Source organism: Ovis canadensis, chromosome 15, assembly GCF_042477335.2.
Source record: "Ovis canadensis isolate MfBH-ARS-UI-01 breed Bighorn chromosome 15, ARS-UI_OviCan_v2, whole genome shotgun sequence".
Lineage (NCBI taxonomy): Eukaryota > Metazoa > Chordata > Mammalia > Artiodactyla > Bovidae > Ovis > Ovis canadensis.
Window position 1 is genome coordinate 14392595 of NC_091259.1, and position 288358 is coordinate 14680952.

Below are 288358 nucleotides of genomic sequence, written 5' to 3' on the forward strand. Positions count from 1 at the left end.
CTCTGCAGACCCAAGAAGACAAATTCTCAAGATGTAAAAGGTTATTATTACTATTGTTATTTTTTACAAGAGATATGGACTATTGTTGATACTTTAAAGATTGTTGTGGTTTAACATGGCTCCTCAGAAAGCACAGTGATTTGTTAAACCAGCTCATCATGTTCTTTAGATACATATTTAAATAATTATTAATGCAGATGATAAGATGAGGTCCTTGAGATGTGCCAGTGTGTACACCAGTCTTTCTTGGCTGCCGGATCACACTGTTTTCTTATCTGTGCATTTCTTTTCTTTGTAGATCACTGTGAATGCTTTTAAGTGATTTGGTTTGAATAAGCTGTAAAGGCAAATGGAGCTGTACATGCGGCTTTTTAATGTTTTTTCCTCTGCAACTTCTCCGTCCCCTTACCTTGCACACAGAGTGGTATCTGTAGATTTTCAGGTGTGTCCAGGCTCCAGTACTGCTAAGGAATAAGCATACCTCCTCTCATTCATCCAGTCAACTGAGGCGGTGGATTGCAAGGATTAATGATTTAACACATGGAATGTGCTTAGACCAGTCTTCTGCACACAGAAAGCTCTCAAGTGTTAGCCATTGTTATTATTTATTGGGTGCCCATTATTTACACAGGGGCTTTCCATGCTTCTTAGAGACCAGTCTTCTGAAAGTTTACAATATAGTAAGAGAGACAGGACATGTACATAGCAGCTAGAGTTACTGCTTTTAAAAAAAAGTGATCATAACTTTTGTATAAAAATCTTCAAACTCTTATCAGGCCTCTAGTGGTCTGTCTGCTTGTACCTACCAACACAGTCATATCTTGTACCAGTTTCTCCTTTGTTCTCTAAACTCTAGCTATATTGGATTATTTCATTTCCTGGAATGCAAACTCCATTAGGAGAAAGAATTTTCTTCTGTTTTTGTTTAGTGATGAAACTCCAGCACCTATGATGTAGTCTGGAACACAGGAAGAGATCTATCTTCTATCATTTGTTATTGTTGTTGAATAAATGTTAGTGTTAGCATTTGCGACTCTCTTGGCTTAGCGGGCAAAGAATCTGCCTGCAATGTGGGAGACACCAGAGACTCGGGTTCATCTGGGTTGCGAAGATCCCCTGGAGGAGGAAATGACAACCTGCTCCAGTATTCTTGTCTGAAGAATCCCATGGACAGAGGAGCCTGGTGGGCTACAGTCCACAGGGTTGAGAAGAGTCAGACACGCCTGAATGACTAAGCACAAACACTTACTTGAATGCAACCCACTTATCCCCATCACCTTCTTTCACTGAGCTACTCTCTACTTATCCTTTTGGCCTGGGTTTAATATCTCTCCTTTGGAGAGTTGTTTGCATTAGATTTTGTGCTACATGCTCAAATTTAATTTTGTGCTACTGTGAACTTTAAAGCTTCCAATTGTTTAAAGTATCAAGAGAATCATATCTGTTTTGTTCACTCTGTATCCCCAGGTCCTAGTTTATTGCCTGGGTCATTGAAAGTTCTTAATTATTCAAAGTGAAAATAGCTCTAATAGAAGGTTGTTGTTGTTTAGTTACTAAGTCATGTCTGACTTTTTTGCAATCCCATTGTCCTCTGTCTAGGCAAGAATACTAGAGTGGGTTGCCATACCCTTCTCCAGGGGATCTTCCCAACCCAGGGATTGAACCCATGACTCCTGCATTGCAGGCAGATTCTTTACTACTGAGTCATCAGGGAAGCTCCTAATGGAAGGTAGACTAAGATAAACACTATAGTGCCATAAGAGGAATATAGATAAAGTGCTTGAAATTTAGAGGAGAAAAATATTATTTACAATAAGAATCAGGGAATGCTCAATAGAGGATGTAGTATTAGAGCTAGGCTCAATGGATGGGTAGGATTTGGAGGTGGTGAGAAATGTCCCCCTTGACCATAGCCTGAGCCAGTGTGTGAAATGGTATAGACACTATGTGTACCGCCCAGAGTCCCTTGTGGAACTGAGGCACTCATTGCCCCAAAGAATGGAATTATGATCGGAGTCTTTCTCCAGGAAAGGCCCACAACCCAAGAGAGCTTCTCCACTCAAGTTTACTCCTCAGGGCAGGCACAATCCAATGCCTGGACAACATTGCCCCTTACTTCAATTTGGGACTTCTCATCTGAGTTTCAGAGGTCATTCTAGTTTTTCCTGGAATCTCTGTTGTAACTGTTTCAGAGTTCTAACATCTCTTTCTGTTTTCATCCTGCTTCCTTCACTCCTTTACAGGACAGAACTCCTCGATAAACCTTTTGTGCACAGATCTCTGCCTCAAAGTCTGTTTCCTGTGGACCTCGATCTAAATAAGCAGCAGACATTACAGGAAGATCAGTTGGTCTAGAAAATGGAAGGGTTTTTTCTGCCCTGCCCCCCTCCCCATTTAAAGCAGTTGAATCTCTTCAACAAAATTCTTGTCTGGAAACATCATCATGTAAATATGGTGAAAGGGGAGTTTCTGTACTTGAAGTGGGAGGGAGTGCTACTGTTTTTGCCTATTTTGGCTCCCTTATTCTGTGCCAAGATAATTCTCAGAGGGCTTTACACACCCACTAGGTCTCATCTGAGTACAGTTCAAAAACCAGTAGGAAAATCACAGAATCCATGGAATAGAGTAGGAGAGAAAACAAGGTCAGGCTGTTGAGTGCTTTGAGTGTCAGGTCAGGAAATCTGAACATTATTCTGGAGGTGAGGGTAGGAGAATACTGACAGTAGTAAATTCAGGGGCTAACGTGATCAGAACTGCACTGAGGCAAATGGGTAAACATAAGGCGAATAAATGAAATCTCTTCCTCATATTATATAACAATTTCCAGGTAGATTACATACATACATGTAGTGAGGTCATAAAATTAGTATAAAATATATAAATGTGCACAGAGTCTTGGGGTTTTCCTTAAAAACATGATACCACAAGTGTTACCTGGGGGGCATTCTTTTTAAGCACGATACTCCAGAAAGAAAAAGATTGACAGATTTAGATGAAAAATTAGAAACATCTGCACACGTAAAACACCCTAACTAAAAAACCCAAATGATAATTGGAAAACATATTTTGAAATAGATTGATAATTACTATCCTGAATACACAAAAGGCTCATGAAAATCAACTTAACAATAGAAAAATTGGGTAAAGTATATGTACAAGTAATTCACACACACAGGCAAATGACCAAAATGAAAACAAATTCCAGTAATCAAAGAATACATATAAATTACAATAATGATGTCCCTTTTTTCACTCATCAAACTGGCAAAGTATGGCAGGTACTGTTCTTTGCCTACCCCAAAGCCACCTCCTAGTCTCTTCCTTGCTAACAGAATCGTAGCTATGTTTTCAAATTGGGTAGCAGTTTACTGTTCTCAATGAAGGCAGTTCCAGTCCTTGGTTTAGGGGTAAATCTGAGGTCCATTTAGGCTGCTGAAATAGAAGAGTAAATCATCAACCCTGAATATTCATTGGAAGGACTGTGCTGCAGCTGAAGCTCCAATACTTTGGCCACCTGATTTGAAGAGCTTGCTGCTGCTGCTGCTAAGTCGCTTCAGTCATGTCCGACTCTGTGCGACCCCATAGACAGCAGCCCACCAGGCTCCCCTGTCCCTGGGATTCTCCAGGCAAGAACACTAGAGTGGGTTGCCATTTCCTTCTCCAATGCATAAAAGTGAAAAGTGAAAGTGAAGTCACTCAGTCGTGTCTGACTCTTAGCGACCCCATGGACTGTAGCCCACCAGGCTCTTCTGTCCATGGGATTTTCCAGGCAAGAGTACTGGAGTGGGGTGCCATTGGAAAAGACCCTGATGCTAGGAAAGGAGGAGAAGGGGATAAGATGTCTGGATGACATCACAGACTTGATGGACCTGAGTTTGAGCAAGCTAGGGAGATAATGAAGAGCAGGGAAGTTGAGTGTGCTGCAGTCCATCGGGCTGCGAAGAGTCAGACCTAACTGAACGACTGAACGACAACAACTCCTGCATTAGCTCTTTAGCTCTACTTGTTTCTTTTTTTTTTTTTTTCTACTTGCTTCTTTACTTAATCATCCATACAAATGTGCACCATTATCTCCCATCCTAAAAATAACATGAAAACAAATCTATAAAAACTTCTTTGGATTCCATATCCCCTTCTGGTTACCATCCCATTTCTTAGATTCCCTTTACAGCAACACATCTTGAAAACTTGTCTTAGTCACTGTTTTACTTCACATTTTTTTCCATCATCTGCTCTAGTTACACTTGAATCTGTATCAATTCATTAAGATTTATCATCAGGATCATTAGTGACATCCAACGTCTCTAAATCCTACTGTCTTCCCTATTCTTTAAAATATAAATATATATCATACATGGTACATATTACATATATATATCAATATCATATGGGCTTCTCAGGTGGCACTAGTGGTAAAGAATCCGCCTGCCAATGCAGGAGATGTAAGAGACATGGGTTCAATACTTGGATCGGGAAAGGAGGAGGGCACAGCAGCCCACTCCAGTATTCTTGCCTGGAGAATCCCATGGACAGAGCAGCCTAGTGGGCTACAGCCCGTAGGGTCGAAAAGAGTTGGACATGACTGAGGAGATTTAGCGTGCACACATACATATTATATGAACAAATAAATAAATATATTATTTGGTTGCATTGGGTCTTTGTTGCAGCACACAGACTCTCAGTTGTGGCATGTGGGATCTAGTTCCTTGACTAGAACTAGAACCTGGGCCCCTTGCATTGAGAACTTGGAATCTTAGCCACTGGACCATAAGGGAAGTCCCTCTTCTTTATTCTCTTACTTGACCTTTTAGTATCTGTTTACTCCTGATGTCTCTTTCTCTCTGTATGAGGACACCAGTCCTGTGAATTAGAGTTCCACTCTTATGACCTCATTTAACCATAATGACTCCCTTAAAGGGTTTCCCAGGTGGCACTAGTGGTAAAGAACCCACCTGCCAATGCAGAAAATTTAGGAGACATGGGTTCAAGCCCTGATCAGGAAGCTCCCCTGGAAGAGGGCATATTCTTGCCCAGTGTTCTTGCCTGGAGAATCCCGTGGACAAAGAAGCCTGGCTGGCTGTAGCCCATAGGGTCGCAAAGAGTCAGACATGACTGAAGCAACTTAGCACGCTCCCATGCATTTCCTTAAAGGCGCTATGGCCAGTTATAATCACACCATGGGTTAGGGCTTCAACCTACGAAATTTGGAGTGATAGAAACAGTTTTGTACATAAGCAGTTATTTTAGTCTTAAATATCATGTCAACTTAAAAAAAAACTCTGACTCTGACCTCTCTTTGAAATTCCAGACTTGTATCTCCAAATGCCTGCTTAACATCCTGCATGAATGTCTAACAAGCACCTAAATTTAACATGGCCTAAACATACATCAAAGCTGTATATTGTCTCCCAGCTTAATTAAGTTATATACAGAGTACATGTGAAATGCCAGGCTGAATGAATCTCAAGCTGGAATCAAGATTGCCAGGAGAAAGACCAAAAACCTCAGCTATGCAGATGATTCCACTTTAATGGCAGATAGTGAATAGGAACTAAAGAGACTCTTGGTGAAGGAGGAGAGTGAAAAAGCTGGCTTAAAACTCAACATTCAAAAAATGAAGATCATGGCATCCGGTCCTATCACTTCATGGCAAATAGGTGGGAAAATGTGGAAACAGTGTCAGATTTCATTTTCCTGGGCTCCAGAATCAATGTGGTTGGTAACTGCAGCCATGGAATTAAAAAATGCTTGCTCCTTGGAAGAAGAGCTATGACAAACCTAGACAGTGTATTTAAAAGCAGAGACATCAAAAAAAAAAAAAAAAGCAGAGACATCACTTTGCCGACCAAGATTCATGTAGTCAAAAGCTATGGTTTTTCCAGTAGTCATGTACAGATGTGAGAGTTGGACCATAAAGAAGGCTGGTCCAAAGAATTGATGCCAATGAATTGATGCTTTCAAATTGTGGTATTGAAGATTCTTGAGAGTCCCTTGGACTACAAGGAGATCAAACCAGTCAATCCTAAAGGAAATCAACCCTGAATATTCATTAGAAGGACTGATGCTGAAGATGAAGGTCCACTACTTTGGCCACCTGATACAAAGAGCTGAGACATTGGAAAAGACCCTGATGCTAGGAAAGATTGAAGCAGGAGGAGAAGTGGTGATAGAGGATGAGATGGTTGGATGGCATCACTGACTCAGTGGACATGAGTTTGAGCAAACTCCAGGAGATAGTGAAGGACAGGGAAGCCTGGTGTGCTGTAGTTCATGGGGTTGCAGAGTCAGGCACGACCTAGCAACAGAACAACAGCAAACAGGCCCCTCCATCTTCTGCTTTTTCCACCACTTTCTAGTTTTTTTCCATCCTACTCAACAACCTCTCCTTCTTTTTTGTAGTTTAAGCCCCAAATATAAGAATTCCTGTCTTTCCCCTATCTTTCACAGCATATCTACTAGGAGTTTCTATCAATTCTACTTGTAAAACATTCCAAATATGCCCATTTCTCTTCCTGTCTCCTATTCCCCTGCCAGTACAAGCCTACATTTTTTCTCCCTTGGATAAAAGTTTCCTAATTGACCTGATTCTACTTTTGCTTCAGTAATCCATTCTTATGGCAGCTACATGATCTTGTAAAAAGACCTTGCCGCTCTTCTGCTTAAAATCCTCCAATGGATCATAGAACTAAATGTAAAAACAAAATAGACAAAAGATTTGAGTGGGCACTTCATGAAAGATGTTAAAATGAATGGCAAAGAAATGCTCAACACCATGAAATATTAAGGAAATGCCAATGAAAACTACAATGAGATCTTGTCACTCTTTTACTTAAAACCCTGTAGCATTGGGCCTAAATGTTAAAGAGCAAAAACAAAAGAGCAACAACAGTAGGTCAAATGATTTAAACAGAGACTCCACTGAAGATGATAAAAGGCAAATAAGCCCTTGAAAAATGCTCAGCATCGTTAGCCATTAGGGAAATGAGAACCAAAACCGGAGTGAAATCTTGTCATTCCTGTTGCTCAAACTAGGCCCAGCTTCCATCACTTCTCACCTGTACTGTAGATAGTCTTCCAGCAGATCTATCTGCTTCCATTTTTGTGCCTCTTATTGCCCTTTATTGCACTTTCAAATATAATGCATTTTTTTTACAAATTGAAGGTTTGTGGTGACCATCTGTCAAGTAAGTTTACCTGTGGTATTTTCCAGTGGCATTTGCTTTCTTCCTATCTCTTTGTCGCATTTTGTTAATTCTTACAATATTTCAAACTTTTTCTTATTTTGTATTTGTTATGGTGATTTGTGATAAGTGACCTTTGAAGTTCAGTTCAGTTCAGTTCAGTCGAAGCTCAGTGTCCAACTCTTTGAGACCCCATGAATTGCAGCACGCCAGGCCTCCCCGTCTATCACCAACTCCCGGAGTTCACTCAAACTCATGTCCATTGAGTCGGTGATGCCATCCAACCATCTCATCCACTCTGTTCTCCTCCTACCCTCAATCTTTCCCAGCATCAGGGTCTTTTCAGATGAGTCAGCCCTTCACATCAGGTGGCCAAAGTACTGGAGTTTCAGCTTTAGCATCATTCCTTCCAAAGAACACCCAGGACTGATCTCCTTCAGAATGGATTGGTTGGATCTCCTTGCAGTCCAAGGGACTCTCAAAAGTCTTCTCCAATACCACAGTTCAAAAGCATCAATTTTTCAGCGTTACTATTGTAATTACTTTGGAGCACCATAAACCACACACACACAAGACCTCAAGCTTAACTGATAAACGTTGTGTGTGTCCTGACTGCTCCACTGACCAGCTGTTGTCTGTCTCTTTCCCTCTCCTTGGGCCTCTCTATTTCCTGAGATACAGTAGTTTTGAGATTAGGCCAATTAATAACCCAACGATGACCTCCAAGTAGTCAAGTGATAGAAAGAGTGGCATGTCTCTCACTTTAAATCAAAAGCTAGAAATGATTAAGCTTAGAGAGGAAGTGAAGTGAAGTGAAAGTCACTCAGTCGTGTCTGATTCTTTGTGACCACATGCATTGTAGGCAGCCAGGCTCCTCTGTCCATGGAATTCTCCAGGCCAGAATACTAGGAGGCGTTTCCCTTCTCCAGGGGATCTTCCCAACCCAGGGATGGAACCCAGGTCTCCCGTATTGCAGTTGTATTCTTTACCAGCTGAGCCACAAGGGAAGCCCAAGAACACTGGAAAGAGTAGCCTATCCCTTCTCCAGTGGATCTTCCCGACCCAGAAATCAACCCGGGGTCTCCTGCACTGCAGGTGGATTCTTTACCAACTGAGCTATCAGGGAAGCCCTTTAGAGAGGAAGGCATGTCAAAAGCAGAGACAGGCCCAAAGCTAGGCATCTGGCTAAGCTGTGAATGCAAAGGAAAAGTTCTTGAAGGAAATTAAAAGTGCTACTCCAGTGAACACAAGAATGATAAGAAAGCCAAACAACCTTATTGCTGATATGGGAAAAGTTTTAGTGGTCTGGATAGAAGATCATTCCTTTAAGCCAAAATCTAATCTTCACTAAGGTCCTAACTCTCTTCAATTCTGTGAAGGCTGAGGAAGGTGAGGAAGCCGCAGAAGAAAAATCTGAAGCTAACAGAAGTTGTTGAGCCTTAAGAAGCCACCTCTATGATCTAAAAGTGCAAGGTGAAGCAACAAGTGCTTATATAGAAGTTGCAGCAAGTTACTGACGTCTAGCTAAGGTCATTAATGAAAGTAGCACCACTAAGGAGAAGGCAATGGCACCCCACTCCAGTACTCTTGCCTGGAAAATCCTATGGATTTTCCCTGGTGGTGTGCAGTCGATGGGGTCGCACAGAATCGGACATGATTGAAGCGACTTAGCAGCAGCAGCAGCAGCAGCACCACTAAACAATAGATTTTCAATGTAGACAAAGCAGCCTTATAATGGAAGAAGATGGCATCTTGGACTTTCATAACTAGAGAGGGGGAAATGCTGACTTCAAAACTCTGAAGAACAGGCTGACTCTCCTGTTAGGGTCAAATGCAGTTGGTGACTTTAAGTTTGAAGTCAGTGCTCCATTTATCATGCCAAAATCCTAGGGCCCTTAAGAATTTTGCTAAATCTACTCTGCCTATTCTTTAGAAATGGAATAGCATAGCCTGAGTGTCAGCATATACGTTTACAACTACTTTATTCAATTTTTTAAGCCCACTCTGGAGACCTACAGCTCAGAAAAAAAAAAAAAAGAGAGATTCCTTTCAAAATATAACTGCTCATTGACAATGCACCCGGTCACCCAAGAGCTCTGATGGACTTGTACAATGAGATTAATGTTTTCTTTTTTTTTCCATGCCTGCTAACACAACATGCATCTTGCAACTCATGGGTCAAAAAGTAATTTTGAATTTCAAGCCTTGTTATTTAAAAAACACATTTCAAAAAGCTACAGCCACCACAAACAGTGATTTCTCTGAGGGGTCTGGGCAAAGTAAGCTGAAAACCTATTGGAAACCATTCTAGATGCCTTTAAGAACATCTGTGAATTGTGAATGGGAAGAGGTCAAAATATCAACATTTACAGGAGTTTGAGAGAAGCTGAATCTAACCCTCATGGATGACTTTGAGAGGCTCAGAACTTCAGGGGAGGAAGTAACTGCAAATGTGGTGGAAAAAGCTGAAATTAGAGGGGAGTCTAAAGATGTGACTGAATTGCTACAGTGAAATGAAAGTGAAAGCTGCTTGGTCATGTCCGACTCTTTGTGACCCAATGGACTATACAGTCTGTGGAATTCTCCAGGTCAGAATACTGGAGTGGGTAGCTGTTCCCTTCTCTAGGGGATCTTCCCAACCCAGAGACTGGACCCAGATCTCCTGCATTGCAGGCAGCCGAGGCATCAGGGAAGCCCTGAATTGCTATCTCATGGTGGAACTAGCGGGTGAGAAGTTGTTTCTTATGGATGAACAAAGCGGTTTATTTCTTTTTTACGTTTATTTATTTAGTTTATTATTTCTGGTTGCGGTGGGTCTTCGTTGCGGTGCGAGGGCTTCTCACTGCAGTGGCTCTTTGCCTCGCGGGGCACAGGCTGTAGGAACGCGGGCTTCAGTAGGTGTGGTCTGTGCACTCTAGAGCACTGGTTCAGTGGTTGTGGCACCCGGGCTTAGCTGCTCTGCAGCATGTGGGGGTTTTTCCAGACCAAGTGTCAAACCTGCGTCTCTTGAGTTGTAAGGTCGATTCTTAACTCCAGGACCACCAGCGAAGCCCAAGGAAGTGGTTTCTTGAGCTGAAATGTGCTCCCAGTGAAGATGCTGTGCAGTGACAACAAAGCACTGAGAGATTACCTTAACCCAGTTGCTAAAGCACCGGCAGGCCCTGAGACCATCAAATCCAATTTTGATGTGGAAAGAAGTTCCACTGTAGGTGAAATGCTATCTAACAACACTGCATTTCGCAAAGAAATTATTTATGAAAGGAAGAATCAGTCTATGCGGCAAACTTTATTGTTGTCTTATTTTAAGAAATTGTCACAACTACCTCGTGTCAACAAAATACATAAATATCTTACAGAACTCAATATAAAAATCAGACAATCCTATTGAAAATGGGCAAGAGATCTCAATAAGAGATTTTTCCAAAGAAGACATACAGATATCTAACAGGTACACAAAAAGATGCTCAGCATCACTAATCATTCAGTTCAGTTCAGTTCACTCAGTCGTATTCGACTCTTTGCAACCCCATGAATTGCAGCACGCCAGGCCTCCCTGTCCATCACGAGCTCCTGGAGTTCACCCAAACTCATGTCCATCGAGTTGGTGATGCCATCCAGTCATCTCATCCTCTGTCGCCCCCTTCTCCTCCTGCCCGCAATCCCTCCCAGCATCAAGGTCTTTTCCAGTGAGTCAACTCTTTGCATGAGGTGGCCAAAGTTTTGGCATAGTCAGTAATCACTAATCATTAGGAAAATGCAAATCAAAACCACAATGAGGTATCACCTCACATCTGTTGAAATGGAGATTATCAGAAAGACAAGACACGAAAGTATGTGGAGAAATGGAAACACTGTGCACTGTTGATGGGGTCTAATCTGATGCAGTCACTATGGAGAAAGGAATAGAAATTCCTCAAAAAATAAGAAAATAGAACTGTCATATGATCCAGCAATTCCACTCCTGAGTATTTACCTGAAGAAAACAAAAACACTAACTTGAAAAGATGTATGCACCCCTGTGTTCATTGCAGCATTATTTACAGTAGCTGAGGTATAGAAACAACCTAAATGTCCATTGGTGGATGAATGGATAAAGAAGTTGTGAGATAAATACACACACACACACAGACACACACACACACACACACGTATATATCTCAGTGAAGTCAATATGCTAAATGAAATAAATTAGAGAAAGACAAATACAGTATTATCTCTTATATATGAGCATTCTAAACCGCCCCCACCCCCTGCCCCAGTTCATAGATGCAGAGAACTGTTGGCAAGAGGTGAGGGTAAAAGGGGTAGAAGAAGTGGGTGAACTGGTTTTTTTTGTTTTTAGTTTAAATAAATTGATTTAAAAAAAAAACAGCAAAAAAAAAAAAAAAAGAGAGAGAGAGAGAGAGAGAAACAGCTAACAGAAATTAGTACTTCTAGGATATTTGCCAGTCGTCAGTTCCTTTCCTGTAGTGGGTCAAGAAGCAACAGTTAGAACCAGACATGGAACAACTGGCTGGTTCAAAAGTGGGCTAAGAGCACATCAAGGCTGTATACTGTCACCTTGCTTATTTAACTTCTGTGCAGAGTATATCATGCAAAATGCTGACAGAGGATGAGATGGTTAGAGTGCATCACCGACTCAATTGACATAAATTTGGCAACTCAGGGAGATAGCAGAGGACAGAGGAGCCTGGCGTGCTACTGTCCATGAGGTCACAAAGAGTTGGATATGACTTAGCAACTGAACAACAATAACAAAGTTCCTTTACTATCAGTTCAGTTCAGTTGGGTCCCTCAGTCGTGTCCGACTCTTTGCGACCCCATGAATCACAGCACTCCAGGCCTCCCTGTCCATCACCAACTCCCAGAGTTCACTCAGACTCAAGTCCATCGAGTCAGTGATGCCATCCAGACATCTCATCCTCTGTCGTCCCCTTCTCCTGCCCCCAATCCCTCCCAGCATCAGAGTCCTTTCCAATGAGTTAACTCTTCGCATGAGGTGGCCAAAGTACTGGAGTTTCAGCTTCAGCATCATTCCTTCCAAAGAAATCCCAGGGCTGAGCTCCTTCAGAATGGACTGGTTGGATCTCCTTGCGGTCCAAGGGGTTCTCAAGAGTCTTCTCCAACACCACAGTTCAAAAGCATCAATTCTTCGGTGCTCAGCCTTTTTCACAGTCCAACTCTCACAACCATACATGACCACAGGAAAACCATAGCCTTGACTAGACAGACCTTAGTTGGCAAAGTAATGTCTCTGCTTTTGAATATGCTATCTAGGTTGGTTAAAACTTTTCTTCCAAGGAGTAAGTGTCTTTTAATTTCATGGCTGCAATCACCATCTGCAGTGATTTTGCTACCCCCCAAAATAAAGTCTGACACTGTTTCCACTGTTTCCCCATCTATTTCCATGAAGTGATGGGACCGGATGCCATGATCTTCGTTTTCTGAATGTTGAGCTTTAAGCCAACTTTTTCACTCTCCACTTTCACTTTCATCAAGAGGCTTTTTAGTTCCTCTTCACTTTCTGCCATAAGGGCGGTGTCATCTGCATATCTGAGGTTATTGATATTTCTTCCAGCAATCTTGATTCCAGCTTGTGTTTCTTCCAGTCCAGCTTTTCTCATGATGTACTCTGCATATAAGTTAAATAAGCAGGGTGACAATATACAGCCTTAAAGTATTCCTTTTCCTATTTGGAACCAGTCTGTTGTTCCATGTCCAGTTCTAACTGTTGCTTCCTGATCTGCATACAGATTTCTCAAGAGGCAGGTCAGGTGGTCTGGTATTCCCGTCTCTTTCAGAATTTTCCACAGTTTATTGTGATCCACACAGTCAAAGGCTTTGGCATAGTCCATAAAGCAGAAATAGATATTTTTCTGGAACTCTCTTGCTTTTTCCATGATCCAGCAGATGTTGGTAATTTGAACTCTGGTTCCTCTGCCTTTTCTAAAACCAGCTTGAACATCTGGAATTCACGGTTCACGTATTGCTGAAGCCTGGCTTGGAAAATTTTGAACATTACTTTACTAGTGTGTGAGATGAGTACAATTGTGCAGTAGTTTGAGCATTCTTTGGCATTGCCTTTCTTTGGGATTGGAATGAAAACTGACCTTTTCCAGTCCTGTGGCCACTGCTGAGTTTTCCAAATTTGCTGGCATATTGAGTGCAGCACTTTCACAGCAACATCTCTCAGGATTTGAAATAGCTCAACTGGAATTCCATCACCTCCACTACCTTTGTTCATAGTGGTGCTTTCTAAGGCCCACTTGACTTCACATTCCAGGATGTCTGGCTCTAGATGAGTGATCACACCATTGTGATTATCTGGGTCTTGAAGATATTTTTTGTACAGTTCTTCTGTGTATTTTTGCCACCTCTTCTTAATATCTTCTGCTTCTGTTAGGTCCATACCATTTCTGTCCTTTATCGAGCCCATCTTTGCATGAAATGTTCTCTTGGTATCTCTAATTTTCTTGAAGAGATCTCTAGTCTTTCCCATTCTGTTGTTTTCCTCTATTTCTTTGCACTGATTGCTGAAGAAGGCTTTCTTATCTCTCCTTGCTATTCTTTGGAACTCTGCATTCAGATGCTTATATCTTTCCTTTTCTCCTTTGTTTTTCACCTCTCTTCTTTTCACAGCGATTTGTAAGGCCTCCCCAGACAGCCATCTTGCTTTTTAGCATTTCTTTTCCATGGGGATGGTCTTGATCCCTGTCTCCTCTACAATGTCACGAACCTCATTCCATAGTTCATCAGGCACTCTATCTATCAGATCTAGGCCCTTAAATCTATTTCTCACTTCCACTGTATAATAATAAGGGATTTGATTGAGGTCATACCTGAATGGTCTAGCGGTTTTCCCTACTTTCTTCAATTTGAGTCTGAATTTGGTAATAAGGAGTTCATGATCTGAGCCACAGTCAGCTCCTGGTCTTGTTTTTGTTGACTGTATAGAGCTTCTCCATCTTTGGCTGCAAAGAATATAATCAATCTGATTTTGGTGCTGACCATCTGGTGATGTCCATGTGTAGAGTCTTCTCTTGTGTTGTTGGAAGAGGGTGTTTGCTATGACCAGTGCATTTTCTTGGCAAAACTCTATTAGTCTTTGCCCTGCTTCATTCTGCATTCTAAGGCCAAATTTGCCTGTTACTCCAGGTACTTCTTGACTTCCAACTTTTGCATTCCAGACCCCTATAATGAAAAGGACACCATTTTGGGGTGTTAGTTCTAAAAGGTCTTATAAGTCTTCATAGAACCATTCAACTTCAGCTTCTTCAGCATTACTGGTTGGGGCCTAGACTTGGATAACTGTGATATTGAATGGTTTGCCTTTGAAACAAACAGAGATCATTCTGTTGTTTTTGAGACTGCATCCAAGTATTGCATTTCGGACGCTTTTGTTGACCATGATGGCTACTCCATTTCTTCTGAGGGATTCCTGCCCACAGTAGTAGATATAATGGTCATCTGAGTTGAATTCACCCATTCCAGTCCATTTTAGTTTGCTGGTTCCTGGAATGTCAATGTTCACTCTTGCCCTCTCTTGTTTGACCACTTCCAAAATGCCTTGATTCATGGACCTGACATTCCAGGTTCCTATGCAATATTGCTCTTTACAGCATCGGATCTTGCTTCTATCACCAGTCACATCCACAGCTGGGTATTGTTTTTGCTTTGGCTCCATTCCTTCATTTTTTCTGGAGTTATTTCTCCACTGCTCTCCAGTCACGTGTTGGGCACCTACTGACCTGGGGAGTCCCTCTTTCAGTATCTTATCATTTTGCCTTTTCATACTGTTCATGGGGTTCTCAAAGCAAGAATACTGAGGTGGTTTGCCATTCCCTTCTCCAGTGGACCACATTCTGTCAGACCTTTCCAGCATAACCCGCCTGTCTTGGGTTGCCCCGCCGGCATGGCTTGGTTCCATTGAGTTAAACAAGGCTGTAGTCCTAGTGTGATTAGATTGACTAGTTTTCTGTGAGTATGGTTTCAGTGTGTCTGCCCTCTGCTGCCCTCTTGCAACACTTACCATCTTACTTGAGTTTCTCTTACCTTGGGCGTGGGGTATCTCTTCACAGCTGCTCCAGCAAAGCACAGCCGCTGGTCCTTACCTTGGACCAGGGGTATCTCCTCACCGCCGCCCTTCCTGACCTTCAGCGTGGGATAGCTCTTCTAGGCCCTGCGCAGCCACCGCTCCTTGGATGCCGGGTTGCTCCTCTCAGCTGCCGCCCCTTAGCCTCGGGCACAGTGTGGCTCCTCTCTGCTGCCACCGCTGACCTCGGACTTGGGTAGCTCCTCTCAGCCGTTCCTGCATCATCGCAGCCTCGCACTCTCGGCCGCTGCCCCTGACCTCAGATGTGGGGTAACCCCTCTTGGCTGCCGCCCTTTGGGCATGGGGTCCTCCTGGCTTCTGCCCCTGACCTCGGGCGTGGGGTAGCTCCTCTTGGCCGCACTTACTGCTCCAGTCGCAGCCGCCCGCGCCTAGGCTGTATACTGTCACCCTGCTTCTTTAACTTCTGTGCAGAGTATATCATGCAAAATGCTGACAGAGGAGGAGATGGTTAGAGTGCATCACCGACTCAACTGACAGAAATTTGGCAAACTCAGGGAGATAGCAGAGGACAGAGGAGCCTGGCGTGCTACTGTCCATGAGGTCACAAAGAGTTGGATATGATTTAGCAACTGAACAACAACAACAAAGTTCCTTTCCTATAGCTGGAGAATAAATAAAGAATTTTGAATCATACATTGTACAACATAAAAATGTGCTTTAAATGGAGCATAGATTTAAATTTAATATTGTGAAACTTCCGAAAAAAGTTGAGAGCTCATCTTTGTTATCTTGGGTTAGGTAAATATTTGTTAGATTGGAGATAAAAAGTATGAATCATGAAAGAAAAAGGTTGATAATTTGGATTTCATTCAAATTAAAAGCTTCCCTTTAAAAGACCTTACACAAAGACTTGTATTTCAGTGTTTATAGTAGTTTTATTCATAATAGCTCCAAACTGGAAATAGCACATATGTCCTTTCTTGGTAGGTAAATAACTTGTGGCATGCTCACGCAATGGAATAGTACTTAGCAACAGAAAGGGAAAAACAACAGATCCAGGCAACAACATGAATGAATCATCATGCTAAGTAAAGGAAGCCAGGTGCTAAGAACTGCCTACTGAATGCAGGGCTGGCTTCAGAGGTGTGTGATGTTTGTAGCTACATGGGCTCCATGCTCAGGAGGACCTTGTGTTTGGTTTAATGCTATGTTTTTGCTGCCTTGAAATTCTTAATAATTTTGTAACAAGGGGTCCCACATTTAAATTTTTTTCTAGGCCCTGCAAACTATGTAATTGTTTTCACTGTGTGATTCTATTAGTATGAGATTTTAGGGAAGCTGAAATTCTGGTAACAAGAAATCAGTGATTAGAAGAGAGGGTATTGATGGCAAAGAGGCAGAGAGAAGCTTTTTGGAGTGATGAAAATGTCTTATATCATAGATTGTGGTGTTTATTACACAATTCTATGTATTTATTAAAACGAGTCAAATTGGAATTTAAAGCTGGGAGTTTTTATTGTTTATGAATCATACTTATTTACAATGACTAAACAACAACAGCACAATCAGTAAAGATCACACACATTTTCTATAAAGTAAACTCTGATGGCTTCCCTTCACAGTTGGAACAGAACTCTGAACTCTTTTCACTTCTGCTGGGAAATCAGTTCTTCCTAACCTCTGTGACCTCACCTCCCTTTCCTACTACACTCAGTCACTTGGCCTTCTCACTGTTTCTTACACAGACTGAGCTTCTTTCTACCTTAGGTCTCTGCACTAGCTTATGTGACTGTGATTCCTTACCCTCATCTTCGCACGACTCACTCTTGTTATTTGCTCTCAATGTAAGTCTTCTTCGGTGAGGTCTCCCCTAACCATCCAATTGATAGTAGCCTCAGGGACTCAGTCACATCACCTCACTGAATTCTTTGCCTAGCTCCTGTCAAGCCCTAACATTCCCAGCTTATCATTTATTTATCTGCTCTGGTGGTTTAGTTCTGTCCCACTCTTGTGATTCCATGGACTGTAGCCCACCAGGCTCCTCTGTTCATGGGATTTTCCAGGCAAGAATACTGGAGTAGTTTGCTCTTTCCTTCTCCAGGGGATCTTCCTAGCCCAGGTACTGAACCCAGGTCTCCTTCATTACAGATAGATTCTTTCCTGACTGAGCTACCAGAGAAGCCCATTAAGAAGACTGGGAACCTATCTGTCACAGTCACCACTCTATTCTTGGTGTCTAGGACAGCACCTGACACGTAGTGTGTGCTCAGTAAACATTTGCTGAATGAGAGAGTTGATAAAACGTGATATGATAATCTAATGATATGAAAAGGGCTTAAGGGTTTCTTATTACACATTTTCATACTGATCATGGGCAAGAATACTGAAGTGGTTTGCAACTGCCTTCTCCAGTGGACCACCTTTTGTCAGAACTCTCCATCATGACCTGTACATCTTGAGAGACCCTACCGGGCATGGCTCATAGTTTCATTGAGTTAGACAAGGCTGTGGTCCATGTGATCAGTTTGGTTAGTTTTCTGTGATTGTGGTTTTCATTCTGTCTGCCCTTTGAAGGAAAAGGAAAAGAGGCTTATGGAAACTTACGGGAGAGACTGCCTGAGGGGTAAACTGGGTCTTGTTCTGATGGGTGGGGCCATGCTCTGTAAATCTGTAATCTAGTTTTCTGTTGATGGGCAGGGCTGTGTTCCCTCCCTGTTGTTTGACCTGAGACCAAACTATGGTGGAGGAAATGAAGATAATGGCGACCTCCTTCAGAAGGTCCCCTGCACGCACTGCTGCACTCAGTGTCCCCAACTTGCAGTAGGCCACTGTCAACCCATGCCTCTGCAGGAGACTCCTGGACACCCAAGGGCAAGTCTGGGTCAGTCTCTTGTGGGGTCACTGCTCCTTTCTCCAGGGTCCTGGTGCACACAAGGTTTTGTTTGTGCCCTCCAAGAGTCTGTTTCCCCATGTCACTTAAAGTTGTTACTCTCTGCAACTTAAAGTAAGCCAGTCAACTACAGGGAGGGACCTTGAAACCCAAAAAAAGAGGCAAAAAAGATCTTCATGACAGATAACCACGATGGTGTGATCACTCACTTAGAGCCAGACATCCTGGAATGTGAAGTCAAGTGGACCTTAGGAAGCATCAGTTCAGTTCAGTTCAGTTCAGTTCAGTCACTCAGTCGTGTCCCACTCTGCGATCCCATGAATCACAGCAAGCCAGGCCTCCCTGTCCATCACCATCTCCCGGAGTTCCCTCAGACTCACATCCATCGAGTCCATGATGCCATCCAGCCATCTCATCCTCGGTTGTCCCTTTCTCCTCCTGCCCCCAATCCCTCCCAACATTAGAGTGTTTTCCAATGAGTCAACTCTTCGCATGAGGTGGCCAAGGTACTGGAGCTTCAGCTTTAGCATCATTCCTTCCAAAGAAATCCCAGGGCTGATCTCCTTCAGAATGGACTGGATGGATCTCCTTGCAGTCCAAGGGACTCTCAAGAGTCTTCTCCAACACCACAGTTCACAAACCTAGTGGAGGTGATGGAATTCCAGCTGAGCTATTGAAAATCCTAAAAGATGATGCTGTGAAAGTGCTACACTCAATATGTCAGCAAGTTTGGAAAACTCAGCAGTGGCCACAGGACTGGAAAAGGTCAGTTTTCATTCCAGTCCCAAAGAAGGGCAATGACAAAGAATATTCAAACTACCACACAATTGCACTCATCTCACATGCTAGCAAAGTAATGCTCAAAACTCTCAAAGCCAGGCTTCAAAGGTACATGAACTGTGAACTTTCAGAAGTTCAAGCTGGATTTAGAAAAGGCAGAGGAACCAGAGATCAAATTGTCAACATCCTTTGGATCATTGAAAAAGCACAAGAGTTCCAGAAAAACATCTACTTCTGCTTTATTGACTGTGCCAAAACCTTTGACTGTGTGGATCACAACAAACTGTGGAAAATTCTTCAAGAGATGGGAATACCAGACAACCTGACCTGCCTCTTGAGAATCTGTATGCAGGTCAGGAAGCAACAGTTAGAACTGGACATGGAACAACAGACTGGTTCCAAATCAGGAAAGGAGTACTTCAAGGCTGTATATTGTCACCCTGTTTATTGAACTTCTATGCAGAGTACATCATGTGAAATGCCAGCCTGAATGAAGCACAAGCTGAAATCAAGAATGCCAGGAGAAATATCAATAACCTCAGATATGCAGATGACACTACAATTATGGCAGAAAGCAAAGAAGAACTAAAGAGCCTCTTCCTGAAAGTGAAAGAGGAGAGTGAAGAAGTTGGCTTAAAACTCAACATTCAGAAAACTAAGATCATGACATCTGGTCCCATCACTTCATGGCAAATAGATGGGGAAACAATGGAAACAATGAGAGACTTTATTTTGGGGGACTCCAAAATCACTGCAGATGGTGACTGCAGCCATGAAATTAAAAGACGCTTGCTGCTTAGAAGAAAAGCTAGGAGCAACCTTGACAGCATATTAAACAGCAGAGACATTACTTTGCCAACAAAGGTCCATCTAGTCAAAGCTATGGTTTTTCCAGTAGTCACGTATGGATGTGAGAGATGGACTATAAAGAAAGCTGAGCACCAAAGAATTGATGCTTTTGAACTGTGGTGTTGGAGAAGACTCTTGAGAGTCCTTGGACAGCAGGGAGATCCAACAATCCATCCTAAAGGAAATCAGCTCTGAATATTCATTGGATGGACTGATGCTGAAGCTGAAACTCCAAAGAGACGGACACAATTGAGTGAGTGAACTGAACTGAATTGATTATATATTTAGGCAAAAAACAGGCAGCAAAGAGAAGTTGTGTAACAGTGATCCCTTTATTTACAAAACACAAACGTTGTTTAGTCACTCAGTTGTGTCCAACTCTTTGAGACCCCATGGACTGCAGCACGCCAGGCCTCCCTGTTCATCACCAACTCGTGGAGCTTACTCAAACTCATGTCTGTTAATTCAGTGACACCATCCAATCTTGTCTTCTGTTGCCCTGTTCTCATTCTGCCTTCAATCTTTACCAGCATCAGAGTCTTTTCTAATGAGTCCGCTTTTCCCATCTGGTGGCCGAAGTATTGGAGCTTCAGCTTCAGCATCAGTCCTTTCAATGAATATTCAGGATTGATTTCCTTTAGGATTGTCTGGTTTGATCTTCTTGCAGTCCAAGAGACTCAAGAGTCTTCTTCAGTACCACAGTTTGAAAGCATCAATTCTTCATCACTCAGCCTTCTTTATGGTTCAACTCTCACATTCATACATGGCTACTGGAAAAACCAAAGCTTTGACTAGATGGACCTTTGTTGGCAAAGTAATGTCTCTGCTGTTTAATATGCTGTCTAGGTTGCTCATAACTTTTCTTCCAAAGAGCAAGTGTCTTTTAATTTTATGGCTGCAGTCACCATCTGCAGTGATTTTGGAGTCCCCCAAAATAAAGTCTCTCATTGTTTCCATTGTTTCCCCATCTATTTGCCATGAAGTGATGGGACCAGATGTCATGATCTTAGTTTTCTGAATGTTGAGTTTTAAGCCAACTTCTTCACTCTCCTCTTTCACTTTCAGGAAGAGGCTCTTTAGTTCTTCTTTGCTTTCTGCCATAATTGTAGTGTCATCTGCATATCTGAGGTTATTGATATTTCTCCTGGCATTCTTGATTTCAGCTTGTGCTTCATTCAGGCTGGCATTTCACATGATGTACTCTGCATAGAAGTTCAATAAACAGGGTGACAATATACAGCCTTGAAGTACTCCTTTCCTGATTTGGAACCAGTCTGTTGTTCCATGTCCAGTTCTAACTGTTGCTTCCTGACCTGCATACAGATTCTCAAGAGGCAGGTCAGGTTGTCTGGTATTCCCATCTCTTGAAGAATTTTCCACAGTTTGTTGTGATCCACACAGTCAAAGGTTTTGGCACAGTCAATAAAGCAGAAGTAGATGTTTTTCTGGAACTCTTGTGCTTTTTCAATGATCCAAAGGATGTTGACAATTTGATCTCTGGTTCCTCTGCCTTTTCTAAATCCAGCTTGAACATCTGAAAGTTCACAGTTCATGTACCTTTGAAGCCTGGCTTTGAGAGTTTTGAGCATTACTTTGCTAGCATGTGAGATGAGTGCAATTGTGTGGTAGTTTGAATATTCTTTGTCATTGCCCTTCTTTGGGACTGGAATGAAAACTGACCTTTTCCAGTCCTGTGGCCACTGCTGAGTTTTCCAAACTTGCTGACATATTGAGTGTAGCACTTTCACAGCATCATCTTTTAGGATTTTCAATAGCTCAGCTGGAATTCCATCACTTCCACTAGGTTTGTTCATAGTGATGCTTCCTAAGGCCCACTTGACTTCACATTCCAGGATGTCTGGCTCTAGATGAGTGAGCATACCTTCATGATCATCTGGATCGTGAAGATCTTTTTTATACAGTTCTGTGTATTCTTGCCACCTCTTCTTAATATCTTCTTCTTCTGTTAGGTGGATACTTCTTCTATCCTTTATTGTGCCCATCTTTGCATGAAATATTCCCTTGGTAGCTCTAATTTCCTTGAAAAGATCTCTAGTCTTTCCCATTCTGTTATTTTCCTCTATTTCTTTGCACTGATCACTGAGGAAGGTTTTCTTATCTCTCCTTGCTATTCTTTGCTACTCTATTCAAATGGATGTATCTTCCCTTTTCTCCTTTGTATTTCGCTTCTCCTCTTTTCTCAGATATTTGTAAGGCCTCCTCAGACAACCATTTTGCCTTTTTGCATTTCTTTTTCTTGGGGATGGTCTTGATCCCTGCCTCCTGTACAATGTCACAAATCTTCAGACACTCTGTCTGTCAGATCTAATCCCTTGAAGCCGTTTCTCACTTTCACTGTAAGGGATTTGTTTTAGGTCATACCTGAATGGTCTAGTGGTTTTCCCTACTTTCTTCAATTCAAGTCTGAATTTGGCAATAAGGAGTTCATGATCTGAGCCACAGTTGGCTCCCAGTCTTGTTTTTGCTGACTGTATAGAGATTCTTCATCTTTGGCTGCAAAGATTATAATCAGTCTGATTTCGGTATTCACCATCTGGTGATGTCCATGTGTAGAGTCTTGTCTTGTGTTGTTGCAAAATGGTGTTTGCTGTGACCAGTGTGTTCTCTTGGCAAAACTCTATTAGCCTTTGTCCTGCTTCATTCTGTAGTCCAAGGCCAAATTTACCTGTTACTCCAGATATTTCTTGACTTCCTAAATGTTTATTGCAGTCAATGATGCTTGCTCCTTGGAAGGAAAGCTATGACAAACCCAGACAGCATTTTCAAAAGCAGAGACATCACTCTGCTGACGACGGTCCACATAGTCAAAACTATGGTTTTTCCATAGTTTTGTAGTCAAGTACAAATGTGAGAACTGCTCCATAATGAAAGCTGAGCACTGAAGAATTGATGCTTTCAAATTATGGTGCTAGAGAATGATCTTGAGAGTCCCTGGAGATCAATCCAGTCAACTCTGAGTATTCATTGGAATGACTGTTGCTTAAGCTGAAACTTCAATGTTTTGGCCACCTGATGTGAAGAGCCCACTCACTGGAAAAGACCGTGATGCTGGGAAAGATAGAGGGCAGGAGGAGAAGGGGATGAAAGAGGATGAGACGTTTGGATAGCATCATAGACCCTATGGATATGAGTTTGAGCAAACTCTCGGAGATAGTGAAGGACAGGGAACCCTGGTGTGATGCAGTTCATGGAGTTGCAAAGAAGTGGACATGACTTAGCAACTGAATAACAACAACAAATAGTAGCTAAGTGGCTTCCTACGTTTCTCAGTAGTAAAGGATCCACTTGCTGTGCAGGGGACACTGGGGATGTGGCTTTGATCTCCATGTCATGAAAATACCCTGGAATAAGAAATGGCAACCCACTGCAGTATTCTTGCCTGAAGAATCCCACGGACAGAGGAGCCTGATGGGCTACAATCCAAGGGTGGCAAAGAGCTGGACACAACTGAGTGACTGAGCATGCACTCAGGCATAGTAGCTAAGAGTGTAGGTTCTGAGATCAGATAAGCTATTGTAGAATCCACACATTCTGTGTGGCTTTGGGCAAGTCTCTTAACTTCTCTATGCTTCACTGTTTCATTTGTTAAAAGGGGTAAAATTGTCCCAACTTCATTATAAGGTTTTGAGAGTATTAAATGAAATTATCATGTACTGTGTCTAGCAAAATGCCTGACACATTGTAAGTGTGCATTGTGACCCTGCGGACTGTAGCCCACCAAGCTCCTCTGTCCATGGGATTCTCCAGGCAAGAGTACTGGAGTGGGTTGCCATTTCCTTCTCCAGGGGATCTTCCCGGCCCAGGGATCGAAGCAAGGTCTCCCACATTGCAGGCAGACGCTTAACCTCTGAGCCACCAGGGAAGCCCCCTCAATTATCATAGTCAATTTTAATTGATGTCAATCATAAGTGTCAAGAAATTATAGTATCAATATAGTAACTCATACAAAAGCTGCCCTTTATGGGGCAATGGCACCCCACTCCAGAACTCTTGCCTGGAAAATTCCATGGATGGATGAGCCTGGTAGGCTGCAGTGCATGGGGTTGCGAAGAGTCGGACATGACTGAGCGACTTCACTTTCACTTTTCACTTTCATGCATTGGAGAAGGAAATGGCAACCCACTCCAGTGTTCTTGCCTGGAGAGTTCCAGGGACAGGGGAGCCTGGTGGGCTGCCGTCTATGGGGTCGCACAGAGTGGGACACGACTGAAGCGACTTAGCCGCAGCAGCAGCAGCAGCAGCACAGCCTTAAAGTTGAGAGTTAGGTATTATTCGGTGGAAACTTTTAGGACTTTAAGCCAGCAGGCAGCAACTCAAGTAACCCTGAGAAAACTGCTCTAAGGAAATGAAGCGAGGAACCAGGTTATGTAGAAATTTTACAACAAAGGGTAGGTAATCTGGTCATCAAAGATTATTGCTAATTAAAGGAAATCAGATATCCCAAGTCAAGGAATGTAGCGCTTTTCTGTGTATGGGAAAATGCAGGAGTCCAGACTCACTGAAATCATTCCTTTCATATGCATCTCAGCTGTCTGGGGCCAGTACCCTTTGTGTTTCAGTCCAGAGCTTCCTTTCCTCAGGGCTCACTGTGGGCAGTGGTTGTAGTCTGCTGGCTGCTAGATCAGAGGTATTCGTCTTGTGTTCCTTTGGGGCTCACGGGGTCAGGTTGGAGGGCTGTAATTGGTGATGAAATCCTTGTTTACGGACATGGCGGAAAATATTCCATTTCTGTTTCTTCCTCTTGGTCAAGAATTCGACCAATATTTGAAGACATTTCATGGCCCATTTTTGTCCCATGGCACTGGGAGGCTCATCCCAGATCAGGCAATAATTCTCATCGATAACTCCAGGTGTTAATTTCTGGATTAGGCCCATTGATAAATAATAAAAGATTCTCTGGATTCTCTTTATTCCAACCTACTATGATCCACAAGATACTTCCCTTGTTGCTTCTTCCAGTGCCTAGAATCACACAAAGACAGTTACTGGTCACACACAGAACTATACATAAGATCAATTGTTTCAAGTCACTTAATCATTGCTACATTTGTTGGAGGCCTGCTTACACATTGTGTGTGTTACACACAACAATCATATAAAATAGATATAAGTAATGTTGCTGTTATGCCCAGAGTCCGAGTCCCCAAAACTGAGAGAATAAGACGTTCACAGCAATGCAAAAGCATAAAGGGGTTTATTACTAGCTCGAGCCAGGACCCATGTTTCATCCAGCACAGTGGAATCAGACAAAGGCCCCGAGCTCTGAATCACATATACTTTTATACAGACGGTCCTTTGTTTCTGTAACAGCATAGCTGATTGGTTAAACCGTACGCGCGCAAGGGACTTTTAAACCTTGCATCCCTCTCGGGATTGGCTCAGGTCTGGCGTGGGCGGGGGGGCTACAGGGATTTTTTCTGATTGGTCGAGTTACACTGCCTGTGGGAATTCCAGAGCCTCAGCTTTTCTCAGGCTTAGCCCGCCCCTTAGAGCCTGTCCTGGCTTCAGTTTGGTCCTAACAGTTGCTAGTAACATTGACAAAGTTATAGTGTAGCAGACGCACAAAGCATAAACATTATGAAAACAGAACAAATTAAAACAATGATCAGTGTAATTAGTTGTAGTCCAGTTGCAATAAACCATCAATTCATAGGAGAGCCAGCTGGAGAAGCCAAATTCTGGCAGGATCAGGTAGAGAGAAAAAGATAAATGTTTTATCTTTGTTTACAAAGGTATACTTTGTCAGCTTGTAGGTCACAGCATAAGAGAAAAGGGTTTACTAGATTCAGACTAGTATATTTTCAGAAGTCAAAGTTATAAATAATATTCAGTAGTTTATTCAGTAATTGATTCTTGTTGGTCTGCATGAAGTAATCACGTTTTCCATTAGCGCTTGTCATTTGTTACCCAGTTCAGTGGTATTATATAAAGGCTATCAGAAACTTATATTTGTTTAAAAAGTTCTTTTTATGAGACTTGAAAATTTTGTAAAAGTGGTGTAAAGTTATGATAGTCTATAAAGGACAAACCAAAATAGCATGGTTAAAGATCTGAGTACAATGCAATTAGCAGGAAACTTAGATATTTCTGTAACATATAACATTTTAGGATAATGACAAATTATGACTGATAACATTATATCAGGACATATCAGATGTTAGGGAGTCCATATAAATTTTGGGATATCTATATTAACGACATTTATCCATACTAGTGAAATTGTGTGGTGGGTCTGTATGCTGCTTGTGAACTTAACTCATCCAGAGTCATTTCAGCTCATCTTATGTGTCTTGGTTGCTCCCTTTGGCAGTTTAAGACCACCCTGGGTGCTTGGATAGATGAATGACCAGTTCTTATTTGCAACCTCTGGATGAGCAAGTGTTTTAATTAATGAGTGGATTTCCCTAGGGACCACTGTGAAGTTTGAAGGGTCAACCTCCATCATTCCTGTAAATTTCTCAGTCAACTGAGAAATCCGTAACTGGCTGGGATTAGTCTTGTCCCTTTCCGTCAGAGCCTAGCTCTCATATAATATCTTCACTTTTATTCTGACAATTCTATTAAGGAAGCCGAATTAAGGAAAAATGTCAGATCAGGCTATTACCTAACCACTCAGCCAAGACCACTCAGTTTCCTATAACTGAGCAAACCTTGGTGCCTTTCAACCGGCCCTTTCCCTCAGTGTCTTTCAACTGTGTGGGTATTTCCCTGTTATCTTACAACCAAGCCCCACCCAGTATTTCTCTACTAGTGAGTATTCTCTAGTATCTTTCAACTATCCGCCCCCACATCCTTGAGAGGGGGCATGTTCCTGCCATACCCCACCAGATAAAACTCAGGATCATCAATCAGTTCAGGAGACTCACTCAGATTCACGTGGACTCCTGAAGGAGGTGGATAGGTGCAGGAGGCCTCTGCTGCACCAAGGCTCTGGACCCTTGTAGAGTGCAGGCGGAGCACAGAAGTCCTCCTGGGTTCCTTCATGGTCTCCATAACTGTCGACTTAAAAAAGGGTCACAGCCTTAAAGTTGAAAAATATTTATTATTCAGTGGAAACTTTTAGACGTCAGGCCTGGGAGGCAGCATCTCAAGCAACCCTGAGGAAACTGCTCTGAGGCAGTGAGGGGAGGAACCAGGTAATGGAGAAATTTTGCAACAAAGGACAGGTAGTCTGAACATCAAAAGACTTGTTAATGAAAGAAGATCAGATATCCCAAGTTAAGGAATGTAGCGCTTTTCTGTGTATGGGAAGGTGCAAGAGTCTGGACTCACTGACCTCGTTCCTTTCATAGGTATCTCAGCTGTCGGGCCAGTCTCCTGTGTTTTTCAGTCCAGAGCTTCCTTTCCTCAGGGCTCACTGTGGGCAGTGGCTGTAGTCTGATGGCTGCTAGATTGCAGGTATTGGTCTTCTTGTGTTCCTTTGGGGCTCACAGTCTCAGGTTGAAGGGCTGTAATTGGTGATGACTGCGACATCCTTATTTACTGATAAGGCAGGGAATGTTCCATTTCTCGGAGCTTTCTTGCCTTTCTGTTTATGAGATATGTGATTCTATTTTCAGATCATATATGTTAAATCAACTGTCATTTGAATTATTTTTATTTGATTCCTTTAATCTTAAAAGAGGGAATATCAAAATATTTCAATAACAGAAAGTTTGAATTTTACCTTAAAATATAATTTATTCTGGAAATTGTGGGACAAAAAAGCAATCAGTATTTTTCATAATGAGAAAGTCTTAAAATAGCATACCTAACTATACATATTTCAGATTATTTTAAGATTTTAATAGGCGTGTGGTCATAATGCATAGACTTTAATATTGCTATAGCATTTTTCATTTATAAGAATAAAAAATAGACTCATGATCTTGACAGATATATTATCTAGGCTTATTCAGAAGTCTTACCACACTCTTGCCTTCCAAAGACAGGAAATGCTGTGCTTGTACCTTATTCCTTAAAGTGATTCTGTTTTCTATTATGTTTTCTCTTAAAAATTTTTCAAAGTGTTTCTGTTTTATTTAATGTTTATTTAGGTACCCAAGGTGAAAGGTGTTCAGTTCAGTTCAGTCGCTCAGTCGTGTCGGACTCTTTGCAACCCCATGGATCGCAGCACGCCAGGCCTCCCTGTCCATCACCAACTCCCGGAGTCTGTGATGCCATCCAGCCATCTCATCCTCTGTCGTCCCCTTCTCCTCCTGCCCCCAATCCCTCCCAGCATCAGAGTCTTTTCCAATGAGTCAACTCTTCGCATGAGGTGGCCAAAGTACTGGAGCTTCAGCTTTAGCATCATTCCTTCCAAAGAAATCCCAGGGTTGATCTCCTTCAGAATGGACTAGTTGGATCTCCTTGCAGTCCAAGGGACTCTCAAGAGTCTTCTCCAACACCACAGTTCAAAAGCATCAACTCTTTGGCGCTCTGCCTTCCTCACAGTCCAACTCTCACATCCATACATGACCACAGGAAAAACCATAGCCTTGACTAGACGGACCTTAGTCGGCAAAGTAATGTCTCTGCTTTTGAATATGCTATCTAGGTTGGTCATAACTTTTCTTCCAAGGAGTAAGCATCTTTTAATTTCACGGCTGCAGTCACCATCTGCAGTGATTTTGGAGCCCCCCAAAATAAAGCCTGACACTGTTTCCACTATTTCCCCATCTATATCCCATGAAGTGATGGGACCGGATGCCATGATCTTCGTTTTCTGGATGTTGAGCTTTAGGCCAACTTTTTCACTCTCCTCTTTCACTTTCATCAAGAGGCTTTTTAGTTCCTCTTCACTTTCTGCCATAAGGGTGGTGTCATCTGCATATCTGAGGTTATGGATATTTCTCCCGGCAATCTTGATTCCAGCTTGTGTTTCCTCCAGTCCAGCGTTTCTCATGATGTACTCTGCATAGAAGTTAAATAAGCAGGGTGAGGTTCCATGAATTATTTAAAAACTGATCTGACTGAAAGAGAATGTGTCAGTGAAATTCCACATATGAAAAATACTGTAGCAGATGTTCCTGTGAGGAGATTATCTTCAGTTTATATCAAACTTACAAATATGCCTCAAAAGCTTAAAAAAACTAATCTTGCCAATTAAACCCCATGAATTTTAGCTTGTTTGTCATGGAAATAAACTGGAAAGTGAGGATATGATCATACTGAAGAGGCTGATTTCATTCTCTTTCATGAAAATAATGCTTTTGGTTCATGATTCATTTGAATGCATGAATTCTTAGCTCCCTGTCCAAGCACTCTTTCCAGGTCTTTTCTTCTAATGCTCTGATAGCATCTCTGGGTCTTTGATGGTATTTTTGCCTTCCCAACTCATTCGGCAAAAAGCCAACTGAAACTGTACTCACTTCAGGGAATATGCACACTTGAGAAGCAACCTCAGTATTTGCATTGGGGTGGTTCAGCTAGATTTTCCTAGAAATGTGGTATCTGTTTGCTAAATCTGTGACTTTAACAGTTTTTTTTTTTTTCTTCAATCCATTTGTTCTTTGTTTTTCTTCTCAGGTCAAGGAGAAAATAGTCTTCTCTTTGTTGATAAAATAGATTTTGTTATAGGTTTTTATTCTAATTCCTAGCCCTTAAAAATATTAGAAAATCTTGGTGGGAGGTGGGAGGGGGATTCAGGATTGCGAGCTTGTATACACCCATGGTGGATTCATGTCAATGTATGGCAAAACCAATACAGTATTGTAAAGTTAATAAATGAATAAATAAATAAATAAATAAATAAATAAATCTTGAACTCTTTGAACATTAGTTTGTGATAATCAGTATGTAAAATAAAATATTTCGCATACAAAAATGACACATCCAAATGCATATTACTTATCTGAGACATAAATTTCCATGTGTGATTCCATGAGTGAGGATCTTTATAGTTTAACATTCATCTATTTAACCGTGAAACACATTTGCTGAAATTGTGGCTTCCTGCCTTTCTTCTGTTTATTTTTCTTTCAGTTTTACTATTTTTTGCTGCAGATATCTTTTCTCATCTCTTTTTTTGGGATTTTTTTAATGGTTTCAATTTTACAACAGCTTTATTGAAATATATTCTCATACCATAATACTTGTCCTTATAAAGTATACAGTTCAGGGTTTTTTTAATATCTTCACAGAGTTGTGCAATCATCACCACTATCTAATTTCATAATATTTTCACAATTCCATAAAAAACTCTGTACTCATGAGCAAAAACTCCCTATTTCCTCCTCCACAAGTCTCTGGCAACCACTAAACTATTTTCTGTTTCTGTGGATTTGCCTGTTCTGGACATTTCATATAAATGAATCTTACAATATGTGACATTTTTTGACTGACTTTTTTCATTTAGAATGTTTTCAAAATTCATTCATGTTGTAGCATGTGTCAGTACTTCCTTTTTAATCACTGAATAATATTCTACTACATGGATATATTGCATTTTATTGATCCATTCATCAGTTGCTGGACATTTGGGCCCATCAACTTTTTTTAGCTATTATGAATAAGTTGATATGAATATTCATGTACAAATTTATAATGTGGAAATATGCTTTCAATCCTCTTGGGTATAGATCTAGACATAATTTCATTACTGTTTTAAAATTTTTAATTAATTTAATTAGAAATAAAATGTTTTTACATTTAATTCATATTTTCAGTTTTTTATGAATTATTTGTTTATTCACATTGTGATGTTTATTTTTTGTTGATTTCTAATAGCTATATATTCTACATATGCAAATTGTTGATTTTTAATAATTATTTTTATTTTAAACTTTACCAAATGTACATATAGCTTAAAAATCTACAAGTGTTGGGACTTTCCAGGTAGTCTAGTGGTTAAGAACCCACTTGCCAATACAGAGCACATGTATGGGTTCAATCCCTGGTCCAGGAAGGTTCCACGTGCTGTAGGGCAAGTTAGCCCATGAGCCATAACTGTTGAGCCTATATGCAGCAACTACTGAAGCCCAAACACCTAGAGCCACACGGCAACTACTGAGCTCACACCCTGCGACTACTGAGGCTAGCATGCCCGAGAGCCTATGCTGTACGACAAAAGAAGCCGCTGCAATGAGAAGCCCACACACTGCAACAAAGAGTAGCCCTTACTCGCTGCAACTAGAGAGAGCCTGTGTATACCAACGAAGACCCAGCACAGTCAAAAATAAATGATGAAAAAGTCTTAACACATTACAAGTGTTATCATGAAATAATCACCAGCTGTATCTCCATTCTTGCTTCCCAGTGATAATCACTTTTAATTCTTTTAGTTTTCTTTTCTATTAATATTAGTATTTACCACCATATTTCTAAGCAATGAGCTTATGCTGTCATTCTTGATAGTTCAGTTGTGTTTGTGATACGTTCACCCTCTACTGTAGTTCTTGGGCTTCCTTGTACCTCAGACAGTAAAGAATCTGCCTGCAATGTGGGAGATGTGAGTTTGATCCCTGGGTTGGGAAGATCCCCTAGAGAAGAGAAAGGCTACCCACTCCAGTACTCTTGCCTGGAAATTTCCATGGACAGAGGAGGCTGGCGGGTTACATTCTGTGGTGTCACAGAGTTGGATACAACTGAGTGACTAACACTTAAACTTTTTCACTTCATTGTAGTTCTTATAGCATTCTCTACTCTTTTCCCCGTACCACATTTCCTTTCAACCTGTAGAATATTTACTAATATATTAAATTAATATTTAATAATTGACTATATAAGTAATGGATTTCCCTTATATAAATAATGGGCTTCCCTTGTGGCTCAGTTGGTGAAGAATCCACCTGCAATGTGGGAGACCTGGGTTCAATCCCTGGGTTGGGAAGATCCCCTGGAGAAGGAAAAGACAACCCACTCCTGTATTCTGGCCTGGAGAATTCCATGGACTATATATAGTCCATGGGGTTGCGAACAGTCAGACATGACTGAGCAACTTTCACTTTCACTTTCATATAAATAATAATTTTTTGCTCTTGTCATACAGTGTCCTATGAACATATTTATTTCTTGTTCAACCTTTTGTTTTGGTTTTTATTAAGAAATCACGATTTTCTGTTTAGCTTTTAATTGCATTTCATGCCCTTCCAGATTGCAGAATAATAAATAACATCAAACCAAGTAGACTTTCTATCCTTTTAATGCTTTTTGTTGTTGATTTTTTCCCCAGCTGCACTGCTTGTGGGGTCTTAGTTCGCTGGCTATGAAAACATGGAGTCCTAACCATTGGACCTTTAGGGAATTCCCTTCTTTTTATGCTCTTACAGTCATCTCTTCTGCATCTTTCTAAGCTATTGCTGTCTAGGCTTGGTGCTCAGCTGGAATCTTCCTTTATCATTATCGTGGGAGTTCAAGAAAAAAATCCTTTTCCTGTGTTGGCTTTGGGTCTTCTAAGAACTAAATGCCAAGATGGGGATAAATGAGCAAATAATTTATTAATGAAATGCCTGTGAATAGAAACAAGGATATTGGAGAGGCTGAGGGAATCTATCAGATCAGAAGACAAGTCTGACCCTCAGGGATGGAGGGTTCGATGAAAGGAAGGTTAAACAAGCCTTTATGTGGCCCATGAGAAGAGTCCTGGGCCTCCCAGGAATAAGCCTTTCTTAGTAATGGAATAATTTGCTGGGACCAGTGCATAGAAAGCCCAGGCTGGGCTGGGTTTCTGAGCACAGCAGTTAAGACATTTGGTTAATATTCTCCTATAGTTTGGAGGGTTGCCAAATGCATTCTCGTGGCTACTAAGGCCACCTTGTTTCTTAGATTTCATATATTTTTTTCCCCTTAGTTTAGTCCCTTGTTTTGGTAGCTCATATCCTCTAGTTGCTTAAGATCATGGTGCACTAATATCCTGTGCAATATTCCTTAATATTTGGTTTATTCCCCTTTTCTCAGTGTTTATCCACTGAAACTGTCCCTCTGGGCAAGGAATGAGGGAATCTTTACAGTATATATTTGCTGGATGTATTGCAGGGTTCTTCTTCCTGGGAACCTGGCTATCTCTTCATTTGGTGGTTCCATATCTGAAAATGGGCTCAGGTCTGGGGACTGAGCAAGGCATAGTGACTCTTTGCTGGGATCACTGTCCTCAGCCAGCTGCTCCTCCATTCCTACCTCTGATTGCAGATGTTAAGTCGTACCTTTGAAGGGTGCCTGGGCATTTTGTCCCTAGAAACCTAAATTTCTATTAATTCTCTCTCTGCCAGCTAAGTTCTCTCAGCTGCCACTTTAACCTTGCTAGTGGTTATGGTAACTGTGGTCCCTTGATTTCTGCAATGAAGTGCTGCTACCTGGTTTCTCTTATTCCAGGGACTCATGGTGTCTGTCACTTTTAGTGAGCCTGGCTCTGAGCCGTCTCTTCCTACATTTAGGCATGGATTACAGATAACTGGTACTGAAGTTCTTAGTGACAGCATTGTCTTCCGTAAGAAGCAGCACTTACCCCTTGTAATGAGACAGGAAGAAAGGGGTCAGAGCACAAGCATTAAAAGGATAGCACAACTATTGAGAAGATCAGGATACAACAAAAACCAGCTAGAATGTACTAGGCCCAAGATGGGCTTCCCCAGCAGCACTAGTGGTGTAGAACCCACCTGCCAATGTAGGAGACGTAAGAGTCACAGGTTCCATCCCTGGTTGGGGAAGATCCCCTGGAGGGGGTCATGGCAACCCATTCTAGTATTCCTGCCTGGAGAATCCCATGGACAGAGGAGCCTGGTGGGCTGCAGCTCATAGAGTCGCACAGAGTTGGACATGACTGAAATGACTTAGCACGCAGGCCCAAGATGGCAGGAGACTGGACCACAGGAGACCTGGAGCCTCATTATATGCTCACTGTAATACATCAGCGTGCTGACTCACCCACAGGCACCATGACAGTTCTGAGGTCAACCATAACAGGCCAAAAAGTGGGTAATGGCCCAATTCCTGGAAATCTCCACCCCTTCCCCAAAATAGTTAGATTAAGAGTAATCCTCCCACTCATTAGTCTATGAAATTATTCAGCCCATAAAAACTAACCATTCTCAGAATGTACTTTAGTGCCACTGAAATGTATAGATAAATATGGTTAAAATAATGTTTTATATTAGATGACTTTCACCACCATAAAATAACATTAAAAAAAAAAACACAAAAACAAATCACTCCCACACCTCGGGGCCACTCTCACTTTCCAAGACCCTGACTGCGTGCCCAGAATGCAAGTCTGGCTTTCGAGATGGCCCATGCTCTGTCTTTGGATGTGTATCTCCCTCAATAAAACTGCTTTCACTTCCTTAAGGCTCGCTCTTGAGTTCTTTCCTTTCAAAGCCAAGGACCCTGACTTGGCGGCCTGACGCAGGGGCTCACCTAAGACTTGGGACACGATCATCCTTTTTTGCCCCATTTCTCCTATGACAGTAAGCCCCTACTGAGGCTTCTCCACCACAGTCCAATGAGTACCCCTTAGAGTTGTCCCCACTTCCTCTCCTGGCTGCGAGGGAGATAACTGTTATTACATCCCAACACAATACAGCTGGGAGTGCTGGACCTGAGGGTCTGCAAAGAAGCATCTGGTGAGAGAGGTACCAGCATCACCAAGAACTTCAGTGCTGGCTCCTCTCTGTAGTTTGGGGCTGGTGGTAGAACAGTGGCCACAGGATTGGGGGTGTGTTGAGCCTCAATACTGGGGGACATCCACCTAGATGTCCCCATCCCATGTTTCAGGGCTCGGACCCTAGTGTAACAGAGTGTTTAATCATCTCTGAGGCTCCCAGTTGTAAAGCTGCAAAGTCCTGTGATTGCTCCTGAGCTGTGTTTTCTGCCACTGCAGGGAGATAAGGATGGCTTTGTAAGAAGTACCACCACAAGCACACACTGGCTCTTATACTTAGCCTTGAACTGCTCATTAACTGCCTTCAGTTTCTCGTTATCCCTCTGAAGGGCTTCCATTCACTTGTAAAGTCTAGCCCCTGTCTTTGCAGGTCTTGGGCCTGTTGTGTCTTTTAAAGGCCTCATTCATTGCATGGGTAAGCTTGATTTTCTCCACTGGGTATGTTTCTTCAGGGCGTCATCTGTGAAATACTCAGCAGTTGAGATACTGCCTTGTGCCAGGGATGATCTGTGGCCCACATCCCTCTGAGGTTGGAGTTTTCCTGGCCGGCCAGTGAGCAATCCATTCTCTGCCCTAGAGGCTGCCTTCTCAGACCATTTGCTAGTACCAACTGTTCAGTTCAGTTCCTCTGAAAAGCAGATACCATGATGGAGTGGAGATGTACAAGGTTTATTAGGAGGAAACACCTGTGAAGGATAAAGTGAATAAGAGCAGGTGTTAGCTAGGAAAGTTTTGACATTATGATGTGGATCTGACAACTGAAAAAGGAGAGTGGGAAGGAAGCAGCAGTTCAGAGTCTTGACCAGGCTGGTGAGTCAGCTGTGAGGAGTCCCCACTGGCCAGATGGTCCTCTTCAAGTCCACTCACTATCAGTCATGGTGAGCAGCCTAGGCTGTGAATGTGGTGCTGGATCCTGCAGGTATAACACATGGAGGCTGTCAGCCAATATCCTCCTGGGGTCAAAGATGTCTATCTAAAGAAAAACAAATGAAGTAAAAGCTGTGAGTCAAGTTTTATTCAGGAACCTTACTGAGTACTGTAGCTTGGAAAACACCTTTTCAGGAGAGACTGCTCTAAGAGGCAGGGGAGGAGCTAGTTAGTATATATATGAATTTTCTGGCTGGGAAATATTGTAGTCATGTGTGTGTGTGTGTGTGTGTGTTGCTAAGTCGTGTTTGACTCTTTCTGACCCCATGGACTGTAGCCCACCAGGCTCCTCTGTCGATGTGATTTCCCAGGCAAGAATACTGGAGTGGGCTGCCATTCCCCTCTTCAAAGGATCTTCCCAACCCAGGGATTGAGTCCATGTTTCCTGTGTCTCCTGCATTGACAGGAGAATTCCTTACCACTGAGCCACCTGGGAAGCTCCAAAAAATAACAGATGTCTCAACTTAATGACTAGTGCTTTTCTATTGTAAGAAGATTCAAGAATCTGGGGTCATTGAAATTCTCTCTTAGGTATGTATCTTAACTATCTAGGGGCCCAAATATCCAAAAACACAGAACTTTCATTTTGCTTTTCCAATCCTGAATTCCCCTTCGGGTGCACTGTTGTGTTTCGTCTTAACCCATTTGTATGATCGTGGACAATAGGCTTCGTTCCTTTTATTTGCAAAGGGAGATCTGAGCAGTGCACACCCCTGAGGGTCACTTCCATCCTCCCCCACTGCTCTGTCATAAATCAAGTTTCTTTGTTTGTATGTGTTTATTTTGCGGTTTTCTAATCTGTTCCATTGATTGACTTTGTAAGCATATCTGTGCTACTACCACATGATTTTATTTTGTAAGGACTTCTATTAAGTCTTGTTATTTGTAGAGCAAATACATCCGTTTTTTTCCTCCATATTGTATCTGGGCTATTCTCATTCATTTCCTCGCTCACATAAATTTTCAGGTTAGTTTGTTAAGTTTTGATGTTTTAGCTGGGATTGCATTCAATAGTTAAGATCAACGGGAAGAACTCTGTGTGATGGTGCATCCTCAAATCCAATGATATGGTATATACTTTCATTTATTTCTTTTAAAATGTCTTTTGATATTATATGTATAAAATTTTCCCAGAAAAGTCTTGCTTATCTTTTTAAAGATTCAGCATTGATAATTTAAATTTTTGTCCCTGATGTAAATGGTATCTTTTCTTCAAAAACGGTTATATTTTCTGTTTCTTGCTTGTGTATAGTCATGCCTTTCAGAATTGTCCTACCTTCAGGCAAGGGGGCCCGGATACCCCTTATCTACCAATTACTGGCTGAAGACTGCCCTCAGGGACTGGGTGTGACCCTGTTCGGGGAGCCTCTTGGCCTGAGGTCAGTGCCTGAAGAATGACTCAACTGAGCTGCAGACATTCCCACCAGCTGGGCAAATACCACCTAGGCCCGAAGGGGGCTTCTCAGCATTTAAGAGTCACAGAGATGTTCAAGGTCCTTCAGCAGATTGAAGAATTCTCTTTTATTCTTAGGTTTGTTACATTTTCCTGGGTTGGTAAAAGAAGAAGCCGTGCCTACCTGTATGGTGTGTGGAGTTGGATGTGGGGTCCAGGCGTTTTTTTAAACAGGCTTTCCACTCCTCCTCCGTCAGCCTCCCCTTGCCTTGGCTAGCCCGAGCCTCTTCTGTGGTTTTGGCTGTGCCTACCTGTGTGCTGTGTGGAACTGGATGTGGGGTCCAGCCGTTTTTAAAACAGGCTTTCCACTCCTCCTCCGTCAGCCTCCTCTTGCCTCAGCTAGCTTGAGCCTCTTCTGTGGTTTGAGGGAGAGATGGCTGGCTCTCAGGCCTCTTTGACAGCAGCACAGGGTTTAGCTTTCCTCCGTCATCCTAGTCAGTTCCCACTTGACCTCTGTTTTCTGGCCATCAAAGGTCTGATGCTGTCTCCTCTGGTCTCTCTTTTTTATTCCTTAATTGTCATTTAAGTTGGGTTCAAGAAGGAGCATACGTAATTCATATGTTCAATTGTTCTTGCTGAGAAGCTCTCTCAGTGTTCTGATTCAGAGAATTATGAAACAAAGGTAAATTGGGCAGAGAATTCCCTGGTGGTCCAGTGGTTAAGACTCCACGCTTCCAGTGCAGGGGGTGTGCGTTTGATCCCTAGTTAGAGAACTAAGATCCCACATGGCTGTGGCAACCAAAAAAAAAAAAAAGTGGGCAGAGTTTGACATAGGCTGTTTCTGAAGTTTGAAATTACCCCTTCTTTCTTCTCAATCTTTGCTTGTCTAACCCACCCTTCAGGTCTCACATTCTCCAGGACACGTACCTCCTCAGCCCAAGTCTGGGTTATATACTGCTTCTCTGTGTTGCAGTGTAAACTCACTCTTGTTTCCTCCAAATATGAATGGTAATATTATGTTTTTGCCTACCTAGTTTGCACTCTGCAGTGCAATACTAATAGTGTTTTACTATACTTTGTTTGAGGCTTCCCTGGCGGTAAACAATCTGCCTGCAATGCAGGAGATCCATATTCGATTTCTGGGTCAGGAAGACCCCCTGGAAAAGGGAATGACTATCCAGTATTCTTGCCTGGAGAATTTCATGGACAGAGGAACCTGGCAGGCTGCATAGAGTTGAACACGACTGAACGACTAACACTTTCACTTTTTACATACTTTGTTTTCAAAAGTGCAAACCACAGAATAAAAGTCATTCTGATGTAACCTTTCCAAGGAATTTCTTGGAGAATGTATTTTCATCAATATTCGTATATAGGGAGAAATAAAAGCAAATTTATGGTTACTCATCTTCTGATTCTGAAGGTACAGGAGACTTCTTGTTTAACCTGGAAGGTGCTTTTGTGACAAGCAAACTCAACCTCCAATATGGGAAAACTGTCACAGGAGCTGTAATCCAGTGTCATAGGAAATTTGGAAAGGCAGGCTTTCAGGGGCATTCTTTAGTTTTTCATGTGTACATTTTTGTCAAAGAAGACATTCTCATTTGCTGTTAATTTCTTGACTTACCTGATTAAAAAAAAGCGATAAATGCACAAGGTAGATCGTGTTAAAAATTAACTGCTGAGAAACCACTACTGCTAATGCTTTGTTGCATACATTTCCTGGTTTCCTTCTCCATGTTGGTTTCCTCTCATAGTTAAGACACTGTTAAGTGTAGCTCCCTCTTTTCTCACGTAGCAATGAATCATTGTTTTATCTCCGTTTCATTAGGTATTCTTTACAAACATGATCTTTATGGTTGTGTAATGGTCATCAGAAGAATGCATGTAATTTAACAATTTTCCTATTGTCATCTAGGGTGTTTTATTACATTTTTTTTGGTAACAATAAACTTTGTTACATATATTTGAAATGCTATTCTTGAGGAAATTTAGTCTTTAACTCTGAAGAGTAAAAGTGGAGAGGCTTTTCATAGACACTTTGTGATAATGCATGTGAAATGTATATAAATTAAAAAAACGTAATATATTTACCTGGTTTAGCTTCCTATTAGTATTAGTGTATGGAGGAAGAAATGGCAACCCACTCCAGTATTCTTGCCTGGAGAATCCCATGGACAGAGGAGTCTGGAAGGCTACAGTCCATAGGATTGCAAAGAGTTGGACATAACTGATGTGATTTAGCATGCTTGGAGACTTTTATTTATATTATTTGTATTATTGAGCTTAACCAACTTACTATTTGGAGAAGAAGGTAGATCATATCTACATTCAGAGTGAATTATATCATTAATCATAGTCTATGATATATATATAAATATGTAAAGTGAAAATAAAGTGTTAGTTCCTCAGTCATTTCTGACTCTTTGAGATCCCATCAACTGTAGCCCACCAGGCCCCTCTGCCCATGGAATTCTCCAGGCGGGGTACTGGAGTGGGTAACCATTCCCTTCTCCAAGGGATCTTCCCCATGCAGGGACTGAACCTGGGTCTCCCACGTTGTGGGTAGATCCTTTGCTGTCTGAGCCACCAGGGAACATCAAATACATAAAACAATACATTAAAATGAAACAAGTATTGTCAGAGACCACTGATTTTTAAAGTTTATTTGATTTAAGCGGAGGATAATTGCTTCATAATGGTGTGTTGGTTTTTGCCTGCACACCAGTGCTAATCAGCAGTAATGATTATATGTCCCCTCCCTCTTGAGTCTCCCCTCCCCTCATCCCTTCCTTTGAGGATGTTACAGACGTGAGGGCTGGGCTCCCTGTGTTACACAGCAGCTTCCCACAGCCATCTATTTTACACGTGGTAGTGTTTATATGTCAATTCTCCTACCTTCTCTTTCCCCTCCTGTGTGCACAAGTCCATTCTTTACATTTGCATCTCCATTCCTTCCCTGAAATAGGTTCATTAGTACTATTTTTCTAGATTCCACGTATGTGCATTAATATACAATATTTTTTTTTCTGATTTATTTCACTCTGTAAAACGGGCTCGAGATTTAACTCTCTCACTAGAACTGACTCAAATTCATTATTTTTTATGGCTGGGTAATATTCCATTGTATATATATACACCATATCTTCTTTATCCATTCATCTGTCAGTGGACATCTAGGTTGCTTCCATGTCCTGGCTATTGTAAATAGTGCTGCAATGAACACTGGGGTATGTGTTTTTTGAATTGTGGTTTACTCAGGGTATATGCCCAGTAGTGGGGTTGCTGGGTCATATGGTAGTTCTATTCCTAGCTTTTAAAACAGTCTCTGTACTGTTCTCCACAGTGGCTGCACCAATTTACATTCCCACCAACAGTGTAGGAGGGTTCCCTTTGCTCTACGTCCGCTCAGCATTGATTATTTGGAGACTTTTTGATGATGGCCATTCTGACTGGGGTGAGGTGATACCTCATTGTAGTTTTGATTCGCATTTCTCTAATAATGAGCGATGTTGAATATCTTTTCATTTTTCATGTGTTCATTTGCCATTTGTCTGTCTTCTTTGAGGAAATGTCTGCTTATGTCTTCTGCCCATTTTTTGATTGTTTTCCTAATATTGAGCTGTATGAGCTATTTATAGAATTAGGAAATTATCCTTTGTCAGTTGCTTCATTTGCACTGATTTTCAAACTGGGCAGCAAGATATCAGTGAGTGAATGTATCTTATTGGTTGTAACTAGCATAGGTTTGTTTTTAAAGTGAGATATGATTTCTGGGTCTTCCCTTGGTGGCTCAGTGGTAAAGAATCTGCTTGCAATGCAGGAGACATGGCTTTGATCCCTAGATCGGGAAGATCCCCTGGAGAAGGAAATGGCAACCCACTCCAGTATTCTTGCCTGGGAAATCCTTTGGAGAGAGGAGCCTGGTGGGCTACAGTCCATGGTGTTGCATAGAGTTGGCCACAGATGAGCAACAAAACAATTGATGTGTTACATTGTATTACTTTCATGTGTACACAATAATATATTCATTGCAAAGTGATTACCACGATAAATTTAGTTAACTTTCAAGCAACTTTCAAATTCCTCAAAAAATAAAAAGCAGTACTACCACATAATCAGGCAATTCTATTTCTGGGTATTTATCTGAAGGAAATGAAATTACTATCTCAAAAAGATGTCCAAACCCCCATGTTCATTGCAGCATTATTTTCAATAGCTAAGGCATGAAAACAACTGCATGTTCTTTTTTAAACTTATTTTGTAGTCCGTTCAGTTGCTCAGTCATGTCCGACTTTTTTCGGCCACATGGACAGCAGCATGCCAGGCCTCCCTGTCCATTACCAGCTCCCAGAGCTTACTCAAACTCATGTCCATCCAACCATGGTTGATGCCATCCAACCATCCCATCCTCTTCATCCCCTTCTCCTCTTGCCTTAAATCTTTTTTTGTAGTGGGGTAGGAACAATAGACTGGTTCCAAACAGGAAAAGGAGTACATCAAGGCTGTATATTGTCACCCTGCTTATTTAACTTACATGCAGAGTACATCATGAGAAACGCTGGGCTGGAAGAAACACAAGCTGGAATCAAAATTGCCGGGAGAAATATCAATAACCTCAGATATACAGATGACAGCACCCTTATGGCAGAAAGTAAAGAGGAACTAAAAAGCCTCTTGATGAAAGTGAAAGAGGAGAGCCAAAAAGTTGGCTTAAAGCTCAACACTCAGAAAATGAAGATCATGGCATCTGGTCCCATCACTTCATGGGAAATAGATGGGGAAACAGTGGAAACAGTGTCAGACTTTATTTTGGGGGGCTCCAAAATCACTGCAGATGGTGATTACAGCCATGAAATCAAAAGATGCTTACTCCTTGGTAGAAAAGTTATGACCAATCTAGATAGCATATTGAAAAGCAGAGACATGACTTTGCCAACAAAGGTCCGTCTAGTCAAGGCTATGGTTTTTCCAGTGGTCATGTATGGATGTGAGAATTGGACTGTGAAGAAAGCTGAGCGCCGAAGAATTGATGCTTTCGAACTGTGGTGTTGGAGAAGACTCTTGAGAGTCCCTTGGACTGCAAGGAGATCCAACCAGTCCATTCTGAAGGAGATCAGCCCTGAGATATCTTTGGAAGGAATGATGCTAAAGCTGAAACTCCAGTACTTTGGCCACCTCATGCGAAGAGTTGACTCATTGGAAAAGACTCTGATGCTGGGAGGGATTCGGGGCAGGAGGAGAAGGGGACGACAGAGGATGAGATGGCTGGATGGCATCACTGACTCGATGGACATGAGTCTGAGTGAACTGCGGGAGTTGGTGATGGACAGGGAGGCCTGGGGTGCTGCGATTCATGGGGTCGCAATGAGCGACTGAACTGAACTTGCTGAGAGCAAATCTGGGTGAAACTACTGACATTCATTGTGATAGAAAGCCTATTGTTTCCTAACCACTAGAGGGCAGTATACTACATTAGTTAAAAAATTACACGTAATTTTGTGTTGGACTATTAATGTTATGTGAGAACCTACCACACGGCATACACTGAGATATGGATAAACTGGTGAATAAGACACGTTCTATAATTTAGTAAGAGGACGAGACAGTTACCCACTTTGGTTTGGCTCCTGCCTGCCTTTCTAGCCTCATACACTGCCACTCCCCAGCTTGCAACCTGACCTGTGGTCATGCTCAACTCCTCCTAATCGTCTTGCACATGCTGTTCTCCCTTCCTGAAACATTGTGCTTTTCTCTACCTGTTGAACCCTAACTTATACCTCAACCTCCAATATCTTGACTTTTCCAGGCAAAGTTAAGTGCAAGCATGTGTTTTCTCCATTTCACTCACATGGAACCAACTTTAATATTCTTAGAGCTGGTGACCTCTTTTCCCTAGGAAACTGAACTACTGGAGGGCAAAAGACGTGTTGTTCATTTTTATTTCTCTAGTTGTGTCTGTGACATAGTGCTTAAAATGCACATTTAATAAACGAGCAAAGGATTCATGTCAATGTATGGCAAAACCAATACAGTATTGTAAAGTAAAATAAAGTAAAAATAAAAATTAAAAAAAAAAAGTAAACGAGCAAAGAAAAGTGCTATGAACAGATGCTGTGAGGAGATAATTTCCTCATAATCTCTCCATTAGTTCTTCCACCCTTTCCTTCTAACCATGCCACTAAAAAGCACCTATCCAATCTCCATAGCAAACCAGAGAGGTTTTTTTGACTTGCCGATGGTGAGGGAGAGTTAGGCTTTGTCAAACAAGGGAAGGGAAGGGAAAAGAATTTTGGAGGAAAATTTAGATTTCCCTAATATTTCCCCATGACACCCTGGGGGATGATCTTCACTTTAGCCACACACAGCTGAGACTGAATAATCTTTGTTCTGCCATCCCTTTCTTAGACTAGCCAAGTAGGCAAAGTGGTCGTTTGTCATTTGGCTAGCAGTTAACAACCCTGACACTTTAGCATTAAGACAGGGTGCCTAGTACATTCCATTGTGATCTACAAAAGCTGAAGGAATCAGAGTCAAGTTTCAACATGTTCCAAGTCCTCATATGACAAATCAAATAGTTCTCCATCCAAGTGGTATATATACCTGTTTATAAAAGTTTTTGTTATATGTCCACTTTAGATGTTTGCAAAAGGATTAAAACATATTTTTAGCTTGCTTACAATCTTGTAGGTATGCCCATACTCAAGTGTGTTAATGTATGTTAGTGTGTGTTAGCTGCTCAGTCATGTCTGACTCTTTGCGACCCCATGGAGCCCTCCAGGCTCCTCTGCCTGTACTCATATCATCTGAGAAATTCTGTAGAGAGACCTGGTTGTATATTACAAGGGATAAATGAAGACTAAAGTCAAATGCACTTCTGTGTGAGTCCTGGATATGTCTTTTTTTCTAGCTTTGTGAACTTGGGCATGTTCCTCAACCTCACTTCACCTCAGTTCCTTCATTTGAAATATGGACACAGCAGTTCTTCCCTCAGTGGAGTTGCTAGGAGGATTAGACAAAGGCCTGCATGTAAAGAGCTTTACACAAGATTTGGCAACTTGTGAGCTTTCAGTAGACATTAGCTCTTATTATAAGATGAAGATCTTCAGTGCAAGATAAAATAATTTTTTTCTTTGTGAGTTTTTCTTTCTTCTTTTTCAAATAACCAGTGCTTAATGGATTCCCACCACCCCCCACTCCGCTACTATGGCAGTAAGAAGTTTATTCCCCCGTGTTGATAAAACATATGGCATAAGCTAATGGGGGCTTGCAAGCACGAGAACCTTGGCGGAGATGAAGTGAAGGCCCAGCTGTGGGTGCTATAGCCTGGGCTAGTCGGGGGTCGGACTTTGTGAGCCTCAGAAAGTTTCTCCCAGTGTTTTCCCATCCAGAGAGCTGTTACCTTTGCTGCCGCTGCGAATGCAGTGGGGCATACAGACTTGCTATTAAGCATTCTTGAGGCTCTTCTACTACTTTGCCAAGAGTGAGCTTTCTCTTCTTCAGCACCACTGATGTTGGCTTGGAATATGGTTTTCAAACAGATTGTCTAAATTATCAACTCCTGTGGGTAGGAACGTTGCTCTGTATAATACATATCAAAATGACATATATATTAATACATAAGTGTGTGAGTGCGTGTTCTGTGTGCTCAGTCATGTCCAAGTCTTTGCCATTTTATGGACTGCAGCCCACCGGGCTCCTCTCTCCATGGGATTTCCCAGACAAGAATACTGGAGTGGTTGCCACTTCCCGACCCAGGGACTGAACCTGTGTCCCCTGGGTCTGCTGCATGGCAGGCAGATTCTTTATCCCTGAGCCACTGGGAAAGTTACATACATAAGTAGTTAATATATTTTTGAGCTAACTATTAATTATATATTTTAATATTTTATATAACTATAGTGACATTTGTTCTGAGCCAAAAATGATAGCTCAGTTGGTAAAGAATCTGCCTGCAATGCAGGAGACCCCAGTTTGATTCCTGGGTTGGGAAGATTTGCTGTAGTAGGGCAGGCTACCCACTCCAGTATTCTGGCCTATGCAGTCCATGGGGTCACAAAGAATCAGACACCAGTGAGCAACTTTCACTTTCATATGGTACAACAAAAATTTTAAAACATTTTAGCCTTTTAATTTTGAGATAATTTTTTAGATTTACAAAAGAGTGGCCATGACAGTACAGAGAGTTCCTAAATACCCATTACTCAGCCTTCGCTAATGTTAACATCTCACGTAACCATGGCGGCGTTATCAAAACTTAGAAACGAACATTTGTACAGTACTATTAAACAGTTAGAACTGGACACAGAACAACAGACTGGCTTCAAATAGGAAAAGAAGTACCTCAAGTCTGTATATTGTCACCCTGCTTATTTAACTTACATGCAGAGTACATCATGAGAAACGCTGGGCTGGAAGAAGCACAAGCTGGAATCAAGATTGCTGGGAGAAATATCAATAACCTCAGATATGCGGATGACACCACCCTTATGGCAGAAAGTGAACAGGAACTAAAGAGCCTCTTGATGAAAGTGAAAGGGGAGAGTGAAAGCAGATGTCAACTATTATATACTGAATGGGTAAACAACAGAATCCTGCTGTATAGTAACGGAATTATATTCAATATCCTGTGATAAACCATGATGGAAAAGAATATGGAAAAATGTGTATATATGTATAACTAATCACTTTGTGGAAATTAATACAACATTAAAAATAAACTACACTTCATAAAAACAAAACAGAAAAAAACAAAACAACAAAAAATAGTTGGCTTAAAGCTCAACATTCAGAAAACGAAGATCATGGCATTCGGTCCCATCACTTCATGGGATATAGATGGGGAAACAGTGGAAAAAGTGTCAGACTTTATTTTTCTGGGCTCCAAAATCACTGCAGATGGTGACTGCAGCATGAAATTAAAAGACGCTTACTCCTTGGAAGAAAAGTTACGAGCAACCTAGATAGCATATTCAAAAGCAGAGACATTACTTTGCCGACTAAGGTCCGTCTAGTCAAGGCTATGGTTTTTCCAGTAGTCATGTATGGATGTGAGAGTTGGACTGTGAAGAAGGCAGAGCACTGAAGAATTGATGCTTTTGAACTGTGGTGTTAGAGAAGACTCTTGAGAGTCCCTTGGACTGCAAGGAGATCCAACCAGTCCATTCTGAAGGAGATCAGCCCTGGGATTTCTTTGGAAGGAGTGATGCTAAAGCTGAAACTCCAGTACTTTGGCCACCTCATGCGAAGTGTTGACTCATTGGAAAAGACTCTGATGCTGGGAGGGATTGGGGGCAGGAAGAGAAGGGGACGACAGAGGATGAGATGGCTGGATGGCATCACAGACTCGATGGACGTGAGTCTGAGTGAACTCCGGGAGTTGGTGATGGACAGTGAGGCCTGGGGTGCTGCGATTCATGGGGTTGTAAAGAGTCGGACATGACTGAGCGAGTGAACTGAACTGAACTGAACTAACTAGAGTACAGATTTCATTAGGATTTCACGATTTCCCCACCCCGAGTAATGTCCTTGTTCTGTTTCTGAGTCCAACACAAGACTTCATGCTACATTCATTCTGTCCTTTAGTCTCTTCTAATCTGGGACAGTTCCTCAGCCTTTCCTTTCCTTTCACAATCTTGGCACTTTTGGAAAGTACTGATCAAGTGTTTTGCAGAATGTCCTTAATTTGTCTGAGTTTGTGTGATGTTTTTCTCCAGATTATTGAGTTTATAGTTTTGGGAAGAGTGCCACGGAAATGACATACCCTTCTCAGTGCATTAGATAAGGCAGTACAACATGATACTGCCATGTTTTCTTTCTTCTTTTTTTTTTTTTAAAGATACAAACGAACTTGTTTACAAAACAAGAATAGACCCAAAGACATAGAAAACAAACTTATGGTTACCAAAGGGGAAAGGGACCATATTACTAGTCATATTTAGTTATTCACTGAAAGATTTCTTTTAATTGAAAAAGAAAAAATATATGAAATTGAGAAAATCTGATACATGTAAAAATTTATCTATCTATATATTTATACACACACATGCCATGTAGTTTTCTCTAGAAGCATTGGCATTTGTAGGAACACAGACATTGCAATTGTGACTTAAACTAACAAGGTTTTGTTCTTAGAAATAAAAAGTTACCTACATATTTCTTTTTTTCAAAAACTATTTTTAATTGAAGGGTAATTGCTTTACAGAATTTTGTTGTTTTCTCTCAAACCTCAACATGAATCAGCCATAGGTATACATATATCCCCTCCCTTTTGAACCTCCCTCCCATCTCCCTCCCCATCCCACCCCTCTAGGTTGATACAGAGCGCCTGTTTGAGTTTCCTGAGCCATACAGCAAATTCCCGTTTGCTATCTATTTCACATGTGGTAGTGTAAGCTTCCATGTTACTCTTTTCATACATCTCACCCTCTCCTCCCCTCTCCCCGTGTCTATAAGTCTATTCTCTATGTCTCTTTCTCCACTGCTGCCCTGAAAATAAATTCTTCAGGGCCATTTTTCTAGATTCTGAATATATGCATTCAGTTCAGTTCAGTTCAGTTGCTCAGTTGTGTCCGACTCTTTGCGACCCCATGAATCGCAGCACCCCAGGCCTCCCTGTCCATCACCAACTCCCGGAGTTCACTCAGACTTGCGTCCATCGAGTCAGTGATGCCATCCAGCCATCTCATCCTCTGTTGTCCCCTTCTCCTCCTGCCCCTAATCCCTCCCAGCATCAGAGTCTTTTCCAATGAGTCAACACTTCGCATGAGGTGGCCAAAGTACTGGAGTTTCAGCTTTAGCATCATTCCTTCCAAAAAAATCCCAGGGTTGATCTCCTTCAGAATGGATTGGTTGGATCTCCTTGCAGTCCAAGGGACTCTCAAGAGTCTTCTCTAACACCACAGTTCAAAAGCATCAATTCTTCGGTGCCCAGCCTTCTTCACAGTCCAACTCTCACATCCATACATGACTACTGGAAAAACCATAGCCTTGACTAGATGGACCTTAGTCGGCAAAGTAATGTCTCTGTTTTTGAATATGCTATCTAGGTTGGTCATAACTTTTCTTCCAAGGAGTAAGCGTATTTTAATTTCATGGCTGTAGTCACCATCTGCAGTGATTTTATGCATTAGAATACAATATTTATCTTTTACTTTCTGACTTACTTCACTCTGTATAATAAGCTCTAGGTTCATCCACCTCATCAGAACTGGCTCAAATGTGTTCCTTTTTATGGCTGAGTAATATTCTGTTGTGTATATGTACCACTTCTTTATCCATTCATCTGTCAATGGACATCTAGGTTGCTTCCACGTTCTAGTTATTGTAAATAGTGCTGCTGCAATGAACAATGGGGTACATGTGTCTTTTTCAATTTTGGTTTCCACAGGGTATATGCCTAGGAGTGGAATTACTGGGTCATATGGTGGTTTTATTCCTAGTTTTTAAAGGAATCTCCATACTGTCTTCCGTAGTGGCTGTATCAGTTTACATTCCCACCAACAGTGCAAGAGTGTTCCCCTTTCTCCACACCCTCTCCAGCATTTATTGTTTGTAGACTTTTTGATGATGGCCATTCTAACTGGTGTGAGGTGATTTCTCATTGTAGTTTTGATTTGCAGTTCTCTAATAATTAGCAGTGTTGAGCATCTTTTCATGTGTTTGTTAGCCATCTGTATGTCTTCTTCAGAGAAATGTCTGTTTAGGTCTTTTTCCCACTTTTTGATTGGGTTGTTTGTTTTTCTGATATTGAGTTGTATGAGCTGCTTGTATACTTTGGAAATTAATCCTTTGTCAGGTGTTTCATTTGCTATTATTTTATCCCCTTCTGAGGGTTTTTCACCTTGCTTACAGTTTCCTTTGCTGTGCAAAAGCTTTTAAGTTTAATCAGGTCCCACTTGTTTACTTTTGTTTTTATTTCTGTTACTCTAGGAGGTGGGTCACAGAGCATCTTGCTTTGATTTATGTTATCGAGTGTTCTGCCTATGTTTTCCTCTAAGAGTTTTATAGTTTCTTAAATTTAGGTATTTAATACATTTTGAGTTTGTCTTTGTGTATGGTGTTAGGAGGTATTCTAATTTCATCCAGTTTTCCCAGCACCATTTATTGAAGAGGCTATCTTTGCCCTGTTGTATATTCTTGCCTCCTTTGTCAAAAATAAGGTACTCATAGGTGCATGGGTTTATTTCTGGGCTTTCTATCTTGTTCCATTGGTCTATATTTGTGTTTTTGTGCCAGTACCACACTGTCTTGATGACTGTAGCTTTGTAGTATGATCTGAAGTTAGGAAGGTTGATTCTTTTTTCTTAAGACTGCTTTGACTACTGGGGATCTTTTGTGTTTCCATATGAATTGTGAAATTTTTTGTTCTAGTTCTGTGAAAAATGCCATTGTTAATTTGATAGGGTTTGCATTGAATCTGTAGATTGTGTTTGGTAGTATAGTCATTTTCACAATATTGATTCTTCCTATCCAGGAACATGGAATATCTCTCCATCTGTTTATGTCATTTTTGATTTCTTTCATTAGTGTCTTATAATTTTCTGTGTACAGTTCTTTTATCTCCTTAGGTAAGTTTATTCCTAGATATTTAATTGTTTTTGTTGCAATGGTGAATGGGGTTGATTCCTTAATTTCTCTTTCTGATTTTTCATTGTTAGTATATAGAAATGCAAGTGATATCTGTGTATTGATTTTGTATCTTGCAACTTTGCTAAATTAACTGATTAGCTCTAGTAATTTTTTGATACTATCTTTAGGGTTTTCTATGTACAGTATCATGTCATCTACAAACAGTGAGAGCTTCACTTCTTTTCCGAGCTGGGTTCCTTTTATTTCTTTTTCTTCTCTGCTGTAGCTAGGACTTCCAGAAATATTTTGAATAATAGTGGTGAAAGTGGACACCCTTGTCTTGTTCCTGATCTTAGGGGGAATGCTTTCAGTTTTTCACCGTTGAGAATAATGTTTGCTGTAAACTTTTCATGTACAGCCTTTACTATGTTGAGGTAGGTTCCTTCTATGCTCATTTGTTGAAGAGTTTTAATCATAAATGGGTGCTGAATTTTGTCAAAGGCTTTTTCTGCATCTATTGAGATTATCATATGGTTTTTATATTTCAACTTGTTAATATGGTGTAATCACATTGATTGATTTCCATATATTGAAGAATCTTTGCATCTCTGGAATAAACACAACTTGATCATGGTGTATGAGCTTTTTGATGAGTCGCTGGATTCTGTTTGCTAAAATTTTGTTGAGGATTTTTGCATCTATGTTCATCAGTGATATTGGCCTGTAGCTTTCTTTTTTGTGTTGCCTTTGGCTTTGGTATCAGAGTGATGGTGGCCTTGCAGAATGAGTTTGGAAGTGTTCATTCCTCTGCAATTTTTTGAAAGAGTTTAAGAAGAATAGGCATTAGCTCTTCTCTAAATGTTTGATAAAATTCTCCTGTGAAGACATCTGCTTCTGGGCTTGAGATTTTTTATCACAGCGTCAATTTCAGTATTTGGGTTGTTCATAATTTCTATTTCTTCCTGGTTCATTCTTGGAAGATTGAACTTTTCTAAGAATCTGCCCATGTCTTCCAGGTTATCCATTTTATTGCCATATAGTTGTTCATAATATTCTCTTATAATCCTTTGTATTTCTGCACTGTCTGTTGTAACCTCTCCTTTTTCATTTCTAATTTTGTTGGTTTGATTCTTTTTTTCTTGATGAGTCTAACTAGACTTTGTGAATTTTATCTTCTCAAAGAACCACCGTTTAGTTTTATTAATTTTTACTATGGTTTCTTTTTCATTTATTTCTGCTTGGATCTTTATGATTCCTTTCCTTCTGATAATTTTTTTTTGTTCTTCTTTTTCCAGTTGTTTCAGGTGTAAAGTTAGGTTGTCTGTTCAGTGCTTTTCTTGTTTCTCGAGGTAGGATTGTATTGCAATAAACTTCCCTCTTAGAACTGCTTTTGCTGCGTCACATAGGTTTTGAGTTGTCATGTTTTCATTGTCATTTGTTTCTAGAAATTTTTTGATTTCCCTTTTGATTTCTTCAGTAACCTGTTGGTTATTTAGAAACGTACTGTTTAATCTCCATTTGTTTGTGTTTTTTAGTTTTTTTCTTGTAACTGATATCTAGTCTCCTAGCGTTGTGGTCAGAGAAGGCAATGGCACCCCACTCCAGTACTCTTGCCTGGAAAACCCTATGGACTGAGGAGCCTGGAAGGCTGCAGTCTAAGGGGTCGCCGAGGGTAGGACCCGACTGAGCAAGTTCACTTTCACTTTTCACTTTCATGCATTGGAGAAGGAAATGGCAACCCACTCCAGTGTTCTGGCCAGAATCCCAGGGATGGGGGAACCTGGTGGACTGCCGTCTATGGGGTTGCACAGAGTCGGACACGACTGAAGTGACTTAGCAGCAGCAGCAGCAGAGTTGTAGTCAGAGAAGATGCTTGATATGATTTCAATTTTATTAAATTTACTGAGGCTTGACTTGTGACCTAAGATGTGTTCTATCCTGGAGAATGTGCACTTGAGAAGAAGATGTACTCTTCTGCATTTGGAGGGAATGTCCTGAAGATACCAATGAGATCCATCTCATCTAATGTATCATTTAAGAATTGTGTTTCCTTTTTAATTTTCTGTTTTGATGATCTGTCCATTGGTGTGAGTGGGGTGTTAAAGTCTCCTACTATTATTGTGTTACTGTCAATTTCTCCTTTTATTTCTGTTCATGTTTGCCTTATGTATTGAAGTGTTCCTATGTTGGGGGCATAGATATATACAATTGTTATGTCTTCCTTTTGGACTGATCCCTTGATCATCATGTAGTATCCTTCCTTATCTCTTGTAATCTTCTTTATTTTAAGGTTTATTTTGTATGATATGAGGATTGCCGCTCCACCTTTCTTTTGCTTCCCATTTGAATGGAATATATTTTCCCATCTTCTCACTTTCAGTCTATATGTGTCTTTAGATCTGAAGTGGGTCTCTTGTAGACAGCACATATATGGGTCTTGTTTTTGTATCCATTCAGCCAGTCTGCATCTTTTGGTTGGAGCATTTAATCCATTTATGTTTAAATTAATTATTGGTAGATATGTTCCTATTGCCATTTTCTTAATTGTTTGGGGTTGATTTTGTAGATCTTTTTCTTCTCTTGTATTTCTTGACTATATAAGTTCCTTTAACATTTGTTGTAAAGCTGGTTTGGTGGTACTGAATACTCTTAACTTTAGCTTCTCTGAAAAGCTTTTTATTTCTCCATCAATTTTGAATGAGATCCTTGCTGGTTACAGTAATCTTAGGCTGTAGATTTTTCCCTTTCAGTACTTTAAATATATTCTGCCATTCCCTTCTGGCCTGCAGAGTTTCTGCTGAAAGATCAGCTGTTAAACATATGGGGTTTCCCTTGTATGGTCCTTGTTGCTTTTCCTTTGCTGCTTTTAATATCCTTTCTTTGTGTCTAGTTTTTGTTAGTTTGATTAGTATGTATCTTGGCATGTTTCTCCTTGGGTTTATCCTGTATGGAATTCTTTGTGCCTCTTGAACTTGATTGACTATTTCCTTTTCCATGTTGGGGAAATTTTCAACTATAATCTCTTTAAAAATTTTCTCATACCCTTTCTTTTGCTCTTCTTCTGAGACCCCTATAATTCTAATGTTGGTGCATTTGATATTATCCCAGAGGTCTCTGAGACTGTCCTCAGTTCTTTTCATTCTTTTTACTTTATTCTGCTCTTAAGAAGTTTTTTCCACCTTTTTATCTTCTAGCTCACTGATTAATTCTTCTGTTTCAGATATTCTGCTATCAATTCCTTCTAGAGTATTTTTAATTTCAGTAATTGTGTTGTTTGTATGTTTATTCTTTAATTCTTCTAGGTTTTTGTTAATTGATTTTTGCATTTTCTTCATTTTGTTTTCAAGGTTTTTGATCATCTTTACTACCACTATTCTGAATTCTTTTTCAGGGAGTTTGCCTATTTCCTCTTCATTTATTTGGACTTCTGTGTTTCCAGTTTGTTCCTTCATTTGTGTAGTATTTCTCTTTTTCTTTCATTATTATTATTTTTTTAAATTTATTGTGTTTGAGGTCTCCTTTTCCCAGGCTTCAAGTTTGGATTCTTTCTTCCTTTTGGTTTCTTCTCTCCTAAGATTGGTCCAGTGGTTTGTGTAAGCTTTGTATAGGGTGAGATTTTTGCTGAGTTTTTGTTTGTTTGTTTGATTTTCCTCTGATGGGCAAGGCTGAGTGAGGTGGTATCCTTTCTGAGGCGTCCTGCACAGTGTGCTACTGGTGGGTTGGGTGATGTCGGGTCTTGTATTCAAGTGGTTTCCTTTGTGTGGGTTCTCACTATTTGATACTCCCTAGGGTTAGTTCTCTAGTAATCTCAGGTCTTGGAGTTAGTGCTCCCATTCTGAAGGCTCAGGGCTTGATCCTTCTGTCCTTGAGAAGATGAAAGGTAGACTTATTTCTAGAGGTGATTAGGCTCTGAATCTTTGTGGAAGAGTTTCAATTTTGAGGAATTTCTGGATAGGAGTGAGAAGAAAACCCTCAGGTGCAATTACACCTCAGTTCTGTAGTCAGTGCCTTGATCCAGAAACTGCACTCGACAGCAGGACTTCACAGAGGGACACTGACCTTGAGGTGACATAAAGGAAGGGAGATGAGAGTCAGAGAAGGGTTTGGAAAGCAAGAGTATCCTCTGTCCAAATCTATATATTTCTTGTGTTGACTGGTGTTAGTGCATTTTACTTCCAACATGGATTTATTTATTTTAAAAATTTTTATTGGAGTATAGTTGGTCTACATAGTAGTAGACCAACTACTTCATTTCTGCTGTACAGCTAAGTGAATCAGTTATATGTATACATATACCCACTCTTTTAAAGATTCTTTTCCCATGTAGGTCATTACAGAGTATTGAGTAAGGCTCTCTGTGATACACAGTAGGTCATTATTTGCTGTTGTTCAATTGCTCAGTCATGTCCAACTCTTTGCGACTCTATGGACTGCAGCACTCCAGGCTTCCCTGTCCTTCACCATCTCCCAGAGTTTGCTCAAACTCATGTCCACTGAGTCGGTGGTGTCATCCAACCATCTCATCCTCTGTCATCCCCTTCTCCTCCTGCCTTCAGGTCTTTATTAGTTATCTGTTTTATATTTAATAGCATGTATATGTCAATCTCAATTTCCCAATTTATCCTTTTCATGCCTTCCCCCCTAGTAACCACAAGATTGCTTCCTACATCTGTGACTCTATTTCTGTTTTATAAATAAATTCATTTGTGTCATTTTTTTAGATTCCACATATAAGCAGTATCATATGATATTTGTCTTTATCTGTCTGACTTACATCACTCAGTATGACAAGCTCTATGTTCATCCATGTTGCTGCAAATAGCATTATTTCATTCTTTAAGGCTGAGTAATATTCCACTATATATATACATCCCACTATATATATATATTCTTTATCCATCCCTCTGTAGATGGACATTTAGGCTGCTTCTATGTCTTGGCTGTGGTAAACAGCACTGTAATTAACAGTGGAGTGCATGCATTTTTTATAATTATGGTTTTCTCTGCATATGTGCCAGGAGTGGGATTGCTGGATTATATGACAACTTATTTTCAGTTTTTTAAGGAACCTCATAGCGGTTGTACCAATTTACATTCCCACCAACAGTGTAGGAGGGTTCCTTTTTCTCCACACCCTCTCTAGCATTTATTGTTTGCGTACTTTTTGGTGAATTCTGATTGATGTGAGGTGATAGCTCATTGTAGTTTTGATTTATATTTCTCTAATTTAGTGATGTTGAGCATCTTTTCACATGCTTTGCCAACATGGATTTAAAATGAGGTCATTGGCAATCCTCTCTGATGCTTATTTTAATATTATATACATGTATATATATATATATTTCCCAGTATGATTTTATTTATATAAAGGCCCAAAATGGACAAATTAAATCTCTGGTGATATAAATCAGAATGGCAATTATCTTTGGGGGGTAATGTATAATACTTTGGGGTCCTAGTAATGCTCTATATCTTCATGTAGGTTGTGGTTACATAGGTGTGTCCACTTCATAAAATTTTATCAAGACATAGGATGTATCTATCTATAATTTGTCCTCCCTTATTTTATAATTAAGACATCTGTTTAAAAAATTTCCAGACTCATCCTTAGTTCAAATATCCATATATTCTTCCATGCTCTTGGAAGCAAGTATCCTCTCTGACACCAGTTATAAAGATAAACCTGTCTAAATTTTTTATGAGTTACTAGAAGCTCTGTGTCTCACAGATGTGTCTAATTTAAAAAAAATTTTTTTTTGATATTCTTTGCCTAAGAGATTATTTTACCTTGTAGTGAGTTTTATAAGTTTATTCATTGAGGAAAGTGATATTTTCTTTGGATTCTTCTAAGTTTACCTTCTCAATTTGAAAGAGAATTCTTTTTTTTTCCCCTAAAAGTTAAAACTCAGTGTTATAAGGCACTTTTCTTACATTATTTGAAATGTATGTATTTCACATTCTTACTTAGTGTTCACTTTGGTTGCATGCAATACACTATTCATTTTCACTTTAATTTGCAAGGAATGTATATTCTTTGTCCTTCTACTTTTCTTATTTAATGAAGCCACTCTGGCCTAAAATTATAACATCTCTTTTCGGAGGAGTTAGGGCGAATAATGGGCTTGCTTCCCTGGTGGCTCAGACAGTAAAGAATCTGCCTGGAATGCGTGAGACCAGGTTCAATACCTGGGTCAGGAAGATCCTCTGGAGAAGGAATGGCTACCCACTCCAGCCATTCCTTCAGGCAAGAATGGTTATCAATTCTTGCCTGGAGAATTCATGGGCAGAGGAGCCTGGCAGGCTATAGTCCATGGGGTCACAAAGAGCTGGACATGATTGACTGCCAGCCACACATACACATACACACAGGGCCAATACTGCATGGGGATTCTGGTCATATTTCAGTGTCATAAAAGGACAATGTCATAATGTATTCAGTTCAGTTCAGTTCAGTCGCTCAGTCGTGTCCGACTCTTTGCGACCCCGTGAATCGCAGCACTCCAGGCCTCCCTGTCCATCACCAACTCCCGGAGTTCATTTCAGACTCATGTCCATCGAGTCAGTGATGCCATCCAGCCATCTCATCCTCTGTCATCCCCTTCTCCTCCTGCCCCCAATCCCTCTCAGCATCAGAGTCTTTTCCAATGAGTCAACTCTTCGCATGAGGTGGCCAAAGTATTGGAGTTTCAGCTTCAGCATCATTCCCTTCAAAGAAATCCTAGGGCTGATCTCCTTCAGAATGGACTGGTTGGATCTCCTTGCAGTCCAGGGGACTCTCAAGAGTCTTCTCCAACACCACAGTTCGAAAGGATCAATTCTTTGGCACTCAGCTTTCTTCACAGTCCAATTCTCGCATCCATACATGACCACTGGAAAAACCATAGCCTTGACTAGACGGACCTTTGTTGGCAAAGTAACGTCTCTGCTTCTGAATATGCTATCTAGGTTGGTCATAACTTTTCTTCCAAGGAGTAAACGTCTTTTACTTTCATGGCTGCAATCACCATCTGCAGTGATTTTGGAGCCCCCCAAAATAAAGTCTGACACTGTTTCCACTGTTTCCCCATCTATTTCCTATGAAGTGATGGGACCAGATGCCATAGTAAAGTACAAATCTTGTCCTGCTTTACCAGTTTACTAGTGAGGTTATCCTGGTCTAGCCTGACTTTGGATTTTTAATTACTTTTTAACTATCCCTTGTTTAGAGATATTCTTTGATGTACAAATGAAAGGGATTAAAGTTAAGGAATATTAACTATGGAATTGCTTTAGCATGTAGGAGGCTGATGAATACATTCACAGCAATACATAAATATGAATCCTTGTCTTAAAAAATAACACGTTTTCATTTAAGATGTTTGAAATGCTTCACAAACATCATGGCACACCCATCTTGCCTGATTACCCCATGGGAATATAATTTGGTTTTATTTATTTTCCTGTAGAACAGCCTTCATTGTTTGAAATGTGAAGTGGGAGAGGAGAGGTGAGCACAGCTCAGGCTCCCAGCGCGGCTCTCCAGACCTGATATCAAAGGAGAACGAGTCAGTACCTCGGGGAGGAGCCTGCTGAACCCTACTGCTCTGAAGCCTGATGTCTGGGTGCTCAAGGTTAGTACTCATGGACTGGAAGCCAGTAGTAACAAACGCATGACACAGAGAGGGCCACAGCCCTTTCTGGACCTCTGCACATGACCAGGACTGAAGGGAAAGTTGTTTAATGCCATCCTGATTCACAGAGGTGTATTGATGGCATAAAAAAAAGTCCAAAATGTTTACTGGTAGAGGCAAGCAACTTTCTATTTTTTAAAATCTGAGCTCTAAATTTTTTATTGCCTTATCAAATTCTACTCTTATACATTCCAAATAAGAATGTACAAATACTTTTTCTTTCAGTTGGTCATGACCTTGGGTGGGTTTAAGCTGTCTCTGGACTATGGTAACCGAATCAGTTCAGTTCAGTTCAGTCGCTCAGTCGTGTCAGACTCTTTGTGACCCTGCAGCACGCCAGGCCTCCCTGTCCATCACCAACTCTCGGAGTCCACTCAAACCCATGTCCATTGAGTCAGTGATGCCATCCAATCATCTCATCCCCTGCCGTCCCCTTCTCCTTCTGCCTTCAATCTTTCCCAGCATCAGGGTCTTTTCAAATGAGTCAGCTCTTCACATCAGGTGGCCAAAGTACTGGAGTTTCAGCTTCAGAATCAGTCCTTCCAATGAATATTCAGGACTGATTTATTTTAGGATGGACTGGTTGGATCTCCTTGCAGTCCAAGGGACTCTCAAGAGTCTTCTCCAACACCACAGTTCAAAAGCATCAATTCTTTGGTGCTCAGCTTTCTTTATAGCCCACCTCTCACATCCATACACAACTATTGGAAAAACCATAGCTTTGACTAGATGGACATTTGTTGGCAAAGTAATGTCTCTGCTTTTTAATATGCTGTCTAGGTTGGTCATAGCTGTTCTTCCAAGGAGAAAGCATCTTTTAATTTCATGGCTGTAGTCACCATCTGAAGTAATTTTGGAGCCCCCAAAATATAAAGTCTGTCACTGTTTCCATTGTTTCCCCATCTATTTGCCATGAAGTGATGGGACTGGATGCCATGATCTTAGTTTTCTGAATGTTGAATTTTTTTTCTTTTTTATATTTATTTATTAATTATTATTATTATTTACTTTACAATATTGTATTGGTTTTGCCACACATCAACATGAATCTGCCATGGGTGTACACGTGTTCCCAATCCTGAACCCCCCTCCCCCCCCAAACCATCCCTCTGGGTCATCCCAGTGCACCAGCCCCAAGCATCCTGCACCCTGCATCAAACCTAGACTGGTGATTCGTTTCTTACATGATATTATACATGTTTCAATGCCATTCTCCCAAATCATCCCACCCTCTCCCTCTCCTACAGAGTCCAAAAGACTGTTCTATAAATCTGTGTCTCTTTTGCTGTCTCACATAAGAATGGACTTATATACAAAACAGAAATAGATTTACAGATAGAGAAAACAAGCTTATGATTACCAAAGGAGAAAGCTGTGGGGAGTCAGAAATTAGGAGTTTGGGATTAATATATACACACTACTATGTAGAAAAAAATAACCAACAAGGACCTATTGTATAGGACAGGGAACTATACTTAACATTTTATAATAACCCATAAAGGAAAAGAATCTGAAAAAAGATATATAACTAAATCACTTTGCTGTATACCTAAAACTAACACAACTCTGTAAATCAACTATACTTTAATTAAAAAAAGTAAAAAAAAAAAGAAAATCTATTTTTGTATTTCAAAATCATTGTCACCATAAATTATGGTGTTTACCCATGGAATAAAAAAAAAAGAAATTCTAAGATAATTTTTAAGCTAGCCATAATGTATAAATAAGGACCACTGAATGTGAGCAGTTAGTTTTACAACTCTTGTTCTCATTATTTTTGTTTTTTTTTTAATTTAAATTTTATTTTTATTATTATTTTTTGCTCTTAATAATTTATTTATTTATTTATTTTTTGCTTTACAATACTGTATTGGTTTTGCCATACATTGACATGAATCCACCACGGGTGTACATGAGTTCCCAATCCTGAACCCCTCTCCCACCACTCTCCTGATATCATCTCTCTGGATCATCCCAGTGCACCAGCCCCAAGCATCCTGTATCCTGTATCGAACCTAGACTGGTGATTCGTTTCTTACATGATAGTATACATGTTTCAATGCCATTCTCCCAAATCATCCCACTCTCACCCTCTCCCACAGAGTACAAAAGACTGTTCTATACATCCGTGTTTCTTTTGCTGTCTCACATACAGGGTTATCATTACCATCTTTCTAGATTCCATATATATGCGTTAGTATACTGTATTGGTGTTTTTCTTTCTGGCTTACTTCACTCTGTATAATAGGTTCCAGTTTCATCCACCTCATTAGAACTGATTCAAATTATTCTTTTTAATGGCTGAGTAACATTCCACTGTGTATATGTACCACAGCTTTCTTATTCATTCATCTGCTGATGGACATCTAGGTTGCTTCCATGTCCTGGCTATTATAAACAGTGCTGCAATGAATATTGGGGTACACATGTCTCTTTCAATTCTGGTTTCCTCAGTGTGTATGCCCAGCAGTGGGATTGCTGGGTCATAAGGCAGTTCTATTTCCAGTTTTTAAAGGAATCTCCACACTGTTCTCCATAGTGGCTGTGCTAGTTTGCATTCCCACCAACAGTGTAAGAGGGTTCCCTTTTCTCCACACCCTCTCCAGCATTTATTGCTTGTAGACTTTTGGATCGCAGCCATTCTGACTGGTGTGAAATGGTACCTCATTGTGGTCTTGATTTGCATTTCTCTGATAATGAGTGATGTTGAGCATCTTTTCATGCATTTGTTAGCCATCCATATGTCTTCTTTGGAGAAATGTCTATTTAGTTCTTTGGCCCATTTTTTGATTGGGTCGTTTATTTTTCTGGAATTGAGCTGCATAAGTTGCTTGTATATTTTGAGATTAGTTGTTTTAAGGCAACTTTTTAACTCCCCTCTTTCACTTTTATCAAGAAGCTCTTTAATTCTTCACTTTCTGCCATAAGGGTGGTGTCATCTGCATATATGAGATTATTAATATTTCTCCCGGCAATCTTGATTCCAGCTTGTGCTTCATCCAGCCCAGCATTTCTCATGATGTACTCTGCATATAAGTTAAATAAGCAGGGTGACAATATACAGCCTTGACGTCCTCCTTTTCCTATTTGGAACCAGTCAGGTGTTTCATGTCCAGTTCTAACTGTTGCTTCTTGACCTGCATGCAAATTTCTGAACAGGTGGGTCAGGTGGTCTGGTATTCCCATCTCTTTCAGAATTTTCCACAGTTTGTTATGATCCATACAGTCAAGGCTTTGGCAAAGTCAAGAAAGCAGAAGTAGATGTTTTTCTGGAACTCTCTTGCTTTCTCGATGATCCAACAGATGTTGGCAATCTGATCTCTGGTTCCTCTGCCTTTTCTAAATCCAGCTTGAACATCTGGAAGTTCACAGTTCATGTACTGTTGAAGCCTGGCTTGGAGGATTTTGAGCATTACTTTGCCAGTGTGTGAGATAAGTGCAATTGTGTGGTAGTTTGAACATCTTTGACATTGCCCTTTTTGGGATTGGAATGAAAACTGACCTTTTCCATCCTGAGGCCACTGTACCTCACTCACATATGTACCCAAATGTCAGTTTCTCAGAGCCCTTCTCTGAGCACTTTACCTCTCTGTCTAAAATAATACTCCCATCATTCTCTGTCCCTTACCATGCTCTGGTTTCCATTCAGTGTTATCTGATATTATAGTATGTTATAACTATCTAATATTATAGTCTTATGTTTTAAAATCTGTAATTCTCACTAAAATTTAAATTCCATAGTGGCAGACAGTTAAGTTTTGTTTTTTATTGTATCCCTAGCACACAAAGCAGTACCTAGCACACAGTAAGGGGCTCAACAAATTGAACAATTGAATATTTTTTCCTTTGTTATTTTGATCTGCCAGTATGTACCTTATTTTAATTTCAAAGGGCACAAATTAAGGACAATTTCTATCTTCTAGAATTCTCTTGATCTAGAAGAACAGACATTTATGCACACAAATAATTATAATGTAGGGTACAAATTTATATGTAGTGGAGATTTGCAGGTAGTGGAGATGATTACTAGAAAAAATTGGGAGGAAATTTAACCTAAACAGAATTTAAAAGAATGAATTAAAGTTTATCAGCAGATGTAAGTAGAGTGAAAAGGAAGATATTCCAAGATAGTATCAAGGGAATATGTACAGGCAGAGAGGCATGAAATAGCAGGTTGTATTTGGGGGTCTGTAAAGAGTTCAGTACGCTGAAATAAGTGGTGTGGTGAGAGAGTTGGTAAAGATGATGTAGGTAAACGGGGAGGACTCAGGATATGAAGAGCCTTACATGCCATGCTCAGGTGTGTAAAATTTCTTTAGCAGCCAGAGAGGAAGCTCTAAAGACATTTAAGTTGGGATTGATATGATTTTCATTCTGGTCACTTCACTCACACTTTAGAAATGCCACTCTAGAAGCCTTATTGGTGCCAGAGGTAAGAGATTCATTTTGAAATAGTCCAGATGAGAAGTGATGAGAGCATGAAGTAGAAATACTTGATAAAAGGATGTATGCTGCTGATGTACTCAGTCGTGGCCGACTCTGATCCCATGGACTGTGGCCGCCAGGTTCCTCTGTCCATGGAATTTTCCAGGCAAGAATCCTGGAGTGGGTAGCCATTTCCTTCTTCAAAAGGATGTAGGAGACTATCTTAATTTTATGAAAACAACTTTTTTTAATGATCATACAACTTTTGGTTTTGTTTCTATACTTAAAGAAAATAGACATTCTCATTGGGAAAAGAACATACTGATCAGACAATTTAAGTAATCCAGTTGGGATTGCAGTTTATTTTTCATATTTATCATTTGCCTCATGAGCTTTGCTAGTAAAGCCAATTCTTTAGAGACCAATCACCCCTTTAAAAAGCAATAACTTTAATTTCTGAACATGTAGAATTGAGAATAAGACCCTATAGTAACATCTCCAAAGTACAGAGATCCTTCAAAGTCCTAAACAAATAAAATTACTATTTATGAGAGGTATTATTAATCATAAACTTTTTACACCATTCTACAAAAATTTAGGATTTATTAGGAATTTCAGCAAAACAAGCTCCTGAACTAATTTGAATAATAAAATATCTTACTTTTCAAATACAATGAATTTATTTCCAGTAGCATTCTCATTAAAAACAGTGCAGTATTTTCATTTATTAAAAATGTATTTATCAATAAAATACATAATAAAGTATTATAAGCATAAATGTAAATCAATCAATTTATCTCCATTGTTCATGTTATTTGATGGTATTTTATTTTAATAATTAACAAACACATAAATATATATTTATAGGAGATTCTCAAAAATAATGATCCCATTTAATAGCTACTGTTATACTCATCAGTATTTTCTCTGTGATCTGGATCCAACATCAGGAGATGGACTGGTCCTTGGCTGGCTGTTCTGTAACATAATTTCAGAATATATTCTTTTACTGTAGTATTCATATTCTTTAAGGTAAAATCTGATAGGTGGATCTCCTTACATATTACAGATTTTAATAAGACTGAACTCGTAATTCAATTCCTCAAATGCTACATAAACATCAATCTCAACATGATGACTATCACTTTATGTAAGGCATCATACTAATTATAATGGTTCATAATCTTTACTCTTTGCTATTGGTAAGATGTACTTAGAGGTGCTTTTTAAAAATCATAACCTGCTGTGTAAATGGTCAAAATTTAATAATTTTATTTTCTACAGGAATCACTTGGAGCCCATATAATACCCTAGGAATAGTTTAACAATGTTAGGCTAAAGAAGTTCTTGGGAAGGTGATTGTTAAAAATTCATTAAATTTGTTTTATTAAAAAAGCAGGTAAAATATTCCAAACTGAAAATTCTGCTTCTAAGATTCCTTGTTTTTATATTGAAAAATTATGGGAGGGCCTGGAGGCTGCCCTGCAGTAACCCTTTTATCCTGTATTGTAATGCACAGACTTACTTCCTTACTTGAGGATAGGAAAGTGTTTTCTGCTTTTGAGTCCCATCCTGACACAGGGGAAGAACTAAGTCTATATTTGTTAAGTGAATAAAAATAGACAAATATAATAATTTTTACAAAAAGAAAATATCAGACTTCTATGGTTGCCAAAAAGAACTTCTAAATTTTGGGTAAAACAGAGTCTGAGCTGGGTAAGCGTATCGGGGGATGACACTGAAGTCAAGTCTTAAAGAATAGAGGAGAGAGGAATTTAGGAGCACTCCTGTGAAGCAGTGGGAGCAGCGTGGGCCCGGGATGCTGCAAGAAGTTCCAGGGAGACCTGCTTCTTACTCAAAGAGTATGTAAATTATGACCTGTGGAGCAACTGGAGATGAGAGTGAAAAGCTCTTGAGTGTAGTTCTCTGGAGTTTTTAAAAATTACTTTTCATTATCTATTTATTTATTTTTGGGTGCACTGGGTCTTTGTTGCTGCACTGGCTTTTTTTAGCTGTGGCAAACAGTGGCTGCTCTTTGCTGCATTGGGGTGACTTCTCTTGTTGCAGAACACAGGCTCTAGGTGAAGGGGCTTCAGCAGTTGCGTGGGCTCTGCAGCTGTGGCTCATAGGCCCTAGAGCACGGGCTCAGTAGTTGTGGTACATGGGCTTAGCTGCTCTGTGGCATGTGGAATCTTCCTGGGCCAGGGATTGAACCCTGTCCCCTGCACTGGCAGACGGATTCTTATTCAAGGTACCACCAGGGAAGTCTTAATTTTATCTTTCAGGTGATGGGTAACTACTGAGATTGGGTTTTACGAAAGAGAGTGTTATGTTCATACTTGTGCTTTAAAAAGATTACTCTGATGGCGATGGTGTGAAAGACGCAGTGGTGAGAGCAAAAAGGGAGGCTGTTGAAATGGTCTAGATGAGACATGAAGAATTATTAAACTAAGATAATAGTAGAAATAGAGAGGAGTCAGCGGATTTGAGATGCACTTTATTATTGGGAGGATTTATTGACTAGGGGTTAAGGGAGAATGAGAAGCCTGGATAAGATATAAATTTCTCTCTGGGAAATTTGGTGGACAATGGTGTCATTGATTGAAATAAGGGTTATAAAAGGTAGAACAGATTTTGGGGGGAAGATGGGAAAGTGTAAACCCTGACTCATCACTGAGAACTCATCACCAGAACTCATCACAGTTCTGAGAGTTGAGAAAATCACTTAATGTCGCCAACTTAGAAGATTAAACAGAAGAATATATCTATGAGACCATTTGGTACAGTGCTTTTCAATGGCAGGAGCCTAGTAAGTGTGAGTTTCCTTTCTTCTAATTATATCTCAAAAATGTTCAGTTGCCACAAAGACTATTATTGATTAAATGTTAACACTCAGGGGCTTCCCAGGTGGCCCGGTGGCTGGGAGCCCACAGGGCTGTGGGTGTGGTCGTGGTCGGGAAACCAAGACCTCAGCTGACAGGACAGCTGAGCCAGTGTGCTCTGGAGCCGGCGCTCTGCAACCAGAGGAGCCTGTGAGCCCACAATTGGAGAAAGCCTGCGCAGCCAAAGCAAACAAACAGATTAAACAACACTCAGTAGAGGCCTTTGGAAGAATGCTAGAAACAGTGGTACTCTTATGGAGCATAGAATCCTTAGAATATTAAAAAAAGTTTCAGGTTCACTGCGTTTTAATGAAGCCTGGAAAATGTGGATAATTTATATATTCACAGACCATGTATAAAAAAGCCATATAATCTCCACCAATATTTTGCAAATTTCTATGAAGTGGACAGATAAGTGAAAAAAAGCCTCTAAGATCCAAAGAAAATTATTCACTTAGAAAGACAACTAACAAAGTGCATATGGAATATATATGTATAAAACCAGATATACTGCAGTAATAAGTTCAGAGGAGGCTTAGTGTATCATAGACAACAGTACCATAGAGTATTGGTTGCAGGATGCTTCATGGGAGAAGTAACATTAAACTGCAGCTTAGAGGGTTGTGTCTGAAGAGTAGAGCAAAAATATAGTGCAGATAGGAATTGGGGAAGAACGTAAGTAAAGCATGAGAAAAACATGAAAGCAGAGCAGAGGACTGCAAACTTGATTCCCATTAAATACATTAAACATGTTTGGCTAGAATGGAAGATCGACATTGTACACTGTGGGATTAAAAATTGTTGTTAGAATAATTCCTATTTTTTAGAAGAGAAGTTACACTTTGCATGTAAATTTCATGTAAATACTTTTTGGAATGTCACTTTTTTTGGAGATAATTTAAGCTAGTAAGATGACCACGTGTGTTAGTTGCTCAGTCGTGTCTGACTCTTTGTGATCCCATCGACTGTAGCCCACCAGGCTCCTCTGTCCATGGGATTCTCCAGGCAGGAATACTGGAGTGGGTTGCCATTTCCTTCTCTAGGGGATCTTCCTGACCCAGGGATCGAACCCAGGTCTCCCACATTGCAGGCGATTCTTTACCATCTGAGCCACCTGGGAAGCTGAGGTGGCAATAATAATAATAGTGCAACTTAAAATGTATTTAGCACATGCTATATTATAGGTTCTATTCTAAGTGCTTTACATGGGTGATTATCTCACATAATGCTAATCAGTACTCTATGGGGGTGGATACTATTAAAGTGATTATGAGTGTTCAATGAAGGAATACAGGAAAGAGTGGGTTGAATACTTTTCTTCTGAAAAATCTCAGAACAGCACTTGCTATAAGCAATAGCAGTTGACTGTGCTATGAAAGATACTGAGGTGGCTCTTCTGCTTAGAATTATTCCTTTAACCCAAGTATTAAAGTGCCTGAAATCCCCCTATTAGAAATCCATTATTGTTCTTTCTAGATAATGGTTTCAAATGATTTAAATGATTTTACACCTTTCAGAATGATTTTTTAAAGTGATAAAGTATCTTTTAAAATTTATACTAAACACATTAGGAAGAAAAAATACATCAGTTTACTTCTATGCTTGAGATGAGAAACCCAGATCAACACTATCAAGCACTGGTATGGGGGGAACATCCCAAAGGGCAATTGAATGGGGTAAATATGCAAACAGCAACAACAATAAAGCCATATATGTGGGGTGGGGGGGTGGTGGATTAATATATAAACTTCACTCAGGTTGCGAATTTTCCAGAGAGATATACAACTTCTGGGAATGAAACATCAATTCTCCAATGTTAAACCAATGACATTTGGGTTTTTAGTATTGGGTACCTGATAGATATTATATATTTCTAGGTGGAGAAATTCAGTTTCTGAATTAACTACATAATACTTGTACATTGTAAAGCTATAATATAGCATTATAATTTAAAAACAAAATTCTTGTTCATATGGATAGGAAAACATTGGAGATGAATGAAAAAGAAAAAAACACTGATAAAAAGCTTATCTGCAATATCTCCAAAATAACAAATACTTTTGAACAGACATTTTTGCCATTTAAAGAGATAGAAATATTTTTTGGAAAAATCTCTATTGACTAGAAATAGGCTATACTACAGGTGTCCTGGAAAATACAATTTTAATGGTCTCTTGCACTTTCACTTTTCACTTTCATGCATTGGAGAAGGAAATGGCAACCCACTCCAGTGTTCTTGCCTGGAGAATCCCAGGGATGGGGGAGCCTGGTGGGCTGCTGTCTATGGGGTCGCACAGAGTCGGACATGACTGTGGCAACTTAGCAGCAGTACATACAGAAAGTGTAAGAATATGGTTATATATTGCCTTTTTAGACTTTCATATTAAATAATTTTACATACATAAAATACAGTGAAGACCGAAGAACAAATTTTGAAATCTTTTAAAAAACCAAAGTACATCGAAAGCCCATGCACTTTATTCCAAAGAGAAGAACTAAGCTTGGACATCTGAAAGTGTGGACATCTGTTTTCGGGACTATAGATAAAAAAATAGTTAAACAGAAGATGCGAAGGCAAGATACAGGTAGAAATAAGACCAAGTGATTAGAAGAAAAACAGGCTATGAAAACATAAACTGAGAACTCTGCATTCATAATAACCTGAATAAAAAAATTAAAAAATAACCTGAATCTAATCATGAGAAAACAATCAGACAAATCCAGATTACAGGGTATTCAATATAATCAGTCAGGATGCTTCACAAGTGTCAATGTAGATGAAAGATTAAAAAAGAGAAGAGACTTTTCTAGGTTAAAAGATACGACAACCAAATGAAACATTATAATCCTGGGTTAGATCCTGGATCAGAGAAATAAAATAGCCACAGAGAGTTCTTTTTTAGACAACTGAAGAACTTTGAATGTGGAATGTATATCAAATAATATGTGATATTAAATTTCTTGGTGTGATGATTTTGATGATGTAGGTGAATTTCTGTATGCTGGGGTATTAGAGGGGAAGTATCACCATGTCTACACTTTAAAGCAGTTCATTAAAGTATATTTTTTTGTGTGTGTGTAACTATGCATCTTCTGTCCCATCTACCCTGTCCTATCCGAGCCCACCTATTCTACTCTCCTCTTTCATCTGCCCATCCATCCATATATCAGATAAACCAAGGATAGCAAAATGTCAACAGCTGGTGGATCTAAATGAAAAGTAAAATAAAATAAAATAAAAACAGCAGACAGATGGGCAAACAAAAATAAAATGTTCAAATCTCCAGGCAGAATATGGCAAATGAAACTGTATTGATGGAGGAGGGGAATGGAGTAATTTTGATGTCATAATTCTGTGAATTTATACCATTTTCCCTGAAAAAGGAAGGTTGCTGACTGATGTTACTGTTAAAATAAGGAAGAGTAACGTGTTTGGAGAGAAAGTTAATGGTTACCATCCGTCAACTGATGAAATGCTCTCAATGTAAAAATCTTTATATTATGATTTTTTAAATGAGAGGCTATTTCCTTGATTCTAATAAAACATCTTATAATTAAAAAGTTGATTGGGGAGAAAAGCTTCCTAAAAGTCAATCTCAAGAAAAATTATTATCAATAAAGAATTCTTACATATAAAAATATGATGTTTCCTAAAACAAGAAAACAAAAAATACTCTGAAAATACTTACCAGAAGTGGTATTATTTGTAAAGTACTTTTGATGGATGGATTTTTGCAAATGGTTTCTTGTATATCTGAAATAATTATACCATGATATATAAATAATTTAGTTATATATATTGAAAGGACTGGCTAAAGAATCAAATATCAAATTCTGATGTGTCAAAATATTCAAAACTGAATATGAAACTTTTTCCATATTGTCCTCAGAAACAGTCAAGAGTTAATTTGATTAAAAACAATTATTTATGTTTTCCTAAAAAGACATTCCTAGTGCTTTGACTGTTCCATACCAATCTTTATTCAAATGATTATTTGAATCATTTGCATGGTTATTTTTTCATTAAAATTTTTCTATCTTCTTTTTTTTTATTTTTCTATCTTCTTTTTAAACAAAAAACAAATTTCATTCTTGGAGGATCTCAGGAAAAAGGAGGAGATGTTTAGCTATTGAGGTGCAAAAAGTTTAGTAATTTGGTCAGCTCTTGCCTTTTCAATGTTTTTGCCTTTGTCCATATAATAGCAAGGATCTGGACAAAAGAAAAAAAATTAAGACAGAATCTTTTATATGAAGTATTTAAGATGTGTGAAAATATCTAAAGGAAAAAAAGAACCCTCCAAAAAAACTGACTTGATGCTTTTATTCTTTATCTGCTTAATTTTTGGAGAAGGCAATGGCAACCCACTCCAGTATTCTTGCCTGGAAAATCCCATGGACAGAGGAGCCTGGTGAGCTATGGTCCATGGGGTCGCCAAGAGGTGGAGGCTACTGAGCACAGCATAGCCGCATAATTTTACATCGTAAACCTACAGCTTTAGTTATGTATTGCTTTTGTAGATTCAGCACCCTGTCTTTTATTAATGTATTAAGTATTTAATTTTGAAATTAACACAAAGAGTATGTAAAACATATGTGCATATTTTAGTTAGTAATAATAAAGCTAATGTCTTGTGTAACTACCTAGACTAAGATATTTGAACATTATCATCACTTTGGAGAAATCCTGGAATACCTCAGCTGCTCTGGGGATTGCACTCTCTTCCCTTGCTCACAGAGGTAATGCACTAAACTGGCTTTGCTTCTTTATAGGTTTAATACATGTGTGCATATCCCCCAAATAATTGTCTAGTTTTGCACGTTTCTGAGCTTTACATGGAGAAGGCACTGGCACCCCACTCCAGTATTCTTGCCTGAAAAATCCCATGGACAGAGGAGCCTGGTAGGCTGCAGTCCATGAGGTCGCAAAGAGTCGGACACGACTGAGCGACTTACCTTTCACTTTTCACTTTCATGCATTGGAGAAGGAAATGGCAACCCACTCCAGTGTTCTTGCCTGGAGAATCCCAGGGATGGGGGAATCTGGTGGGCTGCTGTCTATGGGGTCGCACAGAGTCAGACACGACTGAAGCGACTTAGCAGCAGCAGCCGCAGCAGCAGCAGCAGCAGAGATTTACATAAAAAGTATTTCTGTGGTTTGTCTTATTTTGCTCAAAATTATATATTATTTGGATTCATCCATGATGACGTGTGTAGCTCTAGTTTTCCATGTGTGTAGCTGTTCATTTTCCTTGTTGAATAGTAATCCAGAACCTGAATATACCATATATATATATACATATGTGCATATACATATGTTTTAAAATTCTTGGCTTTTGTTGTTATGATGATCTCTATCCCCTGGAGAAGGGAATGGCAACCCACTCCAGTATTGTTGCCTAGAGAATCCCATGGACAGAGGAACTTAACGGGCTACACTCCGGGTTGAAAAGAGTCAGACATGACTAAGCAACTCACACACACACACTACACATACTTATACATGTTTCTTGATACACATGTGCAGTTTTCTCTAGATATGCACCTAGAAGTAAAATTGCTAGGTTGTAGGGTATGTTCATGTTCAATTTATTACATGGGTAGCAAAATATTTTCTAAAAGATTGCCTCAGTTTACATTCCCATCAGCATTATCAGAGAGCTAACTGCTGTATGTCTTTGCCAACACTTAGCATTGCCACGCTTTTAAACTCATGTCTTTCTGATGAGTATATAACTGTATCTCATTGTTTTATTTTGCATTACTAATAATGTTGAATAATCTATTAGTGTTTATTGTCATTTGCATTTTCTTTGTTTTGAAGTTCCTGTTCATCTTCCCACACCTATTTTTCTACTAAATTGACTTTTCTTATTGATATATAGAAGTTCTTTATATATTTGAATGATGTATTAAATTTTGTTTTGTGGCCTGCCTTTTCATTCTTTTAATGTTCTGAAATGAAGAAAAGTTTATAACTTTAATACAGCCAAATTTATTATCTTTTTCCTCTATGGATTATGATCCTTGTGCTCTACTTAAGAAATCCTTCCTTGAAATCCTGAGATTACAAATATTTTCTATACTACCTCCTATAAGCTTTATATATATATTTTTTCACATGTAATCTTTAATCACCTTGTAACTGATTTTTACGTATATTATGTAGTAGGAGCTCAATTTAATTTCTTTTCTATTTGGTGCCCAATTGTTGCAACATGAAATGACAAACAACTTGTCTCAAAATGACCCCAGAAGTTCTTTATAGCTACTTGGGACCCAAGAACGGGTTCTCATCCTATGGGCTTTACCTAAATCTAATCGGTAGCTCATTCCAGTGACAAAGGCTGCAACTTCTCACACTGGGATCCCAATCAGATGTTTGTTAGACTGGTTTATATTGTTCCATGGCTCTTAGATCCTCTGTTCTGGTGTTTTCCTTCAAACTTGTTGTTTTTTCTCCTGGTGTTTCAGTTTGGAAATTTTCTCTCACCTATCTTCAAATTCATAAATCTTTCCTCAGCTTTGTTGAATCTACTGACAAGTACATAGAATACATTACTCATTTCTGTTAACAGTGTTCCTATTTCTCACATTTCCATTTGATCCTTTTGTATGGTTTCCATCTCTCTGCTGAAATTCTTATCTGTTCAGGCTTGTAATCTCCCATGTGGCCCACCTTTCCCTAACCTTTAACATATTAGTCATATTAGTCATAGTTATTTAAAATTATCTATTAACAGTTTCAACTTCTGGGCATTCTGTGTCTCACTGTGTTAATTGCTTTGTCCCCTGACTATGAGTTTTTTTCCTTGCTTTATAAGTTTTGACTGAATGCTGAATTTCTTGTTTGAGGTAAATATGTTTGTGCCAGAAAATGGGCATGTCTTTTCTGTTAGACAGTTGGTGTGTATGTATGTGTGTGTGTCATTAATCAACTCAGTTTGAGTTTTATTGTTGCTATGGTTACCTTCAGTACATCAATGGTTTCAAAATTCTCTAGTGTTATTTTGTGCTTTTGCAGGTGTCAGAGGTTTTTCCCTTAAATTTCCCCCTCTACTTTCAGTTTTTGCCTCCCTGTGTGTCTGCACAGTACCACAAGACTCTATGCTCTTGCTTTTCTCCAGCTGATTTCCATTGCTTGTTTTTTGGTACTCGCTGGCCTTGTAGTGGGGGAGTAGTGGAGTTTTTCTGTTGTCCTGCTCCAGGCTTAGTCTTAGGCAGGTCCTCTATGTCTCCTCAGTCATTCTCCTCCTCCTTTCCAGGGCAGTCCACTTTGTCCACTATATCTTTGGAAGGTTTTGTGCAAGACAATTTTGTGCCCCTTCTCCAATAGCATGATATCTCTAATAATCTGGGTCTCTGCCTCCTTTCTGCCCCAAGAGTAGAAGCCTACTTCTCTTATCTTTATGCTACACCCAGTAAGTCTTCACTTGTGCCTTGAGGGCAATCAGCAAAGTTTGCTGCCTCTATCCCAATACCTGTGTGTGTGTGCTCAGTTGCTCAGTCATGTCCAAATCTTTGCACCCCAATGGACTGTAGCCCACCAGGTTCCTCTGCCCATGGAATTTTTCAGGCAAGAATACTGGAGTGGGTACCATTTCCCACTCCAGGGGATCTTCCTGACCCTTCCTGACCCAGGTATCAAACGCACATCTCTTTTGTCTCCTGCTTTGGCAGGTGGATTCTTTACCCCTAGTGCCATCTGGGAAGCCTAGACCTTCATTCTGCAGAAAAGAAGGTTCTGCATGGAGCTCGATACCTTTCCTACAGTGATGGCTGCTCCCTTTCTCCAAGACTGCATCACTGAGAAAGTATTCCTCTAGTCTCCTGTTCTGCTCTTTTTCTTATGAACACATAGTATAAGTTTATAAAGAAGAATCTGTGAGCTGTGTGAACTCCTCTTGTGTCTGTGGCTCCCAGGGGTTTTATATTCTAGTAATAGCCCACATTTATCTGTTAGCAATTTAAACATAATTTCTAACATCAGCTTGTATGGAATCTGGCATTTCACCATATTCTGCCACAGGGGAGCCAATGCTCATGTTGTCTCTCCTCTGAAGTTCCTGTCTTTCCTCGGATGTCAGGCTACTTCGTTGTGATGGGATCTCAGCTCTCTAATGGGTTCAAGAAAACCTACGTTTTTGTTGTTTATCTGTTTTTTCTCATTCTTAGTGTGTGATTGATATATTCCAGTTTTCTACATTTTATGCAAAAGTGGAATATATACATGCACACAGTATATACATATATATTGATATATATATTACATATAAAAAATATTCAGTAGTTCTTAACCATAGTAATTTTCTTTTTGCCATTCAGAGAACATCTGGCTATGTCTGAAGACACTTATCATGATGGGGACATTCTATGATTTTCAAAGCCAGAGATACTGCTAAGTATGGTACAAGGCATGAACAGCCCCCCACAACAAATGATTATCGACCAAAAATGTCTGTAGTGACAAGGTTGAGAGACCTTGATAAATACATACATACAGAAAATATTTTTATTATTGTTCACATCTAAATAGCTTGTAGTTTTGATTATGGTTAATTTTCCAGAACATTGGTTTGTTTAGAAATGTTTTTCTTAATGGTTATTTTTTGTTACTCATGTTTAGCTCAATTGCATGTGGTCAGAGGATGTGCATTACTCCAATCCTTTGAAGTGCGTCAGTGTGTTTTATAGTATAATATTGGTTCATTTTAAGAAATGTTCTATGTGTGCCTACAAAGAATGTGTCCCTTTGATCAAGAATGTTAATCATGTTTGATTCTTACATATCAATTTTTTCAGTCTATTTGTTCTATCAATTACTGATTGTAATTAATTATAATTAATGTTGAAATATCCCCTAGCCATGGCTAAAAAACACTTTATACATTTTGAGGCTATGTTTTTAAATGTTTATACAATGAAAATATTTTATAGATTTTTCCTGTATTAAAACTTTGATCATCATGAAGTCATCTTTTTTTATATCCAGTAATGTTTTCTGCTTTATAGTCAATTTCATCTGATAATAATTCATCTAGACTAGTTTTCCTCTGTAATCTTAGTAATTAGCACAGACATACTTTTTTCATCAACATTTAAGGTTAATTTCTGTCTCTCATGGACAGAGGAGCCTGGCAGGCTGCAGTCCATAGGATTGCTAAGAGCAGGACATGACTGAAGTGACTTAGCAAGCATGCACAAAGTTAATCTCTATCTTTATTCAATTCGATAACCATACAAGAATTCTAGTACACTTTAACACCATTTATGTTCTCCAATTTATGTAATATTTTTGATAGGTATTTAAATTCTGTTTTCTCTTTGAATCACATACTACTTTTTAATTACATTTATTATTTTTTTATACAATGTTTGTTCAAATTTACCCTCTCAATGTTTGCCCATCTGAGATCACTTTTGGTTTGCTAAAGTATGTTCTTTAGAATTTCCTTTAGTAAGAGACTGCTGTTGACAAAAACCTCTTAAAGAGTTACATTCTATACAGACATACAGAGGGGTGAAAAAAGCTTGCATGTCTTCTCCCCTCATCTGTTTAATTTTGAAACTTGTTAGGCAAGCTTTTTTTTTTTTAACCTCTCTCTTTGTCTCTCTGGGAGTCTGAGACTGCATAGGATGTAGCTCCTCGGTAGGCCCAACTTTAGGATGGGAGGGTCTTCCATAGACTACTCATATTAAGTAGGCCATGGATTTTGTCTTCTGTTCCCATTTTTCCGTGAGGCCATGAAAAGCAAAGCTCAGTTTCACTCTGTGGGTTAAATGTTCTCAAGACAAAAGCTAGCAGCAGTACTCTCTTTATCACTTTAGGTTCTTATTTATATTAGTTCCTGGTCCTATGAATTTCTATATTCTTACCATCTTATTGCTATATTTAAGATTTTAAAGTACATAATCCTGAATTTATGGTTGTTTTTGATGGATGGTAAATACAGAAGATGAGATGATTGGATGGGATCACTGACTCAATGGACATGAGTTTGAGCAAACTCAGGAAGACAGTGAAGGATGGGGAGGCCTGGCATGCTGCAGTTCATGGGCTGACAAAGAGTTGGACACGACTTACTAACTGAATGACAACAACAATCCTGAATTTATGGTTGTTTTAGATGGATGGTAAGTACAGATAACTAGCTTGTCACATTGCTGAAGTGGAAGTATATTCACACATTGCCAAAAGACAATTAAGTCTGCCAGTGAAACTGGTATCATTGTAAATGATACGAATACAGTATATTTGAAATAGTATATACATTCAGATAAATTTTAAATTGTTATATACTTGGTTCAAATAGGTGATAATCTGGATACATTTTGCATTTTCATTTTCAATTTTTAAATTAAATTTTAAATAAAAATTGTCTAAGAATAAAATACAAAATTTCCTGTGTACAAAAATTGTTCTTCCATACTTACAGTATAATCTTTCATTGAGATGATTAAGGGACTGCAGGATCTTTTGTTCTTCAGCTGATAGTGCACAGATGTTAAATTGCTGCATTTTATTTAAATCCAGATTTGTTTGCTGTAGCTGCTTGCTATTCATGACAGTTAGAATCTCATCCTCAGGCACTGAAGCTTTCACTAGATTTTCAGCCATCAAAAATTCAGAAGTACTGCCTGAAACTACAGAAATTTTATATTAACTATTCTTTGATCCCTTTTTGTCTTTGGGATCTCTCCTTATACATAACTGACATGCCTGTATGTATTAATTTTACAAACAGAAACCCAGTAAGTCTTTTGTTACTTTGCATTTTATTTATCAAGGTCTTCTATATCTAGCATTTTCCCATCCCTAATTAAAAAACAGATACTCAAAATGATGGCAGTGAGGTAATAAAAGTTCATAGAGTGTTTAACTAAGGAAAAAATACATTATGTATATGTAGATTATTTCTGTGTTGTTTTTATTATTCATTGGTAGAATAAAGAGACGAAGTAGATTGTCTTATAATAGCAATTATGATGATAAGAGAAAAGGAACTTACAGAAACTGTAGAAAATTAGATGATCAGCTGGACAGAACTGAAAGCTTAGAAACTGACCAAATAAAAAACCATATGACTAAAGAAGGATCAAATACTTCAAAGAAGATGAGTCTAATAACTTAGCTTGTTGCTTATAAAATAAGCACTTTGGAGTTTCACTTCACATCGTCTATTTAAACAAATTTCAAAGGAATTAAAGAGTTAAATTTAATGAATCAAATCATTAAAGTAATCTAGAGGAAAAAGAAACATTTCTAACTTTCTTCATTGGAAAGTGTCTTTGGTAATGCACAAATCACTACAACAAAACCAAAGACAAATTTTTAAAGGTTGGTCTTCCCTAATAGATTTTAAATTCTGAAGGCCAAGACTTTTATATGTTTGGTTAATTATTATGTATCCAAAATATTCAGTTGCAGGCAGGAAATTAGCTCTCAATAATTATTTCTTAAATGAAAAAATGTAAAGTAAGACTTCTATATGTGAAAATAAAACATAAGTGGAATAAAATGCACATAATAAAGTAGTAAAAACATTTGTAACTAGCATAAGGATCAGAATCCTTGATATTTAAAGAGTTTGCAGAAATGAGTGAGAAAATACTAAAACTCCAATATTTATAGGAAAAAAGAATATGAAGAAATAATTCACTAAAATAAATATACATACAGAAACAATTAAGCTTATTATTAGTAAAAAGGTACTCAAATAAAAACTAATAACACACCATTTCTCTGTCATATATGCAAATAATAGATGTGATATTTACCTCAAGTTCACATACACCCCAGAAGAATTTTGAATAATACTTTTCATGAAAATGCTACAGGAATTTATAAAAAAAGCCACAACAAAATTTATTTCCTTTGACCTAGTACCCACTCCAGTGTTCTTGCCTGGAGAATCCCAGGGACAGCGGAGCCTGGTGGGCTGCCGTCTATGGGGTCGCACAGAGTCGGACACAACTGAAGAGATTTAGCAGCATTAGCAGCAGCAGTACTCATTTAATACACAGAGTTTCATTCAATAAATATTAGTTGGGTGCCAATTAAGCCAGGTACTCTAATTTTAATTCTGGGTATATAAATATGGAAATCACCAAATAGGAAAAAATCGGATGTAGAAAGATGTTCAATATATTATTATTTAGAACAAATAACAACTGGCAACAGTCTAAATGTGCAGGTTAAGATGAATTCAGGTCCTAATTGGTGGTGTAACAGTCATGTGATATGTAAGAACTTTGGAAAATATGTATAAGAACAACAGAAAAGAAATCATTGGGAACAAAGCTAAGAGGAAAATGTTTAAATTAAAACATACCTTCTTCAATATTAGAAGTACCCCTTGTAGTTTGTTTTGGTTCACTTGAACTTAGCTGGATATTTTGTCCAAAATTCTATAAAAATAGAGTATTAAATCAGAATATAATTCCATATTTAAAATTAGTGATATATATTGGCTTAAAAATTTTATTTGCAGTTTTTATTTTCAATTATCACTATTCATATAATACATATTTCCTTTTTTTGGGGAGCAGAAATTAAGAATTACTGGAATAAGCCCTTTCTAACTAAATGGCTTACCTGATAGCTCAGTAGGTAAAGAATCTGCCTGCAGTGCAGGGCACCCCTGTTTGATTCCTAGGTCAGGAAGATTTCCTAGAAAAGGGATACACTACCCACTCCAGTATTCTTGGGCTTCCCTTGAGACTCAGCTGGTAAAGAATCCACCTGCAATGCGGGAGACCTAGGTTCGATCCCTGGGTTGGGAAGATGCCCCAGAGAAGGGAAAGGCTACCCACTCTAGTATTCTCGCCTGGAGAATTCCATGAACCGTATAGTCCATGAGGTCCCAAAGAGTCGGACACAACTGAGTAACTTCCACTTTCATGGTAACTAAGGATTAGAAAAATGTTTTATGTCAATTTTGGTACATTTTCAGATTGCAATATCATCTCAGACATTTGTAAGAGGGAGGTAAGGTGGGTGTTAATCTAAAGTATTAACTAAAGGAAAGGTAAAAAATTACCCTAAGGCTAGTTTATCATTGTAAGGGTAGGTGACAATTACTAACCAGAAGTCTCTGATTGTGGCTTTATGCCAAAGATAAGCAAGCATCTTAGATGACAATAATTAAAAAAGAAACATCTGCCTCAATGCTGCGCAGAACTGGGAAATAAGAAATATCAGAGCTCTGGCAACTAGCATTTCCATTCAACACTCTCGAGTGATACCAACTCTCTTTCCCTGGATATGGTCTGCTTTGATTCCTTACTCTTGTTCTGTTCCACTTTAAGAAATGATTCTTAGATAAAGTTGCCTGGCTATCACTATACCTAGCCTTTGTTCAGTCTAACTAAGAGTAACTGAGGCAGGTTTCTGCAAAAACCCTGCTTCAATAGCTCTCATAGCCTTGCCTGATCTCCATTATAGACTTGAGACAACCTGGACTGAGACCATGAAACAAAGTGGCAATTGTGCTTTTTAAAATGTTTCATTGTGTTGGAGAAGACTCTTGAGAGTCCCTTGGACTGCAAGGAGATCCAACCAGTCCATACTAAAGGAGATCAGTCCTGGGTGTTCATTGGAAAGACTGATGCTAAAGCTGAAACTCCAGTATTTTGGCCACCTGATGTGAGGGGCTGACTCATCTGAAAAGACCCTGATGCTGGGAAAGATTGAGGGTAGGAGGATAAGGGGACAACAGTGGATGAGATGGTTGGATGGCATCACCGACTCAATGGACATGAGTTTGAGTAAACTCCGGGAGTTGCTGATGGACAGGGAGGCCTGGCGTGCTGTGGTTTATGGGGTCACAGAGAGCTGGACACGACTGAGTGACTGAACTGAACTGACCTCTTTTAGATTCTCTGCACAGAGAAGTAGTGGTTGGGAAAAATCCAGTGTGATAAAATACATTTCCTAATAACAAGGTGATAAGAGCCAGTGCTATAGTAACTGAATTCTTGTTTACCCTCTTGAGTGAAAACAAAACCAAACTCAACCCCAAACCAAAAATCAAAACAAAACAATAGGGATGAAAAAAATTAAACTTCAAAACTTTGTTTTGAGTCAGGAAACACTGACCTGTTTTAAAGCTAACGAGACTTTTGTAGATGTGTAAGTGGAGTGAAAGACGTGTATGTGAAAGCGGAAGTGGAACTTCTGAGAAGAATAGAAACGGTCTCTAAAGGCAGCAGGATAGAATGCAAAGGAGCAACACACAGAAGAACAGAAAAAGACACAGGAAAACAGATGAATTTAGAGAGGACAATAGGAATGGCATTTAAAATTCAGTTTGTTCATTTTTTTGTTATAATAACTATACATTACTTATAAATTTAATATAGATTGATAAAAATAAAGAAAAAATAAAGAAAAAAATTTGTTCACTTTAGAGATTTTGAGATGTTTGATATGGAAGTTAAAAAGGAAGGACTTATTAGGTATTATTCTATTTGTAATCAGGAAGTTGTATTTATAATTAAGTACTATGTTTGTTATTAAACAGTAAAAATGTACTGGTAATGTGACAGGATTATTTACATAAATAAAAAAAGTAATGATTCGTTTTGCTAAATCATGATTGATTGTTCTCCATACTAATAACTAGCCATATAAAAATTAATAGTTCCTACAATATTTAAACAATAAGACATTCTACCTTTAACTTGAAATACAAATTTTTCATAAAACATTCTATTTTCAATTCTATTAAAAATCAGAGGTGGCATTTAATGCTATTCACTCATAGGTTTTAAAAAATATTTTAAATACAATCCTTGGATCAAATTAGACCTCTAGAAAATGTTATATTTAGGTCACATTTACTTAGCTCTCACAGAATCACCTCTACTAACTTTTAAATCCACATTATTATGCTTCTGACCTTTACTGAAGGCCTCTATTTCAAACAGCACAGGAAACTTCTTGTTTATTTGTTGCTGACTTTTAATAGGAATATATCTATTATGAACTTCAAGGTCCTGTATGAGCCTCAGTGATATAAACAAAGTCATTATCGATCCCTGAGAACAATGCAACACTCTATTTTCCTTCTTGGCATGTCTTCCATGAAGTTCAGGTTCAAGGAGGACATTTAAACACACTGGAACTATATTAGTCTTTATGATAAGCACATTGCTTTATTTTCTACAGCTCTGGTTTACTTTTCTTTTTTCCCCTTTTTAAATGTATAGCTAAATATTAATATTGTTGTGAATAAATTCAGCTTTTCCCCAGAGCTGACTATAAATAATAACAAATAAAATAATGTGATTTCTTAAGCTTGCTTTAAAATATTCATTAGTAACTGATCATTTAGGCAAACTAGAATATAGCATTTACATATAGTACAATAAGCTCCTAGCATAGAGTTCCAGTGCTTCACAATGGCTTTGGCTATATCATTTATGTTGTGGAACAGTTTGCAGGCAGAGCACAGACCTTTAAGAACATTCTGTTTTCCAAGCAATTTTTCACTACTGAATAGAAATGTCTACTAATGCTGTACTTACATTCATCTGCTCACTGTACTTCTGTCCTACAGATCCAGGGTTTTGTCTTTTTTGCTCTAAAAGACTTTTGTGCTTATTTTTGACACTTCGTTTTCTTCTTGTAACACTAGAATCTTAAACAAATACCACGACAAAGTCAAAATTTACATGAGTAGACAGTATATATCCACTGTAAACTTCCAAGTTACCTTCAAACATCACAGAAAACCCTAAGTTTCATTCATTCAGTTGGCAAGCTTTTATTGAACTTCTCTTACATGTACTCTGCATGACACAGGTACCATAAAGATTTAAACAACATTTCTGCTTTTGAGGGGTCTATAGTTTAGAGCAGTGACCTCTAAAGTGTTGTGGCAGAACACCAGGATATGCAAAATAAATCACTGTTGCATAGGAAGAACATGTCAAAATTTCATTTTCTATTATCTAAAAATTAGAAATTTAAAATTTACTGTGGTAAAACATGATTGATACTGGCACCCTTGTGAGTTTGCAAGGTAGATGCATATAGTATGCATACAAGGTATGCACATTGCTCACAGTAAACAGTTATCTTGGAGGAAGTGCACAGGTTCTAAGTGTGTGAGGTTGGCAGTGTTATCTTCATTAGTGTTCTTTTGTGTCCTTCAATGCACTGAATTTTATGTGTGCCCTGGATTTATGGATATTTCATAGTATATGAATGAATCTTGACAAAGTGGAAAAGAGGCTAAAATGACTTTTGTAGGGCTTTTATTGTATATGTAAAGTTTTATTATTACTTTACTTATTATTTTTCCTATGACTAATTAAAAACATAGTCTTGCAAAATCATAAAGACAATACTAATAACGCAAGAACAGACGAATAAGAAAGAGCTGATACACATCTTATTCTCATTGCAAAGTCTTTGCCACATAACAATTACAGTATAGTTATATTATAACAAAGGATCACAAATCTAAAAATTGTAAAAAATAACAATAAACCTCACTCTGTGTATTACGCCTTGAGATATCTAAGGATGGTATATAGAATGAAGTCATCATAATTGATAAGACATTTGAAACTAACCATTTAAGAAATTATTAATACTATATGAGAATTTTACATGTTAATATGTAAAATTATTTTTATAAATATTTAAAAATGTATGATTTATAAGCTACAAAATATAACAATTATTTTAAAAGTCTGTATTTCATCCTTGTCTCAGTTAAAAATTTTTTCTATTTCTGGCTAAGGTGCTTAATGTATATATTAGTAGAGTAATATGTGTGTATGGTATATATGTATGTGATATTTGCTCAACATTTTTGTTAGTGGTGGTACAATAAAAACTCTTGCAGTATTCCAGAAGAATGGATGTAAATTTAAATGGATTATTACAGTAAAGTGAATAAACTGTATGTGAAATTGTAACAGAATTAAGTGAAAACACAGAGCCTTGATGAGAATCAAGAAAGCTTTCATAGAGGTTATGTTTAAGCTTGGTCTTAAAGGAGTAGTAAGCCTCCAAGTATAAGGATCTTTGAATCAAAAGGAACATTATGTTCTAAAGTACAAAGTAACAAATATACATAGTTAATAAGATTCTTGGACTGAAAGGTGGAAAATTCAATGACTGTGTATATAAGCACACAAATATCTTGGGAGTGTATATGTGTGCTTCTGTCATACAGGTTTAGGTAGGAAAAAATATACAAATATTTTTAGCTGAAATTGTGTTACTGAAAGAACACAGATATTTATGCTACCATAGCTAATTATCTGTATATTTTCTCTATATAACATATATATATATAATTATATACATGCTGCTATACATCACTATAAGTAAATATCTATATCTATATAACAACAAAGACATAAAAGCTTTCAAATTTCAAGAAAGCTGGCTAGTAACTGAACATCTGACTTTTTAGAGTAAGAAATACTAACATAATTTTAGCTAATGTGTTGAACATTTATAGTTGCCCAGGCCTTGTTCTATACTATAGGCACTATTATCATCACTATTTTTATAGATAAAAAAACTGAGGCACAGGCAAGGGTTAGTAACTTGCTCAAGGTCACAGAGCCAGTAAAGGACAAAGATGAGATTTAGCTCAAACAATCTCTAAAATCTAGATATATAGCTCTTACTCTCTATGCTAGTAATTTTGATTTGACTGTGTATCATAGAAAGATATCTTCCATTGTAACCTGTGATGCACATATAGCTTTGTGAACCATATTTACTCTTACAATACACAGTGCCCTCAGGTAGTTTTTACTCTAGAACATTCTACAATTATATTTCATTAAAAATTTCTGGTTACTACTCATTAACTGATTTATAACCTGCTAATGAGTCATGACCTATAGTTTAAAATACACTGTATTATATTTATTCTAATATGGGGATGCTAAATATGTTAAATGCTAGATATGTTACATGTTAATAGCTTATAGTGAGATAATTTGGGTACCAATAAAGTTTTAATACTGTTTATTAAGCTTGGATTGTCTTCAAAATCTTGCAAAGTCCCCATTTTCCTATTTTTGAACAGCTCTAAAAATATCTTCAGCTGAAGAAGCAGAAATTGAATGGTTCTATAAAGACCTCCAAGACCTTTTAGAACTAACACCCAAAAAAGATGTCCTTTTCATTATAGGGGACTGGAATGCAAAAGAAGGAAGTCAAGAAACACCTGGGGTAACAGGCAAATCTGGCCTTGGAATACAGAATGAAGCAGGACAAAGGCTAATAGAGTTTTGCCAAGAGAACACACTAGTCATAGAAAACACCCTCTTCCAACAACAAAAGAGAAGACTACACATGGACATCATCAGATGGTCAACACCAAAATCAGATTGATTATATTCTTTGCAGCCAAAGATGGAGAAGCTCTATAGAGTCAGCAAAAACAAGACCAGGAGCTGACTGTGGCTCAGATCATGAACTCCTTGTTGCCAAATTCAGACTTAAATTGAAGAAAGTAGGGAAAACCGCTAGACCATTCAGGTATGACCTAAATCAAATCCCTTATGATTTAGGAATACAGTGGAAGTGAGAAATAGATTTAAGGGACTAGATCTGATAGATAGAGTGCCTGATGAACTATGGACAGAAGTTCGTGACATTGCACAGGAGACAGGGATCAAGACCATCCCCAAGAAAAAGAAATGCAAGAAAGCAAAATGGCTCTCTGGGGAGGGCTTACAAGTAGCTGTGAAAAGAAGAGAAGCAAAAAGCAAAGGAGAAAAGGAAAGATATATGCATCTGAATGCAGAGTTCCAAAGAATAGCAAAGAGAGATAAGAAAGCCTTCCTCAGCGATCAATGCAAAGAAATAGGGGAAAACAATAAAATGGGAAAGACTAGAGATCTCTTCAAGAAAACTAGAGATACCAAGGAAACATTTCATGCAAAGATGGGCTCGATAAAGGACAGAAATGGCATGGACCTAACAGAAGCAGAAGATATTAAGAAGAGGTGGCAAGAATACATACACCGAAGAACTGTACAAAAAAGAGCTTCATAATCATGATGGTGTGATCACTCACCTAGAGCCAGACATCCTGGAATGTGAAGTCAAGTGGGCCTTAGAAAGCATCATGAACAAAGCTAGTGGAGGTGATGGAATTCCAGTTGAGTTATTTCAAATCCTGAAAGATGATGCTGTGAAAGTGCTGCACTCAATATGCCAGCAAATTTGGAAAACTCAGCAGTGGCCACAGGACTGGAAAAGGTCAGTTTTCATTCCAATCCCAAAGAAAGGCAATGCCAAAGAATGCTCAAACTACCACACAATTGCACTCGTCTCACATGCTAATAAAGTAATGTTCAAAATCCTCCAAGCCAGGCTTCAGCAATACATGAAACGTGAACTTCCAGATGTTCAAGCTGGTTTTAGAAAAGGCAGAGGAACCAGAGATCAAATTGCCAACATCTGCTGGATCATGGAAAAAGCAAGAGAGTTCCAGAAAAACATCTACTTCTGCTTTATGGACTATCCCAAAGCCTTTGACTGTGTGGATCACAAGAAACTGTGGAAAATTCTGAAAGAGATGGGAATACCAGACCACCTGACCTGCCTCTTGAGAAACCTATATGCAGGTCAGGAAGCAACAGTTAGAACTGGACATGGAACAACAGACTGGTTCCAAATAGGAAAAGGAGTACATCAAGGCCGTATTTTGTCACCCTGCTTATTTAACTTATATGCTGACTACATTTTGAGAAATGCTGGACTGGAAGAAACACAAACTGGAATCAAGTTTGCCGGGAAATATCAATAACCTCAGATATGCAGATGACACCACCCTTATGGCAGAAAGTGAAGAGGAACTAAAAAAAGTGAAAGTGGAGAGTGAAAAATTGGCTTAAAGCTCAACATTCAGAAAACAGAGATCATGGCATCTGGTCCCATCACTTCATGGGAAATAGATGGGGAAACAGTGGAAAGAGTGTCAGACTTTATTTTTTGGGGCTCCAAAATCACTGCAGATGGTGACTGCAGCCATGACATGAAAAGACACTTACTCCTTGGAAGGAAAGTTACGAGCAACCTAGACAGCATATTGAAAAGCAGAGACATTACTTTGTCAACAAAGGCCATCAAGTCAAGGCTCAAGTCAAGGCTATGGTTTTTCCTGTGGTCATGTGAAAGTTGGACTGTGAAGAAGGCTGAGCACCGATGAATTGATGCTTTTGAACTGTGGTGTTGGGGAAGACTCTTGAGAATCCCTTGGACTGCAAGGAGATCCAACCAGTCCATTCTGAAGGAGGTCAGTCCTGGGTGTTCTTTGGAAGGAATGATGCTAAAACTGAAACTCCAGTACTTTGGCCACCTCATGGGAAGAGTTGACTCATTGGAAAAGACTCTGATGCTGGGAGGGATTGGGGGCAGGGATTGGGGGATGACAGAAGATGAGATGGCTGGATGGCATCACTGACTCGATGGACATGAGTTTGGGTGAACTCCGGGAGTTGGTGATGGACAGGGAGGCCTGGGGTGCTGTGATTCATGTGGTCACAAAGAGTAGGGCATGACTGAGCAACTGAACTGAACTGAACTGAAAAATATCTTAAATGAAAATTAACTTGGTTACATGCCTGCTGTATCAATAATTCTTCTCTTCCTTCAGCCTGTTAATAAATCTTCTGGAGGCAAGATCTACCAATACTTTTGTACTTTCTTGATTTGTACCATAATTATTTGCCTTTGATTGTTCTTTGTGTAGATGTTCAGTTTTGTGGATTATAGATTGATCCAAAGAACAGATGAAAATTTATGCTTAAAACTGTTCATGTTTTGTTCCATTCACATACATGAACTTAAATACTATTATATTTACTAATTAATATAATAGCTGAGAATATAGGTACTTTTGCAAAAGTAACATAGTTTGTACTGGCATCTCTCGCCAAATTTCTTGTCTCATATGAAAATTCTAAATATGATAGAATTACTACCAAAACTCAAAATAAAGCTACTAATCTTTAGGAAAGTATTACATATTTTAAAATTTATAGTGTTGTTAATTAAAACAAGGGGAAATTCTGGAGACATTCATGAAATTATAAGTTTGGAAGAGATCTTAGATGTTAATTAGTTCAACCTCTTACTCGTAAATCTAAAGTACTCAGAGGTGGACAATCAACCTGTGCTTGAATGCTTAAGTGATGAGGAGCCACTTCCCCATGGGGTACCTTCCTCAGTTGTTGGTGGTATTAGCTTAAATTCTTCCTTATGCTGAGCTGAAAACATCTTTGCACATTTTACCCCTTCACTTAGTTCTGTTTCCTCCTTTTTTTACATAATAAACCTTCAAACATTTGTACAGAGCCTGTACATATCTCTCTGGCTTGAGCTCCTTTAACTGGTCTTCAGAAACAACCCCTCCTTCCAGAGTTCTGGCTTACTCTAGTTTGTTTATATACAGCTCTTAAAATATATAGCTTAAAATAATGTAGACTATTGAAGTACTTCCAAAGATCTGGTTATTATTGCCTAAAATTATATTAAGTTTCTAACAGATATAGTAAAGTTTTCTTTTTTGTTTAGTTTTGTCTTGATTTTTTCTTTTCTTAAAGAAAAATTGTCAATATAGATATCTTGCTTCTGTAAAAAAAAAAAAAAGCCAAACTAGATAGATAGAAGCAAAATGCAAAAAAAAAAAAAAAAGACCACACAAATCACAAAGTGGCAGAAAATATATGCAATACATATAACTGATGTTGAATCCTAGAATATATTCATATAAGGAACTTTTATCAATAAGGAAGAAAAACTCAGTACCCAAGAGCAGACATTTCACAAAAAAGGAAATGCAAATTGTGCATAAACATATGAAAAATGCTCAATTCATTAGTAACTAGGGCAATGCAAACTGTTATAATTAGACACCATTTCTCATCCATACCTTTGAAAATATTAAAAAGTTCTACTACTGGAGGTTTAGTGAGCATGTAGTAAAGGCACTCTCATTTATTGCTTTGGAAAATAATTTGGCATTACCTGTAGCAGTATACTTAACCTGGCTGAAATACACATATCCAGCAACATGTGTATAAGGAGATGTACAAAACTGTTCCTAGAAGCACTATTCATAAAGGCAAGAAACTGAAAGAACCCACACGGCCAGGAGTAGGAAAATGAAAAATTTCCATAGACTGTAATACAGCAATTTTAATGAAATGCAATACAAAACAAGCACAAATGAAGTGTAGCTAAACTAATCAATAATAATGAATCCAAAACACAAATTGAAAAAAAGCAAATCATAGAGGTATATAGATGAAATGGTTCTATTTATATGAGTTACAAAACTAAAGCAAAACTAAATAATATATTGTTTGAGATATATTTATATATGGTAAAATTATACAGAAAAGCATGGAATCATTTACACAATTCTATATAGTGTCATTTTGTAAGAGAGAAAAGGGATGGAACTAAGGCGAGGTATGTGAGATTTTAACAGTACCAGTGATTTTCTATTTTTGAAACTGGGCATTGGTTTCTTTTATTATTAGTCTTTAACTTGTTCTTGTATATTATGTACATTATTTTGTATGTAAGATACATTTCACAATTGAGAGACTTAAAAAAGTATATTGAATTGTAGAGAGGGAAGGATAAATTGGGAGACTGGGATTGATAAATACACACAACTATATATAAAGTAGATAACTGAAAACGACCTATTGTATAGCACAGAGAACTCTGCTCAATACTTTGTAACGGCCTATGTGGGAAAATAATTTTTTTAAAAGTGAATATATGTATAACAGATTCATTTTGCTGTATACCTGAAACTAAAACAACAGTGTAAATCAACCATACTCCAATAAAAACATTTTAAAAATTGTATTGAATGCATATACATGACTATAGTTATCTCTACTAAACCATAGTTTTTTAGTTTTGGTTTATCACTTCAACTGGTAAAGATGATTTTAAATCTTCATGCCATTATTCATTTGATTAATGACTTTTTTGTTACTCTGTACTTTTGACAAACTGTGTTAGATGAATGTACTATTTTAAAAATGTGTATCACTGAAAAATTTGTGGTTATTCAGAGTTTTAAAAATTAATTTATACTCTTCAGCCTTAGTGAAATATTGACAATGTAACATATTTAAGTTTAAGGTATACAATGTGATTAGTAGGTAACATATGTATTTCAAAATAATTGCCACGATAAGATTATCTCCATCTTCTTACACAGAGAGGTATTTTTGTTGTTTTTGTTTTTTAATTACAAGCATAATAGCTAAGTAATTAAGAGCAGAGATAATAGAGACAGAATGCTGAATTTTAACCCTGGCTCTGCCATTAGTCCTAGTCATGTGACTTACACACGTTATTAGCTCTCTCACTGCTTCATTCTCCTCGTTTATAAGATGGGAGTATTATTATTCACTCACAGTTATTGAGAGAATTAAACTTGTTTCCACACGTAAAGTGGTTACAATAGTGACTGGCACATAGTAAATGCTATCTAATTTATATCTAGAATAATTTGCTTCAGTATCTCTAATTACATTTCTGATCTCATGAAAACTAGATTTATTCTAAGGTAAGAATAAATTCAGCTGCAATACAACATTCTGGCTCTGCTTTGAACTACTTGTGTCTTCTTTGGCTATATAATCTCATTGTGTGTATCAGTTTCCTCATCCATAAAGTATGGGAGCTAAGCTCAATTGTATCTTTGATCTTTTCTAATCAAAATTTTGATTCCTTGAAGGTATTTTTAACACTCCCTGGAGAAGAAAACAAAGCATTCTTTTTGAAATCAGATTTCAAAGTATTTAGTATGTCAACATCATTTGGATTTTTAAAAAACTGAAGCACAGCTGCCTATAGAAACATGTGCAAATTTTAAGTATTCAGGTAGACATACCCAAATGGCACAGACACCCAAGTCAAGAAATAGAACATTACTACCACTGAAAAAGCTTTCCTTCTTACCTGTTTCCATATAACCCCATCCATGGTTTTACCTATTCTTCAACCTGATAGAAATGGAATATAATATGCATTTTTATGACTGGCTTCTTTTGCACGATATCCTGGTATGAGATTTAGTCATGCTACTGTTTCTTAGTAGTGGCTGATTCATTTTTTATTATGGTATTACACTCATTGAATAACTTTTACTTTACATATTATAGCACTGAAGAACATTTGAGATCATGCTAGATTATGGCTATAAAACTGCTATGAAAGTTCTGGTACATATCTTGTGTTTTACACATGAATGAAATTCACACACACACACACACACACACACACATCTGCTGGTCTGGAATTGCTGAGTCATAGGATATGCATATATTCAAATTTAGTAGATGTGACCTTCCAGGCATCACACATCCTTCTTAACAGCATTGTAGTTTAAAAATTTTAGTCCTTCAGATGTAATTTTATCTAATTATTTTAATGTGAATTCTTCTGAGGACTGAGGCTGAAGTTTTACATATGTTAATTGACCATTTGATAAGCCTGCTTTATGAAAAGCTAATTCAAATATACTGACTTTAAAATAAATTGGTGTGATGGTTTTTTTGATATGTCACCTGTCTACAGTCCCCAGTTGTTCAATTAGGCACTAATGTATTGCTGAGAAGGTTGTAGATATTATTAAAGTCTATTATCAGTTTGCTTTAAGTAATGGAGATTATCCTAGATAACCCATGTGAACTTGAGTCAATTAAGTCAAAGGCCTCAAAGGTAAGTCTTTTTTGAGAGAATACAAAATTCTGCCTGTGAATGGCAAATTTCATATATTTACTGTGAGTTTCTGCCCTTCTTCCTGGCCTGCCTTAAAAATTTCGTACTTGCTTAGATTTCCTGTTCCCCATATTTATGTAAGCCAATCTGTTGTAATAAACAATATATCTTACTGGTTTTGTTTTGTTGGTTCAAACATGACTCATATAACTATGATGTCTTTTTCTTATTGATCGTAGGAGTTCTTTATATATTTTGGATATGAACTCTTTGTTGGTATTATGCATTATAAATATCTTAGTTTGCCTTTTCAGTATTTTAATGGTGTTTTGGATGAAACAGTTTCAGTCTTATCCTTAATGGTTAGTGCTTTTTATGTCTATGTAAAAAAATCTCTTCCCATCCCAAAGTCATAAGCCCATTCCCTGTATTATCTTCTAAAAGCATTTCTTTTTCACTTTCCATATTCATATATACAGTTCACTTGGAATTGATTTTTGTGTATGGTGTGAGCTAAGAGTCATTTTACTAATTCCATAAAATCATTCAATTGACTCAGTACCATTTAATAAAAAGACAAGTACTTTTTCCCTGCTATGCAGTACCATCTTTGCCAAAAATCAAGCATTCAAATATGAGTCTGTTTTTAGACTGTATTTTATTCCACTGATGTAAAACATCTGGTGCAAAAAGCATATTGCAATCAGAAAGAAGAATGTAAATTAAATTACTGATTTTAGAATTAAGGAAGTTATTGATGTTAACCCAGTCCAAAGTATGACAAAGGGAATGGGTACTTGAGGCAGAAATAGTACAGAAAATCACTAGAGGTGAGAAAGGATTGAGAGAGATCAGGGCTTTGGATCGTTCACTCACATGAATGCTGAGTCACCAAAGCAAAGACTTTTCCAATAAAGGAAGACAATTGGAGAAAGCAATGGCACCCCACTCCAGTACTCTTGCCTGGAGAATCTCTCGGACAGAGGAGCCTGGTGGGCTGCAGTCCATGGGGTTGCTAAGAGTCGGACACGACTGAGAGACTTCACTTTCACTTTTCACTTTCATGCATTGGAGAAGGAAATGGCAACCCACTCCAGTATTCTTGCCTGGAGAATCCCAGGGACAGAGGAGCCTGTTGAGTGCCGTCTATAGGGTCACACAGAGTCAGACACGACTGACGCGACTTAGCAGCAGCAGCAGTGAACTAGATATCAAAGTCATCTTCAGGGGAGAATGACTTGAAAGGTCAGGAGTTGGTACCTTTGAATGGCTTGGGTCTCATGGAAGAGTTTTTACTGAAAGTTTTGCTGGAGAGTTTTGGATATGCTAACAGAGAGCAATACATCATCCATAATTGTCAACTCTGGGTACACTGACTATGAGATTAAAAATGCCCTAGCAAACAGCAGAGTAGGAAAAAATGAATAGATGCTCACAGAACTATAATTCATGGGCTTTCCAGGTGGCACTAGTGGTAAACAACCAGCCTGCCAACACAGGAGACATAGAGATGCGGGATCGATCCCTGGGTTGGGAATATCTCCTGGAATAGGAAATGACAACCCACTCCAGTATTTTTGCTTGGAGAATCTCTGTGGATAGAGATCCTGTGGATAGAGGATCCTGGCAGGCTACAGCCTACGGGGTTGCAGATTCAGATACGAAGTGACTTAGCCCTGAGAACTATAATTCAGTATTAACAAGGGGTTCACTTGAAATGTTTAATATTTAAAACAGTTTTAAAAAATGTTTGAATGACTGAACATACAAAGTTTTGTTAGTATTAGATTTTCTAAGTATAACTACAATAATAAGAAGTATAGAAATAAACAACAAAACAGCATGGTACTGGCACAGAAACAGACAGATCAACTGAACAGAACAGAGAGCCGAGAAATAAACCGACCCACTATGGTTAATTAACCTATGACAATTAACCTTTTCTCCTTTTCAATGGAGAAAAGACAGTCTCCTCAATATTGGTGCTGGGACAACTGGACTGCTAAGTGTAAAAGAAAAAATCAGAATAGTCTCTAACACAGTGTACAAAAATAAACTCAAAATGGATTAACGATCTAAATATGACTGGAAATCATAAACTCCTAGAAGAAAACATAAGTGTAACACTCTTTGACAGAAATAATAGCAATATATTTTTTTAGATTTGTCTCCTAAAGCAAGGGAAATAAGATAAAAAATAAATAAAATCCAGTTAAACTTAAAAGCTTTTGTACAGCAAAGGAAACCATCAACAAAACAAAAAGACAACCTCATGAATAGGAGAAAATGCTTGTAAATTATATGACCAATTGTTGTTCTTGTTCAGTTGCACAGTTATGTCTGACTCTTTGTGATAAGGGGTTAATATCTAAAATATGTAAACAGCTCAGATAACTCAATAGCAAAAAAATAATAACCCTATTAAAAAAAAAAACAAAACAGGCAAAAGACCTAAATAGACATTTCTCCAAAGAAGACATACAGATGACTAACAGGCACACGAAAAGATGCTCAATATCACTAATTTTAGAGAAATGCATATCAAAACCACAGTGAGGTATCATACCAGTCAAAAGTGTTATCATTACAAAGTCTACAAAAAATAAATTCCAGAGAGGGTGTGGAGAAAAGGAACTCTTCTATACTGTAGGAATGTAAATTGGTGCAGTCACTATGGAAAAGGGCATGAAGCTTCCTCAACGAACTAAAAATAAGGCTACTGTATGATCCAACAATTCCACTCCTTGACATATATATGATGAAAATGAAAACACTAATTTAAAAAGCTATGTGCACCTCAATGTTCATAGCAGCATTATGTACAATAGCCAGGTTATGGAAGAAATGCAAGAGCTCATCAACAGATGAATGGATAAAGATGTGGTACACCCACCCCCCCCACACACACACACCCACCCCCCCACACACACAGAGGAATATTATTCAGTCATAAAAAAGAATGAGATTCTGCCATTTGCAATAACCTGGACAAACTTAGAGAATATTATGCTTAGTGAATGAGGTAGACAGAGAAGAAAAACACTATTGTTATCACTTTCTTGCAGAATCTAAAAAAATAAGACATATGAAGAGGTGAAGTCGCTCAGTTGTGTCCGACTCTGCGACCCCGTGGACTGTAGCCTACCAAGCTCCTCCGCCCATGGGATTCTCCAGGCAAGAATACTGGAGTGGGTTGCCATTTCCTTGTCCAGGGGATCTTCCCGACCCAGGGATTGAACCCAGGTATCCCGCATTGGAGGCAGACGCTTTAACCTCTGAGCCACCAGGGAAGAAAGTATATAACAAAACAGAAATGGACTCACAGTATAGAAAACAAGCCAGTGGTTACCAGTGAGAAGTGGGAAGGGGGAACAGGCAAGATAGAGGTACGGAATTATACAACCTACTATGTAAAATACAGATAAGCAACAAGCATATATTGTACAGTAAAGGAAAATATAGCCATTAGCTTTTAATAACTTTAAATGCAAGTATAATCTATAAAAATATTAAATCACTGTGAGGTATACTGGAAACTACTATGATATTGTAAATCAACTATACTTCAATAAAAACAAAGCAATGAACAAAAAAGTATGGATATATATAATTTCAATATTTCTCTTTAAAAACATGGCTAAAAATATTAAAATTTTCCAATATTTCTTATACAAAGGCCCCTACTTTGATTATATGTTAGAAAAATATTTGTTTCTCAGATTATATATACAATATGTATTTTTTCTTTTATCAGAGAATGAGAATATAATTTTCATATATTTTTATATTTATGCTATTGGGAAACTATATTTCTTAGTGCTTTTTCTGATCATCTCAGACATATGCTTTCTTAATAATTATATTTATTACATAGCTTTAGTCCCATAGCTTTAGTATGGGACTAGGAGTCATAGATATTTGGATGAAAATACTACTTTTGCTATTTATTGATAATAGCTCTTGACTTTTGGCAATTCTATTTCCTTCTTTGCAAAATGAGGTTTTAAAAAATATGTATTTGTTAGGATTGCTGTGAGGTTTAAATGAGATAATATGTATAAAGCGCTTATTACTATAATTGGCAAAGAGTAGAAATTCACAACAGTTAACTATCATAATTTATTTATCAAAATTTCCTTTAAAATATCAAATCTACATGATGCTTTCATTTTTTGGAAGCAGTGTGAAAACTAAAGTTACACTGTGAAGTGGCTGGATAAAAAGAAAGCAAAACCTTTAGTGAGAGAAATAATATTTAAAAATCTAGTTTAAAACTAGAGTCTTTGCATTTAGTTTCCCATCTGCTAACATGGCCTGTATCCATTCAGTTTAAGAAAAGTTTGGGTGCTTAATAAGTGCCAGGCACTGTTAAAATCTGGGGATAAGGTAAAGAAGTCAAAAAAATTCCCTTGTTCTTAAAATCTCATGGTCTAATTGAAGAAAGGTGTAAATATTAAACTAACTCTCACTTTATATCTTAATATTTATTCATACCTTTGGGCAAAGAAAGAGTTGCTTTTCTGATTTTTTTCTCAAATCTTATGTATTTCTGACTAGTCATCTGATTTCTACTAGTAGAAAAATGTATGGGCCTATAGTCCATTCCTTTAGAGGAAAGTAGCTTCATGAAGAGTCAACCAGGCCTACTAAGGGCAATGGCATAACACAGAGAACTAATTTTCAAAAATGTTTTAAGGAATTCTATATTTTTTTCCTTCATATGAAACCTTCCATACATAGCCAATTAAAACAGAGCTGCCCCTCTTTTGGAAAGATAATGAGAGGGTTAGGCACACCTATTGTTAGCTAATAACAATTAAATTTAACAAATATTTTAAAGAAGAATAAAGAAAAGTATTATAATCACATTTATTCACCTGTTTAGAATAATTTAAACAAATATTTTCCACTGTGCTTACTTTGACAGAAATTTTGACTGTAACACTGCAGTAATAACAGAATGATATGGGATAAGAATCAAACCACATTTCTTGTCTTCCCTCTTTTAAACTAATAAGTCATGGGGAAAAACAGAAGTTAGCAAAAGTTTCTAATTTTAGTTATGCAAAGGTTAGGTTATTTGCTTAAAAGTGTTAGCTACTAGACAGACGGGTACAATATTATGGGTGATGTTATTTCTATAAGGCTGTTATTGTTCAATTTTAATATCTTGTAAGGTACATTATCAAACCACAATAAGAAAAAGTTCACATTTTACCTATAAAAATATATAAATTTATTCTTACCAGCAGCCTTTTCATTTTGACCCAGAATATTATGCTGTCTTTTCCACAAGGGAACCAGTTCTTCTCTAGTAGTTTTAAGAGTCACAGAGGGATGAGTTTCTTCATATGTTGGACATCTTTGGGGGCAATATAATGTCCCATCTTGTGGGGCAACAGTTTGCCTGCCATGTGAATGATTTATTTTCGTTAACGTTTGGCACTCTGAAGAACAATATGGTAGAGTTGGCATCACAGTGACTAAGTCAGAACAGACATGAGGGAGTGGAAGACTACTTTCTTGATTCCACTGATTCAACTTGTATTCTGTTGGGAGCATATGTTTTGAATTAAAGTAGTTACATGTACTGATGTTTTGAGAATTTTCAGGCATTACAGGCTGACACTGAGATGCCTGTATATTTTTACAACTTCTAATATTTAATTGAGATGTAGGAGGAGGATGAGGTACAATTAATTTACCCTGAGCTTGTGCAAATGTGTTGGCTTTGCTCGCAGACTGTGGTCGAATAACAGTGCCTTTTCTGTTCATACATACAAAGCCTGACTGGACTTTAGCGGATCTTGTTCTTCTAATGACTTTCACTTCACTCCTTTGTGGACTACTTTTCTGAGTTTTGGAACCACCACTCTTTACAGGGGATATACTTTCCTCCTCTGTGGAGTCTGGCCAGGCTTGTTTAGCAGTGTTATAACCTGAAGATATAAAACAGTTCAAAGGCACATGGTCTATTCCAGATCCTCCTAAAGCAGTGACATTTTCAGAGATAAAATCGTCCTTGGGCTCTTTTTTATTAGCAGAATCCACAGCAGAAGCAGGAATACTAGGCATGTTGCTGGCAGCACCACTTTTAGCTTGAATGTGGAATGGTTGAGACCACTGTTGAGATATTCTTTTTCTACTCTTCAGCAAATGACTATCTTCAGCATTTTTCCATGTATTGCCAGTTTCATCAAACCATCTCAGTTTTTTAATAGTTTTTGGAGTTTCTGCACTTTTCCCTTTTTCTTTTGTTAATTCAATACTATCTCTGATATCTGCTGCTTTTTGATTTCCTAACTTAAAGCCTTGGCTTGTAACCAGTGCCTTAAAATAATCATGCTCGTATTTAGATTCTTTCTTTAAAATACTTTTAAGAAATCTCACACTATTCTTCTCACAAATATTGTATTTTATTTTCTTGTGCTGACTGACTAAGTCACAATTAGAAATTATATTAGATAATGATTTTGATGCTTCAGTTATTTTCTGTTTTTTATCTTTTGAATCAGAGTTATGAAGTATACAGGCGACTTGAAAATTATCTGAAAATAAAGACAACTCTTCCTCATTACAATTAAAATATTTTGTCTTTTCATCTTTAATGTCTTTTATTTCCCCTAACTTATCAGAACACTGCACTGGGTCAATTTCCTTTATGTGTATACTGCTCTTTGGTAAAGGCCTAGCTGATTGTGTATTCGATGGCAAAACTAAAGGGGTTGCCAAAGGTACAAATGAAGTAGGAACTGAAGTAGTTCTATTTTCTTGAGTCATTTCAGAATATTTCTCTTGGTCTGAAATTATTGTGATTTCCTGGGTTAGAGAATCTGGAGTGGCCCAGGCTTTGCTGAATTTAAATTTTGGGCTCTCAGTAACTAATGGTTTCTCCCGTTTGAATGTTCCAGAAGAGGAGTCAGTTGTCCTTATAACACTAGTTTCAGATGTGTTTTTGCTTTTCTTATCTTGTACAAATATGGATGGACTATGTAGAATGGCTACTGAATTATTAGCAGTATTTATGGCTCTTTCCACGGTTCTACTCAGAGCAGATGGATTTTGTTCTTTACTATCAAAACATTTACTTGAATCAGGGAGAACATCAGGTTTACTGAAAATATCTGAGAAAATATTTGGATCATCTATATTTATAAGCCAATTATTTATGTGTTGAGTTTTAGAGAATGACATTTTATCTTCATCAAAGCAGCTTAGGTTAGTTGATTGCAGATTTGCTGATTTGAGGGAAACAGAATTCTGCTGCTGGACTGATGTGGAAGGCTCCTTATTAAGTGTTAAATATATTTCTTCACATTCCCCAGCCTCAAGACTGTCTACACTTGAGAGGGTTTCAGAATTTATTATCTGATTAACTTCATCATGAAATTTCTGAAAGAAAAAAAAGAACATTGTTTTATAGTTTAGAAATTTTTGTCAACAAAAATGATTCAATATACCACCATTACTTGGCACATAAAAGAGAGTAATATGACTACAGACAGTATAGGTATATAAATAATCCATATCCCTAGAGAAGTCCTCACAGTGAAAAAGGGAGCCAACAAAGACAAACATATTTGCCTTAGCTTCTTCACCTTAAAGTAACTACTCAATTATCCTAGCCATTAGTTATAGCTTAGAAAATAATTTTTGCTATTGCTGTTCCATTCAGAGAATAGAGTTTCCTGAAGGTTTCATAATAGCATGTGAAATTCTGAAAAGTAGTTATTTACAAAGGGTATTTTTTTTTCATGAGACTTGGACTGGACTTGAATGAGGCTCTTAAAAGCCCTATGACTCTAATATGACTTTCCTGTTGGTAAGGCTATACCTTCTTATAAAAGTTAATCTCATGGTCTATAAAAATGTAAGATGTTTATGAAAACATGCCTGGATCCTGCTGATTTAATACTTATATGGAGTGTATGCACTGGTGGTAGTATTATTATTTTTAAATTCCCCAGGGAATTCTAATGTGGATTTAGAACTGAGAACTATTGATTTTAACGGCTCATTTTTGGAGATTTAGCACAGTAATAATTTCCATGAATTCTTTACAGTAAGAGTCTCATCATTACTTCAATGGAATCTAATGGAAATTACCAGTTTTTAATAAAATTTCATGATCACTTCAAAATATTGTTGTTGTTCAGTCGCTAAGTCGTGTCCAACTCTTTGCCACCCCATGAACCGCACCATGCCAGGCCTCCCTGTCCATCACCAACTCCCGGAGTTTGCTCAGACTCATGTCCATTGAGTCAGTAATGCCATCCAACCATCTTGTTCTCTGTTGTCCCCTTCTCCTTCTGTCTTTAATCTTTCCCAGCATCAGGTTCTTTTCTAATGAGTCAGTTCTTCGCATCAGGTGCCCAAAGTATTGGAGCTTCAGCTTCAGCACCAGTTCTTCCAAAGAACATACTGGGTTGATTTCCTTAAGGATTGACTGGTTTGATCTCCTCGCAGTCCAAGGGACCAAGAATCTTCTCCAGCACCACAGTTTGAAAGCATCACTTCTTCGGGGCTCAGCCTTCTTTGTAATCCAAATCTCACATCATACATGACTACTGGAGAAACCATAGGTTTGATTATATGGACCTTTGTCAGCAAAGTGATGCCTTTGCTTTTTAATACGTTATGTAGCTTTGTCATAGCTATTCCAAGGTTGTTGTTGTTGTTCAGTTGCTCAGTTGTTCCAACTCTGTAACTCCATGGACTGCACCATGCCAGGCTGCTCTGTCCTTTGCCATCTCCTGGCGCTTGCTCAAACTCATGTTCATTGAGTCAGTGATGCCATCCAACCATCTTGTCCTCTGTTGTCCCCTTCTCCTCCTACTTTTAATCTTTCCCAGCATCAGGGTCTTTTCTAATGAGTCAGCTCTTTGCATCAGGAGGCCAAAGTATTGGAGCTTTAGTTTTAGTATCAGTCCTTCTAATGAACATTTACAATTGATTTCCTTTAGGATTTCCTGGTTTGATCTCTTTGCAGTCCAAGGAACTCTCAAGAGTCTTCTTCAGCACCACAGTTTAAAAGCATCAATTCTTCATCGTTCAGCCTTCTTTATGGTTCAACTTTCACAAGCATATGTGACTAATGGCAAAACCGTAGCTTTGACCAGATGAACATCAGTTGCCAAAATAATGTCTCTGCTTTTTAATATGCTCCCTAGGTTTGTCATAGGTTTCCTTCCAAAGAGAAAGCATCTTTCAATTTCGTGGCTGCAGTCACCATCTGTAGTGATTTTGGAGCCCAAGAAAATAAAGTCTGTCACTGTTTCCATTGTTTCCCCATCTATTTGCCATGAAGTGATGGGACTGGATGCCGTGATCTTCATTTTTTCAATGTTGCATTTTAAGCCAGCTTTTTCACTCTCCTCTTTCACCTTCATCACGAGGCTCTTTAGTTCCTCTTTGCTTTCTGCCATAAGGGTGGTGTTATCTGCATAACTGATTTTATTGATATTTCTCTCAGCAATCTTGATTCCAGCTTCCTCCAGCCTGGCATTTCCAATGATGTACTCTGCACAGAAGTTAAATAAGCAGGGTGACAATATACAGCCTTGACATACTCCTTTCCCAATTTGGAACCAGTCCTTGTTCCATGTCTGGTTCTAACTGTTACTTCTTGACCTGCAAACAGGCTTCTCAGGAAGCAGGTAAGGTGGTCTGGTATTCCCATCTCTTTAAGAATTTTTCACAGTTTGTTGTGATCTACACAGTCAAAGGCTTTAGTATAGTCAATGAAGCAGAAGTAGATGTTTTTCTGGAATTCTCTTGCTTTTTCTATGATCGAACAGATGATGGCAATTTGATCCCTAGTTTCTCTGCCTTTTCTAAATCCAGCTTGAACATCTGGAAGTTCTTGGTTCATGTATTGTTGAAGCCTGGCTTCCAAGGAGAAGCATCTTTTAAATTTGCGGCTGTAGTCACCATCAGCAGTGATGGTATAGTCAATGTTTAAAACTGTTTCTAATTTCACACATATAACACAGATATTTAAAAAGCATTAATCTGCATAACATATGTAGAAATAAATTCAAGAAGACTTTAATTTGTTAATCTAGTGAAAAAGTTAAATGAACTCAAAGAAAATTAGTTGCCTTAAAATTTTACACAAATTTTAGAAAATTTAAATATTCTGATGTTAAACAAAAATTTAGTATTTTTTTAGCCCTGAAAATAAACTGAGAAACCAATGAAATCAGTTACAGATTAAAAATATCTTAGTTTGTATAGTTAATACTTATTGATACACTATTGTAAATGTTTTGCAAATGGTTCATAAGAGTTTGATATTACTAGTATTTATTCCCTGCCTGTCACTTCCTTCAACCTAACTTGAACAAAGCAAAGCACAGCTCCTTCAATGTCTACTTTTGGAACAGAGTGATTTTAATTGATAACGAGGCTCCTAAAAGCTCTATGACTCTAACAGGAATTTCTTTGAGATTGCATCTAATGAGATATAGAAATCTGGATTAGAAGGTCCTTTTAGACATAAGTATGATGTCTGTGGCTTTAACATCTCTCTTTGCCTAGGTCTGTGGTTGCTTCATTTCCCAAAGCACCTAAAAAGTTCAGCAAACTTTTTTTTACTCAGAATTTTTCACTAAATCAACTTTTTTTCTCAGAATTTTTCTTATCACTAAAAAATGAAACATTGTGATCAGCTTCAAGCTTTGCTTGTAAGTTACTGATATAAATTGTACTAGACTTAACATGCTTTGTCTAATTTTTAAATCAACTCTATTGTGATATACTTATCTACAGTAAAATGTACTTATTTTTTGGTTGTTATTGTATGTTTATGGAGTAAAACTCTACAACATAAAAGTTGGCTTAAAGCTTAACATTCAGAAAACTAAGATCATGTCATCCAGTTCCATCACCTCATGGGAAATAGATGGGGAAACAGTGGAAACAACAGCTGACTTTTTTGGGGGGGCTCCAAAATCACTGCAGATGGTGACTGCAGCTGTAAAATTAAAAGATGCTTACTCCTTGGAAGGAAAGTTTTGACCAACCTAGACAGGATGAATGGATAAGAAAGCTGTGCTACATATACACAATGGAGTATTACTCAGCCATAAAAAAGAATTCATTTGAATCAGTTCTGATGAGATGGATGAAACTGGAGCCGATTATACAGAGTGAAGTAAGCCAGAAAGAAAAACAATACAGTATACTAACACATATATATGGAATTTAGGAAGATGGCAATGACGACCCTGTATGCAAGACAGGGAAAGAGACACAGATGTGTATAACGGACTTTTGGACTCAGAGGGAGAGGAAGAGGGTGGGATGATTTGGGAGAATGACATTCTAACATGTACACTATCATGTAAGAATTGAATCGCCAGTCTATGTCTGACGCAGGATACAGCATGCTTGGGGCTGGTGCATGGGGATGACCCAGAGAGATGTTATGGGGAGGGAGGTAGGAGGGGGGTTCATGTTTGGGAACGCATGTAAGAATTAAAGATTTTAAAATTTAAAAACTAAAAAACTAAAAAAAAAAAAAAAAGCAGAGACATTACTTTGCCAACAAAAGTCCGTCTAGGCAAGGCTATGGTTTTTCCAGTAGTTATGTATGGATGTGAGAGTTGGACTATAAAGAAAGCTGCGCACAGAAGAATTGATGTGTTTGAACTGTGGTGTTGGAGAAGATTCTTGAGAGTCCCTTGGACTGCACGGAGATCCAACCAGTCCATCCTAAAGGAGATCAGTCCTGGGTGTTCATTGGAAGGACTGATGCTGAAGCTGAAACTCCAATACATTGGCTACCTGATGCGAAGAGCTGACTCATTTGAAAAGACCCTGATGCATGGAAAGATTTGAGGGTGGGAGGAGAAGGGGATGACAGAGGATGAGATGCTTAGATGGCATCACCGACTCAATGGACATGAGTTTGGGTAAACTTTGGGAGTTGGTAATGGACAGGGAGGCCTGGCATGCTGCGGTCCATGGGGTCGCAAAGAGCTGGACGCGACTGAGCAACTGAACTGAACTGAATGGAGTGAAACTAGTAATAATCAAATAACTTATTATTTTTAAATATAAAATGCATTTATTCACATCTTTGAGAAGTTACCATTTCTTCAAAAAATTTATGTACAAAATGCCAAGAAAAATTACAATAGTGCCTTATTTCAAACCAAAAATACACACATGATGTATACAAACTTTAAAAAACAAAACACAAGCAATATGAATATAGATTCTTTCAAAAATATTTCCAATGACATAGCTACAACTTAAATTATGTTAAGAGAAATAAATAATAGTGTTACCTAATATATTTACATATTTGCATGTCATATTTTTTTGATGTGGACTATTTAAAAAAAACTCTTTACTGAATTTTACAGTATTGTTTTATATTTTAGTTTTTTGGCCATGAGGCATGTGGTATCTTAGCTTCCTCATTAGGGATTGAACCTATACTCCTTCATAGGAAGGTGAAGTCTCTACCACTGGACCACCAGGGAATCCCTAAATTATCATATTTTAAATGTATAGTTTGATAGGTTTTAACAAATTATTTACCCATAACCATCACACTGAAATATTTAAGAACTTTCCATCTGTTGAAAGTTCTCTCATGCTTCTTTTCAGTAAATACCTACCCACCACTGACAACTACTAATCTGTTTTTTGTTACTATATAGATCTGAGTTTTCATTTGTTATCATTTTCATTCTGCCTGAAAGACTTTCCAGAGGGTCTCTTGTTGCAGATACTGGTGTAGTACAGTTGTGTTCAGCTGTTGCTCATTTGAAAATGCCTATTTGGTTTTCATTTTAGAAGGACATTTTAGTTAAATATAGATTATAGGTTGGTAGTTTTTTTCTTCCTTGTTAGAACTTTGACAATGTTTCACTGTCTTCTGGCCTAAAATTAGTGTGGTTCATCTTACCTTTGTTGACTTGCATGTAATACATCTTTTACTCCCTTTAGCTTAATTTAATTTTGATAAGGTTCTTTTGTGATGGGTTGTGGGCACATACATATGAGTGTATACTTATTTATCTTGGAGTTTGTTGAGCTTCTTTAATTTGTGGATTTGCAGTTTCATCAGACTTGAAACATTCCCAGCCACTGTTTCTTTAAATATTCCCTCTCCTCTTTGTGAGATTAATTAAATGTATGTTAGATTTAGATATTGTCCCTCATGTCACTAATTTTTGTTAAATATATTTTTTCTGACTTTTTTCTCCCAATGCTTCAAACTGGATGATTTCTGTCCACTGATTCTTTTGCCTATAGTGCCTTCATTGATAAGTCCAATTAATATAATTTTAATTTCAGGTAATATGTTTTTCAGATCTAGAAGTTCTATTTGGTTCCTTCCAAAATTTCATTCTCATTATGTTCACTTTTCTTTAATTCTCTGAAAATATTTGTAAAAGTTACTTTAAATTCTTGCCTATTATCTCTATTATTTATGATTATATTGACTATTTTTTTTCCTGGTTATGGGTCATATAGCTTTCTGCTTTTTCATACCTAGTGAGTTCTGAGTGTTGGACATTATGAACATTATGCTGTATGTCTAAATTTCAGTCTTCTTTAAAAGAGTGTTTCTTTTTTTGACAGGTAGTTAAAATACCTATGGATTTTTTCCGAGGCCTGTCAGGAGGATATGTCCAGGTAAAAAGCCTATGTGATAATAGAGCTTACCTCATTTGTTTCCCTTTATTCAAGACCATCTCTTATACTACCTGTTCTGCACAGTTTAAAAACAACTGTTTCATATATTTTATTCAGAATTATAGTTGTGTGTGGCAGGATGGCACTTCTTTATAGCCAGACAAAGTCTCCTGCTTTGCTTTTCTAGCCTTGCCACAATTGCTCAGTTACTGGATAAACTAGGCCAAGGTTAAAAATTTAATCTTGATATTAGCATATTAAGAATCTTATAAATGTGTGCAAGTACTCATAAAAAATAAAGTGCATGAACATTTCAGGAAGTTTAGCATGAAATCCATACTCATTTGTAGGAAAAACCAAAGTAAACACCATACTAGAGAGAAGAGAAACACCATTTCAAGCTGATCATGCCATTTGTTTATAAGAACTTAATATCCACATGTATTATAATTTTCAATTTGTTTTTTATAATCCAATCTATAATGATACATAAGATACATTGTACTTTCAAATAACTTTCATATTTTTCAAAAAATAATGTTCATAAAGCATATTTTTCTATGTATGAGACAGAGAGAAAACTGGAGCAAAAAGCTAAAAATGCTAAAACCTTCTCTCATTAGTATCTGTAATGAATCTGTGCTGATTCATCCAAACATACCCTTGGCTAGTGTTATATATTTATTTCTTTAGTGCAAAAATGGGACAGAATTATTGCTAGATATTAAAATATTAATAATGTATTTAGAGTTTCATACTTGCAAACTGCTTAGATGCTGATCTTCTAGGAGTTTCTGCGTTTCCTCCAGTTTAAGCTGGAATGCATCTTTGTTAGTAGTCAAGTTTGCCTTGCTGCTTTCCATTTCTTGACCACAATCGATTTTGGATATGAGATATTTCTGATGCTTATGATCATTTTTTGACAGTGATGAAGGCAAGTCATTATCTATAGCTCTGTGAACCACACATAAAAAATGTTTAGTATACTTAAATAAAGTTAACATACAAATGACATATTCATGTAATATGTGTTTGTGTGTGTCCAGATAATCATATATAAGGATATTGGAGAAATATATAGATATATTAGAATGGGAATTTAAAGGAATCAATAGTAGAATAAAAATGGATATGGGATTATAGTGTTAATAAAGCATTCCATCTTCATGTAGGAATGCCCAATTTTTCATGGCTTTGTTTATTAAATCCTATTTCTCTACTGTTTGGGATAGATATTGAAGTAATTACTATAGATGTACAGAGTCAGTCCTCAGTTCTTTAAGAGATCCCTATCTGGATAATAATATGCTGCACTACCCTTAGTTCTGAGCTGATATCATAGATGGTGGTATCCCTATAACCCTAATAAAGTTGATTGAAGATTCAAGCAGTTAGAAAATATGAAGAATTCTTGTCAGGGTAGACTGGAATTTCCATCTAACTTTAATACGTTTGGAAGCTTGGATTCCATCTAACTTTACTAGGTTTGGAAGATATTAACATATTGTTCTCAGTTGTACCACAAATATAAGCATGGTTTTCATGGCACAGAGGGGGCACCTTTAATAAAGAGTCTATTTTTAGTGTGTTAAAGTGCCACCTCCAAATTATCAGTGGATGATATCATCCTCTTTCAGAATTTTGCATCTTCTGGAAACTTACAGCATGTTACACTTGAGTATATGAACAAAGTGAAAATAAAAACAAAGGAAGATATTTTGGGGGTGGGTGAGAGATGAAAGTATATCAAAGGCTGACTGCTACTGCATTAGGGCTGGCAGTATGAATCCCAAGGGTATTTATCCCCAATTAACTTGAATTATCCTCAATTCAATGAGGATTAAAATACTTTGAAAAGTGACTTGTGGCCACATGTGACACATATCTATCTCCAATACCCATATATATCTTTATTTGGACAGATTGGAATAGTCAAAGTCAATGATTACTAGATTCCTGACTATCCTTTTGCAACCACAGAGAGATCAAGGAGAGCAAAAAGGTATCTAAGTTCCTGAACACTGAGATTATGTTTCTCTAATCCTTTTAGGTTTCTTACTCTTACATATTCCTTCCCTTTCAGTCACACTTCCCAAATGAAGTATTGCTAGATCTACAAAAATATCTAATAAACTAAATTTATTTACCTTTTAAGTTGTCGTCTCTCAACTTTTTCTTCTCTATTTCTTTCTTCTCTACTCCACTTGCTTCTCTTCTCTTCTCTACTTTCTTCCCCCAGTGAGGAGGATTGAAGGAATGTATAGGAATAAAAGGAGATGGGGAGGCAGAAAGACAGGAAGAGTGAAGCATGGGGGGAAAGGAAGAAGAAATCATAAAAGAAGAAACAGAAGGAATAGGAGAGGGGAAATCTAAATTTGCTGAAGGCAAATATGGAGAGGGAGATGAATACAAAGGAGAGGAAAAAAGAGGGACAGGTAAAAGAGGTAAGAATGGAGAGGTAGTAGGGGAAGGTGAAGGAGAGGAGGAAAGAACAGATGAAGAGGAAGAAAGCTGTAGAGAGGATGAAGAAGAGGATATGGAATTAGAAGGTGAAGACAAAGAGGAGGATGGAGAATTACAGGGAGGTGGATTGGACAGAACCAACACAGGTGCATGACCTACAAAGGCCTGGGGAAGATTTGACAGTGCTGTGGTTTGTGGGACAGATTGCTGGACTGATGGAAAAGGATCTAACTGAGTAGGATGTTCAGGCAAAGGAGTGACAGCAGAAAGAGGGGGGACTGGTTGATGAGGGGGATGACTGGCTAAACAGGAAGGCTTCAAAACAGGAAAACCTTCCAAAGGGGTTGGAGGAACAGTCAGTCGAGCTGGAAGGGAATGACGGACAAGGGCAGGCATTAGAGTAGTTGGGGTTGAATGCTGTGCTGGAAGAGAATGTTCGGGTCTGAAAGTGTTGTAAAACAACTTGCTCTGTGAGTCTGAATCAGGAACTACTGGTGAACCTCGGGGTGGGTGGGGTAAATGGTCAGGTGGGCCAGAAGGAACTGGGGTTGGTAGATGAGGGAAACTGCCAGGAAAACTGGAAGTAACTGATGCTGGTGACCGAGGAAGATACTTGATTGGGTAGGATGGTAACAGGGCTGGTAAGTTCTTTGGAAGAGCAGAGGGGACAGATGGATGGATAGGCTGGCAGGTGGGAGAAACGGTTGGATAGCTAGGAAGAATTTGGGAATGGTGGGATAGCAATGGGGCTCTGAAAGGAGATAGCTTATTAGGTAAGTGGGGATCAAGTGTGGAGGTAGCTGGACAGGCAGGAATGGATCTGCACAGGTGGAAAAGCATTTGAACAGGAAGTAGAGAGACAGCCTTATTAAGATGGTTTTTCGCTTTATTTGGCTCCCTCTATGTTTTCAATTCATACTATGCTTTGTTCTGAGGTTCCATGCATTATGTCCTTCTGATCAACCAGTGTCCTCTCATGAGTTGAGAAATGTACATAGGTTACTTATTCAGGTTCCCCTTTTCTCATTCCTTGCCCTTTAACAGTACTTTCACCTCTCAGAAGTCTGATAGTCATACAGATAATGAATATGGGCTAGAAAATCTGGTCGAAAGTGATGATACAAAGGGCAAATAGAGGTCAAACAGATCAATGCTCAGCTTTGGTCAGATTTCTCAGGGTAGGTAGCCTGTGGTTCAGGATTAACTGTCTCACCACAAATACATGGATATTGGAGATAGATACTTAACAACATTATTTTAAAGTATAAAAATATGGAGAAAGTATAGTTTCTTTTGTTCTATGTGTACATCTACCAAAAGGGTCAAGTATATTATCTTTGTGATAAGTGTTTGGTTGTGATGGAAGGCTTTTATTTTTATTAGTCATTTCTTATATCTCATTATTTCTTGAAGTAGTTTTTATTTTCATATGGACATAACTCTCATTTTTCCTGAGGCTTAAGCACTGAATGCCTTCCATTTTTAATACAATTCTTCTCTCCTTTAGATTATCACATTACAGCATCTTAAATTATTTTTATCTACCACTGATATTTTCTATATTAGAACAATCATTTGTGAGTACAGATATATCTCCCCTTCTTTGGAAGGCCCCTGTTTCTTGGTATTACTTTATTCTTTAACACATTTTAGGTTTATATTGTACAGAAAATGTATTTTTAATGTGATAACCACATGTAAGTATTTGTAGCCTCATTACATTTTAAATCATAGTACATATAAATATTTCTATGAACTTAACACCTGATCTTTAATATTCCAAGCTTTCACATTTGTAGTACAGCATTTTTACAGTTTATAAAGCATTTTCACATACATTATTTTAATACTGTCAGTTATCTGTGGAGAGCAGCTTAACTTTATAATAAGTAAACAAGAGTGTTCTCTCTATAAATTGTATACATTTGTATTCCAAATACATAAAATTTATGTATGTGTATATAGAGATATAGACATCATGAAGTCATAGTAATTATAGTATATTACAACAATAACTGAAAACTATGTATTCATAGTTTTCTTGTAAAAGAAAATTGGTACAATGGTCCTAGCAGATTTGGTATAACAATAACTACATATTTGTTTGCTACAGTGAAATCAAAGTTGTCTGATGTGTTATCTTTTCTAAGACTTTAAGAAAGCGTACACTGTTGAACAAAAATGTCTATCCTTTTATTCATTGTGCAAAAGAGTTTTTTTATTGAAAATAGTTGATGTTATCAGGATAATAATACACAGAAAAATAAATCTAATAGAGCAGAAAACCTGTATATAAAAAGGCACATTACTTCTATACTAAATTACTTGACAGTTTTCACTCCTCTAAATTTCCCTGGACCCTAAACCCCCTCTAATTGTCTGTCACCTTCCTTTTTAAGACAAAATTTCCAGTGAGTACTCTAAAATTACACTGTGTTCACTGCCTCAGCTTCCATTTGTTCCTTAATCTACTGCTGTCTGGCTTCTGTCTCTTGCTTTTGCTAGTGATTAACTAATTGACCTAACTGCAAAAAGAGACACTTCTTGACCACTATCTTTCTTGACTGTAATTCCCTTGGATTTCTTATTATCATATGTTCCTGGATATTTTACAACTTCTCTGGTTGTTCCTCCTCAGGCTCTTTCTTGAGCTCTTCTTTCTTTGCTTAGATATGCTAGAATTTTTAAGAGTCATGCAATCCTCTGCTTGTCTATCCATATTTTCTGTGTAATCTTATTCATATCGTCTGTGTGATCTTATCTGTATCTGTATGTAAGTGAAGGCTTAATCCATCCTCTGTGGACCAATTCAACTCTGGGTTAACTCTCTAACTCGGTTCCCTGGATTATTAGTAGAACTAGGACTGTGTTTCAGGGACACAGATGTAAAAAATGACCCTTTATGGATAAACTGTCTGTACTGACAGGACTGTGAATAAGTCATAGGAAGGACTTATAGGAAGTACTGGTAGGAAGCTATAGTTTTGGGTTTCCCCAAATGTGGTAATTCTTATAACTGAACATATCGCTTGCATGGAAGCTATTCATATAGTCATTACAAGAAATGTTGGCTCTTGTTTAGAACAGAGGATTTCTAACCCAGGGTGGTTGTCTGTGCATTGTGATGTCACTTGTGGGAAGAGCGGCATAGCAAAGATGAGCCCTTTAACCATTTCGTGGCATGCCATGAGGATTCTGCCTACTGAAGAATGTTGCGTGTTGGCATGCAGTGTTTTATGTCTTCTAATTGAGGTCAAACCTGGTCTACTGCAGTCATGAGTTTGAGTGTTCAGCTGAACCAAGACCACCACTGGTGGGTAATAAAGTGTTAGTCACTCAGTTGTGTCTGACTCTTTGTGACCCCATGCACTATAGTCCACCAGGCCCATCTGTCTATGGAATTCTCTAGGCAAGAATACCGGAGTGGGTTGCCATTCCTTTCTCCAGGGCACTTTCCCAACACATGGATCGAACCTGGGTATCTTGCATTGCAGGCAGATTCTTTACCATCTGAGCCACCAGGGACTGAACTATGGCTTTAACTTATCCATTCACTGACAACTATCATACCTATATTCATGGCCCAGACATCTTACCAGTGAGAAATTGACTCCAGAATAGCTCATAAGTGTCTCAAACTCACAGTTTATCATCATCCTTCCAGTTACTCTCTCCCTTAAACCTCTTTGTCCTGAACAGTCATTTTGATAAATTGTTTCACTATCCATTAACTAACCAAATCCATTCTCCAAAGTCATTCTTGATTCCTCCCATTCACGTTTCAGTTCTTAAAAAGTTACCAAATCATGTTGATTCTACCTACTAAGTAGGTCTTCATAAGTCATTGTTTTCATTAACTAAACTACCATTTTGTCTGATTTTTCAGCCTTTAGTCTTACTATATTCTTCCTCATCCTGACAATATTCCTATAATATAAATGTTACATGCTTGCTTAAAATCTCTCAGTAACTGCTTTTAGGACAAATTCCTTAACAAAGCTCTTCATGACTTAATTCATGGCTTCCTTTCTAAACAATCTGTGTACAATTTCTCAGCGTACACACTAGTCAAAATAAATTACCTACAGACTTATAGTTACCAGAAGGGAAGACATAGATTGGGAGTTTGGGATTGTCATGTACACACTGCTATATTTAAAATAGATAACCAACAAAAATCTACTGTATAGCACACGGAACACTGCTTAATACTTTGTAATAACCTAAATGGGGAAAGAATTTGAAAAATAGATACATGTATATATACATAACTGAATCACTTTGCAATATACCTGAAACTAACACAACACTGTTAATCAACTATGCTCCAATATAAAATAAAAATTAAAATGAACAAAATGAACCACCTCTTTCAGTTCTCTTAATACAGCATGTCCTCTTATACCTTCGTTCCTTTTCCTATTTGTTCCATCTTTCCAGAGTTCCCTCTCAATGTCTCTGATAAATATCTTCCTTATTTATTGAGCTTCAGGTCATGTTTATATCCTTTGAGTTTTCATAATGCCAGTGATGTTTCTCTGTTTAAAGTATTTGTTGAATACTTCCAACATGTACAGCACTGAACTGAGCATCATAGGGAATATCTGCATGAGTGAGATTAAGCTACTGTTCTCTACAATATTACAGTTTGGTGGGGCAGGCATAACTACACATAAAAATTGAGCAATAACATATATGATCATGACTTTAAAATTTATTTCTATAGCCTTGAGCTCTTGTTTCATCTTAGGTTCAACTGTTTTTATACATTTCTATTTGGATATTTACTCTCTAAATTCAGAAAGCTCAAATGAAGTTTAATAATATCTTGTTAAACCTATACACTTTTATTACATTCTTTATAATTTTTAAAGTCAGGAAATTCCCTCAATGATCAAGATTCAAAATTTCCCCCTCTTTTGATTTCTATACTTTTTCATTTTCTTTATCCCACCATACACCAAAGCTATAATATAGTCTTTCCACAAAATATTTTTCTTCTTTCTTTTGTATTTCACTACCACTCTTTTAACATAAGTCCTTTTAAACTCATTGCTTGAATATCTGTTGATTTTCCTGCACTATCCTATCCATACTCCAATTATTTTTATATTGAGACACTTTATTCTATATGAAACAACACATTATTCTTATTCTTTAATTTATTCTTTGATGATTTACATTTTTATGTTAAATTCATATATACAGCACCTGATTCAGTATTTTTGCAGGTTATACTCAATTATAGGTTACTGTAAGATAATGGGCATAGTTTTCGATACCATACAGTATCTTCTTGTTGCTATATATTTTATTTTGTTATTATTTTTTTGATTACACAGCATGCAGGTTCTTAGGTCCCTCACTAGGGATGGAACCTGCGCCCCCTGCAGTTTAAGGGAGTCCTAACCCTGCTTATTTAACATATGCAGAGTACATCATGAGAAATGCTGGACTGGAAGAAACACAAGCTGGAATCAAGATTGCCGGGAGAAATATCAATAACCTCAGGTATGCAGATGACACCACTCTTATGGCAGAAAGTGAAGAGGAACTAAAAAGCCTCTTGATGAAAGTGAAAGTGGAGAGTGAAAAAGTTGGCTTAAAGCTTAACATTCCGAAAACAAAGATCATGGCATCTGGTCCCATCACTTCATGGGAAATAGATGGGGAAACAGTGGAAACAGTGGGTGACTTTATTTTTCTGGGCTCCAAAATCACTGCAGATGGTGACTGCAGCCATGAAATTAAAAGATGCTTATTCCTTGAAAGAAAAGTTATGACCAACCTAGACAGCATATTCAAAAGCAGAGACATTACTTTGCTGACTAAGGTCCATCTAGTCAAGGCTATGGTTTTTCCTGTGGTCATGTATGGATGTGAGAGTTGGACTGTGAAGAAAGCTGAGCACTGAAGAATTGATGCTTTTGAACTGTTGTGTTGGAGAAGACTCTTGAGAGTCCCTTGGACTGTAAGGAGATCCAACCAGTCCATTCTGAAGGAGCTCAGCCCTGGGATTTCTTTGGAAGGAATGATGCTAAAGCTGAAACTCCAGTACTTTGGCCACCTCATGCGAAGAGTTGACTCATTGGAAAAGACTCTGATGCTGGGAGGGATTGGGGGCAGGAGGAGAAGGGGACGACAGAGGATGAGATGGCTGGATGGCATCACTGACTCGATGGACGTGAGTCTGAGTGAACTTCGGGAGTTGATGATGGATAGGGAGGCCTGGTGTGCTGTGATTCATGGGGTCGCAGAGTCGGACACGACTGAGCGACTGAACTGAACCGAACCACTGGAATACCAGGGAAGTTCCATTTATCTATTTTATATATAGTAGTTTGTATCTGTTAATATCAAATCTCTAATTTGTCCTTCCCCCTGTCTCTGGCAACCACAAGTTTCTTTCCATATATAGTATGTCTGTTTTGCACGTACATTTATATGTATTTTTAGACTCCACATATAAGTGATATCATATAATACCTGCTTTTGTTTGACTTATTTCACTAAGCACTGTATTCTCTAGGTCCATCCATATTGCTGCAAATGGTAGAATTTTATTCTTATTTATGGCTGAGTAATATTCCATCATATATATAACACATCTTAATCCAACCATCTGGAAAACTGGGATGCAATTTCTAAACATTAAACTGAGCTGTTTATGTATTTTGGCTATTAGCCCCTTTGCAGTTATATCATTTGCAAATATTTTATCCAGTTTTAAAAAAGTTATCTTTTTGTTGATGGTTTCCTTTATTGTGCAAAAGCTTTTGCATTTAATTAGATAATATTGGTTTATTTTTGCTATTATTTCCATTGATTCAAAAGACAGATCCAAAAAACAAAAATTGCTATGATTTATGTCAAAGTGTGTATGCTTATGTTTTCTTCTAGGAGTAGCAGTTTCTAGTATTATGTTTATATCTTTAATCCATTTGAGTTTTTACTTTTGTACACTGTGTTAGAGAATGTTCTAACTTCATTGTGTTACATGTAGCTGTCCAGTTTTCCTTGAACTACTTGTCTTTTCTCTATTGTGTATTCTTGTCACCTTTGTCATAGGTTAATTGACTGTAAGTGTGTGGGTTTATTACTGGGTTCTCTATACAGCTTCATTAGTCAATGTGTCTGTTGTGCCAGTAACACTACTGTTTTGATTACTGCGGCTTTGTAGTACAGTCAGAAGTCTGAGAGGTTTATATCTCCAGCTTTGTTCTTTATTCTCAGGATTTTTTTTGTAATTTCTGGATGTTTTGTGATTCCATATAAATTCTAGTATTATTTGTTTTAGATCTGTGAAAAAATGTCATAGGTATTTTGATAGATTGAATTAAATCTGTAGATTGCTTTGGGTAGTGTGTCCATTTTAATGATATTACTCCCTCCAATTCAATAGCATGGAATATCTTTACATCTTTGAATCATCTTCAATTTCCTTCATCAGGTTTTATAGTTTTCAGAGTACAGACCTTTCACTTTCTTGGCTATGTTTACTCCTAGGTATTTTATTGTTTGATGTGATTTTAAACAGGATGGTTTACTTTCTATTTCTGACATTTCATTATTAGTGTATAAAAAACAACAGATTTCTGCATATTATTCTTATATCCCACAACCTTGCTAAATTCATTAGTTTCTAATATTAATAGTTCTTGGGTGGAGATGATAGGAGTTCTCTATATAGAGTGTTATGTCATCTGCAGAGCGAGTTTTACCTCTTCATCTTCTAATTTGGATTCCTTTTATTATTGTTTCTGTGGTTAGGAATTCCAACACTATGTTAAATAGAAGCAGTGAAAGTGGACATTCTTGTCTTGTCCTTGATTTTAAAGGAAAAATTTAAAATTTTTCACAATTGAATATGATGTGGGCTATTGGATTTGTCATAAATGGCCTTCATTATGCTGAGATATGTTCATTCTATACACACTTTGATGAGGGTTTTTTTTTATCATAAATAGACACTGAATTTTGTCAAGTGTTTTCTCTGTTATCGATTGAGACAATCACATAATTTTTATCTTTCCTTTTGTTAATATGGTGTATCAAATTGATTGATTTATATATCTCAAACCATCCTTGTGACCTTGGAATAAATTCAACTTGATCATGATGTATGATTCTTTTTATGTATTGTTGGATTTGGTTTGCTAATATTTTGTTGATGATTTTTGTATCTGTATTCATCAAAAATATTGGCCTATAATTTTTTCTTTTTTTTTTTGTATTGTCTTTGCCTCATTTTGGTATCAGGGTAAGGACTGTCTTGTAGGATGAATTTGAGAGTGTTCTAATAAACTCTTCAAGTTTATGGAATAGTTTGATTAGGACAGGTTTTAATTCTTCTTTACACATTTAGTAGAATTGCCTCACGAAGCTGTCCTGTTCTGGAATTTTGTTTGCTGGGCATTTTTCTTTCTTTTAAAATTCAACTTCACTTCTAGTGAATGGTCTTCTGTTCAAATTGTCTATTTCTTCTCAACGGTCTTGGCAGCTGGATGTTTCAAGAAATTTGTCCGCTTCTTGTAGGCTGTCCAATCTGTTGGCATATAAACTGTTCATAGTATTCTCTTATGATTTTTTTTGTATCTCTGTGGTATTGGTTGTTATTTATCCTCTTTATTTTCTTATTTTATTTGGATCCTCTCTCTTTTCTTCTTGGTGAGCTTATTTTTCAAAAAACTAGCTCTTGGTTTCATTAATTTTTTCCTACTGTTTTTTTCTCTCCTAGGAAATGACTCTTTAAAAAATTGAAGCACAGTTGATTTACAATATTGTATTATATGTACAGTAAAGTGAAAAAGTTGGCTTGAAGCTCAACATTCAGAAAATGAAGATCATGGCATCTGGTCCCATCACTTCATGGGAAATAGATGGGGAAACAGTGGAAACAGTGGGTGACTTTACTTTTTTGGGCTTCAAAATCACTGCAGGTGGTGATTGCAGCCATGAAATTAAAAGACACTTACTCCTTGGAAGAAAAGTTATGACCAACCTAGATAGCATATTGAAAAACAGAGACATTACTTTGCCAACAAAGGTCTGTCTAGTCAAGGCTATGGTTTTTCCTGTGGTCACGTATGGATGTGAGAGTTGGACTGTGAAGAAAGCTGAGCACCAAAGAATTGACGCTTTTGAACTGTGGTGTTGGAGAAGACTCTTGAGAGTCCCTTGGACTGCAAGGAGATCCAATCAGTCCATTCTGAAGGAGATCAGCCCTGGAATTTCTTGGAGGGAATGATGCTAAAGCTGAAACTCCAGTACTTTGGCCACCTCATGCGAAGAGTTGACTCATTGGAAAAGACTCTGATGCTGGGAGGGATTGGGGGCAGGAGGAGAAGGGGACGACAGAGGATGAGATGGCTAGATGGCATCACTGACTCGATGGACATGAGTCTGAGTGAACTCCGGGAGTCGGTGATGGACAGGGAGGCCTGGGGTGCTGTGATGCATGGGGTTGCAAAGAGTCGGACACGACTGAGTGACTGAACTGAACTGAACTGAAAGTGATTGTTATATATATATTTCAGATTATATGTATTATAGATTATTACAGATATTAACTATAGTTCCTTATGCTATGCAATAAATAATTTTTGCTTATTTTATATATAAGTGGTTTGCATTTGTTAATCCCATATTCCTAATTTATCCCTCCTTTCCCCTTTGATAACCTTAAGTTTGTTTAACCATAACCAATGCCTGTGAGTTGGTTTCTGTTTTGTATATATCTATAGATTCATTCTTATTATTTTTCAGATTCCATATGTATGTGATATCATTATTTCCTTCCTTCTGCTAACTTTGGGTTTTGTTTGTTCTTTTTCTAATTCTTTTAGGTGATACGTTAGGTTGTTTTGAGATTTTTCTTATTTCTTGAGGAAGGACTGTATTGCTAGGAACTTCCCTCTTAGAACTGCTTTTGCTGTATCACATAAATTGGAAAGTTTTGCTTCCCATTTCATTTGTTTTGAGGTATTTTTTGATTTACTCTTTGATTTATTCGTTACCCCCCCTTTTCTTTCAGTAGCATGTTGTGTAGTCTCCACATATTTATTCTTTGTTTTTCTTTCTGTAGTTGATTTCTAGTTTCATACCCTTGAGGTTGGCAAAGAAAAAGCTTGATATAATTTCTATCCTCTTAAATTTGTTGAGTCTTGTTTTGAGACCTAGTATGTGATATATGTTAGTTATTCAGTCATGTCTGACTCTTTGTGACCAGATGGTATTCATTCCCTTAACCAGGAGATCTTCCTTACTCAGGGATCAAACCCAGATCTCCTGCATTGCAGGTGGATTCTGGACAGTCTAAGCCATTAGAGAAGCCCCTGAGACTGCAAAGAGACCAAACCAGTCAATCCTAAAGGAAATCAACCTGGAATATTCATTGGAAGGACTGATGCTGAAGCTCCAATACTTTGACCACCTGATGCAAAGAGCCAACTCATTGGAAAAGACCCTGATGCTGGGAAAGGAGAAGGCAATAAAAGAAGAGGGTGGCAGAGGATGAGATGGTTAGATAGTATCACTGACTCAATAGACATGAATTTGAGCAAACTCCAGGAGATAGTGGAGAAGGCAATGGCACCCCACTCCAGTACTCTTGCCTGGAAAATCCCATGGATGGAGGAGCCTGGTGGGCTACAGTCCATGGGATTGCTAAGAGTCGGACACGACTGAGCGACTTCACTTTCACTTTTCACTTTCATGCACTGGAGAAGGAAATGGCAACCCATTCCAGTGTTCTTGCCTAGAGAATCCCAGGGATGGGGGAGCCTGGTGGGCTGCCATCTATGGGGTTGCACAGAGTCGGGCACGACTGAAGCGACTTAGCAGCAGCAGCAGCAGCAGGAGATAGTGAAGGACAGGAAAGCCTGGCATGCTGCAGTTCATGGGGTGGCAAAGAATTACTTTACCACAGTTGCCTTATTGATATTCTTTCTGGATGATCTGTTCATTGATATCACTGGGGTGTTAAAGTCTGCTGTAATTATTGCCCTATTGTCAATTTCTCCTTTTATGTTTGTTAGTGTTTATACAGTTAGGTGCTACTGTATTGGGTATGTATATGTTAAACAGTATATATCCTCTTCTTGTACTGATCTCTTTTTATCATTATATGGTACCCTTTTTGTCTTTCATTAAGCCTTTGTTTTGTTGTCATCTCCATTTGCATAAAATATCCTTTTCTGTCTCCTCACTTTCAGTTTGTATCTTTTGCCTTAAATGACTCTCTTGCAGGCAGCATATCGAAGGGTCTTTTAAAAAATCCAATTAGCTAGCTGTGTCTTTTGATTGAAGCATTAATCCATTGATATGTAAAGTAATTTATTAATAGGTGTATACTTATTACTAATTTATTTCTTGTCTTCCAGTTGGTCTCTCTCTTTTCCTAGTTTGATGATTTTCTTTTGTAGTATGTTTGAGTTCCTTGCTTTTTGCTTGTTGTGTATCTGTTTGTGGTTACCATGGTGTTCATATATGCTAAACCTTAATTATGTGTACTTGCTTTAAACTCATAGTCATTTAAGTTCAAACACATTCTAAGAGATCTACATTTTTTACTACTCTCCCCCACATTTTGTGTTTCTGATGTAATTTTTTACATCTTCATGTTTATCCCGTAACTATTTATTGTAGTTAGAGTTGCTTTACAACTTTTGTCTTTTAATCTATGTGCTAGCTTATTTAAGTGATCTTCAATCCCCACTATATATGGCTTTCCTATTGGAGTTTTCCCTTTCCTATAGATTCTTCTTTTTCATTTTGAGAAGACCCATCAACATTTCTTTTAGGGTAGGTTTATTATTGCTGAATTCTTTTAGTTTTTGCTTGTCTGAGGAGTTCTTTATCTCATCTTCTATTCTAAATGATAATCTCACTGGGTAGACTATCTTAGGTTGCAGGTTTCTCTGCCCTTTTATTTTACTTACCTTTCTGTGTTTCTGACTTTAGGTGAAACGGTTACCTATTACAGTCTTGAAGGGGTGTTCTTATGTGGGTGTGTCCCCATGCAGACTGTGTGCGCCCAATGTATTTGGAGGGAGGGCTGGATTAGATGTGGATGCAAGTCATGTCTTTCCTCATGGTATACTGGCCTCTACCACATTGGAAAGGGGGTATGGCTGGTAATGGAGGAGTTAGAGCCCATGCAGGGTATGGGACAGTACTTCTATGCTCAGTGGCCGTCACTATCCTGTCAGGGGTGAGATCTGCTCCTAAGTTGTAGGAGCAAAAGCCCTCATATTTGGGCTCAAGCTGGTTCTGCTACCTTTAAGTATGTATTTTTCCTTCTCCCTGCACTAGGCTTGAACATGGCATGGTAGTTGTGGGAATTCAAGTCTGGGCTATTTCTTGGGTGCTATTTGAGTAAGCACCAGCAATGGACACTGCTCTATCTAGACGACATCCCTGGCCCCCAGGACACCTTTGGATCTTTAGATTGACTCTTTCCCAGGTCCTGAATGCCTGAGATCCAGGGCCAAGCTGTGGCTTGGAGTGAGCAGGGTAACATTCACTTGGCTTAGACTGGGGGGTGTGGCATGGCAGCAGCTACTAGGGTACACCTCTCTCTGCCCTGTCTGGTGGCAAGCTAACACTTACACTCTCCTCATGAGTGGAGTCTAGGCTTCTCTAGCCTTCTAGTGGTTCTCCAAGCAGCCAAAGGGGCTTGTCTCCTATATGCAGGACTCCAGGATAGGGATGCCCAGGCTATGGTTGGACTCACTTACTTCTCAGGGTGAGTGTCTGCCTGCATGATCTCCCTTTTCCTTTCAGTCCTCTCCCAGAGGCACAGACCCATTACCTGATGCTTTTCTTCCTATCCTGCCTGATTACATGGTATCTTTCTTACAAACTTGGTTATATAAGGGTCCTTCTGCAAGTTTCCAGTTAGCTTTCCATGAATTGTTCTACATGTGGATGTATTTTTGCATTGTTTGTTATGGGAGGTAAGCTCAGGTCCTCTTCAGCTCCCATTTTTTATACTCTACCTTTTATACTTCTGATTCATCAACATTCTTAAACATTTATGTCTCTTCTATGCCATAAAGGGCATTTTCATTTTTTCTTATTCTCTCATCTTTTCCTTCTAATCTCTCAAAATAATTTTATTCTTTATTAGATCTGTCTTTTCCTTTTTTTAGAAGTCTTTATTGAATTTGTTACAGTACTGCTTCTGTTTTGCTTTTTTGGGCCATATTAAGTTAGTTAGTTAAGTCTCTCAGTCGTGTCTGACTCTTTGCGACCCTGTGGACTGTAGCCCACCAGGCTCCTCCATCCATGGGATTCTCCAGGCAAGAACACTGGAGTGGGTTGCCATTTCCTTCTCCAGGGGATCTTCCTGACCCAGGGATCGAACCCAGGTCTCCTACATTAGAGGCAGACGCTTTAACCTCTGAGCCACCAGGGAAGCCCCCAACCAGGGATCAAACCTGCACCCTTTGGAAGGCAAAGTCTTAACCACTGGATGACCAGGGAGGGCTCTCCTTTTCTCACTATACAAAACAGTACTATTTTAGTTTAGGTAGTAATGATCTGTCACTTGGATTAGCCCATTAAATTTTTCTAGTCTCCTTGTTTCCAGTTTCTTTCTATTCTTTTCATTCTCCAACATTCATGCCAATTATCTTTCCATATAAAGAAGACTATGTCGATCTGTTTAAAACCACCATTGGCTCTCTACTAGTTATAGGATGAAATAAAAACTTCCTAGCTAGAAATACAAGCATTCACATCTGACCTCAATCTACATTTCTAGATAATCTCTCGTCCTACCAGCAACATATACTAGTCTTGTTACTCTGAACAAATTCTATGTCCTCAGGTGTCTTTGCTTTTTACAACACTGTAGGCCTAAACATGCCAGAAATCAATCCGTGCTTCTTTAGTAGACAATATGTACTCATCCTTTAAGTCTCCTCTCCAACTTTTAATTTTGTACTTTATCACTTGTGTGTGTATGCTTAGTCACTCAGTTGTATCCAACTCTTTGTGACCCCATGGATTGTAGCTTGCAAAGCTCCTCTGTCCATGGGATCCTCCAGGAAAGAATATTAGAGTGGGTTGCCATTCCATTCTCCTGGGGATCTTTCTGACCCAACAATCAAACTCGGGCCTCCTGCATTGAAGGTGGAGTCTTTACTGACTGAGCCGCCAGGAAAGCCCTTTATCACTTTGCTAATATTTCTGTAACTGCCCACATTATACAGTATTGTTTGAGTCTTACAGTGTAATTACCATTACACAGTATTATAATGTAACTGCAAACACTTATTGGGCAGAGGACCATATTTCATTCATATTATAACTCTTGCTAATCAATGTACAGCACATAATAGGACTTAAGACTTAACATTTTTAGTGCATTTCTGTTACTCATTAGTTTAACATCCATATTTAACAGGATAATATTTCTTCCATCATAAGGGAAAAAGCCATATTTTGGCCCTACATCCCCTTTGGCTACTGTTCTAGCACTCTTTTCCTTTCATAGCCAAGCTACAGTTGGTATTTTTTCTTTCTCACACTGTAGTTTCCTTCCAATGCAGCAATCTCTTTTCTGTCTCCATCCCTCCAATGAAATTTCTTTGACAAAAACTGCCAGAGTGACTTCTCTGTTTTGAAATATATGGGACATAGTCCCTCTAAGCTGGATATTTTCTCTTTGCCACTCCAGGTTCATTTTCCACACTTACCTCTGCTAGGCAGAGACTGAATGATACCCTGCCTTTTGATTTATGGCTGTTTTGACCTATGAAATGTACTAGCAAGATATGGGAATGTGACAGAACAAAGCGGTTTTTGATAACCACTCCTCAGGCTTCCTCTTTGCTTGGCTTGGTTTAGCAGTGGCAATGCTCCTCTGCCTAGTAGCCCTCTCGTACAGCTACAGCTCTTTTCAGTTTAGGTTTGTTGTGATAATACTAAGTTTGCTGTCAGTTTTGGGGTTGCTTCATCCTCCTTTGTTGGCATCACAGTCTCTTTACTAACCTCTTTTCAGTTACCCCTTTTAAACGCTACATGTTTTCTGCCAGTATCTCAACTGGTAAAACTTTTTATATTAATGATTACCTAGAAGCCATTTGATTTCCACAAGGTTTCATTCCCTGTGAAAGTCTATTTAGCTCCATCTTCTCCCTATATATAGTCTCTACCAACTATTCTGTTCCTATCTGCAGGCTTCTCTTTTTTCACTTCCTTACATATTGCTCTTCTGTAGTGCTCTATGCTAGTTCTGCTGTCACAGTACATAATCTCCACGGCTGACTTCACCCATTGTCTTGGCTTCTAATATCTTAAGTCTATATCTTTCTCTTAAGCTCCAGACCTATGTATTTTCAGTTACAGATACTGAAATAGTCTGTTTTGTCCTCTTTCAATCAGTTATCCACACTTGTTCACAATAGATTAGAATGATACGTTAAATAGGAAAGAAAAGGGAAAGGGAAGTCGCTCAGTCGTGTCCGACTCTTTGCAACCCCGTGGACTGTAGCCTACCAGGCTCCTCTGTCCATGGGATTTTCCAGGCAAGAGTACTGGAGTGGGGTGCCATTGCCTTCTCCAGGGGATCTTCCTGACCCAGGGATTGAACCTGGGTCTCCTGCATTGTAGGCAGACGCTTTACCGTCTGAGCCACCAGGGAAGTCTAAACAGGAAAAATTGATCTTATTACCTATCTGCTTAAATCCTTCACTGACTCCTCTTAAAACTCTCAGGATAAAGCTTATATTCCCTAGCATACAGGTGTATTTACTTTTCCAATCTCACATCTAGTGAAGCTATTGCTATTTTGCCTTCTGTTATTCAGCCATACTCTTATTCCTGGAACATATCATTCCTTCTACTACTCTTGGCCTTTCCACGCTCTCATCCCTCCGTCTGGAATACCATCTACCCACTTGTTTCATGATTAACTCCTATTTTCTTCAAAGCTTTGCTGAAGATTCTTCTATTCCATGAGGTCTTTCTTGAACTATAATAAAGACTTGAGAGGATGAATTTAATTGTTCTTATATCTGATTAAGGGAACAGTTTGCCACAGGTATTCTAAAAATGGAAATACTTTAGTACATACATTATAAACAGTTAAAATATTAACATACTTTACACATGAATTATGTATATATATCTTTATATATATAAACATTAAATATTATTATTATTATTATTACCCATTTGGTACTGTTCTACAATTTTTAAAGCATTATTTCACTTTCTCCTAGATTATACTCTTGGGATTATATTTTTGAATATCATATTTCTCCATATCCCTTTCACAATGGCTGATCTACTGCTGTATACATAGTAGGTTCAAGAAACATTTATAGTAAATAAATGGAAAATACAGGATGTCAGAGGGTACTCCCTAGTTGGTTGGTCCAGCCTACTGAATCAAGATGATTCATTTAAACTAACTTAGAGAGGAACCAGGAGGAATTGCAGTAGCTTTTATAAAGATATCCATCTAGGAAAGATTTTCAGTGAGGAAAATCCCATTCCTACCATAAAGTTACTCTTTTTATCTAAATTTATATCACTGTTATTCAGCTTTTTTTCCTCAGTAAAACCAGTATCACTATTTTTAAATGGTTTTTATAATAGCTCCCATAGAAAATTACTCAACATAGGCAACACTAAAACTAAAGACAAGAAACTAAAATTTTTACTTACTCTTGAAGAAATTTATATTACACTCTACTTCAATCCAGTGTGTGAAAATAAAATAGTATACTATAAAATAGAGGTGAGGAGTAACTGATGAAAAGGCCTGTAAACTTAGCAACTAGAGAGCTATTTAATTACTGTATATTAGTAACTATACATGATAATCATAAGTTACTTACCTCCAGTTTACTATTGGTCTGCGGGAAGAGGGAAGGTTTACTTCTGATTTTAGGTTGGATTCCTGAATTTGTTTGAGGGCATCTTCTAATGGAAGAACTGGTCTTTGAAGAACTAAGGAAATAATAAAATCATATAGTACAGAATCACTTCAACAATCTCTTTATACATAATTTAATTGATCAATGATAAAATACTATCTTAAAACTTGTGTGACAAATTTATTTTGAACAGTATATTTTAAGTTTAAACATCCACTTCCCAATAAGAAATAGTTATCTCAAAATTCTCATCACCAATTTTAAGAATACTTATTTGGAAAAATGAAATCTGAGAAATGTCCAGGTTCTTTGATCTGGCATGCAAACCCCATTATATCTAGCCTTTTAATTCCATAAATTTCTGACAGAATTTACAAATATCCTTATTAAGAAAAGGGGAAAATATAAAAATAGCAGTTAACATTTATTGAGTATTTACTGTGAAAGACATTATTTTTGAGCACTGTATAAGTATTAACTACTTTATTCTCACTAAGGCCTTTGAAAGAAAGAAAGCGTTAATCACTAAGTTGAGTCCAGCTCTTCGGAACCCCATGGACTGAAGCATGCCATGCGCCTCTGTCCATGGGATTCTCCAGGCAAGAATACTGGAGTGGGTTGACACACTCTTCTCTAGGAGTTCTGCCCAACTCAGAGATCAAACCTGGGTCTCCTGCACTTCAGGCAGATTCTTTATTGTTTGAGCCACCGGAAAAGCCCCAATCTCCATTTGCAACTGAGGAAACCGAAACATAGCTAAGTAACTTGTTCAGGGTTACACATTAAATGAATACTCATTCACATATCATTCTGCACAACCTCTAATCCAACCCTAGGTCCCATAAATATCCACTTTCCCAAGAATTGCCACTGTGCACTTTGGTACACACCTTGTTCAAGTTGAAACTTACCTACTATTTAAAGGATATTGCTTTCCTGCAGCCCTCTTGGGGGAAGATACAAGTAACTACAAATAACTAAAGGCCTGGAGATAGGATAGCTGACTTTCTAGCTCTCCAATGATGCTACCAAATTGTTTTTTCCTCCTTTCTCCTTCAAAAACCCATATCATCACGATTGATGTTTGTTATTCACCTTAAAATTTTTAAGCAAAATCAGTATATTATTATGAATGGGTTAGTTCAAACTTGAACTCTAGAGTCAGGGGGTGCTGCATAAAATACGAGTGAAAAATGTCAGGTATGAGATGGTTTGCTGGATATTCTAACCATGAAGGACCAATCCTCTTGAGGCAGAAACTATCAAGCTTTAGATTTTGATTTTCTAATGAGCATAAGCAATGTCCCAAATGATTGTTTATTGGTAAAATTAATGGCTAGCTGCATAGCCTGATGAATATTAAAAATGAACTTTCCTTGTTGAAATTAAAGATATTCAAGACAGATGGACTTCCCTAAAGTATTCTAATCACTCCCTACCCTTGCATGAACAGAGAATAAGAATCTAGGGAGTCTATACCCTTTACCTTTACAGATAGCATTGAGGTTTGACCTCTAATTAGTCTTGGCTCCAGCTGTTAAACAGGACCATTTCTGATTGTGCAGTGCCAGAAGGCATATAATTTTGTCTCTATAATATGACTGTGTAAGTCTAAATGGATCTTTCACATAAAGCGTAGTCAGAGCATATAACATAGAGCTGGGACTTTATTGAACTTAGTGAACAAGTTACACCGATTGTTTTGTGCGTGATTTGTTAAAAAAATGTTTAGTTGAACTAGATTATAGCTTGAGATTTGCTTTAATTAACACTCACCACTAACTGTCAAAGAGAATTTAACAACTACTTTTAAAACTAACTTGGGTCACTTACATTGCTGTTTATTGTTGCTATTATCTAATGATCCCCTACTCAGTGCCTCATACTCACTGAGGAATACTCAAGTCTACATTTTTTTGAATATTTATTGTGTATTAGGGCTTTATGGCACCCCACTCCAGTACTCTTGCCTGGAAAATCCCATGGATGGAGGAGCCTGGTAGGCTGCAGTCCATGGGATAGCTAAGAGTCAGACATGAGCGACTTCCCTTTCACTTTCACTTTCATGCATTGGAGAAGAAAATGGCAACCCACTCCAGTGTTCTTGCCTGGAGAATCCCAGGGACGGGGGAGCCTGGTAGGCTACAGTCTATGGGGTCGCACAGAGTCGAACACGACTGAAGTGACTTAGTAGTAGCAGGGCTTTATTATTCCATTTAAATTATCAGGCTCCTCCTTCTAGTTCTTTTGCCCTGACAGTCTAACTCCAACAATTCTCTGACTCTGACAATTTTCTGACCTCATTAAAAACCCCAATCCATCCCTTTTTTATAGTAAGGGGAAGCATTAGCTATCATGCATATTGGGTGAACTTTGGTGTAACTCTAATATTTGAGAATAAACTAACTGAATAGACAAGTAAACAGTTGTTTATCACAACTTTGTTGTTCTTCATTCATGACAGTAAACTTTCTTAAAATTTTAATTTAATATTTTGTACAGGTAACATATTCATATTTAGAAATCAAAAAATATAATACAAATTTGGAAGCTTTGCTCTAACTGGTATTTGTATATTCTTTCACTGTTTATGCAGATATAAACATACATAAATATATATTCTATTTTTAAAACTTGAAGTATAGTTAATTCATAATACTATCTTAGTTTCAGGTATACAATCAGATATTCTCTATTTTTATAGATTATATTTAAAGTTGTTAAAAATAATGGTTATGTTTCCCTGTTAGTATAATATATCCCTGTTGCTTAACTTTTTTATTCATATTAATAGTAGCTTGTGTCTTTTAACCCATACCCCTATGTGTCCCTCCTTTTTCACTCTCTCCACTGGTAATCACTAGTTTGTTCTCTATATCTCTAAGGTTTTTTTTTTTTTTTAAATTATATTCATTTATTTGGGCTGCTGCTGGATCTTTGTTGCTTTGTGCAGGCTTTCTCTAGCAGTGGTGAGTGGAAGCTACTCCTGGCTGCAGTGTGTAGGCTTACGGCAGTGGCTTCTCCTGTTGCAGAGCACAGGCTCCAGAGTGCGGGCTCAGTAGTCGTGGCACATGGGCCTACTTGCTCTGGGGCATGTGGAATTTTCCCGGACTAGAGACTGAACCCATGTCCCCTGCACTGACAGACAGATTGCTAAATGCTGCACCACCAGGGAAGTCTTGTTTGTTTTTAAAAAATATACATTCATTTATTTTTTTAAGATTTTCATATCAGTGATAACATATTTATTTTTAAATGTAAGTTTGTCTATGACATTTTAATAAGCATAACATTAAGTCCATTCACATTGCTGCAAATGGTGGAATTTCATTCTTTTTATGGCTGAGTAATATTCTATTACTGTTTAATATCCCATGAACGGTATGAAAAGGCAAAAAGATAGGACACTGAAAGATGAACTTCCCAGGTTGGAGGGTGCCAAACATGCTACTGGAGATCAGTAGAGAAATAACTACAGAAAGAATGAAGAGACAGAGCCAAAGCAAAAACAACACACAGTTGTGGATGTGACTGGTGATGGAAGTAAAAGTCCGATGCTGTAAAGAGCAATATTGCATAGGAACCTGGAATGTTAGGTCCATGAATCAAGGCAAATTGGAATAGTGAATACTGACATTTTAGGAATCAGCAAACTAAAATGGACTGCAATGGGTGAATTTAATGCAGATGACCATTATATCTACTACTGGGCAAGAATTCCTTAGAAGAAATGAAGTAGCCATCATAGGCAACAAAAGAGTCCAAAATACAGTACTTGAATGCAGTCTCAAAAGTGACAGAATGATCTCTGTTCATTTCCAAGGCAAACCATTCAATATTACAGTAATCCAAGTCTATGCCCTCAACAGTAATGGTGAAGAAGCTGAAGTTGAATGGGTCTATGAAGACCTACAAGACCTTCTAGAACGAACACCCCAAAAGATGTCCTTTTTATTACAGGGGACTGGAATGCAAAAGTAGGAAGTCAAGAAATACCTGGAGTAACAGGCAAATCTGGCCTCAGAGTACACAATGAAGCAGGGCAAAGGCTAACACAGTTTTGCCAAAAGAACGCACTGGTCATAGCAAACACAATTATACAGTGAAAGTGACAAATAGATTCCAGAGATTAGATCTGATAAACAGAGTTCCTGAAGAACTATGGACAGAGGTTCATGACATTGTATAGGAGGCAGGGGATCAAGACCAACCCAAGAAAAAGAAATGTAAAAAGGCAAAATGGTTGTCTGAGGAGGCCTTATAAATAGCTAAGAAAAGAAGAAACGTGAAAGGCAAAGGAGAAAAGGGAAGATATAACCATTTGAATATTGCATTTGAATGCAGAGTTCCAAAGAATAGCAAGGAGAGATAAGAAAGCCTTCCTCAGTGATCAGTGCAAAGAAATAGAGGAAAACAATAGAATGGGAAAGACTAGAGATCTCTTCAAGAAAATTACAGATACCAAGGGAACATTTCATGCAAAGATGGCCTCAATAAAGGACAGAAATGGTATGGACCTAACAGAAGCAGAAGATATTAAGAAGAGATGGCAAAAATACACAGAAGAACTGTACAAAAAAGATCTTCACAACCCAGATAATCACGGTGGTGTAATGACTCACCTAGAGCGAGACATACTGGAATGCAAAGTCAAGTGGGCCTTAGGAAGCATCACCATGAACAAAACTAGTGGAGGTGATGGAATTCCAGTTGAGCTATTTCAAATCCTAAAAGATGACACTATGAAAGTGCTGCAATCAATACCCCAGCAAATTTGGAAAATTCAGCAGTGGCCACAGGACTGGAAAAGGTGTTTTCATTCCAATCCCAAAGATCGACAATGCCAAAGAATGCTCAAATTACTGCACAACTGCATTCACCTCATACGCTACTAAAGTAATGCTCAAAATTCTCTAAGCAAGGCTTTAACAGTATATGAACCGTGAACTTCCAGATGTTCAAGCTGGATCTAGAAAAGGCAGAGGAACCAGACATCAAATTGACAACATCTGTTGGATCATCGAAAAAGCAAGAGAGTTCCAGAAAAATATCTACTTCTGATTTACTGACTATGGCAAAGCCTTTGACTGTGTGGATAACAACAAACTGTGGAAAATTTTTCAAGAGATCGGAATATCAGAACACCTGATCTGCCTCTTGAGAAATCTGTATGAAGGTCAAGAAGCAACAGTTAGAACTGGACATGGAACAACAGACTGGTTCCAAATCAGGAAAGGAGTTCATCAAGGCTGTATATTGTCACCCTGCTTATTTATTTTATATGCAGAGAACATTATGAGAAACAATGGGCTGGATGAAACACAAGCTGGAATCAAGATTGTAGAGAGAAATATCAATAATCTCAGATATGCAGATGACACCACCCTTATGGCAGAAAGTGAAGAGGAACTAAAATGCCTCTTGATGAAAGTGAAAGAGGAGAGTGAAAAAGTTGGCTTAAAGCTCAACATTCAGAAAACTAAGATCGTGGCATTTGGTCCCATCACTTCATGGCAAATAGATGGGGAAACAATGGAAACAGTGAGAGACTTTATTATTATTTTTTTTACTCCAAAATCACTGCAGATGGTGACTGCAGCCATGAAGTTAAAAGACGCTTGGTCTGTGGAAGAAAAGTTATGACCAACCTAGACAGCATATTAAAAAGCAGAGACATTACTTTGCCAACAAAAGGTACATCTAGTCAAACTATGGTTTTTCCGGTATTCATGTATGGATGTGAGAGATGGACCACAAAGAAGGCTGAGCACCAAAGAATTGATGCTTTGAACTGTGATGTTGGGGAAGACTCTTGAGAGTCCCTTGGACAGCAAGGAGATCCAACCAGTCCATCCTAGTGTTCATTGGAAGGACTGATGTTGAAGCTTAAACTCCAATACTTTGGCTACCTGATGCAAAGAAATGACTAATTTGAAAAGACCCTGATCCTGGGAAAGATTGAAGGTGGGAGAAGGGGACAACAGAAGATGAGATTATTGGATGGCATCACCGACTCAATGGACAGAGTTTGAGTAAGCTCTGGGATTTGGTGATGGACAGGGAGGCCTGGCGTGCTGCAGTCCATGGGGTCACAAAGAATTCGGACAGGACTGAGTGACTGAACTGAACTGAACTGAATATTCCATTATATATATTTTCCTTAATTCAGTTAGTATTCTTATCACTATTGCTTTGAATCCTCTGGTAAACTATTTCTGTTTCATTTTTTTTTTCTCTTGCTCTTTCCATTGAGATCCATTTCTCTGTTTTCTCAATTTGCTTAACAGTCTCCATCTCTATGAAACAGGTGAAACAGTTACCAATTGCTGTCTTGAAGGGGTGTTCTTTTGTAGGAGCAACCCTATACAGCCTGTGTGTCCAATGGTTTTGGTGGGAGAGCTGGATTTGACATGAAGACAGGTCACATCTTTTCTCAAGCTGCGCTTCCATATTACACAGGGCATGCTTCCATATCACTTTGGAAGGATTGCGGCTGGGAAAGAGAGGCTAGGGCCAGAGCCAAGAGTGAGCTCGGGCTTCCTCTGTTGTCAGGGACTACCACCACCCTATCAGGTCCAGGGTTGGGTCCCAAGTTCCTGAAATAGAAGCCCTGAGGAGCAGGTCTGAGCTAGCTCAGGTGTGAGCTTTTCTCTCCCAACATCAGCACTCTGACCCCTGAGGTGAGCAGTGCTGGAGCAAGAGGGGCCAGTATGAGCTCCTAGTGTGTGACCAGGTGCAGGTTGCAACAGTTTGGCCGCAGAGTTTAGGCTGCTTCTGATGTGCTGCCTGTGCAAGTGCCCATAATGGCTGTCCTCACCCAAAGGATGCCACTTTGGTTCTGAGCTACCTCTGTGTCTCCTGGCTGAGTTCTTTCTTGGCTGGGGCAACCCTAACTCCAGTGTGGAGCTCAAGCTGGGGCATACCCTAGAGCAGTTTCAGGAGACCAGCCAGTCAACTGTACAGTTTCAATCTGCCTTCTCTGCCCTCTTTTGAGAATAAGTGTGTGTGCATTCCTCCCAGGTGGAGTCCAGGCTTCTTGCAGTCCTCCTGTTAGTCCCACCAACCCTCCAATCAGCCGAGGGGCTCATCTCCCTTGTGCTGGATACCAGGACAGGGGGTCTAATTTGTAGCTTCAACCGTTCACTCCCTCGAGAGGATTTCTGCCTGTATAATCTCCCTTTTCCTTTGGGTATCCCTCCGAACACAGGTCCCCAACTGACTGCTTCTCTTTCCTTCTTATCTTATTCTATGAGGATCTTTTTTTTCAGCCTTGATTGTACAGGAGTCTTTCTGTCAGTTTCCAGTTAGTTTTCAGCAAGAATTTTTCCATATGTAGATATCTTTTTTTATGTGTTTGTTGGGGGAGGTGAGTTCATATCCTCCTATGCCACCATCTTGATCTCCTCTCTTAACATACATTCTAATTTCTTCCTTTTCTTACAAAGAAGTCAGAATACTAAGTATACTCATCTGAACCTTATTTTTATACTTAATAATAAACATATCCTGAAAATTGTATTAAAAAGCAGAGACATATTTTGCCAACAAAGGTCCATCTAGTCAAAGCCATGGTTTTCCAATGGTCACATATAGATAAGAGAGCTGGACCAAAAAGAAGGCTGGGTGCTAAAGAATTGATGCTTTTGAACTGTGGTATTGGAGAAGACTCTTGAAAGTCCCTTGGATTGCAAGGAGATCAAACCAGTCAATCCTAAAGGAAATAAACCCTGAATATTCATTGGAAGGACTGATGCTGAAGCCCCAATAGAGTGGCCACCTGATGTGAAGAGCCGACTCATTGGAAAAGACCCTGATGCTTGGAAAGATTGAGGGCAACAGAAGAAGGGGGAAACAGAGGATGAGATGGTTGGATGGCATCACTGACTCAACAGACATGAGTTTGAGCAAACTCAGGGAGATAGTGGAGGACAGGAAGCATGGCATGCCGGAAGCATGGCAGTCCATGCGGTTGCAAAGAGTTGGACACTATGACTGAACAACAAATCCTGGAAATCAGGGATAGATCTGGGTTTTATGAAAGGATAAGGCTTATACAATTTGAGGGCCCAATTAAGAGAAATAATACAAAATTAGATGTAGGGACCATGACAGAGAGAGCTCCTGAAACTTGGACCTTATTGACTGCATGGTAAATCTGTTGGACATCATTTCATATCAGTGTGTAAACTGTTTCCTCTTCTTTCAATAGCTGCATAATATTCCATTGAGTGAATGTACATGCCATTTGTTTTTACTAACACTTCTAACTCTGCGTACCTAGGCCCTTGGGTAATCAGCACTCTTTCTGGGAGAAGGATACCCAGGAGGGGTGAGTATTCTGAGGCATTTATCACAACTAAGTACATCCTCTTTCTTAAGAAAAACTACCTTTTCTTTTGCCTCTTATATAATTTTCTTTATTTGCTTTTATTTCCCATCCTGTTTTCTTGATAACTACTCCTGCATTGGCAGACAGATTCTTTACCACTGTGCTACCTGGGAAGCCCTTATTCCTGGGTAGCACACTCTATATTGTTAGGGGTGGCAATATAGCCACAATAAAGATACTAAAATGGTAAACAAGGATTTTGCTACTCTGAATGTTAAGTTTAATTTTCATATTCTGTGTGTGTTATGTATGTGTTTAAAGAAATTATTTACTGTTGAAAATAAAGTTCTAGAATATTGAAAAAAAGTAAATCAATACTTCAATTAAAAACCCCTATATTTTCCAGTCTGCCTGGCAGATGGAGTTGCCAATTAGATATTAATAGAAGCAGATAGATGGGGGCTTTTAGGAAAACAATTTAACAGGAGTTCAGAGGTACACCCTTCTTTCCTTTATATATTTCTTCCTTCCCGTCTACAACGCTGACAATAGTGACATGATGCTGGAGCTATAGCTGTTACCATGTGACCAATGAAGGTGAAGCTATAAATCATATACTAAGGGAAGCTGAACTCTCCTGTGAGACAGGAGTCCGGGTTCCCTGTGGCACTGCATGATCTTCAGACCAGCTCCTGACTGCCTACCTGAGTATTTCACATTATACAAGAGAAAAACCTCTATCATGTTTAAGCTATATTAATTTTAGCAGTGTTACTGTTGCTCTTACTTTCAGTAAGCTCTCTTATTGACATAGTAATGGCTCACTTTCCAGTTAAAACACTTGAAGTGGACTGCATACTGGATAAAGATGGAATTCCTAGCACGGCATTCAAATTTCTTACAGAATTGTCCCAATTCATTTTTCTAGTCTTGTATCCATTTTTCTTTTCCTTTTTTCCCCATCCTATGCTTTGGAAACACTTTGGATTTGCAATTCATAATTTACTTGCAAAAGTTGTTCCTTATGTCTGGGATTTTAAAAATTGCCTCTTTGCTTGGCAAAATGCTTATTGTTTAAGATTCAAATTAAGTCATTTTTTCAGGGATGATATCCTGCAAGTTCCTATATATGTCCAGTGTTCTTTGTGCTTCATAGTACTTTACACATTCTGCTACCACAAAAATTAGATTTATTGATATTACTTGTTTACATTACTCTCATCTCCAAAATAAACTGTGAAGTCTTTAACAGCAGAGTACAATTAGATTTTTCTGTATCTTGGTATCTTAGCTTACCCTAGACTGGTGTACAATATAGCAGTACAACATGTGTTTGCTAAATACTCATAGGTTCTGCTTGTCCCTTTTCTTTCTGAAGCTTTGACATTTTGTTGCTAATTCTGTGTTACTATTTAAGGCATAAAAATGTAGATGTGATACTAAAGAATCAAACACAATCATTTAAAAATTTTTAATTGACTCCAGTCTTAGACTGTTGGATTATGAAGGCAATGGCACTCCACTCCAGTAATCTTGCCTGGAAAATCCCATGGATGGAGGAGCCTGGTAGGCTGCAGTCCATGGGGTCGCTAAGAGTTGGATACGACTGAGCGACTTCACTTTCACCTTTCACTTTCATGCATTGGAGAAGGAAATGGCAACCCACTCCAGTGTTCTTGCCTGGAGAATCCCAGGGATGAGGGAGCCTGATGGGCTGCCATCTATGGGGTCACACAGAGTCAGACACGACTGAAGTGACTTAGCAGCAGCAGCAGCGCCCTCTTTATGGATCTCTTTATTTTGCTGGTCTCTCAAATGTGAATTTGAACAAAAATGTAGACAAAATGCCAAAATGAATTTGATATTAGCTTATTAAATCTAAATGTTAAATTGTCTTTTGATGTTAAGCTATTTACTAAATCAGTTTTAAAAAGACAACACATTGCAAGCCAGTATGAAGTATAATCAAACTTGTATGTTTTTCAAATTTCCCAACAGAGCCAACAAAATATTAATTCTTCAAATTAAACCTATATCAAATTGCAATTTTTCATTTGGCAAAAGTCCTATTATTCAAAACATATAGGCTGAATTTCCACTTTTTTTTCCTTAATTTATTTTATTGTCTACTCAAGTTGAATGTGATTACAACTTTCATTTTTATCTTTATATTGCTCTAGAAATTAAGGCACCTGTTCTCTTCCGCTGTGAAAAAGGAATATGGGCACGCTGGAATTTTTCAGTAACTTCTTCAACCTTCTGTTTTCGTTGTTGAAGTATCTGTTCTCTGATTTGATGTTCTCTTTCTTCTTGTTCTTTTCGTTTTTCTTCAAATGCTCTATATTTAAAACAATGTAGACAACAGAATTATGTAGTATAAACATTGAAAATTAAAAAAATGTTTAATTACTTAGAAAAAACAACTTTTAAGTAAAAAAAGACCATTTGTTAACAGTTTAAATATCTTTGCAAGTAGTAATTTCAGAATCTTACCTGGGCCTTTTGCAACTAAAAGAAGGCATGTAATGAACCTCTTTCTAACATGGGGCAGGCCTGCATACACTTCCCATTTTCAGTTTCCAAACCCTGCTGTGGAAAAAGTCTCTTCTAAAAAGCTACATTATTTTCTGTACTGTGAAGAAAATAACTGATTGGTAAAAGAATAAGCCTTGCAAATTATGTAGTAGCCAGGAAGATAATGTGTATTTCTCTTTTAGCCAAAAGTTTAAAATTGTCAGTCATGTTAAGTCTGGGTTGTGCTAAAAATTCAGACAATTTACATAAAAATTGTGATTCTCAACTTCTTTTGAAAACAAGAAAGACTTGACAACCTTGGACTCTTTATTCACTTATGGTTAGAAACATCTTCCCATAATTCTTACTATCCTCTATTTTTCTTTATTTTTAAATAATTTTTTAATTTTTTAAACTATGGAGGTATAATAGATTTACAGGAGAGTTAGGAAGTATAGAACAAGGTTACATATAATTCCTCTATATATTACAACTGTATTTTTAAGTAGATAAATTAAGATTTTTAGTTGGAGTTTCAATATCAAACTCTCAAAAATTACTAGAATGACTATACAGAGAAGTAGAAGGATACAGTAGATCTGCAAAGCACTATGAATCAATTCAGTATAATTAAGATTTATACAATTTTTGTACAAATTCCATTCAAGTTCTCATAAACTATAAACTGGGAGACACTGGAACATATACAGAGACATTAAACAAGGTGCAAAAATTTCATGGTCTAAAGGTATTGAAATCGTATGGAGTTTGTTCCCTTATCATTGTAGAATTATATTAGAAATTGTATTTGAAAATAACCAATATATTTTCAAGTGCAATGTGACATTTACCAAGAAAGATCTTTGACTTAGCCACTGAAAACCTCAATAAAGTTAGAGGACTGAAAAAAAAAAAAAACGGAGAGTGACTGCATAGAAGACATATTTAAATGAGAAATTAGTATCAAAATGAAAAATTAATATCAAAGACATTTTTTAAAAGTCCCATGGATTTGGAAATTAAATGTCCACTTTTAAATGATGGGTGTATCTAAGAAGCCATAACAAGGAAAATTAGAAAATATTTGTAATAGAATAAAAATGAAAAGAGAATTTACTAGAATTTGTTGCATGCAGCTGAAGCTGGTCAATGCAACTAAATACAATGTGGAATCTTGAATAAGGTATGAAAACAAATAATGGACACTACCATAAAATTTTGTGAAATCTGAACAAAATCTGTACTTTAGTTAATAATACTGTATCACATGTTAGTTTCTTGTTTTTTTCTTCTTTTGTTGTTGTTAACAACATAGTATTCTTTATATCCTCAGAACTGGATTAGAAGTTTCGAGCCTCATTCAATTTTTTTTTAAATTACTAAGATAATAAATTTTCTAGACTATTTGCAGTAATACTAGATGCCAAAATACACGGGAACTATATTCAAAGTTTTGAGGGAATATAAATTAGAAATCTAGTATTCTATTCATACTAAATCAAACAAGTGGAATCAAAATGTCATAAATCTTTTAGCTCAGCAAAAATTCATAAATTTTCTAAAAACATATATATCATACACTATATATATGTATATAAAAGCTTTTCTACTACCCTTGATAAAGGCTTGAGAAAGAACAATAACAACAAAAAAAAAGAGATGGAGAAATTGGAAACCATAAACTAAATGAAATGGGAGCACTAAATATGAAACAGAAAAAGTGAAACAAACTAGATAAAAGTAAAAGGTCATCATATAGTCCAGTTGTTTTTAAACATGCCTTCTCATTAGAAGCACAATTGGAGCTTTGGAGAAAAAAAGCAATACCTGGACATTTTTATTTTTCAAAAACTTCCAAGAGAATTCTGATATACATCTGGATTTTAAAAAGTAATTCCAAATTTTTGTATTAAATGGTAGTTTTAGTGATATAGAATGATTACTTTCTATTGACCAATCATGATCCAATGGTATTAGGTGAATAACAGTTACATAATCACAATAGTAAAAGATGTTTATCAGTTTTCACAATCAATAGCCAGACAAAAAAGATAACTACAATGGCAAGCCATAATGGAAACATGATTAACCTAACAATATAAATAGTTATATATAATTTGGTGGGTTAAGTAGACTGATGTGGTAAGTGAAAGTTCATATATGCACATGTTTTCATTTGTCCATCCAGTTTATGTCTTTTGGTTGGTGGATTTAATCCAATTACATTTAAGGTAATTATCAATATGTATGATTGATCTTATTACTATTTTCTTAGTTGTTTGGGTTTATTTCATATAGGTCTTTTCCTACTTTTGTGTTTCTGGCCTAGAGAAGTTCCTTTAGCATTTGTTGTAAAACTGGTTTGGTGGTGTTGAATTCTATTAACTTTTGCTTTTGATTTCTGCAGTTTTTGATTTCTCTCAAATCTAAATCAAAGTCTTGCTGGGTAGTGTATTCTTGGTTGTAGGTTCTTCCCTTTCATTGATTTAAATACATCATGCCATTCCCTTCTGGCTTGTAGATTTTCTGTTGAGCAACCAGTTGATAACCTTTATCATCTTTCCTTTGTTTCTTTTAATGTTTTATCTTTGTCTTTGATTTTCATCATTTTGATTACTATATGTCTTGGTGTGTTCCTCCTTGGGTTTATCTTACCTGGGACTCTGCACTTCCTGGACCTGACTAACTCTTTCCATGTCAGGTAAGCTTTAAGTTATTATCTCTTCAAATATTTTCTCAGGTCTTTTCTCTCTCTCTTCTCCTTCTAGGACCCCCTATAATGTGAATGCTGTTTAAATAGGAACCCCTATTCATGTTGTGTTTCATGTTGTCCCAGAGGTCTCTTAGGCTATCTTCACTTCTTTTAAATTCTTTTTTCTATATTCAGTTGTAGTGATTTCCACCATTCTGTCCTCCAGGTCACTGGAGGAAATCTATTGATTTCTTCTAGTGTATCTCTGTTTGTTCTTTAGTTTTTCTAGGTCTTTGGTAAACATTTCTTGCATCTTCTCCATTGTTTTCCCAAGATCCTGGATCATCTTTACTATCATTATTCTGAAATCTTTTTCTTGAAAGTTGCCTATCTCCACTTCATTTGGTTGTTTTTCTGGGATTTTATCTTGTCTCTTCATCTGGGACATAACCCTCTGCTTTTTCATTCTGATTAACTTTCTGTAATGTGGCTTTTGTTCTAGCTGCTATGGGATTGTGGTTCTTCTTGCTTCTTCTGTCTGCCCCCTGGTGGATAAGATTAAGAAGCTTGTGTAATGGGGTCCAAGCTTCTGCATGGGGTGCAGAAAAACTGGGTCTTGCTCTGGTGGACAGGCCCATGTTCAGTAAAACTTTAATCCAATTATTTGCTGATGGGTGGGGTTATGCTCCCTCACTGTTAGTTGTTTGGCCTGAGGTGACCCAGTCCTGGGGTCTATCGGCTCTATGGTAGGGTTACTGGCAACCTCCAAGAGGACTTACACTGTGAAGCATCTTCCAGGACTGCTACTGCTGCTACCATTACTCCTGTCTCCATGGTGAGCCACTGCAGATCCATGCCTCCACAGAAGACTCTCTAGCACTAGCAGGTAGGACTGGTCAGTCTCCTTTGGGGTCACTTTTTATTTCCCCACAGAGGGGGGAAGCAGTCTTGGTGGGTCTTGATGCATGCAAGGTTCTGTTTTGCCCTCCAAGAGTGGAGTCACTGTTTTCCCCAGTTGTGTGGAAGTTTTATAATCAAATCCCACTGGTCTTTAGATTCCTTGTGGATTCCCAGTCCCTTTGCTGAATCCCCAGGCTGGGAAGCCTGACATGAGGCTCCAAACCTTCACAACAGTGACAGAACTTCTTTGGTATTATTCTCTAGATTGTGGGTCACCCACACAACAGACATGGAATTTAATTTTATCGTGTTTGTGCCCCTTCTACCATCTTGCTGTCACTTCTTTGTCTCTGGATGTGGGACATTTCTTTTTTTTTTGGTTGGTTCCAGTGTCCTCCTATCAAAGGTTATTCAAGAGCTAGTTGTGAGTTTGGTGTTCTTGCAGGAGGAAATGAATGAATGTCCTTCTATTCTACCATCTTGAACTGGAAGCCTCCCATTCCCTATTTTTCTTATCTTTCCTATTTCATTTATTTCTGACTGTCCCTAGGCACTTGATTTTATATTCAAAGAACTAATATAAAAATTAATTTTGTTCATAAAAATGTGTGTGATTGAGTGTGTCAATAATATCTCCTAGGTAATGAAAAAAGGAGCACTGGTATGACTCACTGGCAGAGAAACTGTCAAGTATCTCTTGGGAGTACATGGGGTTGGGAGGTGGTTGGCAAGAACTCTTTAAATTTTTTAATGCCATAGGTCACTATTAACCAACCTTCCAAAGATCTCCACTGGCTGGAACTATCTGAATGACTATTATATTTATAAAAAGACCCAGAAAATTACAACTGTTAACAAGGATATGGAGAAATTGAAACCTTTATGCATTGCTGGTGGGATTGTAAAACAAGCAGCTGCTGTAGAAAATGGTATAGTGAGCCCTCATAAAATTACATTTAATTACCATATGATTACACTTCTGGGAATATACCAAAGAAGTAAAATCAGGGACTCAAATATATGTTTGTATACTTATGTTCATAGTTGCATTATTCACAGTAGGCAAAAGGTGGAAGTAACTCAAGCATCCACTGACAGATGAATGGATAATCAAAATGTAACATTGACATACAATGGAATATGATACAGTATTAAAAATAAGGAAATTCTGACACATACTATAACATGGATGAACCTTGAAGATACTCTGCTAAGTTAAATAAGTCAATCACAAAAGGAGAAATCTTATATAATTTGCTTATATGAAGTACCTGGGCTTCTCAGGTGGTGCTAGTGCTAAAGAACCTGCCTGCCTAATGCAGGCAAATGTAAGAGATGTGGGTTTGATTCCTGGGTTAGGAAGATCCCTTGAAGGAGGGCATGGAAACCTACTCGAGTATTCTTGCCTGGAGAATCTCATGGACAGAAGAGCCTAGTGGGCTACAGTCCATGGGGTTGCAGAGTCAGACACAACTGAAGTGACTTAGCATGCATGCATACATATGAGGTACCTAGAGTAGTCAAATTCATAGAGACAGAAAGTGCAATACTGGTGGCCAGGGGCTGGAGGGAGTGAGGGTATGAGAAGTTAGTATTTAATAGGCACAGAGTTTCAGTTGAGAAGGTGAAAAAGGTCTGGAGATGGATGATGGTGGTGGTTTACACAGCACTGTGAATGTACCTAATGTCACAACTATACACTTAAAGGGCTTCCCTTGTGGCTCAGCTGGTAAAGAACCACCTTCAGTGCAGGAGACCTGGGTTGGAAAGATCCCCTGGAGAAGGGAAAGGCTACCCACTCCAAGATTCTGGCCTGGAGAATCTTATGGACTGTACAGTCCATGGGGTCGCAAAGAGTCAGACATGACTGAGTGACTTTCATTTTCACTATACACTTAAAAATGCTTAAACTAGTAAATTCTATGTTATACATATTTTATCACAATAAAAAAATAAGAATCCCCTCAGGTATTTGATATGAAGGATGTTTTCTCAACCTTATGTAATATACAAAGCAAGTATAGCTATAAGGTCCTTTGTGCAACTGTGCAACCAGATGAACACTTAAGCGTCTCCACACTGAGATATAATTTATCAGCATTGTCCATGAGAAATAAAATGTAAGCTGTATATATAATTTTACATTTTCTAGTAGCCACATTGAAAACCAGGAGAATTTCAGTATTTATTTAAATCAGTATGTCTCAAATATTTTCATTTTAACACATGCATCAATGTAAAAATTATTGAAATATTTTATATCCTTTTTTGTACTAAGTGTTGCTTTATATTTAAATTTGGACTAGTTACATCTTAAGTGCTCAATGGACATATCAGACTAGCAGCTATTTTAATAAACTTTTCTGGTAGGTGGTTTGGTTTTTGAAGAAGGAAGAGTTTTCACAGCAGACAAAGACTTAATAATAAGGAAGCTAGGTTAGAAACTAAGAAGGCCTATAAAAGGATTAATACAACTTCTTAAATAATTTTCTCCTAATCCATAGGAAAATACATAGCTGTCATTTAATTTTCATAAAACTTTTGTTTTAAAACAGAATTTCCTTTAATTATTCTAATACAGTGGTTCTCAACCCTGGGATATTTCCCCTTCCTTGGGTACTTACAAATTTGTGAAGGAGTTTTGATTGTCACAAAAATTAGGGTGGGTGAACGCACTATCTGTCCTTTAATCTGGCCAATGTGAAGCTTATTCTAGATGAAACTATATATTTGAGAGGTGGCTTGAGAAATCCATGGCTGTCCAGATGCTTAAGGGAATTTGTCAAATAAAAATTTTTTTTTTCTGTAATTCAAATATGTAAAGTGGTTCATAAATAGCTTATATCTGAGTCATCAGGTAAGACACTAAACATTTACTTGGCATAGCAGACACAAAAATAGGGAAACAAGTTATTTGTTGTTTAGAATCTTAAAACAGGAAAAATGAATTATAACCCACTTTACCATTACTGAAAAGACAGAAGATTCTGAAAAGATTCTAATAAGCAAGGAATAATAATTGCAAATTTGTTATATATTATTTCATGGCAAATAAATGGGGAAACAGTGGAAACAGTGACAGACTTTATTTTCTTGGGCTTCAAAATCACTGCAGATGGTGACTGCAGCCATGAAATTAAGACACTTGCTCCTTGGAAGAAAAGCTATGACCAATCTAGATAGCACATTAAAAAGCAGAGACATTACTTTACCAACAGAGGTCTGTCCAGTCAAAGCTATGGATGTGAGAGTTGGACCATAAAGAAAGCTGAGTGCTGAAGAGTTGATGCTTATGAACTTTGGTGTTGGAGAAGACTCTTGAGAGGCCCTTGGACTGCAAAAAGATCAAACCTGTCCTTCTGAAAGGAAATCAGTCCTGAATATTCCTTGGAAGGACTGATGCTGAAGCTGAAATGCCAATACTCTGGCCACCTGATGGGAAGAACTAACTCATTTGAGAAGACCCTGATGCTGGGAAAGATTGAAGGCAGGAGGAGAAGAGGATGAGGGAGGACGCGATTGTAGGATGGCATCACCAACTTGATGGACATGAGTTTGAGCAAGCTCTGGGAGTTGGTGATGAACAGGGAAGCCTGGTGTGCTGTAGTCCATGGGGTCACAAAGAGTCAGACATGACTGAGCGACTGAACTGAACTGATCCATTATTACCCTTGTAAGAGAGTGAAAATATAATTGATGTTTACATTGGCTTTATATTAGCAGATTATTACTGTTTAGTCACTAAGGTATGTCTGACTCCCACCCAGGCTCCTCTGTCCATGGGATTTCCAAAGCAAGAATACTGGACTGGGTTGCCATTTCCTTTTCTGGGGATCTTCCTGACCCAGGGATTGAACCTATGTCTCCTGCATAGGCAAGAGGGTTCTTTATTACTGAGTCACCAAGGAAGCCCTTGTATTAGGAGATACAGACTAGCAAATGCATGAGAACTTTTTATAGCTTGAATACGTAAAGGGATATAAAAACATACTGAGGAGAGAAATGAAAGTTATAAAAAAGAAATAAGTGGAAATTTGGGGGCTGAAAAGTACAATATCTGAAAGAAAAATTTCCACTAGTAGGCTTAGTAGTGTTAGGGGAAGCACACTGATTGAAACCGCCCACCCTGGCCAGGCACCATAGTAACCATCTGCATGAGTTGTTTTATGACAGGAGATCCTGATAAGGAATATGGAACTAATAAGCCACCACCAACCGGAAGAGTTCGGGAAAGGTCTAAAGGAGACACCACGTGTCCATCCACTTCCCAGAATCCCTCTCGCTAGCATTCATCTTGGCTGAGCAATGCGCACGCCACCAGGAAAGACTCTGAATTAGAATGATTGGCCAAACACCACCCAGAAACTAATCCCATCACCATAAAACCTGAGACTTGAGCCATGCGGCAGAGCAGGTCTCCTGGATTCCCTTACCCTACTGCTACCCACCCGGATGCCCTTTCCCAATAAAATCTCTTGCTTTGTCAGCACATGTGTCTTCTCGGACAATTCATTTCCGAGTGTTAGACAAGAGCCCAGTTTTGGGCCCTGGAAGGGGTCCACCTTCCTGCAACAGTAGCAGATTACTGATAGCACAAGAGTCAGTAAACTTGAGGACTAACTAGGTATCATCTAGTCTGAACAATCTGAGTTAAATTCACCCATTCCAGTCCATGTCTATGCCCCAACCAGTAACGCTGAAGAAGCTGAAGTTGAACGGTTCTATGAAGATCTACAAGACCTTTTAGAACTAACACCCAAAAAGGATGTCCTTTTCATTATAGGGGACTGGAATGCAAAACACCTGGAGTACCAGGCACATTTGGCCTTGGAATGCGGAATGAAGCAGGCAAAGACTAATAGAGTTTTGCCAAGAAAATGTACTGGTTATAGCAAACACCCTCTTCCAACAACACAAGAGAAGACTCTACACATGGACATCACCAGATGGTCAACACCAAAATCAGACTGATTATATTCTATGCAGCCAAAGATGGAGAAGCTCTATACAGTCAACAAAAACAAGACCAGGAGCTGACTGTGACTCAGATCATGAACTCCTTATTACCAAATTCAGACTTAAATTGAAGAAAGTAGGGAAAACCGCTAGACCATTCAGGTATGACCTAAATCAAATCCCTTATGATTATACAGTGTAAGTAACAAACAGATTTAAGGGCCTAGATCTGATAGACAGAGTGCCTGATGAACTATGGAATGAGGTTCGTGACATTGTACAGGAGACAGGGATCAAGACCATCTCCATGGAAAAGAAATGCAAAAAAGCAAAATGGCTGTCTGAGAGGGCTTACAAATAGCTGTGAAAAGAAGAGAAGTGAAAAGCAAAGGAGAAAAGGAAAGATATAAGCATCTGAATGCAGAGTTCCAAAGAATAGCAAGGAGAGATAAGAAAGCCTTCCTCAGTGATTGATGCAAAGAAATAGAGAAAAAGAACAGAATGGGAAAGACTAGAGATCTCTTCAAGAAAATTAGAGATACCTAGGGAACATTTCATGCAAAGATGGGCTCGATAAAGGACAGAAATGGTCTGGACCTAACAGAAGGAGAAGATATTAAGAAGAGGTGGCAAGAATACACAGAAGAACTGTACAAAAAAGATCATCATGACCTGGATAATCACAATGGTGTGATCACTCATCTAGAGCCAGACATGCTGGAATGTGAAGTCAAGTGGACCTTAGAAAGCATCACTACGAACAAAGCTAGTGGAGGTGATGGAATTCCAGTTGAGCTATTTCAAATCCTGAAAGATAATGCTGTGAAAGTGGTGCACTGAATATGTCAGCAAATTTGGAAAACTCAGCAGTGGCCACAGGACTGGAAAAGGTCAGTTTTCATTCCAATCCCAAAGAAAGGCAATGCCAAAGAATGCTCAAACTACCACACAATTGCACTCATCTCACATGCTAGTAAAGTAATGCTCAAAATCCTCCAAGCCAGGCTTCAACAATACATGAACAGTGAACTCCCTGGTGTTCAAGCTGGTTTTAGAAAAGGCAGAGGAATTAGAGATCAAATTGCCAACATCCACTGGATCATGGAAAAAGCAAGAGAATTCCAGAAAAACATCTATTTTTGCTTTTAGCTATGCCAAAGCCTTTGATTGTGTGGATCACAATAAACTGTGGAAAATTCTGAAAGAGATGGGAATACCAGACCACCTGACCTGTCTCTTGAGAAATCTGTATGCAGGTCAGGAAGCAAGAGTTAGAACTGGACATGGAACAACAGACTGCTTCCAAATAGGAAAAGGAGTACGTCAAGGCTGTATATTGTCACCCTGCTTATTTAACTTATATGCAGAGTACATCATGAGAAACGCCGGACTGGAAGAAACACAAGCTGGAATCAAGATTGCCGGGAGAAATATCAATAACCTCAGATATGCAGATGACACCATCCTTATGGCAGAAAGTGAAGAAGAACTAAAAAGCCTCTTGATGAAAGTGAAAGAGGAGAGTGAAAAACTTAGCTTAAAGCTCAACATTGAGAAAATGAAGATCATGGCATCTGGTCCCATCACGTCATGTGAAATAGATGGGGAAACAGTGGAAACAGCGTCAGACTTTATGTTTTTGGGCTCCACAATCACTGCAGATGGTGACTGCAGCCATGAAATTAAAAGACACTTGCTCCTTGGTAAAAAAAATTATGACCAACCTAGATAGCATATTGAAAAACAGAGACATTACTTTGCCAACAAAGGTCCATCTAGTCAAGGCTATGGTTTTTCCAGTGGTCATGCATGGATGTGAGTGTTGGACTCTGAAGAAGGCTGAGCACTTAAGAATTGATGCTTTTGAACTGTGGTGTTGGAGAAGACTCTCGAGAGTCCCTTAGACTGCAAGGAGATCCAACAAGTGCATTCTGAAGGAGCTCAGCCCTGGGATTTCTTTGGAAGGAATGATGCTAAAGCTGCAACTCCAGTACTTTGGCCACCTCATGCGAAGAGTTGACTCATTGGAAAAGACTCTGACGGTGGGAGGGATTGGCGGCAGGAGGAGAAGGGGACGACCGAGGATGAGATGTCTGGATGGCATCACTAACTCGATGGACGTGAGTCTGAGTGAACTCCGGGAGTTGGTGATGGACAGGGAGGCCTGGCGTGCTGCGATTCATGAAGTTGCAAAGAGTCGGACGTGACTGAGCGACTGAACTGAACTGAAGTCTGAACAGCAGCACAGATGAGAGGGCGAAAGAATGAGTAACAAGCATAGTTACCTGCGGGCCACCAAATCGTAAGTGGTCATTATTATGTGTCTGGAGAAGGAAATGGCAACCCACTCCAGTGTTCTTGCCTGGAGAATTCCAGGGACGGCGGAGCCTGGTGGGCTGCCGTCTATGGGGTCGCACAGAGTCGGACACGACTGAAGCAACTTAGCAGTAGCAGCAGCAGTACAATATATGTAAATTGGAGTCCCAGAAACAGAAGGGAAAGAGAATAAGGCAGAAAATGTCTGAAGAACTATGGCCTGATAATTTCCAAATTTGGTGAAGAACATTAAATTACAGATAAGAGCAGCTCAGTGAACTCCTATAAAGATAAATACCAAACCACAGACCTAGGTAATTTAAGTCAAACTAATGAAAACCAAACATAAAATATTAAAAGTAGTTACAGAATAAAAGGTATACTACATATACCAGAATAAAATAGAAATGACAGCTAACGTTTCATGAGAATGACAGCTAGCTTCTCCATAAGAAACATGGAGGTCACAAGACAAGACAGTGGCCTTTTTATAGAGCTAAAGAAAATAGCTGTTAACTCACAACTGTGGATTCAGTGCAACTGTCTTTTAAACTGAAAGTAAAATCAAGTTATCTTCAGATAAACAAAAGCTGAGAGTATTGCCAGATGTCCTGTACTACAAGAAATGCCAAAGGAAGTTCTTCAGGCTAAAGGGAAATTACACCAGATGGAAACACGGATCTACGCAAAGGAATGAAGAACACTGAAAACAATAAATATGCAGGTAAATGGAAAAGAGTATATTAATTCTCTCTTCCTCAACTGTTAAAAAGACAACTGGAGGTTTAATACAAAAAATACAATGTTGTATTGTGGGTTTATAACATGTATAGGTATAAAAGAAATGACAAAATAGCACAAAGGATGCCAGGGAGGTGGTTAAACATAATTAAAATGTTGAAAGATCCTTATATTTTATGTGAAATGATCTAATATTAACTATAAACAGTTAATAAATATTGTAATTCCAAGAGGAGGAGCCACTGAAAATAGGAAAACTGAAAAAAAACCTTTCTTTTTAACTAAGTCAAAGGAAGGCAGGAAGGAGGAAAACACAAACAATAGAAAAAAATAAAGAATTAATAGAAAACAAAGTTAAATTATAGACCTAAATCAAACCATTTCAATAATTATTAAATGTAAATGAACTAAACACTCCATTTAAAAAGCAGAGTCTTGGCTTTGGGAGATAATTCTCTATGAATATTTCATGTTTCTAAACAGTTCAGGTCCTCTTTGAAGGCATTTACAGCCTAGTTAAAAATGTTTGTATGAGGAGACATTCCAGGATAGTAAAGCTTAGAAAGGTCTTTCTTCCTAGAGACAATCTGGGGTAGTAAAGATAGAGATCTCTGCTTGTTTACATTCCAGAGTAAAGATAAGATGTCTCCCTCTCTGGAGAGGAGGATGGACAGCAGCAATGTATAAGATTAGAGTTGCCCAATTCTGTGCTTCCTACTCTGTAATGGACTTTACTGCATATATAACTGCTGTGGCCTTCACTACATTGCCCTTAGGGGCCTGGAGGTTGGGAACTGACACAAGATATTCTTTGGCTATTGCTTTTCCTATGGAAAGTCTATGTTCGAATTAGGGGGGTTATGTTTTTCTTTTAGCCTACCACAACATATATGAAATTGTGTAAGCTAAATCATTAGCTTGCAAGCTGGTTAAAAATCTTAGACCTTTCATAGTTATTCACAGTTTATAACTGAAACACTTGCTAAATTGGTTATAAAGCAAAACCCAAAAGGACCACTACAAATACAGATAGGATGAAAGCCAAAGGACGAAAAAGCAGGGGAAAAAAAAAATATTATATATATATATATAATATATATTAATACCAGATGAAGCAGGCCTTAAGACAGGAATATTACAAGATGAAAAACAACATTTCATAATGAGAGAAGGGTCAGTTTGTCAAGAAAACATAACAATCATAAATATGTATCCGCTTAAATAACAGATCATCAAGATACATCACACAAACAGAACTAAAGAGAGGAACTGATAAATCCACAATCATAGGTGCATATTGTAACATCTCACTCTTAATAACTGATAGAACAACCAGATAAATAATATCAGTAAGAATACAGAAGATTTGAAGAACACTATCAACTACTTTGACCTTGTTATTTATAGAACTGTTAATAACCAACAACTGTTTTAGATACAACATATACATTCTTTTCAAGTACACCATAAGAAATCTTAGGTAGGGCCATAACATATATGCCAATGAATCTCAGAAAATTTAAATCCTACAGAGCACATTCTCTGACCAAAAAATTAGAAATCAATTATGATATCTAAGAAAGCTCCAAATAACTGGAAATTAAAAACCACCACTGCAATATACTCCTAGATAAGCCACAGGTCAAAGAAGAAATCAAAAGCAAAGAAAACTTTTTAAACTACCTGAAAATGTAAATACAGCATATCAAACCTGTTAAATGTAGTTATAAGATTGTTAAGAGGGAAATAGCTTTAAAAGCCTGTATTAGAAAAACAGAATGGTTTAAAATCAATAATTTAATTTCTATTTTGAGGTGTTAGAAGTAGAACAAATTTATTCTAAAGAAAGGAATAAACAAAAATCAGAAAAGAAACCAATGAAATACTAAACAAAAAATAGAGACCACATAGACTAAATTTGCTTATGAAAATCTAAATAAAATTGATAAACTCATATCAAAAGTGATGAAAAAAAAAGCAAACAAAAAATGGTCACTGTCATGAATGATAGATCACTACAAATACCCCAGGCATTTAAAAAATAGGAAAATATTATGCACAACTTTATGCTAGTAAATTGAACAACTTAGAGAAAATGGACTAACTTCTTAAAAGAAATGTTAGCAAAACTACTATAGAAGAAAAACAAAATGTGAAAAATTCTCCTCCTATAATGCTACAATAATCAAGGCAGTGTAGTATTGGTATGGAATATATAGACCAGTCGGAGAAGGTAATGGCACCCCACTCCAGTACTCTTGCCTGGAAAATCCCATGGACGGAGGAGCCTGGTGGGCTGCAGTCCAGGGGGTCGCTAAGAGTCAGACACGACTGAGCGACTTCCCTTTCACATATCACTTTCATGCACTGGAGAAGGAAGTGGCAACCCACTCCAGTGTTCTTGCCTGGAGAATCCCAGGGATGGGGGAGGCTGGTGGGCTGCCGCCTATGGGGTCGCACAGAGTCGGACACGACTGAAGCGACTTAGCAGCAGCAGCATATAGCAGGGTAGAACAGAATATACAATACGGAAGTAGACCTTCCCACACATGGTTCATTGATTTTTGAAAAAAGAGGCCATGGCCACTAAATGAAAAAAGGAAACAATTCCAACAAATGGTGCCAGAGCAACCAGATACACTTACAGGAAAAAACTACCTCAACCTTCATATCACACCATACACAAATTGAGGTGAATGATAAACCTAAACTAAAAAGCTAAAACTATAAACGTTTTAGAATAAAACAAGAAGGCTATGTTCATAACCCTGTAGAAGACAAAAATGTCTTACAGAGGACACAAAAAGAACTATCCACAGAACAAAAAATTGATAAACTATTCTTTATTAAAACTTACAACTGCTTTTTGAAAGATTTCATTAAGTAAATAAAAAGGCAAGCCACCAATTGGAAGAAAATACTTACATATCTCTGACAAAGAAACTGTATCCAGAATACATAAAAAAATCTTACAATGACAAGAAGATGAAAATCCAATTAAAAAATGAAGTCCCCTTCCCAGGGACTTCACAAAAACTATACAGGAATGACTAATCAGGGAATTGCAAAATTAAACCATTTGAAGTCTATTATATGGCTAAATGTGAAAAGGTTGAATGGAAGGTTAAAAAGCTACTGGAGCTCATGTACATTGTTACTGGGTATGTAAAATGGTTAGCCCTTTTGGAAAATTGTTTGACAGTTTCATACACCAATAAACACACATATACCCTAAGACCCAGCAATTCTACTTTTAGGTATTTACTTGGGAGAAATGAAACACACATCCACAATAAAATTTCTTTACCACTTCAGCTTGAATTATCACAGTCAGTAGCTTTATTAATAGTCCTAAATTAGAACAACTTCATGTCCATCAACGGGAAAATGGATAAACAAATTATGATATATTCTTACAATGTAATGCCACTCAACAATAAAAAAGAATGACCTACTGATATATATACATATATATAATGATGAGGATGACTTTCAACATTAAGAAAAAGAAGCCAGAAACAAAAGTACAAAAACAGGCAAAATGAATCCTGATTATAGAAATCGGAACAATGGTGGTTATAAGGGTAGAAATTAACAAGGGATTTGGAGGTATTAATACATGCAAGGGAATGATAATGATAGATCACTTTATTCAGTCTGAATAAAAGCAAGGCTATAAGGGATGGAATGAACAGGGGCTTCTCATGTGGCTCAGTGGTAGGACACTGTCTGCTTCCCAGGTAGTGCTAGTGGTAAAGAACCCGCCTGCCAATTCAGGAAATATGAGAGACATGGTTCCATCCTTGGGTCAGGAAGATCCCCTAGAGGAGGGCAAGGCAACCCATTCCAGTATTCTTGCCTGGAGAATCCCATGGACACAAGAGCCTGGCGGGCTACAGTCCATGGGGTCACAGAGTTGTACATGGCTGAAGCAACACAAAGACGTGGGTTTGATCCCTGGGTGGGGAAGATCCCCTGGAGAAGAAACAGGAAACCCACTCCAGGTTTCTTGCCTGGGAAATTCCATGGACAGAGGAGCCTGTGGGTTATAGCCTATGGTGTTGCAAAGAGTCGGACATGACTGAGCACACAATGAAAAGAAAAACGGTGCTAAGACAAGTGGACTGGGGTGGGGTCTTAGAATTGCTGAATCCAGAGTACTAGGAGGAAGTGTTATGGAAAGATAGGAGGTATAGAGATTGAAATACTTGAAATTTAGGTTTAGGAGGTAGAGGAGCAATTGGTAACAGCTGAGGTCAATGACAGGGTGAAGTTCAAGAAAATAACAAGCCATCAGGTTGGATGGGTGGTTTAGGCAAATATTGAAATTACAAAGAACAATCACTAGAATAGTGGTAGGGAGACAAAAAGAGCCAGGTGTTAAAATTTTCAAGGGATGACATAGAGGATCTATAGATAACCACAATCAGAGTGGTGAGCAACATAGTTTGACTGGATATGCTTCAAAAGAGCTGGAGGATTTTAAAGAAAACAGACAGGTTAGGAGTGATAATGAGGGGCAACAATGACTTCTCGTACTCCATCCTTTGCTGCTGCTAAGTCACTTCAGTTGTGTTCGACTCTGTGCGACCCCACAGATGGCAGCTCAACAGGCTCCGCCATCCCTGGGATTCTCCAGGCAAGGACATTGGAGTGGGTTGCCAATTCCTTCTCCAATGCATGAAAGTGAAAAGTGAAAGTGAAGTCACTCAGTCGTGTCTGCTTTTTTGCGACCTCAAGGACTGCAGCCTACCAGGTTCCTCTGTCCATGGGATTTTCCAGACAAGAGTACTGGAGTGGGGGTGCCATTGCCTTCTCCAATCAAATATCTTCTAGTTTCCCTTACTTTCTACAATATCACCTTCTATTTTCCTCTCACATACTTTATCATTGAGAAAAACAGAAGCTGTTAAGCAGAGAACTTTTTACACACCTAAAAATTTACTTTTATCCATATTAATCTAAATTTGAGGTTCTAGGAATAGTTTCTAACACAATCACATCTTTACCTGTTTTAAGCCTTCATTTTGCTTTGGAGGGGATGAACATTTTCCACGTTTACCGTGTTCTTTGCAGTGTGAAAGGCACTCTGCACATGGGTAAGAATGTATATAGCTGACCTTTGTATTCTGGATAGGGGATACAATCAGGATTCTAGGGACTGATTTAAAAAGGAAGTTTGGGTGAAGACTGCTGGGAAAGAAAAGTTCATTACTACACGTAAGGCAGCCTGTGAAAATGACATAATCATCATCATCATCATCATGCACTCCAGGTGCTACTACGGTCAGGCATTGTAGATGATAGGTATTTCATGAGTATTATCTTGTTTTATCTCACAACAGTTCTCTGAGTTAAGTATTTTATAGATGAAAAAACTCAATCTTTGAAAGGTTAAGTACTTTTTTCTAAGGTCACATTAATCACTAAGTGGAAGAACTGGTAGCCTAAACTAGGCAGTCTGGTTTTGGCTGTTTTTTAATCATTATATGATATACTATGTAACAGCCTTTTTGGGGTAATTTTTCTCTCTTTTTCTAAAGCATTTCTCTCTCTGACATCACTTGTAACAAAACTGGCTTCCCAAAGAACACTAAGCTTGATTTTCTTATAGTATTTGTCCACTAACCTGTAATCATCTCTTCAGTTTTCTGTATTACTTGTTAGGCTCTCAGTATCTTAAGAAGGACAGTTGGGTCAGCACACAGCATCCTGCTTGGAATATTCATTGTTGAATCAAAGAATTAATCGTATAGGAACTGTCTCTCCCCCATCATATTCAGTTCTCTAAGTACAGGGACTGAAAACTTAATTTCTAGAAGTCCTGGAGTTTTGGTATTTCTAGAATACCAAAGCCTTGCACTTGGTGGATGTTCAATAAATAATTGTTGAACAAATGTCTGACCACATGTTAACATCAATAGATCAGCGCACATTTAAAAGCAGTTATTTATTATTTTAACTTAATAATTTATCTGCTGGGGATAAGCAAAACAGATATGGTCTGTGTAGTTATTTATAATCTACTGAGGCAATCTACTCAAGTAAACAAAGAGTTCCTAATTGTCGTAGTGCTCTGAAGTAAATAAACGTTAGTCCACGATAGGGAACCAAGGAAACACACTTTAAATAAACAGGGAACATTTCTCTGGAGACATGACATTTAGGCTACAATTTTCAGAATAAAGAGGCCAGTCATGAAAAGAATGAGGGGTAAGGATATGCTTTAGGCTGAAGAAATAGCATGCAAAGCTTCTGAGCTGAGAAAAAGAAAAAAATTAGCAGTTTTTCAGATTGAGAAAATATTGAGAAAATAACACCAGTTCAACAATTTGGCAATGAGGAATGATGGATTTCCAAAGCTAAGAAGTGATTATTTTCCATGCTATAATCAGAAGTTCATTTTGATAGCAAACTACTATCACTATAATTTTATAATGTTCCACAGTGGCCCTGTTCTCTGGGATAAAATGCATAAAGATAGTAAAAAATAATTTCACACAGCACTTTTTTGTATCATAGGAAATATGGGCTGTGATAGACCGAATCAAATTAAACAAGGGATGGAATGTGATCAAAAAGCAGACGTTTCCACTCCCAAACTTAATAACAGGCTCAATAAAACAAAGTCTTACTAAAACACTTTGCTTATTAAAAAAGTGATAATTAATGTAGTTCCTTCCTTATTCACTTAATGAGTAGTTACTGATTTTCTTTTATGTTAATATATGTCAGGCACTGTGGTAAGGACTGTGGGAATAAAAGGATCTGGGGATAAAAACGAGAGACAGCTTCTCTGCCATTGCAGAATTCAGCACTGGAAGGGTATGTTGCTGCCTCCCATTTACCATGGAATTACACTTTTTCACAGAAGAAACATGGTCTTCTTTGGCAATGTAAAAATAAATTTTTTGGATAAATAAAAATTGTATGTATTAAAGATTTACAACATGATGTTTTGATATACATGTACACACTGAAATGAATACAACAATCAAACTAATTAACACACCCATCACCTCTGATTACTTTGTGTGATAACTTGGGCTCTATTCTCTCAGCAAATTTCTGGCATATAATACATTATTATTTTTTATAATACATTATTATTAATATTAACTATAGTCACCAGGCTGTACATTTGGTTTGCAAACTTATTCACCTTATACCTGAAAGTTTGTACTCTTTGATCAATCTCTCTCCTTCTATTCCCCCATCCTCTCCACCAGCCTCTGGAAACCATAATTCCACTTTGTTACCATGAGTTCAATTTTGTTTTTAGAGTCTACATATAAGTGTAAGTGAAAGATCATGCAATATTTGTCTTTCTGTGTCTAGCTTATTTCACTTAGTATAATGCCCTATAGGTTCATTCGTGTTGTCAGAAATGATAGGATTTCCTTCTTTTTTAAAGGTTGAGTAGCATTCCATGGTGTTTATGTATTTACCTATTTTTTACTTTAAAATTTTTTATTTTGTATTTGAGTATAGCTGATTAACAGTGTTGTGATATTTTCAAGTGGACAGCAATGTGATTCAGCCATACATATACATGTATTCATTCTCCCCCAAATTCCCCTTCCATCTAGTCTGCCACATGACATTGAGCAGAGCTCTTTGTGCTATACAGTAGGACCTTGTTGGCTATCCATTTAAAATATAGTAGTGTGTACATGTCCCAAATTCCCTAACAATTCCTTCCTCCCATCCTTCCCCCTGGCAACCATAAGTTTATTCTCTAAGTCTATAAATATATACCATTTGAATGCAGCGTTCCAAAGAATAGCAAGGAGAGATAAGAAAACCTTCCTCAGCGATCATTGCAAAGAAATAGAGGAAACAATAGAATGGGAAAGACTACAGAGATCTCTTCAAGAAAATCACAGACACCAAGGGAACATTTCATGCAAAGATGGGCACAATTAAGGACAGAACTGGTATGGACTAACAGAAGCAGAAGATATTAAGATGAGGTGGCAAGAATACACAGAGGAACTATACAGAAAAGATCTTCATGACCAAGATAATCACAATGGTGATTATTCCAGACATCCTGGAATGCAAAGTCAAGTGGGCCTTAGGAAGCATCACTATGAACAAAGTAAGTGGAGGTGATGGAATTCCAGTTAAGCGCTTTCAAATCCTGAAAGATGATGCTGTGAAAGTGCTGCACTCAACATGCTAGCAAATTTGGAAAACTCAGCAGTGGCCACAGGACTGGAAAAGGTCAGCTTTCATTCCCATCCCCAAAAAAGGAAATGCCAAAGAATGCTCAAATTACCGCACAAAGTGATGCTAGCATTACTCATCTCACACACTAGCAAAGTAATGCTCAAAATTCTCTAAGCCAGGCTTCAACAGTATGTGAACCACGAACTTCCAGATGTTCAAGTTGGATTTAGAAAAGGCAGAGGAACTAGAGATCAAATTGCCAACAATGCTGGATCACTGAAAAAGTAAGAGAGTTCCAGAAAAACATCTGCTTTATTGACTATGCCAAAGCCTTTGACTGTGTGGATCACAACAAACTGTGGAAAATTCTGAGAGAGATGGGAATACCAGACCACATGACCTGCCTCTTGGTAAATCTGTATGCAGGTCAAGAAGCAACAGTTAGAATGGGACATGGAAGAACAGACAGGTTTCAAATTGGGAAAGTAGAACATCAAAGCTGTATATTGTCACCCTGCTTATTTAACTTTTATGCAGAGTACATTATGAGAAACGCTGGGCTGGATGAAGTACAAGCTGGAATCAAGACTGCCAGGAGAAATATCAATAACCTCAGATATGCAGATGACACCATGCTTATGGCAGAAAGTGAAGAAGAACTAAAGAGCCTCTTAATGAAAGTGAAAGAGTAGAGTGAAAAAGTTGGCTTAAAACTCAACATTCAGAAAACTAAGATCATGGCATCTAGTCCCATTACTTCATGCCAAATAGATGGGGAAACAGTGGAAACAATGACAGGCTTTATTTTTTGGGGCTCCAAAATCACTGCAGATGGTAACGGCAGCCATGAATTAAAAGACACTTGCTCCTTGGAAGAAAAGTTATGACCAACCTAGATAGCATATTAAAAAACAGAGACATTACTTTGCCAACAAAGGTCCATCTAGCCAAAGCTATAGTTTTTTCCAGTAGTCATGTATGGATGTGAGAGTTGGACTATAAAGAAAGCTGAGTATCGAAGGATTGATGCTTTTGAACTGTGGTATTGGAGAAGACCCTTGAGAGTCCCTTGAATTGCAAGGAGATCCAACCAGTCCATCCTAAGGAAATCAGTCCTGAATATTCATTGGTAGGACTGAAGCTGAAGCTTAAACTCCAATACTTTGGCCACCTGATATGAAGAACTGACTCACTGGAAAAGACCCTGATGCTGGGAAAGAGAGATTAGGAGAAAATATTTGCAAGTGATGTGACAGACAAGGGATTAGTCTCCAAAATCTACAAATAGCTCATGAGGTTTAACATCATCAAAACAAACAACCCAATCAAAAAAATGGGCAGAAGACCTAAACAGACATTCCTCCAAAGAAGGGATGCTTTTGCTAAGTCACTTCAGTCGTGTTGTGTGACCCCATAGACGGCAGCCCACCAGGCTCCCCCGTCCCTGGGATTCTCCAGGCAAGAACACTGGAGTGGGTTGCCATTCCTCCTCCAGTGCATGAGAGTGAAAGGTGAAAGTGAAGTCGCTCAGTCGTGTCCGACTCTTAGCGACCCCATGGACTGCAGCCTAGCAGGCTCCTCCGTCCATAGGATTTTCCAGGCAAGAGTACTGGAGTGGGGTGCCATTGCCTTCTCCCCGAAGAAGGCATACAGATGTCCAAAAGGCATGTGAAAAGATGCTCAACATTGCTAATGATCAGAGAAATACAAATCTATATTGCAATGAGATACCATCTTACACCAAGTCAGAATGACTATCATCACAAAAGAACCCCCTAAACCCAAAAACAATAAATGCTGGAGAGGATGTGGAGAGACAGGAACCTTTCTACACTGGGGGTGGGAATGTAAGTTGGTATAGTTACTATGGAGAACAAATTCCTTAAAAAAACTAAAAATAGAGCTAACACATGACCCTGCAATCCCATTCCTGGGCATATATACAGAAAAAAACATGGTCTGAAAGGATGCATGCACCCCAATATTCATTGCTGTTTACAATAGCCAAGACATGGATCCATGGTATTTATATTCCACTTTTTCTTTATTCATTCATCTGTTAATAGACTTTTAGATTGGGTACTATGAATAATGTGCCTTAGCAACTTTTGAAGAGTCTATTTAAAATGCACAATTCTGGAAGATGTAGACCACCTTGATGTAGACCATGAAAGATGTAGACCACCTTGATGTAGACCATGAAAGATGTAGACCACCTTGATGTAGACCATGAAAGATGCAGACCACCTTGGCTCAAAGCGATACACTTCATAAAATGATGGCTATTTGCTAAACTGTTTGGTTTCCACAAACAAACAGTTTGGGAATCTACAATTATGGAGTATAATTTTTTTCTTTATATACTTCCTTAAGAAGTATATAACCACCATGACAATTACTTTCTTTAACAGCAGAACCCAAACAATAGTGACTAAGAGTAACTTCGATCAGAGCAACACAGGCAGAACTGGAGAGGTGGCCTTCTGTGATGCGTTTTTTTCTATTTGGAACCATAATTCAGATTTAGGTAGATATAACTTTCTAGAGATATGATCACATATTAGTTTAAAACTCAACCATATTTTGAGATAATTAAAGATATTTAAAAATAGAATAAAATATTATATTTTAAATTAATGCAATTAGAAAAATAGTTTTTAAGAATAAAGTATAACATTTTAAACAAACAATAATGCCAATATCCTATAAAACAGCTCAAGAATATATTGAATTTACAAATAAGACAGCTCAAGAATATACTGTCAATTTTCACTGCATGGCAAAGAAACACATCTTGTACTTGAAAAGAGTGAAACTTATTTGGAATGCCCCAAATCTATGTTGAATATCATATTTCCAACTTATTGTCTGTCATTTGACTGGAAAAGAAAACAATAAAAAATGAAAAATTACCCTTATCGGAGGGGAAAATACCCAAACAACAAAGATTCATATTCAGACTTAACAAATATAATTAGTAATGTACATACTACAAAGGGAAAATATAATAGCACCTCATTTCTCTAAAGGCTGAGGTTTTGGCTAAAATAAACATATCAATATCAACTAAAGCACATAAATTTCAGTCATAAGAGTCTCAAGTCCTTATTCACATAAATTCTTATTAGACTCAGTTCCAATAAAATCCTTTGTTTGCTTAGGTAATACTGCATTAGAAATGAAAGAAGAAAGGTGAACAGGCGTCTAGAGGGAGAAATGTGTGTGTGTATGTATGTGCTCAGTGTCTGACTCTTTTTGACCCCATGGATGTAGCCCGTCAGGATCCTCTCCAGGCAAGAATATTGGAGTGGGTTGCCATTGCCTCCTCCAGGGGATCTTCCCAAACCAGGGATTGAACTCACTTCTGTGGCTCCTCTATTAGCAGAGATATACTTTACCACTGAGCCAACAGGGAAGTCCAGAAAAAGAAATACTAACATCAAAAAGAAATTTTGCTTCTGAGAAGAGGAGGTAAACAGACTTTCTGCTATGTCTTTCACTAAGTACAAATAAGAATCTTGGACATTACATTAAAAAAAAAGTTTAGAAGAGTCTGAAAGATGGAGAAAAGGAGGCAAACTGGCTAGGGACCTCAGGATCCAAGGGAAAACATGGTCGTAAGCTCCCTGAGTTTTCTTTTGGCTTCATATATCCCATACCTGGAGTGGGAGAAATAGGCAACATGGAAATGTAAACAGGACAAAAAAGCACCATCTCTCACTTCACCACTACCACCACCACCAAAAAAAAAAAAGTCTGCTATCTCTAGCTCCATGAGGAGGAAAAGGCGAGTGTAGCAAGACAGAAAACTTTTTGACAATAATCTTACTACTTCATCCAAACATCACAGAAAAAAAGAACTGTGGTCCTTTTCCCATCTAAGCCAAGACTGAGTAGGGAGCCTAGATTTCATTTCCATCCTCGCCAGAATGTAGCCAGAACGCTGTTGAATGCTGTCAGAGCAGCTCAGTAGACTGCTAGGCTTTCATCCCCATCTAGTGGTAATGAGGTCCTCCCCAGTCCCAGTATTAGCAGTAATTAAGTGGAGAGTCTGCACTATCACCTGCCTTGCAATGATGAGCTATCCCCTACTTCCCCTGGGTGGATTCTTTTCAGGAGGCCTGTGGAAAGACAAAACTTTTACCAACTTTCACTAACAGTAATGAGGCCACTCCCAATGTGGTGCCAATGGGGACCACGTGAGGAGCTGTAACTCCAACTGCCCAGAAGTGATAAGAACTCTCTTTCCCAACCGTGCCAACAGAGGGGTAAACCTAGATTTCCACCTCCAACTGTCAGCAATGAAGTAGTATCTCCCCCTCTTACTCCCTTCCTCTGCTGGCACAGTGCCAGAGAAAGCCAGCTGAAGCTGAAGAAAGTAAGTTTCGGAGTCTCATAACAAGATATGAAAATGTCTGATTTCCAGTAGAAAAATCACTTGTCATCCTAAGAACCAGGAAGATCACAAACTAAATGAAAAAAAAGATAGTCCATAGGCCAACATCAAGTTGACAGGTTTGCAAATGAAAACACAAAGTTTCCAAAACTAAACAGAAGATATAAAGAAAAATCAAATGGAAATTTTAGAACTAAAAAATACTATTGAAAGAAAAATACTCAGTGGATTTATTAGGAGATTCAACATAGAAACATAGTATGTTCAACATAGTATGTCAATTCTTCCCACATCCTTTAGATATACAAGTATAAAGCAATTCCTATAAAAATTCTAGTGACATTTTTTTACAGATACAAAACGATTATTTTAATTTTATATGTAAAGGCAAAATAATTAGAATAAAAGAATTAAAAAAAAAAAGGAGTAAAATGGAAGGAAGTGATTTGAGTACTTATAGCCACAGTAATCAAAACTGTGTAATAGCCTTGGTGGAGGGATGAAAGTGAAAGTGAAAGTGAAGTCACTCAGTGTCCGATTCTTTGTGACCCCATGGACTGTAGCCTATCAGGCTCCTCCGTCCATGGGATTTTCCAGGCAAGAGTGTTGGAGTGGACTGCCATTTAGAGAACCAAGAAATAGACCCACACAAATGTGCACAAATGATTTCTGACAAGGGTGCAAAAAATTCAAGGAGGAAAGATAGCTTTTGAACAAAGAATGCTGGACTAATTGGATATCCATAGGTTAAACAAAACAAAACCAAAAAACCATGACCTATGTCTCACACACTATAAAAAAATTAACTTAAAATAGATTACACACCTAGACTGTAAAAACACAAACTTTCTACAGTTTGTAAGTCTATAAACTTTTAGGAGAAAATATTCAGGATCTAGAATCAAGCAAAGGCTTCTCCAAAAACACAATCTATAAGAAGAAAAAGTGATAAAGTGGACTTCATAAAAATGAGAAACTTGCTCTAGGAAAGCCTCTATTATTAAAAAAGTGAAAATATAAACTCAAGTGCAGAATAAAATATTTGCAAACCACACATTTGACATAGGATTTGTACCTAGAATATATAAAGCGTTCTCAAAACTCGACAGTGAAAAAGCAAATAATCTAATTAGAAAATGGATGAAAAGTCAATCTAAGACAAAGGGAAAGACTCTGATGTTGGGAAAGATTGAAGGAAGGAGGAGAAGGGGACAACAGAGGATGAGATGGCTGGATGACATCACTGACTCAATGGACATGAGTTTGAGTAAACTCTGGGAGTTGGCGATGGACAGGGAGGCCTGGTGCGCTGCAGTCCAAGGGGTCGCAAATAGTTGGACACAACTGAGTGACTGAACTGAACTGAAGACAAAGGAGGCAACGCTATACGTGGAGAAAAGACAGTCTTTTCAAGAAGTGATTCTGGGAAAATTAGATGGCTACCTGTAAAACAATGAATTTATAATATTCTCTAACACCATGTAAAAATAATCTCAAAACAGATTAAATATCTAAATGTAGGGCTAGATACTGTAAAATTCCTAGAGGAAAATATAGGCAGAACACTCTGACACAAATCATAGCAATATTTTTGGAGCCATCTCTTGGACTAATGGAAATAAAAACAAAAATAAACAAATAAGACCTAATTAAACTTAAAAGCTGTTGCCCAGCTTTTGCACATAAACAAAATGAAAAGACAATTTATAGTCTGGGATAAAATATTTGAAAATGATCCTCTGACAAGGAATTAGTTTCTAAAATATAAAAACAGCTCACACAGCTTCAATATCAGAAAAACAAACAACCCAATCAAAAAAATGGGCAGAAGACTTAAAGAGACATTCCTCCAAAGAAAACATACAGATGGCCAATAGACACATGAAAAGATGCTCAATATCACTAATTATTAGAAAATCACAACTACAGTTAGGTATCATCTCATACCAGTCAGAATGGCCATTATTAAAAAGCCTACAAATAATCAATGCTGGAGAGGGTCTGGAGAAAAAGGAACTCTTCTAAATTGTTGATGGAAATTTAAATTGGTGCACCCACTGTGGAGAACAGCATGGAGGTTCCTTAAAAAGCTAAAAATAGTAAACATATGATTCTGTAATCCCACTCCTGGGCATATATCTGGAGAAAACTCTGATTTGAAAAGATACATGCACCCCTATGTTCACAGCAGCACTATTTACAATAGTCAAGATATGGAACTGTTAGGTAGGAAGTTAGGCATGAGCAATGAGGGGTGGCTTAAGGGAAAGGGATGCAAGCTGATCTCTAAACCTCAGACACTCCCAGGAGAGCTCACAGATATGCTACAAAAATAGCCACAGAGACTTTTCCAATTCTTGCCCATGTGCCCTAGGCACACAGTGGATACAGACTCACCACAGGGCTTCTCCAACTCTGGCACATTCTCTCTTGTACACAGCTGTGTCCTCAAGTATCCTTAGGCAGCCAGGAGCCCATTAAAGGTTCATAAATATTCTATACATACATATGATTATAACAGACTGAAATATGGGAAAGCAGGAGCAATAGAGCCTATTATGTAACTTGCAACTATTAATTAAAGCTCCCAGCCCACCCCCACCTAGATGAATATGTAAAAATGCTACTTTCGCATGTGCCCAGACACGCCCCCTTTCCCTGATTGACCATGAGCATACAGCTATTTGCATTCCCTTTCCTGATTGGTATTGGGTACACAGGGCAGAACCAAGAGGAGGAGATGGGAAGTATAAAAATGGAAACCAAGAGGACCGTTGCCACGGCTGCTCCCATGTCTCCAGAGTGTACTATCCACTCTCTGATTTAATAAAAGTTCTGTCTGCTTGAGCTGTGGTTGATCTGTAACTAGTCTGTTGTTTTGAATCCTTGTTATTATGAGACAACAGTCAAGATATCTTGCCTGCTTTAGCTGTAATTAGTCCATTCCAAATCTTTGTTATGGATGAGACAAAAACAGGGAGAGAAATAAACCAACCTGACAAAAGCAACCAAAATGTCCACTAACAGATGAATGGATAAATTAGTAGTATACATATACAAAGGAATATTACTTGCCCATAGAAAGAAATAAAACCACTTGCTTATGGACCTAGAGATTACCATATTAAGTGAAGTTAGAGAAAGAAAAATATATGATACCACTTATATGTGGACTCTAAAATATGATACAAATGAACATATTTACAAAACAGAAGTAGACTCAGACATAGAAAACAAACTTATGGTTACAAAAGGGGATAGTGGGAGGGGCAGGAAGATAAATTAGGGGCTTAGGATTAAAATATACTGATTACTGTATACAGACTAGATAAAAAACAAACAACAAGGACCTACTGTATAGTACAGGGAACTGTACTCGATATTCTGTAATAACCTATAATGGAAAAGAATCTAAGAACGTGTATATACGTATAACTGAATCACTTGGCTGTGCACATGAAACTAACATAACATTGTAAATTAACTATACTTCAAAAAAATTGAAAATGGATAAAAGACATTATGAGAAATTTCATAGATAGGCCGATGGCAAATAAGCACATTAAAGATATTCTGCATCAGTAGGCATTAAGACAATATCAGTTAAAACCACACCAAGATATTATTACACCTTTGTTGTTGTTGCTGTTTAGTTGCTAAGTTGTACCCAGTTCTTTGCAACCCAATGGAACTGTAGCCCACTAGGCTCCTTCTGTCCATGGGATTTCCCAGGAAAGTATACTGGAGTGGGTTGCCATTTCCTTCTCCACACTACACCTTTAAGAATGGCTAAAATACAAAATAGTTACAACATCAATGCTAATGAGGATGTGGAAAACCGGATCACTCTTACACTGCTGGTGGATAGTCACTCTGAAGACCAATTTAGCGGTTTTTTAAAAGGCTAAACCAAAATATGATCCAGCAATTGTACTCTTTCATTTATCCCAGAGAAATAAAGATGTTCAGTTCAGTTCAGTCACTCAGTTTGTCCAACTCTTTGAGACCCCATGGACCGAAGCACTCCAGGCCTCCCTGTCCATCACCAACTCCCAGAGTTTACTCAAACTCATGTCCATTGATTTGGTGATGCCATCCAACCATCTCATCCTCTGTCATCCCCTTCTCCTCCTGCCCTCAATGCTTACACAAAAACCTATACATGAATATTTATAGCAGCTTTATTCATAGTAACTCCAAACTGGGAACTACCCAAATATCCTTAATGGGTGAACGGTAATAATACAATATAATAATACTCAGTAACAAAAAGGAATAAGCTATTCATCCAGCAACCTGGATGAATCCCAGAGAAATGGGTTGAGTGAAAACAGGCAATCCTGAATCAAACATAAATCATCATATATATATAATATACACACTATACATGATATGCAGATGACCCAGCCTTATGGCAGAAAGTGAAGAGGAGCTAAAAAGTCTCTTGATGAAAGTGAAAGAGGAGAGCAAAAAAGTTGGCTTAAAGCTCAACATTCAGAAAACAAAGATCATGGCATCCGGTCCCATCACTTCATAGGAAATAGAGGGGGAAACAGTAGAAACAGTGTCAGACTTCATTTTTTGGGGCTCCAAAATCACTGTGGATGGTGACTGCAGCCATGAAATTAAAAGACACTTACTCCTTGGAAGAAAAGTTATGACCAACCTAGATAGCATATTCAAAAACAGAGACATTACTTTGCTGACTAAGGTCCGTCTAGTCAAGGCTATGGTTTTTCCAGTGGTCACGTATGGATGTGAGAGTTGGACCGTGAAGAAGGCTGAGCGCCGAAGAATTGATGCTTTTGAACTGTGGTGTTGGAGAAGACTCTTGAGAGTCCCTTGGACTGCAAGGAGATCCAACCAGTCCATTCTGAAGGAGCTCAGCCCTGGGATTTCTTTGGAAGGAATGATGCTAAAGCTGAAGCTCCAGTACTTTGGCCACCTCATGCAAAGAGTTGACTCATTGGAAAAGACTCTGATGGTGGGAGGGATTGGGGGCAGAAGGAGAAGGGGATGACAGAGGATGAGATGGCTGGATGGCATCACAGACTCGATGGACGTGTGTCTGAGTGAACTCCGGGAGATGGTGATGGACAGGGAGGCCTGGTGTGCTGCGATTCATGGGGTTGCAAAGAGTCAGACACGACTGAGCGACTGAACTGAACTGATACATATATATGATAGTATTTATATAATACTATAGAAATGAAAAAATTATAGAAATGAGAACAGATTAGTGATTTCCAGGGAATGGGTGTGGGAGGGAAGTGGGTGTGGGTATAAAAGGGCAATGTGAAGTAACAGAATTGTTCTGTGTCTGACTATATATATGTCATTATCCTGGTTGTGAGGGTTGCACTACAGTTTTTCTAGATGTTACCACTGGGGGAAACTGAATAGAGAGTATTATGTGATCTTGGGCTTCCCCAGTGGCTCACCGGTAAAGAATACACCTGCAAGGCAGGAGCTGCAGGAGACACAGGTTAATCTCTGGGTTGGGAAGACCCCCTGGAGGAGGGTATGGCAACCCACTCCAGGATTCTTGCCTGGAGAATCCTATGGACAAGAAGAGCCTGGCAGGCTACAGTCCAAAGGGCTGCAAAGAGTCAGAAATGACTGAAGCAAGTCAGCATGCATGCATGGGATCTTTCTGTATTATTTTTTACAATTGCAAGAATCTACAATTACCTCAAAATGGAGGCTCAGTGGTAAAGAATCTGCCTGACAATGCAGGAGACCTGGGCTTGATCCCTGGGTGCAGAAGATCCCCTGGAGAAGGGACTGGCAACCCACTCCAGTATTCTTGCCTGGGAAATCCCAAGGATAGGGGAGCCTGGTGGGCTATAGTCTATGGGGTGGCAAAGAGTCAGAAATGACTTAGCGACTAAACAGTAACAACAACAAAGTTAAATTTAACTTTAAAAAAGAAATTACAGCCATGCAGTAAGGGAAAAAAATCTTTAACAAAGAATTCACCAAGCTAACCTTAATACCTAATCTTAATAGCTCAAGGGCAACACAGTAACATAACAGAGTAAAATATTTGATGCCCATAATAATGATTCTAAGGCATGAACAAAAGATCAAACACATTTATAATAATCTGTATAAAAGATGACAGAAATATGTATTGTAATTTAGATTTGCATTAAAAATGTCAAAATAAGGTTTGCATAATTGATGAGTATTCCACTTCTCACAATGCTCTTCATGCGCCACCCATAACTGACCCTTGACTCCTATTGACCCTACTACTCAATTCCGACTCTGCCTTCATAGGCCAGCTACATACCTTCTCTTGCTTAGATCCCCATAACAGTTTTCTGCCCCTCTTCTTTGCCTCCAGCCTACACTTTCAATTCATTCTCTACTCTTCATAATAATGAGATAAAATATGAACATGATCATCCATCTCTCTTTTACTCTTTCAACAGCATCTCAGGATAGGGTTTAATTTCTTCAGACTGGCACAAAAGTTATTTTAGTAATGTCTCCTGTCAGCTCTATAGCTTCCTTTCCTGATACCCTTCCACATTTTCCAGTGCCTAAATCACATAAAACTTTTTTTAAATGTATTTTATTTCATAACATTTAAGTTTTGTCACATATTGTTCTCCTTTGCCACTCAAGTGAGCTAACTCCTGGTTATCTAATAAGAATTTACTCTTCCAGGAATTCTTTGTCATGTACTATGTGAGATGTACTTCCACAGCACCTTGTTGGTGACTCAACTATAGTATTTACTGTACAGCACTACCATCCCCCCCCCCTTTTTTTTACTACTTCATTATTAGTAAATAGAGAGCAAGAATCATGCATTTTATTTTCTATCCTCTGGTATACGAAAGGTGGCTCAGAGGGTAAAGACTCTGCCTTCACTGTGGGAGATCCATGTTTGATCTCTGGGTTGGGAAGATGCCCTGGAGAAGGAAATGGCAACCCACTCCAGTATTCTTGCCTGGAGAATTCCAGGCACTGAGGAGCCTGGTGGGCTATGGTCCATGGGGTTGCAAAGAGTAGGACATGATTCAGACTGATAGACTAACACTTTCACTACACTTTCAAATGTTAGTTGAATGAATAAATGTTATCCTTTATAACATTTTCAGTAGCTGAAAATATCCTGAATTCCTTTCATTCCTCTTTAATATATTATGAATATATTATGGATGATATGGGCTTCACTGGTGGCTTGGTGGTAAAGAACCCGCCTGCAATGCAGAAGTGGGTCTGATCCCTGGGTTGGAAAGATCCCCTGGAGGAGGCCATGGCAGCCCTCTCCAGTACTCTTGCCTGGAGAATCCCATGGACAGAGGAGCCTGTGGGCTACAGTCCATAGGGTACCAAAGAGTCGGACACGACTGAAGCCACTGAGCACACATGCATGAATAATATATCCAGGGATATTTAAATCTACTGATAACTGAATTTGTTTGAATCTGTTTATATTTTTTAGCTTATTCCATACATCTATATATGTAGGTTTGATTAATATGACTTAAATTGCTTAAAGTATAAGTCCTTATTTATTCTAAGGTACAGTTTTTCTGCTTCATGGGGAACTCCATACTCTACCATTCTCACAAATAGATAATGCAGCTACCTCATACTTCATGTTCACCAAATAATTCATCCTGTGATTCTCTAGGTAATTTTTTTTCTGCCTATAGGATATTTAAGGAATCTTCTTTATTACAGGTTTTAAAGATTCTTCCAAAGTGCCTGACCCTCACCACTTGCTAGTGTTTCCTCTTTGCTTTATTTGGGCAGTTTTCCCCATTCAATCCTTTTCTTTCTTATTATGCCAGTTGGTTATATAGTTACATAGGAGTTTTGTCTGATCATCTGAACTTTTAAGCCTACATGCTTACATTATATTGTTTTAAAACTATTTGAATGTTTCTTTTGAGTTTCTTACTTCTTAAAATTCATTTCTATTTAGTTTCCTCATGAAGCCACACTGGATCTGATTATTGACATTTCTAACTTATAATGATGAAACAGATTAACTAAAATTATTTTTTCTCCTAATATTTAATAATTGGTGCTCAATTAGCTATGCTGTTGATGAATAAATGCCTCTTTATCAAAGGATAGTTCTAAGTTGAAAGTTAAAAACAATGTAGGAAATAAGTTAATATTCTTTAAGTATGTGTATATATTACAATTACTTGGTCTACAAAGCAGCCTAACTAGAAAGTTATCTGTGGTTGTGTTCCCACAAACCAATATTATAAAACAAAACAAAAAATGGGATGCTATGGAAGACAAGCAACTGTGGCTGTAATTGCTAAGAGCAACTAAGGGAAGTCTCAGGATGCCTATTGTGATTAGGTCTATGGGTATATCTATTGCTGCAGTAACTACTAGTGGAGGAAGGTCTTGGAGAGAAACAAAAGGCACTTCACTGTATGAATACTGAGTGACAGAATGGAAAAATTAAGAATGCGATAAACACATACAAGAAAAATACTGGCAACAGAAATGCAAAAAATGGTAACGAGAAAATAAAATGTGTGTGATTTTAGGCAATTAATATAAGTAAAAAAGAGCACTTGGTGCTATGAAGATCTTTTGAGTACTACTGGGGAAATAGTAATGACAATGTCAAAGTACAAATTTATCTCATTTTGTAGGAAAAAACCTAAGTGTTAGGAGACTATCTCTACCTGTAGGAAAAATAGTTTTTCTAAACTCTATGACCATAACATGAATAGACACCATAAACTCAGATGATGTAAAGCATAAATGGATAGATAATGGCAAGGCCAAAAAAGTCACAATGATAGATATATTCTGAAGTTCAGAAGTGTATTTAGAATTTCGTTCCCTTTATAAAAGGTGAATATAGAAATAAATAATTAGTGTTTAAAAGAAACACTATTATGCAGCTTTACATAAAAACAGGTTTTCTTTAGCCATCTGTAGGGCAACAGAAAAGGAAAACATAATGAAATTATATTGGAAAATGTACTGCCTCTTAGAATTTTAAACCCAAAATTTTCTTCTATATTTTCTACATCAGAATTCTTATGGTATTTGATGAGACAAGATAGGTTGGAATTTTATGAATCAAATTCCACATATAAAGCCTGCCATTTCATACAGCAAAACTATTAAAAATGTACAATTGACAAATATTAATTTGTTAATCAATAAAATAAGCTTTAATGTTGAAGCACTACATGACAAATATTTTGTATATGTGTTCTCAACTATTTCTATTATTAAACTTTTTTTCTCTACATAACAGTTCCTTGAAACACATAGTATTAATTCCAACCATAAATGAGAAACTAAAGCTCAAAGAGCTTAAATAACTTGCTCTAACTGATGGAGCTAGGATTTTAACCTAGATCTCTGACTCTAAAGCCAATGACCCTTTCAACATAAGATTATTCATCTTTACTGAATACCTATCAGTGCGTTTTATAAGCTTCAGGAGCTGAAAGGTAGGAGAAAAACAGAAATACACAAATAAAAAACAGAAACAAAATGAAACTTCATTAAATATTATCAACTACACCAGGCATGGTATAGAGCTAAAGAGAAATACAGTGCCAGGAAAAAAATTACACGTAAACAATTTTGTATTCCCCAAATGAGATTTGCAGCATATGCCCAATGATGTAGTTAATAAACTCTAGGGATTTTCTGCTAGTCAGCTAACGTAGAAATATAAACAAGGTAGAGAGAAACAACAATAAAAATGGCATAACCACTCTGCATTAAAAAAAAAACCAGTAATTCAAATGAATTTTGAGAAATGTCAAGCAGAGACAGGATCGTTTGCATTTGTGTTTTTACTTTATTTAGTTTCCAGTTTATACTAGAAAGCTCTTTTTTTAAAGTGGCAATCATTTATAAAATTCTTTTTATAATATTTCCACCATTATTCATATTTCCCCTATTTTTCTGACTGGATGAATGAGGGAAGTACATACATAAAAATTATATATAAGTGAATAATCATTAAAATAAAATATATTCTATTAGAGAGTAAATGCTAATTAGTCACTTTTTATCATGCTGCTGCTGCTGCTAAGTCACTTCAGTTGTGTCCGACTCTGTGTGACCCCATAGACGGCAGCCCATCAGGCTCCCCCATCCCTGGGATTCTCCAGGCAAGAACATTGGAGAGGGGTGCCATTTCCTTCTCCACACTTTTTATCATAAAATGACACAAAAATTGAAGAATATATTTTATAGTCATTTTAAGAAGTAGATATGACACTAATAAATTCTATGACAAGAAAAGACTGCCTCAGTTACATTTACTAAACTAGATGATACATCATTCTGTGCTATGGCAGAAAAACAATAAAATTAAAAAGTCACAAACATTTTGATCAATTTTATACAGAAATCACTGTCATGACTTAGGTTCATAAAATGCTACAAAGTAGAGAAATTATTAATTTATAAAGACTGAGTTTCTATGCTTTTGAATAAAATACAATTACTTACTTTTTTCTCCGGTTTGACTCCACAAAATATTTACGTGCTCGATTTCGACATATTTTTTGTTGCTGCAGTAATATTTGGCGCTCTTCCTCTAAATTTTTCTCAAAATGAATTTTCATATCTCTAATGACAGCATAAAGTTAAGGACAGTGGTTTACGTCTTTAGTGGATGAATGTCAGTGCTATCTGATAAATATAATTACAGCCTCATACTAATGATGTAATGATTTTTTGTGGAATAATCAGTATGTGTACACATTAGTATCAGTGTGTAACTGGCAGGTGTTTTATTTTTTCTTGACTTGATAATAGAACTGAAGATACATCTCATTTTCTTTGAGGAAAAATTAATTACTTTTATACATCATGAGCCCAGATAAGGAGAATGTCTGTCTTTTCTTTTATTATACAGATATTTGGGTACTTATTAACAAGTTGCTATCTTAGGAATGTTGGGCTTCCCATGTGGTGCTGATGGTAAAGAATCTGCCTGCTAATACAGGTAGATATTAAGAGACCTGGGTTTGATCCCTGGGTCAGGAAGATCCCCTGGAGAAGGAAATGGCAGTCCACTTCCAACATTCTTGCCTGGAGAATCCCATGGACAGAGCCTGGCAGGTTGCAGTCCATAGGGTTGCACAGAGTCAGACGCAACTGAAGTGACTAAACACACACACACATCTTAGGAATGTATGTAGAAAAATGAAAGGAGGTTATATTTCACTAATATAAAGCAGATGAGTTAAATGTTTTGGTCGATATTTTAATTCACATTATGAAAGTTATATCAAAATATTAAAAATCAGCTAGCAATATAACTGGGAAAATTTGCTGATTTACTCATAGGTTATAAAAAAAATCAGGAAAACCATACATAGCAGTGTTTACAAGAAGTTTGCCAGATAAAGAGTATTTTAGTTATCTAAATCATCCATTCATTTGAAATTTATTTCTTTAAATAAGTTGAATTGCTGTGGTTAACTGATGTCTGCATTTACTCAGCTACATTTCAACTGGCATTACTGAATGCCTTTATCAAGTTTATCATAGTATTTTTCTGCTTTTAATGATTCTGAAGTTTTAAGAAGTGGTCATTGAATTACCATTCCCAGAACCTCATCATTAGATGTAGATGTATATAAGATTGTATTGAAGTTATATATTGTGAGCATGCCTAGTTGTCTTTTTAGAATAAACTATGTTTAAATCACCTCTCCCCCCAAATAAAGATTTGAAATTCTCTTTAAGAGGTCTATTTAATCAAAATTTTTATAAGATATAAATGTTAGTGGTAAAATAACATATTAAATAATAAGTTAAGCAGTACATAATTTGTTAATTCAAAATGTCTTAATTTTAGGATCCTACAGTATTTCAGCAACATAGTAAAAAAAACCCTATCCAATACTATGTACTTCAAACCAATCACATTTATTTGACTGTTTTAGTAATTTGAAACTTTGTGAATGGGCACTTTCAACTATGTTGCTATTTACCTATTTTTACGCCATTGGCCATAATTAATTTATTATAAAATTTTGTACCTTGCCATAAACAAGTACATGCACTTGCATACATGATAATTTTACTTAATGTTTCTTTTGAAGGATTTATAAAATTGAAACCAAAAAAAAGGAAGGAATCTGGTTCTTTGTTACCATGGAAAAAGCTAAAGAAAGATTTAGCTTCTTCTTCCAACAGAGTAATTTACTAGAAAGAGTCAGACTTCAACAAGATGGCTAACTGCTAAGTCACAACATCTCAGTGCAGGAAAGTGCAACATCCTTTCAGGGTACCCAAGATCAACACTGTTGGTGGGAGGAAAGGGAGAAGTTGCTTCAGTTCAGGTGAGAAATATGAAGGAGTATGATGCACGTGGAAACAATTGTGTTCAAGGTTTTAACATGCTTGCAGTCTCACCACAGTAACATAAAGAAAATCACAAATGTAAAGTTTGTAATAATGTTCTGACAACTATATATTGTTAGATTTAATTAAATCTCTCTCTACATATATGCTGCTGCTAAGTCGCTTCAGTCGTGCCTAACTCTGTGCGACCCCATAGACAGCAACCTACCAGGGTCCCCTGTTCCTGGGATTCTTCAGGCAAGAACACTGGAGTGGGTTGCCATTTCCTTCTCCAATGGATGAAACTGAAAAGTGAAAGTGAAGTCGCTCAGTCGTGTCTGACTTCACGACCCCATGGACTGCAGCCTACCAGGCTCCTCCATCCATGGGATTTTCCAGGCAAGAGTACTGGAGTGGGGTGCTGTTGCCTTCTCCGCTCTACATATATACATACATATATATATATATATATATATATATATATAATATTGCCTGCTGAGTTATAAAAGATGCTTTGCCTTTGCATCTCTTCAAAGTATGGTATTCAAATTTAAAAAATATTAGATGGTTGGTTAAACTTTTATTTTTCATACAAGCTGTACTGTAAAGGTAAGATACTTCCATAAGAACCATAGTTAAATACTTGTTCAAAGAAAGGTTATATACTTATATTAAAAAAAAAAAACAACCAACAACAAAACCAAGAAAATTATAGGTTGTAGTACTGGCTAAGTAATACATAATGATTGTAACTTAAAAGCATAGCCTAATATACCCCACCTCATACTCTCCCAATATAGTATTTTAATAATTGTAGCTCATTTAGGTTGTTTCAAATATTGTACCACCACTGATAACTATGAATCATATAACCAATACTCTTGTTAAATTATTAGAGCTATCCTGATTCTTTTTCTTCTCTGTACCTTCTTCAATAGCCTTGACTCTGATGCTCTAAATCCCTTGCCCAGACCACTTCAGTAGTCTTTTAACTCATCATATTACTCCTAAACTTGTCATTCCTACATTTGAACGTCCACAAAACCAGCTAAACACAAATCTCACTAGGTCTCTCATTCTTTGCTGTTCTCCAAAATCTCTGTTACTTTCATGATAAAATTAGAATATAAGGCATCCTATAATTTGGTCTGTTTTTTCATCTTCATTTTTCAACACTTCCCTACATGACTCTTAGCCCGGTCACACTATCACACTAAGATACTTATTAACAGAACAAGCCATGATGTAGTATGCCATTATATTTTGGTACATGCTGGATAACTCTATCCATCCTTTCAGGGATACCTCAAACAGTTCCTACCCTATGAAGCTTTTTCTAACCCTCACTGGATGATATGACACTCTCATGGGTACATCATGTGTGTCTCCTCTACATTTCTATAAAATATAATATGCCTGGCATGGCACTTAGAATATGGTAATGGCGTAATGCAAGCTTGCTGAATGATTTCCTTGGAGAAAATTCTCAGCAGATAAACTAAGACAAAAGGTATACATATCTTCATAGCTTTCAGCGTCTCACAGACAAATTGATTTCCAAAAGAGTTATATAAATTAACATGTCATTAGAAATATATGTATATGAGTTAAAACCTCATGAGTATAAGGTAGTACTTTTTAAAAAAGTAAGACCATGTGGGAAGTCAGGTTTTAGTATGTATGCATTAGCAAAACAGAATAATTGTCTTTGTCTTATTTGATACTATTTTTTATTTTCCTCTTTGGTGAATTGTTAGTTCAGGGTCACTGGTCATTTATCTATTGAGAACTTCATTTAAAAAATCAATTTAAGTAAATTCAATAGAGATAGAATAGTGTAAATATTAACCTTCTATCATAATTACAAGTATTTCCTCTAGATAATTCATTTTATTTAATTATACAATTTCCCCTTAAAGTTGTAAATTAACAAGTTATCTTTGAAATATTTTTCATTTGAAATTGGTTCTTGCTTTTCAAAAGGTAAAGTAACTATATCTTCAAGTTATGAAAAATGTGAAAATCTATTTTCTGTCCGTTTTTCTTTAAAATTTTGTATTTATTTTTTATGAACTACCCGGTAGCTCAGATGGTAAAGAATGTTCCTGCAATGCAGGAGACCTGGGTTCAATCCCTGGGTAGGGAAGATTCCCTGGAGAAGGGCATGGCAACACACTCCAGTATTCTTGCCTGGAGAATTCCATGGACTGAGAAGCCTGACAGACTACAGTCCATGCCTTTTTTTTTTTTTTTTAAATCAGTTCAAGTATATTTTGGAATGAAGTATAAAGTGTAACTCAAGGTAGAGACAGTGAATTTAGACTACTCTTTTTTAGTGGTTTGAATAATGAGACAGGAGATATAAAAACAGTTATAAGAGTTCTTATGATCAAAAGATGTGATTTTTAGTTTTAAGGATAGTCAAGACTAGAGGGTGTTTATAGGCTTTAGGGAAAGAAGGCTATTAGGGAAGAGTTGGAAGTAAATTGTAATAGAGAGTTAGGATAATTTACAATCCAGGGTTACTGAGAAGAGAGGTGATAAAAACAGGGCATAAGTGAATGGATTAACCTTCTACAGTAAAAGTGATATCCCATCAGTGAGCCTGGAAAAAAAGATAGGGTAGGGGACTGAGGTTGGTGATGGGAGTAGGATGGTTTGTGTTATTTGTTGGGAGGGACCTGAGGGAGTTTATGCATCCATTCTCTTATAAAATAGTAAAAGAGGCTATTAAGAACGAGGGGAGGTGATCAAGATCTGGCACAGAAATTAATTTAAAAGGAACAAGACAGAATTCCGTTCTTGTTCTGGTGAAGCTGAGAACAATCAAACCACAGCAATCTTGTGACTTTTCTCTGATAGATTTTTCACTATTGAGTGAAGGAGCAGAAATATAGGGTGGTAATAGTTATTGGATGGCTGAGAAAGAAGAACAGGAGTACAAAAAACCAAGGATGTTGTTGAGAGAATATGTGTAGATAATTAAAAACAGGTTTAAACTGGGTAGGGAATAAAGAGAGGCAAGGTGGATGCTAGGATAAAATGGAAGGGGAAAAGACTGGAGATACTTGTGAGAAAAAAGGAGGCATACTGTGAAGGGGACATGAGAGAACTTCCCTCCTTTTTTTGAAAATAAATTTTATTCTATTTTCTTTTGAATTGTTTTAAGAAGTTGAAATTATAGAACTTCATCTAATTTTAATTAGATAAACTTCATGAAGTTTTGTTCTTCCATAGCTTTTAGAGTTAGGAAATTCCAATTCGAGTAGAGAAATACAGCCTCTGAGTACTGAATTCATATTCAGAAGTCACATGTAGAAATTTTACCAAGCCACTTCTTATTTTAAGTCTACAGCTCATTTTTTAAAATTTAGTTATTAATAAATTTGCACACCTACTCTGTACCAGGTATCCAATATGAAACATTACAGACACTGAAAATGTACAATATGACACAAGCGCTTAAGTGTTTCTCCAACTAGTAACAATGATATTCTTGATTTACTAGCAACTATATAGATCCAGGTTCGATCCCGGGGTCGGGAAGATCCCCTGGAGAAGGAAATGGCAACCCACTCCAGTACTCTTGCCTGGAAAATCCCATGGACTGAGAAGCCTGGCAGGCTACAGCCCCCGGCGTCGCAAAGAGTTGGACACCACTGAGCGACTTCACTTTCACTTTCACTTTCATATATGTATAAACTAGGAAAAAATGTATATTATATATAATACATATAGATGCATACACACACATACACTAGCAAAAGTTGTTGGATTTTAGCAAAGGCTCAGGGTATCTATTGAAATGATTATTTACAACTTTCTTAGTTTTAACTATATATTTAGTATTTAAGTAAATTTTTAGTAATACATTTCTTTATAGGAAACCAACATTGTAATTCTGGAATTATATCTATTTGGTTTTGTTCATTTGAGGTACTGCCAAATTTATTTTACAACTATTTCCTTTGTTGTATCAACATTCACACCTTTAAAATTTAAACATATTAAGTCTATGATCATTTCACTAATGAAAATGATGGAAAGATACACCTTGTCAATGAGCCACTTACAGTGCTTCCCTATTTTCTGATTTACAGATAAATCAGGGTCAGTGTAATAGGAGTTCAGGGTTCAAGTAAACACAATGTCAATGGGGCAGAATCAAATCCATACTGAAAACAATCCGGTTGATTTCAGATTACACCTCGAATCAGGATAGTTTTGAGGAGCAGCAAGGCCAAAAGCCAAAGTGAATGGAGTTAATAATGAATAGATGAAAAGAATTAGAAGCTGTCATTGCAGGTTAGCATTCTAAAAAGTCAACTAAAGCAAGAAAAGATGGGATACAAGCTTGAGGAAGCATGATCAGAAGAGGAATATTTACCATTATTTTAAGCTTTGTATGTACCTGTCTTCCTCACTAGAGTTGTATCCCAAGCACCTAGCCAAAAAAGGAGGCACTAAATGAAAATTGCTTGTTGACTTGCTTTTAAAAGTGCAACTCCCAGAACCGGGAGACAATAAGAAAGTGGGAATTAATTTGAAAAGCAGAGACTCTCTGACAAGAATGAAGATGATTACACAGCATCACCACTACCAACCAAGTCCTCTGAGAATACAAAGGTTACACTCTAATTGTCATAACACTCTCTGAAGGAATAAACATGGTTTACATATTCGGAAAACAGAACTGTATAACACTTTCAATTTTCTACAATGCAACCAATAATAATGTCAAAGGTGGGCTAGACCAATTCTTAGGTAGGGACAAGTCAGTGATAAACCTGTGCAAAGGCTCCAGGTCCTTTGCTTCTCATTTTCTGTCTGTTGTCTCTCTGACAACAGACTGGGCAGAGGATGGAAAACAAAACAAATTAACCAAATATGTTAGGCTTTAGCAGCTCTGTAAAATAAATGAAGTGTTAGGTTAACTGTTAAGACGGACTATTTCAGGAGACCAAAACATTTTATTTACTTGCGGCATTCTTTTCTCCAAGCAGCATGAATTATCAGGAGATGGATAATATGAAGCAAAGAACATAATGGCCTAACTCTACAAGAAAACAATCCCCAGAGAACACGTTTACCCATTTCAAAACTCATTAAAATTTTTTTTTTTTTTTTTTACTGCAAAGTTGAAAACGGGGGAGATAACAAGGTGGCCGGGAAAGTGGTCCTAGAATAGAAGATGGTATTTTCAGGTTTAAGGGGAGCAGCGACAGTTGCCGAAGCAAATACCCGCATTAAGATGACCGGCCGGTTTCTCTCATCTAGCATCTGTGATAATGGGAACAGAACAGAAAAAGGATGGGGTTCCCCACTTCCAACACCGCCACCCAGGCAACCACGGCTGGAAGGATACAGGTAGGCGCCAGGTCGGTGACGCCCGCCGCTCAAGCGAGGGCTGAGGGGGGCTTTGACGTGGGTGTCCGAGGATTCATCGCCCAGTCCTGGCACCGCGCTCCGGGCTCCAGGCCTCCTGGTCAGCATCCTTCACCTCAGCGCCGCCTCCCGGCTAGCCCCCAGAGCCTCCCTCATGGCAGCTCCCGCTGCCTCCTTCGGCCCTCCCAGCACTCCGTCTCTCAAGCCTCGCGTCACTGAGGCGGGAAAGTTGGCCGCCGCAGCTCCGGTTCCCGCACAGCGGCGCTCTCGGCTGTGGTGTCGACGGCAGCTGCCGCAGCGGCGACCTTGCCTGGAAACGGCAGAGGTGGCGACGCCGCCGCCATGTTGACAAGCAACCGACGCCGCGTCCTTCGCGACGGCGACCAGGGTTTGGGGGCGGTGCCCTGGAGGCAGCCAATAGGAGGCGCGGACCCCTCCCCTGTGCCCCGCCTCCCGCCCCCCAACCCCCGAGTTGCCCGCGGGCGGCGGCCAGGAAGCTTGCCTCCTCGGGGACACAAGTCCTCTCAGGAGGACGTGCTGACTTGTGCCTCGGAACCTGACTCCGTTCCACCTCGCTTTTATGAGGCTGTTTTCGTGGGGTTACTAAGAGTGATGAAAGACAGCGAGATGCAAAAATCCACAGATATTCGCAAAGCCACCGTGGGGATTCTGAAATTATTTCCTCCGGGGGTAATTCAGGGTAGAATTTGTTGTTTAACTGCCGAGTGCTGTTGTGTGATTGAAGTTCTGTCTTTCTGGAGCATCACTGTTCCCAATCACCATCTTTTTAAAAAAGCTTTGGGAGTGGAAATTTCCTTTCTCTGCATTCCATCTCTCCCTCCCTGATGCTTCTGCCATTCCGTCTGCAAGTCGTCTTCCTTGCCATTTCCCTACTTATAAGGTCTGCATTTCAAAGACTTTTAATGGTGCCAGCCTTGTTGCCAGATTCTGGAAATAGACCATCAAAGCATCGGCGGCCAGGAAAGTAGTGCAGATTTAATTTAGTAATCTCCTGGGAAGACATGCCAAAAGAGATCATCATATTGAAACTGTTTCAGGAGGTATGGAAAATCGAATGGATTTTTGAGCCATCAGTTCAGAACTTTTGCAAGTTAAAAAAATTTGAAAAAAGGCTGAACTTTTTGTTGGAGTTCATTGTAAAAACACATGTGAATTCTGAGTATATTTTAGCGTTTTTTTAATGTGTGTGTGGAAAAACCTCCCATATTGGAAGCAGAATGTATAAACCAAATGAAAATCACTCACCACCATTCAAATGCCTATGCCTTTGTGAATCAATTTGTTCATTTTTAGAATTCAAAATAATAAACTTTTCCAGTTGAAGCTATTTAAAACAGAGTTTTTGCAAAGTTGGATGCAATGATTCAAACTGGAATGTGTTCTGATTAAAACTGCCACAACAAATCGAGTTTTTACTTAAAACACAGAGCACGTAGCCCTCTTCAGGACCATGCCAAGAGGACACAATATGTAATCTTGGCAAAGAAAGGCTAACTGTGTACACTAGGAGGATTAGCTATCTTTGCAAATTTTTAACTGACTTAGTCACAGGAATTTACATTGATTCTATTCCCACTGGCTATCATCACAAGTCTGTTTCTCTAGAGCCAATTTGAGAGAGAAAAAGCAATGTAGGGCAGTCTTCCCTGGTGGCTCAGTGGTAAAGAATACACCTGGAATGCAGCAGCCTTAGGATATGTGGGTAGGGAAGATCCCCTGGAGGAGGGCATGCAACCCACTCCAGTATTCTTGCCTGGGAAATCTCATGGACAGAGGAGCTTGGTGAGCTACAGCCCATAGGGTAGCAAAGAGTCAGACACGACTGGAGCGACTTAGCATGCAAGTAATGTAGGTCAGTAAAGTGCAAATAAAAGTGAATGCTTGCTGTTTGAAGTATTTGGGCATGGTTAGCCTTCCTGATCCAGTACTCTTGCCTGGAAAATCCCATGGACGGAAGAGCCTAGTAGGCTGCAGTCCATGGGGTGGCTAAGAGTCGAACACGACTGAGTGCTTCACTTTCACTTTCATGCATTGGAGAAGGAAATGGCAACCCACTCCAGTGTTCTTGCCTGGAGAATCCCAAGGACGGGGGAGCCTGGTGGGCTGCCGTCTATGGGGTAGCACAGAGTCGGACGTGACTGAAGCGACTTAGCAGCAGTAGCAGCAGCAGCCTTCCTGAAAGTCTAGTTTTTGCTACATTATCAGTTTTGTATGTCATGACTTTTAGGCACCTTATTGTTTTGTCACACGGGGTATTCGCATTAAGAGGCATAATTTGGTTTCTTAGTTTCCTACAAATGCTTGCCCATATAATCATTCTTCACTCAAATATTGCTTTACAATGAAACTTCAAGAAGGAAAGAAATTTTAAACACAATGTTACCAATTTTTAAAAAAAAATTACAGGATATTTTGATCTTTAAATTATTTCCTTCTTCAAAATGTTAAGCAGGCTTTTCACATTTTAAGTTGTACAGTCTTCTATTAAGTTGCATAGATTCTAGAAAAACCTTTAAGATTAAATATTTGGATGGTAGATAATTTGAAGCATTTATAAGCTTTATCTTTTGGCAGGAAAGAGAAGTATGATTTAAGCAATAATAATCTACTTCTGCTTTATTGACTATGCCCAAGCCTTTGACTTTGTGGATCACAATAAACTGTGGAAAATTCTGAAAGAGATGTGAATACCAGACCACCAGACCTGCCTCTTGAGAAACCTATATGCAGGTCAGGAAGCAACAGTTAGAACTGGACATGGAACAACAGACTGGTTCCAAATAGGAAAAGGAGTACGTCAAGGCTGTATATTGTCACCCTGCTTATTTAACTTATATGCAGAGTCAGTTCAGTTCAGTTGCTCAGTCGTGTCCGACTCTGCGACCCCATGAATCGCAGCACGCCAGGCCTGCCTGTCCATCACCAACTCCCGGAGTTCACTCAGACTTGCGTCCATCGAGTCAGTGATGCTATCCAGCCATCTCATCCTCTGTCGTCCCCTTCTTCTCCTGCCCCCAATCCCTCCCACCATCAGAGTCTTTTCCAATGAGTCAACTCTTCGCATGAGGTGGCCAAAGTACTGGAGTTTCAGCTTTAGCATCATTCTTTCCAAAGAAATCCCAGGGCTGAGCTCCTTCAGAATGGACTGGTTGGATCTCCTTGCAGTTCAAGGGACTCTCAAGAGTCTTCTCCAACACCACAGTTCAAAAGCATCAATTCTTCGGCGCTCAGCCTTCTTCACAGTCCAACTCGCACATCCATACATGACTACTGGAAAAACCATAGCCTTGACTAGATGGACCTTAGTTGGCAAAGTAATGGCTCTGCTTTTGAATATACTATCTAGGTGGTCACAACTTTTCTTCCAAGGAGTAAGCGTCTTTTAATTTCATGGCTGCAGTCACCATCTGCAGTGATTTTGGAGCCCCAAAAGATAAAGTCTGACACTGTTTCTACTGTTTCCCCATCTATTTGCCATGAAGTGTTGGGACCAGATGCCATGATCTTCATTTTCTGAATGTTGAGGTTTAAGCCAGCTTTTTCACTCTCCTCTTTCACTTTCATCAAGAGGCTTTTTAGTTCCTCTTCACTTTCTGCCATAAGGGTGGTGTCATCTGCATATCTGAGGTTATTGATATTTCTCCCGGCAATCTTGATTCCAGCTTGTGCTTCTTCCAAGGGAGAATCCCAGCGTTTCTCATGATGTACTCTGCATAGAAGTTAAATAAGCAGGGTGACAATATACAGCCTTGACGTACTCCTTTTCCTATTTGGAACCAGTCTGTTGTTCCATGTCCAGTTCGAGCTGTTGCTTCCTGACCTGCATACAGATTTCTCAAGAGGCAGGTCAGGTGGTCTGATATTCCCATCTCTTTCAAAATTTTCCACAGTTTATTGTAATCCACACAATCAAAGGCTTTGGCATAGTCAATAAAGGAGAAGTAGATGATTTTCTGGAACTCTCTTGCTTTTTCCATGATCCAGCGGATGTTGGCAATTTGATCTCTGGTTCCTCTGCCTTTTCTAAAACCAGCTTGAACATCTGGAAGTTCACGGTTCACGTATTGCTGAAGCCTGGCTTGGAGAATTTTGAGCATTACCTTACTAGCATGTGAGATGAGTGCAATTGTGCGGTAGTTTGAGCATTCTTTGGCATTGCCTTTCTTTGGGATTGGAATGAAAACTGACCTTTTCCAGTCCTGTGGCCACTGCTGAGTTTTCCAAATTTGCCAGTATATTGAATGCAGCACTTTCACAGCATCATCTTTCAGGATTTGAAATAGCTCAACTGGAATTCCATCACCTTCACTAGCTTTGTTCATAGTGATGCTTTCTAAGGCCCACTTGACTTCACATCCCAGGATGTCTGGCTCTGGATGAGTGATCACACCATCGTGATTCTCTTGGTCATGAAGCTCTTTTTTGTACAGTTCTTTTGTGTATTCTTGCCACCTCTTCTTAATATCTTCTGCTTCTGTTAGGTCCATACCATTTCTGTCCTTTATTGAGCCCATCTTTGCATGAAATGTTCCCTTGGTATCTCTAATTTTCTTGAAGAGATCTCTAGTCTTTCCCATTCTGTTGTTTTCCTCTATTTCTTCGCATTGATTGCTGAGGAAGGCTTTCTTATCTCTCCTTGCTATTCTTTGGAACTCTGCATTCAGATGCTTATATCTTTCTTTTTCTCCTTTGCTTTTCGCTTCTCTTCTTTTCACAGCTATTTGTAAGCCCTCCTCAGACAACCATTTTGCTTTTTTGCATGTCTTTTCATGGGGATGGTCTTGATCCCTGTCTCCTGTACAATGTCACGAACCTCATTCCATAGTTCATCAGGCACTCTGTCTATCAGATCTAGTCCCTTAAATATATTTCTTACTTCCACTGTATAATCACAAGGGATTTTATTTAGGTCATACCTGAATGGTCTAATGGTTTTCCCCACTTTCTTCAATTTAAGTCTGAATTTGGCAATAAGGAGTTCATGATCTGAGCCACAGTCGCCTCCCGGTCTTGTTTTTGTTGACTGTATAGAGCTTCTCCATCTTTGGCTGCAAAGAATATAATCAATCTGATTTCGGTGTTGACTATCTGATGATGTCCATGTGTAGGTTGCACCTTTATAGATATGAAGCTGAGCATGGAAGTATTGATACTTTTGAACTGTGGTGTTGGAGAAGACTCTTGAGAGTCACTTGGACTGCAAGGAGATCCAACTAGTCCATCCTAAAGTAAATCAGTCGTGAATGTTCATTGGAAGCAGTGATGTTGAAGCTGAAACTCCAATCCTTTGGCTACCTGGTGCGAAGAACTGACTCACTGGAAAAGTCCCTGATGCTGGAAAGATTGAAGGTGGGAGGAGAAGGGTATGACAGAGAATGAGATGGTTGGATGGCATCACTGACTCGATGGACATGAGTCTGAGTAAACTCCAGGAGTTGGTGATGGACAGGGAAGCCTGGCATGCTGCAGTCCATGGGGTTGCAAAAAGTCTAACGCAACTGAGCAACTAAACTGAATGGAACTAAAAAATCTCTATATTTTGGTAAAAGAGATAAGTGAATTAAATATAATGATTACTTTTTCACATCAAGAGCCATAAAGTAATTCATTCTTTTATTAAGAAAACAAATATTAACCAGTTACTATGTGCCAAGTACTCTCTAGTGGTGGGATATAGCAGTGAGCAAAACTTGAAAGTCCCTGTGTTCTTTAAGCTTGTATTTATTTTTCTTTCTTACTAGAATATATTAGGTAATGAAAAGTACTATGAGGAAAAATGGAGTAGTGTAGACAGATAGATAACTGATGTCAGTTCTATTTTAGATAGTGTGCTCAGGAAAAGCCTCCCAAAATGGGAAATTTGGGAAGAGGTCTGAATGAATAAAGAAGATTGCCACTCAAATATCTGGATGAAGGTTGTTATTCAGAAGCAGTCGGGGCTTTAAGTACAAAAGGCTCTCAGGGCAGGATTTTAGCTGATATATTCAAGGAACAATAAGGAGACCACTGTATCCAGAACAGAGTGAGGTAGGGGAGGTGTCCTAGGACATGAAATTAAAGCAGTGTACGGGGGATGTCCTCTCAATATGGTGGTGACTTACGTAGTACATAAGGAATTAATATAAAATCCAACTTCCAATGGAGGGAAAGCCATTGGAAAATTTTGAGCAGGAGAGTAAGACCTAATTTAATCTTTCAAAAGGATCGCTTTAGTGGTTGTAGGGAAACTAGTCTACGGTTGATAACACTAGAAACAATGAGACCAGGTTGGATGTTGTTATGGTAGGTTGGTTGAGAGATTATGGAGGCTTTTACTAGGTAGTCAAAGCGGTAGCGAGAAGTTTTCAAAATTTTAACCTGAGTCATTAAGATGTGTAGATGCATGGTTGTGGCAAGTGAGTGGAATTTATTTTAAAAGAAGAGTCAAATGTGACTCTCAGATATGGGACTGGAACCAACCACATAAGGAATATTGCCATTTACTAAAATAGGTTGAGTGTGGGAGAAGAAATAAGATATAAGTTTCAAGTATGTGAAGTGTGAGATGCCTATTAGACACCTAACTTTATTAACATGGTTTCAGAAATTGTTAATGGTGTTCTGTTTACAGAAGAAAATATAGTAACCACTTTATGGTTATAAAACATGTTCACGTAGTAATCTAATTTGGATAATGTCATAACCTTGAGAATTATGTGAGGCAGCATGTGATGGACAATTTCTTGAGCTTTCAGTTTCTTCTTGGCTGAGGTTATTTTTTTTCTTCTACCAAAGTATTTTCTTGCTGAGGCTATTACTTTTTCTGCTGAAGTATTTTCTTGCTCAAGTAAGAATTTCCTGAATTTGTCTGTGGGCAAGCTGTGAAAGAACAAAGTATTTTAGTGTCTGGCTGGTTTAAAATTACTAAAATTCTGCCATCTTCTTTTCAATTTTATAAGACTTCAACTAGAAATTTAAGATTAAAGATTAATACTAGAAAATAATGATGACAATAAAAATAATAATGTTACCACCTAATACTTGAATACTTGTCATTTCTCTTGCACTGTGCCTACTGCTGACATACATCAAATAATTGAATCCACACGACAATCCCCATTCTACAGAGAAAGTAAGCTATCATATTAGGCAACTATGCCCAAGTTTCCAGAGCAATGGAGTGGTGAATGAAGATTCATCCAAGAATGCCGGTACCAGAGCCAGCACTCTCAACTACCCCATATTGCCTGTTGGGAGAAACAGAAAATTTCAGCAGAATAAGAGATGAGAGTGCTTGCGTTTAAGCAGAGGGTAGTGAGGATGTAAAGTAAGAAAATAATCTAAGATATTACTTCCTTAATTCCTACCTTAATACCTAGACCATACCACTCACTATGCAAGTGCCATAAAAACTGTCATCTCTACCTTGTGGTTCTTGAGCTAGGAATGGAAATGGAGATAATAATACCTTGAATTAGAAACAAAACTCAGGAAAGTCTTAATTTTAGGGTAATGAAGACTTAGGCATGTTTCCATAGGGAAAAGAAGGAGCCTCTATCATGGAGAATTTGAAAATTCATCAAAGACATTGATCTATCAACTTTCAGAGAGTAGTGATTTTCATTAACAACAGTGCCCTTATATTCACAATTGTTGAAATTTTAACACTATTGATGTAAACATACAAATCAGTTAGAGTCCTAGGAATTTGGTTTAGGTGGTTAATATGACCATCATTGATAGCTACATTCAGTTGTAAGAATGCTTTAAGTCTGAATTATCTGCTGTGGGTGTCCACACTGATTAAATTTCTATTTAGTATTTTGTAGAAATAGTTTTGATGTATTAGTCTTCCACTCCATCATTTAAGTAGAAACTTAACTTCTACTTTCTTACTATTTTTATGCAAACTGGTTCACAGTAAAAGAGTTACACATTATCAAAAGCATTTTTTTCTGAGGAAAAAATTCCTGGCTCATAAAACTTGGATAACTCTATAAATTCTTGGTTGCTTGCTTGATTTAGTTAGCTAGCTGGCCAGCTATTGCTTATATTCCAAAAACATGAATTTACAATGCAGACATGTAGTGATAAAAAGGGTTTGTATAACTTAGAATGATGGGATCTCTGGAGGCTACCTTATTCCTTATATGAAGGGTGTTGTTTCAAACGAGGGCATGGAAACCAGTAAGTACTGGCTTCTGTTTTTGTTGTACACCTTCCAGAAATTTTCGACTGAAGACTCAATGTACTGGAGCTCTTTCCACACAGAGCTAACTGATATTTGAAGAAAATTTTCACTTCTCCAACCAAGAAAAATATGATTTATCTTTTCCAAGCCTCACTCTTGTTCTTAAATCTATGTATTTTTACTTGTGGAGAAGCTATACAAGATAACTGTGTACATCATTCTACGGTAAGAATTTCAGCAATGTTATTTTAGCTAAGAAAGCATGATTATATAGTTTTTAAGATATATACTAGGTGTTTGACAAGATTAATTACAGCACTCAATATAATTTATGGAAAAATTAAAGTGTTTATTTAAAAATGCTGAGACATGCTTAAATAATATTATTTTTAAACTTAGGAAACTATAAACTGAAGATTGACTCTTAACACATTTCTTGTAAAAATTGTTAAAGAAGTTGCAGACCTAGGTTAAAAACTAGCTAACAACTTTCCACTTAACTTTAATAATGAAATATCTTGTAGGCAATGAAAAGTTCATTTTACTAAAAAAAAAAAACCTGTTCTATAAACTTTCATACTTTAAATATAGTCTTGTACCTGGTTACTCAGGAAATTTTAAAATTTAAAATGAAAAAATTGTATTCAGAACAATGTCAGAGTGATAGCTAAGACTGTATGCAATACTATGAGTAGATGGTGGTTTGAATCTCTGTAATTTAAATATTGGTTTATAATATTTAAATGTTATAAAATGTATTTACCACTGTATCAATACCAAATACCAAAGTTGAAGCAAGAATAAATTCTAAGGAAGCTACAGAAATATTAGTAAGAATTCTCTATGCTAAAAATTTAAGAATCTTATTTAGATCTAAAAAACTATAGTTGTAAACTATAGCTGTTTTTGAAAACAGCTAATATGTCAATTGTTATAGGAGTATAGGGGAAAGAGCCAAAGTTAAAAGTAGATCTTTGTAGCAAAATGTATTTTGGGCAAATATCTTTTAAATTGTGTGATTAGCTCTTCACTTTTCTCTCAATATCCATGTGAAAGATGACAGATCTTGTTATTTTCTTTTAATTACAGTTATTTAAATCTTATAACTTCTACCAAAGAATGTTTTAATAATAAAAAACTGGTAATGTATGCTTTAACATTAAAAAACCCAACAATGTACCAATAAGAACCGATACATTTGGAATGATAGCTGTAATTGGCTTTTTTTCTTTTTTTTTGAACACAGTAGTCTGTACTTTTTACTCTCTTACCCCCTACCTTGTCTCTCTCTCCTTCCTTCTCCCCACTAGTATTCAAAAGTTTATAGTTGGTTGTTAGCTTTTGATTTTAATTTTTTACAATGTATTTTATTGAAGTGTAGTTGATTTATAATGTTGTGTTAATTTCTGCTATACAGCCAAGTGATTCAGTTATATATATTTATATCATACATGTATAAAATATGTATCCTTTTTCATATTCTTTTCCACTGTGGTTTATTATAGGATATTGAATATAGTTCCCTGTGCTACAGAGTAGGACCTCATTGTTTATCCATTCCAGATATAATGTTGCTGGCTTTAAAAAATGACATCTGTTGTTGATTTTGGAAAGAAAAATTCCATTCTTTTTTCTGCAATTATTATTGCTGCCTTTTAAGTCTATGAATACTTTACCTTTCAAATCTGTAAATACTTTAGCTTATACAAAAGCGACAAATCTCCTACACATTTTCCCCTCAGCCCCACATCACAATTCCTACAAATTGGTGGCAGAACGTCCTTCTGGCATAGAAATGTTGTAGGCCTCTCAGGGAACCTTCTTAGTATCCATCGAAGGAATTTCAAATGGCGTGATTCTTGAAAGAGGAATGGCTCAGCACTGTATCACACAGGGAAATGTGAAACAGTCAAGGCCATAAAACCACTGCAATGGAAAGTAGGCCCTAAATGAATCCTTTTGGAGTTGGAGAGGAAAAAAAAGAGCAAAAGATTTGTTTGTGGAAGTTTGAATTAACCAATTAATTATATATTCTTTCTTTGTGTATGGCTTAAAATCTCATCTTTTTCTAGAGTCTTATTTATGATATATTAGGTAATATAACATGCTTCATATATTTTTTTCTTGTTTTTTTTTTTTTAATATAAAGGATTCTCCAGGAGTTAACATCGTAGAAGATGAATCTAATACAAAAGGTGAAAGTAAAAGTAATGCTACTGTTTACAAAGAAGATTGTGAGGAATCATGTGATATTAAAACTAAAATTACACGAGAAGAAAAATATTTCATGTGTAGTAAGTATTAAAAACAACCAGAATTATAAAAGTATATGATTTATTATTTCTATGGTAGAGATGGAAAATTATGCTTTAACATTTGTTGAATCATTTAATATATATCCTGATCATCCTAGGCTAGAGGTATATGTTTTGGGCACACAGTAGGTGCTTCACACCTAATTTACCTAATTTGTAAATGAACAATTCCTTCTTCTATGTTATATAGCCCAGTAACATCAACTGACCACAGAAGGCCCTGACACTATCAATTTGCCTAGGACTATTTTCTTGGTTCCATCTGAATCAATAGGAAATTTCACCTAAATTTTGAGGGGGGAATTAATAAATATTGAATAACTGCTATAATAGGTACAATACAAATTCATAGCCAATTTATGTAGCAAAGCATAAAAAATAAAGAATTTTAAAATCTTCATTTTTGTTTAAAACTATTTAGTAGCAGCACAGTAATTCTCATGATCTACTATATGTACCTAGGGGATGGGATGAGAAGGGGGATCAGAAGGGGAAGAAGTTCTGAGCCAGTTCTTATAGGACTTTAACTCTTAGGTCAGAAAGTATAAAAAGCTCACTTTATTGTGTTTAATCCTGTGTGTAACACAAATATCTCAGGCTTCTCAAACCAATGAGTGTAGGTTTAGATCTATTAAGATAAATGTCTAAATCCAGCGAATATCTAATAGAAAGTGAGAGACTGAAAGTAAAAATGGCAAGCGAGACTGAATGAGGCATATTTTAAGCTATCAAGAGTTATTAATGGGATTCTACTGCTAGAGTGAAGTTTAGGAAAATAGAAATGACTAATTTTTAAAAGAATAATTATGCAATAAGAGGGGACTTCTTTTGTTATAAAGGATATCATCAGTATAATTGAATAAACTTGGATTAAGTCTGAGAAATACATGGTAATCAACGCATTATTCCTGATTTTGATGGTTGTGTTGGAGAGAATGTCTTTGGTGTAAAATACCCAGAAATATCCAGAGGTATCATGGTGGCATGCTCTCAAAAGAAGAAAAAATTCTTCACACTGTTCTTACAACTATTCTAAGAGTAAGATTGTTTTAAAATAAAAACATTTTTAAAAAGAAAAAATACATGGTAAAAAAGTTTAACCAGAAACCAACCAGTTAAAACTTTTGACTGAGGTTTATTACGGGTGTATGTGCTTTTGTGTTTGCATTTTTTTTTACACAAAAATACAGCATTAATAGAAAAAATTAAAAGAAAGATTTACCTTAGAAATTAACTTTCATGATACAGAATTATTGCCTTTTACTTTCTTATGTAGTAAGAATTGATGAATTTTTGACCTCCTGCTCCTTTCTCTCTCATAAAGTGAGAATTGATATTCAGAATGCTGTCTCTCATTTATATCAGTTTAAATTAGGGGGTCAAAATAGATTATTAGGAAGCATATTTTCATTGCGAGGTACTGAAACAATTGTTTTCTTCATTAATCTTGAGTTAAACAAAAAAGTACTAAGCAGAATATGCAACTCTATATATTTAGTTAGATTGAGATGCTATTGCATTTACATATTTATCCAAAATCATTTAAAAATTCTTTATTTTTTACTGTAGTTATCTTCTGTAACAATATAATGTTTAGCAAACCCATTTTATTATGATTTAAGGGAATTTGCAAAATTCTATTGTTTCTTATACACGAAGTACCAAAAAACTACTAAGAAACGTGATGGATGAGCAGCAAGCTTCCTTGGATTATTTAATTAATCAGGTACAGCTTTTTTTTTTTTTTTAGAATTGTGCTCTTATTGTATGTATACATTGATATAGTTAGCTAGAAGTATAATTGTTTGATTTTTTTTAATGTTCAGAAATCTACTTAGTGCCTACTATGTCAGAGACACCATAGTAAAGTGCAGGCAAATAGAAAACAATAACCAAAAAAAGGATCTTCACTTAAAGATTATTCAGTCTGAGCAGGGGGTTTGGGGGGTGGGGCAGAAGAATGTGTTGAAAATGTTGTGAATGCTGTTAGAAAGTTGCACAAAAGCAATTCAAAATCTGAGCTGTGGGAAATTTTCCCAGATTACAGAGATTATGAACTGAGTCATGAAAGACGGATAAAAACTTCAGAGGTCACAAAGTTTGGGTAAGAAGACTAAGAGCAGGATGTTCCATCCTCGGGGAACTTCTTAAAGTGGTGCAGGGGTGGAGTGACTGGTGAGGTAGAGGGTGTATAAGAAAACTGACTCGAGGAAATAGGAACTAAATCATGCCACACCGAGAAGTCATCGAAATGTCTGAGCAGGGAAATGCAATGACTAGATTGGCAGCTGGTGTGGAGGATGGCTTGAGGAAGAGCAGATAACAAACTACAGCAAAGGAGCAGACAAGATCCAAAGAACAGATCTGCAAGAGTAGTTAAATATAGAAATGCACAGATGAAGGCAGTGTTCAGGGGAAAATGGTACTGAATTTAATGACTGCTATTTAGCAATCATTAGCAAGCTTTATTGCTTTCTTATAGCAGTGAGAAATTCAAAAGAAAGGTAAGCATTATATATATTTCAAAGCTGGATCTATAAGAGTCTTACGAATATCAGTTACAGAATTCAGCTAAAAAAGTTTTGTTCCAATACATATTTGCTTAAATATATGCCTGTGTGTTTAGGTTAATGAGCTCATGAATCGAGTTCTCCTTTTGACAACAGAAGTTTTTAGAAAACAGCTGGATACTTTTCCTCACAGACCAGTTCAGTCACACGGTGAGAACTTTTGTGTTTTAGCCTTTTCATATTTGTCTTTTGTTACTTAAAAATTTTGTGGACAGGTTGGTACATTTAGAACTTTTGTTTAAAAAATATAGCTCATTATCATCTAACAGGCTGGAGGAGTAGCACCTGCCATTAAGCAAATTTCGGCGCAGACAATGCATACTTTTCTGAATTGGCAAACTTTTCTGACCATTTGAAAGCCATGGCTATAGACAGATATTCAGCATCTGTTGAAAATAGCATAGTTTTATTAATATGTAACCAAATGTAGGCTCTCCTTTTACATTTTAGTAATAATAGTCTTAGCTTAGAAGAAAAGTTTCAGAATTCCTCCCACCTGTAAAAAGTATTTTTGACATGCTTGAGATATTTCAAATTAGAACATAAAATCTCAAGAAGCTAGATTCAGAAAGAAACTGGAATTTAGCTCTTTTGATGCTAAAATACGGTATAACAGTACAGTAATTCCTAAAGGAATAGGTTTCTAATAAAAATGCCCTACATATCTTACAGTTGTGAATTAATACCAAAGTTTCAAAGCAAATAAATGTTTATTGATGGCCTTGTAAGTGATCTTTCTTTTTTCCTTGCAAAAAGAAGGAAATAAACTGTTACTGAGATCACTTATCTATGACAGGCACTTTCACATGTTACTGTGTTATTTTTTATTATGTTATTTTACCTCATTTGTGAGTAGTGAAGATAGTGTAACAAGGTGGTCATGAGCATGGACTCTAGTGTCAGATCATTTGTCTTCAAATCCCTGATCCACTGTTTCCTGATATCAGTTTCCTTATCAGGAAACTAATAGGCCCCTCTGTCCATGGAATTCTCCAGTCAAGAATACTGGACTGGGTTGTCATTTCCTCCTATGGGGAATCTTCCCAACCAAGCGATTAAAGCCGGATCTCCTGCAATGCAGGCAGATTGTTTATCATCTGAGCCATCAGGGAAGCCCAAACTTATCGTACCTACCTTGTATGTTTCTTGTGAGATTTAAATGAGTAAATACATCAAAATCTCCTAAAGTATCGCCTGAGCATAATAAGACGGTATAAGTGTTTGCTATGATGATGATTATCATCAGTTAAGGAATATGGAGTCCAGAAAAATCTAAACAATCTATTCACGTTTATTTGGATGGTGATGACAAAGCAGATACTCTATTACAGCTTAGTCCTTCACTGTAAGCTTCTATCATATCTCTAAGCATAAGCTTATCATAAAAATATCTCTTAGCAACTCAGAAGAAAGGCAACAAATCTTTATCTTCTGGAAGTAAAGGGGAAAGCAAACAATTTTTTACAGCTAACTTTTTGTAGATGATATTTTCTGCATATTTACTGTGTGCTAGGCACTATGCTAAGTACTTTACGTAATGTCTTATATGTATATTGTCAGAATAACACTATGAAGTAGATAGTATTATTATTATAACAATATTGCACATGAAGAAAAGTAGTTAAGAAACTTAGCTAATAATCCTAACCAGTAAAGAGTAGAACTAGACTCTAACCCAAGCTTCTGGCTCTGAAGTCTCAGGCTTTGATGTGTTTGTTCTCTGGGTAATTGATATTGTAAAGTTAAATTTATTTTATTATATTTCTAGGAGATGATACAAAATAAAGCATCCAGAGTAAAATGTAGCATTATATCCACATAATAGTTATGTTTACAATCCCCTGGAAAGTGGAATGCTTTAGAGAAGGTGATTATAGACTGCTACAGTTCTAGCTATTGTCAACAGAGCAGGCTTTGGCCTCAGCACCAATTCCTCTGGTGACAAACATGATTCCTCCTTCTTCTCCCTTTCCTTGTTTTTAATGGGGGCCCCAATACACTAGAATATCTGAAGTTTCAAATAGTGGAGAAAGGATGTGTCAATAGTAGCTAGCCTACTTATTCTTTTGGATTTTCTCCTTGTCATCATTACAGATTTCTGTCACATATTATGTTCCCAAGATAAGCCTAGATTTCTGAAAATACACTATTTATTGGACAAAAGCATGCATAATTGTAAAACATATTAAATAAATGTTGATACCAACTGGGCAAATAATCAATAACAGTGAGCTATCAGTGAAGGTTTATTGCAGCATAAATTATTTAGTCCCAGTTCCTTTGTTCATCTAGATTCTTATTTTTAATGATGAGATGATTTTTCTTTTTAAGAAGTTAAAATCATCATATCATTGTTGTTGTTGTTCAGTTGCTCAGTCATGGACTGCATGATTTAAGAACCTCATGGACCGCAGCACACCAGGCTTCCCTGTCCATCACCATCTCCCAGAGCTTGCTCAAACTCATGTCCATTGAGTTGGTGATGCCATCCAACCATTTCATCCTCTGTTGTCCCCTTCTCCTCCTGCCTTCTATCTTTCCCAGTATCAGGGTCTATTCTAATGAGTCGGCTCTTCGTATCAGGCGGCCAAAGTATTGGCGCTTCAGCTTCAGTGTCAGTCCTTCCAATGAATATTCAGGGCTGATTTCCTTTAGGATCAACTGGTTGGATCTCCTTGCAGTCCAAGGGACTCTCAAGAGTCTTCTCCAACACCACAGTTCAAAAGCATCAATTCTTCGGTGCACAGCTTTCTTTATAGTACAACTCTCACACCCCTACAGGACTACTGGAAAAACCATAGCTTTGACTATTACAGATCTTTGTTGGCAAAGTAATGTCTCTGCTTTTTAATATTCTGTATAGGTTTGTCATAGCTTTTCTTCCAAGGAGCAAGTGTCTTTTAGTTTCATGGCTTAAGCCACCATCTGCACTGTTTTTGGAGCCCAAGAAAATAAAGCCTGTCACTGTTTCCATCGTTTCCCCATCTATATTCCATGAAGTGATGAGACTGGATGCCATAATCTTAGTTTTCTGAATGTTGAGTTTTAAGCCAACTTTTTCACTCTCCTCTTTCACTTTCACTAAAAGGCTCTTTAGTTCCTCTTTGCTTTCTGCCATAAGGATGGTGCCATCTGCATATTTGAGGTTATTGATATTTCTCTCAGCAATCTTGCTTCCAGCTTGTGCTTTATTCAGCCCAGCATTTCTCATGATGTACTCTGCATACAAGTTAATTGAGCATATTGTTAATGAACATTTTAATAATAATTTCACATAACATTGTCAATTCTTTATAATAAAATGCTTAAGTCTTAAATGTGTATGTGGAAATATCCTAAATAACTAATTTTACTTTTCTAGGTCTAGATTGTACTGATATTAAAGATACCATTGGTTCTGTCACCAAAACACCAAGTGGTTTGTATATAATCCATCCAGAAGGCGCTAGTCATCCATTTGAGGTAAAGTTTTCCCTTATTATATATGGAATAGGATAGGCATCTAATCTATTTAAATAATATTTAGTTTTAATTGTTTTACTATTTTATTTCTTCTTAAAATTTTCAAATAAATTAGTATAGATTCCAGTTTTGAAAGTTTTGTTTTCTGGGATTCTTTGCCCAAACCACAAACCAGTAAAAGAATTAGAGGGTTGTTCACTTTTCTATTTGAGTGTTTCTGGTTACATTCTTTAAAGTGAATCCATTTGGTGCTAGATCTTATCCTTATAGTAGATGGAATTATGCAAAATAAATACTTATTTGCTTTAATTAGCTTACAAATATCAAAAAATAATGGTGTACTTTGTCTTGGAGCTTGATAAAAATACTTTAATTTCTCTTCCTACACATGGATATACTTTGTTTGGATGGCAAATGACTTTTTGTGATTGTATAAAAAATTAATAATTTAAAAAACCTTTCACTAAATTGTGAGATTGAGAAGCTGATCCACTTCTTAAACTGCATAAAATGAATTACTCATATCTATCCTTAGTAGTTCTCTACCATGATTTTTAGAGGCAACTTCAACTCTATGTATTATTAAAACTATATGTTATTATATATTGTATATTAATATTATATATATAATTTTCTGGTTACATTTTTGTGCATTAGAAAGGTTGTAATATGAATATCATACCTTATTAATAGTCTTTATTACACAATAAAATAATTTTTCTAAGTAGATACTACCAGTTTCTCATCTCAGTTATGAACATTTCCTGACATCTATTAACAGGATGTCAAAAATTGGGAATTAAGTGGGAAATAATTTTAAATTACCTAAATTACCTCACCTTCAGATTCAGAAGTGGGCCTGAACAGATGTGGAAAGGGAAGGTTTCTAATTTTGTGAAGAGTGGGACGCATAATTACCTCTTTTGTGGGAAAGTGTTGGTTCCCTAACTTCCTCCACACTGCCTTTTTCTGTCTGTGTGTGGGAAGTTTCTGATGGGGAGGATTGCTCTGATTTTCTTGCTGTATCACTTCAATGACTCCTCCATGGTGATCCTCTTAAGGGCATTTAGCAGAGCACCACAGACGCATCTATGAGTGGCTTTTGGGGTGGGGCATGTGCTAAGTTGCTTCAGTCACGTCTGACTCTTTGCGAGCCCGTGGTCTGTAGCCCACCAGGCTTCTCTGTCCATGGGATTCTGCAGGCAAGGATACTGAAGTGCGTTGCCTTGCCCTCCTCCAGGGGATCTTCCTGTCCCAGGGATCAAACCTGCGTCTCTATGTCTCCTGCAATGGCAGGTGGGTTCTTTACCACTAGCGCCACCTAGGAAGCCCTATAGATGGGGCTTAGACCATGCTTTTCTCTCTGCAAATCTCAATCTGAACACGGGCCATCCAGGCTACGAAGAAAAAAAGCAATCAAAGACAGACACACAGGCATATTTGACATTGTTTTAAAAAATCAGTGTTTTAATTAAAAGGAAAGGTTATTTATAAAGAAATGAATCACTCTGACACATCAGATGGATGTCATTTGTTTTTGTTGTTGTTCAGTTGCTAAGTCATGTCTGACTCTGTGATGCTATGGACTGCAGCATGCCAGGCTCCTCTGTTCTCCACTGTCTTCCAGAGTTTGCTCAGATTCATATCCATTGAATCGATGTTGCTCCTGCCTCTGTCTCCTTTGCCTTCAATCTTTCCCAGCATCAGGGTCTTTTCCAGTGAGTCAGCTCTTCACATCATGTGGCCAAAGTATTGGAGCTTTAGCTTCAGCATCAGTCCTTCCAATGAATATTCAGGGTTGATTTCATTTAGAACTGACTAGTTTCATCTCCTTGTGGTTCAAGGACCCTCAAGAGTCTTCTCCAGTACCAGTGCTGAGTTCTTCAGCACTCAGCCTTCTTTATGGTCCAACTCTCACCTGTACATGACTATTGGAAAAACCATAACTTTGACTATCTGCACTTTTGTTGGCAAAGTGATGTCTCTGCTTTTTAATACACTGTCTAGGTTAGGTTTGTCAAAGTTTTCCTCCCAAGGAGCAAGCATGTTTTAATTTCATGGCTGCACTCACTGTCCACAGTGATTTTGGAGCCCAAGAAAATAAAATCTGTCACTTTTATTACTGTAAAATCTGTCACTATGATTACTCAACTGAAAAATATTTATAAAGTTGAGGAATAAGAGCCTTAAAATGCTACAAACACATATATTGACTGACACAGGGACTGCAGTTAGGTTTGTTTTATAACAAACAGTATTATTTCTTGAGATTAAAAAAATCTGAATATTTTAATGACATATAGTTGCACTGAAACTTTCAGTGGCAGTATCTTCTCTTTTTCTAGGCTTAGGGTGAAGTATGGGATTCCTTAATAGCTCAGTTGGTAAAGAATCTGCCTGCAATGTAGGAGACCCCAGTTTGATTCCTTGGTCAGGAAGATCTGCTCTAGAAGAGATAGGCTATCCACTCCAGGATTCTTGGGCTTACTTTGTGGCTCAGCTGGTAAAGAATCTGCCTTCAACGTAGGAGACCTGAGACCTGGGTTCAGTCCCTGGGTTGGGAAAATCCCCTGGAGAAGAGGCAGGCTACTCACTCCAGTAACCTGGCCCGGAGAATTCCAAGGACTATAAAGTCCATGAGGTTGCAAAGAGTCGGACACGACTGAGCAGCTTGCACAAGCTTGAAGTATGAGTTTTATATCAAAGAATGAAAATAATAGCATGTTGTTTTTGTCTTTTCTGGGTTTATTTTAGGTTATGTGTGACATGGATTACAGAGGAGGTGGATGGACTGTGATACAGAAAAGGATTGATGGGATAATTGATTTCCAAAAGTTGTGGTGTGATTATCTGGATGGATTTGGTGACCTCTTAGGTCAAATTTTATTCATTTCTCCTCTTTTTTCTTCTTCTTGGTATTATGCCTATAGACTGTCTGTATTGGTTAAATTATTAGTAAAAATAGCAAATCCTGTGAATATAAACACATGACTTAAACTACTCTCTCGTTATTAGCCAAATTATTTAAAATAAGTAGGTCTTCAGTTGGGATCTAGATATCTTTATTTTTAGATGCCTGTTGAAATGTGATTTGACTGAAAATTATAAGTTGGGTATTTATTAAGTATTGATTATATACCCAGCAGAGTTCTGGCAGATGGTCAATAGTTATTTGTAGAATTAAAAACTGAATGAACAGGGACCTTGAAATTCTTGAGATTTGTGCTGTGTCTGTACAAACAAATGAAATGGAGATTTAGGGTACGTTGTGTATAAGCTCAAATGATGTGAACTGAGAGTAGTGATTTATAAAAGCATCAGTAAAATTTGGAAAATGGAAACCCCAGGTGAACTGTAAAATCTGTTCCCAGTATTCCATGGCAATATCACTTTGGCTGTTGAACAAAAACATTAGTATTCCTGAACACTGAAGAATTTTACATTAATTGGAACATTTGCAGGTGACTTTGATCATTTTTATGCAGTTATTTTAAGTTGCTGTTGTTATAACTTAAAATATTTAACATCCCATAATAATGTCATTCAAGGATTTAGTAAGTGGTGGTGTTAGTCCTACTGCTAAAAACCTACTGCATGTCAGTGAGGTTAGAAAGCGTGTGAAATGTAATAAAATGTCACAAAGATGGCCAAATAGCTGCCAGACTATGAAGTGCAGCTGATATACTTGTGTTTTCTCAGCATTACCTCCAATTTTCCAACAAGCCCAGCCATCTGAATCGAGCAGTCATGGATCTGCATACTCTAAATTGCTATCTTCCATACATAATCCTTTATCTGTAGGGAGATAATTTTAGTTTTAATGAAAAATGTCTTCAGGCAGATATACTTTGGGAAAACAGACTGCTTTGTACTTGGCCTATTAAAGAAATAAACTGTATTAAGGAAAGTATCTTAATTATAACTTAAGTATCTTAAGTATAACTTAAGTATACTTAAGTATCTTAAGTATACCCCCAACCCCAAGTTTGGGGTATAGGGGAAGTATGGCAAAGACATTTAATTGGTGTCAGACTAGGAGAAACCAAGCAGTCCCGTCTTACTTGTCCATCTTTCTTACTTCCTTTCTTCCTGTACTTCAGAATATCTTTAGTTTTAGGTGGGTATGAAGCTAAGGTGCTCCTGCAAGCCCTTCATGTCTTAGCTATAGTTTTAAGAGTCTGAATGCTGTCACATAGTCCCCAACTCTTTGAAGTTCATTTTATTAGACCTTACTTCTTTTGGTAATTTCATGATTCAGGTAGAGGGATGTGCTTCAGAGCAGGAGTGTCCACATTTAGGCCATGACAGTGAGTAGACGGAGGTAGAAAGCCAATGGCTAGAACATGCAAATATGCAGTTTGTATTATGGAGTTTAAGCATTCATCCTGGATCTACAATCATCTTGGAAATACTGACCCTAACCTGAGGATACTCTGGTGTTTCTACCTTATATTTTCATTCCTTCAGAGGTAACTGACAAGCTGCATTATAACAAAGAAATATTAGTTCACAAAACATTATTCTCAAAGACAGAGTAAGAATAATTTCTATTGAGCACTTTCAGGAAATATTTCTTTAGGAGTTGCTGATTTGGAGGTTAAACCTCTTGCATTTCCTGGTACACATCATTTTGTTACCGGCCATAATATTTGAACTGGTAGTTTTGTTGATATGCCTTAAGGTAGAACTTGATTTTTTAACTTAGTCTTTAAATGACTTTTTGAATTTAATTTAGGCAGATAAAAAAATGAAACAATCTAGTTATCCTTGGTCTAGTAAAGCAGAAGTGAGAAGATACACACACACACACACACACACACACATATGTGTATATATATATATATATAGGCAAATTAGGCACACAGTGATAATTTGAGCTAGGGCCATCTATTCCCTCAAATAATTTATGTGCACCATCTGAGAGTTATTGAAACACTAAACATCAAGCACTTAATAATACAAAGTTATGCTAATAATACACAGTTATTCTAAATATGCTGTAACATATTTAAAAAAGCATTTTTTTAAACAGGCGAATTTTGGCTAGGACTGAAAAAGACTTTTTATATAGTGAATCAGAAGAATACCAGTTTTATGCTGCATGTGGCACTGGAATCTGAAGATGACACATTAGCTTATGCATCATATGATGATTTTTGGATAGAGGATGAAACAAAATTTTTTAAAATGCACTTAGGACGATATTCAGGAAATGCTGGTAAGTTTTTTATTACTAAAATTATCCAAAAGATTTAAATCTAGCTGATTCAATATTAGATAAAGATAAAATGTAATATATTTATTTTGGCATATATATCACTGTTGACAGATTAGATTAAAAATGAGAAAACTGTCTAAGTCTTGAGTTTTGAAACTCTGAGATGGTTGCATCATCTCATGGTTTTGAACTGCTTTAGACACTTTAAAACAACTTGCCATATGTAATCTCAGTTGATTCTTTAGATAGCGATTCTGTGGGATAGGCTGGGAAGGCATTATTTCCATTTTCATGTTCTAAGAGGCCAGCATTTAGAAGTCTTAGAATGTTAGAGCTGATCTTCACTCTTCTCGCTTCACAGGTGAAGAAAGATTAAGTGACTTCCTGGGATTGCCAGCTCATGACATCTGAGCCGTGGCAAGGATCCAGGCTGATAAACAACTAGTTTAATGGGTTTTTAAGGGTCCATATTTCAGTGCATCTACTCCCCCCCCCCAAATTATATGTGTTGGCACTTTAAAATACTTGATGTTAAATTTATATTTTGATGTTGACATTTTAAATTCTTCTGTTTAGCTCTTCTGTCGATTGCTCTTGATGGTTCTTGTTCAGTAGGGATGATTAGTGTTAGAAATCCAAAAACGAATGAGTTATGCTTCCAGCTCTTTAACTGATCACAATATAGAGGGGAAGGTTAAATAGAACTGAAAACAGAATAGAACAGAATACTGATGCAGCTCTGGAGGTTAAGAGGGAGAGAATGATTCCAACTGATTGCATCCAGGAAATCTTCATGGAAAGATGATTTTCAACAAAGAATTAATGTTAGATTTAACCTGGGATGCTTTTTGAAAGTACGTACTTGTGCAGAATCTGATGCAGTAAGTTTGGGCCCAGGTATTTGTATCAACTAGATGGATATTTAGCATCCTTATAGTTGAGAATCACTGATTTGTACTTGGAGGAATGGATGGCATTTGGGCAAATGAATGTTGGCAAAGAGAACAGTTTGAGACAAGGCACAGAAATGGAGAACACATTAGTGAATGCCAGATAAAGGGGATAGGGCAGAGATGGAGAATCCTATGGACAGAGGAAACCAGCGGGCTACAGTCCATAGTGTTGCAGAGAGTTGGACACGACTGAGGCAACTTAGCACGCATGCAATGTCCACTTGAAGATGTTTATTATGTTGAGGAATTCATTACTAGATTTTGGCCTATTGCTCCTGGAGGAGAGATTTTAATCTGATATCTAGTAAAAAGTAATTTAAGCCTTAATTTTAGATGCAATGCTTTTCCACGATTGGTTGGTAAAAGTTGATTAAAATTACAAAAAGTGCCTTTAAATTTAGTCATCAAAAAAAAATCTGTTTTACCCAGGTGATGCATTCCGGGGCTTCAGAAAAGAAGATAATCAAAATGCAATGCCTTTCAGCACACCAGATGTTGATAATGATGGATGTCGTCCTGCGTGCTTCATCAGTGATCAGTCTGTGAAAAGCTGCAGCCACCTCAGTAACAATACCGGATGGTGGTTCAGCCAGTGTGGTCTCGCAAATCTGAATGGCATTCATCACTTCTCTGGAAAGTTGCTTACAACTGGAATTCGATGGGACACATGGACTAAAAACAACTCACCCGTCAAGATTAAATCTGTTTCAATGAAAATTAGAAGAACTTACAATCCATATTTTAAATAATCTCATTTAAAATTTTAATGCTCTTTTTGATAATATATAAAAGATTCTACATAGTTCTCTTTTTACTGAGTGTTTTAAGCACATTTGCCAAAATGTAACCATAGATGACATCTAGGTATTATGAATCTAATTAGAAATCTTTAATTTTGCAGGGTTTTAATAAAGGAAAACATGGCTCAATGTATGCTTTTACTGCTAGCTATATTAGTAATATATAATAAAATTTGTTTTGAGTGAATTGCAACTTGTCTACCTGAAATCTATCATCCTTTTAAAGGATTTTCCCTCTTCTTTAAAGCATATATAACCATAGTAGATTGTTAGGAAAATTAAAAAGGCATTATATTTATTGCTATATTTATTTGAAATAGTTACCATTTAATCCACAGATAATTTCTATAGAAGGCAATTATATAGAATAATTTTGTGCAGATTAATATATAAACTTCACATGGTTTAAAAACCTAACTATTTCTGAGTGACTCCATAATATTTTATAAGTAATAAGAATTTGCTGCAAAAATAAAGTCTTCCTTGTTATTTTATTGTGGCTAATAAATTTACTCTTGTTTGTAATAAACTGACTATACATTTGTATCCTGAGCAGATGAATTCTGATGGTGGCTTCTCTGGTAGCTCAGTAAGTAAAGAATCTGACTGTAATGCCGGAGACCAGGGTTTGATCCCTGGGTTGGGAAGATTCCCTGGAGAAGGAAATGGCAACCCACTCAGTATTCTTGCCTGGAAAATCCCATAGATTTTCCCATATCCTATAGGATATGGAAAGTCCCATATCCTTTCTCCTCATAGGACAGAGGAGCCTAACAGGCTACAGTCCATGGAGTCACAAGAGTTGGACACAACTAAACTACCAGTTGGGTTTCCCTGGTGGCTCAGAGGTTGAAGCATCTGCCTGCAATGCGGGAGACCCCGGTTTGATCCCTGGGTCAGGAAGATCCCCTGGAGAAGGAAATGGCAGCCCACTCCAGTATTCTTGCCTGGAGAATCCCATGGAGAAAGGAGCCTGGTAGGCTACAGTCCACAGGGTCCCAAAGAGTTGGACATGACTGAGCTACTTCACTTTTACTTTCAAACTACCAGTTGCATTTTAAAACACATTTGTATCTTAACTCTTTTTAAGCCAATAGGAATGGTGTGAACTTTAAGTGAAGAAGAAAGAGCAATGAATCAGTGGGTTAGAGGTGGCTCTAGGAGCAAGCTTATCCCTTCTACTTTTTCATGAAGTTGGAAGGAGTTGGAATGGTTAGGCTTCTATAAGAAAACATAGCAAGGAATGTGCTAGACCAAATTTATATTAATTAAGAAAATTAGGGTTGAACGGTAAAGTACTTTGTCCAGAGTTAGGATTATACAATGTCCAAAGGAGGGTAGAAGTATATGAAAAAATGAGGTGAGAGGAGGTCTGAATTACAGGCAAAGACAAATATCTTGTGATATCACTTACATGGGGATTATTAAAAAAATGGTACAAATGAACTTATTTCCAAAACAGAAATAGAGACACAGATGTAGGAAACAAGCTTATGGTTACCAAAGGGGAAAGAGCGGGGAAAAATTAGAAGATTGGGAATGACTTATACATACTATTATACATAAATAGCTATTAAGAACTACTGCATAGCACTATTCTATATACAGGATCTTCCCTGTAGCTCAGATAGTGAAGAATCTGCCTGCAATGCAAGAGACCTGGGTTCAATTCCTGGATTGGGAAGATGCTCTGGAGAAGGGAATGGCAACCCACTCCAGTATTCTGGCCTGGAGAATCCCATGGACAGAGAAGCCCAGTGGGCCACAGTCCATGGGGTTGCAGAGTTGGACACAACTAAGTGACTAACACTACACAACTGTATAGCACAGGGAACTCTACTCAATACTCTGTAATAGTTTATATGAGAAAAGAATCTAAAACAGTGGATATATGTATATGTGTAAATGATTAACTTTGCTGTACAGCAGAAAATAACACAATATTGTAAATCAGCTATGTTGCTTTGTTGTTTAGCTGCTAAGTCATGTTCGACTCTTTGAGACTACATATACTGTAGCCTGCCAGGCTCCTCTGTGGAATTTCCCAGGCAAGAACACTGTAATGATTTTGCATTTCCTTCCTATTTGATCCCAGCCCAGTGATCAAGCCCACATCTCCTGCTTTGCAGTTCAATTTTTACCACACCTGAAGGTATAGTGATCACAGTGCATTACCTAAACCCAGCAAAAGGCTTAACTTGATTAGAACACAGAAACTGATTTAAACTCAGGGATGAGCAAAAATGACATGATCACCTTTCAAGATTGCTTTCACTTTGATCTCCTCTCCAAGCAGTGAGTAAATCATGCACAGAACATGCCCAGGATATAGTTGCAAGTGGGTAAATATGGTTCCCCATGGCTTCCTGTCCATGGTCCCATTTAAAAATACAAATGCTTTGTTATTTTGTCAACTTAATTATCATTAAACATTGAAACTGTGTCCAGTTTAAAAATCAAAAGAAAAATATACAGATCAAAAAACTTCGCTCTATACCAGCATGTGAAAGTAACTCAGTCGTGTCTGACTCTTTGCAATCATATGGACTATACAGTCCATGGAATTCTCCAGGCTGGACTACTAGAGTGGGTAGACATTCCCTTCTTCAGGGGATCAAACCCAGATCTCCCATACTGCAGGTGAATTCTTTACCAGCTGAGCCACCAGGGAAGCCTAGCATAGATTCAGTTCAGTTCAGTCGCTCAGTCGTGTCTGACTCTTTGTGACCCCCTGAATCACAGCACACCAGGTCTCCCTGTCCATCACCAACTCCCGGAGTTCACTGAAACTCATGTCCATCGAGTCGGTGATGCCATCCAGCCATCTCATCCTCTGTCATCCCCTCCTTCTCCTGCCCCCAATCCCTCCCAGCATCAGAGTCTTTTCCAGTGAGTCAACTCTTCACATGAGGTGGCCAAAGTATTGGAGTTTCAGCTTTAGCATCAGCCCTTCCAATGAACACCCAGGACTGATCTCCTTTAGAATGGACTGGTTGGATCTCCTTGCAGTCCAAGGGACTCTCAAGAGTCTTCTCCAACACCACAGTTCAAAAGCATCAGTTCTTTGGCGCTCAGCTTTCTTCACAGTCCAACTCTCACATCCATATATGACTACTGGAAAAACCATAGCCTTGACTAGACGGACCTTTGTTGGCAAAATAATGTCTCTGCTTTTCAATATGCTATCTAGGTTGGTCCTAACTTTCCTTCCCAGGAGTAAGCGTCTTTTGATTTCATGGCTGCAATCACCACATGCAGTGATTTTGGAGCCCCCCCAAATAAATTCTGATGCTGTTTCCACTGTTTCCTCATCTATTTGCCATGAAGTGATGGGACCAGATGCCATGATCTCAGTTTTCTGAATGTTGAGCTTTAAGTCAACCTTTTTGCTCTCCTCTTTCACTCTCATCAAGAGGTTTTTTAGTTCCTCTTCACTTTCTGCTATAAAGGTGGTGTCATCTGCATATCTGAGGTTATTGATATTTCTCCTGGCAATCTTGATTCCAGCTTGTGCTTCTTCCAGCCCAGCATTTCTCATGATGTACTCTGCATAGAAGTTAAATAAGCAGGGTGACAATATACAGCCTTGACATACTCCTTTCCTGATTTGGAACCAGTTTGTTGCTCCATGTCCAGTTCGAACTGTTGCTTCCTGACTTGCATATAGGTTTCTTAAGAGGTTTCTGGTTTCTTATAGGTTTCTGGTATTCCCATTTCTTGAAGAATTTTCCACAGTTTATTGTGATCCACATAGTCAAAGGCTATGGCATAGTCAATAAAGCAGAAACAGATGTTTTTCTGGGACTCTCTTGCTTTTTCCATGATAGAGCGGATGTTGGCAATTTGATCTCTGGTTCCTCTGCCTTTTCTAAAACCAGGTTGAACATCTGGAATTTTGTGGTTCATGTACTGCTGAAGCCTGGCTTGGAGAATTTTGAGCATTACTTTTCTAGCATGTGAGATGAGTGCAATTGTGCGATAGTTTGAGCATTCTTTGGCATTGCCTTTCTTTGGGATTGGAATGAAAACTGACCTTTTCTAGCCCTGTGGTCACTGCTGAGTTTTGCAAATTTGCTGGCATATTGAGTGCAGCACTTTCACAGCATCATCTTTCAGGATTTGAAATAGCTCAACTGGAATTCCATCACCTCCACTAGCTTTGTTCCCTAGTGGTGCTTTCTAAGGCCCACTTGACTTCACATTCCAGGATGTCTGGTTCTAGGTGAATGATCACACCATCGTGATTATCTTGGTTGTGAAGATCTTTTTTGTACAGTTCTTCTGTGTATTCTTGCCACCTCTTCTTAATATCTTAATATCTTCTGCTTCTGTTAGGTCCATACCATTTCTGTCCTTTATCGAGCCCATCTTTGCATGAAATAGTTCCCTTGGTATCTCTAATTTTCTTGAAGATTAGTTATAAATAAAAAAGTTAACATTCATAATAGCTTTGAGAGCTAAAATGCTTAGAAGTAGGTTACTAATCTATTTTAAAACTGAGAAACATAAATGACTCTAAATGGCAGCATAGTCATGTTCTTTGAGAGGAGATTTGGTGCAAATGGCTCCAGGCTTTCCAGGTGGTGCTAGTGGTAAAGAACCTGCCTGCTAATACAGGAGACTTAAAAGATGCAAGTTCAATCCCTGGATGGGAAAGATCCCTTGGAGGAGGGCATGGCAACCCACTCCAGTGTTCTTGCCTAGTAAATCCCATGGATAGGGAAGCTTGGTGGACTACAGTCCATGGAGTAGCAGAGTTGGACTCAGCTGAAGCTACTTAATACTCACGCATATATTAATAGATGCAAAATTGTAAAAAAAGAGAAAAAATTTATCAGTGTGATAAGAACTCATAGGACTTACTCTTATCAACATTTATATATAATATATATAGCAGTACTAATTACCTTTATCATGTATTCAGCTCAGTTCAGTTCAGTCGCTCAGTCATGTCCGACTCTTTGAGACCCCATGAATTGCAGCCTGCCAGGCCTCCCTGTCCATCACCAACTTCTGGAGTTCAGTCAAACTCATGTCCATCGAGTCGGTGCTGCCATCCAGCCATCTCATCCTCTGTCGCCCCCTTCTCCTCCTGCCCCCAATTCCTCCCAGCATCATGTATTAGGTTGGCCAAAAAGTTTCTTTGGATTTTCCATAACATGGAAAAACTGAATGAACTTTTTGGCCAACCCAATATATGGCATCATTACTACTTATTTGTCCTGTAAATGGGAGTTTGTACCTTTTGACTGTCTTCATTCAGTTCCCCTCACTGCAACCTCTTCCTCTGATGACCACAAATCTGATCTCTTTTTCTATGAGTTTGTTTTTGAAGTATAATTTTTATTTGTTTTTGAAGTGTAATTGACCAACCAGTCCATTCTAAAGATCAGCCCTGGGTGTTCTTTGGAAGGAATGATGCTAAAGCTGAAACTCCAGTCCTTTGGCCACCTCATGCGAAGAGTTGACTCATTGGAAAAACTCTGATGCTGGGAGGGATTAGGGGCAGGAAGAAAAGGGGACGACCGAGGATGAGATGGCTGGATGGCATCACTGACTCAAAGGACGTGAGTTTGAGTGAACTCCGGGAGTTGGTGATGGACAGGGAGGCCTGGCGTGCTGCAATTCATCGGGTTGCAAAGAGCTGGACACGACTGAACGACTGAACTGACCTGAACTGACCTACATTATATTAGCACCTGTTACCCAACATAGTGATTTAGTATTTCCATATCATGCTTGTCTAGTTATGATCAGTCACCATACAAAGATACTGCATGGTTATTGACTATAGTCCCCACACTGTACCTTTCACATCTGTGAATGGATCATATGGTAGTTTTATTTTTAATTTTTTGAGAAATTCTCATACTATTTTCCATAGCAGCTGCACTAGCTTACATTCACACCAACAGTGCTCCCTTTTCTCCATATCCTTGTCAATACTTCTTATTTGCTGTCTTCTTGCTAATAGCTTTCTGATGAGTGTGAGGTGATATCTCATTGTGGTTTTGATTTGCATTTCTCTGTTGATTAGTGATGTCGAGCATCTTTTCATGTGCTTGTTAGCCATCTGTATGTCTCCTATTCAGATCTTGTATGTCTATTTAAATCCTCTGCCATTTTAAAATTAGATTGCCTGTGTTTTGACGTTAAGTTGTATGAGTTCTTTGTGAATTTTGGATACTAACTCCTTATCAGACATGTCATTTGCAAATATATTCTCCCATTCATTAGGTGGCCTTTTTTGATGACAGTTTCCCTTGCTATGCAATAGCTTTTTAGTTTGATGCAGTCTCATTTATTTTTGTTTTTGTTTCTCTTGCCTGTGGAGGAATATCCAAAAAGTACTACCAAGAAAATTTCAAAAAGTTATTGCCTATGTTTTCAGGTCTTGCATTTAAGTCTTTAAGCCATTTTGAATTTGTTTTTGTGCATGGTATGTGAGAGTAGTCCAGTTAGATTCTTTCGCATGCAGTTGTCCAGGTTTTCAACACCATTTATTGAGGAGGCTCTGTTTTCCCCATTGTATATCTTGTCTTCTTTGTCATAGATTAATTGCCTATGTAAGTGTGGGTTCATATCTTAGTTCTCTAATCGGCTCTGCTGATCTATGTGTCTAATTTTGTGCCAGTACCATACATTTTGATTCTTATAGTTTTGTAGTATAGCTTGAAATCAAGGAGTATGATATCTCCAGCTGTATTCTCTTTTATCAATATTGCTTTGGTTATTTGGAGTCTTTTGTATTTCTATACAAATATTAGAATTATTTGTTCCAGTTCCATGAAAATGCAGTTGGTATTTTGATAAGGATTGCATTGAATCTGTAGATTGCTTTGAGTAGTATGATCATTTTAACAGTATTTATTATTTCAATCAGTGAACAAGGTATATTTTACCATCCATTTGTATCTTCAATTTATTTCATCAATGTCTTACAGTTACTAGTGCGGGTCTTTTTCTTCAGCTAGATTTATTTTTAGGTATTTTATTCATTTTGATGTGATTTTAAATGGGATTATTTTCTTAGTTTGTTTGATATGTGGATATTGAACCATCCTTGCATCCCTGGGATGAATCTCACTTGAACATGGTGTATGATTCTTTTACTGTGTTGTTGAATTTCACTTGCAAATATTTTGTTAAGGATTTTTGTATTTATGTTCATCAGATATATTGACACATAATTTTCTTTTTGTGTGTGATCTCTCTTTTTTTTGTATAGGGTGATGTTGGCTTGGTAGAATGAATGTGTTAGTGTCTCTACATCTGCAATTTTTTTGGAATTGTTTTAAAATGATAGGTGTTAACTCTTCTCTAAATGTTTGGTAGAATTCACATTGAAGCCATTTGGTCCTGAACTTGTGTTGGTTGGGAGTTTTTTTCTCTTTTAAATTACTGTTTCAGTTTCATTACTGATAATTGGTGTGTTTGTATTTTTTATTTCTTCCTGGTTAAGTCTTGGGAGTTTGTACTTAACAAGTACAAACTTGTTACTTACTACTTGTTTCTGAGAGCTGGTCCATTCATTTTAGGCTGTCCATTTTATCATTGTGGAATAGTTCATAGCAATCTCATATTTTGTTTCTCTTGTGTTGGTTGCTATTTCTCCCTTTTCATTTCTGATTTTATTGACTTGGGCTCTCTATTTTCTTGATAAGTCTGGCTAAAGTTTTATAAATTTTGTTTTTCTTTTCAAAGAACCAATTTTAGTTTTATTGCTCTTTTCTATTGTTTTTCTGATCTCTTTTATTTTTAATTTTTATTTTTAGTTTATTTTACTTTACAATACTGTATTGGTTTTGCCATACATTGACATGAATCCACCACGGGTGTACATGCGATCCCAAACATGAACCCCCCTCCCACCTCCCTCTTATTTCTGTTCTAATTTTCATGATTTCTTTCCTTATACTAACTTTGAATTTTCTTTGTTTTTATTTTTCTAGTTGTTGGTTAGGTTGTTTATTTGAGATTTTTCTTGTTTCCTGAGGAGGGCATGTACCACTATAAACTAGCTTCTGAGAACTTTTGCTTTGTCCCATAGATTTTGAAACATCCTATTTTTGTTTTCTTTAGTCTCCAGATATTTTCAATTTCCTCTTGATTTCTTCAGTGATCCATTAGTTGTTTAGTAGCATATTGTTTAGACTCCATGTTTTTGTCTCTTTTGGAGTCTTTAAATTGTAGTTGATTTTTTGTCTTAAACCATTGTGTTTGGAATAGTTGCTCGATATGATTTCAGTATTTTTAAATTTACTGAGACTTGTTTTGTGGATTAACATGTGATCTATCCTGGAGAACGTTTCATGTACACCTAAAAGAATGCATATGCTTCATTTGATGAAATGTTCTATATATATACTTCTAATAAATCCATCTGATCTGTATATTGTTTAAGGTCAGTGTTTCCTTATTGATTTTATGTCTGGATGATCTGTCTATTGATGCTGCTGCTGCTAAACGCTTCAGTCATGTCCGACTCTGTGCGACCCCATAGACGGCAGCCCACCAGGCTCCCGCATCCCTGGGATTCTCCAGGCAAGAACACTGGAGTGGGTTGCCATTTCCTTCTCCAGTGCATGAAAGTGAAAAGTGAAAGTGAAGTTGCTCAGTCGTGCCTGACTCTAGTGACCCCATGGACTGCAGCCCACCAGGCTCCTCCGTCCATGGGATTTTCCAGGCAAAAGTACTGGAGTGGGGTGCCATTGGTCTATTGATGCTAGTAGTGTGTTAAAACCTCCTACTCTTATTGTTTTAATATCAATTTCTCCCTTTATGTCTGTTAATGTTTGTTTTATGTATTTAGATGCTCTTATGATCAGTGCAAATATATTTATAATTGTATCTTCTTCTTGTATTGATCTCTTAATCATATGTAATATCTTTATCTCTTGTATTAGTCTTTGCTTTAAACTCTATTTTGTCTGATGTAAGCATTGTTAGCCTGGCTTGCTTTTCATTTCCATTTGCAAGGAATACCTTTTTTCATTGCCTCACTTTCAATTTGCATTTGTCTCCATACCTGAAGTGATTCTCTTGTAAGCAATATTTATATAGGTCTTGTTTTTCTTTTTTTTAACCCATTCATCCAGTCCATGTCTTATGATTGGAATATTTCATCCATTTACATTTAAACATATTGATAGTTTTGTACTTATTGCCATTTTGTTAATTTGGAGGGGTTGTTTTAGAAGTTCTTTTTGGTTCTTTTCTTTTTTTACCCTCATCCCTTGTGATTTGATGACTATCTTCAGTGATATATTTGGATTTCTTTCTTTTTGTGTGTGTACATCTGTTATGGGTTTTTGGTTGGTAGTTATCATGAGGCCTATATATCTCTATCTATATTATGTAAGTTGCTGATTTTTTCAGTTTCAATGCGTTTTAACAACACTGCATGTTTACTCCTCCCACCCTACATTTGCTATTTTTGACGTCATATTTTACACCTTTTATTTTGCATATCCCTTGCCTATGTGTTGTGGATATAGACTTTATTTATTTTTACTACTTTTTTCTTTTGACCTTCATACTAGCTTTAAACATGGTTAATTTACTAACTTTATATTTGCCTTTACTATTAAGCTTTTTCCTTTTGTACTTTTTATATTTATATCATGACCTTTTCTTTTTTGCTTATACAAGTCCCTTTAACATATCTTGTAAAGCTAGTTTAGTGGTGCTGAACTCTTTTAGCTTTTGCTTATCTATAAAGCTTTTGAGGTCTTCCTCAAATTTGAATGATAGCCTTGCCAGATAGACTGTTCTTGGTTTTTCCAAGGTTTTCCCCTTTCATCACTTTAAACATATTGCCACTTTCTTCTGGGCTGCAGTTTCTTCTAAAAAGTCAACTGATAGATTTATGGGAATTTTCTGCATACTAGTTGGTATGCAACTGATTTCTTTTCCCTTGCTGCTTTTAATATTCTCTCTTTAGCTCAGTTGGTAAAGAATCCGCCTGCAATGTGAGAGACCTGGGTTTGATCCCTGGTTTGCGAAGATCCTCTGGAGAAAGGAAAGGCTATTCACTCAAGTATTCTGGCCTGGAGAATTCCATGGACTGTATAGACCATGGGGTCACAAAGAATCAGACACGACTGAGCGGCTTTCACTTCACTTCACTTCTTTATCTTTAATTTTTTTTTTGCCATTTTGTTTATAGCATATCTGGGTGTAACCTTCTTTGGGCTGATCCTGTTTGATATTCTCTGTGCTTCCTGGACCTAGATGCTTGTTTCTTTTTCCAGGTTAAGGAAGTTTTCAGCTATTATATCTTCAAGTATGTTCTCTGTCCAGGTTTCTCTCTCTCCTCCTTCTTTGGCCTCTACAATGTGATTGTTATTATGCTTTTGAGGTCTTCTTCAAATCTGAATGTTGATGTTGTCCCAGAAGTCTCTTTAACTGTCCTTTACTTCTTTTTCATTTTTTTTTTCTATTCAGCTTTAATGATTTCTACCATTCTGTCTTCTAGCATGTTGATCTGTTCCTCTGTATCATCTAATCTACTGTTGATTATCTCTAGTGTATTTTTTATTTCAGTGATTGTATTCTTTATCTCTTTTTGTTTTTTTTTTCTTTATATATTCTAACTCTTTTTTGCAAAATTCTAAGTTCTCTGGTTGTGGTGTCCTGGAGTCCCACAGTTTGTCTGTCAGCCTTCTGAAGAGTGGGGCTGGGGCCCAGGGTATCTTGAGGCTAGTGCATGCCCACTTATGAATAAAGCTGGTCTCTGGGCTAGTGAGTGTGCCTGGGCCCCAGAGTCTCTGGCTGTAGGGCCCTGGAGGTCCTGGGCCTAGTACTGGTGCCCTGGTATGCAGGGCTGGATCTTGGGCCCCTGGAAGGCAGGGTTGGATCCTGAGGCTGCTGTGGGCTAAGGGGATCTTAAGGCGGCTGGTCTGCCAGTGGATGGGGTCCTCGTGTGGTTAGTGGCTTGGCCTGAGGGTCCCAGTACTGATGCTGATAGGCTCATTTGTGGGGCCAGGTCCTGTGCTAATAAGCTAAAGGGAGGATTCCAAAATGGCACTTGTCAGTACCAGCATCCTTGTGGTAGAACAAGCTCCCCCAAATAGGTGCCCCCAGGGTTTACATCCCCAGGGTGAGCTCCAGTTTTTTCTTACCTTTCCCAATGAGACTCCAAGATTGGCAGATGGGTTTGACAGACTCCTTTCAAATTTCTGCTTCTGCTCTGAATCCCAGAGCATGTGAGATTTTGTGTGCATTCTTTAACAGTGGAGTCTCTTTTTTTTTCATAGCACACAGGGTATCCCTAAAGTAAGCCCTGCTGGCCTTCAAGTCCAGATGTTCAGAGGGTTTGTCTTCCCAGTGCAAGAGCCTCAGGTTAGGGAGCCCAATGTGGGGTTCAGACCCTTCATTCTTTGAGGAGAACCTCTGTAATTATCTTCCAGCTTGTAGGTTGCCCCTCCAGAGGTATAGGCTTGACTATTCTGTATCTCTATCCCTCTTACACATCTGATTTTTCCTTCTTTATATCTTTATGTATAGATTTTTTTTCTTCTAACCATCCAGTCTTTCTCATCAATATTTGCTTTTAAATAGTTGTAATTTTGATGTGTCTGTAGGAAGAGGTAAGCTAGGGGTTTTTCTACTCCATCATTGTGGCCACTCCCCACTGAGCACAGGTTTCTGAACCCTTTCCACATGAAAAACAGCTGGATGGAGTGACATATGGAGGCTTACATGAATCTGGCCCTGCCCCTATATATCTGTTGTCTATATTGTACTATTGTGAAGTGAATATTTCTTATAAGTAAGGACAAATCAATCCTTATGCTAGTCTGAAACAGATTTTCAGTGATTTATATAGAAAGACTTGAAAAGCCATTGGTTGATGTAATAGAAGATATGAAAGTGAAGTCACTCAGTTGTGTCCAACTCTTTGTGACCCCATGGACTATACAGTCCATGGAATTACCCAGGCCAGAATATTGGAGTGGGTAGTCTTTTCCTTCTCCAGGGGATCTTCCCAACCCAGGGTTCGAAGCCAGGTCTCTCGCATTGCAGGCAGATTCTTTACCAACTGAGCTACCAGGAAAGACCCAGGAGATAAAAAGGTAGGTAGGAAAAAGCAAAAGCAAGACTATATTTTCTATTGAAATTTGTCCCAACCAGGCTTGCTGTCAGGTGTCGGGAGCAGCATTAGGCATTACTGACAAAATAGAGGCACGGCCCTGAGCCCCCTCCCTTTGTTCCATAGGCACGACCCGGGATGAAGGAGTTAGGCTTTGTGATTCTGACTTGTGTTTTCCTTTCTTCAGCTAAGTTGATTAAAGAGAATATTAAGGTGCGTATTGTTCTTGAGAGGAGCAAGAGAAGGCATAAAGCCTTCTGCAGCTGTGCTCAAAGAATAATTCATAAAGTTAATCACTGACATTTGTTCAAGGACTTATACAAAAGAGTGTTCCAGGGTAAGCACAGAGGCCGCAGCTTGAGACCATGGGAGGGATTCCTATCTGAGGTCCATTTGTGAGAAAAGTGTTTATGGCAAAGAAGTTTGCTGAATTTAGGGCTTAGGAATAATTAAAATAGTTAGAAGCTAAAGATTAAGGATTGCTGTAATGTTACAATATTCTACTATGGCTTATAAAAATTAGGGACTTTAGAGATATTATTAGCTAGAAGCCCTTTCTAAGAAATAGTGAACTTAGGATACGAGGGGCAAACAGGACTTAGACAGATAAGAAGGAAACTGAGGAATGTGGTATGCAGCCCAGACATTAGCATGAGTTACAGTGTATTCACAAGGACACATGAGAAGAAGCAGATAAGAGAATCGCTGAGGAAGGAACTCCTTTTGAGGGGCAACAATGATTTTTGGAGAAAAATAAATCTGAGTCAATGGGAACTAAAAATACCAAACCTCTGACCTAATGCTTTTGTAAAAGTATAAAAGAGAATCATAAGCTTGAAATAAACAGGCAGTTCAAAGAAAGACTGAGAGGCTGCCTCAGTTTCTCTCTTGCCGACGCCATCCATCCTGAGGATATCCCTGGATCCTGCTGAGGCTGGACCTCAGCAGTCAGGCTTGCAGTGGTTGCTTACAATCCAAGAAATGATGTAAGAGTTTCACAGGACTTGTGCTTTCAATTCAAATAAACAAGTATAACTAAAAATATTGAGAAATAGAGATGAGAAAAATTGGCAATATTGAACGTTATAGAAGGCTATTTTCATTTTGCGGTTCCTAGTATTACACATTTAATGTAGTCATACTTTTTGTTTTCTATAAAAGCAGAGTTTAAGAAATCAAATGCTTGTTATGTGGCATTTAAAAATTTAATGCATTAAACAGCTGCGAATAAGATGAGGTATTTCATTTTCCGCTAATGCCTGAAGCATTTTGTGTTTCAGTAAGGCTAGTCTTTTGAAACTGAAACAAATGGTTTAAGGAGAATTGTGATCCTCTTATAAGTTATACAGATTTCTTGGAAACATGTATGAAAAACACAATTAATTTACATTTCAACAATACTATAATTTTACACTTGGAGTGTTTTGTTACAAAAATACATTTTGGGGGTGGTGAAACTCCATAAATAACTCAAATAGGAATCGAAAACCTGCCAGATATGCAAGAAGTGAACAGACTTAGTATAATAAATAAAAAATGTCAAAAGAGCTGATTATCTGACAAGTTCTATCATCTGGGCAGCAGTGCTTAAATTTAACTATTAATTCTAAATAAGTCTAAATATAAACAGAGAGATATATATATCTTTATAGTGCAACTGTTGTATATGTGAACCACTGTCTTGTCTTATCAAATATTTCCAATTCAGTCAGTTCCCTGCTAGGTGTTTGTGTCCCACTGGTGTTTTTAAGTGTTCTGAGCCCGGAGAGCAGATGCTTACATGAGCAGCCAGATGACACCTCATGGTTTAGGCTGCACATTGTTCCTCTTAGGTGCTCAGCTCGTGATGCACTCTTTTCCCATTTGCCTTCATAGGTAGAGTCATTTTCCTTGGAACTGGAAGTAAGTTTAGGGCCTTCTCCTAGCAGAGTCTTTGGAGAATTTTTCCTCAGTGTTCACTCTCTCCCCTAGGAAATAGGTGGTCCTGAAGGAAAGTTTTCTTGAAGAGCTCTCTAGTCTTTCCCATTCTATTGTTTTCCTCTATTTTTTTTTTTTTTTGCATTGATCACTGAGAAATGCTTTCTTCTCTCTCCTTGCTATTCTTTGGAACTCTGCATTCTGATGGGTATGTCTTTCCTTTTCTCCTTTGCCTTTCACTTCTCTTTTCTCAGCTATTTGTAAGGCCTATTCAGACAACCATTTTGCCTTTTTGCATTTCTTTTTCTTGGGGATGGTCTTGATCCCTGCCGCCTGTACAATGTCACGAACCTTCATCTGTAGTTGTTCAGGTACTCTGTCTATCAGATCTAATCTCTTGAATCTATTTTTCACTTCTAAGCTATAGTTTCTCCAGTAGTCATGTGTGGATGTGAGAGCTGGACTATAAAGAGAGCTGAGCACAGAAGAATTGATGCTTTTGAACTGTGGTGTTGGAGAAGACTCTTGAGAATCTCTTGGACAGCAAGGAGATCTAACCAGTCCATACTAAAGGAAATCAGTCCTGAATATTCATTTGAAGGACTGATGCTGAAGCTGAAGCTCTAATACTTTGGTTACCTGATGTGAAGAACTGACTCATTGGAAAAGACCCTGATGTTGTGAAAGATTGAAGGTGGGAGGAGAAGGGAATGAGAGAGGATGAGATGGTTGGATGGCATCACCAACTCAATGGACATGAGTTTGAGTAAACTCTGGGAGTTGGTGATGGACAGGGAAGCCTGGTGTGCTGCAGTCCATGGGGTGGCAAAGAGTCGGACATGACTGAGTGACTGAACTGAACTGAATTGAAGGAAAGGTTAACTAGATTATTCCACATCCAAAAATTAACCAGTGGAAACAACCTATTTCCTCTGTGTTGTCAGCTTTTAAAGAAATATTCAAAAGCAGCTCAAACAGTAAAAATGAATTTGTGGTCCAGAGGGATTTACACTGGGATTGATTATTCCCTGTGTTAGGGCTCTTGCAGGCCACGGGAATCCCTTCTGTCACCTAAGCAAGTGGGAGGAACAGGTTGCCGAGGCCAGAGTTCTGTCTGAATACAAGGATCTTAGAGCCATATGGTTCCAAATGGTGAGATCTAGAATATAGTCATGTGTTGTTATTTAGTTTCTAAGTCATGTCTGACTCTTTTGCAACCCCATAGACTATAGTCCTCAAGGCTCTTCTGTCCATGGGATTTCTCAGGCAAGACTACTAGAATGGGTTACCATTTCCTTCTCCAGGGGAGCTTCCTGATCCAGGGATTGATTCTGCATCTCCTGCATTGGCAGGCAGATTCTTTAACCACTGAGACACTTGGGAAGCCCTATAGGCATGAGAGTAAATGACAAATACAAGCCAGTGTCTTGAGAACCAGTCTATTGTTGAAATTCTCTAGAGTGGCAGCAAGCCAGGATGTCTGTTGGTTACATTTTGGGCGAAAGAGACAGCAGGTCATCATGATAGAATGAATGCGGGTGGTTAAATAGCAGTTAAATAGCAACTGAGGTGGCTGGGTCTGGTGGTTAGATTCAGTGGGCAGGTAATCAGTCAGGCCTTTCCCTGTATACTTTCTTGACAGTGTGAGCTGAAGCAAAGGAGAGGGAAGCATCTAAAGTTTACTTCAAATCTGTGAGGATATGGCACCATGTGCCCTGATGCTTTTTCAGTGGTGAAATTTGGAGAAATTTGAACACCTGTGTCAGAGAGCTAAGATAACATGTGAGGAAGACTCTGGTGGATGCAGTGGTACCCAACATTTTTGGCAGCATGAACCAGTTTCGTGGAAGACAATTTTTCCATGGACCAGGTTGGGGGGATGGTTTTGGAATGATTCAAGAGCACTACATTTACTGTGCACCTTATTTCTATTGTCGTCACATCAGCTCCACCTCAGATCACCAGGCATTAGATCCCAGAGGCTGGGGACCTCTGCTCTAGAGGACCTTATTGTGAATTGCGTTGGGGGGGATGGGGGGATCTTATCCTCCTGAATTGAATGTTTGGGCTCCAGGATTATTCTGGTAAATTTTAACCCTAAACCTTTTCCAGCCGATGCATGACCAGAGATGTTTGTGATGTTTGCTGAAGTGCCTTGGAAGATTATAAGAGTCTTTCTCTGAGACCTATGTTCTAGATGGGCTTCCCTGGTGTCTCAGACAGTAAAGAATCTGCCTCCATGTGGGACACCCAGGTTAGATCCCTGAGTCAGGAAGATCCCCTGGAGAAGGGAATGGGAACCCATTCCAGTAATCTTGCCTGGAGAATCCCATGGCAAGGATCCTGGCGGGCAGGTTACAGTCCATGGGGTCACAAAGAATCATATACAACTGAGTGACTAACACTTTCACTTTATGGTCAGATGCTAGATGATGTGAGGTGGACTGGTACTTTAAAAGTAGATACTTAGCTTCAGGGGTTGGTTGTCTGACGCTTAGTTCTTGGACTTACTGAGAAAGATCTTCAGCAGCATAACCTTCTCTTTCAAAGATATAACTCTTATAATCCATGTCTATCAAATGCATCACTTGTGGTGGTTTGAATTGGGTACCCAGGTTTGAGTTTCCATGTTTGGGAAGAGATGCATTCTCTTTGAAATCTCTTTTCATGAACAACTCTTGGATATGTTGGCACTGCCCCAAGAATGGGACTACTCTCTGCTTATATTCACAGTGTGAGAGCCTCACTGGAATAGAATTTCCTTTTCTTTTCTTTAATTAAATTAATTAATTTATTTTGATTGGAGGATAATTACCTTACAATATTGTGATTTTTTTTTTGCCATGCATCAACAGGAATCAGCCTATCGAATAGAATTTCTGAGGCTTGTCCTCCTTTGCTGCTGCTACTGCTGCTAAGTTGCTTCAGTCGTGTCCAACTCTGTGTGATCCCAGAGATGACAGCCCACCTTTACTTTTTATTAAAAAAAAAAAAAGATGTGCAGTAAGGAATGCATTACTAGCACCATAAGTACATTAGATTGGATAATTGAAAGACTTGCCAGGCATCACAGATCATGTCCTACAGAGGCAAACTATTTAGTACAGCAGGAGAAAGAGAGTGCAAGCAAGTATCTGGAGCCCAAGAAACTTCCCAGTGTGGCTCCCTGTTGTTCTTACTTGTGCAAGGATGCATTTTGTCTCCAGACTGAGTTACCAAGAATTGTGTGATGATAGATTTTTGAGATAGGAATTTGAATTTCCATCTTCATCTTTTATGACTCTCCTGGTCACATAGCCAAGCCAGGCTGTCTGACTGGTTACACTGGTATAAACAACCTATGGAAAAAAACTGGTCCTGGCTGACACCAGAATAGTTCAAACTCTAAACAGCACATCATAAATCGTTAGCTTACTGCCTTTAGCTTGGCTAAAAGTCAGAACTAGATTCCCAGGCATTCCCAGAGATAAGCATAGAGCTGTCCTGGTCCAGTTGTAACATAACTATCCTATGTAATCTATGCTTTGACTAATGGTCATAGCTTTTAAATTATATATTGCATAATATTCTTTTCCTGAAACTTGGGCAGGGAATGGAAAACTGTGAAAGGACATTTTCCAAAATAATATCTGTTTCCCAATGAGCATTGTTTTAAATAAGTGGTGTTTTAAACATGTTTTTAAACCAAGTTTAGTAAATTTCTAGCATAATCATGTACAAATGTAATAATAATTTTATCTCTTTCCATCAATAAAAATTTTGGGGAAGACAGAGTTTTTTTTTTTTTTAAGAATTGAGACATAATTTACAAGCCATAAAGGTCATCCTTTAAAAGTGTACAGTTCAGTGATTTTTAGTATATTCACAAGATTGTGTAAGCATTTCTACTATGTAATTGAAATTTTTCATCATTCCCAAAAGAAATCCTATACCCATTTTAGGGCATAGGACACTGCCTATTATGAACACTTCATATAAGTGTAGCAATACATGATTTTTTTGTAACTGACTCTTTTCACTTAGCATAATGCTTTCAAGTTTCACCTATGTTGTAACAAGTAACAGTACTTCATTTTTCTTCTTTTAAAAAAACAGTTTTATTGAGAATATAATTCACATACTACTCAAATTCACAATTTAGAAAGTGCAGTTCAGTGGCATTTAGTATGTTCAGAGTTGTACAACCATCAGCACAATCAATGTTAAAACATTTTCATCTTATCTTTGAGTGTATCTTATTTAGAGTTTCTTTCAAATTGTGGTGCTGGAGAAGACTCTTGGGAGTCCCTTGAACTGTACAGAGATCAAACCAGTCCATCCTAAAGGAAATCAGTCCTGAATATTCACTGGAAGGACTGATGCTGATGCTGAAGCTCCAATACTTTGGCCATCTGATGAGAAGAGCTGATTCATTGGAAAAGACCCTGATGTTGGGAAAGATTGAAGGCAAAAAAAGAGGGGTGGTGGGAGGGCAGCAGATGAGATGGTTAGATAGCACTACCAGCTCAATGGACATGAATCTGAGCAAACTCCAGGAGACAGTGAAGGGACAGGGGAGCCTGGAATGCTGTAGTCCATTGGGTCACAGAGGGTCAGTCATGACTTAGTGACTGACTAAACAACAACAACAAAGATTTTTGAACATGTAGATGAATGATTTTCTTCAAATTTGGGAAGTTTTTGTTCATTATTTCTTCAGATTTTTTTAATGCTTCTTTCTCTTTCTTGTCTCCTTCTTGGATTCTCAGTGTGCTATATGTTGGTACAGTTGATAGTGTCCCACAGGATTCTGTGACTCAATTCATTTTCTAAACAATTATTTATTTATTTGGCATTGTCAGGTCTTAGCTGTGGCATGCGAATCTTTTGCCACTCTTCATACCCATGCATGGGCCCTCTAGTTGTGGCATGGCAAGTTGTGGCTTAGTTGCCCTGTGGCATGTAGGATCTTAGTTCCTCAACCAGGGATTGAACCCATGTTCTCTGCATTGGAAGCAGATTCTTAACCACTGGACCATCAGCGAAGTCACTCTATTCATTTTCCTTTATTCTTTTTTCTTTCTGTCTTCAGACTATGTAACCTTAGTTGACTTCTATTCAAGTTTTCTAGTTCTTTTTTCCTGCCTGTTCAAATCTTCTGTTGGGCTCCTAAAGTGAATGTTTTAGTCCAGTTATTATATTCTTTGGCTCCAGAATTTAGTGATTTTTAAAAAATAATTTCTATTTTTAACTTATAATCTCTGTTTGATGAGGTGTCATTCTTATGCTTTCTTGTGAACCTTTACATATGTTTTTTTCCCTTTATTTAAACACTGAATTTAAAGTTTATATCTACAAATTCCAATATCTGGGCTTCCTCAAAAGTAGTTTTTATCGAATGGTGCTTTTCATTTGTTGGGTGTTTTTGTTTTTGTCCTGTGTTTTGATCATACATTTTTGTTCAGTTTCATGTCTTATAATATTTTGTTGAAAACTGAACATTTAAAATAATGTAGTGTGATAACTCTGGAATTCAGACTCTTCTTGAGCTTCAGGGCTTGTTGTTTTTTGATGCTTTTATTGTTATTTGTAATTTTGTTTAGTGAGTTTTCAGAACCAATTTTGTAAAGTTCTTATTCTTTTTCATATGTGGTCACTGAAGTGTCTACTTGATTAGCTTGGTGGTCAAATAATGATTGGACATTATTAAGTGTCTGAAATCAGTAAGGATCCCAGTCTCTACTAAGTGCCTCTGTATATGTGTTGGGGGCCTGCCTTAAACACTCAGCCAGGCATTTGACAATGGAAACTTAATTTTTACTTTTCCTTGTGCAGAAACTCAAAGTCAGTCAAAGGCAAGAATTTACGGCCTTCTTATATCTTTCTTGAGTATGCACATAGCCTTGTGAGTACACACAGCTCTACACATTCAAATGGCCTTCTAGATTCTCAGAAATCTAGAAAAATCCCAAGAAGATTCCCATGTTTTATACTAAAGGATATACAGCTTTTTCAAGCCTTTATGGACTTTTACTTGCCAGTTTTTCCTTTTAAGCTTTTTGATTAATCTGTTGTTTTTCCCAACTCTTATCTATTGCTTTAGACAACTGCATGTTAAACAATTGTCTCTAATTGTTTTCAACAAGTGGCCCTATATTTTTCTTCTATCTGGATGAATATGCTTATGGGTCTATCCTGGGTTAGTGTGAATCCTAGGGTTCTATCTAAATATCTCATTAAGTCTCCTACTAGTGTCTGAAAATCACACTAGGACCATAGCCTTGTCTAACTCAATGAAACTAAGCCATGCCCTGTGGGGCCACCCAAGATGGGCGGGTCATGGTAGAGAGGTCTGACAGATTGTGGTCCACTGGAGAAGGGAATGGCAAACCACTTCAGTATTCTTGCCTTGAGAACCCCATGAACAGTATGAAAAGGCAAAATGATAGGATACTGAAAGAGGAACTCAATAGGTCAGTAGGTGCCCAATATGCTACTGGAGATCAGTAGAGAAATAACTCCAGAGAGAATGAAGAGATGGAGCCAAAGCAAAAACAATACGCAGTTGTGGATGTGACTGGTGATAGAAGCAAGGTCCACTGCTGTAAAGAGCAATATTGCATAGGAACCTGGAATGTTAGGTCCAAGAATCAAGGCAAATTGGAAGTGGTCAAACAAGAGATGGCAAGAGTGAACGTCGACATTCTAGGAATCAGTGAACTAAAATGGACTGGAATGGGTGCATTTAACTCAGATGACCATTATATCTACTATTGTGGGCAGGAATCCCTCAGAAGAAATGGAGTAGCCATCATGGTCAACAAAAGAGTCTGAAATGCAGTACTTGGATGCAGTCTAAAAAACGACGTAATGATCTCTGTTCGTTTCCAAGGCAAACCATTCAATATCACAGTAATCCGTGCCTATGCCCCAACCAGTAATGCTTAAGAAGCTGAAGTTGACCGGTTCTACGAAGACCTACAAGACCTTTTAGAACTAACACCCAAAAAAGATGTCCTTTTCATTATAGGGGACAGTAATGCAAAAGTAGGAAGTCAAGAAACACCTGGAGTAACAGGCAAATTTGGCCTTGGAATATAGAGTGAAGCAGGGGAAAGACTAATAAAATTTTGCCAAGAGAACACACTGGTCATAGCAAACACCCTCTTCCAACAACACAAGAGAAGACTCTACACATGGACACCACTAGATGGTCAACACCGAAATCAGATTGATTATATTCTTTGCAGCAAAAGATGGAGAAGCTCTATACAGTCAGCAAAAACAAGCCTGGGAGCTGACTATGGCTCAGATCATGAGCTCATTATTGCCAAATTCAGAGTTAAATTGAAGAAAGTAGTGAAAACCACTAGACCATTCAGGTATGACCTCAATCAAATCCCTTATGATTATACAGTGGAAGTGAGAAATAGATTTAAGGGCCTAGATCTGATAGATAGACTGCCTGAAGAACTATGGATGGAGGTTCGTGACATTGTACAGGAGACAGGGATCAAGACCATCCCCATGGAAAAGAAATGCAAGAAAGAAAAATGGCTGTCTGGGGAGGCCTTATAAAAAGCTGTGAAAAGAAGAGAAGCAAAAAGCAAAGGAGAAAAGGAAAGATATAAGCATCTGAATGCAGAGTTCCAAAGAAAAGTAAGGAGAGATAAGAGAGCCTTCCTCAGCGATCAATGCAAAGAAATAGAGGAAAACAACAGAATGGGAAAGACTAGAGATCTCTTCAAGAAAATTAGAGATACCAAGGCAACATTTCATGCAAAGATGGGCTCGATAAAGGACAGAAATGTCATGGACCTAACAGTAGCAGAAGATATTAAGAAGAGGTGGCAATACACTGAAGAACTGTACAAAAAAGATCTTCACGACCCAGATAATCATGATGGTATGATAACTCATCTAGAGCCAGACATCCTGGAATGTGAAGTCAAGTGGGCCTTAGCATCACTATGAACAAAGCTAGTGGAGGTGATGAAATTCCAGTTGAGCTATTTCAAATCCTGAACAATGATGCTGTGAAAGTGCTGCACTCAATATGGCAGCAAATTTGAAAAACTCAGCAGTGGCCACAGGATTGGAAAAGGTCAGTTTTCATTCCAATCCCAAAGAAAGGCAATGTCAAAGAATGTTCAAACTACCACACAACTGCACTCATCTCACACACTAGTAAAGTAATGCTCAAAATTGTCCAAGCCAGGCTTCAGCAATATGTGAACTGCGACCTCCCTGATGTTCAAGCTGGTTTTAGAAAAGGCAGAGGAAGCAGAGATCAAATTGCCAACATCTGCTGGATCATGGAAAAAGCAAGAGAGTTCCAGAAAAACATCTATTTCTGTTTTATTGTCTATGCCAAAGCCTTTGACTGTGTGGATCACAAGAAACTGTGGAAAATTCTGAAAGAGATGGGAATATCAGACCACCTGACCTGCCTCTTGAGAAACCTATATGCAGGTCAGGAAGCAACAGTTCGAACTGGACATGGAACAACAGACTGGTTCCAAATATGAAAAGGAGGACGTCAAGGCTGTATATTGTCACTCTGCTTATTTCACTTATATGCAGAGTACATCATGAGAAACACTGGGCTGGATGAAGCACAAGCTGGAATCAAGATTGCTGGGAGAAATGTCAATAACCTCAGATATGCAGATGACACCACCCTTATGGCCTAAAGTGAAGAGGAACTAAAAAGCCTCTTAATGAGAGTGAAAGAGGAGAGTGAAAAAGTTGGCTTAAAGCTCAACATTCAAAAAATGAAGATCCTCGCATCTTGTCCCATCCCTTCATGGGAAATAGATGGGGAAAGAATAGAAACAGTGTCAGACTTTATTTTTCTGGGCTCCAAAATCACTGCAGATGGTGACTGCAGCCATGAAATTAAAAGACACTTGCTTCTTAGAAGAAAAGTTATGATCAACCTAGATAGCATATTCAAAAGCAGAGATATTATTTGCCGACTAAGGTCCATCTAGTCAAGGCTATGGTTTTTCCAGTGGTCATGTATGGATGTGAGAGTTGGACTGTGAAGAAAGCTGAGCACTGAAGAACTGATGCTTTTGAACTGTGGTGTTGGAGAACAGTCTTGAGAGTCCCTTGGCCTGCAAGGAGATCCAACCAGTCCATTCTAAAAGAGATCAGCCCTGGGTGTTCTTTGGAAGGAATGATGCTAAAGCTGAAACTCCAGTACTTTGGTCACCTCATGCAAAGGGTTGACTCATTGGAAAAGACTCTGATGCTGGGAGGGATTGGGGGCAGGAGGAGAAGGGGACGACAGAGGATGAGATGGCTGGATGGCATCACCGACTCGATGGACATGAGTTTGTGTGAACTCCAGGATTTGGTGATGGACAGGGAGGCCTGGGGTGCTGCGATTCATGAGGTTGCAAAGAGTCAGACACGACTGAGCAACTGAACTGAACTGAACTGAAACTGAGTGTCTGAAAAACTATATTATCTGTCCAGTCTCCTTTCACTCTTCGCCTTCCTTCTAAAACATGGGCTGATAAATTTTCCCTCAGGATGTTTCTCTTCTTTGAAGATAAATCTGACTTGCTCTAGGACTCCTAGACATTTTCACCCAGGGCTCTTATACAGTATTTTGGCCAATGTTGGATTAGTCACCTACTGTGTCATTGACATAGAGCACTTGGGGATTTTTGAATATATAGTTTGGACTTCAAAATGTTAAATTCTACAGGATAATGCCACAAGGGTAGCGATGGGTCAAAATATAGTTTGATTATGCCAAGAGCTTTCCATAGATGATTTAAGCAGACAATGGGCTATTAGTAGTATGTATATAAGCCTACCAAGTCATGTCAACTGACATTGGTTTGTTTGCCTAGCATTCTTTACCTTGATTATTGCTCTTTATCTACAAAAACATGATCTACAGGCATTAGGGTACATGATGCAGTGACAAGTTGGGCATGTAGCTAAGCCATCATATTTGGACAGTTTTCTGTATAATTCAATAAATAAGTTAATACTTACACAGTGACCTGTGACTCTGCTACTGAACAAAAATTTTCTTTGGCATTTGAGGAGCAATAATTCCCACTTGCCATCTCTGAAAGCATCTTTTGTAACAAATTAGCTGGAGGCAATACATGTGAAAGATAAAGGAAATGGGAGGGGGGCTGGAATAGAAATGGAATAGGAATGTGATATAGGTCTGACACCCATAAAAGAAAAAGAAGAGACTGGCTAAGAAGAACCCCAGATTGTGGCTCAGATTCCCCAGGTCTGAGAAAGACTTGGCTAGCTATCAGGGAGCTAAAGAGCAAAGATTCTCCTTTAGAGTTTCCAATACTGGGCAGAAATAGCCAGGCCTTTTGATTCCCCCCATAAACAATCACTTCCTGGAGCTGCTCAGGAAGAGTGTGGCCTCAAGTCAAACACTGAGAGATCCTGAAAGCATGGACAGTGGAGGCTGTTGGTTTCCTAACTGTGCTCTATGCTGAAGGCTTTCTCTCTCTCCTCAACTATGTCTGCTCTCCATATCTTTAATTATGTTTTCTAAAGAATGTTGTGTAAATGAAGTCATATAGTGTATTCTTTTGAGATTTTGAGCTTTGTTTTTTCACTCACAATTTCCTTGAGTTTCATGTAAACTGTTGTGTGTATCAATAGTTTCTTACTCTTTCTTGCTGAAAGGCATTTCATGGTGGGATCCACCACCATTTCTTTTACCATTGTAAAACTGATTTTTGTGTATTGGTTTTATATCTTGTAATTTTGACAAACTTGCTTATCAGTTCTAGTAACTTTTGAACATGTTTGATTAGATTTTCTACATTGTTTATGAATAAAGTTTTTGTGGGTGCCCTTTATAAAGTTGAAAAAATTCCCTTCTAGTCCTATTTTGCTGAGATAATTTATGAATTATATTACTAGATAGATAAAGGTTTATGTCCTTTGATCAATTAATTGCTTTATTATAATAAAAGGACCCTCTTTAATTCTGAAAATACTCTTTACTCTGAAGGATACTTTGTTGGTTATTATTGTAGCCACTCCAGCCTTAGTCTGATTAGTGTTGGGATGGAAAAAGATATACCATGTTTAGAAAACATATTTATATCTTTATATTTATAGTGTGTTTTTGTAAGTAGTATGTAGTTCAGTTTTGCTTTCTTATCCAACCTTAAAATCTGTGCCTTTAAATTGAGGACTTTCAACCATATGCATTTAATGTATTTATAGATATGATTAGTTAATGCTATCTTGCTCTTTGTATTTTTCTCATGTATCCTTTGTTTTCTCTACCTCTGCAGTTTTGTATTAATTAAATCTTTTTTTATATAATTCAGTTTTATCTCATTTTTTTTTGGCTCATTACTCCATCACTTTGCTGATGTACTCTAGCCATTGGCTCTTTTTTTTCTCTAATTTTTGAGAAAATTTTAAAATATAGTGTATAAATTTAAGTTGTACAATATAATGATCTGATACATGTGAAAAGTGAAAGTGAATATGCTCCATTGGCTGCTCCATGTGTCTGATTTTTTGCAACTCCATGGACTGTAATGGAGCCTGCCAGTCTCCTCTGTCCATGGAATTCTCCAGGCAAGAATACTGGAGAGGATATCCATTCCCTTCTCCAGGAGATCTTCCCAACCCAGGGATAGAGCAGATTCTTTACTGTTTGAGCCAACTGATACATGTATGCAATGCAAAATGATTACAACCACGAAGTTAGTTAGCACATTCTTAAAAATTATCTTTTTTTTCCTGGTTATTGTGAGAACCTTAAGATCTAATCTTTTAGCAACTTTCAAGTGTTACTTTCATATTGTAACTGAGAGTTTGTACCTTTGACCAGCACGTCCTCATTTCCCTCATCACCCGTCCCCTGGCAGCCACCATTATACTCTGTTTCTGTGAGTGTGGTGTTTTGTTTTTTTTAATTCCACAGTGAGATCATACAGTATTTGTCTTTGACTTATTTCATTTAGCATTATGCCCTCAACGGGCTTCCCAGGTGGGCACTAGTGGTAAAGAAGCCTCCTGCTAATACAGGAGATGTAAGAGGCATGGGTTCGATCCTTGGGTTGGGAAGATCCTCTGGAGGAGGAAATGGCAACCGACTCCAGTATTCTTGCCTGGAGAATCCCCTGGACAGAGGATCCTGGTGGGCTATAGTCCACAGGGTTGCAAAGAGTCAAACATGACTGAAGCAAGGGAGCAAATGCCCTCAAGATTCATCCATGTTATTGCAAATGGAAGCTTTTCTTCTCTTCTTTCATGGCTGAATGTTGTTCCATTATGTGTGTGCACACATCTTTTTATAATCCATTAATTTGTCAAGGGACATTTAGGTTGCTGTGGTGAACATGGGGTGCAGATATTTCTTTCAAATAGTGATTTCATTTCTTTTTGATATGTATCCAGAAGTGGGATTGCTGGACTATATGGCAGTTCTATTTTTAACTTCTTGAGTAACCTCCATACTGTTTTCCCTAGTGGTTGTACCAATTTACATTCGCACAAACAGTGTAAAAGTGTTCCTTTTTCTCTACATCCTCATCAGCATTTATTGTTTGTAGACTTTTTGATGATGGTCATTCTGAGCCATTGATGTTTGATTTCAAAATCATTCCTGGGACTTCCAACCCTTGTTTACTTGAAGACAGAATCCCTGATCCTCTCTGATGAATGGCACATGTCTCATTCCCTCAATCAGATCATCTTAGAGAACAAGACATCAAACAACTAGTTACGAGCTCTGGAACCTGTGCTCATTGTATTGAAGCGATCTTCTGCTACTCAAGTAGGGGTGAGGGAAAGAGCTCTGATCCCTAGTTACTGCTAGGCCTCTTCTTTTCTATTCTTTATTATTCTGAGTTTTCATTATGATGTTTCAATGGAAGCACTCGTCTCCCGGATCCCCAAGATACCCTGGCCTCAGCTACCTTCAGGCCTGACCTTGTGTTATATCTGCCTCTTGTTCTAAAGGAATGAATTATCCCGGGTGGTGGGTCTGTGGTCAGCTGTGGCTTTCCTGAGCTTCCAGATCCTGACTATCTCCAGGCCTGAGGTTCCAGAGAGAAGCACTTCTCCAGCTGTGGACAGGGGTAGAGGCCTGTATGTTTCCTCCTACTCCAACATAGGATCAGGAGAACCCTTTTACACATGGCCTTATCCATCCTTTATGCTGAATACTTTGCAAGACTTGAGGTTTCTGCCTGAGCTAGAGAGTTCCCAGCTGAGGAAGCAGAGCTCTGCTTTGAATGGGACTTACACAGCTGGACCTCTGTGGTCTTACTTGTTCCTAGTCTGGTTCATTGCACCAGAAAAGGCATCATGGTAGGGAGGGATGGTGGGAAATGGAGCAGGGTCTTTCAGTCTATGATTCTTGGTTTGGGTGGATGATGTTCAAATGGATCTACAGAATGTGGTAACACTGCAGGCCCCTATTCAGGGAGGGCTTGCTGCTAAGTCACCTCAGTCGTGTCCAACTCTGTGCGACCCCAAAGACGGCAGCCCATCAGGCTCCACTGTCCCTGGGATTCTCCAGGCAAGAACACTGGGGTGGGTTGCCATTTCCTTCTCCAATGCATGAAAGTGAAAAATGAAAGTGAAGTTGCTCAGTCGTGTCCAACTCTTAGTGACCCATGGACTGCAGCCTACCAGGCTCCTCTGTCCATGGGATTTTCCAGGCAAGAGTATTGGAGTGGGGCGCCATTGCCTGGTAGGTTTTCTCCTGAACAAGGATTTTATCTGCCCAACTTTAGAAATGATTATTTAATGTGAGTAGCAAAGATGTTTCTATTTGAACTAGAAGAAACTACTCTCATCTCTTATGAAGGAAGGGCCTCAAATGTGGGGGCAGGGCTATAGACTTTACTACATCCTTTATTTGCATGGTGCATTGATGAAAGATTATCCTTTGAATATCCAAGGTTTACTGCTTTAGAAGCATAAATCATTTGGGCTTAGGTTGGGGCAGAGAAATCTTGGGCTTTCAAATGACCCCCTCCTCCTAGAAGTCAGGGAGAAGCTGTGGGTGAGCCTCTTGTGATCCAGACTGAGTGAAACTCATGGGCATGGGCAGAAACTCACCTTATGCTGGGGAATCCTCAAAAAGGACTCTGACAACTAATTATGGCTGTAGCAACCATTAACCTGGGAAGGGAGGAAATTCTCCAAACCTCACTAACAACTATCTAGTGAGTGTTTCCATCCTAGTGACCACACCTTCAGAATTCATGATTAGGGAAAATGAGAAATGTGAGATGTCAGGGTCCGTGGCATATATTTAAAAGTCACACCCAGTTACCAGCAAGGACAGCAGCAAAGTGGGGACAACTTGAGTATCAGCTACAGTTAAAAGCCTGGTCTTGCTTGGCACAAGGGTCAGCCAATTCATAGTAGCCCTGTCCTGGGAATTATTGTTCATTATATTTAACCACCACTCTAGGACTTTAAAGATGTCTCCTTTAAGTCTTGATGGAGACAGTATGCCTTCTGCATCCTTTAATAGGATGTAATTGAATAGGTGTGTGTGCATGCTAAGTTGCTTTAGTGGTGTCCCATTCTTTGCGACCTTATGTACTATAGCTCGCCAGGCTCTTCTGTCCATGGGATTCTCCAGGCAAGAATACTGGACTGGGTTTCCATGCCCTCCTCCAGGGATCTTCCTGACCCAGGGATCGAACCTAAGTCTCTGGCAGCTCCTGCATTGCAGGCAGATTCTTTACCCCTGAGCCACCGGGGAAGCCCAATTATTTAGATAGTGATTTCCTAATTCATATATTATAAATGCACTCAGGATTTCTATATTGTGAAGTCCTGAATTGACAGAAATTCCTTGTTTACAATATACAAGTCAGAACCTAGCTAGGACCACCTTTGAGTTCAAATTTCTGAGTTTGTTCAGAGACAAGCTGGCTACTTCAGCTTTTATAGTCAAATCCATAATCTGGTAATTCCACCCATATTGCTAAATAAAGCCTAAGGTAAAGGTTAGAACTTGCTTGGTCTAGCAGCTTCACATTTTCTAGTTCAGTCTCATACATGTTGCCATATTTTGCAAATTCAGGTAACAATATTCTGCAGTTACTTTGGCTGGTAAATTTTCCGTTTATAATCGCAGACCATTCTTCCTCTACTGCCACCACGTGGCAAACACAGAGACGTGCCACTCAGGTCTCGCTGTTAGGGTTTCTAGCCTCATTGTGGGGAGTTCAGGACACAGCAGCTTCTAGCTGTGAGATCCTTCAAGATCTGCCTCTGTGATCACTTTCTTCACCCATGATCATCCCCTTGCTGGGAAAGTTCATATCCAGTGACTGAATAGGAGAGGGTGAAAAAGGCTGGGCACTGCAGCCCGAAACAGGACAACTCTGGTAAGCAGTATTCCCTCTTGAGTTCTCCGCCTGTTTGGTTAGAGGATTTGTTGGGCTTGCATCCCAAATTCAGTCTCAGATCGGTTCTAGAAACTCCAAACTGCAACAGTTGGTACTAGAAGTGGTATGGACTGAAAAATAAGTGATAAGTTGCAGTTTGGAGCTGGGCTATTCACTGCCCCACTGGTAATGAGGACCTTATGCAAACTTTCACTGGTGGCATATGGTGGTGGTCTACCATGTGGCAGGGTTGGCTGCACTAGTGGGTGCAATGTGTCGGTATTCGAGACATGGAGGAAATAGAGGCTGTGAGAATGAATGAACATCTTCATGAGTGAGCATCTCCATGCTTCAAAAGAAAATGAACAAGCAATTGAAATAGATGTGAGAGCCAGAGGACTTCTTTGATTATATATAAACAAATATCCATTTCCTGCATCAGGAAGGCAGAAAGAGATGACCAAACTCAGGACCCAGTGGTCTGAGTGATAGAATGAGAAAGAGAGTTAAAAAGCCCAATCTAAACAGATCTGTTAGAGCAAGTTTAAGACTCTGGTTGAGAGACTCTGGACTCCTAACACCTGAGATGGGACTATTTGGGTAGATAAATTTTGACTCCCCCTAATTTTCTGAAAGTGCAGAAATGGCCCATGCCTTCTTAATTAAGAATTGTTCTTTTTGGGTTGAAAGACAGCCCATAAGCATTTCTGCTGCAAATCTTCCCACCCCTTGTCCTGGCCAGTAGGTATATTCATGATTCAATTACAGAATAATCTAGTTTGAGAAGTGCCGGATTGGATCAGGAAGGGGCAGGAGTATATCCCAAAGGAGTTGTAGAGTTTCTAGTAGGAGTTAGGGCGTAAGCCTGAGACTAGATTGTAAGGGTCCTTAACTTTGGGACTGATATCAATAACAAAATATGAAAGAATTTATTGACTTGGTAGTACTCTCCTGCAGTTAAAAATTTAAGCCTTACAAAGACAGCAGGATGTGATGCAAACTTACCATTCAGTTCAGTTCACTAGCTCAGTGGTGTCCGACTCTGCAACACCAGGAACCGCAGCATGCCAGGCGTCCCTGTCCATCACCAACTCCCAGAGTCCACCCAAACCCATGTCCACTGAGTCAGTGATGCCATCCAACCATCTCATCTTCTGTCGTCCCCTTCTACTCCTGCCCTCAATCTTTCCCAGCATCAGGGTCTTTCCAAATGAGTTAGCTCTTTTCATCCGGGGGCCAAAGTATTGGAGTTGCAGCTTCAAAATCAGTCCTACCAATGAACACCCAGGACTGATCTCCTTCATAATTGACTGGTTGGATCTCCTTGCAGTCCAAGGGACTCTCAAGAGTCATCTTCAATACCATAGTTCAAAAGCATCAATTCTTCTGCACTCAGCTTTCTTTATAGTCCAACTCTCACATCCATACATGACCACTGGGAAAACCATAGCCTTGACTAGACAGACCTTTATGGACAAAGTAATGTCTCTGCTTTTTAATATGCTGTCTAGGTTGGTCATAACTTTCCTTCCAAGGAATAAGCATCTTTTAATTTCATGGCTGCAATCACCAACTGCAGTGATTTTGGAACCCAGAAAAATAAAGTCTGGCACTGTTTCCACTGTTTCCCCATCTATTTGCCATGAAGTGATGGGACCAGATGCCATGATCTTCGTTTTCTGAATGTTGAGCTTTAAGCCAACTTTTTCATTCTCTTCTTTCACTTTCATCAAGAGGCTCTTTAGTTCTTCTTCACTTTCTGCCATAAGGGTGGTGTCATCTGCATATTGGAAGTTATTGATATTTCTCCCGGCAATCTTGATTCCAGCTTGTGCTTCATCCAGGCCAACGTTTCTCATGATGTACTCTGCATAGAATTTCAATAACCAGAATGACAATATACAGCCTTGATGTACTCCTTTTCCTATTGGGAACCAGTCTGTTTTTCCATGTCCAGTTCTAACTGTTGCTTCCTGACCTGCATACAGATTTCTCAGGAGGCAGGTCAGGTGGTCTGGTATTTCCATCTCTTTGAATGTTCCACAGTTTGTTGTTATCCACACAGTCAAAGGCTTTGGCATAGTCAATAAAGCAGAAGTAGATGATTTTCTGGAACTCTCTTGCTTTTTCATTGATCCAATGGATGTTGACAATTTGATCACTGGTTCCTCTACCTTTTCTAAATCCAACTTGAACATCTGGAAGTTCATGGTTCATGAACTGTTGAAGCCTGGCTTGGAGAATTTTGAGCATTACTTTGCTAGCGTGTGAGATGAGTAAAACTGTACGGCAGTTTGAGCATTCTTTGGCTTTGCCTTTCTTTGGGATTTAATGAAAACTGACCTTTTACAGTCCTGTGGCCACTGCTGAGTTTTGCAAATTTGCTGGCATATTGAGTGTAGCACTTTCACAGCATCATCTTTTAGGATTTGAAATAGCTCAACTGGAATTCCATCACCTCCACTAGCTTTGTTCATAGTGATGCTTCCTAAAGCCCACTTGACCTCACATTCCAGGATGTCTGGCTCTAGGTGAGTGATCATACCATCGTGGTTATCTGGATTGTGATGATCTTTTTTGTATAGTTCTTCTGTGTATTCTTGCCGTTTCTTCTTAATATCTTCTGCTTCTGTTAGGGCCATATCATTTCTGTCTTTTATTGTGCCCATCTTTGCACAAAACATTCCCTTGGTATCTCTAATTTTCTTGAAGCAACTTCTCTTCTTTCCCATTCTATTATTTTCCTCTATTTCTTTACACTGATCACTGAGGAAGGCTTTCTTATCTCTCCTTGCTATTCTTTGGAATTCTGCATTCAACTGGGTATATCTTTTCTTATCTCCTTTGCCTTTTGCTTCTCTTCTTTTCTCAGCTATTTGTAACGCCTCCTCAGACAATCATTTGGCTTTTTTGCATTTCCTTTTCTTGAGGATGGTCTTGATCCCTGTATCCTGTACAATGTCACGGACTTCCATCCTTTGTTCTTATAGGCATTCTGTCTATCAGATCTAATCCTTTGAATCTATTTGTCACTTCCACTGTATAATCATAATGGGATTTGATTTAGGTCATACCTGAATGGTCTAGTGGTTTTCCCTACTTTCTTCAATTTAAGTCTGAATTTGGCAATAAGGAGTTCAATGATCTGAGCCACAGTCAGCTTCCAGTCTTGTTTTTGCTGACTGTATAGAGCTTCTCCATCTTTGGCTGCAAAAAATGTAATCAATTTGATTTCACTGTTGACTATCTGGTGATGTTCATATGTAGAGTCTTCTCTTGTGTTGTTGGAAGAGGGTGTTTGCTGCGACCAGTGTGTTCTCTTGACAAAACTCTGTTAGGCTTTGCCCTGCTTCATTCTGTGCTCCAAGACCAAATTTGCCTGTTACTCCAGGTATCTCTTGACTTCCTACTTTTGCATTCCAGTCCCTATGATGAAAAGGATATCTTTTTTGGGTGCTAGTTCTAGAAGGTCTTATAGGTCTTCATAGAATCATTCAACTTCAGCTTTTTCAGCATTACTGGCTGGGGCATAGACTTGGATTACTGTGATATTGAATGGTTTGCCTTGGAAATGAACAGAGATCATTCTGTCGTTTTTGAGATTGCATCCAAGTACTGCATTTCAGATTTTTTGTTGACTATGATGACTACTCAATTTCTTCTAAGGGATTCTTGCCCACAGTAGTGGATATAATGGTCATCTGAGTTAAATGCACCCATTCCAGTCCATTTTATTTCACTGATTCCTAAAATGTCAACGTTCACTCTTGCCACCTCCTATTTGACAACTTATAATTTGCCTTGATTCTTGGACCTAACATTCCAGGTTCCTATGCAATATTGCTCTTTATAGCATCGGGCTTTGATTCCGTAACCAGTCACATCCACAACTGGATGTTGTTTTTGCTTTGGCTCTGTCTCTTCATTCTTTCTGGAGTTATTTCTCTACTGATCTCCAGTAGCAGATTGGGCACCTACTAACCTGGGGAGTTCATCTTTCAGTGTCCTATCTTTCTGCCTTTTCATACTGTTCATGGGATTCTCAAGGCAAGAATACTGAAGTGGTTTGCTATTCCCTTCTCCAGTGGACCACGTTTTGTCAGAACTCTCCACCATGACCTGTCCATCTTGGGTGGCCTACCTGGCTCATAGTTTTATCAAGTTAGACAAGGCTGTGGTCCATGTGATCAGATTGGTTAGTTTTCTGTGACTGTGGGTTTCATTCTGTCTGCCCTCTGACAGAGAAGGATAAGAGGCTTATGGACGCTTCCTGATGGGAGAGACTGACTGAGGGGAAAACTGGGTCTTGTTCTGATGGGCAGGGCCATGCTCAGTAAATCTTTAGTCCAATTTTCTGTTGATGGGTAGAGCTGTGTTCCTCCCTGCTATTTACCTGGGGCCAAACTTTGGTGGAGGTAATGAAGATAATGGTGACCTCTTTCAAAAGGTCCCATGCATGGACTGTTACACTCAGTGTCACTAACCCTGTAGCAGGCCACTGCCAGCCCACGCCTCTGCTGGAAACTCCTGGACACTCACAGGCAAGTCTGGGTCAGTGTCCTGTGGGGTCACTGCTCCTTTCTCCTGTGTCCTGGTGCCTACAAGGTTCTGTTTGTGCCTTCCAAGAGTCTATTTCCCCCTCCTGTGTAACTTCTGGCGGCTCTATGTCGGGGTTAATGGTGACCTCCTCCAAGAGGGCTTATGCCACACACAGGTCTGCTGCACCCAGAGCCCCTGTCCTTGCAGCAGCCCACTGCTGATCCATACCTCCACTGGAGATGCTCAGAGACAGTTCTGTCTCAGTCTCTGTGGGGTCTCTGGGTCCTGGTGCACTTAAGGTTTCTTTGAGCCCTCTGAACATCTCTGGTGGGAATGGGGTTTGATTCTAAATGCAAATTTGCCCCTTCTACCATCTTGCTGGGGCTTCTCTGCCCTTGGACATGGGGTATCTCCTCAAAGTTGCTCCAGCACCGTTTGTGATGACAAATTTGGCTTTTTCAGTTACCTTGATGGGGAAAAAGTATTATGGAATAATATGTCTCATTTTAACTTATAAATGAACATTCTTTATAACTTTAGCTGACATAAATCCATTACCATGTGTATTAGTCAGGGGTCTCCAGAGAAAGAGAGCCATTAGGAGACCTCCCTCTCTTTCTATTAAAGTCTTCATGTGATAGAATGAGGCCCAACCACATTATGGAGGTTTATCTGTTTCCTAAAAATGTTTTAATGATTTAAATGCCAATATCATCTAAAAATAACCTTCACACAAATACCTAGACTAACATTTGACCAATCATCTGGATACCGTGATTGAGCCACGCGTGTGGTGGGTGGGCTGACATGCCCTCCTGGTGACCTGGCCATACTGGCACATAAAATTAAGGATCACACCATGAAAGGCCTAGTTGTCTTTGTTAGTCTGGTCAACTGCTTCATTTATAGAGAGAAAACAAAGATGAACTGACTTGCATCAGGCTACATGCGAAATATTGGTATAAAAACTGGCTATGAACACTTACAGCTGCCATGCTTTATTTCTAATCATAATAAATTATTCATAAAATTACACTGGTGGCATTGGGCTTCCCTGGTGGCTCAGACAGTAAAGAATCAGCCTGCAATTTGTGAGACCTGGGTTCGATCCCTGGGTTGGGAAGATTCCCTGAAGGAGGCCATGGTAACCCACTCTAGTATTCTTGCCTGGAGAATTCCATGGACAGAGGAGCCTGGCAGGCTACAGTCCATGGGGTAGCAAAGAGTCGAACATGACTGAGCGGCTAACCACAACACAGCAAATTCTGTGTAGGTGTCTCTGTACTTCTAGCAATGGCTGGAAGTGCATTGTCTAAGAGATAAGTGGAGGTCTGAAAAAGTGGTCCTACATTTAGAAAGCTGAGACACGTGTCGACCCCTTCTTTGTGTTCCACAAAGCTTTTTTTGGTCAGAGAGGAAGAGGCAGGTAAAGGAGATGGCATAGAGGGCACAGCGTTTTCTCGAAGCAGTATGAAAGGGAGAGACAGCAGTGTCCCTCCTGGAGGCAGCCACCTTCCGGGGCAGAAAGGCCATCACCCAGCTGGAGCTCCACATCCCTACTTTGAGCCTGAAGTCTTGGCTAATGTTCTCCTCCTTGTGTGTCAAGGAGGGAGTGGGAAAAACACCCCAGGTCTCTGCAGAGGGGAAAGTCACAGCACACTCCCAAAACCATTCCCCTTTCAAGCATTATATTGCTCTTCACCAGAGCCACCATGGACTGGAAGGGATTCCAGATACTTATTTCTTTAGGACCAAAAGTCCAACCACATTCAGAGGTGTGGAATGACCTATATTTTTCTATACAGGTCCTAACTTTCCTCCTAATATAGATGTATCCTTTGTGTAATCACATGCCTTTTCTCTTTGCCTTTCTTTCTGCTTTGGCACTAGGTGTAATTATGTGAGTGCTGCACTTTCAGAATTCCCTAGAATCCTGGACTTGTTTTTAATGCCTTAGCAGAGAAGCCATCTCTCCTCCCCGTTGTCAATAACCTAACCATGGCCAGGGACATGCTGAAGTATTCTTCAGTCTAATTTTCCTTTCAAGTTTCAGAGCGAGGTTTAATGGTGTGTGCATTCACACACCAAAGCTGTTTTCACAAACAAAGTCTAAATCGTGCTGTAGGTTTCCTCAAGGTCCAGCCTGAGAGCTTGGGCTGTTTCAGAGGCAGACGGAAGGAGGCAGCACCTACAGATACCAGAAGGGCTTCAGGGTGACTGATTTAACTCACCCTTGTTACACTTGTGGTTGAGGTAGAACACCCTGGCCAGAGTCAGTCACCAGTTGGTGACCACACCAGCCCTATGGTGTCCAGGGACCCCGCATACCATGATGGGAACCCAGCTTCTGGCCAGCTGGCAGCAGTGGGCTCAGGAACCAGCTTAGGGTGACCCCGGGCCCCTGGTCCAGGCACACTCTATTCTGCAGTCTTAGAACTGAGGATGACAGTGGACCAAACCCTGCATGTAAATCAATACTCACAAATCCTCAGTTTGTGTATTTTCCCAAAGCATATTTTGTAATAGGCCTTAACTATGTTCTGGTTTATATGATGATTCAAAGACTTTTTCTTATGAAGTTTTAAATTTTAATGTGATATAAACATTCACTGAAAACAATAGCAAAAAATCAAGTTTATTTTAAAAGAAAATAAGCATTACATCATTATATGAGAGTCTTAAATTATTCACCAGCAGATGGCAATATAATCATAAATGCTACTGATCATATGCAATTAGATAATTTGTAAAATATGGAAATAGCATATTTTCATGTTTCTAAAGAAATTAAATTCAATTTCACCCCATAGAATTTTCTTGCACCAAGACTTTTTTGATCTTTTTATATCCATTTAAAAGCTATAAAAGTCATTAATTTTATGACCTTGATTTTATTTTTAAAGATAAATTTATAAAATTTTATTTAAAGCATGAAAAAAACCCCTAAACTATCACAGAGAAGCTATGTTAATCAATGATAGACTCAATATTGTAATGATGAATTTTATGAATTTTAAAATGTATAGTATCATTAGAATAGGACCTCCTTGATAGCTCAGATAGTAAAGAATCAGCCTACAATGCAGGAGACCCTGGTTCAATTCCTGGGTCAGGAAGATCCATTGGAGAAGGGATAGGCTACCCACTCCAGTATTCTTGGGCTTTCCTTGTGGCTCAGCTGGTAAAGAACAATTGGAATAAGTTTTTTGTTGTTGTTGTTGTTGTTGTTGTAGTGAGTCTTTAATTGCAAAATCAAACTAAATTATATACGCTAATTCTAATTTTTTGACAATATGAACATGGTCTATATGCAAGTATTATTGACTTCTAAGGTTCAAAATACCCTGTTTTAAATGTCAGAACCCTATTGGTTAAGGGAACCCTTCTATTTTTTTTTTCCAATCAATTTCCCTATGAATTAAGAAACAGAAACTTTTGCAGTGAGCTGCTAAATTTAATATCTGAGCACTTTGATAACTAGAAGAGCTTACATATATGATACATAGTTTTATTCTTATTGCTTCCTTCTATAACATATAAACTAAGCATGTGTATGGGTTTGTAATATGAAGTTAGTGAAAGATTAATCTGTTCTAATATTTTATAATTAACTGAAATTTCTTCAGATTTCTTTTGTCTTTATGGGACTATTAAAAACTACCAGGGAGCCCATATTAGTTTAGTATGCTTATAAAGAATCAGGAAAGCCTGAAAATTGCTCAGATCCATGATTCGTAAATTTTATTGCTTATTAGAACCACTTGGGAAACATCTAAGACTCACATCCAGGACACTTCCATACAAATTAAGTAAGAATCTGAGGATGAGATCCACGTATCAGTAATTTTTAAAGTTCCTAGGGTGAAATTTAGACTGGTTTCTCTTAGACTTAAATGTTCATATAAATCACATGAGGATCTTATTAGTACATAAACATTCAGTAGATCTGGTGGGTTTTCATTTCTTGCTTTTGTAACCAGTTTGTAGGTGATGCTGCTGCACTTACCATGCTTTGGAAAGCATTGGCTTAGCTGTTTAAGGACACTGGTTCTCAATATTTTGTGTGTATCAGAATTACCTGGAAAAATTGGTAAAAACAGGCTCAGAACTTAATATACTTCAATGAACCCAGGTGATGCTGACTCACAAAAAGTTTGAGGATGATTCTTTTAAGATAACTAGATTTCTTATAGGTAAATAAATCTAGACATTATCATTTGAACACTCTGTTTCTCTGATAGTAACTTCAAACTTGACTAGCAATGTGATTGGCCTGGCTGGATGCTCTTGTCAGTTGGAAATACCTTCCACCTCCTCTAATTGTAGAAATCCTACCTACCTTTAAGGCCCTGCCCTAATGACAGTTGTCTAGAAGGTCTGTCTGTTAATCACTTCTAAGGGATTTGAACTCCAGCTGTGCATAGCTCCATTGGCTCCTGTATCAACTTTTCTCTCCTGCTAATGTTAAACTAAAACCAGAGGATGAATTTCAATTTTCCCTTCCTTTCCTCTGAGTTCTCCTTCAATCAGATTTGATCCCTTTCCTAATTTTAAACTGTATGGTGAATAAATAAATACTCTGTTCAGGAAAGAGTTACCATGATGGAGACTGTTAAATCAGCTCTATGAATATAGGTCATGTGAGTCTTGCTACCCACCATATCCACTATACCTGACATATAATGGATATTCAAAGGTTGTCTTTGGCTCAAATAATGAGAGGAGTGGAAAAATGGAAGTCAAACCATAAAGACATTTTATGGTGAGCTAGGAATTTGAGAGCTGATCTTATATGGTGTGATTAATTTTTTAAAAATATAGACGTTTTGGCAAAAATAGAGAGGATGAGAATGAAGAGGAAAAAGAAGGCAAAGAGTCCCATTAGAAGGATATCATATAGTGAAGGTTAGATTAGACATTAAGGGATGGAACAAAGTAAACCAGCATTTTATCGAGCAGCTACTTTATACTACTTATAATGCTAAGTACTTACTGCACATAATATTTTATTTTTATAAATATGCCATATAAGAGATATTCTCATTTTATAGATAATGAAATCCAGGCTAAGTAACTTCTCAAAGAGGTTAAGCAACTTATTCAAAACTCGTACATGAGAACTAGAACTGGAACCCCAAACTGTCTAACTCCAAAACCTTCCACTGCAGTAACAGTAATGATAGGGATGGAGTAAAGAGGGCAGGTTCTGGAGGCATTTTCTTAAAAACATATCAGTCCTCGGGTAATTTAAAAAATAATTTATTTGGCTGTACCTGGTCTTGGTTGGGTCACATGGAATCTTCAACCTTTGTTGCAGCATGCTGATCTTTCAGTTGCTGCATGTGAACATTTTAGTTTCAATATGTGGGATCTAGTTCCCTGACCAGGGATTGAACCCATGACCCCTGCACCGGGAGTATGGAGCCCCAGCCACTGGACCACCAGGAAAGTCCCTGGAGGCATTTTTATTTTGAGGAGAACTTACTCACTGGGGTGACTGATTCAGGCTTATGAAAAGCAAGGTAGGGGAAGAAATACTATTGTGCAGCATCTCTGTGATTGCTTGTGTTTTGATATCAGCTGTAATGAATGCCATTATATGTTGAAGACTGATGCGATAGGGTCTGGCTGTTACAGACTCCTAAGAAAAATGGCCCAAGAGAAAGGCAGTGGCTATATGATTCTAGCACAGGCCCCCTCATTCGTTTTCTGATTCTCTTAGTATTTATTTGTATGGTAACTTGGACATATTATATTAGCAAAATAAAGATGAGTGTCTGAAAAAAAGAGTTTCTGCTGATATTTGGTATAGGAGGTAAGGCAGAGAGCATCTCTTGTGATTCTTCCATTTATCTGAACCTATTAAATACAGTATTTTAAGGAAAAATCTAGTCAATACTGTGCCAATCAGTATGTTTTCAAATCATGAATTTAGAGCTATAATTTCATAAAAAATCAACAATAGTGAATTTGTTCATATTGCATAAAATTTAAAAAGCTCTACCTACCTTTTACTTTCAGAGCCCAAATTAATTTAATCCTGTTAAAATGGGAGAAGTTGTGATGTAATTCCAAATAAGAATAAAACGGATCGAATTTTCTGAGAATTGTAGTCTGGCTCTAATTTAAAAAATTCTACTTCAGTTTGGTGGGCATTTAAGTTTTTAGCTTCTATACAGCATGATCTCTTGGGTTTATTTTTTTTGCACATCTCTTGTACTTACGCCCATCAAACTACTTCAGTCTATAAAGTACCTGAAACTCGGCATTATCATAGTAACTGACAATGTAAAAGAAATGCTTCAATGCTGCTCAAGGGTGTTCTGTATCTTTTCCAATGTTCTTAATTTTAAAAATTAAAAAAAATTAAAAATAATTTAAAAAATAAGATATTAGAAAAATTATTTTCCTTATCACCATTTTCATAAGAATGTTTTTTGAAGCTAATGAGCTGACTGGTGACTGGGGCTCCCTAGATAGAGTCAGCGCAAGGTCTGGTCATTGGCAAGAACAAGGTGTGAACTTTCAGCCCTACGCTTGACCTCAGGGGAAGGGAGAGGGGCGGGAGAATGAGCTAGTAAACTATCATGCTTACATGTGACAAAGCTTCCATAAAAATATCTAAACTATAGGGTTAGGAGAGTTTCTGGGGCGGTGAACACAACTGTGTTCAGGGAGGGTGCTGCTACTGCTAAGTCGCTTCAGTCCTGTCCGACTCTGTGCGACCCCATAGACAACAGCCCACCAGGCTCCCTCATCCCTGGGATTCTCCAGGCAAGAACACTAGAGTGGGTTGCCGTTTCCTTCTCCAATGCATGAAAGTGAAAAGTGAAAGTGAAGTCGCTCAGTCGTGTCCGACTCTTCGCGACCGCTTGGACCGCAGGTACCAGGCTCCTCCGTCCATGGGATTTTCCAGGCCAAGAGTATTGGAGTGGGGTTGCCATTGCCTTCTCTGTCAGGGAGGTTGGTTCACCCTAATGCAGTGTTCGAGACCCTTTAATCCTCACCCTCTGTGCCTTTTCATCTAGCTGAACGTTTGTATCTTTTATAATATCCTTTATAATAAACTGGTAAACTTAAGTGTTAAAAATTATTTTTCTAATTCTGAAAAAATATTTTATAAAATATATAAAGGCATGAGGAAAAAAGTTTCCCATAATCTCATTGCCAACCACTGGTAACATACTCTAAGTAACTTTGGAGTGAAAATATATCCACCCCTCCACACAATTTTGTAATAGAGTAAATAGTATCCAATATTGTAATTGACACTCTGTAGGAAAGTCTTAAAAGATGCAGGAAAAGAGGCATGTGGAAATGGATAATGTTATGTGATGCCAGAAGATCCAACAAAGTATTATTTTATTTCACTGAAGGGACCAAGGGATACAATTACAATCAGCAATGTGTCGATGAGAGAAATCAGCATCAAGTGAAAGTGCTGTGGTGATTTCTCTGCAGGCCAGGGTTGACAGTAGGAAAACTGGTCATAGAGCTAGACTTATTAACTGCAGTGGAAATGACAGGGCCACAAAGCAATAGAGGTTGTTGGTGGTTAGCTTCCAGAAGCTGAGCAGTCACAATTATCATAAGAGTCAGTAAGGCTGAAGTGTGTTTGTGTGTTAGTCATTCAGTCATGTCTGACTCTTTGTGACCCCATGGACTGTAACCTGCCAGACTCCTCTGTCCATGGAATTCTCCAGGCAAGAATACTGGAGTGGTTTTCATTCCCTTCTCTAGGGGATCTTCTTGACTCAAGGATCAAACGTAGGTCTCCTGCATTACAGGTAGATTCTTTACAATCTAAACCATTAGGGAAGCCCAGTAAGGTTGAAGGGTAGTCATCAAAATGGCTTGACCTTGAGGGAATTGCAAAGACGATTAAAGAACATGATGTCACCAAGGGAAAAACAGGTTTAACCATATATGCTAAAGGCAGAAGACAAAAATACATAAGCAGGAGACTGAAGTCAGTTACTCCCTGCTCCAACACAGTATCTTGCTCAAGACCTGGACTCAATCCATTTCTCAGATCTGGAATCTGTTGACTGAAGAGGTGGTCAGGATAGAGTTGCTAACTAAAATACTGGATGCCTAGTTAAATTTGAATTTCAGATAAACAACAGAGTTTTAGTATAAGCATGCTCTATACAATACTTGGGAAGTATTTTGGCTAAATATTATTTATTGCTTATCTGAAATTCAAATTTAATTGTGTTCTATTTTTGTTGTTGTTGTTGTTAAATCTGGCCAGCATACCCCTAGAAATTCCACAACAAAACATATACTATGTTGATTCTTCTGATCTTTTCCTAAAGGGACCTATGGCTATTTACTTGGATGACAGTGCACTAGATGTTCTGAGGAATCTTGGACACAGAATTTGGGTTGTCGTTGATACCTGGAGACCAGGAGCATCACTGCGGCTCCATTCTGGGCAGTAAATGGAGTAGTGGCCAAGTTTCAGCTTCCATTAGGTCTACTGAGTCTAAGACTGGGAGTCTCATGACCGTTTCCTTGGTTTAGGAATGTATTAATGGCATTGATATGCATAGCAGCTGATGTAACTACCATACTCTAGGCCTTATCCTATAGTGGGGAAGGCAAAGTGGGAGCCTTTAAAGCTGTATGCATTCCTCTCCAACCTCTACCTTCTGCTAAGATAAAATAATCATTGCACATTTCAGGTGATATGGCAGAGATTATTTCTACCACTAAGAGTCATAAAGATGCAAGGGTGGTGTTTCCCTTCATCTATCTCTTTAATTTACTGGTTTCTTTCCTGCAGCAGTTGGATGGATTCTCAGAAGAGATTATAGATTACTACAAGCTCAACTAAGTATTGGTCCCTAGTCTGGCTGCTATGCTGCCTGTGGAATCATAGCTACAGTATGCTAAGAAGGTCTTGGGCACATGGTATGCAGACACTGATTTGGTAAATATGTTCTTTTCTCTCCCAGTCAGAAAAAAGTATCAGAAACTGCATTCACTAGGAATGAGCAAAAATTTACATGAGTTTTGCCATACGGCTTTCTGTCACAATATGGTCAAAAGAGATCTGGGCCATCTGAACAGTCTAAGAATATCACATCAATCCATTAAATTGGTGACATCATGTTGATTAAGCCAGATAAACAAGATGTGGGTAGCATGCTTGAGATCACAGTAAAAAAGTTACATTGAGTGGGAAACAAAATATTCAAAGATTCTATAATGTTCCATTTAAGAAAATCTTAGAGATCCAGTGCTCAGGGTCATGCTGGAACACCTACTCCAATATGAAAGATAATTTGCAGCATCTTGCATCCTCTACCACAGAGAAAGAAACATAGGATCCATTGGGTCTCTTTGGGTTTTGAGGGCAGCACATTCCATGCTCAGTAATTGTATTCTAGACCATTTGCAGAGTGACCCAGAAGGCTGCCAGATTTGAGTAGGACCCAGGCAGGAATTGTTTCTGCATTAAGACCAGGCTCTGGTGTGATTAGCTCTGCTGCCTAGGTCATATTATTTGTCTGACCCATGATACTGAGAGAGTTAAAGCTTAGGCAGGTTGATCAGAAGTCCAAGGCTCTTAAGGGAGGAAGAGGCAAACATTCTTTTAAACATTTGTTTGCCTTAGTTGGATAGGACACATTTCTTTTACTCCCTGTGCTGATATAGCAACAATACATCTCACTCGAGACCTGGCCTTTCTTTAGGTCTGGAGCTTATGATTATACAGCACAATAATACATCTTACTCATGGGTATGCTTTTCTTAGGCTCTACATTAATGATTTATGTATGAAAGTTGCTCAGTCGTGTCCAACTCTTTGCGACCCCATGGACTATACAGCCCATGGAATTCTCCAAGCCAGAATAATGGAGTGGACAGCCTTTCCCTTCTCCAGGGGATCTTTCCAACCCAGGGGTCAAACCCAGGTCTCCCGCATTGCAGGTGGACTTTTTACCAGCTGAGCCACAGGGAAGCTCTACATGCAGAGTATATCGTGAAATGCTGGGCTGGATGAATCACAAGCTGGAATCAAGATTGCTGGGAGAAACGACAACAACCTCAGATATGCAGATGATATCACTTTAATGGCAGAGGTTTCAGAACTGTATTACAGTCTAAAGAATTTCCTTGTCTACTCCTATTTCCTTTCCCCTTAATTTTCATAGATACTACTTGTAGTATTTCACTGCTGATGGTGACCACAGTCATGAAATTAAAAGATGCTTGCTCCTTGGAAGAAAAGCTATGACCAACCTAGACAGCATATTAAAAAACAAGGACATTACTTTGCCAACAAAGGTCTTTCTAGTCAAAGCCATGGTTTTTCCAGTAGTCATGTATGGATGTGAGAGTTGGACTATAGAGAAAGCTGAGCACCAAAGAACTGTTGCTTTTGAACTGTGGTGTTGGAGAAGACTCTTGAGAGTCCCTTGGACTGCAAGGAGATCTAACCAGTCAATCCTAAAGGAAATCGGTCCTAAATATTCATTGGAACGACTGATGCTGAAGCTGAAACTCCAATAGTTTGGTCACCTGATGTGAAAAACTGAGTCACTGAAAAAGACCCTGATGCTGGGAAAGACTGAAGGCAGGAGAAGGGGATGACAGAGGATGAGACAGTTGGATGGCATCACTGACTCAAAGGACATGAGTTTGAGTAAGTTCTGTGAGTTGATGGACAGGGAAGCATGGCATGCTGCAGTCCATGGGGTCGCAAAGAGTTGGGTACGACTAAGTGACTGAACTGAACTGAACTTTCATTAAGGGCTTCCCAGGTGGTTCTAGTAGTAAGGAACTCTCCTCAGGAGACACAAGAGATGCTGGTTCGATCCCTGGGTTGGGAAGATCTCTTGGAAAAGGTAGTGACAACTCACTCCAGTATTCTCTAGGCCTGTAGAATTTTATGGACAGAGAAGCCTGGTGGGCTACAGGCTCTTTGTCACAAAGAGTTGGATGTAACTGAAGTGAGTTAACTGAAAGCCTCCTGTTCGTCTACCTTCTCCTGGGTATCTGCTTCCTGGAGGACCCAAAAGATACACAGACTTTTTAGGTTTTCACTATTTTAATATTGAATGTGTCTTTAATATTCAAAGTACATGTTTGAATAATTCTGTTCCCTCTTGTTTGCATTTATGCATTGACTATTTGGCAATGCCAAAGAATGCTCAAACTACTGCACAATTGCATTCATCTCACACGTTAGTAAAGTAATGCTTAAAATTCTCCAAGCCAGGCTTCAGCAACACGTAAACCGTGAACTTCCAGATGTTCAAGCTGGTTTTAGAAAAAGGCAGAGAAACCAGAGATCAAATTGCCAACATCCGCTGGATCATGGAAAACACAAGAGAGTTCCAGAAAAACATCTATTTCTGCTTTATTGACAATGCCAAAGCCTTTGACTGTGTGGATAACAATAAACTGTGGAAAATTCTGAAAGAGATGGGTATACCAGATCACCTGACCTGCCTCCTGAGAAATCTGTATGCAGGTCAGGAAGCAACAGTCAAAACTGGACATGGAACAACAGACTGGTTCCAAATAAGAAGAGTACGTCAAGGCTGTATATTATCACTGTGCTTATTTAACTTATATGCAGAGTATATCATGAGAAATGCTGGGCTGGAAGAAGCACAAGCTGGAATCAAGATTACCTGGAGAAATATCAATAACCTCAGATATGCAGATGACACCACTCTTATGGCAGGAAGTGAAGAAGAACTAAAGAGCCTCTTGAGGGAAGTGAAAGAAGAGAATGAAAAAGTTGGCTTAAAGCTCAACATTCAGAAAACGAAGATCATGGCATCTGGTCCCATCACTTCATGGGAAATAGATGGGGAAACAGTGGAAACAGTGGCTGGCTTTATTTTTCTGGGCTCCAAAGTCACTGCAGATGGTGACTGCAGCAATGAAATTAAAAGATGCTTACTCCTTGGAAGGAAAGTTATGACCAACCTAGACAGCATATTAAAAAGCAGAGACATTACTTTGTCCATAAAGGTCTGTCTAGTCAAGGCTATGGTTTTTCCTGTGGTCATGTATGGATGTGAGAGTTGGACTATAAAGAAAGCTGAGCACTGAAGAACTGATGCTTTTGAACTGTGGTGTTGGAGAAGACTCTTGAGAGTCCCTTGGACTGCAAGGAAATCCAACCAGTCCATCCTAAAGGAGATCAGTTCTGGGTGTTCATTGGAAAGACTGATGTTGAGGCTGAAACTCCAATACTTTGGCCACCTGATGTGAAGAGCTGACTCATTTGAAAAGACCCTGATGCTGGCAAAGACTGAGGGCAGGAGGACAAGGGGAAGACAGAGGATGAGATGGTTGGATGGCATCATTGACTTGATGGACATGGGTTTGGGTAGACTCCAGGAATTGGTGATGGACAGGGAAGCCTGGTGTGCTGCAGTTCATGGAGTCTCAATGAGTTGGACATGGCTGAGTGACCGATCTGAACTGATTGACTATTTTATTATATAGTACTTTTCACCCTAAATCAGAAGTATACTTGATTACTCACACAAATCATTCACAAAAATATATTTGAGTATGTCAACAATAATAACTTAGTATAATAATTTCACAGTGGGCTTCTGGGGTGAAAAATATGCCAACAGTGCAGGAGCTGCAGGAGATGCATGTTTGATTCCTGGGTCGGGAAGATCCCCTGGAAAAGGGAATGGCACCCACTGCAATATTCTTGCCTGGATAATCCCATGGACAGATGAGCCTGGAGGCCTACAGTCCATAGGGCCACACAGAGTCAGACACTACTGAAGCAACTGAGCACACATAACAATTCCACCAGAAGTTGATTATAATAATGTAAATTCCTGCTGGGTAAATGTGTCTTCATTCAATAATGTACATAGGTAGTATGGATGTGTCAAGTGGTAAAAGTATTTAGTAATTACAGAAACTTTAGACTGCAACCTAAATGTAATTTGAATAAAATTATAAATTTATGGCTAAATAAATTTATAATTTTAAATTTATGGCTAAATGTATTCTTGGAACAGCATATATTCAATATTTATATGTTGAATGAATGAATGAATGAAATAATTGGCATATAATACTGGCCAAATAATTATTTAGGAGTTTTAAAGTAGAATATAAATATTTTAATCTTTTTTCTGAAACTATGTAATAATTATAAATTATTAACAAAATGTGGTAATTCCCAGCAAAATTCTCTTAGGAGCTCTTTGCACACAGATCTCTGATTCCAATTACCATGCCTCTTTCCCACACTTTCAGGCCCAGTGGGAGTTTCTTAGGACATCCTGTTGGTGTTAGACTCTAGGTACTGAATTATTCTTCACTGATTTCCATATGGCCTACCCAACCTATATAAATAATCTTTTCTTTTTCTTTTTCCCAGTTCATCAACTTGAATGTGTCATCTGTTTCCTGCTGTCCTGACTGAATAGAAGCAGAACACCTCGAAAAGATTACAGCATAATATCAGAAGAGATAAAAAGTTATGGTTCAGTTTTTAGGAAGTCCCTCTGGAAGGACTGTTCACATTCTGCTAAGTAAAGCTAGGTGAAACGTACCCAAGGCAAGGATTTTGAGGCATGTGGCTAAGATACTTCCTAGAGAAACTCCACAGGTATGCAATGCCAAACTGTTACTCACAGTGTTGCCAAAGTGAATTATCACAAGTTGATCTCTCTGGAAGTAGATAAGGAGATGGAATTTAGTGTGAAAGATATGTGTCAGAGATCAACATCTGAAAAAGGAAGGAGGAGGAATTGGATGGAGGAAGCATCACAGTTATCAGGGTGGTGGCCAACACCATCGGGGAAGAGGTGTAGCAGTGTGTATATTGTAGGGGGAATTAAGGGAGTGAGACGAGGTCCAGGTCAGGCCAAAATGGTTGGATCTTTATTCTTCCACTCCGTTCAGTCAGGGAATGCCAGCTGCCTCAGAAAGGCTAGGATGTTGGTCAAGTCACATCCTTCATACATTGGCTTGGTTGCCAAGGGCTGAGAGATGTACTCTCCACAGCTGGGTAACAAGCTCTTTCTTGAGGGGAATCTGTGTGGCTTATCATTTTGTGTACAAAACGTGTATAAGGCTACTAACAGTAGTCTTACAGCTGCCAGTTTTTTTTTAAATTTTTTCTGAGATAAAATATGTTCATTTGATGGCAAATAAACTTGAAGTGTGCAGTTCAATATGGTCTGATAAATGGTCCCAAGCAACAAAACTATCCTAGTTAACATAACAAATACTTTTATCGCTCCTATACAATTTCCTCTCTCTTATTCCTATTCAATCCTCTCTTTTGTATATTATTTTTTATATCAATAGGATTTAAAAAAATTGTTTTAAAAATTATTTATTTATTTTAAATGAAGTCTAATTACTTTACATAGTGTGGCGGTTTTTGTCATACATTGATATGAATCAGCCACGGGTGTACATGTGTCCCCTTGTCTTGAAACCCCCTCCCACCTTTCTCCCCATCCCATCTCTCTGGTTGTCCAAGTGCACCTGTTTTGAGTGCCCTGTTTCATGCATCAAACTTGGACTGGTGATCTGTTTCATATATGATAATATATATGTTTCAGTGCTGTTCTCCCAAATCATCCCACCTTTGCCTTCTTTATAGGGGACTGAAATGCAAAAGTAGGAAGTCAAGAAACACCTGGAGTAACAGGCAAATTTGGCCTTGAAATATGCAATGAAGCAGGGCAAAGACTAATAGAGTTTTGCCAAGATAATGCACTGGTCATAGCAAACACCCTCTTCCAACAACACAAGAGAATACTCTACACATGGACATCACCAGATGGTCAGTGAAGAAGGCTGAGTGCCAAAGAATTGATGCTTTTGAACTGTGGTGTTGGAGAAGACTCTTGAGAGTCCCTTGGACTACAAGGAGATCCAACCAGTCCATTCTAAAGGAGATCAACCCTGGGATTTCTTTGGAAAGAATGCTGCTAAAGCTGAAGCTCCAGTACTTTGGCCACCTCATGCGAAGAGTTGAGTCATTGGAAAAGACTCTGATGCTGGGAGGGATTGGGGGCAGGAGGAGAAGGGGACGACAGAGGATGAGATGGCTGGATGGCATCACTGACTCAATGGACGTGAGTCTGAGTGAACTCCGGGAGTTGCTGATGGACAGGGAGGCTTGGCGTGCTGCGATTCATGGGGTCGCAGAGTGGGACACGACTCAGCGACTGAACTGACTGACTGACTGACTGATGGTTGTTTCACTCCTAGATTTTTAAGGAATCTCCGTACTGTCTTCCATAGTGGCTGTATTAATTTGCACTCCCACCAACAGTGCAAGAGCATTATCTTTTCTCCACACCCTCTCCAGTATTTATTGTTTGTAGACTTTTTAATGATGGCCATTCTGACTGGCATGAGGTGATATCTCATTGTAGTTTTGATTTGCATTTCTCTAATAATGAGTGATGTTGAGCGTCTTTTCATGTGTTTATTAGTCATCTGTATGTCTTTTTTGGAGAAATGTCTGTTTAGGTCTTTTCCTCACTTTTTGACTGGGTTGTTTTTCTGGTATTGAGTTGTATGGGTTTGTATATTTTGGAAATTAATCATTTTTTAGTTGTTTCATTTGCTATTATTTTTTCCCATTCTGAGGGTTTTCTTTTCACCTTGCTTATAGTTTCCTTTGCTGTGCAGGAGCTTTTAAGTTTAATTAGGTCCCACTTGTTTACTTTTGTTTTTATTTCCATTACTCTACAAGGTGAGTCATAGAGGATCTTGTTTTGATTTATGTCATTGAGTGTTTGGCCTGTTTTCCTCTGAGGGTTTTACAGGTTCTGGTCTTACATTTAGGTCTTTAATCCATTTTGAGTTTATCTTTGTGTATGGTGTTAGGAAGTGTTCTAATTTCATTCTTTCACATGTAGCTGTCCAGTTTTCCCAGCAGCATTTATTGAAGAGGCTGTCTTTGCCCCATTGTATATTCTTGCCTCCTTTGTCAAAAATAAAGTACCCATAGGTGATTTGGTTTATTTCTGGGCTTTCTATCTTGTTCCATTGTTCTATATTTCTGTCTTTGCGCCAGTATTGTACTATCTTGATGACTGTAGCTTTGTAGTATAATCTGAAGTCAGGAAGGTTGTTTCCTCCATCTTCATTCTTCTTTCTCAAGACTGCTTTGGCTATTCTGGGTCTTTTGTGCTTCCATATGAATTATGAAATATTTTGTTCCAGTTCTATGAAAAATGCCACTGGCAATTTGATATGGATCACATTGAATCTGTAGATTGCATTTGGTAGTATAGTCATTTTCACAATATTGATTCTTCCTACCCAGAAACATTGACTATCTCTCCATCTGTTTATGTTGTTTTTGATTTCTTTCATTAGTTGCCTCATAATTTTCTGTGCACAGTTCTTTTGTCTCCTTAGGTAAGTTTATTCCTAGATATTTAATTGTTTTTGTTGTAATGGTGAATGGGATTAATTCATTAATTTCTCTTTTTGATTTTTCATTTTTAGCATATAGAAATGCAAGTGATTTCTGTGTATGGATTTTGTATCCTGCAACTTTGCTAAATTCACTGATTAGCTCTAGTAATTTTCTGATACTTAATCTTTAGGGTTTTCTATGTATAGTTTCATGTCATCTACAAACAGTGACAGATTTACTTCTCCTTTTCCAATCTGCATTCCTTTTATTTTTATTTTTTTCTTCTCTGATTGCTGTATCTAGGGCTTTCAGAACTATGTTGAAAATAGTGGTGAAAGTGGACACCCTTGTCTTATTCCTGATCTTTGGATGAATGCTTTCAGTTTTTCACCATTGAGAATAATGTTTGCTGTAGGCTTATCATATATGGCCAGGATTATTATATATGGTAGGCTTATCTTTTGGCCATTCTTCCAAAAGAACAATTTTACCCTATCTTTACTTAAAAGTCTCTTTTTGCTATTTTTTCCCCCCTAAGTAGCTGTGAATCTTGAAATCCTCTGTTTTTGGAAGGTATTTTTAAAGTTCCCTTTATTGAACACAGGCATAATAGATTTTTTGTGATTTGAGAATTTGTAGCACTGTGTATCCCCTTCTTGGATCACAGCCTTGTTGCAGTGAAGGGGCTTGCATAGTTCAATGAAGCTATGAGCCATGCTGTGTAGGTCCACCCATGATGGATGGGTAATAGTGAAGAGTTCTGATGAAACGTGGTCCACTGGAAAAGCAAATGGTGACTGACTCTAGTATTCCTGCCTGGAGAACCCCATGGACAGTATGAAAAGGCAAACAAACAAACAAACAAAAAAAAAAAACCACCACCAACAAAAAACTGTAGACGATCATATCCTCCAGGTTGGAAGTGTCCAATATGCTATGGGAGAAGAGCAGAGGTCAATTACTAATAGCTTGAGAAAGAATGAAGTGGCTGAGCAAAAGCAGTAATGATGCTCAGTTGTGGATATGTCTGCTGGTGAAAGTAAAGTCTGATGCTGTAAAGAACAATAATGCATAGGGACCTGGAAGGTTAGGTCTGTGAATCAAGGTAAATTTACATTGCCAAGCAGGAGATGGCAAGACTAAACACTGAGATCTTAAGAATCAGTGAACTAAAAATGGATGAGAATGGGTGGATTTAATTCAGATGACCATTTAATTCAGGTAACTACTGTAGGTCCCATCACTTCATGGGAAATAGGTGGGGAAACAGTGTCAGACTTTATTTTTTTGGTGCTCCAAAATCACTGCAGATGGTGACTGCAGCCATGAAATTAAAAGATGCTTACTCCTTGGAAGAAAAGTTATGACCAACATAGATAGCATATTCAAAAGCAGAGACATTACTTTGCTGACTAAGGTCCGTCTAGTCAAGGCTATGGTTTTTCCTGTGGTCATGTATGGATGTGAGAGTTGGACTTTGAAGAAGGCTGAGTGCCGAAGAATTGACGCTTTTGAACTGTGGTGTTGGAGAAGACTCTTGAGAATCCTTTGGACTGCAAGGAGATCCAACCAGTCCATTCTGAAGTAGATCAGCCCTGGGGTTTCTTTGGAAGGAATGATGCTAAAGCTGAAACTTCAGTACTTTGGCCACCTCATGTGAAGAGTTGACTCATTGGAAAAGACCCTGATGCTGGGAGGGACTGAGGTCAGGAGGAAAAGGGGATGACAGAGGATGAGATGGCTGGATGGCATCACAGACTCGATGGATGTGAGTCTGAGTGAACTCCGGGAGTTGGTGATGGACAGGGAGGCCTGGCATGCTGTGATTCATGGGGTCGCAAAGAGTTGGACACGACTGAGTGACTGAACTGTAGGCAAGAAACCCTTAGAAGATATGGAATGGTCCTCATAGTCAACAAGAGAGTCTGAAATGCAGTACTCAAGTGCAGTCTCAAAAATGACAGAATGATTGCTGTTCCTTCCAAAGGCAAACCATTCAGCATCACTTTATTCCAAATCTATGTCCCAACCATCAATGCTGAAGAAGGTGAAGTTGACTGGTTCTATGAAGACCTACAAGATCTTCTAGAACTAACACCCTAAAAGATGTCCTTTTCATCATAGTGAATTGGAATGCAAAAGTGGGAAGTCAAGAGATACCTGGAAAAATAGGCAAGTTTGGCTTTGGAGTACAAAATGAAACAGGGCAAAGGTTAACAGACTTTTGTCAAGAGAACATGTTGGTCATAGGAAACACCTTTTCCCCATAATCCAAGAGATGATGATACATGTGGACATCACCACATGGTCAATGTTGAAATCAGACTGATAATTTTCTTTACAGCTGAAGATGGAGAAGCTCTATGCAGTCAGTGGGGAAAAAAAGAAAGACCTGGAGCTGACTGTGGCTCAAGTCATGTGTTCTTTATTGCAAAATTCAGGCTTAAATTGAAGAAAGTAGGGAAAAGCACTAGACCATTAAGATATAATCTAAATCAAATCCCTTATGCTCATACAGTGGAAGTGATGAATAGATTCAAAGGATAGAGTACCTGAAGTGCTATGAACTTCTGTTCATAAAACTGTACAAGAGGCAGTGACGAAAAAGATCCCAATCAAGTGAGCCTTAGGAAGCATTACTGAGAACAAAGTTAGTGGAGGTGATAGAATGCCAGCTGAGCTATTTTAAATCTTAAAAGATGATGCTGTTAAAGTATGACACTCAATATGTCAGCAAATTTGGAAAGCTCAGCAGTGGCCACAGTACTGGAAAAGGTCAGTTTTCATTCAAATCCCAAAGAAGCGCCATGCCAAAGAATGTTTAAACTACCGTACAATTGGGCTCATTTCACATGCTAGTAAGGTAATGCTCAAAATTCTTCAAGCTAGGCTTCAACAGTACATGAACCAAAAACTTCTACATGTACAAGCTGGATTTAGATAAGGCAGAGGAACCAAATATCAAATTGCCAACATCCTTTGGATCACAGGAAAAGCAAGGGAATTCCAGATAAACATTTACTTCTGCTTCATTGACTATGCTAAAGCCTTTGACTCTGTGGATCACAACAAACTGCGGAAAATTCTTCAAGAGATGGGAATACCAGACCACCTTACTTGCCTCTTGAGAAACCTGTATGCAGGTCAAGAAGCAACAGTTAGAATGGGACATTGAATTAAGGACTGTTTCCAAACTGGGAAAGGAGTACATCAAGGCTGTATATTTTCATCCTGCTTATTTAACTTATATGGAGAGTACATCATGTGAAATGCTGGACTGGATGAAGAACAAGCTGGAATCAAGATTACTAGCAGAAATATCAATAATCTCAGATATGCAGAAGCAGATGTTACAACCCTTATGGCAGGAAGCACAGAGAAATAAAAGAGCCTCTTGATAAAGGTGAAAGAGGAGAGTGAAGAATTTGGCTTAGAATTCTACATTCAAAAAACTAAGACCATGGCATTCAATCCTATCACTTCATGTCAGAAAGATGGGGAAAAAATGGAAATAGTGACAAACTTTCTTTTCTTGGGCTCCAAAATCACTGAGATTGTGACTCCAGCCATGAAATTAAAACATACTTGCTCTTTGGAAGGAAAGCTTTGATGAGCCTAGACTGCATATTAAAAAGCAGAAACATCACTTTGCTGACAAAGATCTGTATAGTCAAAGCTATGGTTTTTCCAGTAGTCATGTATGGATGTGAGAGTTGGACCATAAAGAAGGCTGAACACCAAAGAACTGATTCTTTTGAAATGGTGCTGGAGAAGACTCTTGAGTCCCTTGGACAGCAAGGAGATCAGACCAGTCAATCCTAAAGGAAATCAACCCTGAATATTCATTGGAAGGACTGATGCTGAAGCTTCAATACTTTGGCCACCTGATGTGATGTCCTGACTCACTGGAAAAGACCCTGATGCTGTGAAAGATTGAGGGCTGGAGAGAAAGGGCAACAGAGGATAAGATGGTAGGTTAGCATCACTGACTCAGTGAACATGAGTCTGAGCAAACTCTGGGGGATAGTAAAGAACAGGGAAGCCTGGTGTGGTGCAGTCCATAGGGTTGCAAAGAGTCAAACACGACTGAGTGGCTCAACTGAATTGAACTTAAATTGGCTGAGAAGGCTTTACAAATAGCTGAGGCTTTACAAATAAATGAGGATACAAATAACTAGGTACAAACAATTTGAGGTAAGCCATATCTAAGGGATGAGTAAGATTTTTGTAGATAAGGAAAATGGAGGAGATTTGATTCCTTAGTTCTTTATTTTTATAACAGAGGAAATGGAGACTTGGACAAGGTTAAGCAGTTTGCCCAAAGAAGACAGAGGTATCTCTTGTTTTGTGTCTTATTATTATATTGAATTTATTCAATTTAGGTTCTAATTGATTGTTTTTGTTTTTTAAAATGAGAATGATCTAGTACAAACTAGAGGAAGAACATTTCTATAAATAATTATGCACAGCTTGAGATGACTGAGCGACTGAACTGAACTGAACTGAGATGTCCATGATTGGAAAGCAGTGTTTTTGTCTGATGAAGAGTTGATGTGGCCTTGCTTGAGTCAAGCACTTTTGTGATTCATGTTGTATTGCCCTCTGTTGTAATATAAAGTTGATTCATTCTCGGAGTTCCTAAATGTAGTAACCCAAAGCCAGAAATGATGAAACTTTTTTATTTTAGCATTGTCTTAAAAATAGAAGTAAATATTGTTATTTTTCTGAAGTTTAAAATAGTATGTATGACATTCCAATCTGTGCTAATTATGAAGAATTTGACCATAAAAATCTAGCTATTTATAATTAGCAGACTTAATGATGTAGTCATAGAATTTTAGAGTGAAAGAGACTTACTATATAATTTATACCAGTGGTTCTTACTTCTTTTTAAGATTGTGGGTCACTGTATATCAAGATTTTGTATCATACTCTGTTGGATAGATATGCATATATATAGATATAATAACATATTTATAGTGTACATATATGTTAAGTTTTAGCCACTTTAAAGATAGCCAAACTTTATTCATAAAAACATCTGATCAGTTTTGACTTTGGAAAATAGCACTTGAAAGACTTTTAAGAAGCAGTTGATTAACATACAGGCAGACCTTTACTTCAATCATTCAAATAATTATCTTTCTTTACTAATATAATACAAAACAAAGAATACAAGAATAAAGGTCAAAATCAATTGATCCTGTAAATAGCTAGCTCTTTGTTGTTGATGTTATCACTTAACTCATTTGGACCTGACTTTCTTGTCACTAAACTAAAAAACTTGTGGAGCAAGAAGAAATTTGGAAATCAAATTCAAGTGCCTAAAAATAGAGATGTTAATACATAGGAACACCTTCTAAACCTCAAATCTTAATTTACATATGGATTTTTTGATAGCATTTAATAATTTTCATCATTTTCAGGGTTTTGTCAGACACAAAGTCTATCATTTAGCTAAAAAGACAAAGCTAACACAAAACAATGCTGAAGGTACTGATTAGTATCAATGCGTATATGAGTTCCCTTGTAAAGGCAGAGGAAGTCTACTTGCCTAAGTTCATGAGACTCATTGGTGGCAGATCTGGATGTGAACATAAACAGCTGTGTCTTCACTATAACACAAACGACTATTAAAGGCAAAGTCATTGTCAACAGAGGTGGCTGGAAAGGCTCTTTGCTCGTGTTGATAATTGAGCTGCCTATTAAAGAGGAAGATCTAGTGGGGAAAGTAGACTTTCAGGTAATTTGAAGAGCATGGACAGATTTCACAAGGAGCTGAACACTGTTTATATTAATGTAGGCAGTGTAATAATAGATATAGAGTCTTCTTGGCATTCAGTTTTCTCTCATAGAAATCATATTACTTCTTATCATAGAACATTACCCAGATCTGTGCTCTCTCTAAAATTTCTTTCCAACAATGGGCTGATACTCTTCCCCTTCTAACACCGCAGCTTAGCATGTCTCAGATGGAACTCTGTGCTCTTTCTGCTCCATGTAGCTCCCAACTTTTTAAAGAGAACTAGTGGAGAAGGCAATGGCACCCCATTCCAGTGCTCTTGCCTGGAAAATCCCATGGACGGAGGAGCCTGATAGGCTGCAGTCCATGGGGTCGCTAAGAGTCGGACACGACTGAGCGACTTCACTTTCACTTTTCACTTTCATGCATTGGAGAAGGAAATGGAAACCCACTCCAGTGTTATTGCTTGGAGAATCCCAGGGATGGGGGAGCCATGAAGCAACTTAGCAGCAGCAGCAGCAGCAGCAGTGGAAGAAGATGGTGTCAATAAGACTCTCTTCAGCTCTAAAACACTACAAGAATATAAGATTGGAAATAGTAATGGCCACAACATGTCTTTTTGACTGTGTGTGGTATTCCTTATCCAAAAAATTAATGATAGTGAAATTTTCAAGTTCTTTGCAGCAAACATTACATTCTTATTTCCTTCTCCTATCATTGTGAAAAAGGGTACCTGTAGAGGTTTCCTCTTTGGGTAAATTTTGTGTATGTTATTTAAAAATATCAATTATATTTCTTTTCCTGGTTGCACATAAAACACTTTTTTACATTATGTAAAGTCCACTTATGGAAAACACAAAAACTCATTGCTTTGTCTTACTAAAATTCACAATGGGAATATTAGTACTTCTGTGAGGAATTTTAGACATCACTTCAAATTTCAAGTTCAAAAATGACAAATGAGTGGCAAATGTATGTCAGAAATATAAATGTTTTGTAGTTGTTTTTTTTTTTTTGGTCTTCTCAGACCTTAAGCTCTTTGTTCACATCCTATAATTTTTTTTTTCAAATTATGTTACTTTTCTCTGAGTCTCTTCCTCTGGACTGTGAGCCTCCAGGAGGCAGTGAGTTCTTTGTTATCTCAGCCCTTGAAATAGTTACTGCCTATAATAGGGAGGGGGAGAGGGAAGAAGGGGATGGTAGATGAATAGATGGATGGATATATACATAGATGAGCAAATGAGTAAAGGACATGAAGGGTGAGGGGGAAAATTCTGCTTAGCAAAATTTATTTTTAAAGAATCTTATTTTATTAATATGCATCCAAACATGCTGTACATATAATAATTTTTTACATTGACTAAAATATTATTTCAATAAATAATTTAAGATGCCTTAGTTTGCAAGGTACAAGGATATATTTGAATTACCTTAAAGATAAGAATGTTTATTTTTAGCATGTGTGTGTGTTAGTTGCCTAGTCGTGTCTGACTCTTTGTGATCCCTTGAACTGTAGCCTGCCAGGCTCCTCTGTTCATGGAATTCTCCAGGCAAGAATACTGGAGTTGGTTGCCATTCCCTTCTCCAGGGGATTGTCCCAATCTAGGAATTGAATATGGGTCTCTTGCATCACAGGCAGATTCTTTACCATCTGAACCACCAGGGAAGCCTTTATTTTTAGGAAAGTAAGTGGAAACTTCCAAATTTCTAAAGGGGAAATTTATAATATGTATTAACTTTAAATTTAGGATTGCCTTAATTAATGGAGTCATAAACTATAGTTTTACATATTTAACTGATTACTTCCCCAAACCTACTATTATTCATCATTTTATCTGGAATAACTTTAAAAATTCTTGAGTTGTTTTCTCTTCTAGAGAATAATTATATATTCTAGTCATTGTGAAGTTTAAATAAGAGCTTTTATTAAAAAGAATTAAAGTTCAGTGACTGGGTATTATTGGTCTAAACTACAATGTTAGTTTCTTTCTCCATTTCTCTACTTAAAAAAAAAAAGGATAATTATATTTTGACTGTGTCACATCTGATTTGATGTTCTCAATAATAAATTATGTGAATGGATTGTGAAAACTTAAGAGTTTCATAAATATTTGCTTGGTACTGATTACTGATACCAAACATTCAAGGTAGTAGCTAAACAAGGACCCAGAAACTTTCGGTAGTGTCCTTTTTTTTTCTTTTTTAAAATCAAATCAGATTCATCTGAATGCTCAAAAGTGAAGATTACATGCAAACCAAAATAAAATACAATCTATAGTCAAATATTTAAAACAAATCCCAAAGTGAGTGAAGTGAAGTCGCTCAGCTGTGTCTGACTCTTTGTGACCCCATGAACTGTAGCCTACCACGCTCTTCCATCCATGGGATTTTCCAGGCAAGAGTACTGGAGTGGGTTGCCATTTCCTTCTCCAAAACAAATCCCAAGTGAACTTTAATTTAAAAATAGGTGAAAAATTGTCATTCATGTTTTTAGGAATTTCTGTAAAAGTTCACTGGGTTTTTTATTTCTCAATAGGAAGTTGTCTTTCATTGCTTACTTCAGATCAAGCAGAAAATTCCATTTCCAATAGTGTGTCATTATGAATAGCTTTATAATTGTTTCCAGTTTATATTAAAAAAAATAACAGTGGGGGTGCAGTACCAGCCCCCACAGACCCAAAGGGGTGAGAGCGGTCCTCAGTATCTGACCAAGCTGTCTCAGGAGGGTATAGATAGCTTCCATGACCAGGAGGTCAGCTGATGGATGCGGGAACCCACCCTGCTGTCTTTGGAAGGTGGAGAAAGCTTCCAAGACTGGGAAAGCTGTCAGTGGGTGCTGAAAACTGTGTCTCTGTTCCGGAAGGGCATAGATAACTCCCTACAGGGAAATCTTCCAGTGGGGGCCAGGATCTGCCCTGCTCTTGCTGTTGGGAAATTCATCAGTGAGCACCAAAACCTGTCCTGCTGTCCTGGGAAGCTGTAGAAATCTTTCATGACTGAGAAATCTGGCCCTGAGTGCTGGAACCTTGCTGTTCCTGGAGGATGTGGATTGCTCTCGCTACTTGACAATCCATTGGCAGGTGTCAGAATCTGCCTTGCTGTCCTGGGAGTACACAGAAAACTCTTGCTACTAGGAAATCTGCCAGTGGGTGCCAGAATATGTGCCACTGTCCCAGGAGGGTGCAGATAAACTCCTCCCCCCCCCCCCAACTAGGAAATTCATCCAGAGGAAGAGCTGAAACCATAGATGAGCCCCAGGGGCTTTGTGGCCAAGGAAGAAGAGCTGAAATCTCTCCTTGTGGCTGCACAAAGTGTGGAGTTACTCCTGTGCTTATACCTAAATTCAACACCTGAAAAACATCCAAAAGGACATCAGGTGTTGTTATAGCTAAGTCTGGCATTAGTAGCTAGCTGTGGGTCCTGTGGGCATGTGCACTTGGGAGTAGGGCAGATCAGGGCTTGAGTTGCCTCTATAGCTCCTGCAGTGGTGTAGGTGCATACCTCCTGCCATACAGGGACCTAACCTCAGTGTACCTGCACCAGTGGCCTGGTGAAAGCAATGCTTGAGAGTCACCAGGGCCAATTTCTGGCACATCCACAGTTAAAATGGGTCTGAGAGCAATGCCAAAACTATATACTTTGTGAATCTGTACATCGGGAGAAAGGGGACACAACAGAGCACAGTCACAGGTGAACAGTTTCAAAGGAGGAAAACTCAGTGACTTCTCTCCCAGTGGGAGTGCTGTAATCCTGCTTATCTTGAATGCAGATCAGAATAACAGCTAAGAAATAGATTGGGGGGCTTCTACTTCAACAACCAGGGAGCACACTCACGCCTGATGGAAGTGAAAACCACAGAGCAAAGGGGAAGCCCTGCTCAATATCTAGGGCAGACTCTAATCACCACACCATCAATTAAAATCCCCTCACAAGGAGATTCCCATCAAGGGGCTTCCCAGGTGGCACTAGTGGTAAAGAACCTGCCTGCAGTGCCGGAGATATAAGAGACATGGATTGGATCCCTGGATTGGGAAGATGCCCTGAAGGAGGGCATGGCAACCCACTCCAGTATTCTTGCCTGGAGAATCCCATGGACAGAAGAGCCTGGCAGGCTACAGTCCATAGGGTTGCACAGAGTCAGACACAACTGAAGCAACTTAGCATGTATCAAGGCAATAACAGCATAAGCCTCTGAAAAACTTCATCCACCAGAGGGTAGACACTAGAAGCAAGAGAAACTGTGATCCCACAGCCTGTGGAAAGATCACAACCACAGTGAGTTTGACAAAATGAGATGGCAAAAAAATATGTTGCAGATGAAAGAGCAAGATAAAAATCTAGTAGAATGACTGAAAAGGAGATAAGCAATCTACTTGAAAAAGAATTCAGGGTAATGATAGTAAAGATGATCCTTAGATCAATGAAAATAGAAAGGAAGTACAGATTGAGAAGACACAAGAAAAGCTTAACAATCATCTAGAAGAACTAAAGAACAAACAAAAAGAGATGAACAGAAGAGTAAGTGAAATGAGTAATACACTAGAATGAATCAATAGTAGATTAACTGAGACAGAAGAAGAGATAAATGAGCTGGAATACAAAATGATGGAAATCACTGCTCTGGGAGAGAGTAAAGAAAAAAGAAAAAAGAAATAAGAAATAAGGACAGTCTTAGTGACCTCTGGGGCAACATTAAAAACACAAACATTCAAATTATAGAGGTCCCAGAAGAAGAAGAAAAAGGGCATGAAAAAATATTTGAACAAACCATAGTCAAAAATTTCCCAATCATGGGAAAGGAAATAGATACTTAAGTCCAGGAAGCACAGAGTTCCACACAGGATAAACCTAAGGAGGAATATGCTGAGATACATAGTAATCAAACTATTAAAAATTAAATACAAAGAAGAAATGTTAAAAGCAGCAAGGAAAAAGCAACAAATACCCTCTACGAGAAAACCTGAATGAATCTTTTGGCCAACCCAGTACAAGGTAATCCCCATAAAGGTTATCAGCTGATTTTTCAGCTGAAACTCTGCAGGCCTGAAGGGATGGGCATATTATAAGTGATGAAAGGGAAAAAAAAACCCTGCACCTAAGACAATTCTATGCAGCAAGGCTCTCATTCAAATTCGAGAGAAATCAAAAGCTTTACAGACAAGAAAAAGCTAAGAGAATTCAGCACCACCATGCCAGCTTTACAAGAATTGCTAAAAGCAAGAAACCCAAGAGGAGAGAATGAAAGAGGAAGAGAAGAAAATAGACCTATAAAAACAAACTGAAAGCAATTAAGAAAATGGCAATAGAGCATATATATCAATAATTACCTTAAATGTCAATGAATGAAATGCTTTCCAGCCAAAAAATAGACTGACTGAATGTATGCAAAAATAAGACCCATTTATATGCTGTCGACAAGAGACCCACATCACACCTAAGGACACATACAGGCTGAAAGTGAGGGGATGGGAAAAGATATTCCATGCAATTGGAAAAAAGAAACCTGGATCAGCAATACTCTTATCACACACAAGATATTTTAAAATAAAGACTGTTACAAGAGACAAAGGACAGTACATAATGATCAAGGGATCAGTCCAAGAATAAGATATAACAATTGTAAATATTTATGCAACAACACAGGAGCACCTCAGTATATAAGACAACTGCTAAAAGCCGTAAAAGGGGAAACTGTAACAGAATAATTTTGGGAGACTTTAACACCCCACTTACACCAAGGGAAAGATCATCCAGATGGAAAATCAGCAAGGAAACACAAGCTCTAAATAACAGACTAGACCAAATACAATTGATTGCTATTTATAGGACATTCCATCTGAAAGCAGCAGAATACAATTTCAAGTGTACAAAGAACATTCTGCAGGATGGACCACATCTGGGGTCACAAATCAAGCCTTGGTAAATTTAGGAAAATTAAAATAATATCAAGCATCTTTTTCATCCACAATACTATGAGTTTAGAAATCAATTACAGAGAAAAATCTGTTAAAAACCCAAACACACAGAGGCTAAATAATGTTACTAAACAACTGGTGAATCACTGAAGAAATCAAAGAGGAAATTAAAAAATACCTAGAAACAGATTACAATATATATAGGACAATGCATGGTATGCAGCTAAAGCAGTTCTAAGAGGGACGTTTATAGCAATACAATCTTACTTTAAGAAACAAGAAATATCTCAAGTATACAACCTAACCTTAAACCTAAAGTAATTAGAGGAAGAAGAAAAAACAAAACTCAAAGTTAGCAGAGGGAAAGAAATCACAAAAATCATAGCAGCAGAACTAACTGAAATAGAAACAAAGGAAACAATACAAAACATCAATGAAACAAAATGCTGGTTTTCTTGAGAAGATAAATCAAGAAAAAAGGGAGAGTACTCAAATCAACAAAATTAGAAATGAAAAAGGAAAAGTTACAACTGACACCACAGAAACACGAAGGATCATAAAAGGCTACTACAAGCAACTATTAATAAATGCTAATAAAATGGGTAACCTGGAAGAAAGAGACAAATTCTTAGAAAGGTACAACCTTCCGAGACTGAACCAGGAAGAGAAAATATAAACATACCAATCACAAGTACTGAAATAAAAACTGTGGTCAAAAATCTTCTAACAAATGAAAGTCCAGGACCAGATGGCTTCACAGGTGAATTCTATCAAATACTTAGAGAAGAGTTAACATCTATTTTTCTCAAACTCTTCCAAAAATTTCAGAGAAGAAACACTCCAAAGCTCATTCTGTGAGGCCACTATTACCCTGATACCAAGACCAAACAAAGATATCATGCAAAAAAGAAAATTAAAGGCCAATATCACTGATGGACATAGACACAAATATCCTCAACAAAACACTAGCAAACAGAATCCAACAAAACATTAAAAGGATCATATACCATAGAGAAATGGGATTTATCCCAGGGATGTAAGGATTCTTCAACATACACAAATCAATCAATATAATACATCATATTAACAAACTGAAGAATTAAAACCATATGAGCATGTTAATCAATGCAGAAAAAGCTTTTGACAAAATTTAATACTTATTTATGATAAAAATTCTCCAAAAAGTGAACAGAGGGAACCTGTGCTGTGCTGTAATTAGTTACTCAGTCGTGTCTGACTGTTTGTGACCCCATGGACTGCAACCCGCTAGGCTCCTCTGTCCATGGAGATTCTCCAGGCAAGAATACTGGAGTGGGTTGCCATGCCTCCTCCAGGGGATCTTCCCAATTCAGGAATAAAACCAGGGTCTAATGCATTGCAGGCGGATTCTTCACCAGCTGAGCTGCCAGGGAACCTACCTCAACATAATAAAGGCCATATATGAAAAACCTACAACAGACAGTGTCAAATGGTGAAGAACTGAAATAATTTCCCATAAGATCAAGAACAGGACAAGGATGTCCACTCTCACCAATGTTATTCAACATAGTTTTGAAAGTCCTAGCCATGATAATCAAAGAAGAAAAAGAAATAAAAGCAATCCAAATTGGAAAAGAAGTAAAACAGTCAGTTTGCAGTTGACGTGATATCATATATAGAAAATCCTAAAGGTGCTGTGTGAAAACTACTAAAGCTCATCAATGAATTTGGTAAAGTTGCAGGATAGTAAATTAACACATGGAAATCTCTTGCATTCTTATACAACAACAACAAAAGATCAAACATAGAAATTAAGGAAACAATCCTAGTTACCATTGCAATAAAAAGAATAAAATACCTGGGAATAAAGCTACCTAAAGAGGCAAAAGACCTGGACATAGAAAACTATATGACACTGATGAAAGAAATGAAAGAGGGCAGAAGGAGAAGAGGGCATCAGAGGATGAGATGGTTGGATGGCATCACTGATGCAAAGGACATAAACTTGGTCAAACTTCAGGAGATGGTGAGGCAGAGGGATGCCTGGCATGCTGCAGTCCATGGGGTTGCAAAGAGCTGGACATGACTGGATGACTGAACAACAACAAAACAGATAGATATACCATGTTTCTGGATTGGAAGAATTTTAATATTGTGAAAATGATTATACTATCCAAAGCAGTCCATAGATTCAGTCCAATCGCTCTCAAATTATCAATGGCCTTTTCCACAGAATTAGAACAATATTTTTACAATTTGTATGGAAACACAAAAGACCCTGAAAAAGCCAAAGCAATCTTGAGAAAGAAACATGGAGTTAGAGGTATCAGGTTCCTTGATTTTAGACAATAGTATAAAGCTACAATAATCAAGACAGAATGGTACTGGCACAAAAATAGAAATATAGACCAATGGAACAGGATAGACAGCCCAAAGAAAAATCTTCATACCTGTGGTCACCTAAGCTGCAACAATACAAGCAAGAATATAAATGGAGAAAAGAAAATCTCTTCAATAAGTAGGGCTGGGAAAACAGGACAGCTATATGTAAAAGAACAAAATTAGAACACTCCCTAATACCAAACACCAAAATAAGCTCAAAATGGATTAAAGATCTAAATGCATGGCCAGATACTATAAAACTTTTAGAGAAAAACATAAATTGCAGCAAGATCTTTTCTGATCCATCCATTTACTAGAGTAGTGAAAATAAGAAAAACAAAACAAAACAAATGGGACCTAATTACACTAAACAGCTTCTGCACAGCCAAGGAAATTAGAAACCAAATGAAAAGACAACCCTCAAACTGAGAGAAAATATTTGCAAATGAAGCAACCAACAAGGTATTAACATCCAAAATACACAAAGAGCTCATTCAACTCAATACCAAAAGAACAAATAATCCAATCAAAAAGTAGGAGGAAGAGCTAAACAGACATTTCTCCAAAGGAGACATACAGATAGCTGAAAAGTACATGAAAAAATGCTCAACATCACTAATTATTTTGAGAAATGAAAATCAAGACTACAATGAAGTATCACCTCACACCAATAAGAATGACCACCATCAAAAAAAAATCTACAAACAATAAACACTGGAGAGGGTATGGGAAAAAGGGAACCCTCCTAACACTGTTGGTGGGAATGCAAATTGGTACAGCCACTATGGAGGGTCTTTAAAAAACTAAACATAGAACTACCATATGACCCAGCTATCCTACTCCTGGGTATATTCCTGGAAAAAACATAACTCCAGAAGATACATTCACCCTGATGTTCACTGCAGCATTATTTACAATAGGTAAGAAATGGAAGCAATTTGAATATTCATCAACAGAGGAATGGATAAAGAAGATGTGGTATATATATACAATGGAATATTGTTCAGCTATAGAAAGGATAAACCTAACATCATTTACAGCAACATGGATGGAGTTAGAGATTGTCATCCTGAGTGAAATAAGATACAGAAAGACAAGTATCATATGATATCACTTATATGTGGAATCTAAGAAAAGGAGATACAAGTAAATTTGTTTATAAAACAAGAGTCATAGGTATAGAAAGCAAACATGGCTACCATGGGGTAAGAGGGGGCAAAAGAGAAATTGTGAGATCGGGATTGACATACATATACTACTATATATAAATAGATAACTAATAAGAACCTATTCTGTAGCACTGGGAACTCTACTCAATACTCTGTAATGGCCTATAGGAAAAGAATCTAAAAAAGAAGTAGATATCTGTATATGTATAAGTACGTCACTTGGATGTATACCTGAAACTAACACAATGTTGTAAATCAACTATGCTCCATTAAAAATTTAAAAAATAAATACATTCACCTTAGGGGGCAAAAATGCCCCACTAGAATAATGTGAATTATTTGTATAGTTGCTCCATGTCTTTGGGCCTTGTGTAAAGAGAAGAATCTCTTCTGAGCAAGAAGGGCAAAGATTAAAAAGCTGGAGCCAGAAACAATCGTATGGTTTAGTTATTATCTTTTTCAGATTTCTTTTTGAATTATCTTTTCCAAGCAGTTATAGCCAAAGTATTCAAGAAACTAGGATTATTTAAGTAATTAAATTACAAGGACATGGCAGGTATAATATGGAATTATAACTCAGGTGGTAGGACCTAGACCTGAGGCAGTATTTAAATGAGGAAGAAACTACTATAAGGATTTTGAGCTTCATCGGAAGTTGGCACGTGTACAACTTAGTGTAGCAGGCTAGCCATTGATGCTTTAGTGTGAAGAAAAAAAAATCCACTTTTTTGAAATCCCTCTGTGTTCCTGAGCAGGTTGTAGTTTCCACACTGTAAACAATTGTGCTAGCCATACCTTGATGCTGACAATTTTAGGACAGAGTAACTAAAGGAAATTAAATTCATACCCTTTAATGAGTGAGTATTAGAATATTGACCTTTTCATGAATAGAAGCACTAGCTGCTGGACACCAAATAAAAACAAAATCCCACACTTCTTTTGTTCATATATTTTTAGTAAAAAAAAGTGTTGTATCTAGTAGCACCCTAGTAGTGGAAGAGTTTCTTTCAATGAAATAATCTGATTTTCTTTAAAAAGACTGATCAGTTTTGATTTACCCTAGAAACTGGAAAAACAAATTTTTGGTTGCGAAAAATTTTCACTGATGAACTCAGATAATTTTTCCTTATATTTTGTAGACTCAACATCTTTTATCTGGCCCAAACAATTTATTTATATGTGAAAATTAAATTAACTTTTATACAGTTCTCAAATAGCTTCTTTATCTTTTAAGGAATAAAAATTATATTCATAATTATTTAAAATATAAAATTATTTAAATTTTGTTTTTTCACTATGAAACACAAATTATCATAAAAAAGCTGGACAAGTAAAGAATTCAGTGATCATTTGTCTCTAGACAGTGAGATTATAGGTTAGTATATTTGTGTTTACTCACTGTCTTTCACATATTCACATACTCATTTTTCCAAAATAGTGATTTAGAACATGTTTTGGACTTTAAAAAAATGTAATACTATATCTTGAATATCTTTCTATAATCAATTAAAAATTCTTCTATAATATTTAAGTGGCTTATATTAATGTACCACAAGTTTTAAAAGATTGTTATTAGGTTTTATCCTTTTTCATTTTCATTTAGGTTTTTTTATTGTTTTAAAAATAAAGACTGCTACATTTGAAGATATATTCATGCTGATTTCCATCAGCATAAATTCCAAGAAAGGGACTTGCTGGTTCAAAAAATACCTACTTAAACTTTTTTTTTTTTGGTTTATACAGCCAGTTGCCCTCCAGAAATGTTATAACATGAATTATCTCTAAGTAAAACCATATGAAATATGTCATTTTTATGTGGCGCTGATGGTGGTCTTGTTTAATTAAAAACACCAACAAAAAGTTTCCACTGTAAGAAAGTAGAAAAAAGGGAAGGAAAAAGACAATGGTCATAGAGCAAACATTGGAAAGATCGCTTTCAATATCAGGCCAAGACCTACTCTTACAGTTTGGAATAGACTTTCTTAGCAGATGAGGCAAATTATGATAGACCATAGGTGAGATTTTGCTTTGCCTTTTGAAAATCTCATTCTCTCAAAGCCCTTCTTTCCCCTACTTTTCTTTAATTTGCCTCTCTTATTTAGATAGTCTTTCCTCCATAAAGGGCACCATTGACATTTGGCTAGTAATCCCTGGAAGGTCTTTCCAATGTGAAGCTCATGAGTTACTTCAGGTCACAGGCCAGGACAATGGTACCTTGGGATGGTAACATGCATTTCACCACTGACCCGTCAGCTGATCAGTTATAGGAATCCTGACATCACCTTGTATTTTAAAAGAGCTAACTTTTTAAATCTACTAATATAGGTCTTTATTCGGAGAAGGCATTGGCACCCCACTCCAGTACTCTTGCCTGGAAAATCCCATTGATGGAGGAACCTGGTAGGCTGCAGTCCATGAGGTCGCTAAGAGGCGGACACGACTGGAAAACTTCACTTTCCCTTTTCAGTTTCATGCACTGGAGAAGGAAATGGCAACCCACTCCAGTGTTCTTACCTGGAGAATCCCAGGGACGGGGGAGCCTGGTGGGAGGCCGTCTATGGGGTCGCACAGAATCGGACACGACTGAAGCGACTTAGCAGCAGCAGCAGCAGCAGCAGCAGCAGCAGCAGCAGCAGCAGCAGCAGCAGCAGCAGCAGCAGCAGCATAGATCTTTATTATCATTTCAGGACATAATAGGAGCTATTTCTTTTCACTATTTAACTGCTAACTTCTTACACAAAATTATCAATTTTAGAGAGTACTGTCATAAATACAGTAGCCTATTATTTATTACCTCTTATAATTCTCAAAATTTGGTATGGGATCAACAGCATCAGGCTCACCTGGGCACTTGTCAGGAATGTAAATTTTTAGACCCTGTTCCACTCCTACTGAATCAGAAACTTTGGGTATAGGGCCCCAGCTCTGTTTTAACAAGCCCTCCAGGATTCTGATGCAAACTGAAGTTGAAGAACCACAGATTTAAGACAATATTCAGGTTTCCAGGAGTCTTTGTTAGTCAAGATGATTTTGGAAGAATGACATTATTAGTAAGAAAGTCCTCTCTCTCCAGGTATTCAAATTAGTTGTGGCAAACAAATCTTCAAAGATAACTTTAAAATATTTGTAAGATAAAGCACTTCTCACTGGAAGATAATAGGAAAATTGTTACTTCTAAAATTTTGGGGCTGAAAAGTGGTGTTTCTTAGGAACATTTTGATGTTATACTCCTCATTTAGCTGAGCACAGCTGGAAGAATGTTTCCCATTAGTTCTCCTTGTTTTCCCAGGGGTTAGCTGTACCCTCCCCACCAGGTTTCTGGTTACTATGAGTAAAAGGTTTGACATCATCATTCATTCAATTGCTTTCACTTGCAAAAACACAAAATACCCTGAGAGAAGCTAACCTCATTAGCATCTCCTTAGAAGCATTATCCAGTTAAGACAATAGGATGATTGTTTGATCTGTCAAGGAATCTTTGCTTGGGTTAAGAAACAAGGTTAATATCTCCTTGGAAAAATGAGGTTGCTGCTAATATTTACAGGGAGCTATGTAGCATATCGATGGTAAGACAAAACTGCTAAGGTATGTGTGGCGTAAGATATATGTGGCTGCTATGCTGTACTTTTGAATCAGGTGAAAGGGTCCCAGGAAAAATCAACTATCCAGTGAGAACAAGGACCTCTTTTATCAGTTTTCCTAATCAGAGCTTTCCTAAGGACCGCAGAGGAAACTTTGGGAACGCATAGGTTTTGAGCAGTAGAAGAAGGAAAGCCAGTTAAATGAGTCAAGGGAGGGGCGAAGACTTGTTGCTAGAACACTAGGTCTTGGGACGGTTCTGACAAACTGCCCACACACTTTCAGTTCCCTGGGGTGTGGTCAGAGCTACATCTCGCTACAGTTGTGAACTGAGGGCAGGAGGAGCCATGATTACTAGAAGAAAGGGAGAGCAGCAGGTATATATAATAGCACTTTTTTTTTGTAGCCATCACTGAATTTCATTAGCACAATCCGCATTGTGTAAAATGATTGACACAATCTACTGAAATCTACATGATAAAAAGAAGAAATTAATCATTATACTTAAGAGAATAGAAAATCATATTTGAAAAGAATTTTAAGAGAAAATTATATTTCTGAAGGCATATTAATAACAATATTCAAAATAGATCTTGATACACTGAAACTGGAACTGACTGGGTGATGTAAAATTAGAAATTTCCTGTTTACTGAAGAGTCTCTATTTGCTGAAGATCTGTTTATTTTTATATATTTAAATGCAGATAGAGCTTGATTCTTTTACTTATTCTATCTAAATAACAACTTGTAATAGTTATATAAAACTCTAGGATTGATTTCAGAAATTATCTATTGGGATTTTTCTGACAAGGAGTGAAGGGAAAAGAAACCAATATTTATTAGCAGAAAAAAGTTTCCCAATAAGTTTTTCACCATATTTGGCTCTTAAAATCAATATTTATTGGTAGTTTGGGAAGTCACCTCATAGGATGTATTAAAATTCATAAAATGTTTAAAAAAGAAGATGGGCATTGGGCATTGATTTTTCTTCTGAAAGATGAATGTCAAAATGAGAATTTTTGTTCTCAGTGATTTCAAAGTACAACCCTTTCTGTTAAACAATGATTTATGAATAAAAACTTAAAAGTATCCTTGGAGGATAATCATAATATGGTTACATTGTAAGTTTTCATGAAGATAGCAGTGAAAATACAGGTGAAATGTCCAGAATAATGTCTGAAATATAATAAAGTCTTTCCTTTGCACATTTCTAGGGACAAGAACTCCTTCTTTAACTCTGTTCTTGTACATTTTGGACTTTTGATGAATTCTTGCTTATTTATTGACAGTTGTGGCTATTAAAAGGGAGTTTTGCATTGTAAGTGGCCCAGAAAGGAACTGGAAGAGCTGAAAGTCATGCAGAGCATGACTGAGTAAAATGATCACAAGTCTAGAATTGACTTGTGATTAAACATCTATTAAATGTTTAAACATCTATTAGATGTTTAAACAACTATTAAACATCTAGTTTCAAGGGATTAGATCTGATAGACAGAGTGCCTGAAAAACTATGGATGGAGGTTCATAACATTGTACAGGAGGTGGTGATCAAAATAACCCCCAAGAAAAAGAATGCAAGAAGGCAAAATGGTTATCTGAGGAGGGCTTATGAATAGCTGAGAAAAGAAGAGAAATGAAAGGTAAAGGAGAAAAGGAAAGATATACCCATCTGAATGCAGAGTTCCAAAGAATAGCAAGGGGAGATAAGAAAGCCTTCCTAAGTGAACAATGCAAAGAAATAGAGGAAAACATTAGAATAGGAAAGACTAGAGATCTCTCCAAGAATATTAGAGATACCAAGGGAACATATCATACAAAGATGGGCATAATAAAGGACAGGAATAGTAAGGGCCTAACAGAAGCAGAAGATATTAAGAGGTGGCAAGAATATACAGAAGAACTGTACAAGAAAGATGTTAATGATCCAGATAACCATGATGGTGTGATCACTCACCCAGAGCCAGACATCTTGGAATGCCTTCGCAAGTGGGCTTTAGGAAGCATCACTGTGAATAAAGCTAGTGGAGGTGATAGAATTCTGGCTAAGTTATTTCAAATATTAAAAAATGATGCTGTGAAGGTGCTGTACTCAATATGCGAGCAAATTTGGAAAACTTAGCAGTGGCCATAGGACTGGAAAACATCAGTTTTTATTCCAATCCCAAAGAAAGGCAATGCCAAAGAATGTTCAAACTACCACACAACTGCACTCATTTCTCATGCTATCAAGGTATTGTTCAAAATCCTCTAAGCTAGGCTTCAATAGTATGTGAACCAAGAACTTCCAGATATTCAAGTTGGATTTGGAAAAGGCAGAGGAACTAGATATCAAATTGCCAACATCCATTGGATCATAGAAAAAGCAAGAGGGTTCCAGAAAAACATCTACTTTTGCCTCATTGACTACACTAAAGTCTTTGACTATGTGGATCATAACAACCTGTGGAAAATTCTTCAAGAAATGGGAATACCAGACCACCTTACCTGCCTCTTGAGAAGTCTGTATGCAGATCTGGAAGCAACAGTTAGAACTGGACATGGAACAGTGGACTGGTTCCAAATTGCAAAAGGAGTATGTCAAGTCTGTATGTTGTCATCCTGTTATTTAACTTACATGTATGCATCATGCATGATGAAGCACAAGCTGGAATCAAGATTACTAGGAGAAATATAAGTAACCTCAGATATGCAGATAACACCACCCTTATGGCAGAAAGCTAAGAGGAACTAAAGAACCTCTTGATAAGGATGAAAGAGGAGAGTGAAAAAGCTGGTATAAATTGCAGCGTTCAAAAAACAAAGATCTGGGCATCAAGTCCCATCACTTCATAACAAATAGATGTGGAAGCAATGGAAACAGTTACAGACTTTATTTTCTTGGGCTCCAAAATCACTGCAGATGGTGACAGTGGCCATAAAATTAAAAGATGCTTGCTCCTTGGAAGAAAAGCTATGACCAACCTAGACAGCATACTAAAAAGCTAAGACATTTCTTTGCCAATAAAGGTTTATCTAGTCAAAGCAATGGTTTTTCCGGTAGTCATGTATAGATGTGAGCTGGAATATAAAGAAGGCTGAGCACTGAAGAATTGATGCTTTTAAACTGCAGTGTTGGAGAAGACTCTTGAGACCCCATTGGACTGCAAGGAGATCAAACCAGTCAACCTTAAAAGAAATCAACCCTGAATACTCTTTGGAAGGACTGATGCTGAAGCTCCAATACTTTGGCCACCTCATGAGAAAAACTGACTCATTGGAAAAGACCCTGATGCTTGGAAAGATTGAAGGCAGAAGAAAAAGGGGACAACAGAGTATGAGATAGTTGGATGGCATCACTGACTCAATGGACATGAGTTTGAGGAAGGTCTGGGAGATAGTGAAGGACAGGCAAGCCTGGCGTGCTGCAGTTTGTGGAGTCGCAAAGAGTCTGACAAAACTGAGAGACTAAACAACAACAAAAGCATCTCAGGCTTTGGCTGAAAGTAAATTGCATAAGCTCATGGGATTTATGTGGTTATGTCAGTTATTTTGGGGGCTGTGAGAACGAAGTTTTTTCCCCCAACTCCCTTATGTTTAACAAGTCTCATAATTTTTTGGTTTGTTTTTTTTTGGCATTTTCTACTGAGAAACTCAACTAATTCACATATCCTGAACACACACATACACAAACAGACTAATATAGACAAAATATATTTATTAATTACATGCATATAAACTAGATTTTACACACATATATAAAATTTGTTGTTGTAGAGTTGCTAAGTCATATACAACTCTTTGCGACCCCATGGACTGAAGTGTATCAGTCTTCCCTGTCCTTCACTATCTTCTGGAGTTTGTTCAAACTTATGTCCATTGTGTCAATGACTTGGTGTGTCTGGGGAAGCCTAGGCTGCTGGCTTGCAGGCCATGATTTGAGCAGTGAGGGATCACCCTAAGAAGACTGCACAGAGAATTCAGTCCTGGTGTGAATGTTCCAGAGTGGGCTAACTGGGAGCTGTGGACCATTAGGCCTTCCTGAACTTGGGAAGAGGAGCTGAATTAGCAGGAGGAATAGACACAGATGTGAGAGAGTGACTAAGATGACAGAGTAGAAAGACCCTGAACTTAGCTCCTTTTGTGAGCACACCAAAATTACTACTATCTGTAGATGGGAACCTACTAGAAAAGATCTTCTACAACTAAAGACACAAAGAAGGAACCACAATGAGACAGGTAGGAGGAGTGGACTTGAGATATAATCAAATCCCATATCCATGGGTAGGCAACCCACAAACGAGAATAATTATTTGCAGAGGTTCTCCCATAAGAGAGTTCTGAGCCCCACATTGGGCTCCTGCACTGGGAAAATAAGACCCCAGAGCATTTGGATTTGAAAGCCAATGGACCTAATTTTGGAAACCCCACAGGATTGGGGGAAATAGAGACTTCAACCTTAAAGGGTGCCCCTAAAATTTCATACACACAGGTATCTATGACAAGAGCAGCAATTTGACAGGAGCCTGGGTCAGACCTACTTGCTGTTCTTAGAAAGACTCGTGGAGTCAGGGATCTTACTCTGGGGACAGACACTGATGTCAGTTATATTAGGCAACATTTTATCATGTGAACACTTCTGCTGGTGGCTACCATCTTATTTCATTAGTGCCAAGACATGGCCTCATCCAACAGCCTCTAGGTGTCAGTGCTGGGATGTCTCAGGCTGAACAGCTAATTGGGCAGTGATACAGCTCCACCCATCAGCAAACAGGCCTTCTGAGCCCACACATGTCCCTAGACATGACCCTGCCCACCAGAGGGCCAAACCACAGTTCTACCCTCCAGTGGACAAACACTGACCCTTCCCTTCAGGAAGCCTGAACTAGCTTCTAGACCAATCTCACTCATCAGGTGGAGGACACCAGTTACAAAACAAAACAAAATATAAGCTTGCAGCTTGCAGACTCAGCACATTCACAGCAGGTCACAACCTACCCTTGAACAAGCTGAGCCCTGGCCTTGTTCTGCAGTAGTAGGTCAATGCAAATTTTGGGACACCCTGGACCCTATATCCAACTGTATCAGAAATCGGCCAATCCCTACCAACAATCTTTGGGATCTCTAGACCCTCCACACAGACTCCAGGATACAGCTCTATCTGCCAGTAGTCCAGGACTAACCCCATGACCTGACGTTGAACTCCATTGGGCAGAAACAGCTCTGAAGTCTTCAGGACCCTGACTTTACCCAGCAGTGAGCTAGCGGTAACCCTAGGGCCCACTAGGGTTCTTCAGCCAGCCACCTTGTGACCAGGCCCCATTAAATAGCAGCCAGCAGCATCCACACAAGGCGGAGCTTGTTAACCAATCAGGCTAGGAGCCAACCAAGTCTACCAGATTGCCAATATTGCCAGCTACAACAGAAGGACCCACACAACCCTCCTTAGGGGAAACCCCTAGAGCATATAGCTTGGGTGATGAATGGGGAGGGCACTGCTGGGATGCACAGGATGTCTCCTAGAGAAGGCCACTTCTCTAGGGTTGGGAAATGTAACTAACCTACCACATACATAAAAATATAAACAGCAATGTAGGCAAAATGAGGTGCCAGATGAACATGTTTCAGATGAAGGAGCAAAATTAAACCCCCAAAGAAGAATTAAGTGAAAGAGAAATAGACAGTCTATTTAAGAAGCAATTCAGAGTAATAATTGTACAGATGATCAAAGAACTTGGAAGAAGAATAGATATAAAGGGGGAAAAGTTAAAGGTTTTTAACATACAGTTAGAAAATATGAGAACAACTAAACAGAGATGAAGAACACAAAATCAGAAATAAAAACTATGCTAGATGGAACCAATAGTAGAGTAAATGATACAGGAAAATGGATCAGTGAGCTAGAAGGTAGAGTAGTGAAAATCACTACCAGTAAAAAGAAAGATGGCAGAAAGTGAAGAGGAATTTAAAAGCCTCTTGATGAAACTGAAAGAGGAGAGTGAAAAAGTCGGCTTAAATCTTAACATTCAGAAAAATAAGATCATGGCATCACTTCTTGGGAAATAGATGAGGAAATAGATGAGGAAACAGTGGAAACAGTGTCAGACTTTATTTTTTGGGGCTCCAAAATCACTGCAGATGGTGACTGCAGCCATGAAATTAAAAGATGCCTACTCCTTGGAAGAAAAGTTATGATCAACCTAGATAGCATATTGAAGAGCAGAGACATTACTTTGCCAACAAAGGTTCGTCTAGTCAAGGCTATGGTTTTTCCAGTGGTCATGTATGGATGTGAGAGTTGGACTGTGAGGAAAGCTGAGTGCCGAAGAATTGATGCTTTTGAACTGTGGTGATGGAGAAGACTCTTGAGAGTCCTTTGGACTATAAGGAGATCCAACCAGTCCATTCTAAAGGAGATCAGTCCTGGGTGTTGATTGGAAGGACTGATGCTGAAGCTGAAACTCCAATACTTTGGCCACCTGATGCAAAGAGTTGACTCACTGGAAAACACCTTGATGCTGGGAGGGATTGGGGGCAAGAGGAGAAGAGGATGACAGAGGATAAGATGGCTGGATGGCATCACTGACTCAATGGGCATGAATTTGGGTAAACTCTGGGAGTTGGTGGTGGACAGGGAGGCCTGGGGTGCTGCGATTCATGGGGTCACAAAGAGTCAGACATGACTGAGCGGCTGAACTGAACTGAACTGAACATAAGAGTACGTAAATATGAGGCAAACGCTAAATATGAGGCAAATGCTAACAGATATAAAGAACTGACAGTAACACAATAATAGTAGGGGCTACTTTAACTTGTTGCATCAATGGATAGATCATTCAGATGAAATAAAAAAGACACATTAGATCAAATAGACTTAATGCACATATGTAGATATTTCATCTGAAAGAGGCAGAATGCACATTCTTTTCTAGTGCATATGGAACATTCTCCAGGATAGATCACATGTTAGGCCACAAAACTAATCTTGGTAAATTTAAAATTCAATTAAAAAGTCAATTGTATCAAGTATCTTTTTACACAATGCCATAATAGTAGAAATTAACTACAAGAAAAAAGAAACTGCAAAAGATACAAATATAGGGACTTCCCTCATGGCCCAGTGGTTGAGAATCTGCCTTGTAATGCAGAGGATGTGGGTTCAATCTCTGGTTGGGAAACTATGATCCCACATACTGTGGAGCAACTAATACTGTGTGCTGCAACTATTGAGCCCACCTGCCACAACTAGGGAGTCTGTGTGCCACAGTGAAAGGCCCCACATAATGAAACATAGGTTCTGCATGCCACAACTAAGACCCAACATAGCCAAATAAATACAAACCTGTAAAGCTAATCAGTATGCTTCTAAATAATCAATGGATTACTGAAGAAGCCAAGGAAGAATTTTTTTTTTTTTCAAGGAAGAATTTTTAAAAACACATAGATAATAGTGACAACAGAAACACAATGATCCAAAATGTATAAGATGCAGCAAAGGCATTTCTAAGAGGGCAGTTTATAGCAACACAAGAAAAATCTCAAATAACCAAGCTTATCTTAATCCTAAAACAACTAGAGAAATAAAGAACAAAAAAGTCCAATGTTAGTAGAAGGAAAGAAATAATAAAGATCAGAGCACAAATAAATGACACAAAGTCTAAAAACTTGTAAAAGATCAGTGGATCTAAAAGCTGCTTTTTTGAAAAGGTAAATTGATAAACCTTTCACCAGACTCACCAGGAATAAAGGAAAGACAGAAATCAATAAAATCAGAAATGAAATAGGAGAAGCTACAACCAACACCAATAAGAAAGCTGAGCACTGAATAATTGATGTTTTTGAACTGTGGTGTTGGAGAAGTCTCTTGAGAGTCCCGTGGACTACAAGGAGATCCAACCAGTCCATCCTAAAGGAGATTGGTCCTGAATAGTCATTGGAAGGACTGAAGCTGAAGCTGAAGCTCCAATACTTTGGCCACCTGATGCGAAGAACTGATTCCTTGGAAAAGACCCTGATGCTGGGAAAGATTGAAAGCGGGAAGAGAAGGGGACGACAGAGGATAAGATGTTTGTATGGCATCACCGACTCAAAGAACATGAGTTTGAGCAATCTCCAGGTTTGGTGATGGACAAGGAATCGTGGCGTGCTGTAGTCCATGGGGTAGCAAAGAGTGGGACATGACTGAACTACTGAACTGAACTGAATTGAACAACCAACACCACAGAAATACAAAAGATCATGAGTCTAGTATGAACAACTATATTCCAATAAAGTAGACAACCTAGAATCAATGGACAATGTCTTAAAAATGTATAATCTAATCAGGAAGAAATAGAAAATATGAACAGAGAAATTACCAGTAATAAAATTGAATCAGTAATTAAAAAGCTTTAAATGAACAAAAGTCCAGGACCAAATGGATTCATAGTTGAATTCTACTGAACATTTAGAAAAGCATTGACGTCTAATCTTGTGAACTATTCTAGAAAAATTTCAGAGGAAGGACATCTCCAAAGGCATTCTATGAGGTGACCCTAATTCCAAAACCAGACAAAGATATCCAAAAAAAGAAAAGAAAATTAGAGGCCAATATCACTGATGAACATGGATTAAAAATCCTCGATAAAATACTAGCAAACTAAATGTAACAGTACGTTAAAAGGATCATACACCATTGTCATGTGAGATTGGTCCTAGAGATGCAAGGATTTTTAAATATACACAAATTAACTAATATGATATACCACATTAACAAATTGAAGAGTAAAACTATATGATCATCTCAATAGATACAGAAAAAGCTTTTGATAAAATTCAACATCGACTTATGAAAAAAACTCTCCAGAAACTGTGTATAGAGGAAACCTAAGAAAGAAAGAAAGTGAAGTCGCTCAGCTGTGTCCGACTCTTTGAGGACTGTAACCTACCAGGCTCCTCTGTCCATGGGATTTTTTTAGGCAAGGGTACTGGAGTGGGTTGCCATTTCCTTCTCCAGGGGATCTTTCCAACCCAGGGATTGAATCCAGGTCTCCTGCATTGCAGGCAGATGCTTTACCATCTGAACCACCAGGGAAACCTAGAAACCTACCTCAACATAATAAAGGTCATATATGACTGAGCTAGAGCTAACATTATACTCAATGGTGAAAATATGAAAGTATTTTCTCTAAGATCAGGAACAAGACAAGAATGTCCATTCTTACCATTTTTATTCAACATAGTTTGGAAGTCCTAGCCACTACAATCAGAGAAGAAAATGAAATAAAAGGGATTCACATTGGAAAGAAAGAAGTCAAACTGATACTGTTTTGTAGACAACATGAATCTATAAATAGAAAACTACTAAGCTCATCACTGAATTTGGTAGAATTGCAGCAGACAAAAGTAACATACATAAGTTTCCTGCATTTCTATACACTAACAATGAATCATCAGAAAGAAAATTAAGGAAACAATCCCATTTACCATTGCATTAAAAATATTAAACCACCTAGGAATAAACTTACTTAAGGCAGCAAAAGACCTGTACTCTAAAAACTTTAAAACACTGAAGAAATTGAAGATGACACAAACAGATGGAAAGATTCAGTGTTCTTGGATTGGAAGAAACAATACTGCTAAAATTACCATATTACCCAAGGTAGTCTACATATTAAATGCAATCCCTATCAAGTTACCAATAATGGCACTTTTCACAGAAGTAGAACAAATAATTTAAGAATTTGCATGGAAACACAAACCTCATATAGCAAAAATATTCTTGAGAAAGAAGAACAGAACTGGAGGAAACATACTCTTTGACTTCAGACTATACTACAAAGCTATGGTAATTAAAATAGTATGGTACTGGCATAAAAACAGACACAGAGACAAATGCAGCAGGATAGAAAGCCCAGAAATAAACACACACTTATGATCAATTAATCTATGTTAAAAGAGGCAAGAATATACAATGGACTCTTTCTAATAAGTGGTGCTGGTGCTGTGAAAACTGGACAGCTACAAGAAAAGGAAGGAAATCAGAACAACCCCTAACATATACAAAAATAAACTCAAGATGGATCAAAAACCTACATGTAAGATCAACTACTATAAAACTCCTAAAGGAAAACATAGGGAGAACATTCTTTGACAAAAATTGCATCAATATATTTTTGGATCTCTCTCCTAAAGTAAAGAAAATAAAAGCAAAAAATAGATTAATAGGATCTAATTAATCTTAAAACATTTTGCATAGCAAAGGAAACTATTGACAAAATTAAAAGACAGCTTACTGAATGGGAGAAAATATTTGGAATGATATGACTGATAAGAGATCAATATCCAATGTATATAAATAGCTCATAGAATCAGCATCACAAAAATCCCCCCAAAATCTGATTAAAAATGGTCAAAAGAACTGTATAGACATTCTTCCAAAGAGGAAATGCAATCGGCCAACAGGCATATGAAAAGATGCTCAACATCACTAATCTTCTGGGAGATGCAAATCAAAACCACAATAAAGTATCACCTCACATCTGTCAGAACTGCTGTCATCAAAAAGAACACATAGAACAAATGTTGGTGAGAATGTAGATAAAAGGGAACCCTTGTACTCTGTTGGTGGAGATGTAAATTGGTGCAGTCACTATGGAAAACAGTATGGAGGTTGCTCAGAAAATTAAAATTACAGCTACTATATGACTCAACAATTCCACTCCTGGGTATATATGTGAAAAAAAACCAAAAACACTAATTTGCAAAGATACATGTGCCCCAGTGTTCCTAGCAGCATTATTTACAATTGCCAAGATGTGGAAGCAACCTAAGTGACCATCAACAGATAAATGTGCAAAAGAGGTCTGGTATACATACACAATAGAATACTACTCAACCATAAAAAGAATGAAATTTTGCCATTCGCAGCAACATGAATAGACTTGGAGGGCATTATGCTGCATGAAATAAGTTGGACAGAGAAAGACAAAAGTTATCATTTATATATGTAATCTAAAAAATCCAACAAATAGTGAATATAACAAAAAGGAAACAGGCTCATGCAACAAACTAGTGGTTACCAGCAGGGAGAACATGGGAGAGGCAATATTGAGGGGAGAAAGTGGGAAGTACAAATTATTGGGTGTAAGATAGGCTCAAGGATGTTTTGTACAATGTGGGGAATATAGCCAATACTTTGTAATAACTGTAAATGGAAAGTAACCTTTAAAATTGTTGGTATATAAAAAGGAATAGATGCAGAGGCAAGCAGGAAATGTTAGAAGAAAAATTAATTATAAAAAATTATTAAAATTTCATGGTGGGAGCAGTCTCATATAATGAATGGTTATTGTTGCTGTGGTTTTAGTTGCTAAGTTATGTCCAGATCTTTTATGTCCGCGTGGACTGTAGTTTGCCAGGCTCCTCTGTCCATGGGATTTCCCAGGCAAAAATACTGGAAAGAACTGTCATTTCCTTTCTCCAGGGGATTTTTCTGACCCAGGGATCAAACAGGCATCTTGTGCATTGCAGGAAGATTCTTTACCACTGAGCCACCAGGGAAGCTACTATATAACTAATGATTCATAATAATTTTGCAGGTCCTAAAATAACATGATGAAGATTAGTAAAACTTTTTTTTCCAAAATACATGAGTTTACTGTGGGATAGGGTGATGTTTACATGTTGTACTTTCGCAAATGACGAACTGTTACTGATCCCTGTTCCTTAAGCCCAGTGCTTTGAAATTAAGCTTTGATCCACTTTCAGTTGATAGACGTTTTCTCATTCTTTGAACTCCAGAGTCTTCCCATGACCTTGATACTCAGAGAGCTCTCTGCCACTCATCTCGCCTCCTCTTCATCTATCAAAATAAACTAATATTTTATTATTCTGCATTTATTCCACTTCAATCACCCTGTTGAAATAGAAGACATCCTGAAATGGCTGGCCCTCACCCTGTCTAAGCAAATCTCCCCACAAGTGCTGTGAATTCCATCTTTCTTCCCCCATTTCAGGATTTAGCTTCTTTGGTTACCTCATCCTCTCCTTACATCTTAAATCTCTCTCTTCAAAGAGTCTTTTCCATCTCCATTCAAATATGTTCCAATATCTTTACGTCAAGAATAGTCTCTGGCAGTTCCCTTCAGCTACTGCCCTCTTGTCTTTCTTTTACACTCTATTTGATGTGTCCTCAGCCAAGTGGCTCAGTGGTAAAGAATCCGCCTGCTAATGCAGGAGATGTAAGACATGTGGGTCTTAGCCCTGGGTCATGAAAATCACCTGGAGAAGGAAATGGCAACCTGCTTCAGTACTCTTGCCTGGAAACTTCTGTGGACAGAGTAGCCTGGCGGGCTATAGTCCACAGGGTCCCAAAGAGTAGGACACAACTGAGTGTGCATGCATGGATGCACACACCTCACAGTCACGTTATTAAGCCACTGAAATTTGATTTATATCCCCTTCCTAAAATGACTTAAGTGAAATGACTCTTGCCAAGTCACTGATGAACTGTTAAATGACATAGGCAGTTAAATGCCTTATTCTATTGACGTTCGGTTCATTTTAATGTCAAAGTGTCCTTTCTCTCTCATTAGTTCAGTTCAGTTGAGTTCAGTCAGTCGTGTCTGACTCTTTGTGACCCCATGAATCACAGCACCCCAGGCCTCCATGTCCATCACCAACTCCCGGAGTTTACCCAAACTCATGTCCATCGAGTTGGTGATGCCATCCAGCCACTTCATCCTCTGTTGTACCACCCTCCTCCTGCCTCCAATCTCCCCTGGCATCAGGGTCTTTTCCAATGAGTCAAGTCTTCACATCAGGTGGCCAAAGTATTGGAGTTTCAGCTTCAGCATCAGTCCTTCCAATGAACACCCAGGACTGATCTCCTTTAGAATGGACTGGTTGGATCTCCTTGAAGTCCAAGGGACTCTCAAGAGTATTCTCCAACACCACAGTTCAAAAGCATCAATTCTTCGGCCCTCAGCTTTCTTCACAGTCCAACTCTCACATCCATACATGACCACTGGAAAAACCATAGCCTTGACTAGATGGACCTTTGTTGGCAAGATAATATCTCTGCTTTTGAATATGCTATCTAGGTTGGTCATAACTTTCCTTCCAAGGAGTAAGAAGAGGCTCCTTTACCTGCTTCTGGTGAGAGCACTTTCGTCTATTCCTTTTTGACTTTGATTAAGTTCCTCCTTAGACTTTTAAAATTTTCCCGCTTAGGCTCCCAAATTTGTTTCCCAGGCATAAAGCATGTGTATATGTATATGTATTTTAGGGTTCTTAGGAATAAGGGGGATTGTAGTAATGTAACTGTATACTATTGACACAGTTTGGACTCAGTAACTAGAACTAGTAGAGGAAGTATGGTTGTTAGAACTTTAGCCCAGGAATCAATCAGACTTTGTGTGTCCCACTTCTGCCACTGCTCAGCTTGTGGCTTTGGGGAAATCCCTCAACCTGTTTTCCTTTATTTCTCCATCTGTAAGATAGAAATCAAAGTAATACCTGCTTCATAATGTGAGTATTCAGTGATGTGGTATGCTTAAAGCACTTAGTACATACAGTACCTGGTAAATAAGTTCTTAATTATTATTAGCTATTTTTATCTTATTCATTTGGCCATAAAATGTCCCTAAACCAGCTTTAATAATCCATTTGACATTTATTGACTGAACCCAAGCCTTTCCAACCTTTAATTAAAATGTTTTATTCTAATTTTTTTCTTTGAGTAGCTAATCTATCTTTTAAAAACAATTTGAATAATGTGAACACACTTGCAGTTTCTAATTCATTTTCCTCTGATCTCTTCTGCTGAGTGAAGGACATCCCTCCATTCTACTACTTACTTTGGTAAAGAAGCCAAGTATACTCTCATTTCTGGAATTTTTGAAACCACTCAACAGGAATGTAGGGTGGTAAATATGCACTGGAACTGGGAACCAGAAGTCAAGATTCACATCCATGCTCCTCCACCAACTCATCATATGACTTTGGTCAACACCTACCCTTCTGGGTTTTAGTTTCTACAACTAAGAAATGAAAATATATGCTTCTAATATAAAGCACATAGAGAAAACATCTAAAATTATGAATTGTGAAAATTAGTAAATTTCCGAGCTATAAACATGCTACAAATATGAGATGTACCTAAAACTGCTTTATTTACTCTAGGTACTTTAGCATCTTGATAATGTAAATTTTGGTTATTATCACAAGATAAGTTTATATACTTTATGGCTCAGTTAAGTATGCTACTATAACTTCCTATCTCCACTTAATCTGGCTCTTATTTCTAACCCTTTGATTGCCCCTAGTTCTCTACTCCAATTGTTTTGAGTATTTTCATCTCAAGGCTTCAAAATTTTTTCAAATAATGATTTTCCCTTTTGTCTTAATGGCACATTGAAGAAAAATCAAAACAAATACTGTCTTTATAGACATAGAACTAAAAACAAAAAGCCCAAACCCAAAATAACAATAAAAGCCATGGCTATTAGTTAAAAGCATTGCCTCTTGAAAACAAAATCATGCCTTTTCTTGGTTCCAATATAATACTTTAAAATTGGAAGAGAAAAAAAGGCTGATTGATGCAAGTAGATTTTTGGTAAACACGTTCTCTCTTAATGGACAATATTGGCTGATGAATTTCCACCAACTGCTGCTGCTGCGAAGTCGCTTCAGTCGTGTCCGACTCTGTGCGACCCCACAGACGGCAGCCCACCAGGCTCCCCCGTCCCTGGGATTCTCCAGGCAAGAACACTGGAGTGAGTTGCCATTTCCTTCTCCAATAGATGAAAATGAAAAGTGAAAGTGAAGTCGCTCAGTCGTGTCTGACTCTACGTGACCCCATGGACTGCAGCCTACCAGGCTCCTCCGTCCATGGGATTTTCCAGTATCTAAGCCAATCCTAATTACACTGGCACTAAGGATGTTCTCACAGTTGATTCAAATTTGGATTGCACGTGACTATGCCACTTTGTTTTGTGTTATGTATAATCAACTGAATGAACAGAATATGAACTACATTTAACACATGCAGTTTAACAAGGAAGAAGATGATTTTGCCAGCAGTGACTAAGATTTATCTCTGATAGGTTTTCAGTCAGCTAAACTTAGAAGCTTATAATTTTCTACCAATTTAAGCTAAGTTTTCTCCAATGAAAAGTGCATTGGGGGTGGGTAGGTGGAGATCCTCTGTTAACTTTGCACTCAAAATTTGCCAGTGTGGGAATTTATGCATTTGCACTTCATGTTCTTTTTTTTTTTTTTTTTAATGCAAGAACAATGTCATGAACTTGAAACGGGTCATAGTGTTCTTCTGTCTTTTCCTTAGCTTATAACTTACCAAAATAGTGGATGTTTTGCAAAGATCATTAAATGGAATTTTTGTCTTTAGCCATGCATTATTTGCAGAAAATCTTACTTGCTCTTTCTCCAGCTGGAAATTATCTCTCTCATATACTTTTATTTTTGGAGCTTTTTTATGGCATGTTTCACTTACTATTTTAACATAGATACCTATAGATATTTTATTTTTCTCATTATAATGTAAAATAGCCTTGAGAAAAGATGCTCTATACACATAATACTTCCAGTATCTTGAATGGATGAGGTGCTTAAAAGATAGAATACACAAAGAAGTCAATAAATATCTACATTGAATAACAGCAACAAGAACTTTATAGTACCTGAGAGGAGACAGAAAGATCTAGTGAAAAATGTCCCTTGACTTGAATGAAAAACCAAGCACTGCTGTTTTCTGGTTACTAAGGAGTCTAAGAGTTGTGATCTTAGTCAACATGCTTATTCTGTTTCTTTCTTTAAATTATTGGGGTATAATTTACAACGCTTTTTTAGTTTCAGGTGTACAGCATAGTGCATTTTTTTTTAAATTTTACGTCTATCTCCCAGGGGAAAGAAACTGTAAGTCAGGAGATATATGTCAGGGTGTTTGTTAACTTGAAAATGCTATATAAATGTAAGAATCAAACCATATGTGAAGGAGAATCTGGAGCTTTTTCTAATGTCCACATTTAGCTGAATTTGAAGTCCTTAGGAGAAATTTATGAGCCTTTTATTAAATATCTGGAAGAATGCCTTCTTAGAGTAGACAGTACATATTTGGTGAATTGAATTATTGATAACTTCAACTATCGAAAGGGTTCCCTTGGGTCAAGGGAACTATGCTTTGAGTTGGAACACAGGAATAAGAGTGGACAGCTAGCATGGGACTTTGTGATGGTCTTTGAATTGTGCTCAGATTACAATTCCACAGAGCTTTGGATCATTCCACAGAGTTGTTAGGAAGAGCTGTGTAGGATTTTACCCAGAGCTCTCAGCAGGGACCATTTCTTGAATTGCTCAATAGGAATGTGCTCAGAAATTACCCTTGAGACATCCAGCTATTCGAAATCTGAAAGCTGTCTCAGAGGCAAGAAATACCCCAAATTTACAGTGACTAAGGAAAGCAGATGCTGAAGGCAGTTTTCACTGGTGGTTGCTGCCAAATACAGTCATAGCAGTTGTTAAGATTTATACCTTTATTTGGTTTATTCAAGAACTATTTATTGAATGCCAATACTGAGCCAAAGAGTGTTAAGACACAAGGACTCAGGTGAGGGCAAGGAGGATGAAAATTTCTGCCATCATGGATAAATCTTCTTGTTGTTGTCATTGCTGTTCAGCTGTCAAGTCATGTCTGACTTTCTGCAATCCCATGGACTACAGCAAGCTAGGATCTTCTGTCCTCTACTGTCTCCTGGAGTTTGCTCAGATTCATGTCCATTGAGTTGTTGATGTCATCAAACCATCTCATCCTCTGTCATCTCTCTTCCTCCTTCCCTCAATCTTTCCCAGGATCAGGGTCTTTTACAGTGAGTCAGTTCTTTGCATCAGGTGGCCAAAGTATTGGAGCTTCAGCTTCAGCATCCATTCTTCCAGTGAATATTCAGGGTTGATTTCCTTTAGGATTGATTGGTTTGATGTCTGTGCAGTCCAAGGGACTCTCAAGAGTCTTCTCCAACATTACAGTTCGAAAGTGTCAGTTCTTCAGTGCTCAGTTTTCTTTATGGTCCAACATATCCATACATGACCACTGAAAAAAACCACAGCTTTGACCAGATGGACCTTTGTCAGAAAAGAGATGGCTCTGCTTTTAAATATATTGTCTAGGTTTTTCACAGCTTTCCTTCCAAGGAGCAAACCTCTTTTAAATTTCATGGCTGCAGTCACCATCTACAGTGATTTGGGAGACCAAGAAAATAAAGTCTGTAATTGCTTCCTTATTTTCCCCTTCTATTTGCCATGAAGTGATGGGATCAGATGCCATGGTCTTAATTTTTTTAATGTTGAGTTTCAAGCCAGTTTTTTCCACTCTCCTCTTTCACCTTCATCAACTGGCTCCTTAGTTCATCTTCACTTTCTATCGTAAGGGTGGTGTCATCTGAATATCTGAGGTTGTTGATACTTCTTCTGGTAATCTTGATTCCAGCTTGTGATTCATGCAGTCTCACATTTCACATGATGTGTTCTGCAGAGAAGTTAAGTAAGCAGGGTGACAATATACAGCCTTGATGTGCTCCTTTCCAAATCTGGAACCAGTCCATTGTTCCATGTCCTGTTCTACCTGTTGCTTCTTGACCTGCATACAGGTTTCTCAGGAGACAGGTAAGATGGTCTGGTACTTCCATCTCTTTAAGAATTTTCCACAGTTGGTTGTGATTCACAAAATCTTATTTTAGTCAATGAAGCAGAAGTACATATTTTTCTGAACTCCCACCTTTCTCCATAATTCAATGAATGTTAGCAATCTGAGCTCTGGTTCTTCTGTTCTTTCTAAACTGAAAGTGTACATCTGGAAGTTCTCAGTTTACATACTGCTGAAGCCTAGCTTGAAGGGTTTTGCGCATAACATTGCTAGCATGTGAAGTGAGCACAATCGTACATTAGGTTGAGCATTCTTTCTCATTGCCCTTCTTTGGGATTGGAATGTAAACTTTTCCAGTCCTGTGGCCACTGCTGAGCTTTCCAAATTTGCTGACATATTGAGTGCAGCACTTTAACATTATCATCTTTTAGGAATTGAAATAGCTCAGCTGGAAATCTATCACCTCCACTAGCTCTGTTAATAGTAACACTTCATAAAGCACACTTGACTTCACAGTCCAGGATGTTCAGTTCTAGGTGAATGACCACAGCATCATGGTTATCTGGGTCATCAAGACGTTTTTTGTACAGTTCTTCTGTGTATTCTTGTCACCTCTTCTTAATTTCCTCTGCTTCTGTTAGGTCCTTACTCTTTCTGTCCTTTGTAGTAACCGTTCTTGCATGAAATGTTCCCTTGATATGTCTAATTTTCTTGAGAGATATCTAGTCTTTTCCATTCTACTTTTTCCTCAATTTTTTTTTTTGCATTGTTCATTTCAAAAGGCCTTCTTACTACTCCTTATTGTCTGGAACTCTGGATTCAGTTGGTTATATCTTTCCCGTTCTCCATTGCCTTCTGCTTCTCCTTTTTCCTTGGCTATTTGTAAAGGCTCCTCAGAAAACCACTTTGCCTTCCTGCCTTTCTTATTCTTTGGGATGATTTTGGTCACTACAGTTCTTCAGGCACTTTGTTTACTAGATCTAATCCCTTGAATCTATTCATCACATTCACTGTATAATCATAAAGGATTTGATTGAGGTCATACCTGAATGGCCTAGTGTTTTTTTTTTTTTTTTCTGACTTTCTTCAATTAAACCTAAATTTTGCAATAAGTTGCTCATGATCTGAGCCACAGTCAGCACCAGGTCTTGTTTTTGCTGACTGTGTAGAGCTTCTCCATCTGCAACTACAAAGAACATAATCAATCTGATTTCAATATTGGCCATCTAATGATGTCCTGTGTCCAAAATACTGTAGTGGATTGCCATTTCCTCCTTCAGTGGACCACGTCGATGTGTAGTGTTCTTTCTTGTGTTGTAGGAAAGGAGTTTTGCTTTGAACAGAATGTTCTCTTGACAAAACTCTGTTAATATTTTGTACTGCAAGGCCAAACTTTCCTGTCATTCCAGGTGTCTCCTGACTTCCTACTTTTGCATTCGAGTCCCCTGTAATGAAAAAGACACCTTTTTTTCTGTGTGTGATTCTACAGGGCCTTGTGGGTATTCATAAACTGGTCAACTTCAGCTTCTTCAAAATCAGTATTTGGGGCATAGACTTGGATTACTGTGATGTTGAATGGTTTTCCTTGGAAATGAACAAAGATTATTCTGTCATTTTTGAAGTTGCACCCACGTACTACATTTTAGACTTTTGTTGAGTATGAGGACTACTCTGTTTCTTCTAAGAGATTCTTGCCCACAGCAGTATAATGGTCATCTGAATTAAATTCACATATGCCTGTCCATTTTAGTTCATTGATTCTTAAAATGTCGATGTTCACTCCTGCCGTCACCTGCTTGTTGCTGTTTAGTTGTTCAGTCATCTCTGACTTTGTGACCCCATGAACTGCAGCTTGCCAGGGTTCCCTGTCCTAGACCATCTTCCAGAGTTTGCTCAAATTCAGGTCCATTCAGTTGGTGATGTCATCCAACCATCTCATCCTCTGTTGCCCCCTTCTCCTCCTGCCCTCAGTCTTTCCCAGGATCAGGGTCTTTTCCAATGAGTTGGCTCTTCGCATCAGGTGGCCAAAGTAGTGGAGCTTCAGCTTCAGTATCAGTGCTTCCAATGAATATTCAGGACTGATCTCCTTTACGGTTGACTGGTCTCCTTGCAGTCCAAGGGACTCTCAAGGGTCTTCTCCAGTACCACAGTTTGAAAGCAGCAATTCTTCAGCACTCAGCCTTCTTTATGGTCTAATACTCACATGTGTACATGACTACTGAAAAAATCCTACCTTTGTCAGTAATATGTCTTTTTCTTTTAATAGGCTGTAGATTTGTCATAGCTTTAGTTTCATGGCTGAAGTCACCATTCTCAGTGATTTTTGAGCCCAAGAAAATAGTTTGTCACTGTTTCCATGGTTTCTCCATCCAATTGCCATGAAGTTTGTTGTGATACATACAGTCAAAGGCTTTAGAGTAGTCAATGAAGCAGAAGTAGATGTTTTTCTGGAATTCTCTCTCTTTTTTTTTTTCTATGATCCAGAAGATGCTGGCAATTTTTTCTCTGGTTCCTCTGCCTTTTCATATCCAGCCTGGACATCTGGAAGTTCTTGGTTCATGTACTGTTGAAGCCTAGCTTGAAGGAGTTTGAGCATTACCTTGCTAGCAAGTGAAATGAGTACAATTGTGTGGTAGTTTGAGCATTCTTTGGCATTGCCTTTCTTTGGGATTGGAATGAAAACTGACCTTTTCCAGTCCTGTGGCCACTGGAGTGAGTTTTCCAAATTTGCTGACATATTGAGTGCAATACTTTCACAGCACCATCTTTTAGGATTTGAAATAGTTCACTGGAATTCCATCACCTCTACTAGCTTTATATGTAGTGATACCCCTAAGGCCCACCTGACTTCATACTCCAGGATGTCTGGCTCGAGGTGAGTGATCACACCACATGGTTATCCGGGTCATTAAGATCTTTTCTGTGTAGTTCATCTTTGTATTCTTGCTACCTCTTCTTAATCTCTTATGCTCCTGTTAGGCCCATACCTTTTCTGTCTTTTATTGTGTCCATCTTTGCATGAAACATTCCCTTGATATCTCTAATTTTTTTGAAGAAATCTCTAGTTTTTTCCATTTTATTATTTTCCTCTATTTCTTTGCATTATTCATTTAAGAAGACTTTCTTATCTCTCCTTGCTATTCTTTGGAACTCTGCATTCAGCTGTATGTATCTTTCCTTTTCTTCTTTGCCTTTCACCTGTCTTCCTTTCTCAGCTATTCCCTGTTGATCCAGGAAAGAGACTGAGAACCCCCAGGGAATTTGACTCTGAAGGCCAGTTGGATTTGATTACAGAATTTCCATAGGACTGGGGAAACAGAGTCTTGGAAGGCACAAACAAAACCTTGTGAGCACCAGGAACCAGGAGAAAGGATAAGTGACCCCACAAGAGACCAAGCCATACTTACCTGTGAGTGTTTGGGATTCTCTGGTGGAGGCCTGTGCCAAGAGTGGCTTGCTGCGTGATCAGAGAAACTGACTACAGCAGTCTTGGGAGGCACAGCATGCT

At 38.2% G+C, this 288358-nt stretch overlaps 2 protein-coding genes and 2 non-coding genes across 7 annotated transcripts; 1 reads left to right on the top strand and 3 right to left on the bottom strand.

Annotated features, from left to right (window-relative positions):
• Positions 1–34997: 34997 nt before the first annotated feature.
• On the bottom strand, positions 34998–175537 carry CEP126 (centrosomal protein 126). Of its 4 annotated transcripts, XM_069554809.1 has the most exons (11): positions 174651–175537; positions 167441–167560; positions 132476–132621; positions 121916–122027; positions 103361–103556; positions 94196–96341; positions 79742–79854; positions 76546–76621; positions 74648–74857; positions 67906–67970; positions 61677–62312 (listed from the first exon to the last, which is right to left on the bottom strand). In XM_069554809.1, exons 1-11 carry the CDS (start codon positions 174776–174778, stop codon positions 62250–62252), a joined length of 3375 nt encoding a protein of 1124 aa, XP_069410910.1. In that variant the 5' UTR covers positions 174779–175537; the 3' UTR covers positions 61677–62249. The 4 variants fall into 4 exon arrangements, with proteins under 4 accessions (XP_069410911.1, XP_069410910.1, XP_069410912.1 ...); XM_069554810.1 differs by lacking the exons at positions 61677–62312; positions 67906–67970 and adding an exon at positions 34998–35322; XM_069554811.1 differs by lacking the exon at positions 67906–67970.
• LOC138421439 (small nucleolar RNA SNORA57) lies at positions 56831–56980 on the bottom strand. The gene has a single exon (XR_011249515.1). It is a non-coding gene; the product is annotated as a small nucleolar RNA SNORA57 (small nucleolar RNA).
• TRNAC-ACA (transfer RNA cysteine (anticodon ACA)) lies at positions 120642–120714 on the bottom strand. The gene has a single exon. It is a non-coding gene; the product is annotated as a tRNA-Cys (tRNA).
• Positions 175538–182666: 7129 nt separating the features above from the next.
• Positions 182667–198372, top strand: ANGPTL5 (angiopoietin like 5). The gene is made up of 8 exons (XM_069554886.1): positions 182667–183086; positions 185011–185155; positions 186799–186902; positions 187803–187896; positions 191108–191208; positions 193963–194083; positions 196241–196426; positions 197809–198372. The coding sequence occupies exons 1-8, from the start codon at positions 182991–182993 to the stop codon at positions 198126–198128; spliced, it is 1167 nt and encodes a 388-aa protein (XP_069410987.1). The 5' UTR covers positions 182667–182990; the 3' UTR covers positions 198129–198372.
• Positions 198373–288358: the final 89986 nt, after the last annotated feature.

Coding starts and splice junctions, on each gene's coding strand:
- CEP126 (XM_069554809.1), bottom strand. CDS start 174,778: ATGCTGACCAGGAGGCCTGGAGCCCGGAGCGCGGTGCCAGGACTGGGC. Junction 103,557..121,915: donor AGACCAATAGTAAACTGGAG/GTAAGTAACTTA, acceptor TGTGGTTCACAG/AGCTATAGATAATGACTTGC. Junction 79,855..94,195: donor TCAAAATGAAAAGGCTGCTG/GTAAGAATAAAT, acceptor TATTTGTTTAAG/ATTCTAGTGTTACAAGAAGA.
- ANGPTL5 (XM_069554886.1), top strand. CDS start 182,991: ATGATTTATCTTTTCCAAGCCTCACTCTTGTTCTTAAATCTATGTATT. Junction 185,156..186,798: donor AGAAAAATATTTCATGTGTA/GTAAGTATTAAA, acceptor TTATGATTTAAG/GGAATTTGCAAAATTCTATT. Junction 194,084..196,240: donor TGGATTTGGTGACCTCTTAG/GTCAAATTTTAT, acceptor TTTTTTAAACAG/GCGAATTTTGGCTAGGACTG.